This window comes from Canis lupus, chromosome 30 (genome assembly GCF_011100685.1).
Source record: "Canis lupus familiaris isolate Mischka breed German Shepherd chromosome 30, alternate assembly UU_Cfam_GSD_1.0, whole genome shotgun sequence".
Classification (NCBI taxonomy): Eukaryota; Metazoa; Chordata; class Mammalia; order Carnivora; family Canidae; genus Canis; species Canis lupus.
Window position 1 is genome coordinate 37,184,528 of NC_049251.1, and position 265,571 is coordinate 37,450,098.

The window sequence follows — 265,571 nt, forward strand, 5'->3', positions numbered from 1 at the left end:
GACCCAATCCTGGGTCTCCGGGGTCACGCCCTGGGTCAAGGGCAGGCGCTCAACCGCTGAGCCACCCAGGGATCCCTGCTTTGCTTCTTTAATTCACAAGGTTGTCAGGAGGACAAATGGAAGAACAGATGTACAAGCGCTCGTCGACCATCAATCACCCAGACCTGTCACTTGGTTGCACCTGCTGTTTGACTGACACACACCTTTTTTGGTGGGCAGCATCCCGCCCCAGTGCTCCTCTCTTCTGGCAAGAACTTGACAGTCTGGAGCATGTCCAGGGGGCCACAGAACGAGGAGCAAACCGTCTTACTTCCCGAATGGCGAGCGGAGCTGATGCTGCGTCGTGATGGGTTTGGGGTGGGCAGGGATGTTGTCCTCCCTGTTGGGAAGGGAGACCCAGCGGTCCACGCAGCCTCAGAGAGCCGGCCTAGTCCCGGCGCTGGGAAGTTCCAGGCAGCCAAGTTTTCCGAAACATTTCCGGTTCGAGCGGCTGGACGGTGGCTCAGGCCCAAACGCCGCAGGTGCGACGCCAGCCACCATCCACCATCCACCATCCACAGGTCATGGGCCCACTTCCGGGAGCAGCTGCTACTTCCGCTCTGGCCTCCAGCAGCCGGACGTGCACGTGGCCCAGAGCGACGCCCACAATCCCAAGAGCCCCTGCAGGAGCCCTCGGGTCCGCCCATTGGCTGCCACGTACAGCGAAGGTGGGCCTTGGAACTAGCTCGCTCCCTGATTGGTCGGCTGTGCAGATTGGCGGGCACATCCGGAGGCCAGACATGGCGGAGGCGGGAAAAGAGCCGGCAGGCCTGGCGCTCCCCGGGGGAGGCGCCGCTCAGTGGCCGCTGCAGCGGTATGGCCGTTTCATGCCCTTGGGCACCGGAGAGCCGGCCGCGACTGGTCAGGACGCTGGGACAGCCTCTGCCCCCGCATGGAAGGTGAGGCCTGAGGGCGGGAAAGGCTGCGAGGCGCTTACCCCACCCCCACCCCGCGAGGCAGGGAGGGAGGACCGCATCCCCGAACGCCACCCTGCGGAAGGAGCGGACACCGCGGGCCGGCGGGCCCGGCCAGCCCACGGCTAACGGGAAGTACACGTAGAATCTCCTAACACGGCCCACTTCCTCCTCCCGTTACACGAGGCCGTCGTCAGTCGGGTGTGAGGCTCTTCGCAGGGTGAGCAAGGGGGGTAGGGGCCCTGCCCTCGTTGAAGTTCCCAGTCCAGTGGAGGACGTGGTATTTATCCAAATAATTTTAACCTTTTTTAAAAATTTTATTTATTTTTTCATGAGAGACACAGAGAGGCAGAGACACAGGCAGAGGGAGAAGCGGGCTCCATGTAGGGAGCCCGACGGGGGACTCGATCCCGGGGTCACGCCCTGGGTCAAAGGCAGGCGCTCGACCGCTGAGCCACCCGGGCGCATAAAGCGTCCCAACTTTGTGATTATTTAAACCAGTTCCACATCCCTTATGTGGAGAGAGGATTGAATGGTCCATGAGCAAGTGGTCATGCCACCAGCCGTCTAGCACTCACACAGAAGGTGTGAGTTATATATATATAACTTAAAACTGTCCTGGTAAAATTATTATTATAATTTATGTAATAGAATTCTTTATAGAATTGTGAGAATGAATAAGTAAATATATATATGTATATATATGTGTTACATATATATGTATATATAAATGTTACATATATATGTAACTTAAAACAGTCCTGGAAAAATTATTATTATGATTTATATAACTTAGGGGATCCCTGGGTGGTGCAGCGGTTTAGCGCCTGCCTTTGGCCCAGGGCGCGATCCTGGAGACCCGGGATGGAATCCCACATCGGGCTCCCAGTGCATGGAGCCTGCTTCTCCCTCTGCCTGTGTCTCTGCCTCTCTCTCTCTTTCTGTATGACTATCATAAATTAAAAGAAAAAAAAAGAATTGTGAGCAATGAATAGGTAAATATATATATTATTATATATATTATATATTATTTAAGTTATATATAACTTAAAACAGTCCTGGTAAAATTATAATTTATATAATAGAATTCTATATAGAATTGTTGTGAGCAGTGACTAAGTAAATATATATATATATATAACTTAAAACAGTCCTGGTAAAATTATTATTATAATTTATATAATAGAATTCTTTATAGAATTGTGAGCAATGAATAAGTAAATATACATATTATATTATATTATTACATATTATATATTATATATTATATATTATGTATTATTTAAGTTATATATAACTTAAAACAGTCCTGGTAAAATTATTTTTTTATTTTTATTTTATTTTATTTTAATTTTTTTTTATTGGAATTCAATTTGCCAACATATAGTATAACACCCAGTGCTCATCCCACCAAGTGCCCCCCTCAAGGTCCATCACCCAGTCACCCCAAACCCCTGCCCACCTCCCTTCCCACTACTCCTTGTTCCTTTCCCAGAATTAGGAGTCTCTCATGTTTTGTCACCCTCACTGATATTTTCACTCATTTTCTCTCCTTTCCCTTTATTCCCTTTCACTAATTTTTATATTCCCCAAATGAATGAGACCATATAATGCTTTTCCGATTGACTTATTTCAGTCCTGGTAAAATTATGTAAGTGTTTGCTGTTATTTGTTGTGGTGGTATATATACATATATATTTTTTAAAAGATTTTATTTATTTATTCATGAGAGACACAGAGAGAGAGAGAGGCAGAGACACAGGCAGAGGGAGAAGCAGGCTCCATGCATGGAGCCCGACATGGGACTCAATACCGGGATTTCAGGATCACGCCCTGGACCGAAGGCGGTGCTAAACCACTGAGCCAGGCTGCCTGTGGTGGTATATTTCAATGCTAAGAATTGCGAGTCATTCAGTTCCTTTTGGTCTGGTTTGACTATGTGATGTGGGCCCTGAGTTTTACATTATGCCTGTGCATGTGTATGTTAGTACAGTTTAGGCAACAGTGTGTAGAAGAGTAAAAGAACAAATATTTCAGGTAGAGTTTGCAGCATGTGCAAAGGCCCTACACCTGGAAAACCTCAGCACGGATGATGTACACAGAAAAAGAATAAGGCTGGTACTTTAGAAAACAAAGGGGGAGTGATAGCACAAGATAGGATTACCTAGAGAGGTAGACAGGTGCCTGGTGAACATTGGCCTAAAACCACTTGGAAGCTACTAAAGGGTTTTTTAAGCAGGACAATTTTCATATTTGAAAAATCACTCTAGCTGAAGTCTGAAGAAGTTGAAAGGGAATATGAGTAGATTAAGGAAGACCACTTGGAATGCTGTTGTAGCAGGCAAACGATGATAATGACTTAGACTGGGATGAGGTGGTTGGGGAGGACGGCAGTAGGGATAGGGAAGTTGGACATATTAAAACTGTATTTTGGAGGCCAAAATGGTAGGACTTGGAGGTTGATTGGATATGGATGGTGACAGTAAAAGTCTTCTGGGTTTCTTGCTGGAGCAACTGGTAGATGGTTGGGGAATGGAAAACATTGGAGGAGGAACAGTGAGAGAAAGATTCAAGGCTTCAGTTTTGGATATATTGAGTTTAAATGTGTTTGTGAAGCATTCAAGTGGAAATGTTGAATAGGTAAGTTGGGTATACTGGTATAGAAGAAAGATGTAGGCTGGAGATGAATATGTTAACAGCATGAAGGTGATATTTGTAGTTATGAGATTACATGAGGTTCCAGGACCAAATCCCAAGATGGCCCAAAATTTGTAGGTTAGATAGAGGGGACAGAGTCCCTGAAGAAGATTGGCAGGGGACAGGAAGTTGGGAGGCACCCAGGAGAATCAAAGCTACAGAATATTAAGAGGGAGAGAACTGTAAACTTTGTTGAATGATGCTGCAAAGTGGAGAAAAATGATGAGTAAGGGATGGCCATTGGATTTAGCAACGTAAAGGTCCTTATGGTCTTTACCAAGAGAAGTTTCCGTGGAGTGAAGGGTGGAAGCCAGACGAGGTGAGCTGAAGGGTGAGGGAGTGGAGCCTTACCGAGAGGCTTGGCTGTGGATGAGAGTAGAGATGGGGCACAAGGAATTGTTCACCAAATTCTCAAATATTAGAGCCAGGGGACTACTTAAAGCTTGAAATCAATATATCTAGAACCATAAAAAAGGCATTCAATGCCTAGTTGTACTTTTGCAGAATGGTATATCCTGAGAAATTATATAGGCTGCAAATGCAAAATAGGATGAATAAAGTTAAATTGAAAGATGACTGATCTATAATTGTGTTATAAAAAACTAGGGATATTTAAGGAATATTCAGTTTCTGAGACTGTCCAACAGGTTCCTTCATATTCTCTTAACGCCCCTGCAAACCCCATCTCCTAAGGCATCTGCCTCGGGTGCATTGGCTCAGATGCATATGGGTAACTCTCAGATTCTTATCATGCAACCCAGAGGCCATGGACATTTGGCTATTGTAAGGAGTTCATTGTTATTACAGTTATTTTCCTCCTCCTTTTTGCAAAGCTCTTCATAATTGCTTATGAGGAATGGCACTTTTCAACAGTTTTCAAATGTTTGGCATAAAGCCACAGCTATAGTGACAAGAGATGAAGTTGGTTTTTGCAGTGCTTTTGAAAACTGAACATTTGTACCTTCCTTTGAATCTGTGCTGAAGCATCCTACCTGCTGTGATCAGTTTCAGCCTAGGTCTCTCATTTTTCTTTTTGGAAAAACGAAAGAGAAAACAAGATTTGTTCTATTTTATGTGCACTGTGACTATTGTGCAATAGTAATAATAAAAGATGAGCCATCTAAAGAACTGTACTAAGTCCCATGTGAATTTCTTATTTTAAAAATGTGTGGTACCTGCAGTAAAAAAAATGTGTGTTAGGTAAAGCATAAAAATATATTATTGTGGAGGATAGAGTCATTCTGGTCGTTTTTTCCCTAGGGAACTTTCAGGCTGAACCTTGGTTGAAACTACTTTGAGCTTTTTCACTTCTTTCTGAAATTATAGGAAGAACTGATCTGGTATTGTTCTATATAGTTACTTAATTACAGGGATTTCATCTCAATGGCCACATGCTAGTGACCACAAAAATGTTGACTCGAGAAAATATGGATACTTCTAAGACTTGAAATCCTGGTTGAGAGGGGGGGTCAAGTTTGAGACATAAATATTATGTATAGAACATCTAATATGTGTGTATCGATTTGATTTATTTGTTTGAATTGAATTATTTTTCTGAAAAGCAACTCTCTGGAGATAAGCAACAATTTGGAAGCAAATAAACTTTTTGTAATACTGTAAAAAAAAAAAGTGAAAAAAAAATCAGTGGTTTAGAACCCTGCTACTCAGACTTCTTGTGCATAGAAATCACACGGAGATTCTTTTTTAATGCAAATTACGATTCAGTAGATCTGGTATGCGGAATAAAATTCCGTAGTTCTAGCAAGTTTCCAGATGATGCTGATGGTTCTAGGACTACACTTGGAGAGACAAGGGTTTAGAAGACCTTGCATGAAAGGGGAGCCATACAGTAAAATTAATAAAATGAATCTATGGAGTTATGAAGTAAGTCAATCAGATTCATAATGAATATGCAAATATTTTGCTAATAGGGTTAATATTTAAGCCATCTGTCATTTAAGCGGAATGAACAAATGAAATACAAACTTGAACTTGGTTTTAATTCCTTACATCTGTTAGCCCAAGCCTTTCTGAAAAGATTATCATAATAACAGATTGGTCCATTTTGTGTATTTTATATCTGAATATAACTTAGCCTACTAATTTGAGAATAATTTTGAAAGGTGATGTTAATTGTAGGTTGCTTTTAAAGTTTTACCATGTTTTTCAGATTCCAGAATTTCTTAGACATGCCCTAATTGGTGGAACCCGACAATTTCTTATTTTTTCCATTCAAAGGGAAAAAAAAAACCTTTAATTTTTATAAGAGGAACTTAAAATAATTGCCCTACTTAGAAATTAAGAAATAGAATATGAAGTTTGTACTTGAGATGAACTTCTAAATGCAGATTCAACATACTGGATATACGTCCGGTCCTCTCAACAGTGTCCTTTTTTCAGTGTATCCCTAGTGCAGGTATGTTAACTAGCACATGATTGCTAGGTACTCAGTGAATGTTTGAATGTGTACTAAGTTTTCTAAACTTTCCTTATGATAATGTGATAATTATAGCACAATAGCTACTATTTATTAGGTGTTTATTCTGGTATATCTCTTACAGAAGTCCTCTGTAACAAATGTTATCATACCGTTTTATAGATAGGTAAACTAAAACTCAGAGAGGTTCAGTGGCTTGCCCCAGAATGCGGGGATAAGTTAAGAATAAAGAATTTATTCAGAGCCTGGTTTTCCTGCCTCTAAAGGTTGTGCTTCCTGCCACTGTGCTGTTTGTCTTCAAAGTGTTGATGTTTCATATAGGGAATAGCAGTTCAATGATGTAGATGAGGGATTTTGAGATTAACATACAGAGTGAAAAATGATAAAAATGACAGTAGTTTTTTTTTTTAAGATTTTTAATTTATTTATTCATGAGAGACACACAGATAGAGAGGCAGAGACACAGGCAGAGGGAGAAGCAGACTCCCCACAAGGAGCCTGATGTGGGACTTGACCCCGGACCCCTGGATCATGCCCTGAGCCGAAGACAGAAGCTCAACTGCTGAGCCACCCAGGCGTCCCGACAGTAGGTTTTTTTTTTTTTTTTAAGGAAAATTTAAGATTCAGTAAAACTTCAAGAAAATGAATTTTTAAATAGTAAAATAGTAGTTCTTCTTTACATGTCTGGTAATTTTTGATTGGATGCCTGATGTTGTGAATTTTGCTCTGTTGGATACAGGATATTTTTGTATTCCTATAAATATTCTTGAGTTTTCTGGGCTAAGTTATCTGGAAACAGTTTGATCCTTTCAAGTTTTTGGTTTTGTGTATGTGGGTTTTTTTTTTTTAGATTTTATTTATTTGAGAGAGAGCATGCATAAGTAGGGGTGGGGAGTAGAGGGAGAAGCAGACTCCCCACTGAGCAGAGAGCCTGCTGTGGGCTCTATCCCAGGACTTTGGGATCAACTCCAGCTGAAGGCAGATGCTTAACTGACTGAGCCACCAGGTGCCCCTGATCCTTTCAAGTCTTGCTTTTAAGCTTTGTCAAGTGGGACCAGAGCAACATTTGACGTGGGGCTAATTTTTTTCTCACTCCTGAGGCAAAACTCTTTAGGGTATTCTTATCCAAAGCCCTGTAAACTATGAGGGTTTTTACCTGCTGAGAACAGGCTCTATTCCCTGCTCTGTGTGAGGTCTCGGGATTGTCCCCTTAAATCTTTTCAAGTGCTTCTTTGCCCAGTCTCACACACGTATATGCCATATGCCGAAGAGTTAAGGAGTCTCTGCAGGTATCGGGAGTTCTTTATCTGGTACTCTGTCCTGTGAACTGTCGCCACACTGTCCTCCCAGGACTCTCAGCTTGTCCCCTCAACTCAGGGCACCTCACCCTTTTCTACCTTGGCTTCTCCAAGTTCTTCTATGTACTTTGACCTAGAAACTTTCTCCAACAAGTAATCTAGGGCATTCGTAAGGCTTACCTCCTTTGTTTTCCATTATTTCTCAGGAATCATGTTTTTTATTACCTGATACCCAGTGTCTTGAAAACTGTTGTTTCCTCTCATTTGTCCTTTTTTTTTTTTTAAAGATTTTATTTATTCATTCATAGAGACACAGAGAGAGAGGCAGAGACACAGAGAGAGGCAGAGACACAGGCAGAGAGAGAAGCAGGCTCCACCCAGGGAGCCTGACGTGGGACTTGATCCCGGGTCTCCAGGATCACACCCCGGGCTGCAGGCGGCACTAAACTGCTGCGCCACTGGGGCTGCCTTCATTTGTCCTTTTTTTTAGTTGTTTTAGGCAGAAGAGTAAATTTGGTCCCTGATACTTTGTTGGTCAGAAATGGAAGTCCATAGAGGGTCATTTGATTCAGTTCCACATTGTCATTTTCCACTTCAGTTCATCATGCGTTCAACAAAATACTATTAAATTATCTACTTAGCATTTAGTTAGGCACTGGAGAGGCTTTGGAACTGTCTTTGTGTTTCATCATGATCTTAAAATATCGGAGCAGTCAGGCACAGGATTACAAGCACAGGCAGGGCCTGATGATATAGCAGTGTTTCTCAAGGTGTCATGGGCTGACTGCTTCAAAGTCTCTTGTGGTGCGTATTGAAAATGCTGTTTCATGGTTCCTGTGCTAGACCTAATGAATCAGCATCTCTGGCGCTCTAGGTTATGTTTATGTACTGTAGTCCATCCTCATACTTAAATTCTGAGGGAAAGGTGAGGAAGAAAGAATAACTGACAAAGTAATACTGATAGTAGATAGCTCTTTACAATTTGTAAAGTATTTTTGTCAACTTTTTCTAATTCTCATAAGTCTTTAGATCTATCTTACTACCATTTTATAGAAGAAGCCGAGGCCTGCCTAGGTTCAGTGGCTTGTCAAAGGTTTACATGGGAAGTAGAACTAATTCTTAAAGTCAGGTCTTCCTCAAGCCAGTCCTCATTGTGCTGTAAACTATCACTTCCTATAATGGTATTTTCTCTTATGTAGATGTAGGATTCTCTTTGAGAGTTATTATTCTTTCAGATAGCTTGCTTTTTTGGAAGAGTTAACAGGTTATATTTTATATTAATTAGGATTGATATTGACTCTGAGTAACAGAAAATATAACAGTGGATTAAACAAGGTGAAAGTTTATTTTTCTCCACATAAAACTGCAGGGCTGGTATAATATTCCACAGTGTCAGGAACTGAGCAGCCTTCTGTTTTGTTCCTCTGCCACCTTAGGCCATAGTCTAACAGTACAAGATAGAATTGATAACTAGGCAGCTTGGTCAAGAAAGGGATCAAGAAGTAAAAAAAAAAAAAAAAAAAGATATATACCTGCTGTCTCTTAAGGAAGATTTCCCATAAGCTATCACCTAATGCTACCTGCTACAGCACAGTGGCCAGAACTTAGAGGTGTGGCCATTCTAACTGCACGGACAGCTGGCATATGTAGTCTGTATTCCACAAGATCATGTGTCCAGCTAAAACCCAGCAGTTCTGTCACCATATGGAAAGGAAAATGGATATTAGAGAATTGTTAAAAGTTGCCACACACTTTTCTGAATCTGGTGACGGCTAAAAAATGAAGGCTTATTCCTGGGATCTCTGGTTGGAACTCAAAGGCATTTTCTAATAATAACAATAATCGGGGATCCCTGGGTGGCGCAGCGGTTTGGCGCCTGCCTTTGGCCCAGGGCGCGATCCTGGACACCCGGGATCGAATCCCACGTCGGGCTCCCGGTGCATGGAGCCTGCTTCTCCCTCTGCCTGTGTCTCTGCCTCTCTCTCTTTCTCTTTCTGTGACTATCATAAATAAATAAAAATTTAAAAAAAAAATTAGAAAAAAAAAAAATAACAATAATCAAAATACCCTGTTATTTAGTGCATAATTACAATATGGCCATAGGTATGTATCACTACTTGTGGGTTTTTGTGTGTGTGTGTGTGTGTGTGTGTGTGTGTGTGTTTTGTCTGGGTATTATGTTCTTGTAATTATGTTTATTATTGTTACTGTTAACACTTAGCAAAATACTGAATTTTTGTAGTTTGGTAATGGGTATGTAGCAGAATCACTTTCATTAGCATATATGCTCTACTAGTTTGTTGAAATAATTTATAAGTCACTTTAGTTACCAAGAGGGAAGCAGCTCATGGCCTACTTAACAATCTTGCATGTTTTTCATATTTTGTAATGCATAAATACCTTAAGGCCAATATATAGAGTGGTGACACTTTCTGAGGGGTCTAAAAAAGCAGGAAAAAAACCCTCCTTAATTGAGTACATAATTTGTCACATCTGAAGAGTAACACTGTTTTAACCTTAAGAAATAAATGCATTTGAAATACTTCTCGGTATTTTCATATATTTCTTTTAACTTTATTGTTTAACTTTATTTTTTGTTTTATTTTTTTAGACAGGGAGAGGGGAAGGTAGGGCAGAGAAGAGAGAGAGAGAGAGAGAATCTTAAGCAAGCTCCAGTCCAGTGCAGAACCCAATATGGGACTCTATCCAACAACCCATGAGATCATGACCTGAGCTGAAATCAGAGTTTGTTGATTAATCAACTGAGCTATACGGGTGCCCCCTTTTCTTTTTTTTTTTTTAAATGTTAGATTAGTGTTATAGTACAGTCTTACCAAAATACATGCATATAAAATATTAGAAGACTCTCTGATTTAACCAATGTATAAGCTGTTCCTGAAAAGCCAAATTGTAATAGGCAAATTCTATATGTCCATGTGTCCTACCATATTGATGTTGAAATACCACAATAGAGGTCAGGTTGATAATCTTTTTCACAATATTTTATTGAGATGTAATTGACATAACATGTCAATGTTTAGACATGTATAAGTTTTAGATGTATAGCATAATGGTTTCAAATATGTGTATATTATGAAGTGATTACCACAATATTTAGTTAATATCCATAAACTTACATAGTTATAAAGTTTTTTCCATGTGATGAGAGCTTTTTATTTTTTATTTTATTTTATTATTATTTTTAAAGATTTTATTCATGAGAGAGAGAGAGAGAGAGGAGCACAGGCACAGGCAGAGGGAGAAGCAGGCTCCATGCAGGGAGCCTGACGTGAGACTCGATCCCGGGTCTCCAGGATCACACCCTGGGTTGAAGGTGGCACTAAACTGCTCAGCCACCCGGGCTGCCCTTCTCCTCCTCCTCCTCTTCCTCCTCCTCCTCCTTCTCTTCTTTTCTCCTTCCTCCCTCCTTCCTCCCTCCTTCCTCCCTCCTTCTTCTTCTTCTTCTTTTTTTTTTTTAAAGATTTTGTTTCTTTATCCATGAGAGACAGAGAGAGAGAGAGAAAGAGGCAGAGACATAGGCAGAAGCAGGCTTCCGGCAAGGAGCTGAATGTGGGACTTAATCTCGGATCCCCGTGATCGGGCCCTGAGCCAAAGGCAGATGCTCAACCACTGAGCCACCCAGACGTCCCAAGAACTGTCCCGAGAACTTTTTTTAAAAAAAGATATTGTGTATTTATTTGAGAGAGAGAGCATGAGCATGGGGAGGGGGAGAGGGAGAGGTACAAGCAGACTTTCCTCTGAAAGTGGAGTTTTTCACAGGGCTTGATAGGGGGTGAGTGCGGGGGGTTGGAGGGGTTGGGAAAGGGTTTGGATCCCAGGACCCTGAGATCATGACCTGAGCTGACTGAACCACCCAGGTGCCCTAGTGATGAGAACTTTTAAGATCTTGCCCCAGAAATTTTCAAATATACAATATAGTAGTGTTAGCTATACTCCTCATATTGTGTATTAACATCCCCAGAACTTATAAGTGAAAGCTTGTACCTTTTGACCACATTCATGTATTTTTCCTACCCCTGATCTCTATTCTTCACCAATCTGTTCTCTGTTTCTATGAATTTAGCCTTTTTTTTTTTTTTTTTTTTTTTTGGTTTCACATGTAGGTAAGATCTTCCAGTATTTGTCTTTCTGTGTCTGGCTTATTTCACTTAGTGTAATGCCCTTAAGATGCATCCATATTGTTGCAAGTGGCTGGATTTACTTTTTTTTGTGGCTGAATAATACTCTATTGTGTGTATATATGTCTCAAATTATCTTTATTCTTCCATCTGTTGACACTTAGATTGTTTCCATGTCTTGGCTATTATAAACAAAGTTGCAATGAACAAGGAGTGCAGCTATATCTTTAAGATAGTAATTTCATTTCCCTCAGATATATACCTAGAAGTAGATTTGCTGGATCATGTGGTATTTCTTTGATTTTTTTTAAAGGATTTTATTTATTTATTCATGAGAGACACAGAAGGAGAGAGAGGCAGAGACACAGACAGAGGGAGAAACAGGCTCCATGCAGGGAGCCTGACGGACTCCACCCTGGGTCTCCAGGATCACGCCCTGGGCTGAAGGCAGCGCTAAACCGCTGAGCCACCCAGGTATCCCCATTTCTTTGATTTAAAAAAAAATATTTTATTTGAGAGAGAGCGAGCGAGCAAGAGAGAGAGCATGAGCAGGGAGGGAGAAGGAGAGGGAGGAGAAGCAGAAGCAGATACAGACTCCTCGCTGCAATGCTGGGCTCCATCCCAGGGCTCTGGACTCACGACCTGAGCTGAAGGCAGATGCCCAACCGACTGAGCCATCCAGGCACCCTTAATTTTTTTTTTTTTTTTTTTTTTTTTTGAGGAACCTCTATACTGTTTTTCTTTGTGGCTGTACCAATTTATATTCCCACCAATAGCATACAAGTGTTCCCTTTTCTCCATATCCTTGCCAGGATGTGTTATTGCTTATCTTTTTGATAATAGCCATTCTAACACATGTGAGGTGATAACTCATGATTTTTGGTTTATATTTCCCTGATGATTAGTGATATTGAGCACCATAATATATACCTTTTGAACATCTTTTGAGAAAATGTCTTTTTAGGTCCTTTTCCCATTTAAAAACTGGATTATTTGCTTTCTTTGCTATTGAGTCATATAACTTGTTTATGTATTTTGGATGTTAGCCCCTTGTTAGATATGTGGTTTACAAATATTTTCTCCCATTCCATGGTTATCTTTTCATTTTGTTAATCATTTCTTATGCTGTGCAGAAACTTTTTAGTTTGATATAGTCCAGTTGCTTATTTTTGCTTTTGTTGCTTGTGCTTTAGGTGTCATATCCAAGAAATCATTACCTAGAACAATGTCAAAGAGCTTTTTCTCTGTGTTTTCTTCTAGGAGTTTTATGGTTTCAGGTCCTGCAATTTAGTCTTCAATCCCCCAACCCCTTTATTTTTTTAGATGTTGATGGGTTCCCCCCCTTTTTTTTTAACATTTTATTTATTTATTCATGAGACACACACACACAGAGAGAGAGAGAGAGGGGGGGGGGGGGCAGAGACACAGGCAGAGGGAGAAACAGGCTTCATGCAGGGAGCCCGATGTGGGACTCGATCCTGGGTCTCCAGGATCATACCCTGGGCTGAAGGCAGTGCTAAACTGCTGAACCACCCAGGCTGCCCTCTTCAATCCCCTTTGAGTTAATTTTTGTGAGTGATGTAAAATGGGGGACTAGTTTCATAGTTTCATGTGTGAATATCCAGTTTTCCCAGCACTGTGTATTGAAGAGACTATCTTTTTTTCCATTGAGTCTTCTTGGCTCCCTTGTCAAGTATTAGTTGACTGTATATGAATGGGTTTATTTCTGTGTTCTCGATTCTGTTCCATTGGTCCGTGTGTTTGTTTTTATGACAATACCATACATACTTTTTTTATTACCTGAATCTTAAGCCACAGTTAGATTAGGAACCAGAAAGAAGATATAAATATGATAAATGTTTCCTCTGACACCTTTAAATTAATATTTTTCTGTGATGACTTGGTCATTAGAAATAACATTTTTCTTTGAGCTTTCCATATTGTGCTAATGTGAACATTCTAATAAAATGATAAATCATCACTCATTAGAAGTATTTCCCAAGAACCTGAAATAAGTAATTTTTTCCCTCAAACACCTGGATTATATTAGGCATTATGGTATTTGGAATTTGTTAAGACAGTGCATGTAGAATCTTTGTCCTTCTCAGTATGCTGAATACCTTTATTTAACCATACTTTTACCTAATCAACAAAGAAAATGGAAGCCTCTTGTAAAACTTTTTGTTATAAAGAAATTAAAACATAATCAAAGATAGTGTAGTAGTCCAACATGTATGTATTACCAGCTTCAACAGTCATCAGCTCATGACTAGCCTGGTTTCATCTATATCCTATCCTCGTCCATTTTGTTATTTTGAAGCAAATCTAAGACATCATACCATTTCATCAATTATTTCAGTTATTTCTAGAAGGTAAAGACTTACTCATAATACCATTTTTGCCCTAAAAAGTTCCTTAATATTATCAAATATGCTGTGTTCAGATTTTGAATAGTCTTTTAATTGTCATAATTCTCTTTCAACAGAACCATCCATTGTGATTGGTATATCTTTTAATTTTTAAGTTTTCTTTGATATGTTTCCCTGACCCATCTTTCTCCCTTCCTTGCAATTTGTTGGGAGAAAAAAAAAAAAAAAAAAACAAAACAGCTTCTATAGAGTTTCTGATGGTGTGGATTTTGCTGACTGCATCTCTGTGGTGCAGTTAAGGTGATTCTTTGGCCTTTGTATTTCTTGTGAATTGATAATTGAAGCTAGGTATTTGATCAAGTTCAGCTTGGGTTTTTTGTTTTTGTTTTTTTGGCAACCGTACTTAAAGGGGGTTTGGTTTTCTTCCTATTGGAAATATGTAGTACCTGTTTATTTCTCTTTGTGTTGTTATAGCTAGAACCTATAACCTGGAACTCTAGAGCCGTTGATTAGGAATGCAGAAGGTGATATCCTAATTTTATCTTTTTTTCTTAATTTATTATTTGGAATATAAAAATATTTCATATTCTTTACAGAAGTAAAGAAAAAGTTCTTCATATCTGCTACTTTAGCTGATGATTGGTTTGTATAGGAGAGTTAGGATAAATACTTAATTCTTTGCCTTCATTTACTGCTTAAAATTTTTTTTTAGAATCCTCTAGTGCTGGACAGTGACTTTTTCTTTTTTAAGATTTTATTTATTTATTCATGAGAGACAGAGAGAGAGAGAGAGAGAGACAGAGACATAGGCAGAAAGAGAAGCAGGCTTTCCAAGGAGGGGGCCTGATGCAGGACTTGATCCTGGGACCCTGGGATCACATCCTGGGCTGAAGGCAGACGCTCAGCCACTGAGCCACCCAAGTGTCCCTAGACAGTGAGTTTTTTATTTTTAAGACTGGAAGCTTTTAAGATCTTCCTCTATCCATTCAATTCAGGATTTTTATCAGGATGTGTTTAGTGTTTTGATTGCCCCACCCTCACCATCAATGCCTGGGATTTAAACCCCTTGTATCTGTCTCAGGCCTTTCTGCAGTCATGGGATAGTTCTTGCTTATTGAATCATTGCCTTTCCTCAGTCTCTTTCTCCCCTTCCACTTATCTGTTATCCTTAACATTTGTTCTGGATCTGAATTGTTGCTCCACACTGTCTTATCTGGTACACATGAATTCTTCCTCTTTGTAGTTCTGCTCTGTGTTTCTAAATATTTCTCCTACTTGTTTTTTCAGACCATTAATTTGGTTTCAACAATGTCCATCCAGTTCTTCAATTAAACTATTGAGTTTTTTCCTTAGTTTTTATATTTATAAGGCATATATTTAGCTCCAAGACTCTGCTTAAGTGTTAATTATTTATATATATATATATATATATATATATATAAAATCTCCTTTGGCAGTTTTGTTCCACTAGGAGCCACCTATTCTGGGTTTTCTGTTTGTTCTTCATTACTTTAGCCTACTGAGTATATTGTTATTTTCCTTTTTCTAACTTAATGCTTTTTTTACCCTTGTGGCTCAAGCCCAACAGTGAATACATATCATAAGCGGTAAGTGTTGGGAGGTACATGAGTGTCAGCCTTCTGGGCCTTCTGTAAAGGAGTAGGAAGGACTCAGCTAGGTAAGTTGTCCAGCTTCATGGTGACATCTTAGAGGCTGGGTGGCCAGTAGGAATTTTAGAGTAAAAAGGCTAGTATCCTTCTTTTTGAGGGTCTACCAGTTTCTAGGAGTTAGGTTCTTTCCCAAGAACTGGGACATTCCTATCTTTGTCCTTGGGTTCTTTGCTCAAATGAGGGTTTCCTTTCTCTTGAGGGTAGAGAAAATATGCCATCTCTTTTTTAATCTGGATCCTAAGATCTCAACCCATCCTTCTGGCTCATTTGGATGCTGAATCTTAGTAACTGCTCAAAGAGAGGTTATTGGTTTTTGGTTTGGATGTGAGAAGGGAACACTGCAAGGATGCAAGCTACCATTTTTCCTAACCTCCTTGGAAGTCTCTAATTAGATATATTTTTTTAAAAGATTTTATTTACTCATGAGAGACACAGAAAGAGAGAGAGGCAGAGACACAGGCAGAGGGAGAAGCAGGCTCCATGCAGGGAGCCTGATATGGGACTCAATCCCAGGAATCCAGGATCATGCCCTGAGCCAAAGGCAGACACTCAACCGCTGAGCCACCCAGGTGTCCCTCTAATTAGATATTTTCAAAGTGTAAGAACATACTATAAAGATCTTTTAGATGAAGGATTGCAACAAATATCTGAAAAATAGTAAGTATTGAATTCCCAGATATCTGGTTAACCCTCTCATGCCTTCAAATTTTTGTTCAAGCCTCATCTTCTCTCTGATGCCTACCCTGACTAGCCTATGTATATTATAGCTTTCATACCCTGTTTTACACTCCTGATCCCTTTCCCTGCTTTATTGTTTTCCTACCAGCCGTACTTTCCAATATATACTAAGTGATTTACTTATTATGTTAAGTGATGTGTGTAGAGCATCTGACACCCAGAATGGATAATTTTTTTTTTAATATTCCACTCCCCTAGAATGGGAGAAGATATTTGCAAATGACATATCAGGTAAAGGGCTAGCATCCAAGATATATAAAGAACTTCTCAAACTCAACACCCTACAAACAAAGAATCCAGTCAAGAAATGGGAGGAAGCTATGAATAGGTATTTCTCCAAAGAAGACCTACACATGGCCAACAAGAACATGAAAAAATGTTCCACATCACTGGTCATCAGGGAAATACAAATCAAAACCACAATGAGATACTGCTTTACACCAATGAGAATGGCTAAAATTAATGAGACAGGAAACAATAAATGTTGGAGAGGATGTAGAGAAGGGGGAACCCTCTTGCACTGTTGGTGGGAATGCAAACTGGTGCAGCCACTCTGGAAAACAGTGGTTCCTCAGGAAGTTAAAAATAGAGCTACTCTATGACCCACCAATTGCATTACTGGGTATTTACCCCAAAGAAACAGATGTAGTGAAATAACAGGACGCCCCAATGTTTGTAGTGGCAATGTCCACTAGCCAAACTGTGGAGGAATTGAGATGTCCTTTGACAGATGAATGGATAAAGAATATGTGGTCTATATACACAATGTAATGTTACTCAGCCATCAGAAAGGATGAACATCTACTATTTACATTGATGTGGATGGAACTGGGAGGTATTTGCTGAGTGAAATAAATCAATTAGAGAAAGACAATTATATAGTTTCACTAATATGTGAAATATAAGAAATAGTGAAAGAAACCATCAGGGAAGGAGGGGAAACTGAATGGAGAAAATATTAGGAAGACAAACCACGAGAGACTCTTGACTCTGGAAAATAAACAGAGGGTTGCTGACAGGGAGGTGGATGGGATAATAGGGTGATGGGCACTAAGGAAGGCACGTGATGTGATGAGCATTGGGTGTTATATGTTGGCAAATTGAATTTAAGTGAAAAAAAATGAAAACAAAAAATTCCACTCCCCTAAATGATGACATTATTTTTATAAAATTTCCACAAGTGAAATTATTCATTTATTATGTAGATAGGGAACTTTTTTTTTAAAGATTTGATTTATTTTTTTAAGAGAGAGAGAGAGAGAGACAGAGATAACAGAGATAGAGAGTGGGAGGAGAGGAGAAGCAGCTTCCTGCTGAGCAGAGAGAATAGGAAACACTTTTATTGAATTTCATTGTAATCATGGCAGTAAAATAAATAAGAAAGGGGAAATACACATTATAGTATAAGGCAGGAAAAAAGCGTAACTCTTTAGCCAATTGTTTTTACGTCAAGTTAACTTCTGAACTTTGATTCTTTCCTTAGAGGCTGATATTTTATATAATTAATTACCCACAAACTAAGCGGTTAAAAAATCTGAATCTCCATTGGTACAATTTCGGCAACTAATGATAAAATTACTGCTTTATTCTCTTTTTTGTTCTTTAGTTTGAAAACATTTAATAATTTAAAAATAATGTTAAGGGTACTATTCAAGTTTAGTAAATATTTTGAATGTAAACTAAAATTTGCACTTTAACAAAAATGTTCCATCTTGTTGCTTGCACTCTTGTTTCATTCAAAATTTTTTTTTCATTTAAAATTTTGAACACAAATGTGAATACCAAGAGGTCCGATAAAATGACAGCATTGGAGTAACTCAGATCTGTTTGTCTTTACAATCCCTGTGCTATCATTGTTTATTTTGAATCTAGTTTAAATGCAGAAGAATGTTGTACCACAGGATTGACTCGAACTGTGTACTAAGAAAGGGTTGTAGACAGGAAACTGCTTAATGCTTTGCATTAAGCAGACTTGAAGTCTATTAGATCTTTGTGAGCTATTCTTGAACTACATATGGTTAAGTCTGCATATATGTGGGCCAATGTTTTAACTGGGAGTTTCCCAGATGAATGTGTAAAAAACAAGTGCTTGATAAATAGTGTCTTTAATCTCTACAGAATAATTTAGAATTTTGATTATTGCTGCTGTAACAATTTTCCACAAACTTAGTGGTTTAAGACAACTCAAACTTATCGGTTTATAATTCTGACACTTAGTAATCAGAACTTGGTCCTAATAGGGCTAAAATTAAGGTATCAGCAGGGCTGCATTCTTTCCAGAGGCTCTAGGGGAGAATATTTCTTGCCTGTTCTAGCCTCTAGAGGCTGCCTGAATTCCTTACCTTGTACTACTGCCTTCTGTCTTCAAAGCAGTCACATTTCCTTCTCTGACTCTTCTGCTTCCCTCTTTCCCTTACAAGAACCCTTGTGATTTTATTGGGCTCGCCTGGATAATCCTGGCTACTTTCCCATCTCAAGATCCTTAACCTGAATTACCTCTGCAAAGTCACCTTTGCCACATAAGATATATTCACAGGTTCCAGGGATTAGGACATGGAAATCTTTGAGGAACCATTATTCTGCCCACCTCAGCATTCTTACTGAATGTTCCTATTCATGAACAAAATATCCCTCTCCATATATTTATGTGTTCTTAAATTTGTCAGTTTTCAGTGTTCAGATCTTTCACTTTTTTGTTATATTTATCCCTAAGTATTTAATATTTTTGATGCTGTCATTAATTTAGATATTTTAAAAATTCAAATTCTAGTTATTCTTTACTAATTCGTGTAAATTTATTTATTGGTCTTCATTTATTGGTTTTCATTTATTGGTCTTATATCTTGCAGCCTTTCTAAAATTCATTTATTTGAGGAAAATCTATTGGATTGTCTACATAAATGATAATGTTGTTTGAATTAAGACAGTTTTACTTCTTTCTTCCCAGTCCAATGTTTTATTTCTTTTTCTTGCCTGATTACAATGGTTAGAACCTCCAGAATAATGTTGAATAGGAGTGGTGAGAGCTAATATTGTTGTCTTGTTCTTTTTTTCTAATATATATATATATATATATATTATTGAGGTTTGATTTGCCAACATATAGTATAACACCCAGTGCTCATCCCATCAAGTGCCCTCCTCAGTGCCCATCACCCAGTCACCCCATCCCCCCGGCCGCCTCCCCTTCCACTACCCCTTGTTCATTTCCCAGAGTGAGGAGTCTCTCATCTTCTGTCTCCCTCTCTGATATTTCCCACTCATTTTCTCTTCTTTCCCCTATAATCCCTTTCACTATTTGTTATATTCCCCTTATGAATGAAACCATATAATGTTTTCTAATTTAGTTAGAAATTTAGTTTTCTAATTTAGTTTTCTAAGAGAATATACCTAAACATTTACCAAGACTGATTTTTATGGTCCAGAACTTTGTCTATCTTGGGAAATGATCTTTCTTTATATACTTGAGAAGAACGTGTATTTTGCTGGTATTGGGTGAAATGTTCTATGTCAATGAGGTTATGTTGGTTGATAATGTTGTTCAAGTCTACTATATATTTACTGATTTTCTATGTACTTGTTCCATCAGTTATTGAGAGAGGGATATTGACATCTCAGACTATAATTGTGGATTTATCTATTTTCCCATACAGTTCTATCAACTATTGCTTCATGTATGTTTAAGCTCTGTTATTGGGGACATAAATGTTTAGGATAATTGTGTCTCTTAATTAACTTCACCCTTTATCACTATGAAATGACTTTCTTCATACCTTTTGGTACTCTTGCACAATGTTAATATAGATACTCCAGCATTCTTTTGGCTGGTATTTGCCACAAGGTGGTATATGTTTTTCTCACTCTTTTGTTTTTAACCTGTTCTTACTTATTTATTTATTTATTTATTTATTTATTTATTTATTTATTTATTTATTTAATGATAGTCACAGAGAAAGAGGCAGAGACATAGGCAGAGGGAGAAATAGGCTCCATGCACTGGGAGCCCGACGTGGGACTCTATCCCGGGTCTCCAGGATCGCACCCTGGGCCAAAGGCAGGCGCTAAACCGCTGCACCACCCAGGGATCCCCTATTTTTATATTTAAAATGCATTTCTTATGAGCTGTGTACAGTCACATCTTGTCCTGTCATCAGATTGCCTTTTATTGGGGGTATTTAAGTCATTTACACTTAATGCAATCATTGATAGGGTTGGCCTAAGTCTATAATCTTACTATTTTTTTAAAAGATTTATTTATTTATTTATGATAGACATAGAGAGAGAGACAGAGAGAGAGAGGCAGAGACACAGGAGGAGGGAGAAGCAGGCTCCATGCAGGGAGCCCAACGTGGGACTCGATCCCGGGACTCCAGGATCGCGCCCTTTGCCAAAGGCAGGCGCTAAACCGCTGAGCCACCCAGGGATCCCCTATTTGTTTTGTATTTGTCCCATCTATTCTTTGTTTCCTATTTATTCTTATTCTGCCTTTCAGTTTAAGTGAATATTGTTTATAATCCCATTTATCAATTACCTCTTTAAAAAGATAGGTAAATAGATAACAGGTAAATATAAAGTAACAAAAGTGGAAAGAACTATGGAGGAAAACAAAGCTAGAAAAAGGAATAGGAAAAAAAAAAGGGAATAGGAGTGATCTGTTTTGGGTAATGTAAGGAATTGGTGGCAGTTTTCAGTAGGATGGTCAGGAAAGGTGTTACCTGAAAAGACATATTTAAGCAAAGACAAGGAGAAAATCAAGGAGTGAGTCATGTGAATTTAAGAGAAGAGAATTTCATATAAAATGGGATTGTAAAATCCCTGAGGTTTATAATCATGAATTTGCCTAGTGAGTTCAAGGAGCAGCGAGGAGGCCATGTGGAGGGAGCAGAATACACAAGGGGATGATGAGAGGAGAGGGGCAATGGAGGCTGGTTTGTGGAGTAGTTTGCATCAGTTTCTCAATGAGATGCAGGGCTTTGAACTGCAGAGCTTTGAGTTGGAAATGACATGATCTCACTTCAGGTTTAAAAGGATCACTCTAGCTTACTATATTGAGAATAAACTGTGTGGGAGGGGGAGCAAGAACACAAAGGAAAAGCCAGTGAGGAGGTTATCATGATAATCCAACGAGAGAGATGATAACTTAGCCCATACTTAGACCTGTGAGAAATGGTTAGATTCTGAGTATTTTGAAGATAGACATGAAGGATGTACTGATGGATTGGCTGGCTATGGGTATGAGGAAAAGAGAGGATTCAAGAATGATTCTACAGCTGGCCTAAGGAAATAAAAGGATAAAGGTACATTCTCTGATGTGGAAACTGTGGGAGTCAAATGTCTACAACAACTTGGTACATGGTAGGTGCTTTGTATTGGGAAAGGCAGGCTTGTATGTGCAGTCTTTCAGCCCCTCTTGGCCACGACCATAAGAATGGCCCTGAAGCCCAGAGCACTTGCTTTACCAAGAGACAGAGTCCTCACAGCCTATGTGCCTTTGTTCTGCTTGAGTATCATATGGCACCAGGCTATCCCCACCACTATATCTGTCCTGTTGGGGAGGGAATGGGTTCCTTCTGTGCAGCACAGGAGAGGGGAACACAGGCCTGTTGTGCTCTCTGTAGTTGCCAAGAGGGACCTGCTCTCTCCTGTGCAGAGGCAACTGACCCCCACTACTGATGCTGACTGATCTTGCTCTGTTTCTTCCCTAAGTGAGCAAAGTGCTGTTCCACCCAGTGTTTGACTGTGTTGTATTTACCACAGTGGCTCCAGTACCAAGATACAATGGGCAGAAATATTTGGATTTCTACTCCTAGTGATAGGCAACAGATGTCACTTGCTTGACACTTTGGAAATATTGAATGAATAAATGAATGAATAGGAAGGCTGTTAATTTTGAGATGACTGTTGGGCCTATAAGTGGAGATCATGAGTGGGCAATTAGATGTAGCAGTTTGAAGAGCAGGGAAGAAGTCTACTGGGATTCTCGTAGAAGTCATTAGTCACCATTTGAAAAAATGGTAAAATAATTTGAAAAGACTTGGTGTCCATAATGAGTGTTTCTGGCCAACAAAAACATACATAAAAATGTTTATAACAGCATTATTTATGGTTGACCTGAACTGGAAAACAGTATTCGTCAACAAAAGAATGGAAAAGAAAATTGTGATGTCATCGTTGAATGGTATTCTATAATATTGAAAATTAATGAACTTAGGTACGTGCAACAATATTGAGGAAGCCAGGCAGAAAATAATTCTTTCTGTATGATTTCTTCATGCAAATAAAGCTAAACTATGGTGTTTAGAAGTCAGGCTATCTTAAGGGAAGGAGGGAGCTGGTAATGATTGGGAGACCGGACTAAGGTACCTTCTGGAAGGTTGGCAGTGTTTTCTGTTTCTTCACCTGGGTGATGATTATTATGTATTTGCTTTATCATCGTTCACTGAGTTGTACATTTAAGTATGAGACACTTTTTGGGATATTTTTGGAATATATATTACATTTTAAAAATTTATTTATGATAGTCACACAGAGAGAGAGAGAGAGGCAGAGACATAGGCAGAGGGAGAAGCAGGCTCCATGCACCGGGAGCCCGACGTGGGATTCGATCCCGGGTCTCCAGGATCGCGCCCTGAGCCAAAGGCAGGCGCCAAACCGCTGCGCCACCCAGGGATCCCTGTATTACATTTCTAAAAAAATAAACTGTCATGCTAACATACTGCTTCCCAAAGAATTTGTTGACCAGGCTCTAGTTTTAAAAGCTGTGCTTGACTCCTAGCTATCCTTGTGATTTTAAGTGGTCATGAAGCATACAAGATAGTCCATTTAAACTGTGGCAGGAAGAATATCATACAAATAACTGAGTTCCTAATACTGGAAAAGATGCAGAGCAACCACCATTGAAGTGCAGAGTTTAGCATACTTTCCCTGACATCTAAAACAGCATTTTTTTAAGGTTGGAATTTAAAGTAAATTAGGGAAAACTCAGTAGGAAATCTTAAGTTTAAACAGAGCATTAAAGCTAGGTGGGAAAGATCAGAGAGGGTGACAAAACCTGAGAGACTCTTAACTCTGGGAAACGAACAAGAGGTAGTGGAAGGGACAGTGGGTGGGGGGGATGGGGTGACTGGGTGATGGGCACTGAGGTGGGCACTTGACGGGGTGAGCACTGGGTGTTATGTTATATGTTGGCAAATCAAACTCCAATAAAAGAAGATACAAAAAAAATAAAGCTGTAAACCTCACATATGAAACTATGAAAATATTATTTCTCAAAAGAATGTAGTAACCTTATAAAGATATACTTGAGTAGGTATGTGTTCATTGTTTTGAACTTTGAGCATTGAGGTGAATCCAGAATTTCATCTTATTTATGCAAGGATGTTTGAGTATATTAAAGCCACCTATACAGGGTAGTCACTTGAGACCCAAATCATCCTCTTCTGTATCTGATATTTTGATATTATTGATTGATAATATTGATATTTTGATTTTATTGCCTCAATTCCCTACTAAAACTATAGACCAAATCTAACAAGATAAAATATAATGAGTATAAATGCAAGATCTTACATTTGGGTTCAGGTAAAGAATGTGAAAGTATGATTTACCAACTAAGTGATGAAATTTCAGGAGGTTTTATCAATATCAGATCACTCTTCAAATGGGATGATCCCCTCAAAAGGTTAATGTGATTATGCTGTGTTACTGCAAGTAATGGGAGATAGTTAGACCACACCAAGCACATTATGGTCAGTTTGGGCACCATATTTTAAGAGTGGCATTAATGAATTAAATAAAGCTCATCTAAAGGAAAGCACCAGGTTTTGAGGGTTGTAAAAATGGATTATATGACTGAAGAAACAAGGACTGCAAAGTCTGACAGCAATGTAAAGCATTATCCCCATTTTACAGAAAGAAAATTGAGGCTCAAAGATAATTAATGACTTATTAAAATGTTACTGAAAAGTGGTTGGCTCAGGACCCACATCCTTTTATTTTTAAACTAGTATATTTTTCATTTCAAAACATTTGTTTTAGTTATATTTTTAAAAAGTTGACTGTTAGCCCCTATAGAGGAGAAACTTGAAGATATAAGTAAATGATTACAGATTAAATGGAATTAAAGGGAACATTCTGAGTAGGAAGATCAGCGTGAGAAGATATACATTTACTAGTATTACAGAAGTGTATTGTCTTATCCACATTTCTCTCACTTTTTCTTTTTCAAGGTTTTTGACTCCAATGAAGAATCTGGGTATCTTGTTCTCACCATCGTTATATCAGGTCATTTCTTCATTTCCCAAGGACAGACACTGCTGGTAGGTTTTATGCATGTAGTGTAATATGAAAATATATTTCTTTATCTTTGTAGTTTTACATTAGTTTTGTACCCTCAAGTGTCCTCAGGGTCGCAGAAATTCATCAGGTTTAGCAAATTAAGCATGTATCAAATATTCTGTAGCAGTGGGAAATACAAAAATATACTGAATGTTGCCTGACCAAAAGTGGTTTAGGGTTCTGTTTTGAGAGTCAAAGTGGATCAAAGGATTGAGATTAACCAGTATTATAAAGGATTCCTAACTGGGGAAATTGGGTTGAGACAGGCTGAATTTATAGAGAAATGTATGGAGGGTTTTTCAGAGAGGGTAAAGAACATAAGCAGAAGGATAGATTTGAGGAAGTAGAGGAAAATTTGAAGCATGCTATTATTAACTTACATAGCCCTTTATAAAACTAATTTTATAGAGGTATGTTTTTTCTTTATTCGAATATACACACATTGTAGGAAATTTTTGTAAGAAATACATAATGTAGGAAAATTTTGAAATAAAGAAAAAAGGGAGAAAATAACAGTCATTTTGCTTGAAAGTTGATGTTTGAATTGGTATTAGAAACAAAATGAAAATGGCGCCTGGGTGGCTCAGTTGGCTAAGCATCTGCCTTCTGTTCAGTCATGATCCCAGGGCCCTGGAATTGAGCCCCACATCGGGCTCCCTGCTGAGAGGAGGGCTCAGCAGAGGGCTCCCTCTGCTGCTCCCCCTGCTTGTGCTCACTCTCTCTGTCAAATAAATAAATAAAATCTTTAAAAATTAAAAAAAAAATGAAAATACAAGACAACTTCCAGTCAAAGAACTTTAAAAGAAAAGACATGGAAGAGAAGATTATTATATTATTTACTTGTGAACAATATCTATACAGCCATAATAAATTCATACAGGTATTTACTGATTATCAACGTAGGCATAATTTATTCACTGAACATATTTATTGAGCAATTATTATGTGCTAGGCATTATTCTAGATGTTAGAAATCTAGAAGTAAACGGCAAAAACAAAAATCCCTATCACTGTGGAATATCATCATTCTGGTGGGGAGAAGCAGCATGAATCAATAGGTCTATACATATAAAAGATAGGAATTTTTTGTGAATCCCTTATACATTCTGTTAAGGTGGTAGCATCCCACAGATGTACATTGCAATGACCCATGTCTCTGCTTAGGTGGAGTATAGCCTTATCCTTGAATGTGAAGTGACTTGTTAGGGACCTCTTTGTGTTCTTTGTGATTTTTAAAACTGCAGCAATTGTTGTATCATTTTTGCTTTATTTACCGCTGTGAGGGCTTGTATTAGTTGTAGAAGATAAGATGTCTTCTTCAGCTTCAAATGAAGAATATTCCAGATGGTTGACTGGGGGATGCCTAGCCCACAGCTAGTTCTCCTCTGTTGGTATTATGAGTCTTTGCTGAATGATGACATTAAGGAAATTTGGCTTCCTTAGACATAGGCGGTCACTCTGTGCTTTGTCTACTCCATATGTTTGTACCAGTGGTAAATGTTGTTACAAACTGATAGAGGTTTCTTTGTATCATACATGAAATTATTTTTTAAAAAGATTTTATTTACTTATTCATGAGAGACACAGAGAAAGAAGAGAGGCAGAGACACAGGCAGAGAGAAAAACAGGCTCTGTGCAGGGAGCCGGATGTGGGACTCGATCCTAGGACTTCAGGACATGCCCTGGGCTAAAGGCAAGTGCTGAACCACTGAGCCACTCAGGGATCCCTCATGAAATGATTTTTACAATGCAGTTACAAAACTAAGTTTATAAAATTCCAAAGACCCACTACTGAGAAATATGATGGTAACTCTGCAGTTTGTTGCATGTTGCATATATGTATATACCTTATATGTATGGATGATACATTTTAAAAAAATTCTAAGTAGGGTCCACATCCATTATGGGACTTGAACTCATGACTCTGAGATCAAGAGTCCCACACTATACTGACTGAACCAGTAAGGTGCCCCTATTGGATAATACTTTTTAAAAATTTTTATTAAATACTTTTTAAAACTCATTTTTATTGAGGTATAACTTGCATGAAATTACTTATCTTCAGTGTTCAATTTGATGTGTTTTTGTTTTTGAGAGAGAGCGAGCATACACATGTGTGCAAGCAGGGATGGGGAGGGACAGAGGGAGAGAGAGAATCTTAAGCAGGGTCCATGTCCAGCTCGGAGTCTGATGCAGGGCTCGATCTCACAATCCTGAGATCATGACCTGAGCCAAAATCAAGAGTTGGATGCTTAACCAACTGAGCCACCCGGAAGCCCCTGATATGTTTTGATAAATGAATATAGTCATGTAACCACTACTACAATTGTGATATAGAACATTACAATTAACCCCCAAAGTTTACTTGTACCCTTTTTAATCAGTCCCCTCTGCCTAACAACAGATCTGCTTTCTGTTGGCATTGTTTTCCTTCTCTAAAATTTCCTGTAAATGAAATCCTATAATATGTAGTCTTTTGTGTCTACTTTTCCACTTAGCATAATGGAATTCATCCATATTGTTTCTGCCTTTTCACTACCGAATAGTATTCACTGGTCTCTATAAACCTCATTTGCTTAACTGTTCACCTTTTGATAGACATTTGGGTTGTTTCCATTTTTGTGGTTAATATAAATGATGCTGGTATAACCATTTGTATACAAGTCATTGTATGAACATATGTTTTCATTTTTCTCTGATAAACTCCCAAGAGTGGAACTGTCACTGGGTCATATGGTACATCTGTGTTTATTAGAAATGGCACAGCTGGTTTTTCAAAGCGGCATTCCCACAATGTATGAAGGTTCCAGTTGTTCCATATCCTCACTGAGATTTGGTATTGTCACCTTCTTAACTGTTCTAATGGGTATGACATGGCATCTCATGGTACATGTTTTAATTTGCATTCCCATAGTGAGTAGTGACATTGAACAACTTTTTGTGTGTTGACAGGTGTACCTTGGAGATATCGCAGGTTAAGTACTAAATTACCACAATAAAATGAGTATAACAATGAAGTGAAACAAATGCATTTTTTGGTTTCCCAGTGTATGTATAAGTTAGGTTTACACTACACTGTAGTCTGTCAGGTCTATAGGTGCCATAACATTACATATATTTTTTCATAACATTATGTTTAAAAAAACAGTGTACATAATTAAGAAATACTCTGTGGCTAAAAAATGCTAACCACCATCTGAGTTTTCAGAGTCATAATCTTTTTGCTGGTGGGGGTCTTGCCTAAATGCTGCTGGATGCTGACAGATCTGGGTGGTAATTGCTGAAGGTAGAGGTGGCTGTGGCAATTTCTTAAAATAAGACCACCGTAAACTTCGCTGCATTGATGAACTCTTCCTTTCACCAACAACTTCTCTGCAGCGTGCGATGCCATTTGATAGCATTTTCCCCACAGTAGAACTCCTTTCAGAATTGGAGCCAATCTTCTCAAACCCTGCTGTTGCTCTGTCAACTAAGCTTATGTTATATTCTGAATCCTTTTTGTCATTTCAACAGTCTGCACCGCATCTTCAGCAGAAGCAGTTTCCATCTGAAGAAACTACTTTTTTTTGCTCATGCATAAGAAGCAACTCCCCATCTGCTAAAGTTCTATCATGAGATTGCTGCAAGTCAGTCCCATCTATGCACTCCTCTTCTGATTCCACTTCTCATCTTCACAACATTTCAGTTATTGCCTTCATTCAAGTCTTGAACCCCTCAAAATCCTCTCTGTAGACTAGAATCCCCTTCTTCACATCTCCATAATAGCTCTTGGGTGGCCTGGTGCATTGTCAATGAGCAGTAATATATTGAAAGGAATCTCTTTGAGCAGTAGGTCTCAACAGTGGGCTTAAAATATTCAGTAAACCATGTTGTAAAAAGATGTATCATCCAGGCTTTGTTATTCCATTTATGGGACACAGGTAAAGTAGCTTGACCATAATTCTGAAGGGCCCTAGGATTTCTGGATGATAAATGAACATTGACTTCAACTTCGAGTCACTAGCTGCATTAGCCCCTCGTCACAGAGCCAGCCTGTCCTTTGAAGCTTTGGGGCCAGGCAAATGCTTCTCCTCTCAAGCTATGAAAGTCTGACATGGCATCTTCTTCCAATATAAGCCCATCTCATCTACACTGAAAATCTGTAGTTTAGTGTAGCCCACCTTCATTATCTGAGAGAGATCTTCTGCATAGCTTGCTGCTTCACCTTGCACTTTTATATTCTGGAGACACTGTCTTCCCTTATACCTTCTGAACCACCTATACTGGCCTCAGGCTTTACTTCTGCAGCTTCCTTACCTTTCTCAGCCTTCACAGAATTGAAGAGAGTTAGGGCCTTGCTCTGGAATAGGCTTTGGCTTAAGGGAATGTCGTGGCTGGTTTGATCTATCTAGATTGCTATAACTTTCTATCAGCAATAAGACTATTTTGCTTTTGAATCATTCATGTGCTCACTCAAGTAGTAGTGTTCTTTCAAGAACTTTTCCTTTGCATTCACAACTTGGCTAACTTGTTTGGCACCACTTGTTTGCACCACAGGTTTGGTGCAAGTGGCCTCTCCCAGCTTTAAACATGCCTTCCTCACTAATCATTTCTAGTTTTTGAAGTGAGAGACCTGTGACTCTTTTTTACTTGAACACTTAGAGGCCATTTCATTGTGGGTTATTAGTTGGCCTAATTTCAATATTGTTGTGTCTCAGGGAATAGGGAAGCCTGAGGAGAGGGAGAGAGATGGGAATGGCTGGTCAGCAGAGCAGCTAGACCACACACATTTATTAAGTTTGCTGTCTTACTTTAATGCTTGTGGCTCATGACGCCCCAAAACAATTACAGTAGTAATATAAAAAATCACTGATCACAGGTCATCCTAACAGTTATGGTAATAATGAAATAATTTGAAATATTGTGAGAATTACCAAAATGTGACACAAAGACATGAGGTGAGCAAATGCTGTTGGAACAGTCGCACCAATAGATTTTCTTTGCACAGGCTTGCCATAAACCTTCCATTTGTAAAAATAGTATATGAGAAGCACAAAAGCTAAGTATTGCATAAAAACAAAGTGGAGGGGATCCCTGGGTGGCTCAGCGGTTTAGCGCCTGCCTTTGGCCCAGAGCATGATCCTGGAGTCCCGGGATCGAGTCCCACATCGGGCTCCCTGCATGGAACCTGCTTTTCCCTCTGCCTGTGTCTGCCTCTCTCTGTGTGTGTCTTTCATGAATAAATAAATAAAATCTTAAAAAAAAACAAAACAAAGTGCAATAAAATGACATATTCCCATATTCCTGTATTTTCCTGTATTTGCTGTTTGTGTGTCTTATTAGTGTAGTGCCTGTTTAAATCTTTTAATCTTTTTGAGTTGTCTTTTTTTTAAAAAAAAGATTTTATTTATTTATTTGACAGAGAGAGAGAGAGAAAGAGAGAGAGAGAGCCCGAGCCCGAGCCAGAGAGCACAAAGGGAGGGGCAGATGGGGAACAGCAAAGGGAGCAGGAGAAGCAGGCTCCCCACTGAGCAGAGAGCCCAGGTGGATGGTGCTCTAGGAACCTGGGATCATGACCTGAGCCAAAGGCTGACACTTAACCAGCTGAGCCAGCCAGTTGCCCCTTGAGTTGTCTTTTATATTTGAATTGTAAGAGTTCTTTTTTATTACAACTCTTTTATCAGAAATATGTTCTGCAAATATATCTCAGTCTGTGGCTTACCTTTTTGTTTAAATCTTTGGAAGAGCAGAAGCCTAAAATTTTGAAGTCTTTTTTTTTTTCTTTATGGTTCATGCTTTTTTATGCTGTTTTAGAAATTTTTTTCAACTCCAAGATTGCAATAATATTTTTTCTGTTTTCTTCTGGAAATTTTGAAGTTTTAGCTCTTACATTTAGGCCTATGATCCATTATAAATTTTTAGCATTATTTAATAACACTAATATTTATTATTTTGTATAGAGCCCTTTCTTCCCCTCAATTAAGACAATGTGGTATTGAGAAAACTTACTATATTATGGAATATGATCATGGATCTTCGAGAGTCTGCTTCTGGCACCATGAATTTTTAATGTGTGGTGAGAGTTAAGGGTCTGGATTAACTTTTTTGCAGGTATACTGTTCCAGCACTATTTGTTGAAAAAACTAGCCTTTTCTCATTGAATTACCTTGGTACTTTTGTGAAAATCAATTTTGCTATGTATATGTGGGTATATTTCTGGACTCTGTTCTGTTGACCTATATGTCAGTACTTATTCTAGGAAGAGACTGTCTTGATTACTTCAGCTTTGTCGTAATTTTTGAAGCAGGTAGTATAATTTTTCCAAATTTGTTTTTCTTCAAAGTTGTTCTGGCTATTTTAGGTCATTTGCATTTCCCTATAAATTTTAGAATCAGCTTTCCTATTAAAAAAAAAACAACTCCACTTGAGTTTTGACTGTGATTGCTTTGAATCTGTAAATCATTTGGGGTAGAATTGACATCTTAATGTTGAGTCTTCTGACCTGTGTACATGTTATAATTATTTATATCCATCATTCCATTTGCTTATATGCTTTTCCTCAGCTGTGTTTTGAAGTTTTGAATAGATCTTATACATATTTAATTAAATGTATCCACAAATACTTCATAGTTTTTATGTTATTGTAAATAGAATTTTATAAATCTCAATGTCTAGTAGTTTATTGCTAGTATGTAGAAACAGAAACACGACTGACTTTTTTTCACATTGATCTTTTATCTTATGATGTTGCTACACTCATTAGTTCTATAGCTTTTTGTGTAGATGTTTTGTAGAATTTTCCATATCGATGATCTGTGGTCTATGAATACAGTTTTACATTCTTTTTAATCTGTCTACTGTCCCCTTGCCTCCCTTCCTTTTTTTCCCCTACATGACACTGGCAAGGACATCCTTTACAATGTTGAGTAGAAATGGTGAAAGTTGATATCCTTCCTGATCCTGATCTTAGGGGAAAGCAGTTAGTCTATTCACCAATAAGTGTAATGTTAGTGTTGAGGGTTTTATAGATACCCTTTACAAGATTGAGGAAGTTCCCTTCTATTCTAGTTTGTTGAGAGTTTTAATCATGAGTAGGAGTTGAATTTCGTTGAATGTTTTTTCTGCATCCATTGAGATGAATCAATCTATCTTTCTTTCTTTTTCTTTCTTTCTTTCTTTCTTTCTTTCTTTCTTTCTTTCTTTCTTTCTTTCTTTCTTTCTTTCCTTTTTAGTTCTGTTGATGCAATACACTTTTTAAGATACTCATATTGAATCTACTTTTATTGCAGGAGTATTTGATTTTTAAAATAATGTACATGTGATTAAAAGTGATTAAAAATAAGAATGCATATTAAAACATGACCCCATAAATTAAAGAAGAATTTTTATCAGTTCATACAATTTATTCATAGTATTTTCTGGGTTCCACAGGAACCAACAGAAGAGCAAACACTTTTGGAATAATGACACATTTTAATTGCAATTTTATGTTGGTATTACATTTATATACCCTCCTCCTTCATGCTAATCTGGGGTGTGATATATTTTTAGAATTTTTCCCATGAAAGATAGGGACATAACAGCTATGGAAAGTTTTAGCCACTTCCGTTTTAGTAAGAACCCATTTGTTGGCATGGATTAAAATGTGCTATATTTATACTATCAAATCTTTGTGGAAGCTGCACAAACCCCTGAAAAAGTCATTTATTTCAGAGAAACTGATGGCTATGGCCCAGTAAAAGCTCCCTCTGTGATACATTTTTGTAGAAATCCAAATAGGCCAACAAGGCTTTGGGTTTTTTGCTTGGACCTGGCAGCTATTTAAACATAATTTCCCTTAAACTTCATAGTTTTCTCATTGTCATCTCCTGTTGAGGTCCATAGGATCTTAATGTTTTAGATTAAATTTAGCTTGGTGTACAGTAATACCATGGGTTTCCATTTTGCTTGTTCAGTTGGCACCTGCACTTATGTGATGATGTCACTGTCAGAGGGCTCCATGCATACTCACCACTGGGCCATTCTCTTATTATTTCTCGTGGAGGGTTAGTATGGCAACAAGGCAGGGAGACCTTTGCCCCATCCTCAATCTACTTTGGACTTGAGCTCAAATGGTTTCCTCTTTCTGGTCTTGGCATTTTGAACAGATTCTCCCTTGCCTATTTTGGGCTTTTAAAATTTGTTTTTAATTATGGTAAAATACACATAACAAAACTTTTTATAGTTTAATAGTAACCATTTTAACTCTTTTTAAGTGTATAGTCCACCGGTATTAAGTACATTCACAGTATTGTATAGCCAACACTACTGTCCATCTCCAGAAGTCTTTTAATCTTGCAAAACTGAAACTCTACGCATTAAATAGTAGCTCCCTACTTCCAGCCCATCACCTGCCAACAACCATTCTACTTTCTATCTCCATGAATGTAACTACTCTAGGCACCTCATACAAGTGGAATCATGTAGTTTTTGTCTTTTCGTGATGACTTATTTCACTTAGTGTAATTTTCTCAAGGTTTATCCAGTTGAAACAAGTATCAGAATTTCCTTCCTTTTGAAAGCTGAATAATATTCCATTGTATGTATATACCACATTTTATTTATCCATTTATCTGTCAGTAGACAGTTTGTTTCCACTTTTTGCCCTTTGTGACTAATAGTGCTATGAACATGGGTATATAGATATCTCCATGAGACCCTGCTTTCAGTTTTTTGGAGTATATATCTAGAAGTGGGATATTGGATCCTATAATAATTCTATCTTAATTTTTTGAGGAACTGCCATACTTTTTTCCACAGTGGATACACTATTTTATACCCCAGCTAAGCTTGCACAAGGGTTCCAATTTCTACTCTAATGCTTGTTATTTTGTTGTTGTCTCTTTCGTTAAGGTGTCACTGACATAACGTTATATTAGTTTAAGGTTAACATAATTATTTGATATTTGTATACACTGCTAAATGATCACTACAACTATCTACTTAATATGTCATCTTATATAGCTGCAAAAAATATTTTTCTTGTGATGAGAACTTACAAGATTTATTCTCTTAGCAACTATCAAATATGCAATACAGTATTATTAACTGTAGTCACCATGATGTATATTACATCTCCATGACTTATTTATTTTACAACTAGAAGTTTGTACCTTTTGACTCCCTTTGCTTATTCCCTGCCCCCACCCTGTCACCCCCAACAGTATCCACTTTTGGCAACCACTGGTCTGTTCCCTGTATCAGTGAGCTTGTTTTTTTTTTTGTTGTTGTTGGTTTGTTTTTGCTTTAGATTCCACATATAAGTGAGGTCATATGGTATTTGTCTTTCTCTGTCAGACTTATTTCACTTAGTGTAATTCCTTTTAGGTATATCCATGTTATTGCAAATGACAGGATTCTTTTTTATGGCTGATTAATAGCCCATTGTGTGTATGTGTGACATTTTCTTCATCCATTCATCCACTGAATGGACACTTAAGGGTGATTCCATATGTTGGCTATTAATGATGCAATGATTATGGGGTACATATATATTTTCATTTTCTTTAGATAGAATATCCAGAAGTAGAATTGCTGGATCATATGGTAGGTCTAATTTTAATTTATTGAGGAAGCTCCACAGTGTTTTTCATAGAGACTATGTCGACTTACATTTCTACCGACAGTACACAAAGGTTCCCTTTTCTTCGTATTGTCGCCAACGCTTGTAATTTCTTGTCTTTTTGATAATAGCCATTTTAATAGATATAAGGTGATATTTCACTGTGATTTTCATTTGTATGGTATATGATCCTTTTCATGTGTTGCTGAATTTGGTTTGTTAATATTTTGTTGAGGATTTTTGTGTATATTTTTATCATAGATATGTTACTGGCCCATAATTTTCTTTTCTTATGGCATCCTTGTCTGAATTTGGTATCAGGGTAATACTGGCCTATAATATGAATATAGAAGCATTCCCTCTTCTGTTTTTTGTGGAGGAGTTTGAGAAGGATTGGTAGTAATTCTTCTTTGAATGTTTGGTAGAATTCACCAGTGAAACTGTCTGGTCCTGGACTTTCCTCTTTGGGGAAGTTTTGAGTATTGATTAAGTTTCTTTACTAGTAGTTGATCTGTTCACATTTTCTCTTTCTTTATGATTCAGTTTTGGTAGGTTGTAGGTTTCTAAGAATTTATCCATTTCTTCTAGGTTGTCAAATTTGGTTCATAGTAGGCTCATAATTCTTTGTATTTCTGTGGTATCAGTCATATAGTTTCCTCTTTTATTTCTAATTTTATTTATTTGAGTCTTTTTTCTTGGTGAGTCTAGCTAAATGTTTGTTAATATTGTATATATTTTCAAAGAACCAGCTCCTAGTTTCATATATCTTTTCTGTTATTTTACTCTTTCTTTCTTTCTTTCTTTCTTTCTTTCTTTCTTTCTTTCTTTCTTTCTTTCTTTCTTTCTTTCTTTCTTTCTTTCTTTCTTTCTTTCTTTTGGATAGTAGCCATCATAATTGTTGTGAGGTCATAGCTCAGTGTGGTTTGATTTGCATTCACTACTTGTTAGTGATGTTGAACATCTTCATGGGCTTTTGGGCAGGAGAAATAACTATTCAAGTCTTTGCATATTTTCTGATTGGGTTTTCTTGTTGTTGAGTTGTAGAATTGAGAGTTTGTTGTTGTTACTGATGTATAATATCTCTCCAAACATTTAATACACACCCAGCAGCTGATGAATGCAGCTTCTTTTTTACTAGGTTTCATGTGCTTTCCTTTTTTCCCCTGTTTCTTCTTTCAGCTTGGGTAAGTATGGGCTGATGTAGGCTGAGCACTGTGAGCCTTTTTTGGAGTGGGGACAAAGAATAGCTTTTGTGGGGCACAGTGTTCTGCACCTTGCTGTACCCTCATCCAGTCACCATTCAGTGCAAGATTACTCCTCCCTTTGCTCGGTCCTAGTTGACTCCTTACCTCCTGGTGTTGGAGCTCCCGATCAGAGTGCAGTGTCATCTGTTTTCTGTTTCCCAAACCCTTTTTTTAAAGTGTAGAATTCATAACTCCTTTTGAGATATATCTAAAGTTAAAAACATATTCTATGTATAATTGTAAATGTATAAAAGTCCACTTTTTATCAGCATCTCCCTTCCAACCTAGAAGCTAAGGAAGCTAATGTTCTAAAGATATCCAAATGGGGGAAATTAGAAATAATTTCCTGAGACTTTAGCCTCTATTTCCAGCCACTCCTTTTTATTTCACTGGTTTTTAACCAACACAAGTGTCTTCACCTAAATAAAACTATGTCTGAAACACATAAACCATAAACTGGTATTGAGACCATTTTAATTCTGTCTCCTTGGGAAACATGGGTCATCCTGGAAATGATGGAGTTCATTTGGTTCTGTTTGCCTTTTAACTTTTCATGCCCAGTCCAAGTATTCTTCAAAAAGAAATTGTCTTACTGTTTACCAGTGGAAATGTTATATTCCTATTTAAGTGAACTCTGAAAACTTTAAACACTAACCCGTTAGTTTAAAAAATACTTGTTCAAATCACAGTCTCAGCTTAAGAATCATCTGAGAGACTTAGCACAGATTTTTAAAATCTGTAAGTTATTTAAATTTAAATTATTTAAAACAGTTAAATTCTTCGAATTAGAACTAGTCTTTTCTTTGGCCACTTTTTCAAGAAGGGTCAAGGAAGATGGAGCTCTTCATAACTTTATCATCACCCTCTTCCCACATTTAAACCATTGGCATCAATTATATCACTGTTTTTGGTCTTTTCTCTCCCCTCCAGAGAGAATTGGGTTAGTAAGAGTTAAAGCATTTCTCTGCTCTATTTTTATACTTTCCCACATCTAAATAAACTTCAGCGCCTATGCAGTACTGGCCTGAAAAGTTGCTGACTACCCGTTTAAGAGGCATGTGAAGGGCGTCCTCCACCATACCTCCCCTATCTCCCTTTGCTGCCTTTGGGAACCTGTGACTTCATTAATGAGACATCCGAGACTTACATATTGGACTCTCTTGCCTTTCCTCCCTTAAATTACCGATTGGGCTCAACTTGTCATTAAGTAAGAGAACAGTCTGTGAACTCCACTCTTATGACTACTCCAGAAAAAACAACTCACACAGCTGCTGCAATTTCTCTCATCTCCTCCCAGGCTTCCTCAGGCAGCAGTTCCCTCGCTTGCCTTCCCGACACTCCTTCCAGTTCCAAACTTGTTTAACAAGGGTGGTGGTGTATCTGTGCCAATTTCACTTCTGATGGCAATGGATGCATTTCAGGTGGGTGGAAGGAGAAAGCATACTCCTATGCACTGGAGTTACAGTTACTTGCTTAATTGGCAGTGGGAATAGAATCTTATTAGAAGTGAGGTGACCATACATGACTGCAGTAGATACAGTGAATCTCAGCAGAGTCTCCTCTCTCTCATCTGATGACATTGGTTTTTGCCAGGTTCTAGCAAAACTCACTTTTTGCTAAGCCATAGCCTTTTATATGTGAGCCTTACTTTATCATTCTGGAAAAAATATATCAGTTATCTTGTGATTAAGGAAATGTTGAAAAGCATTGGATTCACATATACATCCTTTCTAAGATTGAAAGCTGTCAGTGCTTGGGTGTTTCTACAAGCTTTTCAGCATTCTGGAAATCCACAATGTCTTTCACATTTTCTGTTGGGACACTGGGGTTTTGTTATTGGTATTATTGGCATTATCTTTCTAGAGTAAGAATATTAAATCTTTGAATGCTTATTGAAATCTTTTTTTCTTGAATTGTCATTGGCTTTTTGGAAAATAATTTTAGTTACAGTAAAATATACTCATTGAGCTCATGGAGTTTTGAAGGTTTTGTGTGTTTTTTTTTTTAATATTTTATTTATTTATTCATCAGAGAGAGAGGCAGAGACACAGGCAGAGGGAGAAGCAGGCTCCATGTGGGAGCCCGACATAGAACTTGATCCCAGGTCTCCAGGATCAGGCCCTGGGCTGAAGGCGGCGCTAAACAGCTGAGCCACCCAGACTGCCCAGTTCACAGAGTTTTGATAGATGTATACAAGTGTATAAGGCACCTATTATGAGCATGGAACTTATCTCTCACCCTCCAAAATTCTCTCATGCCCACCCATTCCCAGGCAACCACTTTCTTTCTGCTCTACTTTCTGTCACTGCAGATTAGTTTTGCTTTTGCTAACAATTGATACACATGGAATTATATAGTAGGTACTCTTTCTCGTCTGGTTTCCTTTATTCAGCATAATGTTTATTGCTGGTTAGAATTTCATTTTATAGGGCAGCCCGGGTGGCTCAGTGGTTTGGCACCGCCTTCAGCCCAAGGAGTAATCCCAGAGACCCGGCATTGAGTTCCATGTCGAGCTCCATGCATGGGGCCTGCTTCTCCCTCTGCCTGTGTCTCTGCCTCTCTTTCTCTCTCTCTCTCTCTCAAGAATAACTAAATAAAATCTTTAGAATTTCATTTTATAAATGTAGCACAATTTGTTTATCCATTCATCTATTGATGAATATTTGGGTTATTTCCAATTTGGGTTAATTATGACTAAAGCTGCTATGAACATTTGTATACAAGTGTTTATGTGAACAGATGTTTTAATTTCTCTTAGGTAAAACCTAGGAGTTGAATTGCTGGGTTGCATGGTAAATGAGTATTTAACTTCCTAAGAATCTGTTGTACTGTTTTTCACAGTAGTCATATGATTTTGCTTTTCCATCAACTCTGTTTGATAGTCATGTTGCTCTACATTTTTGCTAACATTGGTATTGTCATACCTTTTTTATAGTTTTAGGGACTCTAGTGTCTGTGTAATGGTATGTCATTGTAGTTCAGTTCTCATTCCGGAATAACTAATGAAGCACATATATTTATTGTCCAGGTTAAGAAATAGAACATTTTGGGGCACCTGGCTGGCTCACTCAGAAGAGCACATGACTCTTGGGGTTGTGAGCTTGAGTGTCATGTTGGGTGTAGAGATTACTTAAATCCCTCAATCAATTAATCTTTAAAAAAAAGAAACATGTTTTGAAGTGTCATTGACAGACAATACTATATTAGTTTCATGTATACAACAAAATGATTCAATATTTGTATATATTATAATCCCCAAATAAATCTAGTTAACCTCCATCAGCATGCATAGTTACAAAGATTCTTTTCTTGTGATGAGAAATTTTAAGATCTACTCTCTTAGCAACTTTCAAATATGCAATACAGTATTATTAGCTATAGTCTCCATGCTATGTTACATCCCCATGACTTATTTTAAAACTGAAAATTTGGGGGAATCCCTGGTGGCTCAGCAGTTTAGCGCCACCTTCGGCTCAGGACATGATCCTGGAGTCCCACGATCGAGTCCCAGGATGGAGTCCCACATTGGGCTCTCTGCATGGAGTCTGCTTCTCCCTCTGCCTGTGTCTCTGCCTCTCTCTGTCTCATGAATAAATAAAATCTTTTTTAAAAAAACCCTGAAAATTTGTGTCTAAGAAATAGAACAGGGATCCCTGGGTGGCGCAGCGGTTTGGCGCCTGCCTTTGGCCCAGGGCCCGATCCTGGAGACCCGGGATCGAATCCCACGTCGGGCTTCTGGTGCATGGAGCCTGCTTCTCCCTCTGCCTGTGTCTCTGCCTCTCTCTCTCACTGTGTGCCTATCATAAATAAATAAAAATAAAAAAAAAAGAAATAGAACATTTTGATGTTCTATTCTACCCCCAGAAACCTCTCCTGTTCCCCTCCAGTCACTATAGTATGTCACCACCCTCCCAAAAGCTAACCACGATTCTGACTTCTAACACTATAGATTAGTTTTGCCTTTTTTACACTTTATATAAAATGAATAAATACAAGTCTCTTCTATGCCTGGCTTCTTTCACTCATTATTATATTTATGAGATTCATTCATATTGTGTGCAATTATAGATGATCCATTCTTGTTTTGTGAATATATCACAATTTACTTATCCATTGTATTGGATGGGTATTTGAGTAATTTTTAATTTTTAGCTAATTCTAATAGTGCTTCTGTGAACATTCTAGTACATATCTTTTGGTAAACACTTGTGTGCATTTTTGTGGGGCATATAGTTAGGAATGGGATAGATGGAGTTATAGGACAGCACTTCTCAAACTTTAATGTGCTTATGGTAATAACCTTGACTCTTAGTAAATTGTTAATTGTGAATCAGCAGGTTTTGGATGTGGTCTGAGATTTTATGTTTCTAACAAACTCTTAGGTTTGCTGTTGCAACTAATGATGCTGTTGCTAATTCCTGGACATACTCTGAAGTATATGCCTATGTTCAGCTTTGGTAGATACTGCCAAAGAGTTTTTCAGAGTGATTATGCCCAATTATACTCATTTATAATGTATGAGAATGCTCCACATTCTTGACAACACTTGGTAATTTCTCTTTATTTTGGCAGTTTTGGTAGATGCATAGCGATGGCTCATTGTGGTTTTAATTTCTCTTTTTCTTACTTACTAATGAAATTGTGTACTTTTCCTTATGTTTATTGGCGATCTGGATATCCTCTTTTGTGAATTTTATGTTGAAATTTTCTGTTCATTTTTCTACTGGTTTATCATTGATGTTGGTTTTCCTTATGCTATTAATAGTTCTTATTCTATTACATCTCTTACTTTTTTCTTAATTTTTCTTTCTTTTTTCTTTGAGCTCTCTACTTATTTCTGCCTTACTCTTAACCAAACTTTAGTCTGTTAAAAAAAATCTGATCTGTCATCTCTGGTTTCAAAGAACCTGTTTTTTAAAATTTTATTAAATTTCACACAAAGCAATTTTATTTAATATTTACTTCTGTTTCTAGGGTTTTTTCAAAACTGTATGCCCTTTTCTGTATCTTGTGTGTTATATTTTCCTTTTTCATTTTTATTGCATGATGGTTTCGTAAGCCCCATATGTGTTTTTTTCTCCTCCTCCTGTTCCCCCTTCCCATCCTTTCTCCTCTTCTTCCTCTTCCTCCTTCTCTTCCTCTTTCTCCTTTTTTTTTTTCTATTCTATTTATCCTTATGCTTGGAGAAGTCTCATCTAGGGCCTGTGGGGGGGTTCATCTGCAATAACCCCCTGATCTTGGATACTAATAGATTTTCCTTTCAAATATTACATAAGTGACCTGGTTGATAGAAATTTACATCTCTGTTCCTCTACCCAGAAACCTGACAGGAGTGGGAGCCTGTCCTAGCAGGGAGTGATGTCTCTAATTTCTTCTGTGAGGAATGAGACTCATTCAGAAGCTGTGAGGCTAGCTTTGCTAGCCAAAAGGCCAGTTGTATATACTATACTTATTCATCTACCTTCCTAGGTTATCCACTCAAGGTTTCTGGGAGAAATTGCTAAATTTCCTAGGCCATTATTTGGTATACTGTTGTGCATATCCTGTTTCTAGTGCTTTTGATCGGTGATGGTAAAACAGATTTCACAAGAAAGGTTTCTTCTACTTTCCTAAGGCGAACCCTTTCCTAGCTCTTGCCCTTCTTATTAATTCTATTTTTGCCAGTATCTCCACTGCTTTCTCTCCAACTCACAGCACTCCTTTCTCAGGAAAATAAGTTACTAGTTGGCTCTTGACATCTTTCTTCTATCCCAGATTTATCTCTCCATGTCTTTCAGAAATTCTTCATTAGTTTTATCATAGTAATGGCATCCATTCAGAGTTTCTAACATTGATGTAGTTGTCTCTTATTTTAGGTTTATTTTGGCATTTTAATTGTGATGGGATGAAGGTGTTGAGTTTAATACCTCTATTCAAGATGTTATTGTACCTAGAAGTCTAAAAACCTTTTAGATAACTTCTGATTTTTTTTCTCACTGAAATACTTTATTCCACCAAAATGTATGTTTTCTCACTATAGTGAGAAACCAAACTTAATTTGGTTATTCATGGTATCTCAGATAAGGTTGTGTTAGCAATTGGGTGATGTCTGTCAGTGGACTGGAATATCCAAATATAAATCAAGAACATTTCTGTACCCGAAAGTACTTCACTGACATGGTGGATCAGATAAATAAGGCACTCTAAATGGGTGATCTTTGACCTAAGCCTGAGCTGCTTTGTTATACTAAGTGTTTTGTGATGAGTGAGTGTATATTTATCTAGCTTCACTGATAAGGTAATAGCTCTGATAGGGAATTTAAGGGCTTATCTAGCCTGCTTTGCTTTTAAAACTATAATTGTACTTTTTCTGTTGGACTTCATTGGGGCTTTTCTATGTATTTCTTATCCTTTCTTTAGGGACTAATTCTGGAAAATAATTTGTAAAAAAATGTGTCTATTTTGTATTTAGTATGAAAAACCTTAAGCATGTGAAGCCAGTAATACTGATCATTTCATTTCTTATCTTTTTTCTCTAAAGTGAGTCATAACTTTGGAATGATGCTTTTGAAAAGATAGCCTACTCACAAAGAGTAATTTTGACACCAGAAACCCCAGTGTCCCCCTTTCATTTCCAAATATCTTGCAGTCACATATATTTGCCAGATTTTGTAGATTGTGTCTTTTATTTTTAAAGCTCCCATTTAGTTTACCAGACTTGTAGTTTGGAAGAAAAAGTGCCTCTTTGGGGCTGAATTCTGGTTGGTTCTTATTTCATATGTTGAAAGTTTTCATCAATTTGTAGCTCACCAGTTATCTATGACGTGTTTTATAATCAATGTCATGACTAAAAAAAAACACATTGTGAATACCATAGTCATAATTTTTTACAGTGCAAATATTTTAAAAAGTCTTCATTTCTTACTGTTTTTGACTGTAACAAATTAATTCTTGGTTTAATTTACATTCCTCTTTACTGTCTTATCAAATGACATGGCATGAATTCAGTCACATGGTACTCAGCCAGGCTTCTAGATTCCTTCTCTGGTTAAGGAGTTCTAGAATTTAGTCTTTCTGAAAACACATCGTTGGTATAAGATTCTTTTCCCTGCAGTATTCAAGCCGACATGAATTTTGATTGGATCAGTTTTACTTGGGTTGTTTTATTTATTTATTTAGTTTTTTAAAGATTTTATTTATTTATTCATGAGAGAGAGAGAGAGAGAGAAAGAGAGTCAGAGACACGGGCAGAGGGAGAAGCAGGCTTCACAGGGAGCCCAATGTGGGACTCCATCCTGGGTCTCCAGAATCAGGCCCTGGGCTGAAGGCAGGCGCCAAACCACTGCGCCACCCAGGCTGCCCACTTGGGTTGTTTTAAAATAGTAAATCTTATGTTAGTAAATTGAACACCAATTAAAAAAAAAATTAAAAATTAAAAAAAAAAAAATAAAATAAAATAAAATAGTAAATCTTTTACTATTATTAGAGAAAAGTCTTTTTTTTTTTTTTTTTGGTATCACTAATCATTAACGAAGAGGAAACAAGCAGATTTTACTTTGACTGTTACTACTTAAACTCTTCTTTTTAAACCTTTAAAGTAATTTAATACTTATGAATGTTTAGTTCTTCAGTGGAGCTTACTGAGGAGACAAAATTTATACACTGAAAACAAAGAAGGTACAATTCTAAGTGATGTGGTTTAGATTATAAGCACCAGCACCATGGTGGAAGTAATTGGAAATAATTTCAGACTAACCAAAGGGGTTGCAAAAATAATACAAGGTACCTTTCACTCAGCTTCTCCAAATGTTAACATTTAGCATAAAATAATGAATAAAACCAGGAAGTTCACATTGACACAATACCATTGACTTATATACAGACTTTATTCTTATTTTACCTATTATTCCTCTGTCCTTCTGCTGGTCTAGGATCTAACCTAGGATCCCACCTTGCGTTTAGTTGTCATGTCTCTCAGCTTTGTGCAGTGGCGGTATCTTAGCCGATGAGGTTTATCTGCAGCGCGATTATCGTTAATAGTTGTCATATCTCCTTGAGCTGTTTTGTCCAGGATACTACCTCAGTCTTTGTTTTTCATGAGTGTCTTTGATGTGTTATGAGTATTGGCCAGTTATTTTGTAGAATGTCCTAAAAGATGAAGATGATTAGCCTTTCTCCTTTCATCATCTCAGGAGGTACACAGACTTGATAGGTCTCATTACTGGTGTGGATTACTTGGTCACTTGCTTAAGGTGGTATCTGCCAGCTTTCTCCATTGTAAAGTTACTGTTTTTCCTCTTTAAGATATATTTTTAGAGAGATACTCTGAGGTATACAAGTTTCTGTTTCTCATTAAACTCTTGTGCACTAATTTTAGCATCCATTGATGACTCTTGCCAGCAACAATTATTGCTCTAGTGTTTGCCAAATGGTGATTTTCTATTTCTATGATTCTTTTGCACATTTATTAATTGGAAGGGTTGTCTCTTTCCCCTTGTTTATTTATTTATTCATTTATTTGGTTATGTCAGTATAGACTCATAGATATTTACTTTATTATGTAGGTCATTATCCACAACTATTATTATTTATTTTGCCACTAGCACCAATTTTTTGTTAGAATATCAGGGTTCTTTTTTTTTTTTTTAATTTATTTTTTATTGGTGTTCAATTTACTAACATACAGAATAACCCCCAGTGCCCGTCACCCATTCACTCCCACCCCCCGCCCTCCTCCCCTATCAGGGTTCTTAAACATTCCTGTGTACCATGAAATTTGATATTAGGCAAAATATTCAGGTATTTTCACCTTCAGGGTGCTCAGTGTAAAGTAGAAATAGTATCTGTTCTGCTATATATAAAATAGATTTGCAGATTCTAAAATGTCATACAAATGGTAACATTGTCATTATTCTGTTGTTAAATGCCTATGGCTCTTCAGAGAACAAAGGCTATTTTCAGGGGCAGACTTGAGAGTTAATTCTTTTAGACTGCTCACTTATTTCAGTAGGGAGGACCAAGAATGGAGGTAGAGAGAGATAGCTGTATGAGATTAGAGGCAGAAAAAAGATGAAAGTAAATACTAGAAATACAGAGCAGTACACAGTCTCACATTCTGCTGTGTACGATACTTTCTGAATTCCCTAGAATATTATGCAGTAGTAAATGTATTTGACTATTAGTTTTGAAAACTCCCTGTTTCATGTAGCAAAATAGGTTTCCAAATTAAATGTGGCTTATAAAAACAACAGTAATTTAATTTTTTCTTGTACCTTAAACTGTTATTTGGTTTGGAAACATAATCTCAGGTGTACTTTATTAAAAATGTGTGAAACACACAAAACCATAAGGTGTTGTGGATGTTATTGCTCTTAGCTTTTTTCCCAGTTTGCTTTGAGAGTCTTTTTTGGTACCTATGACAATACTATGTGCAGAAGTCCTTAACTCCTTCCTCTTATTAAGTTTCTGAATCAATACATATATATCCTGCTGAGGATTTGTTCCTCCATCCTATTTGCTCTGGAAATTTGGAAGATATGTTGAATGTTAAATTTGTGACTTAAGATTTCTTTCTTTTTTCTTTTTTTTTTTTTTTTTTTGGTCTTTGGGGATGAAGGTTTTATTTCTTCATGTTACCACAATCAGGCAAAAAATAGTAGACTAAGCTGCTAAGTAGGTCGACCTGCCTGAGCACCATGAGGTGGCGAATTCTAATGAGATTTCCTGACTTCAGCAGTTAGTAGTGATGGGAACAGGGAGTGGAAATAGCAGTACTTGAACTGCAAATAGTCAAAGGAGAATAAATGAGTTTCCACTTTGTTCAACATATGTAACTGAGGAAACAGAAGACTTCACACCACAGTATGTTTTTTTAATTTCATGTTAAAGATATGGCCAAATAAAGACACGACATCAGCATGAAATAAAGAACAGATCACAGTAAATGATTATATTAATGGATGTGGGCTATTTCAGTTGGCATCTTCTGTGTTTTCTTATACAGTAAAAGATTAGTGATAGACTTGCCTCCTTGTTGTATGTTTATAAAAGCTAAAATAAGGTATTGAAGCTCTCAGAGGTTGATATTTTGCACCAGTTATTTCAGAGGGGGATGTTTTATTAAAAACCCAGAGATTGGGACGCCTGGGTGGCTCAGTGGTTGAGCGTCTGCCTTTGACGCATGGCGTGGTCCTGGAGACCCGGGATCAAGTCCCACATCGGGCTCCCTGCATGGGGCCTGTTTCTCCCTCTGCCTATGTCTCTGCCTCTCTCTGTGTGTCTTTCATGAATAAATAAATAAAATCTTAAAAAACAAACAAAACAAAACCCCAGAGACCTCAAAATCAACAATAAATGCAGTGAACCTCAAACTTTTGATTTAGCTTAGCTTTTGATTTTAGCTTGAAATTTCATCCTTTTTTGTTGGTTTTTGGTGATTGACTTGTTTGCACAATAGCACTCAGCTGAACTATCCCTATCCCCCTTGTCACTGCTGCTCTGGCTTAGTCTACCAAGTAGCTAAAATATTCCAGCTGACAGGACATTGGGTACTCTCAAGGAACACCTGCCAAGGTGTTAGTTACTTCTAAGTCAATTAGTTTGATTCCTTTTATTTAGTTGAACTTAAACTCATTATGAAGGGGGAAAGTATTATGGAATAATGTTTAATTGCCATACGGCTGTGTGAAGAATTTTTAAATAGAAAAATTAAATATTTACCAGAATTCGCTTTGGCCATTTGCTATCTAATGCAGCCTTTTATGTTTAAATCTTTCAGATTGGCATACAAAGAACAAAAGGTTAATGAAAAAAATGTTAATTGAAGTATAGTTAATATACAATGTTATATTAGTTACAGGTCTATGACTGATTCTACAATTCTTTAAAAAAATATTTATTTAAGTATTCTACACCCAGTGTGGGGCCCAAACCCACAACCCCAAGATCAAGAGTCACACACTCCTCCAAATGAGCCAGTCAGACATCCCTGTCACCATCTGTCATCATACAATGTTATTACAATACCACTGACTGTTCTCTATGCTGTACTTTTCATCTTTGTGACTTATTTTATAACTGGAAGTTTATGCCTCTTAATCCCCTTTCTCTATTTCACTCATCTTCCCCTCCACTGACATATTTCGGTTAGCATAATAGCCTCTAGGTCCAACCATATTGTCACAAATGGCAAGATCTTATTCTTTTTTATTGCTGAGTAATATTCCATTGTATATACGTACTACGTCTTTCTCCATTCATCTATCAATGGCCTAACATGTGATCTCTCCTGGAGAACCTTCCATGTGTACTTGTAAAGAATGTGTATTCTGCTGTTTTTGGATGAACTATTCTGTATATATCTCTTAGGTACATCTGGTCTAACATGTTCAAAGACACTGTTTGCTTATTGATTTTCTATCTGAATGACCTATCCATTGATATAAGTGAGGTGTTAAAGTCCCCTACTATTATTGTATTACTATAAACTTCTCTATTAACATTTGCTTTAGATATTTAGGTGCTTTTGGGTCGGATGCATAGATATTTACAATTGTCACGTCCTCTTATTGGATTGATCCCTTTATCATTATGTAGTGCTCTTCTTTGTCTCTTGCTACAGTCTTTGTGTCAAAGTCTACTTTGTCTAATATAAGCATTGCTACCCTGGCTTTTTTTCCCCCTTTCATTTGCATGGTATGTTTTTCCATCCCTTTTCTTTCAGTCTGTATACATCTTTAGGTCTGAAGTGAGCCTCTTGTAGTCAGCATATAGATGAGTCCTGGTTCTTTATTCATTCAGTCACTCTGTGTCTTTTGATTGGAGCATTTAGGCCATTTATATTTAAAGTAATTGTTGATATGTACGTACTTGTTGCCATTTTGTTAATTGTTTTCTGGGTTTTTTTTTTTTTTTTTTAGTTTTTCTTTGTTCTTTTATTTTTCTCTTGCTCTCTTCCCTTCTGGTCTGGTGGCTTTCTTTAGTGTTATGCTTGGATTGCTTTCTTTTTATTTTTTGTACATCTATTATGGGTTTTTGATTTGTGATTACCATTGGGTTTATATATAACATCTTACATGCATAGCAGTCTATATTCAGTTGATGGTTGCTTAAGTTCAAACACATTCTAAAAGCACTAAATTTTTACTCCCCCCTCCCTGTTTTATGTATATGTTGTCATATTTTGTGTCGACTAATTTTTGTAGATCTAATTGATTTTACTACTTCTGTGTTTAACCACGATACTACTGGCTTTGTAAGTGATTAATCTACTTCCTTTACTGTTTGCTTTTATCTGTGAAATTCTCTCTTTTTATAATTTTCTTCTAATGATGGCCTTTTCTTACCCAGTTAAAGAAATCTCTTTAACATTTCATATACGGCATTAGTTTAATGGTGATGAATTCCTTTAACTTTTGTTTGGGAAACTCTATCCCTCATTCAATTCTGAATGATTGCTAGCTAGAGAATTCTTGGTTAGAGGTGTTTTTCCTTTAGAATTTTGAATATATCATGTCACTGTCTTAAAGTTTGCAGTTTCTGCTGAAAAATCAGCTGATAGCCTTATGGGGTTTCCCTTGTGTCCTTGTATGTAACTGTTTTCTTTTGCTGCTTTTAAAATTCTATATCACTACTTTTTGTCATTTTAATTATGTGTCTTAGTGTTGACCTCCTTGGTTAATTTTGCTGGGGGCTCTCTGTGCTTCCTGGACCTTGATATCTGTTTCCTTCTCCGGGTTAAAGAAGTTTCAGCAATTCTTCAGGTAAAATTTCAGCCCCCTCCTCTCTCTTCCCCTTCTGGGATTCCTATAATGTGAATGTTATTATACTTAATAATGTTGCTGAGTTCCGTTAATCTAGTCTTATTTTTTATTTTTTGCTACAGCATACTAATTTTTAATTAATCATATTAAAAACAAAATATCCTTAACAGTCACGTTCCTTTATCTTTATCACCATTACCTCAATTTAGGCCCTCATTTTGCTCTTCTTTAAAAAAAAAAAAAAGATTTTATTTGAGAGAGAGAAAGAGAGGAAGAGAGAGAGAGGAAGAGGGTGAGAGAATGAGTGGTAGGGGAGAGGCAGAGGGAGAAGCAGATTTCTAGCTAATCAGGGAGCCTGATGTGGAGCTCTATACCAGGACCCTAAGATCATGACCTGAGCTGAAGGCAGCCACTTAACTGACTGAGCCACGCAGGTGCACTTGTTCTTCTTTCTTTTCTCTAATTAAAATTTTATTTTGAAATAATTGTAGATTTTAGGTCCTTATCTCCTGTCAGGGTTACTTCAGTAACCTCCTACTGGTTACCTTTCTTTTGTCTCATTTAATGTCTGTACTGATACCTGAATGATCATTTTAAAATACAGGTCTGATTAGATCACTCTTTTGCTTATGATTGCTTCAGTGGCTCCCATTTGCCTTAGGATAAGCATGAGGTGCAAAGACCTTAACGATGTGGCTCCTGTCTGGCTCTACTGTCTTAACCCATACGTCCCCAAATGACTTGTGGTTCTCTGGAAACTAGTTTTCCGTATCTTTGTTTTTGTTTTGTTTTGTTTTTTAAAGTAGGCTCCACACTGGATGTATGCAGGGCTTAAATTCATGACCCTGAGATGCAGACCTGAGCTGAGATCAATAGTCAGATGCTCAACTGGCTGAGCCACCCAGGCACCCCTCTACTTTTGCTTTTAATATTTCTCTAGTTAGCATGCTCTTGTCTCATCTTACTAATTAGCTCCTATTCATGGTTTAGGACAATTTAAACTTTTTATTATAGATATTGTCAAACATACACTAGAGAAAATAATGTAACGAACCCCTATGCATCTATCATCCAAGCGCAGATTACCAACAGTGAATCTTTCAACTTATTTTTCTTCCAACTCAGTCTTTATTGGAATCTTCCATGACCTCTTTAGCAAAGTGAGCCATTTCTTCCCTCTGTTCTCCTTAGCACCATGGTCATTCTTCTCTTAGAATGCTTCTAAGTTGATGTAATTACTCATTTACCTGTCTCTTCCTCTAGATTGGCCTTTAATAGTAGGTACCGACTTCTTTACCTGGTGTTTTCTGTGCCTAATGTAGAGATTGACACATAATAGGTATTTAATAAATATGAAAAGTAATAAACCAACCTTATATCTTCCCTTCCACTTGGCAATTACCCCTTTTCCCCCTGCTTCCCAGAAATACATATATTTAAAAAAATTTCTCCCAAAGAAGCCAGATACAAATAATATGTATATTAAATGAAAGGCAAAACTAGGCTATGGTGATAGGCCAGAATAGTGTGGGGGTGGGGACATTGCTAACGAGGAAAGATCATGTATGAGAGAGGCTTCTAGATCCTGGATATGTTCCACCCTGATATGGATGATAGTTAGATATACATGTGTATAAAATTTATCAAGCTGTAAACTTACTTGTGTGCTTGCTGAATGTAAATCCTACCTCAATTTAAAAAAGAAAAGAGAAACTTGCTCTCTTCCATTATTTTTTTCTTTCTGGTACCACCATTTTCTTAATTACTCCACTTGGAAAACTAGGAGTTGCTCTAGACTTTCTCCTTCCTCTTCTGAATAATACTGACTCCTTCCCTCTTGTTCGTCCTTAGCACCTCTGTTCCTAGAATGCAGAACAGCTTATAGATGGGCCCACTCTGTGTCAGATTCCCCTTCCTGGCCTTTTGGGTTGAGGGAGGGAGTCATTGGACTTACTACCCATTTAACAAGAGTTGGAGTTAGAGGATGCAATGATTCACTCACTAACAAAGATTACATGAGAATTTAAGGCATGTTCATGAAGCCATTTTCAGTACCTAGGTAAGAGTGTCCATGTAAATGGGGTATGATATTTGGAGTAAAAAAAGGCCCAAAACACTACTTTTACTGAGAATATTTCTTTTCTTTTCTTTTTTTTTTTAAGATTTTGTTTACTTATTCACAAAGACGCAGAGAGAGAGAGAGGCAGAGACACAGGCAGAGGGAGAAGCAGGCTCCCTACAGGAAGCCCGACGTGGGACTCGATCCCGGGTCTCCAGGATCACACCCCAGGCTGCAGGTGGCACCAAACCGCTGTGCCACCGGGGCTGCCCCACTAAGAATATTTCTTATTGCACATCCATGAAAGTGTAACATTCAGTCTAGTTGAATAAATGTTAAAGTTTAAAAGAAACAACTTTTTATCACAAGTGTAATAAAAAATAAGTAGTAGATTTTAAGGCAAGATGCACTTTACACAAGTATTGCTTATCATTTTTCTTTCTTAAAGGGAGGGTAGTAAGAGTGAAAATCTATAAGGGGGCCCAGAATAGATGGCGAAAGTTTATCCTGTCAGTTTTTTTTTGCCAGTTTTATTCTTGAAGAAGGACAGAATTGATTTACTTTTAAGCAAGTTGATTTTATGTTTTATTTGTCAGAATAAATGTTTTATCAGATAATCAGAGAGCAGGCACAAAAGATACAGTGCAATGATCTTTGCAGTACATACTTAAATATATACAGTTCAGGAATAGAAGCCATTTTCTTGTGAAATGAATTTTATTAAGATCATATTCTTTATGCTCAGGATTTAAGAGAGTTCTGTTGTGAAAAGTACAATTCCAAGAATGATCATAGTAAGGATAGAAAGTAATTTTGGTTTCTATAGAAGTGACACTTGTATACTTTGTGTTCTTCATGTTTATTAAATAACAAATCTTAAGAAAAAATAATGAAAATAAAATATCAAACTGAAGACTAAATTTTCATCTGTCACACTAAGAAAGATTAGATTACATTTAAGGAAGTTTTGATACTAAGAATTTGTCAGGGTATAAAAGATTAAATTTTGTATTGATTTTTAAAATGAAATTCTAGCCCAGTCTTTAGATTGCTGCCCCCAAAAAACTACTTGTAAGCTATTATTTGCAAAAATGATGATCTCTTCAAGGTATATGTTGATACTGAAGTTAAATAGTTTTGTTTTGGCTTTATAAGAAATCATAAAGGAAGATGTGGGGGATATTTGAAGATACTTTCTTATGAAAATATTTCAAACAGAAAACCCACATAATGGGCATCCCCGGTGGCTCAGCGGTTTAGTGCCGCCTGCAGCCCAGGGCGTGATCCTGGAGACCCAGGATCAAGTCCCAAGTCAGGCTCCCTGCATGGAGCCTGCTTCTCCCTCTGCCTGTGTCTCTGCCTCTCTCTCTGTGTCTCTCGTGAATAAATAAAAATCTTAAAAAAAAATAAAAATCTTAAAAAAAAAAAAAGAAAACCCACATAAGGTTAATTAATTAATTAAGCCTTAACCAGTCTTCAATATTTTTATTTGCATCAATTCTTACTGAATTGATTGCATTGATTAAAGAAATGCAAATTAAAACCCCAAGGTTTTATTTGTTAGAGTGGCTAAGACTAAACAATAAGAATTACAATACTCTTTACAAGGATGCAGAGTAAACGGCACAGCACACTTTGCAGTTGGTAACACAAAGTGATACAATCATGTAGGCAAAGAGTTTGGTGATTTCTTGTACAGTTAAATACATGCCTATCATATGACCCAGCAATAAAAGCCCTTAGATATTTACTAAAGTGAAATGAAAACCTATTTTTACAATAAAATTGGTTCATAAATGCTTACAGCAGCTTTATTCATTATCATCTCAAATTGGAAACAACCCAAAGTCTTCTAGTTGGTAAAGGAGTAAACAGAACAGTGGTATATCCATGTAACACTCCTCAGCAATACAAATACATACAGCAACGTGGATGAATCTTAAATGCATTTTGCAAGTGAAAGAAGTTGACTCAAAAGAGCATATGCCTTATCATTCCATTTACCTGACATTCTGGAAAAGGGGAAACTATAGAGGCAAAAAAAAAATCAGTGATTGCCAGGGGCTGGGTGTAGGAGCTAGGGCTGACTGCAGACAGGAGACAATTTTGGGGAATGATGAAAATATTATTTACCTGGATCATGATAGGTACACACTGTGGTTATTAAACCCATAGAACTGTTTACTAAAAAGGGTGGGTTTTACTGTATGCAAATTATATATCAATAAATCTGGGTAAAAATTTTCCCCATTTTTTAAGTATATGACTAAAATATTTACAGAAAAAAAATGCTATAATTCCTGGGATTTACTTCAAAATTATCTGGCAGCTGAGGCACAGATGAAATAAGATTGACTGTGAATGAATGGTTGTTGGATTGGGGGGTAGCTACATGGATGTCATTTTACTGTTCTCTATTTTCATATATGCTTGACATGCGCTGTTATAATAAAAAGTTCTAATGTTGCTAATCTGATGGATGTAAAATAGGATTCCATGTTTTTAAATTTTATTTTTCCTGATTTTAATGAGCTTTAGCATTATTTCATATTGGTAACTCAGATTTCCTTATGTACAAATTGGTTTATCCCCCCCCCCCATGCCTGTTTTCCTATTAGTTTGTCTTCTACTTACCAACTTTAGATCTTTATATATATATATTTTCTGGATACTAGTCCTTTGCCGTGGACTAGTATGTAAGTTGCAAATATCTTTTCCTAGTCTGTCACTGTCACTGGCTTTTTCTAATTAGTTTGTGGTGACTTTTGCAATATATAAGTTTCTAATTTTTATGCAGATGTGATTATCAACCTATTTCTTTGTATTCTGTGCTTTTTAGATCTTGTTTAAGAAATTCTTCCATAGAGGGGTGCTTGGGTGGCTCAGTTGGTTGAATGTTAGACTCTTGATTTCAGCTCAGGTCATGACCTCAGGATCATGAGATCGAGCCCTTGTATTGGGCTCTGTGCTCGGTGCAAAACTTGCTTGGGATTCTCTCTCCTGTTCTCTGTCCCTCCCCCCACTTATGCACACCCTCCTCTCTCTCTCTCTCTCTCTTAAAGAAATCTTAAAAAAAAAATTCTTCTGTAGAAATATTTTAATATTTCTTTGTTTTTTTGCATATATGTCTCTAATCCTGGAATTTGTCTTTGTGTTTAGTGGGATAAAGGAACCCAGTATTATTTTTTTTCCACGTGGATAACCAATTGCTCTAACACTGTCCTTTTCCTACAGATTTGGAATGCAACCTGCAGTTTGTTGGGCTACCTGCTGACTTTGGTTCTGTTCCTCACCCCCCCCCCCCCCGCAAACACCCCCCCCCCACCCGGTCCTGTTGGGCAAAAAAGAAAAGAAAAAAGAATCCTAGCTAGCCCTTCCTTCCTGTCCACAGATAGCAGCTATTTCCCCTCCTCTTGGGTTTCCTCAGATACTCAAGATTCATACTCTTGGGCTTCGCCTCCTCTGCAGGTTTGGATATGGATCATTTTTAATTCTTCTTTAGGAGTATACTTGGGGGGAGAACAGGGAGGGACCATGAACTGATTTTACAAGTTGGGCTGAGCTGTTTAATTTTTTTGTTATTTATTAAAGCATTGATTACATACATATTATATGCTGCATGGGAACTCTTTAGTTTTGATTTAATGGATTAGAGAATATAGACATGTTATGAGATTTTATTTTAATTTGGATTATAAAACCCTGGACCTTGGGTTGACTAAATTTCTGCAACAATAAAATTGCATCCTATTCTCTAATCAAACTAAATCACATGGTGTTCCTTGCTCATATCATATTCCTCTATTCCTCTGTCCATTTGTTTTTGTTTTTGTTTTTGTTTTTTCCTCTGTCCGTTTGTATCTGCTGGCCTTACTTCCTGGAATGACTTTTTTTTTTTTCTTTCTCTGCCTGGAACACTTCTACATGTTTATCTTCCTCACTAACCTCTGAGCTCTCACTATGTTTTATTTATCTTTTAATCCCCTTTACCTTGCATAGCCCCTGCAGTGTAATAGAAGCCCTATAAATGTTCATGAATGATCTTACAGTCACCATGCTTGTGGTATTCTTCGTGTGTTAAAGTTTATAAACTTCTCTATGGTTTGGTGGACATTTGGTTAATGTAGTTGTAAGTTTATCAATTAAATGTTGTTATTGGTCATATACTCAACCTGTATATGTCTTGTCTCAAATTGTCTCAAATTTGCCAAATCCACAAAGATTCTAATGAAAATAGTTTTTTGTTCCATTGTGGTGTAAATTTTCTTTGGTGCAGGATAATTGGGAGCCTTTTGTTAGTAGTTTTTTGTTTTTTGTTTTTTTTTTTTTAAACCAACATCTTTTGCACTAAGTAGGGCCCTGGTCTTACCCAAAATTCAGCTCCAGTCTTCTTAAGCTGGTTATAGTTCATAGAAAATTCCCTGCATATTGTTACACTATAACATTGTACTTCTTGTTTGTTTCAAGTCTTCTTTTTTTTTTTTTTAGATTTTATTTATTTATTCATGAGAGACAGAGAGAGAGAGAGAGAGGCAGAGAACAGACAGAAGGAGAAGCAAGCTCCACGCAGGGAGCCCAACGTGGGACTCTATCCCAGGTCCCCAGGATCAGGCCCTGGGCTGAAGGCGGTGCTAAACCGCTGAACCACCTGGGCTGCCCTGTTTCAAGTCTTTATTTAAATTCTAGTTAGTTAACATATAGGATAATATTGACTTCAGGTGTAGAATTTGATGATTCATCGCTTACATATAACACCCAGTGCTCATCAGAAGTGAGCACTTAATACCCATCACCCATTTTAATTTGAAAAAGTTTCCTTTTTCTTTGTATTCCTATGAATGGAACATTTGAGAAGAGCATGGCTGAGAAATGTGATTTGGAGCACATCCTTTCTGAACTGAGAGAATTAACATTCCACTGCTTTTTAAAATCTAATTTTGTAAACACATGTTTTCATATTGATTTGGTTATTTTGTGCAGAAAACTTACAGTAGGCTTCATAAATTAAAGGTAAGGAAAGCTTTGGTATTTCTTAGAAGCTAAAAGCTTTGCTTTTTGCATTTGGTTTTTTTGTCACACATATTTTCTAATAATGGAAAGATAGTGGGAACTGAGAAATAGGACTCTGAATTGTGACCCTTCTCTTTTTAAAAAAGCTTTGCCAAGTTGTCTTGATTGTACTTTTAGTGTTACTTAGTATTGTTTGAGTTATACCGAAATAGCAAAAGGTGGCATTATACCTAGGCTCAGCTGGTTCACTGCACTGTTATAATTACTACTACTTGTGAAATCTAAAAATTAAAAGTAAAAAGATGCTGGTGGTGCTGATACAACGCAAGTGAAGTGCCACTAGAAATGAATGTAAGCAGAAGTGCTCTATTTAATAATTCAGGAATTAGATCAGAAATTGATGCTGTGAACAATGTACATATGCTTGGTTTGGTAAAGATTATAGTTTGATTCAGCTATACATATTTCTTTATCAAAACTAAATTCAATCAATGTAGGATCATTGTTACAATTATAATTTTTTAGGGGGAGGAGTGTGAATGAATGAATGAGTTTTATAAATCCTGTCTTACATGCCTGAGAAGCCAATGACCATATCAAACTTAGAGGCCCCTTGGAAAATCAAAAGAAATAGAGGTCTGAAAGAAGGTACTTACATAGATTTGTCTACTAATTCCATAACTCTCTGACCTTAGAAAGGATTTCTAAATCACCAAGGAAAAGATCAAAAGATGCCGACAACGTAAAAGTGGAAAACTTTAATATGCCCAATAAAATTCATAATCAAACTAGAAACATTTTAAAGTGGAGTGAGGAAGGCCTTTCCATTTAAGATGTAAGAACCCAGAATCTATAAAAGAAAAGTTGATAAGGTTTGCTAATAAAAAAAAATCAGTACTTCTGCATGGAGAAAATGCCATAAACAAAGTTGAAAAAGAGATGATCAAATTTCAATTCAAGGCAAAGTGTTCATTTCTTGGATATATGAAAAGTATCTACAATTTAATTAATAAAGCTGTAACTCAATTAAAAATAGGCAAAGGCTATAAGGATAAGTAACCACAGAGTATCTATATCTGCAGAAATGGAAACTATGTATGTATATAACTGATAAAAATATATCATGTAGGGATCCCTGGGTGGCGCAGCGGTTTGGCGCCTGCCTTTGGCCCGGGGCGCGATCCTGGAGACCCGGGATCAAATCCCATGTCGGGCTCCCGGTGCATGGGGCCTGCTTCTCCCTCTGCCTGTGTCTCTGCCTCTCTCTCTCTCTGTGTGACTATCATAAAAAAAAATAAAAATAAAAAAAATAAAAATATATATATATCATGTATATGTATCTGCATGTATATGAGAGAGTATATATCTAGAGGCTTTATAAGAACTTGGTTTCAGTTTTTACCCTAAGGAGGGAAACTGGATGGCTGAAGGACAGAGATGGGAAGAGGAATTACTCCTTATATCTTTTGATATTTTTCTATTACATATTAAATAGATACTATATATATAGATATATACACATGTTTTTATGTTAAAAGCCTAAAAACAATATTTAGAGCACAAAATGACAATATTTTTGTTATAACACTCACACAAAGTTAATAAAAACAAGACTGTTATAATAAGTAAGCCAACATACATGAGCAGATAGTTAACAAAAAAGGAAAACAGAATTAATAAATACGCAGAAACATGTTCAATATCTGTAGTAATCAGAATGGGACTTAGTTATAACCTCTCAGAAAGTCATTCCGAAGCACCTAACATCAAGGTAAGCATCATTTCTGTGTGTTTCTGGTACTTGGCCTTGTGGTTCTTATCTCTACTGTAATTACTAGGTTATGTGTTGATGATGTTTTCTGTCTCTACTTCTTTTTTTTTTTTAAGATTTTATTTATTTATTCATGAGAGACCCAGAGAGAGGCAGAGACACAGGCAGAGGGAGAAGCAGGCTGGCTCCCTGTGGAGAGCCCAATGCAGGACTCGATCCCAGGACCTTGGGATCACAATGAACCAAAGGCAGATGCTCAACCACTGAGCCACCCAGGTGCCCCTCTGTCTGTACTTCTGCAAGCTCTTTGAAGTTAGAAATTGTGTCTTCTATCATTTTCCCTTGAGTATGCCACAGTATCTAGCACATAGAGGACTGTTTGTTGAATGAATAAATGATCAGAGTAAAAAGCTAGTAATCAAAGATAAAGACATTGCAACAAGATGTTTGGGTTTCTTTAATAAGGGGAAATTAAGTTTTAATCTACAGTGTGTTTATAAGAATATGATGAAACTATTCTCATATTCCTGGTGACATAGCACATTATTTTTCTTAAATATTTTCATCATTTACCAATATTATCAAAACAACCCCCCCCACACACACACATACACATACCCTTTGTAGGGCACAACTGTTAACCTTAAATCCAGTTCTACTTCTCAGAATCTTTACTAGGCTAATAATCTAAAGTATTTTTAAAATATGCATCCAAAGATGTTCATCACAGTGTTATTCATAATAGGGATACAGTGGAAGTATCCATAATAACCAACACTGAATAGTGATTTTAAAAATTGTTCAGTCTATATGGTAGGCAGTAAAAATTATCCTTACAAAAATGTAACAGCATGAAGAATGCTTGTGATATAATAATGTTAAGTGAAGAAGGCAGAATTCAGAATAAGTATACCTTCATAACTCAAAATATGAAGACTAGAAGGAAGTATAAGAAAATGTTTGTTATAATTAGAATAATTTTAAGTACAGTGGCTAAAACTCCCTTTCTCCTAGAAAGTGTTGGATGAATACTACAAATATTTGTCTCTGACACTGTGACAGATTTTCCTTTAGATATATTAATATATTCAAACAACTTATTGTATTATCTTTTATTATTTTTGGTATAATAAGTCTGGAAGTCTGTGAGATTTAGTACAATAAGTCGGCAAATCTGGGAGACTTCTTTTTTAAAAATTTTTTTTTTTTTTTTTATTTATGATAGTCACAGAGAGAGAGAGAGAGAGAGAGAGGCAGAGACATAACATAGGCAGAGGGAGAAGCAGGCTCCATGCACTGGGAGCCCGACGTGGGATTCGATACCGGGTCTCCAGGATCACGCCCCAGGCCAAAGGCAGGCGCCAAACCGCTGCGCCACCCAGGGATCCCCTCTGGGAGACTTTTGCAACAAGTCTATAGTATGATTATATGATCTTTAAATTTCAAAATGTTTATTTATCTTAGCAAATATAAGATCTGTATTCTTTTTAAAAAAGGATTTTATTTATTTTAGAGAGAGAGTGCACATGGTTGGGGGGAAGGGCAGAGGGAGAAGGAGACAGAGAATCTCAAGCAGATCTTGTGCTGAGTGTTGAGCCTGACACAGGGGTCCATCCCAGGACCCTGAGATCATGACCTGAGCTGAAACCAAGAGTTGGACGCCTAACCAACTAAGCCACCCAGGTACCCCTAAGACCTGTATTCTTACCGAGTTGCTGTAGTTATTAATATTGTCTTAGTGATGTTGTTTACAAATTCTGAAGGTATTTTGGCATGACCCTTATGGGCTGTTACTGACTCAATTCTGTCCCTTCTAAAATTTTTTTTTAAGATTTTATTTATTCATGAGAGACACAGAGAGTGAGTCAGAGACATAGGTAGAGGGAGATTCAGGCTCCCTGCAAGAAGCCTGATGTGGGATTTGATCCTGGAACTCCAGGGTCACTCCCCGAGCTGAAGGCAGACGCTCAACCGCTAAGCCACCTAGGTGTCCCTGTCCTTTCTAAGTTCATGTGTTTGAATTCCTAGTCCTCAGTGTGATGGTATTTGGAGCTGGGCCCCTCATGATGGATTAATACTCTTATAAGAAAAAGAGAGAGCGTGTATACTCTTCTTTCCCCATGAGAAAAGGCCATGAGAGCACACAGCAAGAAGGTGGCTATCTATAATCCAGGAAGCAGTTTCTCACCAGACACTGAACCTGCCACTGTCTTGATCTCAGACTTTCTAGCCTCCGGAGCTATGAAAAATAAATGTCTGTTTAAGCCACTCAGTCTGTGGTATTTTGTTATAGCAACCTGAGCTAAGACATGAGCTAACCCTTTGTGAATATAGTATGCTGTTGAAGGCAGATAATAGCTACCTTTTAATTTTGCTCACTATTTATTCAAAGGAACTGAATGTAATAACCAGTTTCTATAGTGTTTAAACTACCAGTAAAATTAAAGTTCTGGTTATTAATGTTCTAAGTATGCAGGGGCTTAAGAAGAGGCACTCACCAACCTTGAAATGAGAAATGGAACTCGAGTTAAACTGTAACATCAAAGCATGGATATGGAAACATTTTCCCAGTGAGAGAAGGTTCCTCCCAGGCTGATTCCTGAGGAGAAGTGAATTAAGACAGACTAGCAAAGCTTCAGAGAGTATATTGATGAAGTGCCCTATGCCATGAAAGTGAGAAAGCATTCTGGGCTTATTCAAAGAGAGTTGTTGTATAAGACGTTTATAGGCTCCAAAATTGTGATCTTTTTCTAAGACCACACCTATTGATTCCTTTGCTCCCGACATCCATATTAGGGAAGGCCAGAAGGGGGTTGAAGAGATTTTTACCAGATCAGAGAGTCTTCTTCTGTGCCCTTAAACCTTCATCTTGAAATGTTTCAGGTCCTAAATGGTTCTTATGATTTCTTGGCAGTCTATAATCTTCAAAAGTCTTCTATTTACAAAGTAGATATGCAGATGTTTATATATGACACCCTTCCCATTTATTCCTTTGCAGACCATATAAAAGATTTGGTTTTTTTATCCTTAGAGAAATAGGATGTCATTGAAGGATTCTAAACAAGGGAGTGACAGAGCCAGTTATGTTTTTACATAAAAATGGCATCTCTCACAGTGGTGTAGAGAAAGGGATGGGCAAGAGATTACAGGAAGCCTACTATAGGAGGCTATTTCAGTATATCAAGAAAGAAGAAGATGAGATGGTAGCTTATACTAGGAGAGAAAGAAATGGATTGATTGAAGAGATATTTAAAAGCTAAAAAAGTCAATGACTAGTAGTGGTTTGGAAATAGCAGTAGGGGAGAGAGGCATGTGAAAGAAAACCCAGGTTTTTAGCTTATACAGCTCAACTGAAGGTAGCCTCACTCATTGTGGTTAGGGAACTCTAGAGAAGAGCAAGGCCTGGCAGAGAGGTGTGTGTGTGTGTGTGTGTGTGTGTGTGTGTGTGTGTGTGTGTGTGTGTGATGGCTACGGCCCCAGTTTCGGATAGTTTGAATTTGAGGTGTCTCTGAGATACTCCAGCAGAGATGGCAGTTCTACATGTCGTAGTTTACTGTTTAACAATTAACCTTCCTGTTTGAAGGTTGGAGAGAGGTCTGCACTAGAGATATGATTCAGGAGTCAAAGGTATTTAAACAGTAATTGAGACTGGAGTTGTGGTGAAGATTGCCTGGGGAGAGGGTAGCAAAATGAATAAGGGAAGAGGAAGTCCAGGAGGCTAAACTAGCAAAGAAGGCAGAGAAGGAGCTGTCAGAGGTAGGAAGAAAACTGCAAGGGTGTGGGGTCATAGCAGGCAGGGCAGACATGTTTCATTAAGGAAAAAGTGGTTGGCTGTGGTGATACTGATAAGACACGGAGCAAGATAAAATTAATGTGTTAATTACTATATTGTTAAATGAGAAGATGTGGGGTTTTGAAAATGGTATGGCAACTGGACAGGGAAATTTAGATATATAATTGAACTATTAAAAAGTGAATTATGTTTACTTTGAGCCATATGTTAATTAAATTCTTTGGGTTGCAAATAACAGCAACCCAACTCAATTTCCTTTAAACAAAATAAATAACTTACTGCCTCAGGGAATTAAAATGTCCAGATAGGAGTGGCCTCTGGCACAACTGAATACAGGGGCTTGAACAATATCATTACCTATGTCTTTTCTCATCTTTCTCAGCTCTGCTTTCCTCTAAGGATCTCTCCTGGTGGTCCCTGTAACTTCAGGCTTTTCCTATTCTTGCAATCCTAATGGAAAGAGTGCTCCTCCCTCCCAGTTTTAGCAAGAATCTCAAGACTTACTTGGGTTTTACCAATTTGTATCACATGCTTATTTATCAATGAAGCACTTTGGTCAGAAGCAATTAGATACGCTGCCAGGTCAGGCCTGAGTCACCTGCTCAGCCTTGGAGCTGGGCCAGGTAAGGAAGTAGTCTAATCTGAATCACATGGGCTGTGAATAAGGGAGGAGTTCCCAGAATAAGGAAAAATGTGTGCAAGGCAGGCAAAACAGCAGACGTCTATGTCAACTATAAAAGAATCCTTTGGCCCGATATATGTGAACACCTGCTTCTGTCATATACTTTGTAGGTAACCTTTTAGCTTAAAGAATGATTAAGTCTGTGTGTTATTGTAACATCTAGAAAGAGCCCCTGGATCTGATTCTTATGGTTAGAGAAAGGTTGGAATTATTCTTGCTGCATATACTGCTACTGGCTTGTGGAGCTAAATAATAGCTAATCTTAAAGACCAACAAACACAAAAGGATGCTCAACATCACTAATTACTACAGAAGTGCAGATCAAAACCACAGTGAGCTACCATCTCGCATCAGGATAGCTGCTATAAAACACCAGCACCATCACAAACAGAAAATAACAGGTGTTAATGAGAATGTGGAGAAACTAGAACCCATGTGTACTGTTAGTGTACTGATTTGTAAAATGGTATTAACTACTATGGAAAACAATATGATTTCTCATAAAATAAAAAATAGAGCTACCATGTGATCCAGCAATCCCACTTCTGGGTATAAATCCAAAAGAATTGAAAACAGGGTCTCAAAGAGATATTTGTGCACCATGTTCGTAGCACCATTATTCATAGTCGGCAAGAGGTGGAAGCAACCCAAGTGTCACTGACAGATGGATAAACAAAATGTGGCGTATACATACAATGGGATATTACCCATCCCTAAAAAGGAAGACATTCTGATATAAACAACAACATGGATGAACCTTATGCTAAGCAAAATAAGCCAGTCAGAAAGATACATACTGCATGATTCCGGTTATGAGATACCTAGAATAGTCCAATTGGTAGAGACATAAAGTAGAATGGTGGTTGCCAGGGCCTGAGGTGGGGGAGAATGAGGAATTGTTGTTTAATGTGTGTAGAGTTTCAGTTTTGCAAGATGTAGAAGTTCTGAGAGATCTGTTGCACAACAGTGTGAATGTATTTAATAGCACTAAACTGTACACTTAAAAATGGTTAAGATGGTAAATTTTATGTATTTTTATCATAACTTCAAAATTTTTAAAAGACACATTGACTAATCAACAAGTTATAGATATTCCTTAAGGACTAATTTATTACATTGTGTAATAAGGACCGATGCACCTAGCCAAAGGCAAGGGGATTTCAGGGGTTGAATTTATCATAAGCCGTCCCTAGCACTACCATCACCACCACTTTTGCTTCATTTTGTCTGGATATGCCTCTAAAATCTGTGCTCCTGGCAGTGACACTAATAGATTCATATGATCCATTAATGTTCTTTACCCCAGTCTTCTTTCAAATACTGTACCTGTGTTATGTGTTATCAGTAACTACCTTTTAAAAGAGTACTTTTAATCTAGTTTCTAGGAATTTGTAATTCATTATTATATTTGTTTATGAGAAGTAAACCCACACTTTTTTTATGCCAGTGGACATTTTTTCATTCATTCACAAACATGTATAAGTGCTACATTGAATATCATTTTTTAAAATTGAAGTAGAGTTGACATACAATATTATGTTAATATCAGATGTACAACAATGATTCAACAGTCATGTACATTAAAAATGCTCACCCAGTAGATATAGTTACCATCTCACCATACAAACTTATTACAATATTATTAACCCTATTTCCTATGCTGTACTTTTCATCCCTGTGACTTATTTATTTTATAACTGGAAGTTTGTACCTCTTAATCCTCTTCATCTATTTTGTTTATACCCCAAAAACTCCTCCCCTATGGCAACCACCAATTTATTTTCTGTACCTATAGAGCTATTTCTGTGTTGGTTTAGATTCCACATATAAGTGAAATCATATGGTATGCGTCTTTCTGTATCTAATTTCACTTAGCACAATAACCTCTAGGTCCATCCATGTTATCACAAATGGCAGGATCTCATTCTTTTTAAAGACTGAGTAATAGTTCATCATGTTTATATACCACACTTTCTGCATTTGTCTATTGATTGATACTTAGGTTGCTTTCACATCTTGGCTATTGTAAATAATACTGCACTAAACGTAGAGGTGAATATATCTTTTTGAATTAGTGAGTAAATAAGCAGTAGTAAAATTACCGATCTTCGAGTAAATAAGCAGTAGTAAAATTACTGGATCATATGGTAGATCTATGCTTAATTTTTTGAGAAACCTCCATACTATTTTCCACAGTTGCTACATCAATTTACAATCCCACCAACCATGCACAAGAGTTCCTTTTTCTCTACATTCTTGCCAACACTTGTTATTTCTTGTATTTTTTTGTTCTAGCCATTCTAACAGATGTGAGGTGATATCTCCTGTGGTTTTAATTTGCATTTCCCAATGGTGAGTGATGTTGAACATCTTTTCATGTGTCCATTGGCCATCTTCTATAGAAAAAAATGTCTATTCAGATCCCTGTCCATTTTTAAATTGGATTATTTATTTTTTTGGTGTTAGGTAAGTTCTTTATATATATTGGACATTAACCTCTTATTGAATATATCATTTACAAATATTTTCTTTCATTCAGTAGGTTGGCTTTTCATTTTCTTGCTGGCAAAAGCCTTTTAATTTGATGTAGTCCCAATTATTTATTTTTGCTTGTGATTTTGGGGAGACAGGTTCAGAAAAATATTTCTAAGGCTGATGTTTAGGAGATTACCACCTATGTTTTCTTTTAGGAGTTTTGTGGTTTCTGGTCTCACATTTAGGTCTTTAATCCATTTGACTTTATTTTTGTATATGGCATAAAAAAGTAGTCCAGCTTCATTCTTGTTCATGTTACTATCCAGTTTTTCCAGCACCATTTATTGAAGAGACTGTCCTTTCCCACTGTACATTCTTGCCTCCTTTGATCATAGATTAATTAACTAAAAAAAATGGGTTTATTTTGGGGCTCTTTATTCTGTTCCATTGATCTGTGTATATATTTTCATGCCTGGGCCATATACTATTTTGATTACTGCAGCTTTGTAGTATGTTTTGAAATCTGGGAAAAAAAATAAATAAATAAATTTTAAAAATAAATAAATAAATAAATGAAAGAAAGAAAGAAATCTGGGATTGTGATACCTCCGCCTTTTGTTCTTTCTGAAGACTGCTTTGTCTATTTGAGATATTTTGTCATTACATACAAATTTTAGGATTATTTGTTCTAGTTCTGTGAAAAATGCTGTTTTGATAGGGATTGCATTGAATCAATAGTTTGCTTTGGGTAATATGGAAATTTTAACAGTATTAATTCTTCCAATCCATGAACATAGGATATCATTCCATTTGCCTGCGTAATCTCTAATTTTTATCAGTGATTTATAATTTGCAGAGTACAGGTCTTTCATCTCCTTGGTTAAATTTATTCTTAGGTATTTTATTGTTTTTGGTACAATTGTAAATGGGATTGTTTTCTTAATTTCTCTTTTTGCTACTTCATTATTAGTGTATAGAATGCAACTGATGTCTATGTATTAATTTTGTATCCTGCAATTTTAGTGAATTCATTTATTACTTCCAGTAGTTTTTGGTGAGTCTTTAAGGTTTTCTGTGTATAGCATTATATCATCTATAAATAGTGACAGTTTACTTCTTTCTTACCAATTTGGGTGCCTTTTATTCTTTTTTCTGGTCTGCTTGCTGTGGTTAGGACTTCCAGTACAATATTGAATAAAAGTGGCAAGAGCGGGCTTCCTTGTCTTATTCCTGATCTTAGGGGAAAAGCTTTCAGCGTTTCACCATTGAATGTGATGTTAGCTATGGGTTTGTCATATATAATCATTGTCATGTTGAGGAGTGTTCCTTCCCTTTAAACCACTTTATTGAGAGGTGAGTTTTTTTTTTTTTATCATGAATGGATATTGAATTTTGCGAAATGCTTTTTCTCTGTTGAGATAATTTTTTATTTTGTTAATGTGGCATATCTTGTTAATTGATTTACGAATGTTCAGCCATCCTTGCATTCTCAGAGTAATTCCCAGTTGATTGTGGTGAATGATCCTTTTAATGTAATTAGCTAATATTTTTTGAGGATTTTTGCATCTGTGTTCATTAGGGATGTTGGCCAGTAGTGTTTCTGGTTTTTGTTTGTTTGTTGAGGGGGGGGGTGCTTCTATTATTTTCACGGTGTATCCTTTTTCCAGATAGAGTATTCTTGTTCATAGGTTTTTTCCTTTTAGCTCTTTAAATATATCATGCCAGCTACCTCCTAGCCTATAGTGTTTCTGCTGAAAAATCAACTGATAACCTTATGGTGTTTCTCTTCTACTTAATTTTTTGGTTCATGCTTAAAATTTTCTCTCTTTAGCCTTTGACACTTTCATTTTTATGTGTCATGGTGGGGAACACCTTGGGTTCATCTTATTTGGAACTCTCTGGCTTCCTAAACCTGGATGTCTGCTTTCTTCCCTTGGTTAGGGAATTTTTCAGCTCTCATTTCTTCAAGTAAGTTTTTGCCCCCCCCCCTTATCCTTCTGGGATCCCTATAATGCAAATATTTATTCACTTGATGTTATATAAGAGATCCCTTAGCCTGTCCTCATTTTTAAAAATTATCTTCTTTTTCTTTTGCTGTTTAGCCTAGATTCTTTCCATTGCCCTTTCTTCCAGATTGCTGATCCATTCTTCTGTATCCATTAATCTGTTGATTCCCCCTAGCATATTTTTCATTTCAGTTATTGTGTTCTTCAACTGATTGGGTCTTTTTAATATTTTCTATCTCTTTGTTGAACTTCTCACCAAGTTCTACTCTTTTTTCCAGTGTTATGAGCATCTTTATGACCATTAAACTCTTTATCAGGCATATTATCTCTGTTTCATTTAGTTCTTTTCTGCTGTTTTGTCTTGTTCTTTAACACGGGGCATATTCTTCTGTCTTCCCATTTTGTTTAACTTTCTGTGTTTGTTTCTATGAATTAGGCAAAACAGCTACTTCTCATAAACCTGAGGAATGGTCTTCTGTATGGTCAACCCCCATGTAGATTGTGTGTGCCTGGTAACTTTGGCTGGTTGTCTGAAGTTGTGTCTGGTATGGACTGGGGGTTCTCAGGCACTCTATGCTGGGCGACCCTGGTGAGATGGCCAGAACTGAAGTGGGTGTGGGCTGGGTGGTCCTGGGGTTCTTTGAGCACAAGTCACCCTGGCAGCATAGCTAAAACTGAAGTAGGTAAGCTAGAGTGACCTGGGATTCTCCACATAAGAGGGTACCCTGAAAGGATAGCTAGAGCCAAGGCAAGATGGCTTCAGGGAGTACCCTCACAGGACAGCTGGAGCTGAAGTAGGTGGCCCAGTGTGGTCCTGGGCTCTCCCCACAAAGGGCACCCTGGGAGGACAGCTGAAGTGAGTACAAGTTAAGGTGTCCTGGGGTTCTCAGTGCAGGGGGTGCCCTGGTGGGTTGTTTAAAGTTGAGGCTTGCATAGATTGGGGTGTCCTGGGGTGCTCTGTGTACCAGGTATCCTAGTAGGGAAGCTGGTCAGGGACTCCAAAGCCCTCCACACAGGGGCTACCCTGGCAGAGTAGCTGAAACCAAAGCAGGCACAGGCTGAGGGCTCTCAGAGCACCCTGGCAGGGTGAATGGAGCTAAATAGGTACGAGCCAGGAGGCCCCAGAGCGCTCTGCTCCAGAGATGCCTGAGCAAGCTGTCTGGAGCTAGTTTGGTTGATTTATGGTTTGATTTAGTATAGCTTTGTAGTATATCTTGAAATCTGAGACTGTGATACCTCCAGCTTTGTTCTTCATTCCAAGATTTCCTTGGCTATTCAGAGTCTTTTGTGGTTTCATACAAATTTAAGTATTATTTTTTGTAGGTTTGTGAAAAATGCTATTAGTATTTTGATAGGGATTTCATTGAATGTATAGATTGCTTTGGATAGTATGGACATTTTAACATTATTCTTCCAATCCATGAGCATGGGTGTCATGGATTTGTCATTTGTCATTTGTCATTTGTCATCTTTTATTTCTCATAAAAAAGGATGAGATGCTGCCATTTGTGACACAGTATGGACCTAGAGGGTATTATGTTGAGTGAAGTAAGTCAGAAAGAGAAAGACAAATACCATATGATTTCACTTATATGTGGAATCTGAAAACATAGAACAAATGAATAAACAAAAAGCAGGAGCAGACCTATAAATACAGAGCACAAACTGATGGTTGCCAGAGGGGAGGTGGTGGGGGATGGGCAAAATGGGTGAAGGGGTATGGGAGATACAGGCTACTAGTTATGGACTAAATAAGTCACAGGAATAAAAGGTATGGCATAGGGAATATAGTGAATGGTATTGTAATAGTGTTGTATAGTGACAGATAGTAGCTACACTTGCAGTGAGGAAAACATAACATAGAGATGTTGAATCACTATGTTGAACACCTGAAATTAATGTAACAGTTTGTGTCAACTATTGTAAAACTTGAAAAAATAGAAAAAATATAATATTAGTGAAAAGGGATATATCACTGCAGAGCCTACAGACATTAAGGAGATAAAAGAGGATATTTTTTAATATCCTTATTTCATGCCATTTGATTATTTGGATAAAATGCGCAAATTCCTTGAAAAAAAATAAAACTTACCAAAGCTAAATAACAGAAAAAGGAATAGAAAATCTACATAATACATTGGCTATTAAGGAAATGGATTCCATTATTTAAAACCTCCCCACTGGGCAGCCCAGGTGGCTCAGCGGTTTCGCTGCCGTCAGCCCAGGGCGTGATCCTGGAGACCCAGGATTGAGTCCCACGTCGGGCTCCCTGCATGGAGCCTGCTTCTCCCTCTGCCTGTGTTTCTGCCTCTCTCTGTGTGTCTCTCATTAGTAAATAAAATCTTTAAAAACAAAACAAAACAAAACAAAACAACAAACCTTCCCACAAAGAAAACCAAGAAGATGTATAACTTATCTGGTGAATTCTTTCAAATATTTAAGGAAGAAACAACATCAATCTTGAACTAACTCTTCCAGACAACAGAGAAAGAGAATTATAGTCCCTACCTTTTCTTATAAGAAAGAAGTTATAAAATTTGCAAGAAAGGAAAATTGCAGATCAATCTCTCTTAGTGGTCTTATTTATGGATGTGAAAGTCTTTAACACAATATTAGCAAATTGTATACATAAAAAAGATAGTATGTTACAACAAAGTAGGTTTACTTTAAGTATGCAAAGGTAGTTTAATATTTAAAAATCAATGTATTTAATAAAATTGACAGAAAATAGAAAAATTATATGATTGTTTTAATAGATACAAACATTTTAGCTTAGCAGAAAAAGCCCTTTTCAAAGAATCTCTCTCTGTCTCTCTCTAGCCTCCTCTCCTTGCACCACAATATATATTTGTACATATATGCACAAATTTCTTTCACCATGTACGGAACAGTTTACACTTCCTGGCTCATGTCCTGTTATTTCTTGCTTCTCTGCCTTCACTTGTGTTGTACCACCTGCTTCTTTACCCAATAACTTAGACTTGTTCTTCAAAAGTCAGTCTAGGATTCTGGGAACATTTTGGCAGCAGTCTCCCCCCCCCCCCCCCCCATATACAATAAAAGGCATTTGGGTAACTTCTACCACCACAGTCAATATGTAGAATATTTTTATTACCTTCAAAAGGATGCCCCTTCCCTGTAAATGTCCCCCCACATCTAACCCTTGACAGCTCCTGCTCTGCTTTCTGTTAGTGTAGATTAAATTTGTATTTCTCAGATTTCCATATAATCAGAATCTTACATGTTTAGTTTTTTCACTCAGTATGCTTTTGAGATTCACCCATGTTATTGCTCGCACCTGTAGCTCATTCTCTCTTGTTTCTGAGTTGTATTCCAGTGCATGAATACTCCACAAATTGTTCATCCAATTACATGTTCATGGATGTTTGTTTCTAATTTGAGGCTATTATGATTAAAGCTGTTACGAACATTAGTGTACAGGCTTTTATAGAGACACTTAGTTTCATTTCTCTTGGGTAAGTTCCTAAGAGTGAAATTGCTAGGGAGTATGGTAAGTCATATAAGAAAACTTTATAAGAAACTGCCAAACTGTTTGGTAAAGTAGTTTTACTATTATACCTTGACCAGCAATGCATGAGTATTCCATTTACCACATATACTGGCAACACTTGGTATTTGCCAGTCTTTTTAATTTTAGCCAGTCAAATGGGTATGTACTGGTGCCTTGTAATTTTAATTTACGTTTCTCTGATAGTGATATTGAGTATCTTTTAATGTGTTTATTGGCCATTATTATGTCTTCCTTTGCAAAGTGTTCAAATCTTTTGCCTATTGAGTTTTTGTAAGAGGCTGAAATATATATATTATATATATGGAATATTCTAAAATATATGTAAATAATAAAATACATATTATGGATACATATTATATATAATATATTCTGGAGAATAGATATATTGTAGGGTATATAATATATAGTTGTATATAATATATATTCTGGAGAATATGCTATATATTATATAGATATATAGATATATAACATATGTAAATTATATATATACACACATGTGTGTGTGTATGTGTGTGTGTGTGTGTGTGTGTGTATTCTGGATTTAAATCCTTTGTCAGATGTGTGGATTGTGAATATTTTCTCCCAGTATCGGTCTTACTTTTTCATCTTCTTAAATAACATTGTCTTTCAAAGAGCTAAAGATTTAAAATTTTCAGAAGTCTAATTTATGAACTGTTGTTTCTTTTGTGGTTTATACTTTTTGCATCCTATGCAAGAAATCTTTGCCTACCCCAAGCTTGCAAAGATTCTCTATGTTTATTTAGAAGTTTTATAATTTTAAAATTTTATAATTTTAGCTAGTATGTTTAGGCTTCTGATTTATTTTCAGTTAATTGTAGTGTATAGAATGAGGGTAAGAGTCAAGGTTTATTTTTTTCCCAAATGGGTAATTTTGTTGTCCCAGTATGTTCTTCATTGAGTTACTGTGGCACTTTTATTGAGATCATTTGCCCATGTGTGTGAGGAACTGTTTCTGCATTCTGTTCTGTGACATGTATCTCTGTATGCTTACTCCTATGCCAAAACCCTGCTGCCTTGATCACTTTAATTTTATAATACTCTTGAAACTGGTGATAGAAGTCTTTCTAAGTTTGTCTATTTTCAAATTTATTTTAGTTAGGCTAGGTCCTTTGCATTTCTATATGAAATGTAGAATCAGCTTGCTAACTTCTAAAAATTTCTGCAGTATTTTAATTGGGATTTCACTATACCTATCAATCAATTTGAAGGTAATTGAATCTTAACAATATTATAATCCAATCTGTGAACATGTATCTCTCTCCATTTGTTTAGGGCTCCGTTCATTTGTTACCTTGTTATCAGATATCACAGTACTTGCACTACCTGCTTCCCATTGTCTAAAAATAGCTATTGCTAATAGTTTGTTCAGTTTTCTGGTTGTTTATGACAGGAATATAATTTTTTACCCTCTTACACCTTCATAGCCAGAAATGGCATCCTAGCTTTTGAATCTCCTTAAATCACCCCATAAAAATAGATCAAATAGGACTACAAAGCCAAAGACCTCTGGATAACAGCTACAACAAAACTAGGTGACTAGGCGTTTCCGTGACCCTCCAAATATCAGTGAGAGAGGCTAAATCACTGACAGTTGAAGATCTGTGTGGTAGTACCATCTGTGCAGGAGAAAACAGGGAGGCAGCCTAGCTTATGATACCTTGAGAACAAAGGATATGTCAGAACTCAGGAGTCCTTGAAAAGGTCCTCACAGGATGCCTGGGTGGCTTGGGATGCCTGGGTGGGTGGCTCAGAGGTTGAGCCTCTGCCTTTTTTGGCCCAGGGTGTGATCCTAGAGTCCAGAGATTGAGTCCCACGTCAGGCTCCCTGCATGGAGCCTGCTTCTCCCTCTGCCTGTGTCTATGCCTCTCTCTCTCTGTGTCTCTCTTGAATAAATAATAAATAAAATCTTAAAAAAAAAAAAAAGAAAGAAAAGGTCCTCACTAGCTAAAGAGAGACAGTTTGAGAATCAAGAACTGCATGAATTTCAAAAGCAAATAGATTCAAATGATACTTAAAAAAACGACAAAAAAATCCCCTCATTGTTGTTATTGGAGGGAACCACCTCATTATTTTGAAAGCTGGCAAATAAAGGAAGCAAACATTTATCCTGCCTTTTCTATTTTTTATCTATAGTAACAAAGTAGCTGATAAGAGAAAGTTTCTCTTTATTGATGTGTTCTAGTTTGTAAGGGAAGGAAGAATGATTGAAAAACTAACACATCTCGTTGAGACTACTGATGAAATTAATGGGTCTGTGCAGTGGCTGCTAACGTTACCTTGGATGGAAAGACATTCCTGCAGAATCATATACTGCCATCTAGGAAGTAGTTTCACAATATCTGAAGAAAAAAAGTCCAGTGTGAATCTGATCAAGCTTGTTGATCTACCAGTCTACCAATCACAAGAGTACAGAATAAAAGACACCATGGGAATACAATAACAAAATTTAGTGAGGATAATTCTGAATAGGAATTGGCAAACTATGGCCCATGGGACAGATCTGGCTCATTGCCTGTTTTCTATGGCTTATGAGCTAGGAACAAGTTTTTCATTTTAAATGGTTGGAAAAAAAATCATGAAATGTGAAAATTATCTAAAATTCAAATTTCAGTATCCACAAATAAAGTTTTGTTGGAACACAGCCATGTTCATTTGTTTATGTGTTGTCTGTGACCACTTTCATGCTAGAGTGGCAGAGTTGAGTAGTTGTAATAGAGACTGTAAAATCTGCAAAGTCTAAAATACTTACTAATTGGCCTGTCACAGAAAAAAATTTGCTGATCCCTGATCTAGAGGACTAAAGACCCAGTTTCTTCAACCAAAAACTGTAAGGGAAAAAAAGAGATGAAAGGAAGAACCAGTAGTTTGAAAGAGACTTAAATGTACCAATTGTCACAATATATGAATCTTACTTGGATCCCTCTTAAAAAAAAAAAAAAAAGATTACTTGGCTGGCTCAGTTGGCAGAGCATACAACTCTTGATCTTGGAATTGTGAGTTTTAGCCCCACATTGGGTGTAGAGATGACTTAAAATCTTTTTTTTTTAATGAAACAATATAAGAAATAGAAAAATGCGAACATTGACAAAGGTATTTGCTATTAAAGAATTGTTCATTTTTAAAGGCATGATAACAGTTTTGTGGTTATGTTTTAAGAAGAGTCCTTAGCTTTTAGAGATACATCCTAAAATATTTAGGGATGTCTAGAGTTGCTTCAGAATAATCTGAGGAGTGAGGATTATTGGGTGTGGGTATAAATGAGATAAGATTATCCATGTTATGAAAAATTGTAACTGGAAGATGAGTGCATATGGTTCATCATATTATTTTACTGTTTTCTCTACTTTTCTTAATGTCTGAAAATCTACAGTAAAGACAAAAAAATAAATTATTTCAAAATAAAAGTTTTAAAAAAATCAATTCAAAGGCCATGTCCTCTGGGCCTTGTAATCTAATGCCTCTTTTCTGTGCATATGCAGAAACATGGGATTTACTGCATTGATTGTTACTCTTAAATAATTGTTTGATTTCCCCTCAACTGTGAGTCCCTGAGGGCTGGGGCCATGTGTTACTTGATTTTGATCCCCAGTACTAATCATAGGACCTGGCACATAACCTGGCTATTTCATAAATGTGTTTGAAACAAGTTATGTCTCTTCATAGCATATCTGACTTCTAGACATTAAAGATTTCAAACCATAGTAATCCCTTTTTTGTTGATATTATTAATTTTTATTTACCATATGTCTTCCAAATATATGCTTGTGTTTCAGCATGAAAGCAAACTGTTTACAGCTCTTATAAATCAGGAAAGATATAACTCTAAAGTAAGTTACATAATGAGCATGTTCACTTGAGCTGTCTCTGAGACAGGATGTAGTTTATCTTCATGCGAAATGTGGAGTAGTTCCTTCCAAATAAGACAGTTATTTCATCTGTAGGTACAATATTGTATATTTCTGAATATAGGGGAAATAGCCACATTTAAATCTAGGATAAAAATCTTAATTATCAAGGAATACAGATTGGTGCAGTCACTATGGAAAACAATATGGAGGGCAGCTGGGGTGGCTCAACAGTTTAGCACTGCCTTCAGCCCAGGGCCTGATCCTGGAGACTTGGGATCGAGTCCCATGCAGGGCTCCCTGCATGGAGCCTGCTTCTCCCTCTGCCTCTCTCTCTCTCTCTCTCTCTGTATCATGAATAAATGAATAAAATCTTAAAAAAAAAAAAAAACAGTATGGAGGTTCCTCAAACAATAGAAAATGGAGGGACTCCCAGGAGTAGGATGTGTGAGGCAGAGTAGGAGGTCCTAGGCTTACCTCATCCCATGGATATATCTAGATAACACCCACATGATGTAAATAACCCAGAAAATGACCCAAAGGCTGGCAGAACAGACTCTTCACAGCTCAACGTAGAGAAGAGGCCACACTGAAAAGGGTAGGAAGGGTGGAGACACAGTTGGGAATAAAGCTGACCTGTGAGACTTTCTTCAGGAGGGAGGGATGTCTTCAGCACAGAGAGGAGAGAGGAGCAGACCCCACACGAGGCACCCCAGGCACCAGAACCTGACCTGGGAAGATGAATTCCCATAACATTGGGCTTTGAAATCCGGAGGGGCTTAACTTTGTGAGTTCTATCTATATGGGCTAACATATGGAACTTTAAAAATCAGTGCGATTGGCTCTGGGAGAGCCAGAGGGCAATAAGAAACTGAATGCCCACCTTTAAAGAGAGAGTGCAACAAACAGCTCTGCTGAGATACAACATAGAAACAGTTTGAGAAACATCTGAGGTATATGGGAGAGAGATTTATTCACTAATCTCAGAACTTGTGCTGGAGGGACAAGGATCTTTAGGAGACTTCTCTAAGAACAAAGGAGCTGGTGGTGCCATTTCTGTCCTGTGCCCCCCAGTCTAGATGCATGGATATATGTGGGAACCAGTGCAGCATGAAGACTCTCCAAGTAGTTTTCTAATAATATCCCCTGCCCCCTTATTCTTCCACGGGCCTGCCCTCTCCAGCTGTCCTCAGCAGTTCTCCAAAGCAGCTATAGATCCTCTCCCACAATGCAAATCTTGCTTACACTGTGCACCCCATCCCCAGGTTCTGCAGGCCGGCCCCCTCCAACCCACTCTTGGCAGAAGTCCATCCAAAGTGGTGCCACAAGCAGGGCAGTGTGCAAGCAGCCCTGACTGGGGCCAACACCACTCCAAAGTGACTCCTGCCCTGGGGAGAGATGAAGATAGCCACACACACCAGTTTGACTATGGCCTCAGCAATGTGCTGGCAGCAGATGTCTGGTCTGACTACAGGCCCTGTTCACCAATGAAAGCTTTTCAGGGGACAACACAGGGTGAGAGCCCTGCAATCTGGAGTGACCGCAGCTCTGAAAGATACTTAGTCTCACCCAACTCGAGCTCAGGGCAGCCCCAGTCTAGCCCACTGACAACACAGGAACCAAATCCTGCCCACACAGGCAAAGAGAGCCATTACAGATGACTGGACTGAAGGCAAAGCAGTGGCTCAGTCATAACAGTAGGGCACATGCAACACACATAGGAGATACCCCTGAAGTACCAGGTTCTGGTGAACAGGGGACATTGCATTGAAGGGCCCCATAGGCCCTCTTCTTCATAAGGTCACTACTTTATTTCTTCCTTTAAAAAAAAAGATTTTATTTTTAAGTAATATCCACATCCAACATGGGGCACAAACTCACAACCCTGAGATTAAGAGATGCACACTTCACTGAGTGAAGTGACAGCCAGGCTCCCAAGGCCATTACTTTGAAGAGCAGAAAATGTAGCTGACTTTCCCAACACATAGAAACAGACCCAGAGGGCAGCCCAGGTGGCTCAGTGGTTTAGCGCCACCTTCAGCCCAGGGCGTGATCCTGGAGACCTGGGATTGAGTCCCACATCGGGCTCCCTGCATGGAGCCTCCTTCTCCCTCTGCCTGTGTCTCTGCCTCTGTCTCTCTCTCTCAATTAAATAAATAAAGCCTTTAAAAAAATAAAAAATAAAAAGAAACAGACCCAGAGGGATAGGCAAAATGAGGAGACTGAGGAATATGTCCCAAATGAAACAATAAACACACAACAAAAGAGGTAAACAAAATGGAGATAAATAATATACCTGACAGAGAATTTAATGGTCATAAAGACACTCACTGGACTTGAGAAGAGTGGAGGACCTCAGTGAGATCCACAACAAAGAGATAGAAAACATAAAGAAGAGCCAATCAGAGATGAAGAACTCAATAACTGAAATTAGAATACACTAGAGGGCATAAATAGTTGACTAGAGAAAGAATGGGTCACCAATCTGGAGGATAGAGTAATGGGAAGCAGACTTATTTCAGACCTAATGACAACTACAGATTGAAAGTGAAAGGGTGAAAAACATTTGTGATACAAATGGAAATTAAAAGAAAGCCAGGGTAGCAGTACTTATATTGAACAAAATAGACTTTAAAATAAAGATTGTAATAAGAGATAAAAAAGGACACTACATAATCATAAAGGGAATAATTCAACAAGAAGATGTAATAATTGCAAATAATTATGGAAGCACCCAAATACATAAAGCAGCCAATAGCAAACATAAAGGAAGTAATCAGTAGTAATGCAATAATAGTAATGGATGTTAACACTTCAGTTATATCAATGGGTATATCATTTAAACAGAAAATCAATAAGGAAATGGTAGTTTTGAATGACACTTTGGACCAGATGGTTCTAACACACTATCCTAAGAATACACATTCTTTTTTGTATCCTAGAATACACATTCTTTTCAAGTGCATATGAAACCTTATCCAGAATAGATCACATGTTAGGACACAAAACAAGCCTCAACAAATTCAAAAAGACTGAAGTTGGGATGCTTGGGTGGCTCAGTGGTTGAGCATCTGCCTTTGGCTCAGGGCATTATCCTGGGGTCTGGGGATCAAGTCCTGCATTGGGCTCCCCAGAGGGAGCCTGCTTATGCCTATGTCTCTGCCTCTCTCTCTCTCTCTCTGCCTCTCATGAATCAATAAATAAAATCTTTTAAAAAAAGAAAAAGACTGAAGTCATACACAAAAAAATCTGGAAAGAACACAAATACATAGAGGTTAAATAACATACTATTAACCAATAAATGAGGGACGCCTGGGTGGCTCAGCTCTTAGGTGTTTGCTTTTGGCTCAGGGCGATCCTGGAGTCCCAGGATTGAGGCCTGCATCAGGCTCCCTGAATGGAGCCTACTTCTCCCTCTGCCTGTGTCTCTGCCTCACTCTCTGTTTGTATCTCTCATGAATAAATAAGTGAAATCTTTAAATAAATAAAGTTTTAAAAATTTTAAAAATAAAAATAAACAATAAATGAGTCAACCAAGAAATCAAAGAGGAAATAAAAAAATACATGGAGAAATGAAAATACAATGGTCCAAAATCTTTGGGATGCAGTAAAAGCAGTTCTAAGTGGGAAATTTATAGCAATACAGGCCTACCTCAAGAAACAAGAAAAATCTCAAACAACCTAACCTTAACCCAAAGGAGCAAAAAGAACAAACAAAACCCTAAACCAATAGAAGGAAGGAAATAAAAAGAATAGATTAAAAATAAATGGAATTGGGATCCCTGGGTGGTACAGCGGTTTGGCGCCTGCCTTTGGCCCAGGGCGCGATCCTGGAGACCTGGGATCGAATCCCACGTCGGGCTCCCGGTGCATGGAGCCTGCTTCTCCCTCTGCCTATGTCTCTGCCTCTCTCTCTCTCTCTGTGTGACTATCATAAAAAAAAAGAATAAATAAATGCAATAGAAACTTACAAAACCAACAGAACAGATCAATGACCAAGAACTGATTATTTGAAAAGAGCAACAAAATTGATAAACCCTTAGCCACACCAAGTAAAAAAGAAAGAGGATTCAAATAAACAATATCAGAAATTAAAGGGGAGATATAACAGCCAATACCACAGAAATACAAAGAATTAGGAGAAAATATTATGGGGGCACCTGGGTGGTTCAGTGGTTGAGCATCTTCCTTTGGCTCAGGTGATCACAGGGTCCTGGGATTGAGTCCCACATCAGTCTCTCTGTGGGGAGCCTGTTTCTCCCTCTGCCTATGTCTCTGCCTGTCACTCTGTGTCTCTCATGAATAAATAACTAAATCTTTTTTAAAAAGAAAATATTATGAAAAATTATATGCCAGCAAATTGGACAGCCTAGAAGAATTGGATAAATACCTTGAAGCATATAACCTCCCAAAATTGAATCAGGGAGAAATAGAAAATTTGAACAGACCAATTGCTAGCAATGAAATTAAATCAGTAACCAAAAAGTCCCAACAAGCAAAAGTCCAAGACTAGGTTGCTTCACAGGTGAATTCTAACAACATATAAAGAAGAGATAATACCTATTCTTCTCAAACTATTCCCAGAAAAGAGCATGGAAAACCTTCAAATTTATTCTATGAGGCCAGAATTACTCTCATACTAAAGCCACATAAGGATGCTGGGGAAAAAAAAAGAGGGGGGGGGTGGCTTAGTGGTTTAGCGCTGCCTTCAGCCCAGAGTGTGATCCTGGAGACCCGGGATCGAGTCCCATGTCAGGCTCCCTGCATGGAGCCTGCTTCTCCCTCTGCCTGTGTCTCTGCCTCTCTCTCTTTCTCTGTGTGTGTCTCTCATGAATAAATAAATAAAATCTTTAAAAAAGAAAAGAAAAACTACAGGCCAGTATCTCTAATGAACATAGATGTGAAAATCCTCAGCAATATTAGGAAGCCAAGTCCAGCAATATATTTAAAAAAAAAAAATCACAATCAAATAGGATTTGTTCCTAGAATGCAAGGGTGGTTCAGAATTTGCAAAATAATCAATACTATATATCATATCAATAAGAGAATAAAAACCCTATGATTATTTCAAAAGATGTAGAAAAAGCATTTGACAAAGTACAACATCTATTGATGATAAAAACTCTCAACAAAGTAGGTTTAGTGGGAACATACCTCAAGATAGGAAAGGTCATCTATGAAAAACCCACAGCTAATGTTAAACTCATTGGTGAAAAACTGAGCACTTTCCCCCTAAGGTCAGGAACAACGCAAGAATGTCCACTCTCGCCATTTTTATTCAACCTAGTACTGGAAGTCCTAGCCCACAACAGCCAGACAAGGAAAAGGAGTAAGAGGCATCCACATTTGTAAGGATGAAGTAAAACTATCACTATTCTCAGATGACATGATGCTATCTGTAGATAATCCTAAAGACTCCATCAAAAAACTACTAGAACTGATAAGTGAATTCAGTAAAGTTGCAGGATACAAAATAAATATACAGAAATCCACTGCATTTCTATACACTAATAATGAAGCAGCAGAAAGAGAAACCAAGGGAACAATTCCATTTACAATTGCACCAAAAATAATAAACTCCCTAAGAATAAAATTAAGCAATGAGCTGAAAGACCTCTGAAAACTTTATTATAAAACATTGATGAAAAGTATTGAAGATGACACAGGCAAATGGAAAAATATTCCACGCTTGTGGATTAGGGGAAAAAATATTGTTAAAATGTCTGTATTACCCAAAGCAATGTATACATTTAATGCAATCCCTATCAAAATACCAACAGCATTTTTCACAGAACTAGAACAAATAATCCTAATTTGTATGGAACCACAAAAGGCCCCAGATAACCAAAGCAATCTTGAAAAAGAACAAAGCTGGAGGGAACACAATCCCAGATTTCAAGATATACTACAAAGCTATAGTAATCAAAACAGTGTGATACTGGCACAAAACAGATACATAGATCAATGGAACAGAATAGAGATCCCAGAAATAAACCTATACTTTTATGGTCAGTTAATCTAGGACAAACGAGGCAAGAATATGCATTGGGAAAAAGACCATCTGTTTAACAATGGTGTTGGGAAAATTAGACAGCTACATGCAAAAGAATGAAACTGGACTACTCTCTTTTACCATACACAGTAATAAACTCATAATGGATTAAATACCTGAATATGAGACCTGAAATCATAAAAATCCTAGAAGACAGCAAAGACAGTAATTTCTCTGACATTGGCCATAACAATGTTTTTTTGGGGTTTTGTTTTGTTTTGTTTTGTTTGCATACTGTGTCTCCTTTGGCCATAGAAACAAAAGCAAAATTAAACTATTGGGACTACATCAAAATAAAAAGCTTCTGCACAGTGAAGGAAACAACAAAACTAAAAGGCAACCCTTTTGCAAATGATAATCTAATAAGGGGTTAGTATGCAAGATATATAAGGAATTTACACAACTCAACATCAAAAAAACCCCAAATAATCCAATTGAAAATGGGTAGAAGACATGAACAGACATTTCTCCAAAGACATACACATGGCCAAAAGACATGGAAAGATGCTCAACATCACTCATTATGAGGGAAATGTAAATCAAAACCACAATGAGATATTACCTCACATCTATCAGAATGGCTAAAACAAGAAACAACAAGTATTGACAAGGATGTGCAGAAAGAGGAACCTGCACGCACTGTTGGTGGGAATGCAAACTAGTGCAGCCACTATGGAAGACAGTGTGGAAATTTCTCAAAAAATTAGTTAATATAAGACCCACTAATTGCTCTATTGGGTTTTTACCCCAAGAATATGAAAACACTAATTTGAAAAGATAAATGCATGTTGTTATGTTTATTGCAGCATTTACAATAACCCAAATGATGGAGGCAGCCCAAGTGTCCATTGACTGATGAGTGGATAAAGAAGATGGGGTGTGTATATACAGTGGAGTATTACTCAGCCATAAAAAAGAATGAAATTTTGCCATTTGCAACCTGGATGGACCTAGGCAATGTAATGCTAAGTGAAATAAGTCAGAGAAAGACAAATACCCTATGCTTTCATTCATATGTGGAATTTAAGAAACAAATAAAAGACAAAAACACAGACTCTTTAACTATGGAGCAGAAACTGATGGTCACCAAAGGAGATGTGGGTTAGGGGAAGGGTGAAACAGGTGAAGGAGATTAAGAGTACACTTATCTTGGGATCCCTGGGTGGCGCAGCGGTTTGGCGCCTGCCTTTGGCCCAGGGCGCGATCCTGGAGACCCGGGATCGAATCCCACGTCGGGCTCCCAGTGCATGGAGCCTGCTTCTCCCTCTGCCTGTGTCTCTGCCTCTCTCTCTCTCTCTGTGACTATCATAAATAAATAAAAAAATTAAAAAAAAGAGTACACTTATCTTGATGAACCCTGAGTAATGTCTAAAATTGTTGGATCATATTGCATACCTGAAACTAATATAACATGGTATGTTTATTTAAATTAAATAATATTAAATGTAATCCTCAAACCAGCTGTTTCTTTTATAAAGATGGTTATTTATTTATATGAGAGAGAGAGCGAGAGAGAGCAAGAGCTCAAGCAGGGGAAAGGACAGAGGGAGAGGGAGAAGGAGACTCCCCACTGACCTCAGAGCCCAGTTCAGGGGGGTCGATCCCAGGACCCTGAGATCACGGCCTGAGCTAAAGTCACACACTTAACCGAGTAAGCCACTTAGGCACCCCACACAAGTTATATTTTTTATCTATCTTTGAGCTCACTTTTATTTGCTTAATAAATAACAATTGGTTATGATTATTGAAATTTTTATTTATTTATTTTTTGAAATTTTAATTTTTAAAATCCCAATTCTTTTGCTTCCTGTCTTCTCTGTGCACATGGTCATCTTCATATTCTGTAGTCGCTTTTTTTTATCATGGATTTTTTTTCTTGTTTTCAGTGTAATTTGAACCCTGACCTCCAGGGAAAGTGAATCAGAAACACAACCCTGAAACTTAAGATAGGATCTAGTTTTTCAGTAAATCACCCAGCACCTGAACACTTCACATTCATCAAGAAGCCCTTTGGATGTTCTGGGCTTAGGGACTAGGTAGGTTGTCTATTGGTTAGTCACCGAGTTATTTTTGTAACCGTATTCTCCTCTGCTGTTTTCCTCTGAATCAGGGTATTTGTAGCAGGTGTGAGCATTTTTTAATTGTTATTTCCATAAAACCAAAATGCTGTGTTTTCTTCACAGCATTTTATGATCCTATCTGGCATGGTTTGAAAACGAATTTGCCTAGCTAAATGCTGATGACCCCTGTGATGCCCTCCTGGCTTGCCTGCTCACACCTGAGAGGTGTCTGAAGAACTAAAGAAACTACTAGTTCAGTGATTGAATCAACAGCAAGGAGAACAGCTTGGTTAGGGTGAAAGCATAGGCATTCCCCCCCCCACCACCACCATTCTTGGATATCAAGTTGTCTACTTCTAATCTCTGCATCCATTTATTTAGGTTCTTTTTTCCCTTCTTTAGATGGCTTTCTTTCTGATAACTGTTGATTATTTATAATAATAGAGACCAAGGAGAACGTGGATAGCTAAAATCTAGAAATAACTTTGTAATTTATAATACTTGAAAACCAGAACTTGCAGGACTGTTTATACATATATATGAGTGTGGTGTGGGGCCTCTTAGAATCATGTGGCATTTGTGCCAGTGTACCTCAGGGAGACTGTGCTGGAGCTGGACAGCAGGAGGGGACGGTCCACAGCATGATCAGAGGACGTGGCCCAGAGGATATGGAGGAGTGGGGGCAGGGATCAGAGATCTGCATTCCTTTTTAATTCAACAGATATGCAAGATACAAAGATGGATGCAACACAGTTCTTGCTCATGGAGTTTGCAATAAAGTGGGATCCAGGGGATCCCTGGGTGGCTCAGCGGTTTAGCGCCTGCCTTCAGCCCAGGGCGTGATCCTGGAGACCTGGGATCGAGTCCCACATTGGGCTCCCTGCATGGAGCCTGCTTCTCCCTCTGCCTGTGTCTCTGCCTTTCTTTCTCTCTGTGTCTCTTATGAATAAATAAGTAAAATCTTTTAAAAATAAATAAAAATAAAGTGGGATCCAGGAGGAGATTGAGGTAGAATGACAGATGTGAACACAGACATGATAGCACCTCCCACCTGCTGAATTCTGTGCACTTCATAAGTCTTACTGTCACTCCATCCCTGTACATCACCTGAGACCCTCAACTATTTACATGACAGTCTTGCTCCCCGTAACTTTCACATACCTCTTTCTGAGACATGGCTTCTTGGCTCTTATTCTTTAGTCTGATGGTAAATTTGGCATTTTCCAGAATATTCCTCTCTCTTTCCCTTCCTACCCTGTACTGTTAATTCCTAACCATTTTCCAGCCCAGCACTGTGAAGGCATATCTCATACTCTCATCAGTGATTTTTGGCTGGGTGAGAAAAACAGTATCCTGAGCACGAGGGGGGCGAACTCCCAGGGGATTCGGATGTCTTCTCCCCTACCCTTGGGCAGCTTTTGCGACTTTTTTTAACCTGTAGCAGTGCTCAGCCATAGTAGGAGCTCAGGGATGGTAAGTGAATTTTTAGTAGTGACTGGTATGAAGTCAGGAGACTCTGCATAGAGGAGCAATTGAGCTAAACAGAATTCACCAGATGCATAGGCTTTAAAGGAGATTCAAAGAGGTAGATTTTCAGAGACAGATGAATTATTAAAAATCTAGGAATATATTAATGGCAAGTGGTTAGGTACACTTCTTTACTAAATCCCGAAACATTAGGATGATAAAGCTTTCTGAATCTTCAACAAGATTGGTATAAGTCAAAAGTAAGATGTTCTGCATCATTGGCCAGGTAATAAATGTATGAGCCTCACTGTTCCCAAGAAGTACTGCCATGAAATGTTAATTTTAGTAAAGAACTTCATTCTTTCATTTATTGAAAACTTACTGAAGCATCTTCTAGTGTCAAACACTATAATAGGTGATATATATATACACACATACATACATACACACACACACACACACACACACACACACACACACACATAGCCCCTGCCTGCATGCGGCTTGTCATCGAGGGGAAAGCCAGATGTAAAGCACATAAGCCCTGCAGACACACCAACTGTGATAGATGCTTTGAGCACTGTGGGGAAGTCTAATAGGTAACCCAAGTGAGATTAGGGATAAAATGAATAATGATTAGAAGTTAATTAGGCAAAACGTCCAGGAAAGAGGCAGAGAAGAGATATACAAGGTTCTAAGGCAAATGGTTTAGACAAATTGATGAATAGAAGCCTTAACATGGCTCAAATAAGAGATGCTGCCAGGGGGCATATGGGTGGCTCTGTCGGTGAAGGTGAAGCAGTGAAGCATCTGACTGGCTCAGGTCATGATCCCAGGGTCCTGAGATAGAGCCCTACATGGGGCTCCCTGCTCAGAGGGGAGTCTTCTTCTCCCTCTCCCTCTGCCTCGGCTAGTCCTGCTGCTTGTGCTTGCTTGTTCTCTCTGTCAAATTAAAAAAGAGAGAGTGAGAGATGCCCTCAGGGAGGAGACCACACCTTTCCCCACGTGGCCACTGCACAGAGTCCTAAATGGAGCGGCTGCTGGGGCGGATCCATTAGCAATTGCTAAACATTGTGCTAGTTGCTGGGGTTTCAAGGAGTAGTAAGACACATTCTAGAACCTGTTTGCCTGCCCAGGGATTTGTCTTCACTCTATGAAATGTTGCCAGTTATGAGATAAGTAAAAGATCCTGTGAGAGCACAGAATTCCAAGAGGTCAGCCAACTTTGTCTTGTAGTGAATGGTTGAAATAAAGCTGGGTTTTCAAAAGTCAGTGAAAAAGGAAGCCATTTCAGGAATGAGCTGTACGACAAAATCCAGGTGTGAGGAGCTTGGCACATTTGCAGAACTGCAGGGAGTTTTATATGCCTCTAATACAGCATTTATATGGGAGTCGAAGGAAATAATCATGCATGAAAGGCAGAGAAGCCAAGTGTTAGAAATTTATATGCATCAAGGAATCTGAACTCTATCCCGCAGGTGTTTCTTGTGGGGGGGTGAGGGAGAGGATGATGAGATGGTGGCATCAAAAGGGAGTGACTTCATCTGATTTTTGTTTTACAAAGACTGCTCGGGTGGTAGCTCAGATAGATGGAGAAATTGGGCCTGGGGGAAGGGGAATCAGTTCCAAGGATAGTGCGGGAATTCTGGGGACAGCCAGCGGGGGCCTGATGCAGCAGTGGCAGTGTACATGGGGAGAATGGTTAGGTGGAGAAGCCGTTTGGGGGTGGGATCTCCAAGGCTGAAGATTTCTTAGTGTTGAAGGAGTGAGGAAAGGAGTCGAGCATGATGGCCCGTGATCTCTTGGGTGTCGGGCAGGTGTATGTGACGCCATTCACCGAGGCGGCACCATGTGGGAGCAGCAGTGTTTGTGGAGGACAACAAAAAATCTTACTCCATCTCCTACCCCCATCTGCACTGTTCACTCCCACTCCCTACAGATAGCTATTTTTATTAGTCTCATGTGTACTAATCCTTCTAGTTTCTTTTTAATGTAAATATAAACAAATAATAAGAATATACATTGCATGTGTCCTCCCTTATGCAGAAAGTAGTATATTACGGACATTGTTCTGTAGCTTGCTTTTTGCTGAACAATACACCATAGAGATCAATTCGTACAGAACCACACTGAGAAGATAGCAACGGGCTGGCTGCTGAACACTCGAAATGTGGCTGGCAGACTAAAACCAAGAACTTTAATTTAAATGTAGATTTTAAAACGGTAGCAGTGTAAAATGCTAGCAGTAACGTTCCCATTAGACGTTATTGTTTTGGTATTTGTTTTAGTTATTGTTATTGTTTTGGTTATTCACTTTAACCATCAAAAAATACAGTGTCCAAATTGAGATGTGGTATAAGTGTAAAACACATTGGGGTTCAGAGACTTAGTTTGCATTCTCTTTTTTTACACTACCTTAATGTTTTACGGTGTTTACATGTTGAAATAATAATGCCTTTTTACATAGAAGTTAAATAAAATACTAAAATTTTACCAACTTCTTTTTGTTTTTAAAATGTGGCTATTAGAAAATTAAAAATTATATATGTGGCTCAAATTATATTTCTACTGAACAGCATTTACTATTTTTTACAGTTGTACACTGTTGTAAAGAGTACCATATTTTATTTCACTAGTCCACTGTTGATGTGTGCTTGAATTGTTTCCAGTCTTTTACTGTTAAGAATGCAGAAATGCTTAACCTTGTCTATGCATCACTTCACATGTGTGCAGGCTGATCTGTGAAATGAATTCCCAGGATGGAGTTGCCTGATTAAAAAGTATTACATTTGTAATTCTGATACTGCCAAATTACCCTCCGTAGGAGTTGTAGCAGTTTGGGGGCACCTGGGTGGTTCAGTCAGTTAAGTGTCCCATTCTTGATCTCTGCTCAGGTCTTGATGTCAGTGTTGTGAGTTCAAGCCCCGCATTGGGTTCAAGCCCCATATTGGGCTCCACACTGAGCATAGAGCCTACTAAAAAAGAAAAGAAAAGAAAAAACAGTTGTACCAGTTTGTACTTGGTATGAGTTTCAGGGTCCTCGCATACTGCCATTTCATACTACAGTGTCTGCATGTTTGGGATCTAATAGTAAACACATTTCTTTTTTGCTAATTCAGAGAGTTTTAAGAAGAAATCACAGATGGTTTGCCTAACTTGTTTTTTCATTAAAAATAAAAGAAATCCTACCACTACTGATGAAACTCTTAGAATCCACATTTTAGAAGTGACTTTCTTTTTTCTTTTTTAAATGAAAACGCTAAGGAATTAACATCCAGTTTTTCCAGGCTCTAAATTTGTCTGGAAGTTGTGGTTTCTCTATGTATAGATTTGGGAAGAGACACGCCGTGAGGGTTCACACTTGTAAGCGACGACCTTTTCTTCTGTTTTCCCAGAGTTGGAGTTTTCTCTGATATCTCCTCGGATCCCTTGGGCAGCCTTCCCTCGCTGTGGTACATGAACAGTACAAGGCAGGCAGGCGGTGTGCAGGCAGGATTTGTACACCACCATTCTTTCAGTTCCCAGGATCAGCTTTACTGAATGCCAAGAACGGTCTCACTACTGGGCTTCTTAACTGGGGAAATCCACTGACAACATAATTGGAGCTGAGGAGCGAACGCAATGCCTAAACAGTCAATTCTATTTACTGTATTATTAATAAGCTGCAGAAAAAGTTCATCTTTCTGCCATTAGGATCTAGCTGCTCTCTCTTTTGAGACTAGTGTGCCCTCTACTGCCCTCTTTGCCTATTTTGTTTATCAGATTGAAATGAAGAACTAGACATTCAGTATCCAAAAACAAGTTGCTTCAATTTTTCCATTCATCAAATCTAAAAATAAGTTTCTCATGAAGAGAACTCTTGCTTTGTAGATAGATGTGTCAGATAATTTAATAAATTAGTGTATTGGAAACCCTTAGCTTTCAGGAATATAGGCTCATATTTTGGCAAATTCTAGAAATTCATTTTTAAATTTTTTTTGAGATCTTATTCATTTGAGAGAGAAAGAAAGTGAGAGAGAGAGAGCACAAGCTCACGGGGTGAAGGACAGAGGGAGAAGCAGACTCCCCACTGAGCAGGGAGCTCAATGTGGGGCTCGATCCCAGGACCCTGGGATCATGACCTGAGCTGAAGGCAGACGCTTAACCAACTGAGCCACTCAGACACCCCTCTAAAATGTACTTTATAGCAAATATGACTGTGGACATTTACTATCTTTAATATTTTATTTTCAAGATGAAAATATCAAGCAATAAAAGCTGAGGCTCTTACTGTGGATCAGGCAGGAAGAGCCCTGGGACACGGGGACTTACTGGAAGGGTCATCGTTGGTAGTGGGTGAGGTTGAATCATTTCTACTGTGCTTAATTTCAGAATACATGCACAACTTTCTAATAGGAGGCAGCTGCACCAGAGCTATTCTTCATGTCCCTTTTTGCTTCTATAGCTAATTGTGTTTAATTGTGTTGTTTCAGGAAGGCTTTTCACTCATTGGTAGCAAGAACTGGTTGAAGATTGTGAGACGCATGGATTGTCTATTGTTTGGAACAACGATAAAGGCAAGAGGCCAACTGTTTTAAGCAAATGCTCATACCCTTCTCATCTTCTAAGTGTGCACAGTGGCGGGGGCAGTGCAGACTGGGAGGGGGAGAGGGAGGTATGGGAGCTTCTCTTTGCAGGTGAAATGGAACCTGGAAGATTAGTTATGTTTAAGAAAGGTTTGCACTATGGGCAGAACATGGAAGGAGGACTGTAGAGAGGCAGAAGCCTCATGGGTAAGGAGCCAGAGCTTTGATAGATCTGTCAGTGCCCCTCTGACAGGGTGGCTCAACCATTCTCCATCCCCAGGCACACGCTGGGAGCAGGGCGGGGGGTGGGTCAGTGTTTGTCTTACTATTTCCGAATGCTTTACTGAATATATCTTTTCATTTTCCCTCTTTAATATTAAAAAATGTCCCTTTTATTTGCTTTCTAGCTGCATTAAACATAGAGAATGATCCTCATCAAAGAAACATACAGACTAATCACCTGGATTATTTTCTTTCAGAAATAACTGTAAAAAACTAACCTATTAACATTTACTGAGTAAATAACATTGAAATTTAGGTGAAAGATGCCAAATTTTTGTGGGTTCATAGACTGTAAAAAACTAACCTATTAACATTTACTGAGTAAATAACATTGAAATTTAGGTGAAAGATGCCAAATTTTTGTGGGTTCATAGACTGAGATCCTCTTCCAAGAGTTCATAGACCTCTTGGAAGAGGATCTAATAGAGAGCATCTAATAGAGCGGTCTTAGCCTGGGGTCCACAGACCCTCCAAAGAGTCCTTAAAGGATTCAGGGGACAATGAACTGCATGGCTTTTCACTGACTTCTAATTGAAATTTATCATTTCCTTCAATTATGAACCTAGGCCTTAGACACAGTCATATTAGACCTTTGCACCAATAGAAATCAGCTACTTTCATACCACATCACAGTTTCAGATAGCTTCAATGTCAGCCATGCTGACAGTGTCACTGCCAGATTAGACCTGCTGCTAGATCTCTTTATTGCATATGTTAATAAAGCATATATGTTGTTAGTTCACAAATTAGTGTTGTAATATTGTGGTAGACTGTTTCAAGATAATTGGTTTCCTTCCTTTACAATCTAATGTGTTTTATGTGATTAAAAAGGTTGTTTTGAGAAGTGATCTGCTGGTTTTGCCAGACTGCCAAAGGGATCTAGAGCACATACTCAAAAACCCCGTTGCACATTTTCAGGAGTTTCTGTTTTCGTTTTATGCATTAGGGAATGAACTGTGACTTCCACCACTAGTCCAGGGTATAACTAGCTGTCAGAGAACTGGGCCACCCACTGGTCTTCTGACTTGAGCCCTGGACTGTATCATGCCAGAACAATAGCAGTTTGAACTTGTAAGTCTGCTTATACACAGATTTTTTTTAGATACTGTACAGTACTGTACATGTATTTGCTCTTCCTTATGATTTTCTTAACATTCTCTGTAGCTTACTTCATTGTAGGAATACATACAACATACATATACATATAACACAGGTAACATACAAAGCGTGTTGATTGACTGTGTTACTGGTAAAGCTTCCTGTCAGTAATAGATTACTAGTAGCTAAGTTTTGTGGGGAGTCACAAGTCATACTTGGACTTTCAACTGTACAGAGGTCAGCACCCCTTACCTCTTACTCACTATATATGTCTTTTAAAGGTTATACCATGCCATATGTCTAATAGTTGAGTTTTAATTTTTCCTGATATATATTACTATTAAAATTTTTAACTGTAAAGAGCAAAATAAAAACCAAGCATAATTTGGCCACTCAAAAATTAAGCATTATAACATTTTAAAGTTGTTACTTGGCATAAATACTCTAGCAGTTAGGATAGCATTCAAATGCATGGGACAGAAAGTCCAGGCATAATGGCCCCCAAAATTAGGGGTTTATTTTTTTTCACCAGAAACAGGCAGTTGCTAGTATTGGCTCAGCAATTTCATACTGCCAAGGTCAACATCTTTGCAATTCCCCCAGCCTCTCCCTTCACATTTACAGAATGGCTGCTGTTGCTCTGTTGAATTTCTGTTCAAGGAAAACCAGCTTCATCTGTCCCTTTCGTAAGGAAAGCATAAACTTTTCTATAAGGCTTTCTTCCACCTTCTACAACCCCTAGAATATGTCTTCTTATGTCTCATGGAGCAGAACAGTGTAATGTGGCCAATCCCAATCTGCTAACATTAGCAAAATGAGCGTTTGGCTTTTCCAGCCTCTTGTGTGTATCAGCTCAAGGCAATGAACAGTGTCTACCATAAAGATAATTTATACACTTGGGATGTCGTATAAAGAGTGCTTTGTATCCTCCTACTCTCCTGTCACGTAACATTACATCAGGAACATATCCCGAGTCATTTCTTAGTCTTTGAAAATGTGATTCTTCGTGGCTACATAGCATTTTATTTTGGATGTACCATGATTCAGCTAACTAATTCCCAAGTTTTCACTATTAAAAAAATGTTTTGATTTTTGTAAAGGTTTTTTTACAGGGTTCTTGAGAGTCCTGGAAGTATGTGTATTTATTTTGTATATCTGTCCTCTCTATAGGTTGCCTATTTCTTCAACACTAGTGATGTGTAAGAATGCTCATTTACCCAAATTCTTCCCAATAGGGGGATATAATTTAAATTTAAAAGGTAGCTTCCAATCTTATTGGCAGAAATGAGCATCTTCCTTTAATTTGCATTTCTTTGGTAACTAATGAAAATGAGCTTGTTTTGTGGGTTAGTTAGCCATCTGTATTTCTTTGAATCACCTACGTACTGATTTTGCCTTATTTTCCTCTTCAAAGTATTTAGACAGAAAAAAAAAGTATTTAGACAGAATATGTATAGAGATTACATGTTATATACATGTACAGGTTACATGCTATGTAGAAATACATATTTATGTAACTTTGTAGTTTATATATAGTTATATATGCATAAAATATATATATATTTATATATAAATATTTATAAATATTACAGGTTAGGAACCTTTTTCTCAGTGTTACTGTGAATGATATTCTTTAGCCCAAAGATATTTTTAGCTGCTTATTAGAATTTTTCTGAATTAATTAAAACTTGGCTTCCTTACTGAACTTTCATTAACTCTTGATTTGTTAATTTTTTACTTTCTAGGAAAGTGATTTTATAATGTACAGTGACAATTTTATTTATTTCCAGTAGTTTCGACTTATTACTTTTCTCACCCTACTGAATTACCTAGACCTTTTCAGAACACTAATTTTATGGTTACAGCGTCATCCTTGACCTCTTGCTGACTTGAATGCAAAGTAGTATTTAGATATTAAAACATTTCTAGCTGTTGATTGGATATTCTTTACCATGTAAGGGAGATATTCTTTCAGTTAAAGTTTATTTATTAATATTTTATCAGGATTACATATCAAATTGATTTATCAAAAGCTTTTTGACCTCTTATCAAGATCATTTTTTTTTTCCTTTTTGTGATCTATTGACTTAACATATTAATGTTGAACCAACAGATACTTTGGTATCTTTGGTGTTTCTTGCCTTGGGTAGCTTTTAGTTAACCAAGTATTATGTAACAAACGCCATTGTTAAGTTGACAAATGGAAGAAGTATTTTGAAATAAGGTTTTTACTGTTAACAGCAATTTATTTATTTATTTATTTATTTATTTATTTATTTATTTATTTAAAAAGGTTTTATTTATTTACTCCTGAAAGACCCAGAGAGAGCAGAGGCAGAGGGAGAAACAGGTTCCATGCAGGGAGCCGGACATGGGGCTCGATATGGGGTCTCCAGGATCACGCCCTGGGCCGAAGGCGACGCTAAACTGCTGAGCCACCAGGGCTGCCCGACAGCAATTTAATATAGTTAAAATCTGTGGGTAACTAAAAGATTATATTTATTTTCTCTCTGGATGAAATAGATTGTTTAAGTCGTGCCTATTTGCAGATTGGGCTTCCTTTTTTTCAATAATTCTGATCAAAATGTCCAGGCTGATCAGCTAACAGTCCACATTTACTTACCTATCTGAAGGGACTTTGGTTTAAAGGAGTGAACAAAAACAACATCCTCTTTACCCCCAATAACTCACTCAAATCTGTTTTCATGATTTTGTCTGGTCTAGGCTTGGAGTCTGTCCTCTTAGTTTCAAAGTAAAGAATCGAAGAAAGTGTTGAAGCCCCTTCTCTCATTAAGTCCTTTTTCTGTACTCCCCTCCCCTTCCTATTCTTTACCTGTTGTGGGGGAAACTACTTCAGTTGGGGTCCCAGTGGTGATGGGAAACTTCATACGGGTCTGGGCAATGAATCTAAACTGAGCAGGAAACCCCAGCAGGTTGGTGAGGCCTTGTATCTCCATGGCTCTCCTCCCACGTGGTGCTAACCAGGCCCACGTCTTGCACGTGTGCTGAGACTGTCAAACATAGAGCCTGCAGCTCAAGAATCTCCAAAGGGAGATGCTGTTCATAGCTGTGAGTCAGAATTTACTGGGCATGAAGGTTTCCAGAAGGCAGAGCCTGACTTTCTTGTGAGTACATGAAGATAAGTGTCAAGAGGCAAGCCCTCAGCCTTAATTTTTATTTCCTCAAGGCATCCATGTGAAGGGGGTTTTCTGCTTGTGTAATAACTTGAAATTAAGTGTTCTGGAATAAGGGAGAACAATCTAGTATATAAACCATCACTTAAAATACAGTAATTCTGAGCTAATCTCCTTAGATAATAGACTGTATATTTAGGTCAGTTCATGGCTGTTGGTATATACTTGAAAACTTCTCATTTCACCACAAGGAGCCCTTTCTCACTTTTATATAAGGCATAAGCATAAATCTTATCAAGATTTTCAACCTAGGAGTCCTTCTTGTGAACCCAGTGGCAGCTTTTCCATTGTGGTGCCCTATGGCATTGAGGATGTGGGATGGCGATGTAGCTCATTGTCACATTTTTTTTCCTGATGTACCTCAGTTTTATCTTGGGTCCACATGCACTGAGGTGATATTTCTGGCTTCAGATAATAAGTTCAAATTCAATTTTACAGAAACAAACACGCAGCAAGGCTTCAGTTAGGCTATCACGCACGCATACAGCATACCCTGTCATTCTTGGAACTACATTCTAAAGAAACCCTAACTGTCCAGACTCCTTCTTATGCATACTCACATATAGATACCTCTAGACTTACACGAGTGGCCCGAGATCTTTGCCATTGATACTCTTAATTGTCTGTTTCTAATGTACAGCTTTCCATCCAGCTCCAAGGTACAATTTTTAATGTGACTGCATATCAGAGGTTGGATAATAACAGAGTCAGCATGGGAATAGCTAACAGAGATGTCTCCATATAGAGTTTCAACTAGGGTAAGCTTGAAACAGCTAATTAATTGTAAACAGGAAAACAGCTCAACTGATCACACACAAAAAAGAGATACATAGAATTACCAGAAATGGAATGTATAGGTCTCTTATCAGTTCTTTTCTCTTCCTTGAGGAAAATCAGCTTTCAATTACTCTTGACAATTTGGGGATTATTCCTCCAAGAGAAAAATGGCTAAGGAAGTGAATAGGTGATACAGGAAAGAAAAAATATAAGATGCCCAATAAGTGGAAGAAAAACATTTGACCTTATTGGTAATCAAAGAAATGAATTCCTACAATAAAAAATCTATGTTCACCTGGTAGAGTAAAAAAGGTTTAAAAGAAGGCAGCCCGGTGCCTCAGCGGTTTAGCGCCGCCTTCAGCCCAGGGTGTGATCCTGGGGACGCGGGATCCAGTCCCACGTTGGGCTCCCTGCATGGGGCCTGCTTCTCCCTCTGCCTGTGTCTCTGCTTCTCTTGTTTCTGTGTCTCTCATGAATAAATAAATGAAATCTTAAAAAAAGTTTAAAAGAATAAGAATCTCCAGTGTTGGAGGGTACAGACAGATAAACTGTCAATGCAAGTAACTGATACTGTCTGGCCCAGAGCAGTTTGGCATTAGGTACCCAAATACACAAGATCTTTGGACCAGCCAGATTTATGTACAAAGATATATAGTGTGAGAACGCCTGCCAAAGCTTTGTGGTTTATAATAGGGAAAAAGACTGTAAATAACTTAAAATATTTGTCAGCAGGGGGCCAGGTTAATAAAGGAATCCTCTTCAGCCATGAAGAGCAATGAACTATATTTTTATTTTTATTCTTGATAGGTTACCAAACAGTAGTATAGTCTAGCATATCCAGTAATATATAACCCACAATGGATGTGTGTGTGTGTATATGTCCTAAGATAGGTACATACTAGAATATTCCCTTTTCATATTTTTCATTGTTGTAGGGGTGGTGATAATGGGTTATTTTACACTTAGGATAAAGAGTAAATTAATTACAAAATGAAGAGAACCCAACAGTGGCAGCAAAGAGGGAGCAGTGTCTATTCTTCTAAACATGATACCTGCTCATCACTTGGACATGCCCAGAGTTTACTGAAACCTAAATATGTGGCTTTGCCTAATGGCTTTATCTAAAAACTTAAATAGCATAAATTGGGAACAGGCAAACCAGGGGACGTTGGCCTGAGGGAGCTTACAGGATTTTGTTAGCCGTGGCTGGAAACATTTTCCCGTTAGCAGAGTGATTTATGTATTTAGTAAGTGGAAAGTCACTGTGTTAAGTTAGCATCCAGATTTTTCTTTTTAAGATTTTATTTATTCATTAGAGACACAGAGAGAGAGGCAGAGACACAGGCAGAGATACAGGCAGAGGGAGAAGCAGGCTCCATGCAGGGAGCCCGACGCGGGACTTGATCCCGGGACTCCAGGGTCACTTCCTGAGCTGAAGGCAGATGCTTAACTGCTGAGCCCCCCAGGTGTCCCAGTGTCCTGATTTCTTTAAAGAAGAAAGTGGACAAAGGCACACCATACAACCGGGTGTCTGATAATGTGCCGACCCGGTTAGAATACCAGACTAGCAAAACAGGAAGCTACTTCTACTAAAATAATGGGTTTATTTTTGTTGTTACTGGTACAGCGTAGTTCTGTTTTTAAACTTACAATCAAATAAGTTTGATGTAGTTGCCAAACTTTAACAATGTTAACTGCATCTCTCCCACATTTGCTGATTTGCCAAGAGATGGAGCTCATACAGCAAATTAGAGGCAACGTGTGATTTGTGTGGTAGTCTGGCTTCTTCCCAGATACAGAGCACTACCAATTACTAGTATGAGATTCCCCAGCTCAGCATCTGCCTGCTGCCTGTTCTCCTGTCTTGTCTGTCAACTTCACTGGTCTGTTGCATGTGCCATCTCCCCAGTTTGCTCTTTTATATACTTGGCTTTAGAGAAATTCTGTTGAGCCAGCCCTGATTTTCCACCTAAGGAATTAGAAGCTATGAAATCTTTATTCCGAAGTAAGACAAAACATTGATCTTTTACTGCAGTCACTGGTGACTTTCCTGGTCTTTTTGGAACGGGCTTTTCCGTTTTTGTTGCTGTCAATTCCCTAAAGGAGATGAATATAGTAGGAGTAGCTCCCCCAAAGGGGAAGAAAAGAAAGACTGGCTTTTCTCTGCCCACATGAACAATCCAGAGTAACTGCTCCTTTATCCATGCCTCTTCTTCCCCTGCGAGCAAAGGGAAGCACTCCCTAGAAGACTGCACGGTAACTGAAAGCACATGACGAAGGTTACCGAGGAGAACTTTGGATTTGTCCAATAGAACAAGAGTCGCATGTTCCGGGTGCAGTTCAGTGGAGTGTCCAGGGAGCAGGCGCTGGAACGCTGCTGCAGCTGTGTGCAGAAGCTGGCCCAGTACGTGACCGTCCAGGTGCCCGACGGGGCCTGCGAGGAGCTCAGGCCGGGTCCCAGCCCGCTCACGGCAGGCAAAAGCCAAGGGCAGGACTGTGCACAGCGCGGCCCACCGCAGCCCGGGGTAAGTGGGCGAGTGTGTTGGCTTCAGGGGGCTGAAGTCACAGTGGAATTTGTTGAATCTGTCTGGTTTGTGGGTTAAAAGGGACCGTATGTTGAGGGACTTACTTAAATTGAAGGTTGATCCTCATTGAGCTACCTGTCGGCCTAGAAATTAGATGAGCCAGAAGCCATGGTGTCACTCTAGGCCATGGTCCTCAACATGTGGTCCATGGACTTCTCCCTGATAGCCCTTCCAGGGGTCCATAAAGCCACCCTTATTCTTAGAAGAATATTTAGACGTTATTTGCCCCTTTCACTGTGTCAGTATTTGCATTAATCTGACAAATGAATTGTGAGCAAAGCTGCTGTCACCTCAGCACAGATGAAGGCAGTGACAGCAGACCATGTAGGTAGTCAGCAGTCCTCCCCCTCGCTTGCCCTGAGAACGCACGTGCCCGCTCTGCGTTCAGGAGCTCGGCGGCCGCCTTCGGGGAGGCGCCTGCATGGCTGTGCTGGCCACGGAGCCGGCCCTTCCTCGCCGGCTGCCCTTAGTACTCGAGAGAGCAGCGTCTGCTTACCCGTTACTGGGTACTCAGTGGACATTTTCTCAAATGAAGTGAGCCTGTCATTTTCAGAAAACAACTAATAGTATTTATGGACAGTGATGAAATAGGCTTTTCAAGTGAACCTTGGAATCTTGGAAACCTTGTATCTGCCCCTGGACCGTGACAGCTTCCCAACAGGAAGACTTTTCCGATAGTGCTATTAATGAACATAGATGTTTTTCTTTTTGAGACAATTATGACAAAAAGTTTCAACATTTTGGAAGATCTGTATAGTCCAGTGAACCAGTATTTTCCAGATGACCAATCCGTGATACTACAAAATCACACATAAAGATCCATTCAAAGTACAAAATAGGGGATCCCTGGGTGGCGCAGCGGTTTGGCGCCTGCCTTTGGCCCAGGGCGTGATCCTGGAGACCCGGGATCGAATCCCACATCGGGCTCCCGGTGCATGGAGCCTGCTTCTCCCTCTGCCTGTGTCTCTGCGCCTCTCTCTCTCTCTGTGACTATCATAAATAAATAAATAAATAAATAAATAAAAACAAAGTACAAAATAGTCCAGTGGTTTTAATATAACAGTGTAACAAGTTCATTAGGATTTTAGATTCTGTGTTACAATTAAATTTTAAGAACCTATCTCTTGTTGAGTTTTGGTGTCCTGTCAAAGAATATCCACAATTACCTGAAAATGCTATTTTAAGATACTTCTGCCTTTTCCATATACGTATCTGTGTGAAACCAAGATTTTCTTCACGTAGTTCATCCAAAGCAACAGATGGAATGCAGAAGTAGATGGGAGAGTCCAGCTGTCTTCCATTAAGCTAGACATTCCAGAGATTTTTGTTTTAGGAAATAGGCTTATTTTTCACAAAAATATTTTTAATGATATATAATGGGTTAATTTTAAAATGAATCAGTTTTTAAATTGTTTTCATTTTTAAAAAATTTTTATTTTTTAATGAGACACACAGAGAGAGAGAAAGAGAGAGAGAGAGGCAGAGAGACACAGGCAGAGGGAGAAGCAGGCTCAATGCAGGGAGCCCGACGTGGGACTTGATCCTGGGTCTCCAGGATCAGGCCCTGGGCCAAAGGCGGCGCTAGACCGCTGGTCCACCCAGGCTGCCTTGTAAGGGGTCTTGTGATCATAAGCTAGAAAATCACTGTTACGGAATTTCTCCTGGAAGAGTACATAGTCTAGCATTTCTTTGGCCTAATCCCAAATGCTGTTAGCATAAGCATCCACCTCTGTTCTGGAGATGAAATTCTAGTTTCAAACTGGGTTTTTTATTTTCTACTTTGAGAAATGATTTTCCAGACCTGGCTTTCTGTCCCTTCATCCTGTAAGGGCCCTTAAACTCCCTGGATCAGGACGGCTCATCGTTGCCGTTTTGTCACCAAGTTTCTGGTTCATAATTTATCGAGGGCAAACATAAATTTACATTATTTATCATAAGGTCTTTTTCTCTGAACAAGTGAGGATTCCCTCTTGGATGTGTTTAGTTTGCCAAATAAGATTTTGTTTTAGAATTCTTTCCCTTCCTTTGTTTCTCTCTGATCTTTGTAAAGATGTCTTTCATACTTAAACTGCATCTCTTACAAACCCTGGATCTAGTTTCAAACATTTCGCTGCATCACCACCTGCTATATTAAGAATCCTTTCCCTCCAAATGGGATGGAGTGGCTTGTTATGAGGTAGGTACTTTATTGCTTATGATCCTTTGCCCCCTAAATAGATTATCTTCTTTTGTAGGTTTTTTTTGATTCATTATTAGATTCAGATTCTGGTACCCAGTGTATGAGGTGGGCCTGGAACCAAATAGGGTCCTAGAATTTGGGAAGTTGGTCTGGAATGCCTTATAAAGGCAACAAAGATGCATCAGGCTAGAACCTAACCAGGCTACCCAATTATCTAAATGTAAGAAGACAAACTGAGGCTACACCATGGAGTAGCAAACGCAGGTGGAGGGTTGTGAGCTACAGCAGTGGATGGAGGCTCTAGCTCTCTAATTTTGAAGCCTGGTCCCAAATATCTAGATAGAAGTATCCCCAAAGTGGCTAGAAATTTTTCATGTCTTTTCTCGATTCTGTATTCAGGGACTTTTCCAATCATAATTTGGAGTTATAGGCATGGTTGTGCAAAGACCACAGGCTGTAGAGTCCAAACAGATCTGGATTTGATCCTGACCCTATTAGTGGCTGTGTGATCTCGTGCAAGTCCCTGTACCTCATCTGTAACATGGCGTGATGGAAATGCTATATATACAGATGTGGTACAGCACCCGGCCAACATCTAAATAACATTATCTATTTTTTTAAATATTTTATTTATTCACGAGAGACTGAGAGAGGGAGGCAGAGGGAGAAGCAGACTCCATGCAGGGAGCCCGATGTGGGACTCGATCCTGAGTCCCCAGAATCACACCCTGGACTGAAGGTGGCACTAAACCGCTGAGCCACCCGGGCTGCCCAACATTATCTATTATTACAATTCTTGCCAGTACTGTTACCCCCCAGATCTGTGTTCCCTTACTAATGAACAAGTCAGTGTGCTGGTTAGTTAGCAAGGGTCAGAACTCCCAGAGTCAGTGGGGCCATGAAATGAGATGTTTGAAGCTGCAGAGCAGAAGACAAAACCACTGGGTTCACTTGCCAGAGTGCAGACACTGTGAAGCACTGCCTAGAACATTCTAGTCTTCCTAATGATAAAAACATCCCCAGGTTTGCCCGGAGCTGCTGCTGTGCAAATTTGGCATCATGCTCCCTTTTCTCAGAATCCATCTTAAAGAGTTGCAAGCTGTGGCCAAGTTCTAGTCATCTTGCTGCCCCCCTGTATTCAGGAGTGTCATCTCCCTAATACCTATATATTTTGTCTGAAATAGTTATCTTTTTTGCAGGTAGAGATAATTCCATGTCTTTCTATTTCAAGTTCTTGAGTCCTTTCCCAGAGCATTTTGTTTTTACTTTTCCTCAGCCGTGTAATTTTGCTAATTGTAGCTTAATCAAGTGTTTCTCAGCCTGAGGCCTTCTAAGGCAACGCAGTCTACCCCGAGAGAGGGGCGCAGGAAAGAGAATGCAGTTCTGAGGTGAACTCTCTTTTGTTAACACAAGAAGTCCAGGAGAAGAAAGAGCCAGTTACTGTGTGCACAGAACCTTCCACATCTGCACACTTGAGTGAGGACAGTCTAACCCCCAAGCTACCCTACTAGCCTCAGGTGCTTCCATCACACTTTTGTTCAGTGTTTATGCGACACATTTGGTTGATGTCTGTCCCAGCCGTCCGAGGAACATGGTGGGAGCTGACCTGGTACGTACGCTAGGAGGGCATCACATATCAGAACCAAGAGATATGCCAGGCATGGGAGTCTAACTTTTATTTTCACAGATGAGGAGACTGAACAGAGAAAGGGGGCTCACCTAGGGACTTCTGATTTGAGTCCCCTTTTTGCTCATTTTTAGTATTCTTGACTAGCCCGCCTTTCCTTCCCTTTCCCTTTCCCTTCCTCCCTCCCTCCCTCCCGTTTTTTATGCTTCCAGGTATACATTTCTCTAAATACCTACTGACTAGTGACAGCTTCCACACAGGATGCAACAAAATTTGGCCCCCTCTGACTTCTGGCAGCTAGAACACGCTGCTGATGGGGGGACCTTCCAGGGAGGGCCTTGGTCTCTCCCCAACATGATCCCAGCAGGTCACACCTGGGGTGGGCACACCTGTGTGTGGCAGCCACAGGTGTCTGAGACCTGGGCGGACCGGCAGACGTGGCTAGGAAGGGGTGGGGCTCTGGAGATCATGCTGTTACGTGGAAGCAACCTTCTGGGCCTTTCAGGCCTCCAGACCTCCTCCTACACCGGGAGGATTTTATTTGCCTAGAAAATATCCCATGTCCTACCCAAGAAAACTGCCTCATCACATTGTAGATTCTTTTGAAGTGGCACAGATTCTGGAACATCCCTGCACTTCCTACCTAGCATAGGGCCCCCCTGGGTTCAGCCCCTGCACGGTGAGCCTGAAGTCTTGTACCAGCCTCCATTCCAGCACCCCTGAGGTTCCGTTATAATCACTGTTTAATAGTTTGGTTCTCCGTGGCCCCTTGGCTTGCTCACCCGTGTCCAGTGTGCGTATACAGTAGGCACAAACGTTATTGAACGAAGAGATCTTGGTATTAACAGAACTCATTCCCTCAAAATGTCTAAAATGAGACTTAAGTTTTATTAAAAGCATATGGTTGTCTTGAAATGATAGCCACCCCCCCGCCCCACCGTCGCTTTGTTTTCCTGCAGTGACATGTCCGGGAGTCAGAACTCTCAGGAAGGGACAGATCACAAGCAGACACGGGCGGCGGCCGGTGGGCGAGGAGAGCGGGTGGGCACGGAGGAGCCCGGCGACCCAGCCTCCACCCTCTGCCCCCGCCCCGCTGGACCCAGGACGCGCTCTGAGCCTTCGTGCCCGTTGCTAACACTCTCTTTTTTCACACGAGCACACGTGCTGCCACTGCAACAGGATGGCCGGTGGTGGTTGATCCATTCGACTCGTCCCTAACTGCAGCTACCACAGAATCCGGAGAAGCCGGGGCCACGTGGACCAGTCAGCAGGAGCGCTTCAGGAGGAAGGGCCCCCGTGAGTTGGTTAGCTCAGGTAATGCCTCTTTCCGTTTTCTTCTTTGGTCATAAGCACCGTGATCTTGAGGAGTCTGCCTCCGTGTTCACCTCCCTGCGGAGCAGTAGCGTGAAGTGCCGGTGCCCGAGGTGCCCAGTGAGGGGCTGCCTCTGGAGGACGGGGGCGGTGTCAGGTTGGGATCAATGACCACTTTCCCAGAAAGAGGAATAGAGGGAAGAACTTCCACTTAACTTTGGACAGGAAGTTTGAGAACTAGTCTCAGACAGGAGTTTGGAATCGGGTCAACGATGGTTTCTGTAGGGACAAGCTTCCAGTGCTAACAAGGTCTCCGCCAAGGGTGTGTGGAAACCCAGGACTCAGCCTTGGCAGCACAGGCTTGCGTTCAGACCTTGCCCTCACCTTGCAGTCTGCTGTTACCAAGGAATCCCACAGAACCTATTCATTCCGATTCGGGGTTACCTGATGCTGCGCTGCTGGGGGCCACTTGAGGCCACTTGAGGCCTGTCTCCTCACTGTGCTCCCTGCCGCCTCGGCAGCACTCTCAGGCCAACAGCGTACGCTTTGCAGACAGTTGTGCCTGGAAATCATCAATATTCAAGAATGAATTTTATTGGAGGGAGAGCACGTGCGCGAGCAGGGGGAGGGGCGGGAGGATCTCAAGCAGACCTGATGCTGGATGCAGGAGCCTGACATTGGGCTTGACCTCATGACCTGAGCTGAAACCCCGAGTCACATGCTTAACTCACTGAGCTACCCGACACCTCTGAATTTTTGTTTTAATGTATTCACTAAGCGGTGCTAACAGTGGTGTAAGATGGAAAACACGGGTGTTTTCTCCATCTGGCTTCCCACTAACTCAAAGTAAACAGTCCCAGAGGTAAAAACTTAACGAGGTAAGAAGACTACGAATTCACATCTGTTTCCTTTACTAATTCCGCTGCCACCACAAACACCACCACCTCAAGGGCTCTGTCCAGCAGCAGGACAAACTCCACAGTGCCCCTCCGTGTAGCCTCAGGTTCGCATTGTGGTTAGAGGGTGCGCGAATGAGTGGCTGAGGAGGTGAGAGCCACGAAGGACATGGAAACAAGGCAGGGTGCGATGTCCTTATTCAGGAAATGTCAGTTGCTATAAAAGGTGTATCTTAGCCTAGTTTATTTACATAGTATGGAACCACGTACAAACAAGAAAAAGCACCAAGCTGGCAGCTCAGAGATGCTACTTGTTGCCTAAACTTCTGGAAAAATCATTCCAGAAATGTCAGAAGGTAAAACTTTTTGGAAACCAATTTAGCAATATGGATAAAATTTAATGTTATGTCTTATTATCTATAATTCCATCTCAGCTACACAAACATGCACATAAGGATGTTCTTCACAGTGTTGATTGTAGGAACAAGATTGGAAACACCATAAATGTTCACTAATAGGATACTAAGTGGTTTTAAGTGCGTGGTATACCCGCACTTATGTGAGATAAAAATGCAGTCCATAAAGTGATATCCCCAATCCCCATCTATTAACATGGAAAAATATTCACAACACATTAAGTTTTTAAAAAGGCTTATTACAAAGCAGCATGGATGATTTTTGTCATAAATACAAACACACAGAATAAGTTGGAAGGAGATACACTGACCTATTAACAGTGGCCCCCGATGGAGACTTACACGGGGCCCCATGTTACTTTCATGCTCTTCTATCTTAAGTCAGAGAAGCCGGTTTGAATTTAGAGGAGGAAATGTCTGTCGCGGATAGCTCTTAGAGAGATCTCCACCGTGTGCCCACACACCAAACCACGCCATCCACAGGCCCCCTGCCTAGGAGAACAAGTGTGAGGAGTCCGGGCAGCAGAGGGGACACAGCAGAGCTGGAGCCCCCTGTATCACACGAGACGTGGATCCAGTGTCGCCACATCTTCCAGATTGCCAAGCACACAGACTTTGATTTGAACTCTAATATCTAAATATTGGCAACTTATTCAAGTGGTTTTAAAACACTGGAAGTTACCAGTGTTCCGACATACGCACAGCAATTAAGCAAGTGAAACACTGCTCAATGTTAAATGACCTCATTTATGACGTTCTGGAAGAGACAAAGCTATGAGGTATGGAGAACAGATGAGTGGTTACAAAAGGTTACGTGTTCGACACCAGGAGTGGAGGTGGTAGCATGAAGAAATAGTCCGGGGTTGGGGGCGGGGGGAGTAAGTGTGGAGCCGTGTCTTGATTGTGACCGTAACATGCCTCTCCCTGTCAGACTTCAGGAACTAGACTAGAAAGACACACGAGTGAGCTAATTCTGTCCTTCGGATGCTCAGTTTGTGACCCCTATTTACATTCAGAACGCACTCTCCACGTGGTGAACTGCTCACATCCACGCATCTGTGAGGTGGGAAGGATGAACGAAGCTAGTGCGTTCACTGACTTTATCCAGCCACAAAATGTTAGCACAGTACTCTTCGTTACAGCGGGATCTTCACTTTGTACATCATTTCATTAATGCATTTGAAATACTTATGGACGCAAACTGATCTCTTGCTGGGTATAGTTAGAAACATTATATAAAGGAACCCTATAAAACACTAATTTTTGGTATATGTTCCTCTAATATTTCCATAAAGCAGAGTTTTCCTGTGTTCTATTCAGGCTGTTGCTTTTGGCCATAATTTCTAATAAAACTACTCTTATGAAATCCCCATAGTCTCTCCTGGTGTCCGAGGAGCTGCCCCCGGTCTATGAACAATCTACGTGGGACGCGGAAGAGTTAGGCCCCTTTCTACGCTTGTGCCTCATGGATCAGAATTTCCCCGCATTTGTGGAAGAGGTGGAAAAGGAACTCAGAAAGCTGACAGGGTTGAGAAATTAACACTCCATGTACATACAGAACTAAGGAATTTGAAAGCACTGAAAAAGTGCTTCCTCCTAAGATATGAGAATAAAGAGTGTTATTCCAAACACCTTTTATCAATGTTTTATTTTTAAAAACAGGTGAGTCCACTTTTTTATACATCATTGCACTTCAACACTTACACAAAACACAAGTACATGCATCTATGGTTACACACCGTATGAGAACCCTGCCGGGCAAGAAAACCTACACTCAACCATTAAATCAATGTGAAAAATACAGTGTCAACCCCGGAGGAGAACTAGTTGCATAGAATACCATGCTGTAACATTTCAAGGTCATTGAAAACAAAAGGAAAATTATAAAAGTTTGCCTTAATTGAATGTACAATAAGGTTCAACACATCAGTGCAAAAGGATTTAAGAATTTACATGATTTAACAAAAGAAAAGAATCACTTAAAAAGCAATCATACATGTATACTGCAATTCAATATATCCATTCAGTGGAGTGTTCCGGCTTCTTCCAAAGTCGTAGGTTAAGCCCTTAAAACTATAGATTTCAGTTTATATTACTCATCTTTATGTACCAGAACTGCACAATTTTCCTCATCTGACAACATACAATAAGGAATGAATATCAGCAGCTAAAAAAATGAAACAAGCATTTATTTTATTTTGGATTTCTCCCACCCCCAAAAATATAAATATATATATATATATTTATATACTGTATATATCTGTAGGTTTTGCTGTACTTTACAAAAATGTTATCACTAGATGGCAGCAGTGCAATTTAGAGCTTTGCCAATTTAACAGCTGCATTAAGTAAAAAATGGCGCATGCACAATCCGATCCTCAGAGGACCTTTTCACTTCTACTTAAATATTTTAACAAAGGGGGGAAAATAGCAACATTCACAGCACATCAAGCCCAAAATAGTTTACACCTTCTACACTGAAGCATTGTTTAAAATGTACCTGGCTAGGTCACCCTTACAGGAAAGGCTAAATAAGGCATGCTTTAGACAGTCATTGTGGTGTTGCTCACTTGAAAGGGGAGAGAACCAAAGAGGTCCAAGCAGAAAATTTAGCAGGTCATGTTGCCACCAGTTTCAGGAACCTAATGATCTGTAAAGAAAGAGTACTTGGAAATTAAAAGGGAATCTGTACGTCACTTAAGACCACACCAGGTGCCACCCACATAAAACAAGGCTTCGGTTCAAACAGCATGCTCAGGGATGCGGTGTGAAACTGCCATCTCCATGTGCCAACGTGGACAGTAGTCCGGCCCGGCTGTGCGTGGCCACCTCTCTTGCCTTGCCCTCACAAGCCGTGTGGGACCCGCTGGCCTCTGGGAACAACCCACCTAAGTTGACATTCTTCACCTCTTTTTAAAGATACAGTTAAAGGGTGCAAAGTCTTTCTTTTCAAAGCACCATACATATTCTGAAATGGCATTTACAGAAATGTGTGGAACAACACAGCTGAAACGTTCCTTTCCAGCTGCTGTACTGGATGGAGGGCAGAGAGAGAACCTGCTCCATCAGTATCGGCTGCTCTGAAATGAGCTACAAATCCCACGACATGACGCCAACTACTGAAGAATCTAACAAGGTCAACGGAGGCACATTCATTTGAATGTAATTTTTAAAAATTTTAAAGAAGGAGGCCATACTTACATTATAAGCAGTATTTAATTTGTGTTTCTCTGGCGCAAGTTTTTATCTTTGTGATTGTTGGTAGAGTTGGTTTTCCTTTGGAGGAAAAATTGCATTATACAAGTTAAAGTCAGTAGCAACTCTTGAAATTACAACACATGGAAATACAGGGATCCTTTCACTTACTACCATCCCTGGTGTAGTAAGAACTTTTACTGCACGTATCACTGCAGAAACATACTCTCTATAAAGTGCTTCTACAGGTTCAGTTAATCCTTTTGACTCCCAAGGCAGACGGGATCTGGGTGCCTTTCCCTTTCATTCAGACTGTAATTACTAGAAAGGTAACAACAGTAGATTCTTCTCTACTGAACACCACAGTCTCTCCTCAAATGATAAAAGATGATCCCGTACGGACAGGGCTGTGCCCTCTGGCACTCAGCCAATCTGGGCACCACGTGCCTGCCTCTCTCTCCTTAGGTCCCACCTCTGGGAGATTCTGCTTATCTTGGACGGATTCAAAATTTTCCGTACCGTCTCCCTTGGATGCCACTGTCAGTGGAGCCTGGTGGCCTATTCGTGCTATCGTCCAGCTTGAAATTAACTTTAATAAAACTGGACGTCTCTGATATACCAGTTATTTTCCCCACATTATCAACTTAAGCATACAGGATGTGCAAATTTTTCAACAATTTCTGGCGTGGCATTCCACTTCATGTTGTTAGAAAAACAAAACTGCACCGTCTGTCCTGGGAATCAAATGGCTGTCCATCAGCTCCCCAGCAGTGTGGCTAGGGAGGTCTACACTATGACACTCATTTCCACTCACGGGCTCCCCATAAAACCTTTGCTACACATTCAATTTAACTGCAAATACAAAACTACTGAATCAATGTCCAATAAAGTACTTACATTGGCCCAGCTGGTTCATCGTCTACAAGGTGTTCAGTTTTTTAATAATCCATTGAGAGACAGGAGAAGAAAGGAGAAAATTGTGAGACTCTACATAAGAACTACTAGAACAGCAAATGGCAAGTGGCAAACATAGCTATTCATAGCATTTATTCAAGGCCATTCCATCTGGAGGTGCAAAACACTCATGGAGTTATTACTTCTAGATTCAAGTTTTTAATGGCAGGTATGTTGTTTCAATGGTTTTAGTTAACACTTTGAATGCTTGTCATGAAAAACTGCAACTGTAGCGGACAGATAGGCTGCAATATCAGTATATTCATCTTGTCCCCAAGTTCCAGTGGTTCACTCTTAAATAGATGAGAAGACAAACCAACATTTCAGTTGTAAAATCCTGCTGTTTGTTTTCTTGTGGTGAATGCATGCACAGTTTTGGCTCAGTCCTGCAATGTAGATGGATGTGTATGTTCTATACATTTAGCCACACATCCTTACTTCCCCAAAGGACACTGTCCTTGCTGTTTTGTAATCTTTAGGAGACTTCTTTGGTCTGGAGAAGGAGATTGAGGAGAAAGCCGTAATAGTCAACCTAATACTGGGTCAGCCCGGCTGGGCCATGCCAGCAGCAAGTGTATGCATACCAGAAAATGTTCTGTGACACACCAGGGAGAGCTGGATAGTGGGGACATCCCTCTAGAAAAGACTTCAGACAGAAAGACGGGCTCAACTCTTGAGCCCTGGCCAAAACCAGAACCCCAATCCAGATGAGCCATGAGATTTTTTTTTTTTAAACCAAAAAGCTGACATTATCTGAGCTTAGAAGCCTTCTTAAATTGGTATTTCACGATTCTGATTTGTAGGTTTTTCTTTCCTGTTTTGACTAAGGGCAACTTGGTTCCCTTTGGGCAGGTCTATACGTACATGGAATGTTTTTTTAAAGAGGCCCACAAAGGGGAGGGAACAAGTAAGTGCTCTTAGTTTCTATTTTACGAAAGTCAGGTAGACTAAATGATTCAGAACAGTTTGGTTTCACTGAAGGCTTCTAGAAAACCTCTCAGCAGGATTCCACAAGGGGGCTTGGTGCACATGAAGCAGTTATGGAGGTCACAGTCTCAGTGTAGGCATCTGCAGGAGCACACGTCAGGAGTAATGTCTGTCACAGGGAGACATTGCTCCACCTGTTCCTTCGAGGCAACGGAGAGGCAAAGCCACCGCCAGCACACACAGTGACTGGAGCAAAAAAAGATTCAAAAAAAAAAAACAAAAACAAAAACAAAAAAAAAAACTAACCACAAACCAATGACTTATCAGCCAAAACAATAGGCTAGCGACACACCAGTGTCCACAGGATTCTGCTACTAACAACAGTACACTATCAAACAGGTACAGAGAACAAACCAAGACTCAAGGACACCCGAGACATCTGTGTGCTGTGAATGCAGTGGGGATCGTACAGACACACCAAGACCGAGACACACAAGCCCTGCTTCACTCTGTCCTCACCACATCGCCCGAGGCCCTCAGCATCCAGGCCAAGCCAGCTCAGCTACATGCTAGGAACTAAGCACTTCGGGGACTTAAAGACCCAGGAGCAGACTCCGCAGAGTTTCAGTGCTCTGGCTGTGCACCGGGAAACAAAATTCTAAAGCAAGATCACCAACCTACTCCCAACAGGAAAGGAAAAAGCAGGAGGGGGGAGTCGCGAGAGCCAAGCTAATCTTCTCAAAGCATCACGCGGTCCCAACCGACCCAAGCACTTTACACGCAAGCTTTTCTTCCTTTTGGTGGTGGGGGGGACAGGCCCTGCTGTCTGCCCAGTGACGTCACTTTCCAGCCCAACAAGCCGGTAACGTGCAAAGGGCTGCATGTAGGGGTTTTAGCAACAGTGGCTCTGGTGCAGCTGCCATGCCTGCAAGTGGGAGCAGGTGCTGGTCACACTAGTGTCTAAAGTCACTTCAGCTCTCTCCCCAAATCCAAGGAACCAAGAGAAGAGCCTCGTGTCTCCTACTGTCCTGGACTGAGTCACTATCTGCGGCACCACTCTCCCTTTACAGGTCAGACAAAAAAATACAACCTGACCCTAACAAGGAAATCAGGAGAGAGGGAAAGAACAGAACTACAGAAAAAAAGGTACGAAAATTAAAAAGTAAATGAGGATTAAACAGCAAACTGAAATCCAAATTAGTCGTGAAAGTGAATGAAGTAAACTTGAAGAAAAGTGTTAACATATGAACTGTGCATCGTATAGACTGAAGCGGAGATTAAACAAACTCCAAAAGCATGCATATCGCTCACTTACCACCATGTTTTAAGGGTTTGATGCAATTGAGGGGGGAAAAAAAAGAAGTCATAGTAACCGACAAATATCAACATACCCCCAAACCCTCAGGACAAAAGATAGCGGCTTAAACAGTGGCTCTCCTCTTCGCCTGGGGGTTACTCCCAGCCACTGGCTAGACGAGAGAAGAGGACTGGGGAGAAGGGAAACAAGATGCTTCTGGAATCCATCTTAGGAGAGTGAGGTTCCTGGTGGAACTGACCTCTTCCCAACCAGATGCGCTACGGCCTTCGCTCCCCTACATCCCACTGCCTCCTCACCCGGAAGGGCGCCCTGCGAAGCCCAGGAAACCACGCGGTCCCCGTGCGGGAGCACCTCCAAAAAGATGGCTTTCTAGTCAGAGTGACCAAGGGTTGACTGTGTGGTCAGAGCTCCTTTTTCACTGCCTCCATCTCACCGAGGACTATGTTTTCTAGTTTCTAAACCTGCTTCAATTTTGCCTGATCTCAGCAGAGTCGCATTAAACCAGAGAGAGATTAATGGTTACATCCAGTTGCCTTTCATTTTTGGTCCCACTGTATTTTCTCCGTAAGGTAAGTTGTCACTGACTCAGATGACCCCTAGGTTAGGAGACAATGACAGGCATGTTTTGCATGTTAATTTTAAAAGTCACATTTCTTGGGACACCTGGGTGGCTCAGTAGTTGAGTGTTTGCCTTCGGCCCAGGGCATGATCCTGGAGCCCCAGGATTGAGTCCCGCATCGGGCTCCCCATGTGGAGCCCGCTTCTCCCTCTGCCTGTGTCTCTGCCTCTCTCTTTCATGAATAAATAAATAAATAATCTTAAAAAAAAAAAAAAAAAAGTCACATTTCTTTTCCAGCACTCCTAGCCGGCTGATAAGCTTCATATGCTCCCAACTAATACACTTTGTGAACATTAGAGTAACTCTTATTTGTAGAGTGTCTAAAAGAGTTTGAATGTATCAGAGACACTAAAAATGGTCCCCCTAAAACCTCAGCTATCTTCTCCACCAGTAACTTGAGAAGTCCCTTTGAATTGCATATAAAAATTACCCCCCTAATGTGAAAACAGAAACTCTTTTTGATGCCACCACTTTTCTTAAATCAGGTCCTGTTGTTTTCATCTGAGGTCACTAAAATGTCCAGTAGAATCGAAGGCCCCAACAATGAGGCCAGTAGGGAAGGCCCCATCTCCCAGATGACTGGGGAGGACAGACCCGAAGCACACATGAATCCCTCTCTGGGTTCAGTCAGCAGAGAACCAACAAAGGAGGAAGGTGTGCTCCAATCATGTAAAGCCGTAAGATGGATGGAAGGCTAGGGGGATGCTGACTGGACCTAGTCTTTTTAGAAAAGAATTATCATTTAACATTTTCAGAGAATGTAGTCAAGAGCGAAGGTGAAAAAAAGTCTTTGATTTGACTCTGACTCATCTGTTACTGAAAACACTGAAGGTAAAAGGTGACATGCAGATAATCTACCTATAAGACAACCCATTGGGCACTGATCCTCAGTGAGACCACAGTAGTGCCTTAATGGGACTTAGTGTGAGTTTTGCTTATAAAATGTCCTGAGTAGACTCTAGTAAACTAAGAGAAAGAACTCTTTTGTTTTTTCTCCTGGAAGCCACTAAACCTTAACCCTAAGCATTTTCTATGTGAGAAATTTAAAGCAATATTTGCTTTTCTGGTGAAGCATACTCAGACTAAACTCACTAAGTTCAAATTTGTGCATGTGTATAGTTTTAAATTGTTTAAATTGTTCACTTAGTAACAATTTAAAGAGGTGAGGGGCTGAGTCACCAAGAGCTCACAGACTGCCCAAATAGGAATACTATGAGTTTTACATGAAACAGTTTCATATAAGAAAAAATTCAGTGAGTCAGAAATAAATCATAAGTCTATCCTGATAATAAAGTACCTATTTTGGCAGAGAAAACATGTCAGGCACATTAAAAAAAAAAAAAAAAAAAAAAAACACCATTTTCACAATGGCATAAATAAGTCAACAGTACCACAGATGGTTATCTGATAAAAATCCATCACCTCTAAAACTCCAATTTGTATCAGATCTAAGGTACCTCTTCATTCATCCCACAAAGGAGTGCATACCTCTATCTACATGTAGCCTCGGGGAGGGGTATGAGGGCAGAAAGCATGAGGGGGCTGGTCTTACATGGACTGTAGAGCGGTTGAGGGGAAACTGGCTGGGAAAAAAAGCCACGGCATAAGGAAAACTCACTGAGGAACAATCAGCTTTTTTTTTTCTTTAATGATTAAATCCAAGGGGACAATAAATAAAGGGGGCACAGGAGTAGGAAGCGGTGAGAGGAGGAGGGAGACAAAAAAGAAAACGGGGGCAGAAATGCTGGAGCAAGGCAGGGGTGTGGAGATGGAGAATGGAGCCTGGAGCACGCTGGCTGTCGGGAAGGGAGCGGAGAGGAGGCGAACACTGCGATAATCCCAGCGTCCCAGGTCTGTCGCCCCAATTCAACAACAGAAAAGTAAATGCTGCTTACATTCCAGTTCTTCCAAGAGACCAGAGCAAGGAGATTTTACTTTGCACTTACCCACATCTTTTATGTAGGATTCATCCGCTTCTATAAAAATTTCACTTAAAAGAGGTACCTTCCCTTCGGGAAGCCATTCAGAAGACTTGCTGACCACACAGGTCTCTACTACCTAACTGGCGGCCCCTGGAGTTCGAGAGCCATGGAGTTCTCGCTCTCTCTTAAAAAACAAGAGCTGCTTCCTCGGGCAGGTGTCTGCACTTGTCAGATCCAATACCAACCACCTCTGAAACCTAACCCGAATGTCTCCACACGTAAGAGAACAAAGCAGCTGCCTACGAGGAAGACTGGAACCTCTGAGGGGAACATGCTAAGCCAAAGGGTCACTCTGCCAAGGGAGTGGCAGCAGCCTCATCTTATGATAAAAAATCAGGTTCAAAAGCCCGTCTTTGCCTTTTCTTCCCTTTTTGCTTCTCTACCTTTCCAAAGGGAAGGCTGAGCAAGGTGTTCAGCAAAACCAACGCATTCTGAAGGGATGACAAGTCCCTGCAGAACGGGACAGCCGCTCCTGGAGAGCCAGAGGGAAATGCACACCACCTCCCTTTACTCGCAGGCCGACAGCTAAGAATTCTGCCTTGGGATCCTAATTTGTAGCAGGAAAGAGAAAAACTAGAGGGAAAAGCATTCTGCATGTGAGGATCCGAGAACGCCCTTCACCTCACAGAACAGCAGTCCTGGGGCCCCACGAGGAGGCACGTAAGGTCCCGGAGGCACACCAGCTCGTGCAGGGAGCAGGCCCGCTGGCTTCCAGCGGACGTCCCCTCGCCCGTCCCCTCGCCCCTCCGCTGGAGCACTGCGGATGACGTGCGGATGACGTGCGCGGGCAGGGGCGACCCGGGCTTCCCAGGCGCCTTGCTAGTTTCAACAGACGTCACCGCCGGCCTCACTGTAATGCTCTCTTCCACCTCAGGCAGGCAGAGAGATTCTGGAGGCGCTGAGAAGAGAGGACGTAACGGGAAGAGGCATTGCCCTCAAACACGGCCTTCCAGAGAGGCTGAAGCCACCAGCAAGGCTGCACGCCCTCCGAGGGAGCACCGGACCTCCCTCAGGAATGCTCCACGGACACACCTGATGGGGGCTGCAGTCCTGCTGGTCAGCTACTCTGCGGGCAGGGCACAGAACCCACAGCGCACAAGCGTAGGCCCAGGGCGGTCGCGCCACAGTTGGCATCCTCACCGTCACCTGAGGCCAGCCTCCACTGGACTTAGGCGCACAGAGCGACAAGCAAGTGGTGGTAATCGCAGGCTGGCTATTAACTTGATGGCAATGTCACCGGGTGGAAGGGGCGGAGCTAGTCAGGAAGCTCAAAGTACTACTGACACGAGTCTCCAGCAGCAGCTGCCCCCGACTGTAATCCTGGGGTTAGAAATGGTGTATGACCCAAAACCCCCCCAAAGCAAAACACCCGCCACAAAGATTTCCTAGGGCTTTCCTGACTGAAACATGTCCAAAAATCTAAGATTCTTGTTCTTTCCCACACTTGTTTTCACTGTAGTCCTGGTGTCCCTATCCAGTTCCACCTCTGGCCCTAAGTCAGCCTGAGGGTGCCACTCGGGCCACAGGCTCCAGGTGTTACTGCTGAGCTGTCTTGGTCTTCAAACTAGAGGTGATGGATGCATCAGACTCCACCATTCTTGTGGGACAGAAAAGCCAAATGCTTGGTGCCTGTTTCACCCAGAACCTTGAAAACCCATCACAGGGACCAACCAAGGGAACCAAAGGCTGGCTTGCTCCAATGGCTCTTCTCGAGAATGGTCTGAAGGGGTTGGGGCAGTAACCTACAAGGGCTCTACCCGGCAACCATGTGACAACCAATTAGATACCTTAAATCTGCCTGCAAGGCCAGGTGGCCTGCGATCTTGGGGTGGCTTCTAGGCTTGACCTGGATTCTCCTCAAGCTCAATCTGCCTGATGATCTGTATCGAAGGAGGACAGAGCTGAACCAAGAGACTGGTGGCTGCCTATTCCCCATGTGGGGGCTGAAGGGCAGAAGGGACCGGGGCTTGGAAAACACCCAAATGGAGGGACCGAGCTGAGGATAGCTCTAGATGGCTGATCTTAGCAGTAGGAAACGAGAAACCAGTATGAGAATTCTCTTCTCCTTTTGGGATCAAACCCCAACACTCTCAGAGTCCTTTTTGGGCACTTGGAGACCATCCCTAGGAACCAACCCCCACATTACAGCTATTTTGTAGGGATGCTCTTACCGTCAGGAACTTCATCCGGCCTCTTCCTCTTCTCATACACAACAATGATCACCACAAGGATAATGATTTCAGCCAGAATTCCCAAAAAAGGCCAGAGTGGGGCCAGGTGGCTCCGTACCCTGAGGATGGTGACAACGGAGGCAGAGCCAATAGAGTTGGTAGCATTACATTCATACTCGCCAGGGTCTTCTGTGATCTGGAGATTCACGATGCTCAGCTCAGTATAATTTTCCTTGTTGATGATGAAGAAACGGCCGGAGGTATTGACAATGTCCTGCTCGGGGGCAGAAAAAGTAAGAACACACAAAGGTCAGAGTAGGTGAATCCGTGTGCAAGACAAGGTAAGGTCCTAGCAGGACCACTGGCTGGGATGAGGGAGCAGTGTCTAGGACCATCTTTGTCCAGGGAACTTGTGAGCACTTCATTACCGGCTTCCTTTCAATAACAACAACAACACATCAGCAAGCTTCTGGCAGAGCCAGGTTAAAGCCTCCCCTGCCGTGTCCTCTAGACTTCTCCAACTTCTATGAAGTGAATGGAAGTCCTACCCTGTAGCCTCAGAAAAGACCAACTCAATCTAGAAAATGCTACTTCAAATACAAGGGAAGAAACCATCACAGGAAGAAGATGGAGAAGGAGGGGTGTGACCTCCGCAGTCAGACATATATGCTAATCTCAGGCCTATCTGAGGACTTCAGAATTAGCACATCTATTTCACACTTGGTGAGTCCTGACAAGTCGTCTTAAACCTCCTCCAGAAAGAATGCTAAGAACTTGCTCCTAGTCAGAGTAGACAAATTCCTAACTTCTCTTTCTTAAGAATCAGAAGGATTAAAAAAAAAAAAAAAAAGAATCAGAAGGATAAAGTAAAGTTTATTCAGTCAATCAATAGCTATTTACTAACGTATGCTACGTGTCTCACATCCCACTAAGGGGAAGGGGAGACAGAAAGGGAAAAGTATGACACAAAAGTGAACAAGGAGGTTGGCCTTAAGAGGGAACCAGACCTCCAAAGGGATGGTTACAGGAACACGGCAAGAAGCCCCAAGAGACGGCACGTACTGAGTACTGTGCGGCACAGAGGGAGTGGCCAGTGCCAGAAAGACTCAGGGAAAGCTTCACAGAAAAGCCAGCTTTTGCCCTGGGTGGTGGGGAAGAGAGGTGATCAAGCAGGACAGGAGTGCTCCAGGCTCTTGTGGGAAGACAGAGGGGAGAGTACACAAGCAGGGGTTGAGGTGGAGCTGGGACAAGCGTACAGCACTGGGGTAGTGGCAGGCAAAAATGGAATCATGTGTCAGTTGTTAGGCAACAGCTAAAGCATAATCAGAAATAGGGAAGAAAGGGGAAGATAATGACGTTTAACTATAGCAAACAGTGGTGCCTGCAACTGAGTGTGGGTATGGCTGAAATGGCAAATCAAGCCTTCAAAATAAATTATTCCCTGAAGCTTCAACTCGAGGACTTAGAAAGCTGCCAGCTTCTCTAACCCCTGCTCTACTGGTTCACTAAGCCCATGTTTTTCACTTATGATCAGAAGGGATTAGTTTTTTTTGTTCCACAAGCCTTTAACCTGTAGTTTTTGAACACCATCATATGCAAGAAACCTTAACCTTTTTAATCAATGCATAATAAGATAGTGAGTGGGACCTGTCCTATTGCTACAGAATTGATGACTAAGGAGAAGCATCAAAAGTACCCCATAGTCTTGGATGAAAGTACAGCACAGGGAAGAGAGTCCGTAATACTGTAATAACAATGTATGGTAACAGACGGTGACTGCGCTTAATGGTGGTGGCTACTGCATTATGTGCAGAATCGTCCATCGCTACGTTATACACCTGAAACTCCTGTAACATCATATGTCAGCTATACAGTAGTAAAAACTTTTAAATATATATAAATATTTTTAAAGGGTATCTTTTCAAATACCATTAAATTAATTTGTACTTAGGACGTTTTCACATATATTTATAACTAACAGTGACTGATATTTAGGTTTCAGTATGAAAGACTGTGTTATCTTATTCATTACATGATCAAGTCTTCCACAGTGCTGTTCATTTTCCCTCCATCTCATCTGTCAGTCTGCCACCATTTAACTGCTTTTTTGCTATATTTCCGTATTTTTCCAGTTTTTGTTTCATTCATTTTGAAACTGTATTATGTAGCATAAAAAGATCATGACAGCTTTGTCTTTATTGTGGATTACACCTGTTTTTTTTTTTTTTTAAGATTTTATTTATTTATTCATGAGAGACACAGAGAGAAAGGCACAGACACAGGCAGAGGCAGAGGGAGAAGCAGGCTCCATGCAGGGAGCCCGATGTGGGGCTCGATCCCCAGTCTCCCAGATCACGTCCTGGGCCAGTGGGGCTGCCCCTGGATTACACCTCCTGTGATAAAAAGGAACTCTTCTGGTTTCATGTTTATTTGAATTTCACTTTCTGTAATGTTAATATTTCATTTGTTCTATGTTATATACTTTCACCATATACATCTTTGTCCATCATGTTTTAATATTTCTGTACTATTGTTATATGCAGATTATCTTTAAGCAACATTTTGTTATTTTATTTCTCTGCTTTTTAATGAGGATGCTGAAAACTTTGTATTTAGTACCACTGTAATTTTTACATTTATTGTCATAAATTATGTACCCCATTATTCTTTTTAAAAAGTTCAAATAGGCTAGCCTCGGTGGCTCAGCCGTTTAGCGCCGCCTTTGGCCAAGGGCGTGATCCTGGAGACCCGGGATCAAGTCCCACATTGGGCTCCCTGCATGGAGTCTGCTTCTCCCTCTGCCTGTGTCTCTGTGCCTCTCATGAATAAATAAATAAAATCTTTAAAAAATAAAAAAATAAAAAGTTCAAACAAAACTGGGAGTAGATAGCCCTTCCAGGGCTTATTAAAAGGGAGCGCCATCAAGCTATCTTATCCCCAAGTCATCACATTACCCCTTGCCCGTCTATAAAAGAGAAGACAGGCTGATAGGTGATTGGAAAAGAGTTATTTTTATTAAAGGCTCAACTGCCCTAAATTAAAACATTCTTAAAAAAAAAAAAAAAAGCACTTGGCATTGCATGCAGCCTTTCACCCTGCAGCCAAGTGAAACAGGCACCAAAAGAGAATCACTCAAAGACTGGGGGTGCCAAGAACAAACCATCTTTTTCCAGTGGATAGGCAGGAAACCAAATGATGTGCCATATGCCTCTCAATCTTGGAAAAGGGCTGTTTGGAGGTGAGAACGCAGAGACTATATTCCCACTATTTGAAGAGCCATAATGTTCAAGTTTGGTTTCCTCTACCTAACAGGGCTGCCTTCTGAGTGAGCAGACCCCAGCAGTGAAAATAATCTGTGGCTGGAGCTAAGCGGGAAAACAGAGAGGTTCAGTAAAAGTAGATCCCTTGGGGCACCTGGGTGGCTCAGTCCATTAAGTGTCTACACTTGGCTCAGGTCATGATCCTGGTCCTGGGATCGAGCTCTGAGTGGGGCTCCCTGCTCAGCAGGGAGTCTGCTTCTCCCTCTGCCCCTCACCTACTTGTACACTCTCTCTCTTTGGCTTTCTCTTTTGAATAAATAAAATCTTAAAAAAAAAAAAAAATCACCCGGCCAATTAGAAAAGTTTTTTTTTTTTTTTTTTTTTTTAAACATCTTTGGGAGCAGATACTATCGGATTTCCAATGTTCAAGACTGCCCTTGCGCTTTACCATGTTGCCTCAATTCCCAATCAGTACTCCCTGTGTTCCAGGGATGTACTAAATTGTTCTCATTGCCTTGTCTTTCTCCAAAACAAGAAAGGTGTATTAAAACTACTTCAAGGGATCCCTGGGTGGCGCAGCGGTTTGGCGCCTGCCTTTGGCCCAGGGCGCGATCCTGGAGACCCGGGATCGAATCCCACATCGGGCTCCCGGTGCATGGAGCCTGCTTCTCCCTCTGCCTGTGTCTCTGCCTCTCTCTCTCTCTGTGACTATCATAAATAGATTAAAAAAAAAAAACAAAAAAAAAAACAAAAAAAAAAAAACAAAAACAAAACTAAAAAAAAAAAAAAACTACTTCAAGAAAATATTTTCTTTAGGACAAATGGACTAAAATAAAAAAAAAATGTTTAAGATTGGGGTTAAACTCCTTCAGTCTCCTTGAAGGCAAATCAGTCTAATCCCTTAGCAAACAGCCAGCTTTTAACAAATCATGTAGGGATTCCATGCTGGACGGAGACTGTCAGTGACTTCCAGATTTATCATGTAACCATTTATGACTAGAACGGGTGACCCTAAGCCATGCCAGTATGGCAGGATGCAGCAACTGGCAGGTCCAGATGTCTGGACCTCCCAGGAGAAACTCCAGCAACCAGAGACCCAGGGAGAGAATCAGGGCTGCCTCCTACTCACCACGGGCATACCATTCTCCTTCTTGCGCCATATCCACTCTGGGTGTGGGTAGCCAACTGACTTGCAATACATCATGGCATCTTGCCCTTCATTTTTGTTCTCGCTCCGTTTGTGGCCAGTAATGTCAGGAGCAGCTGTAAGAAAGAGTGTTGAACAGTTACCACAAGAGCGGACTCTGAATAGGATTACAAAGGTCCCACCTACTGACTCAGAGCTCTGCTTCTAATACAGCCAGTCTCTAGGCCTATCCTCAAAAAATCTTTGACAACATGCACTTCAGGTCAGAACTGAGCAATGGAACCAATCTATTCTCTACCTCCCACCCAACAAAGCAGCCCAAGCAGATACCAGGATTACCATTATGTGAAATTGTACTAACAATGTAGGTGGGTTCTCTAACCTCTTGGAAGAGGGGACACAGGCTCAACTGCCCTAAATTAAAACATTCTTAAAAAAAAAAAAATGCACACAGAAGCTATTATCATCTCCTTTTCCAGTCATAGGTTTTTGGTTTTTTTTCAAACTGCAGTAATAGCAATTATGGATTCTATCAAATGTCCTATATTCCTTTAAGGAAATGGGAGAGCCCTGAAATCAAACACCTAGAATCAAGTCCCATTGCAAGGTATGTAAAAACAATCAATGCATGGAGAAGCTATCTGATGCGCATCAATGAGCAAGGTTCTTCTGGGAAAGAGGTAATCCAGCAAACTGGCCTTCAGAAGGGGTAAGAAAGGAATAAATAGGAAATTCAACCAGTGTCCTAAGAGATTTAACAGTTTAAGAATCTGACCTGTACACCTGATTTGCAGTAATCTCAATAAACCCAATCTTGGGGGAATTTCTAGATATGCTAGACGTTGCTGGTCTTCTCTGCGTTACAGGATCACTTACAAAGAAATAGCACCTGTGGTGTAAAAATCAGGTAAGTTTCAAGGATCTAAGAAATCAGAGATGGAGATAATGCTTTGAATTTAGTCTCCTTTGATCCTAACGATACTTTCCACCATACTCCTCACTGGTTATAGTAATGTGAAAGCTACAACGCAGAGTAGGCCAGATGTCACTTTCTTGGCCAAGACAGGAAAGAGAATCAAGAAGCCTGGTCCAGATTCTAGTTTTGCTTGTTCTTTAATCGTTCCATGCTTCGGTTCTACAGCCATTACCAAATGAAGGTAATTCTGGCCCCTGTCTACATCCAGTGCCCTTGGATAGGGAAGTTTTAAAACATTTCATCTTGAGATCACAGAAGCCTGTACAATAGAGTATTGTATCATGGGCTTACCCCATGTTCCCCCTCTAAAAGCCTGGTTTTTCTTGGCTTAAAAAATGATCCAAAGTTCTGCCGCTTTCAGACTGTGCCTCCCTGCCCACCTCCAGAGGCACCCGGACAGAAATGGAGGTCCCGAGCTGTCTTTATAACCACTGCCTACCCAACTGACGCCTGCTCAGTACTACTCAGTGTGAGGGGTTTTCAAAAGAGGATGTTATACAGGAAATGTCTTTTTTTTTTTTTTTTTTCCAGGCAAACTTCCTCACTGCAGAAGGGAGTAGGCCAGCTGGCTCAATATTATTCCTACCACACCCGATTTCTCCCAAAGCCACTTGGTCACTGCTCAGACCTACTGTTCCACCACCTGCTCCCCCCTCCTCAGAGCTTTCTTCATGCAATAAATAGTAAAGACCATCTTAAGTATTCCAAGGAGCAAGCTCCATGGCAGTACACTAACTAAAACACCATCACGGGAAGACATAACAAGCAGAGGAGTTACCACATTTTGCTTCAAGTTGTGTTTCATGCATCTGACAAACATTTGTTGAGCACCTACCACATGCCAGATACATCATAGAGTGGTGGGGGGAAGGTCTTTCTGTTGAGGTGGATTTTAGCACAGTCATGAAGAAAATAAGGGAGTAGCACACTCCTATATCTGTGGGAAGAATACTCCAAATAAAAGACAAAAAAGCCGTGAGGCAGAGCTGTGCTTATTATGGACAAGGAACAGCATGGAGGAGTTTGGCTGAAACTCAGTAAGCAAGGCAAAGATGGTAGGAGAGGAGATTAGAGTGAACGGAGGAGCCCAGATTGAAGAGGACTCTGTAGGCCACTGCAGTGACTTTGCCATTTACTCTTGAGTCAGCTAGGAAGCCACTGATAAGTGCCAAGAAAAGGTATGAAATGATCTACTTGTTTAACAGCCTCCCTCTGGCTACTATGTAGACAGTTGTGTAGAGAGACAACAGTGGAAGAAAGACCATTTAGGAAGCTGTTCATATAGGCAAGGGAGAAGGTGGTTTGGATGAGGGCAGCGGCAGTAAAGTGAGGAGATTCTGATATATTTTATAGGCTGAGTTAATGTATCTGTTAATGGACTGGATGTGGGATGCAAGAGAAAAAGAGTCAGGGATGACTCCAAGGTTTCTGGCTTGAATAATTCTAAGAATGGAGTTGCCAGTTACTAAGATAAGAATTACAGGAGAGGGATCCCTGGGTGGCGCAGCGGTTTAGCGCCTGCCTTTGGCCCAGGGCGCGATCCTGGAGACCCGGGATCGAATCCCACGTCGGGCTCCCGGTGCATGGAGCCTGCTTCTCCCTCTGCCTATGTCTCTGCTTCTCTCTCTCTCTCACTGTGTGCCTATCATAAATAAATTAAATTAAAAAAAAAAAAAAAGAATTACAGGAGAATCAGGGTGGGTTTTTTTTGTTGCCCTGTTTTTATTTTGTTTTGTTTAGGGATGGAACAATGGTGGTAGTAAAAACCAGGAGTTCAAAGTTTAGGACATGTTAAGCTTAAGATACTTAACATTCAAGTAGACAGCTGAATATCCAGACTGGAGCTGAGGGGAGTCGTCTAAGGTAGAGACATAAATTTTAGGAATCAGCGTATGTGTGACATATTTTTCCATTTTCATTCTACTTTGCCCCATAGAGAATACCCACTCTGGCCCAGTTACCTAACTAATTCCAATAATACTGTGAATTTAGTATCATCAGCTTTTACCTTGGGGACTCATCCCAAGATTGCACGTTAGAATGACCTAGAAGGCTAAAAGTTGGGTTGGCTTGGCTTATGGTGCCACGGCCTCTAAGAAGTCGCTATTCTGAAAGGATGCAGACGAGAAGGCCAAGACTGAGGAGAGGGATGGGAATGGTTTCACTCCTACCCTGGTGTTTAGGAGTGAAGACTTTTTCATTCACCTACTTTGGTGTTCTCCAGAGGCTTCTATTTTCAGATGTGAACATGGCCTTATAGGCTACTACACACAGAGACAAGGAACTTAGCTACCCTCGTCACACTTTGTCGGCCATATTTACAGTGTAACCTATGGGAAAGGGTCTTCAATGGTTAGATCTATTGCTGCTTTCTTCTTACTTAGTGAAGAATACTGAGTGAAGTCCTGATTATTCACCCTTGGGATGGTAGAAGCATCACCAGCTTTGTGGGCAGAGAGAAAATTCACCCCCAGTCACATCACTCTATCCCTAGAGAGAGATTATTACAACTATTACTTTAGCCTCTGAGTCAATGAAAATATTTTCCACTTCTATCATTGATGGTAGCTGCTCAATCAGAAAGACTGTTCCTCGGATGGTAGCCACACTTGTGGTAAACATCACATGATACATAAACTTGTCAAATGACAAAACTGTATACCTGAAACTAATGTAATACTGTGTGTCAACTATGCTCAAATAGTGAAGGATAAAAAAAAAAAAAAAAAAAAAGCAAGCCTGTTCCTGTTCCACCAGCTGGGTAGGACAGTGAACCCACAGCAAGAAAGGTCACCAGGCTCTCAGAGCACATGTTAGTACTGGTAGGGAAGCAAGTGGGGACCCTTAGGGCTCAGAGTCCACTCGTGGTGGTTTTTAAACAGTCTCCAAATCCGGTGATACTCTTCCCTTCATGAAGTGAAACATAATTGTTCCTTCCCCTTGAGTGTGGCCTAGTGATGGGATTCTAATAAATGAAATAAAGCAGAAGTAGGTATGTGGCTTTGGATTGTTGACAAAAGATGGTGTGGCTTTTTCCTTGCTCTCTCTCTGATCACACGTTCTGGAGAAGGTTAGTTATCATACTAGGAGCACATTCCAACAGCCTATGGAAAAGGCCCACGCAGTAAGGAAGTGAGGCCTTCCGCCCACAGCAGTCATGTGAGGCAGCCATCGAGGAAACAGATCCTCCAGATCCCATCGAGCTTTCAGAAGATCCTGAGCCACCCCACAAATTGGCTCCCTATTCCTGACCCACAGAACCAACGAGGTAGTGTTTCTTGTTTTAAACCACTAAGTCTGGGAGTAATTTAACCACCCAATGAGGAAGATATAACTCTATTTGCATAGAATTAAAAACTCAAGTTCTGTACCAGTCTTGCACATAACTGGAACTCAAGGTTAAAAACAAATATTTAAATTGAGCTATTAGTCTCAAGGAAAGGCAAGGCAAGGCTTAGACTCTGGCATTATGAGTTCTCAGAAATCAAAGAGATACTGATTAACGTGTTCTATGTTTGCTGATATAAACAGGACTTCTGTAACTCTGATTAAACGTTTAATCAGGTCAGATACTGACAAATTTTGATTAATGGCCTATTTATGTTGATTAAATGCCTCACCTTCTATGGGTTTGCCATTTAACAAGAAACTGCTTGACCAGGGTCAGCTGGTCTGAAGATAGGTCTGAGGCATCTGACAAATACTCCTCACTTCCCCTTACCCATTCAGGGAGGCAAAGAGGATAACAGAGACCTTTAAAAGAGATCACAGATCCACTTGGGAAATTAACTTGCTCTCTGGCCTTGTTAGCCACATGCTCTAATATTAGACATAAGCTAATGGATAGCCTTCCAATATCCCGATGAATGGCAGCACAGGGGTTCCCAGAGAGTCTTAGTTATCACCCAACAACATCTGACCCAATTTCATTCTCTGGGCCCATGGCTGAGGACTAACACGTGTTCCTCAGTACCGTCTGTTGCCTGCCAAGCCTACACTTAGAGCAAAGCACCCAGCTTCTCTGTCACACTGGTGGCTGTAGAAAGTGTCCATTACTCCATTAGGCAATGGAGACATGTTCAGCTGAAGCTGACATTAAACAAAGTTAAACACAACAGAGCTAAGAATGGGGTCATGGTATGGGGTTTCTTACTTGGACAGCTTATTTGGAGCTCACTTGTCAAAGCACATTCATAACCGCAAAACTCATTTTCCAAAGAAACTCCATCCTTAAAGATGGCAACGAGCAGGCTCTTTCTAAGTAAGCATACTGATTCCATATCATGGTCTCATTGCTTCTTTTATGCAACCTATCAAATCCCAGAGACACATCATCTTTGCTGTAGGCAAACTTAGAGGCTTGGCTGAAGGCAGAGAGTGTTAAGATTTACTATTAAGCCAAGGGCTAAGCCCAAGAAGCAATATGAGACTGGTCAAAATGGAAGCAAGAAGGATGCTGACTTGTGACTCAATAAGCCTTCTCCACAAAGAGAAGTTTCATCATCGGTTGTGAAGACTAGAGCAGTCTGGGACTTGTGCTGCCTTCTGTAACTGAGGCTCTTCCCTTTCCAGCAGGTGAGAGCATTGAGTGGATGGCAAGTAAAGTCTCCTCTAAGACAGTGATTCTAACCTTGGCTGTACACTATAATCCCCCCGGGTGCTCTTCATAAGCCTGAAGTCCAGGCCACATTGCCTACACATTAAATCCAGTTTGAGAACCACTGCTCTCATACCTTTCCTGGCATGAGATTTGAGATTAGGGGAGCAATAAGGAGGAACTATCCTTTAAGATAGGGAGAGGAGTGAGTGGAGGTATTAGGGAACTGATGTGACATTCCCAAAGTTGAGAAGTTGACAGAGCCACTACCACAAGGAAAAGAAGCTTAGAGATCATTTCCTTCAATAACCCAACCTCTCCTTTGTTTCCATATAAGGGAACCACAGACTACTGGAGCCTTACAGAAACTCTAAGGCCATCTATCTTTTTTTTTTTTTTTTTTTTTAAGGCCATCTATCTTATATTGCTTCATCACACTTGTGGAAGCTGAGGCCTGAGGAAAGACAGAGAATAGCTAGAGCCATAGTAAATTTCATGGCAGGGCAGGATTAGAACCCATTTCTTCTCTCAGTCCAAGGCCTTCCTGCTGTTATATGCTGAACACAGCAACATGGCTTAATGCTTAGCAGCACAGGCTCTGGCACGAGAGTGCCTGGGTGAGAACCCCTGTTCTACTGGTTATCTGTCACACTGGGCCACTCATCTTATTCCCTTGAGCCTCCATGTTCTCCCCCGGAAAGTGGAAATAATAATGGTATCTTCATCCAAGTTGTGAAGACTATAGGGGAGGACAAGAATAGTAATGCATCTAGCACAGTGCCTGGCATACAGTTAATATTCAATGTTAGTCATTCTTCTCAACAAAGGTCAGGGTGGCACTCTGAAGAGAGGAAAAGAAAGAATACGTATGGTTATTTGGGCTGAGGTTGATGCTCAAAATGTTCTAGCAGCTTCAAAGTATTATTATTTTGATTTCAAAGACTTCTCAAGTACAGGCAATTCTGAGTCAGAACCAGCTTGACATAAGCTCTGACCTCAAGGCTGTCAGTACCTCTAAGCATCCTTGCCTATCAAACTAGCTACCTATCAAATAAATAACCATGAAAATGCTCTGCTGAAAATGCTGTACAAATGAGAGATGTGTATTATTACCCTTCATGATATTGTCATCACCATACAGTCCATGTCAGCTAGTTTGAACTTTAATATATCACTTGTAAGGCCATACAAGAAAGTAGTAAACAGGGATGCAGAACAAGGTGACTTACAGAAATCCTAACATTTAGTCATAACGTTAAAATACAAAGAAAGCTGAGAGTATGGAGGGAAAAACATAGATAGATAGATAGATAGATAGATAGATGATAAAACCATGATAAGCCTTAGCTCTTACCAGAGTCCCCCAAAGACTGAAACTCACTTGAAATGAATAGTGAGCAGGGAGACATAATGTTGAGCCTAATAAAACAAGTAAGGCTCTCAACCCAGACCTTCCTAGGGCAGGGATGTACCTTTAACAAGAGGCAGTGGCGTATCTGTTGCAAAGGATTTTGTGGCCACCAAAATCCTTTTCTAAAAACAAAATAAAATTCAAATTCTTGTTTCTTGGATTAATCAAAATAATTGAGTGATGAGGACAGGGTGAGAGTCATGAAGGGGATTTTCTCCTTTTTTTGTAAATTACATGGACATTTTTAATGTGCTTTGTTACAAGCACATTTTTCTTTTTAAAATTTTAGAAAAAGAAAGGGGAAGAGAGAGGGAGTAAGAGTTAGAAAGGTTAAATAATCATAGGAATAGAAAATTCAACACTTATTCATTCACGAATACTCTATAACAAGCTGTGCAGTCTCTAGAAGACACAACTCCTGAAGAGTCAAAAAGCTGAGGAAACGATGACTCCCCCAAGTTATCTAAGAGGATCCCCAGACAGGCTGGGCTACGGGGCAGAGGTCCCACTAAGGTCTAGTCATTGCGGTTTCCTCTCCCCTGGCCAGCCCTGCTCTTTCATCCCCAGCATCTGCTCAGGTCACCTGCCAGATACCTAAGAAATGTAATCCTAAACAGTAATAGTATCTTCCTGTTTACACTGTGCCGCATTCTTGGCCTTTAAAAAAAAGTAAAAGAAAAAAAAACAAACCCTACTTCATATGCAAGGCCGTCCCTACTACCTGCAGACATTACCATTTTCAAAACCCCTTTCTTGACAGGGATCTACAGGCTAGGATAGAAAAACACTGCCACTTCAGGTCTGTTCCTGAACAGGTGCCCTCCCTATCACTCCTTCAGCCTTCTTTTCTCTTCACCATAAGTAACTCAGGGCGTGGTGATCTGCTGCTATACAGTGCCCAGTTCTGGTCTCGTCTAAGCCCTTCACTCCTCACAGTGCTAAGTTCAAACAACACCCCAGGACGAGGTGCTGAACTGCAATAAAAGCCGAACAGGGGCGGGGGGTGGGGGAAGAACTGAGGACTGCAGAACAGGTGCTAAAGAAATCTATCTGTATGGTGTAAATTATACTGCCCTGAAATGCCAATTTAGTTAAGCCACAAAGGAAGAATCTGAGAGACTCCTTTTAGCAGAGGTCACTTAAGTTTCTTGAATCTCTCTCAAGTACAACGATCTCTTTACCTGTATTAATCAGCAGATTTTTAAAATCATTATAGCTATAAAAAGATAACTATCTTTTACCCCACCATAGGGGCAACTGAAGAAATAAAACCAGAGTTTATATGAAAATGCTTTGGGAAGCAATGCCTCCCCTACGCCTCTTATCCCCTTCTCTCTCAATGCAGGGCAGTTTGCAACCCCAACCACCTAGCTTAGAATATGATCCTGGGACTATGGCAAATCTTTTTAAAGTTAAACAGAAAAAGTCAAATGTTCAGTCTTTACAGCCTAAACTAATAATCACCTAAAAGATATTAAAAGTTCAGCTGTTATTCCTTGTGAATTTTGAGAGACTAATGTATCTGTCCAAGCTAATCACAGAATACGCTTTAGGAATTCTACAAAAGAGAATTCTCTTAGGGTCTACTCCTTTAAAATCAGGATATCACCTCCCACCCCAATCTTCCTCACAGAGCTGCTGGGCAGTAAAATCCAATAGCGCAGCACACAGTCATGCCGATAAATCAGAAGCATGGAAGTTTTAACTTCCTTTGAAAACTCTGCCTGCAGCTTCCTATTCTCTCCTGCTCCAGACTACGACCTTCTATCTGCTGAAGGGAAAGTGAGGAAAGATGCCTTGGAGGCCACTTTAGTAGCCAACCCGATGAGAAACCACTTCTGTCTCCGCTCCTGAAAGTGCTGCTAGAAATTATTAGAGCCAAATCAGCATGATCACAGTGAAGCCAGGACTTGCAACTGCATGTAAACACCCTTAGGCTTGGGGAGGACAGTTAACTACACACACCTTTTCCCCTCCCTCACCCATCCTGTTACCTCCACGCTTGGGACTTTGTGCCAAAGGCTCAGCCTGGAATGCTGCACAGCCACCAGTACCTCATGGAGGAGGGAAACAACTCCCCACATAGCCCGGCTCACCCAGGCAAGAACAGGCACTTGACTGGCTTAGAGAAAAGGCCTTCTCATACCTCCATCATCGTGTTGAACAAATCTGTCATCCGTCAAAAACAGAGATAAACTCAGACCTCTCCAAGAAAAGCCCTGAATTAATCAAATCCCAGGTTGTCTGGCCTACGTGGACTGTAACCATACCAGTGTGACTCAACCCCTTCAGGCATTCAGAATTCAGTCTGGCAGCTAGAGGAGAGATACTGGTTGTCCTTACATTGACTTACAAGTCAGGGCTGTGTCAGCAAGACACTACTTTCATTTAATAACAACATATAATTGAAACTTAGAATCTAAGCCTTTCTTTAAACTTCTAGTCTTCTAATTACTATTATTATTTTTTAAGATTTTATTTTATTTATCCATGAGAGACACACAGAGAGAGCAGGGCAGAGACACAGGCAGAGGGAGAAGCAGGCTCCATGCAGGGAGCCCGACGTGGGACACGATCCTGGGTCTCCAGGACTAGGCCCTAGGCTGAAGGCGGCGCCAAACCGCTAAGCCACCTGGGCTGCCCAAGTCTTCTAATTCAAACAGATCTGAATACCTATTATAGGACCTTCCCATTTCCTAAATTTATCCTTCCAGCTGCTAAGGATCACCTGTAGATTTAAAGAAGAAGTCTGTATCCTTCCTAAGCAAAATTCAGACTAAAAAAAAAAAAAAAAAATCCCCAAACCCCTCATCTCTTCAGTCTGTCCTCAAACAAGTGCCCTGCCTGCCTCTGGACATTTTATAAAATGGAAAAACATGGGCCTGAGAGTCAAGACATGAGTTCTAACGCTAGTTCTGTCTCAAACCACTCTGTGACCTAGAGTTCATGGCTGCACTTTTCTGGGTCTCAGCTGCTTCTCTGAAGTAACACAGGAAAGCTGGATTCACGATGTTAGGTAGCTCCAACTCTACCAAGTCCACTTGTCCCTTCTCTTACAGTTCTCCTAGAGTTCCCTTCCTTTCTGGGAACTTTCAGCTACATGTTTAAGATGCAGCTGCATCTTTAAGATGCCATGCACCCAGTTTCTATTAAAATTCCAATGAATCATCCACAGATAGTTTATGTTCATCCTACACATTGTATTTTTCCAGATTCTGCTGGCCCATTGGAGAGATCTATGTATAATATTTGTAAGGCACTATTTGTTCTAAGAGATTTACATAGGTTGAATGATATGAAGCTGCCAACATTCAAACATTTTTACCATACAGAAACAGCAATTTCATATGATTCAAATTACCACATTAACTTACTTATTCCTCCTTACAATCCCCATGAGGTAGGTTTTACAAATGAGGAAATGGGAGCACAAAGAAGTTAAGAACTTGCCACAGTCACAGAGCTAAGAGATGACAGGGTTTGGATTTAAACCTGGGCAGCTAAGCTCCTGAGCCTGTGGTCCTACCATAATGTTTTATTGCCTCCCGTACTGGGAACAAGAACAGCTTGAAGAATGTGAGTCCAGACCAAAGTAGTGTCTCAGAAGGAGAGTGAGAGGCTCACACTGCAGCCTCTGTTGGGTTGTACCTTTCACTTCAATGGTGGCATTTGCTTTAGGAGCACTGACAAAGTGATATACACAGTGGTATTCGCCTGAATCCTCAGCTCTCGGCTTATTGATCCTGCAGAGATGAGAAAAAAAATGAAGTGAGGAAGCTGGGAACAAATACACAACAAAATATACAACAAAATAAGAATCAAAAGGGCAACCAGGGACCTTGCTCTCCAAACCGTGTCCCTGAATGCAACTCACCTCCTCCTAACTGAAAGCAAAAACCTCCCTCCACGTATTACAAAACATTAGAGCTTCACTCCTTACTGGGTGCCTGGAATACAAAGATGGAATGATACATGGTCTCTAACCTTAAACAAGTAATCAAAATAGAGGGCTGTACAAAATACTCTAGATTATATTTAGATATAGAGGATGGAGCCATCACTAAAAAAACCTTCTTGCTTACCTCATGTTTCTAGTCAAATAAGTAAGAGCAGGAAAAAAGGCAAACCACAAACCTTCTTCTGTGCTCCCCTTTTAAAGACCCTGTTTTGGTAGTTTTGTTCTTCCCACACAGTATTTCGGTACCATGCCTTTTAATCTCACTCACAGGATCCAAGGGATAGTGGGCGGAACAAATCTCTGTAATCAGAGCACCAGCCACAGAGATGCAGCTAAACTTTTAAGATACTTAGGTACAGCTAGAACCCTAAGGTCCTGCATGATCTCCTTCCTATGCTCATCTCAGCCACTTCCTAATCCTGCTGGGCTCTTTTCACTTTTTCAATGTGCCCTGCTTGTTCCTTCCTCAAAACCTAGACACAAGATGTTTCTTTACAGAGAATGCTCTTCCCATCACTCTTAGCCTAATCTAACTCCTTCCGCATCGGTCTTGGCTCACATCATTTCTTCCTACCCTCAAAGTGACATCCCTCTACCTGACATTCTTGCTCATACTACAGTGTAATTCTTCACACACATGCATCAAAACATATAATTATATATTTATATATTTATGTGATTGGTTGATGAATGTCCAGTTTCCCAAAAGACCAAGTTCTATGTGGACAGGCACTGGGTATAGAATTGCTGCATAATTCTATACCCAGTGCACATGGCCTGGCCTGAAATATAGCAGGGTGAATGAATAAATAAATGAGCAATTGACTGAATGAATGTAAACTCAGAGTGAACAGCTGTGCAGAGATCCTGATCAAGTTAAGCAGAGTGACAAGAAGGACTGTAGGACATGTGCACGGCTAGAACAGCACTTCCTCTGAATTCCACAGGGTGATCCTAAACAAGCTTTCTTGCCCCTGACAATGAGCTTCACACCAGCTCAGTACACTAGGGCTTTATACACATACCCCAAAACTTACATAGAAAGGCTGGTGTCTAATTACTGAAGAGAAATCTACATCAGAAGATGATCATCATACAGCTCCTGCTCTTTTGGCTCAGTGGTAAAATGTGGTACTTGTGATGGTCAAATCTACATTGTACTAATGTCTGAGAAAAACCCCTAGCCTTAACCACTGACTGGCTCAATATATTTATCCATCTTACTGTTCATCCCAAAAGATCATGGATGAGGAGAGACAATATATCCCTAGGACTACCTCAGCATACCCGCGGCAGCATAACATTCTTAGAGGAACAGCCAAGAGTCTTCTAAATGTGATACAAGGGGCTCTTCTTAAATCAATATGCTCCCAATAGAGAAAACAGACACAAGTCAGCTGCTCTTAGCAAATGTTCCAGAGTTTGGAGGAAGAGCAGCAGCTGTATCTTCAGAGCTCAGACTAACTTAACTCTAAGATCCTTGAAAAGACTTGGAAAGATGACTCCCAAGCTTGAGCCCATGCCTGTGGGTTCAAAATCTCCCCTACATCATTCCCTTCAACTAGCTACTGGGAAACAACTGAAGCAAATGGAAAACAAGCCCAATAGCCAAGCAGGTGCAGGGTCTCTCAGACTGGTCCATAGATCACTTAATAGGTGGCCCAAGGGACTCATCAGCCATTACTTCACAAAATGTGGGAGAACACAGATTCCCTGAAAAACTCTGACAATGCAGAACACCCCTGGAGAGCTGCAAATAAGCTGACCAAACAAAGAAAGAAGAAAGAAGGAAGAAGAAGAAGAGGAGGAGGAGGAGGAGGAGGAAGCATTTTATAAAGTCAAACTCGAATTTATAAAGCTACAGTTCAAAGCCATGTGGGTGACACAGTACAAGACCTCGGTGAAACAAAATTGGATGTCTGGTACCTTGAAAGAGTTATTATAAAAATACAAACTTGTAAAACTAACAAATAGACCAAGAACATATGCCTTTCGGGGATCCCTGGGTGGCGCAGCGGTTTGGCACCTGCCTTTGGCCCAGGGCGCGATCCTGGAGACCCGGGATCGAATCCCACGTCGGGCTCCCGGTGCATGGAGCCTGCTTCTTCCTCTGCCTATGTCTCTGCCTCTCTCTCTCTCTCTGTATGACTATCATAAATAAATAAAAATTAAAAAAAAAAAGAACATATGCCTTTCATCCTACCCAACAGTTCTATGTGATTAAGCTTTTCCAAACTATGAGAATATGTCTGAGGCTATATTTCCAATTTAATATCAAAAGAAACTACAGTGGAGATAGATTAAACTTGCCACTAAAATGGTATGTTAAAGCAGGAAGAAAAAGAAAAAAAAAAAAAAAAAACCCAAAAACCTAGATTCTAAAAAGTCAGGAGACAGAGAACCTAGCCTTGCTTCTGAAATTTACTAGATAGACTATTTGGCCTTGAAAATAGTTAAGAGTTATTACTCTTTGAGTTTTAGTTTCCTTACTTGAAAAAAAGAGGATCCTGATTGTGGGTCAATTAAATAAGGGATATGAAAAGATCTCAATTTTGCAAAATACTGCAGAAGGTCCTTGCTACTACCAGGCATGCAGATTTTCCTGGTCTTACTCCAGTGCACTCTTTCTTTGTACAGACTCAACCTGACAAACAGAATCAGCCAATCCTTTTCCAGATTAGTTTTCAATCACAAACTATTCTGAAAGGTGAGGTGCCATGTGTTCTAGGTATTCCAAAAAAGCACCAAATCTTTGGGGGCCAGGTTAACTTCAGCCGGCAAATATTCCCCTTTCATCAAATGATGTTTCCAGGTTACCATCCTTAATCCAGACCACTAAAAGGCCCTGTATCCACTGGTCTTGATCAGGTTATGGTCCTATTAATTACTCTCAAGAGGTAACTCAGACATCTATCCAGGAGAAAGATCACTTAGGGTGCTCTTGCTCTAAGAGTCCTAAGGCAGATTTCATTCTGATTCCTTAAACCCCTGGATTAAGTCAAAAGACCTGCATTCTAATTGTGACTTTCCTACTGACTAGCATGGTTTGGTTACCCTAAGCAAATCACTCTCAATGCCTTCTGTTTCTCTATTATCATAGTGAGGGGAACATTTATGACTCTCAAATCTGGCTATTCATTAGAATGCTTTGGAAATCTTTCAAAGATTCCTGGGCCTCACCCCAGATATACTGGATTAGACTCTCTGGAGAAAGACCATATATATCTTCTGTGTCTCCTTCATAACATAGCTGTGGATTATGAATGTCCACAGTAAGCTCAGCAATGCTCCCTTCCACCTTCCCAGGAACTGCTAGCCCCTCTCACCTGTATTCCATGTTGCTGGCATTCTTGCGAGTGGCGGTCAGTTCTACCCCATTCTTTGTCCAGTAGCTGTATGTAAGGGTATGAGAACTGGAGGTGAGGTTACACTGCAGGGTGACGGGGAGAACAGGGCTGTCTCGAAGAATGATCTCTTCACTGGTGACAATCCTTGGCTCTGTAATAAGAGTGCACAGTGATAGGGAGCCATAGCCTTCCATTCTTTGTAGCCCTGGCCTGAGAATCAGATGGGGTAGGATGGGGAGACTAGAAAAGAGGGAGGGCAGACAGGACCACCACATGAGGAATTTCACTTTACCACTTTAGAGGAAGTCAAGAAAGGAAAAAACAATGATTATAAGCAAATGACCACTAGCGCAGACAACAGCCTGAAGACCAGTTGGCCTAGACGTGAAAAGAATGGGAGTATTACGGGTACTTGTACTGGCAACAATCCACTTATACTTTTGAACACCACCGTTTCATGATTTAAGAATGACCAACCAATTCAGCTTCAATTAGTAAACCAGGCTCCACCTTGTAGTTCTGAAGACAAAAGCAGTATCATTTGTATATAACTAATAAACTCCCTGTGGAGTCACTAGGCCCTGGAACAGTAATAGCTATAATTAGATAATACATGTATGGCTTTTCCCACATTTAATTCTGATAAACCTATGGCAAACCAGCCATGGCCATTAATTATGTAGAAAGAAACAGTGTAGATCCTAAAAGCAAATTTCCTGCCAGAAGTCTATTGCATTTTCCAAATTTTGCCAAGGGAAAATTCTTAAGGAACCATCAACAGTTCTTCTCTCCAGCCCGTATTTATTCCCAAAGCTTTTTCAGAATTGTTATTTAAAACACATTCCATTGTGCAGATAACATAGAGTGTGATATTGCTGGTATCATGGGCTCCTAGCATTTTTAGAGCTAAAAGGCCCTTAGAGTTCACTGAATCCCACTCTTTAAGAGCTAGAAACAGAAAATGACTTGTGCAAGGCCATAGTTATTGTTAGTGTCAACACTGGGCCTAGAACACACATCTGACTAAATTCTCTATCTCTGCCTCCCTCCCCCAGCTCCATACCCCCAACACACACACTTTCCACCCTATAGCAATTTATATACTTCATCTTCTGATTCTCTCCTGGGCTTAGATAACCTGGGGTCATTAGTTTAAAATCTATAAAAATAACCTCAAATATTAGAACACACTGAGCAGAAATGTTTTAAGGCACACTCTATCATTCCTAGAAGGTTCATACTTTAAAGCCTTTTGAATTCCATCACTATATTAAAGTCAAGATGTCTGTTTGTTGTCTTGTTGTTCCTCTCTCTAATCTTCTCCTAAGCTTAGCTGCTATTCTACTTTTGGTCAGACATTTTCAGGTGAATTCTAAACTTTTCCCATCCACATTAGAGGTATTTCCTCTTTTGTTCTTTTTCCAATTGTTTCTCAGAAATTCTTGATTAACTTCTCATTTCCCTGCACCTGACAACTCGGTAGCAGCAACCTGACACCATTTTATGCAGTACAGTGCTGACTCTTAACTCTTGAGGATAGAACTCACTCCCTGCACTGGAACTAATAAGCTTTGTTCCCTGTGCAGGGAGGGGGATGGAATGGAAAAGTCATGGGACACTTGAAAAATATAATGCCCAAGGACCTCTTAATCAATGCAACATTTCTGACTATGGAGCTCATATCAAAGAAAACTGTGACAAATAAAGCAAATCCTTAAGTCTGTTCAATTAAATGGGTTCTCACTATTTTCCAACTCTGGCAAAGGGATAGTGGTTATCTTCCATTCAGCACTGGTCCTTACTGGTAACATCAAACAGGGTCTCTATGTACAGATAATGGAGGCATAGCAGCCACTAAGACAGAAGCAGATGCATGTAAACACGTTAGCGCAGTGGTGTCCCATGGTTTCCAAAACACACTGGACAGAAGCCAAGTCCCTGGGCCTTAAGTCGAGCAGAACGGCTGCAAACCCTGCAATGGAAGGCGCACATACACCATCAGCAGAAAGCACCACAATTCCAAGAAAAATCAAAACCAAGCAAAAACAAAAGAGAGAACCAGTACTCCACAGAAATTAAAAATATAAAGGCAACATTAAAACCCAAACACACTTTTAGGTTTTTACTAAATTTTTATTATCCAATTTTATTTTCTGTCCCATTTGGGACTCTCCTTCTGGCTCTTCTTCTCAGACTGCACTGAGAAAGGGTAAACTCTGAGGATGAGGCCAAGAGCTTCCAGATGTTTCAACACAAGGAGGCCAAAGTAAATGCTACTCTTACCTGTGACGATGCAAATGCCCACTGCAGCTCAAGGAGATTAAGAAGGTGATGAGAGCAACCTGGAGACTTTCTGCCAAGAATTCTTGGAAGGCAAAGGAAAGCTCTTTTCCCCTTACGTGTTAAAGATCCAGGAGAGAGTCAGCTGGGAGCAAGTGGATAATTTAAATAGGTTTAAATATGATTCTGCAACATAGGAGGGCTGTGGGGTAGGGTAACCTCCCTCTGATGATTGCTGTATATGGAAACCAGTGCTAAACCAAAGCTCCTTGGCCAGGGTGCCACACCTGCATTTTGCACCAGGATGAAGGTGGAGCTTTTATTTCTGTGGTTTAATATTGCGCATGAAAGTCCACGAGAGATGAACAAAAATGTTTACTTGCCACTGACTCCCTATTTAGAAGTAGTGGATGGGAGATCCTTAGCCTCACCACCACTCTTGTGTAGAAGAACATGCTATGGCCAGAGAGATACCTAAAAACTGGGCATATTTCTCTTCCTGCCTTACCTTACTCAAGGAGCTTTGGGGAAAAGTACTATCAAGAAGTCATCCTTAAAAGACTTCAACCACCTCCTGGAGGCAAATGTCCTTGGGATGCTAAGACCACAAAACAATCCAATTAGAGTGAATTCAGGATGTTTTTAAAAAGTAACAGCAGCAGCTTGGCTCTCTAAAACAGTTAACTAGGGCTGACTGATGGGGAAGTCTGGGATAAGACTTAAACTGGCAAGGATTTGGTTTAACCACATGCAGACACTTCTAAAGTAGGAAGTTTATTTCCAAGTAAACTGGGGGAATGTTACGTATTTTCAAAACTGAATTGGTAGGTAAGTGCCCCCCAAAGACTCATCATCTTCTAGCCCCAAGGCATGACCTTTTAACTAGGAGTCTACTTGAGTCAAGCTCCTGGACGTACAAGTACCAAATGCCCAGCCCAGTCCATGCCTACAAACTTCTGCAGATCTTTGTGGCCATTTGGGTAATTCTGGTTTTATAAGGAAAGGAGCAGGGGGGGCAGGAGAAGGAAGCGTGCAAGGGAAAAACTGTTAAATAAAAGAAAATTGCTGGGTTAATATTCCCCATTTTCACATAGACAAGGTTTTCTTTTCCCCTTTCCAGAAGCAGGTTCTCTGATTGAACAGTGCCAGCTGCAGCAGCCTCTCCTCTCTCTCCCCTAAGACCTATCCTCTTCATAAGCATCTTCTAAGGTACTATAAAGAATAGACAACTAATCTGCTATATTCCAAATAAGTATACAGATTCAGGGCCCATGTCCTATTATTTCCTGCATTATTATCAAACTCCTCATAAATGTGTTTTTACTATTTTTACTTATTCTTTCTAAATCAATCAGTTCCTTAAGCCAGAACTGGCTATAAGTCTGAGTTCTTGAAGAGAAGGCAAAAACCCAAAGGATCTTTCCATTAAGTAGAGTATGCTCCCTCAATTAAAATCAAGTCAGATGTGGGGCTAGAACTAACTCTTCCTGGCCAGGAGCACTAGCTCTGTGGTGGCTTCTTCCTCCCTCTCCTTCCCACTACACGAGTAGCAAGACACTTTTCAGAAAAAGAGGTGGCCACAAAAGCTCCCGGGTCTAATGTCTTACTTGTACCCGCTACAACAGATGAAGAGAAGAATTCTGAGCCAGCCGCTTAGGCTCTCCCTCATCACTTAGTTGGAATTTAGTTTCTTCTTTTTTCAAAATACAAGAAAAGGCCAGTATGAATGGCTTCCAAACTATTTCTGGGGTTGCCAGTCTCTGGGATAAGGAGGACTGTGCCAACAGTCAGTCATCAGAGTCAATCTGTGAACAGGAAGCAGATGCAACTCTGACTTTGAAACAGCATGATGGGGTTTAAAAAAAAAAAAATTTGCAGTTTAGTGTCACCTGGTGCCTAACAGCAAGACATACAAAGGAAATCTCGGGCTGTTGCTTTTAAGAGAACAGGAGACTGGATGGGCAGGACCAGTAAGGAGTGTACTGCTGTAGTGGAGGGCTGTTATCAGAGAAGCACATGCCACTGTTTTAGAAAAGAAAAAGAGCTGGAACTATGGAGATATCCAAGCTTACATGCCACCCAACAACCAAAACACACCACCACACTGCACCTATGGCAACATTCCCATCACAGAACAGGATGACACCAAGTCACAGTGAGGGAAGAGGCTGGGTAGACACAAACTTAAAACCATAGAGGTGAAGGCAGCTACTCAGAGAGCTTCAAACAGATCAACAGAAGAAATAAAAGTAGTTAGACTGGGGAGAGAAACAAAAATAAAAAGGCACCAGAGAATAAATCAGCAAAAGGATAGCAGGAAACCTACTACAAAATTAAAAGGGGAGGGAAAGAAACAATTCAACACTACCCTGGTATAAATGCCTGGTTTTAGGAGTGTTAAGTGTTTTTTTTGAGCCCCCCCTCCCCCAGTTCTCCCTCCCCACCTCTTCCCATTGCAGATGATTTTGGACAGGCACGGATTTCCCCAAGTTCTTTGTTCCTGAGGAGAAAGACACAGAAAACGGTCAGGGAATGAGGGAGGTAGAGAGGACGTCAAAGAAAAAAAAAAGTTGCCACAGATGTTTTCATACACTACAACCAGAAGGGTCGTGGGTTTGAAAAAACGAAGACAAGGGGTGGGGTGAGCGATCATACTGGGGGAAAAGGAAAAGGAAGCAGAAGGGAAGGGTCATCGGGCCACCTCTAATGACTACAGTACTACTACTGTAGGGTGCTGGACTCACTCTGAAGGACGCTTATGGTGGCCTGGGCTCGAATCCATGTTATGGAGGGGTTTTGCCTCAAGTCATTCCTCTTGGGGTCGTTGCTGGCCCTGCACTCGTAAGTCCCAGAGTCCTCCAAGGTGAGCCGGGTTATTCTCAGCACACTCACGCCGTTTGACCCGTAGGCGGTGTTTACGGTGACACGGCGCTTCCGAGCACCGTCCCACAGCTGTCTGAAAGACTCTGCCCGGTTGACTTCTGCGTACCACCACTGGATCTCTGGCGTGGGGCTCCCGACCACGTCACAGTACAGCTCAAAGGCGTCCCCAGTGAGCTTAGTTTCTGACATGGGCGACTTGACAAACCCAGCTAGAGGGAGGGGGAGCAGGAATGCAGTGACAGGCCAATCAGAAAAAAAAAGAATCAACAGGTGTTAATAGTAATTTAAAGAAAAGAAAAGAAAAAAGCAAATGAGTTGCAAAGAACAAAAAGGATTCATTTTTAAACTATAAAGAGACAGTAAATAGCATTTCATACAAGCTTTTAGAAGAAGAACCACCCTGGGAAGCTTATGAAGCAAAGGCAGGCTAATTTCAAGCTGGGGCAGCCCAGGTGCTAGCCAGGCAGAAGCAAGCCCACTGGAAAGCGTTTTAGCAATGGGCCCAGTTGGTAGGAATGAGAAAGCTTCGGGTCTCGGGGGAAGAGTCTCTTTCCTTAGAGCACAAACCATTACCTTTTCAAATTCAGGCAAGTGATGAAAGATAACCGCAAGTGGCAGGAGGTCTATATGCCAAGTCAGGATCTCTCTTTTGGATGGGTGAACACTTTGTTAGAGATGCCATGTCTTTTGTGGGCCTCAAGAAATATTAACTGACCTAATGACGCCTTCTTTTGGGAATCAAAGTCCAAACTTCAACTGAAAAGGTAGCATAATTCTTTCTTGTGCAGGATTCCATCCTGAGTTCAGGAGATTTCCTCCACATCCTGTTCTTCCCTGGGTCTATGGCAAACAAACGGCCCAGTGATCTGTGACTAGGTTAGCCTCCACTTGAATGCAGACCTTCACTCAGGCACAGGGAAACAAGACAGTCTGTACTTGAGAGTGAGAATTCCTATGGGGGTCCGCTCAGCAGTGAAACCAGCGTTAACAGCAATCCAACTCAATACCAATAGAGGGACTATGCCTTCCACAATTCCATAAGTTCATACAGCTAGAGAACTCTGCTGAAAAGTCAGTCTTAAAAATAACCATGGTACTTGACAGGCTCTGTCTACACAGTTTAGTTGCCTAGCTCCCAGAGGCCAGCTCAGAAAGAATAAGAAATGTACAATGATGAAATAAATTCTATGGTGAAGGTTAGGCCTCAACAACATTGCCAGGCATTGCCAGGAATTAAAGTTGATGCCTACCTCCACTCGTCCATAATTTGCTTTAGGTTACACTCCCATAAGACATGGTGGCAATGGCAGAAAGAGAGTAGAAAATCCAGACTTACTTGAAGAACTTTGGAGGAGGGTCCATAATAAGCTAAATCACAGTGCAAGCATACTCTCTCTCACCCATTTACTTCACCTAGGGTTCATCGGCATTTCTACCAATTCAAGCAGTGTCCCAAGGTACAGGGCAAGAAGCTAAAAGAGGTACTGAGTGGCTGGTCAATTTCCCTGGGGATCAAGCTGACCCCTCTGTGTTGGGCAGAGTGGGGCCAGGATCTAGCAACATCAGATTAAAAACATTCCAAAGGAAAGGTATAAATTATATGGAACCGTTTTCCTACAGTCCGGAAACCAAGGACATGAAGAACTGACTAAAAATGGAGGTTACCAAGTGGAAAACATTCCATTTATATCCCTAAAAGTACTTGCTTTTGGAGATAAACTTCACCCTACGGACCTCAGAACCCTAAACCTGCATGATCTCTGCAACAATGTGCTATACTTACTTAACTGGAGGTCAAGACCTCCAAAATCATACTAATCTTTCAATTCATAAAACATTCAGGATCTAGGGAGGACACGAATCCAGTAATTAATAGCCTTCAACTAAATCTTCTGTCTTGAAATGCTATTCTGAACTACCTCTTCAGATAGTATCAGTTCTTTGTAAGAAACCATCTACCAGAGGCTCCAAGAAGTAAAAAAAAAAATAAAAAAAAAAAAGTCATTCTCAGATTTAGGGCAAGTTTCAGAATTTCAGAAAAAAAAAAAAAACACCAATCCCCAACAATGAAAAGCTGAGCTCACGTCCAGGTAAAGTGGTAATCAAGGAGCCATGTCTTCATCTCGCAAACTAACCACCTGCCCACCCATCAAAGTCAATGCCAACTAGGACAGTAAAGGAAGCTGATTCTGTCCATTTTACTACTGGTTTAATCACCATGGAAAATTGGTTATTGGTAAATCCCTAGGGAGCAGTAAAGAGGAGTACTGTTTTAATCATACTCCATCATTAAATGGAAATTACAAGCTCTTATTCTCACATTCTCTGTGAACTGGGGGAGTTTATGTCCTCTCAAATGTGACCACGCACAGAGTATCGTCAACTTATGATGGGGTTACATCCTGATAAAGCCATTGTAAGTTGACATTTTCTGAAGTCAAAAATCCCTTTAATACACCTAACCTACAGAATATCACTAACAAGTCTACTGTGCTCAGAGCACTTACGTAGGCCTACAGTTGGACAAATTATGTAACAAAAAGCCTATTTCTTAAGTGTTGACTATCTCATGCAATTTACTGAATGTTGTACTGAAAATAAACAGAATGGCTGTATGAATCCAGAATGATTGTTAAGTGTACCAGTTGTTTACTCTCATGATATCATGGCTTACTGGGAGCTGAAGCTTGCTGCTGCTGCTGCCCAGCACCATGAGGGAGGAACGGACTGCAGACTGCTAGCGTGGGAAAAGAACAAAATTCAAAATTCAAAATATGGTGTCTCTATTAAATATGTATCACTTTTGCACCATCATAAAGTTGAAAAGTTTTAAGCTGAACCACAGTAAATCAGGGCCCATCTACTTGATCATGCTCTAGAAATGTGTTAGTGGGTTTGTTTTGTATTTTTTCCCCTTCTGAAATACAGGCTGACATTTAAGCCTCTTTATCAATCTGCTGACTATGCTAATGTAAAAGGAATGCCTGCAAGTATGTCCAGAACCCCAAGAACCCACCCAATTCCAATGGAATCTCAAATCCCAATAGTATACAATTCAAAGATAGCTGAGAAACAGCCTGAACACAATTCCCACCGCACAGAACCAATCAAGTCACTCAACCTGGCACTGCCAACCGTAGGCAAGACTCACTTCTAAGGAGGAAGGAATGCTGATCTGATTTAGTTTAATTTTCTATCTGCATACAGGAAAATGGGACTGAGTCAAAAATAAGTGTTCTTTGAATTAGTAAATTATATGATGTGTATTTAAGCAAACTTATCTAAAAGCAAGATTTAATATCCTTTAAAACACTAATAAACGTGTTCTTTGGAAGCTGTTATTATTAGCCATGTGCATCAACAGGTTAACATTTTCTAAGTACGTGTCATATGTTAACCAATGTGCTAAGCACTTCATATTATCTCATTTAATCCTCACAATAGTCCTATATGATACTAAGGTCCAAAAAAGTTAAGTACTTTGCCCACAGTCACAAGCTAATAGAGACTGGCCTGGAATCCAGGTGTACCCAAAACCAAAGCATGGTCTTGTAATACTTTCCATGACTGTGGTCAATATCCCTTACTAGGTTAGAAAAAGGTTTTTGTAGTTATTTAAAAGTTAAAGATACTTTTTGCGACTACTTAAATGTAATAAATTAACAATTTCTGACTACAAAAAGGACCTGTCCATTGGAATGTGCAGCACACAGTGATTACTAACTCCTTAAAATTATAATCCTAGTAAAGAATAAAGATAAAGAAGCACAGGATCAAAGAGTTCCCTAAGCAATGGTGTATGTGTGTGTTGGACAGCAGAGGGAAAAAGTGAGGAAACAGAAGAATGGATGGCACAGAAGCAAGACTGCCCCCTAGTTCTGATTATTTCATCCCCCTACTCTTGAGAAGACTGGCTTCACAGGAAGGAAGAGTTTAAGAACATTAGATGCATTTCTCTGGTATTGTGATCAGTGAGGCAATTAACAAAGGGCAGTACCTAAATTTTTATAAAACTGAACAGTTTACAAAGTGCTTTCACATGCATCACATCATATTTCATTCACATAGTTTCACAAGGTTCATAGGGCAGACTCAGAGAAAGGTTCAGGACTTGCCCAAGATTGCTTAGGTAGCTAATCCTGAGCCAAAATGGGATCAGAATGCAGATCTTCAGCTTAGTCTATGGTTTTCATTAAACTGTACTGCCTCTTAAAAAAACAAGCAAAGGATTCCTTGATAGCTGAATATGCATCAAAAATCCATTTCTCCTCCTAGCAGCAGGGAAAAGAGAAAAACAAAAAACATCTCTACAAAGTATTGTGAAATCACAATTAGCAAAGGAAAGTTATTAGCAACCATCTACCTCATTATCCATCCAAAATTAGCTCCAATTCAGGAGAAGAGAAGAGCCAGCCTGCAGCAAGAGGGGGCAGACAGCTCAGAGCCTGACTCACTGCCCTGCCTTTCATCACCAAGTGCTTTCAATCAAGTATGTGCCCTCAACATGAGAGCACAGGACTGCCTAAAGTTGGGAGGCCACGAGGAGCATCTGTTTGATCTCCAGGTTAAAGCCCATCCAATATTTTGGGAAAAGCCTGAATTTCAGAAAAAATACCTCCTATCCCTTCTTCCCCATCATCATCTCTACCCACTATAACATGTAACTGAGCTCAGATCTCAAATACATTTGAGAAAGAACTAATAAAGAGCATTCAGTTCAACAATGATAAAGGAAGCTGAAAGGTGGTCACAGGTTTGGGGGAAAGAAAAGACTAGAAGCTGGGGTTGGAGGAGGACAGCAAGCACAGTATAAAAAACGAATACAGTAAAACCGGGAAAACAGTAATGTAAAATTGCATAACTGGGGATGGGGGATGGGAGATGGGAAGCGAAGATGACAGCTGGGGCTAGCAGCCGGAGAAAAGGAGGAGCTCTCTGGCAGGAAAAACTGGATGTGTAGATATGTAGCAGCGGGTGAGAAGAAAAAGGGAACACAGAAGAGCAAGTTGAGCCCAATCCCAAGAAAACTGCTTTTACATATGCCCTAAGGAAGCAAAAAAGCTAACCTAATTCCACACAGGACCTGAGACCATTACTGATTTTTACAGTTGAAATTCTCACTTACCTCTAGGGTAATAATCACTGAACAGGTAATGAGAGTAACTTCTCTCCCTCTCTCTCTCAGCTGACTACTGCCAGGGCCAGGCTTTTAAATCTAGCCTGCTTTTGTCACTTTTTATTTATTTATTTTTTTAAACAGCTGTTCGCTTCAAGCCCCTGTTTACTACTAATTCCCTGTGGGTGGCTCATGCTGTTGTCTCCTTCATGCCTAATAAAGAGAAAATGACAGCCAAGAACAAGAAAACATTTCTCTCCCCTCCACCTCACCCCAAACACTCTCCTATCATATTACCCGAAAAAAGATTGAGCAAAACAAGCTGATCTCTAACGTGGTTATAGGCACCATATTTCAAATCTGTTTAAATAACTGTGAACTGCTACAAGGCTGTGTATACCTTGTAGTATATTGCCTATCCTTACTGTTAATTCAAGAATTATTATCACTATTTCATAACAAAAAGACAAGTCATAAATCCATATGCAATCATTCTGTGTGTAACCATCAAGGGTAAGGCAGGCCTGAGGCCCTGGGAGTGGATGAAAATGGGATAACCTCATTTTCTGCAGCAGGAAGGAAGTATCTGGGTCTGATCTCATGGATTAGTCTGACCTGTAGGTAGAAATGGCAGCAATTACAAAGCATTTCCCAAAATCAAACCTATTCTTTTCATAGCTACCTCTATCAGGCATACATGACAAGGTTTAGGACTGTCCTCATCACTAGTTTCTATGCCAAGGCCCACCCTTTATTTAGAAAGTATACCACCAAAGTGGCTAAAGAAATCTGCTCAGCATTTTTTTTTAAGATTTTATTTATTACTCAGTATTTTAGCTAGCCTTCTGCTTTGAAGAAGTAAGGAAATCCAGTTTGCAAACTCTAAAATCAGATTGTCTGGAGGTCAATCACTAACTATGACCTCAGGCAAGTGACCTAACCTCTGTGAGCTTCTCCTAATCTGTAAAAAGAGGCTAAGAATAGTAGCAACCACCTAGTGTTATTGTGAGGATTAAATGAAATAACACAGCTTAAAACAGTGCCTGGTACATAGTAAGCAATCAATAACGTTAATTATCATGTCTCCACAGAAATAATGCTGAACAAGCCACATGCAGTAGCCTTCAGCACTGCTCCACAACAGGGCTGGGAAGCAGAAATGTTACATCCAAAATGAGTTCTAAATTAGAATCCAACTTCAAGAAACAATAAAAAATTAACCTTTAAAATAAAATTAGAACCAGAATGGAAAGAGATTGCAGAAAGCAATGAAAAAGAAAGGAATTCTTCATTTTTTCCTATCTTTAAAGCAAACTAGAATGTGGAGAAATGATAGTAGCAGCATGGACTCAAGGACTTTGCAAATGTTACTAGAGTTATAAACCATTAAATCTGAGATATGAAAATGTGGAAAGCCCAAGAGTAATGAGAATAGAAAGAGGCAGTATAAGATTCTCCTTAAAAAAAAAAAAAAAAAAAAAAAAAAAAAAGTATAGACCTACTGATTACAAATCAAGCTGTTTAGCAATAATGATATATAGGAAGATACTGAACACTGGGCAAGTCAAACTGTGAATTCACAAAATGTAAGATAAAATGGTAGTTCTGGGATTTTGGACCAGGTCAGATTAAGTTTAATTTCATTCTAACAGTGTCAGCTTTTGAGTCAGTATCTCCACACCTTAAATTCTCTTAACGCTAAACGATTTCTTCAAACGGGAATGACACCATCTTCTTTATGGGGTAGTTGTGAAAGTCATGGAGTTTATATGGAAGAGTTCTGCAAACTGTAAAGCTCTATGCAAATGTTATTTTAGGACAGAGAAGAGATACGCATCTGATATGACTGACCTTCAACAAGGATTTTCAAAACAACAACAAGGATTTTCATTCAGTCCTGTTGTCAATTCCCACTGATAGACTAAACAAGCATGATTTACCTAGATCCATGGGTCTAAAAGTCAGTGACTTAAAAAAAAAAAAAAAAAGGTTAGAAGTATGATAAAAAGAAGCTATGGGCCATCTCAGAAAATATAAACAAAATTTTGCCTGTAATACAGGGGTGTCCCAGACCCCAGATCAGACATCTGTGTCTCAACTGTACCGCTACTGAATGAGTGAACAGATAAGGGTCTATATCTAGTAAGCTGAGAGCTGCCTTACAGGGAAATGAGGCATGGTTTACATCTAGACTGGATTCTTCAACTTCTTCAACCTCAATCTCCTCATCTGAAAACTGAGGATAATAACCCCTACCTTCTTCATAAGGTCATGGTGAAGTTCACATGAACAATGGTATGTAAAATTACTTTGGAACCTATATGGCTGTAAATGTAATAATATAGATGGCCACTTTATGCAAGCATTCCAGTCTGTAACAAAGGATGACTTTAAATCTGTCCTGGGTGTTCTAAAACTCGCCCATGGGTAAGACAGGTTGTCTACTGTACTTTTTCTTAATTTTTCAACTTTCCAAAAGAATAAAAGTCATTGAAAACCACTGACCCAAAGAATTTAAAGATGTTTTAAAAGGAAATGACATTAAACAGAGTTGCCAGCAATTAATACTAAAATTTAGAATTTTGGTCCCATCTTGCATTTCTTCATGTATATATAATATGCTCCAGGGGCTCAGTAATACCAGTCTATGACCCTGAATGTCCTTGAAAGGGTTCTAACAGATTGAAACCTTTGCTTATATGATATTTATCAGAAAATCTTGGCTACTTAAGTCTTTTACAGGTATGAAATAAAGAGCTTCATTATTAAAGACACTCCTTGGGACTAACATTTCCTCCACACTCCAAGAAGGAAAGAGGCATTTTAATTTAATCTTGAATAAAGAAAATGAGGCTAAATATAATTGATCAGGTCTCATTTTGACTGTGATATCAAAATGACTATAACCTTAGTTTTTAAAAACTAAGGAAGGGTTCAAGGGGAAAAATACAATAGCCACAAACTGCTATCAAGTTAGTCTTCTTAAAAAACTTTAGGAAATCTACTTAACTCCACAAATAGTACTCAAGCTGCTAGTATACAAAGGAAAAATGCTTGATTTTTAATGGCTAGCAAAACAAATAGACAAATGAATATAAATCAGCTGTATCGCAAAGGTGTTCTTAATGAAAGGTCTGGCTTCAAACAGTGAAGCCCTCATATATTTCAGCAAATGCTCATAAAAATTCTCTTATTCCAACAGACTGGCAAAAATAGCTATGAGCCAATCTAGAACTACACCAAAATGGAACTTTGAGGCCAAAAACAATATTTTTGAGTGGTGGTGGTGGGGAACAGTACAGAGCATGCCTCAGTTGACCCTCCAGTTAGGATTTATTTATTTATTTTTCCCAGTTAGGATTTATTAAAGGCAAAATGAAAACAATCTTTTCTGTGAAATTCACTTGCCTATAGATTCAATATAACTTTTGTTTTAACTCTTTAAAAGATATTTATTTTCAATATAACTTTTTTTAAAAAAAGATTTATTTATTTTAGAGAGAGCATGAGCACACAAGTGGGAGGAGGGGCAGAGGGAGAAAGTGAGAATCTCAAGTGGACTTCCCATGGAGTGTGGAGCCCAACACCAACCGGGCTGGATCTCACAACTGAGATCATGACCTGAGCTGAAACCAAGAGTCAGATGCTCAACTGACTGAGCCACCTGGGTACCTGTAGATTCATTATAACTTTTGGTAACAAATTCACTTTCTGTCCCTGACAATATCCAATCAGGATTTAAATGTTAAATATAACACAATTCAGCTCATTCCTCTGAGGGTAATACAATTCATCTCATTCTTTCATCATCATATATCCCCTGTGAGAATGACAATGAACACAAGCAGTGCAAGCTGATAGTCTGGATATAATCTAGAAGAGAGCTTAACTGAAAGAGGTAGGAAACCTGCCTTCTTTTATTTTTTTTTTAATTTTTAAAAAGATTATTTATTCATGAGACAGAGACAGAGAGAAAGAGAGAGGCAGAGACACAGGCAGAGGAGAAGCAGGCTCCATGCAGGGGGCCTGATGCGGGACTCGATCCTGGGACTCCGGGGTCATGCCCTGAGCCGAAGGCAGACGCTCAACTGCTGAGCCACCCAGGCATCCTGAAACCCGCCTTCTTTTAAACAGCCATTCCCAGAAACCAGAGTCAAATAGTTTGCACATAGGGATATTCTATCTTTGAATCACATCCCAGAATGTTAGGTAATATAGTCCTAGTCTTCTCTTCTGATGAATTATTTCCAAAGCATAAATAGCTTATATTAGAAACCACACTGGAAACTTTATGTCAAAAGCAAAACTTTTCTTAGATGGCAGTATCCTAGAGCAGCTATTCTTAAACTTTATTATGCATCACAATCATCTGTTAGAACACAGATGCTAGGCCCCATCCCAAGATTTTGATTCAATAGGTCTGAAGTAGGGCCTGGGAATGTGCATTTCAAACAAGTTCTCAGGTGATACTGGTGTTGTTGGTCCACAGACCACATTTTGACAACTAATGTCTTAATGTGAAACTGTTGAATTTTTCAGCTTTTTCAAATGGAAGAGAAATATGAGCATAGGAGCCACACAGATGTTTCTGAAGCCATATAATTACTCTCCTAGAAGCGGAGTCTGATTCATAACCAAAAGAGCGAATATGGCAAAAAATGGTTGCTAAAAAACTGTATCACTCACTATGACTTATGCTCACTTTAGCAGCACATAATACTAGGACTTCATTAATAACGGCTTTTATCTTGTCTTTGTTCCAGTTCTCAATCTATAAATTGTAAGCATGCTTTTAATTCAATTTACCTTTTTTGAGTGCTTATTTACTAAAGACTACACAGGGATAAATTTTTTAAAAAAGATTTTATTTATTCATGAAAGACTGAGAGAGAGAGAGAGAGAGACATAGGCAGAGGGAGAAGTAGGTTCCATGCAGGAAGCTCCCATTTGTGGGACTCGATCTCAGGACTCTGGGATCATGCCCTGAGCCAAAGGCAGATGCTCAACCGCTGAGCCACCCAGGAGTCCCCACAGGGATAATTAAAATAAACTTTGTTCCTAAATAAAGAGAGCTAAATCTTTAAGACATGACACAGAAAAATAACCAAAATACAATACAAATGATAATAGCTACTTCTACAACAGATTACAAAAGACCACGGGAACATAGAAGAAATAGCTAATTTTGCTGCGGGACAGGGCACAGAAAACTTATGCATGAAATCTGTCTAGCCTTGTCAGTTGCGGGGAGAGGGGAGATGGTCTTGCTGTAAGCAAGAGGAAACAGTTATAAGCACTGCATTGAACAGTGGCGTAACGATTCTAGATACAGCTGGGGGAAAAAAAAAATCAACATTTTCTGAGTGCTTTTATATCCAAGCACCTGTTAAGTACTCATGCTACTCAGGAAAATGAGACAGTTTATAACCTCAAAACCTCACAGTTTAGGGAGAATGACAAGCCTCCTGCAGGCTAAGAAGCCTGGGCTTTTTACTATAGAACAAGCAGTGTGACTGGCCTGACTGGTGGCAGTATAATGGATAGATTAGAAGAAAGGAGTTAGAAAACTCCTTTGATAGTCCAAACAAAAAACATGAGTCTGAACTAAGTAAGGGTAGCTGTAGAAATGGTGAGAAAGTGATGGATGCGAGAAATGTTTAAGGGAATGAATCAACAAAAATTGTTGACCACAGGGTGAAGAGTGATACTGTAAATGGAAAAGGAAGACGAACTGAGAGTTGGCTTTGGAGATATATACAGGATAAGCTATGCTGGTGAGATGTTCAGATGTAGTTAAAAATATGGATCTGTTATTCAGAAGAGAGGTGGAGGCTGGAAATACGCACTTGGGAATTATCAGCTTAGATGGAAGTTGAAGCCAAGGGAGGAGATGAGCTCACTCAGGGAGGATGAAAAAGGAACTGAGAATGGAACTTTCTACATAATTACACTTCTTTCCAAATGATTCACCACTGAATGCAATACACTTTTGCTAGGATAAAATACACCAAAATAGGAATTAATTCCCTTCCGCTATCTGGACAACTTCTAATAAGGCCAGGTAAATAATTTATTATTTTGGTTTGGAAGATATAAAAGAAGGGTCTTCTCATGTTCTTCCTGCTAATGACTCAGATACAAGGCACAGGATCCATGCCAGAAGCCCCCAAAGTAATAGCAACTTTCCTTGAGGACAATGCCTAATGCCATTCATGTTTACAAAAAAATCCTTAACCTTTGATAAAAACAGCACCTATTTGGTTCCAAAGATTTTTTTTTTTTTAAGATTTATTTATTCATGAGAGAGACACACAGAGAGAGGCAGAGACATAGGCAGAGGGAGAAGCAGGCTCCCTGTAGGGAGCCTGCTGCAGGACTCAATCCCAGCACCCCGGATCATGTCCTGAACCAAAACCAGATACTCAATGGCAAAGCCACCCAGGAATCCCAGTTCCAAAGATTATCTTGGGAAACATTTTTTCTTGGGCAGAAGCTAATACTTAATCTCAACCAAATTTTCTCAACTTTTGACAAGGAAAATGTATGGAATCTCAGCCCAAAGCCCAACACTAAACCAACTATGACCCTACACTCTGCAGTAAAGTACTGGAAACAAAACCAATATGCCACAGAACAAGTGAATGGGGGGGGGGGGGGGGGGGGGGGGGCGGAATCACCAGGAATGTAGCTCCTATTTTCCATGACATACTGCAATGCTTATGTTCTTTTCCTCGCCTTCTGGTCCTCTTCAATATTTCTTTCTTTTAATTTATTCATGAGAGAGGGATCCCTGGGTGGCGCAGCGGTTTGGCGCCTGCCTTTGGCCCAGGGCGCAATCCTGGAGACCCGGGATCGAGTCCCACGTCGGGCTCCCGGTGCATGGAGCCTGCTTCTCCCTCTGCCTATGTCTCTGCCTCTCTCTCTCTCTCTCTCTCTCTGTGACTATCATAAATAAATTTTAAAAAAAATTTTAAAAAATTTATTCATGAGAGAGACAGAGAGAGAGAGGCAGAAACACAGGCAGAGGGAGAAGCAGGCTCCCAGTGGGGAGCCTGATGTGGGACTTGATCCCAGGACTCCAGAATCACCTCCTGAGCCAAAGGCAGACGCTCAACCACTGAGCCACCAAGGCATCCCCTCTTCAATATTTCTATAAAGATTAACCAGACATGAATTTGGAAAATAAAGACAATAACACACAGGCAAATGACCAAGAGTCTCCGCTTTGACAATAGCCTAGAATAGGGAATTCCCCTACTCCATCTAGACTCTGATGGTCTCGCAATTTAAAAAACTAAAGATATTCATTAAAACAGTCTTATTCTGAATTTTTAAAAATGAGTTATGAAATGAGACAAATTTTATTCCTTCACCTATTAATCATATTGACACTGTACTGAAATTGCAAGCTTTCCCACTACTTTGTCATGACAATGGCAAAATTATTTCTATGGTAAGATTAAGCAATAGGGTCTAAGGAATATTTGGTATTACATACTTCGTGAAGATCTATATTTCTCTCAATTTCTCAACAATTTACATAGCTATAGTTCATTCCTGGAATTTCAGCTGCATCTCCAAAAGGGGCAATACAATATGAAGAAAAGTTTTATGTTTAAACAGAGAAGAGGGGAGCCACAGTACAAATTCTTAAAGCAACAAGCAATTTTAACCCCGTTAATGGGAATTTAACATACATTCAATCTGCTGTCAAAAGAATTAAAGATCTGGGACACCTGGGTGGCTCAGCAGTTGGGCGCCTGCCTTTGTTTGGCTCAGGTCGTGATCCCAAGATCCAGGATCAAATCCCACATCAGGCTCCCTGCGAGGAGCCTGCTTCTCCCTCTGCCTGTGTCTCTCTGCCTTTCTCTCTGTGTCTGTCATGAATAAATAAATAAATCTTTAAAAAAGAATTAAAATCCTACTTGTGGAATTTACTAAGACTGTTCAGAAAGAGTATCATGAACACTTTATTAAAATTAAATATATATTCCTGTGTTAAAAAGAAATGAGCTGGGATCCCTGGGTGGCGCAGCGGTTTGGCGCCTGTCTTTGGCCCAGGGCACGATCCTGGAGACCCGGGATCGAATCCCACATCGGGCTCCCGGTGCATGGAGCCTGCTTCTCCCTCTGCCTGTGTGTGTCTCTGCCTCTCTCTCTCTCACTGTGTGCCTATCATAAATAAATTAAAAAAAATTATTTAAAAAAAAAAAAAAAAGAAATGAGCTATCAAACTATGAAAAGACACAGAGGAACCTTAAATGCATTATTAAGTAAAGAAGCCAATCTGAAAAGGTTACATACTTTATGACTCCAACTATATGACATGGTAGGAAAGGCTAAACTGTGGAGACAATAAAAAGATCAAACTGCCAGGGGCTAAGGCGGAGGGAAAGAAAGGATGAACAAATGGAACACTGAATTTTTAGGGCTGCAAAACTATTCTATATACTACAAAGATGGATGGATATAGGTCATTTCATGTGCCCAAACCCCTAGAATGTACAACACTTAGAATCAACTCTAATTAAACTATGGACTTTGGGTGATAATGTGGTATCAATGTGGGTTCACGGATTGTAAGCAATATACCACTCTGATGGAATGGTGTTAGTGGAAAAGGCTCTATGTGTGGGCGGGGGCAGAGGATATACAGTTACTTCTCTGTACTTTTTAATTTTGCTATGAACCTAAACCGCTTTAAAAAATAAAGCCCATTAAAAATAATTAAATATACTAACTGAAAAATACTTATAATCATGTACTAAGATGTGTTTGCCCTTGCCATTTAGTACCTGATTGCAGATAAATTTTTTTATAAAGATTTGAGAGAGAGAACGCATGCATGTGAACACACACATGTGAACATGTGAGTAGGGGGAGGGGCAGAGGGAAAGAATCCTCAACCAGACTCCTCGCTGAGCACAGAGCCTGACTCGGGGCTCAACTCCACAACCCATGAGATCATGACCTGAGTTGAAACCAAGAGTCCGACACTCAACCAACTGAGCCACCCACATGCCTGATTGCTGATAAATTTTTTTTAATGACACATAAATGCAAAACTACCTCTGAACAATGAGAATTTAGTTTAGCCCAGAGAAGCTAAGTGATATGCACTCATCTTGTGTTTCTGATGCAAGCACAGAAAACACAGGGCTCTTTTCTAGCCTATAAATCATCTAAAACCTTGAGATCACCCAGACTTCCCATGAGACTATCTTTACCAATGCCCTCCTAACTCCACTAAACAGAAATCTCTTAGCTTAGGGAAAAACATATTACCTGACACAGGAAGACATTTCATATACCTTCATCATATTAAGTACCCAAGGGCAGATATTACACTTATGGATAAGGCAACCACAAAATTTATTATCTAAACCAGAACACTTTTGGGGCACTGGGTAGTCAGTCAGTAGAGTGTCTGACTTTTTTTTTTTTTTTTTTTTTTTGGAGTGTCTGACTCTTGATCTTAGCTCAGGTCTTGATCTCAGGGTCGTGAGTTCAAGTCCTGTATTGGGCTCCATGCTGGGAATGGAGCCTACTTACAAAAAAGAAAAAAAAAATCACCAAGTAAACCAGGACACTTTTAAGAGTGAAAAGGGATGCTATGAATAATTGTGACGGGGCAACAGGCACCAATTGAGAATTATGATTATCTACTAATGAGAAACCTGGAGGTTGTGCAGTGTAAAATCAAGCAATTAGAATGGAGCTATTTCAGAATAAAACTCCAGGTCAATTAAACTTCAACTCTAAATACAGTATTATTTGTGATTTAAAAACTTTTCCCAAGAACTCTGAGCAATAATTTTCCAAGAACCCCTCTATTAAAACACCTATACCTCAGATTTAAATATATCTAGTCCTACAAAGCACCTCCAAATTTCTAGGGTCTCCCCCCATCACAACTGGTAAGTCCTTTTAACCCTATTCTCCTACATTCAATATTATTTAGTCTCTATATCATCCTTAGCTAAGACAATTCCCCCATTAACAAGAATCTCTTGCCTTACTATAAAGTATGCACAGATATTCAAGCTCTACGGCCTTGGTTTTAAATGAGAGTATACAAAGATCACTGAAACCCAATATTGCAAAGGTAGTTCCCTATTTAGTAGTCCAAGAGTATTATCATATCTAGTAAAATTACAAACCCTGGTACAAAATAGGCCAAGATTAGGCTAGTATTAACTCTCTAAAATGTATTTCTGATAGTGTTTCAGAAATGAATGCCAAACTTAATGGTAATAAAATGCTAGACATACCAATTTAAATTGTAACTTTAAGGAAAGTATAAATAATGTACAGAAATTGTTCCATTTAATAATATATATGTTTAATCTGAAACCTCAGTTGTATAATCATAAGATTGGAATAGATGATTTCTAATGTCTTTTCTAATATAATAGCTACTATTCTATAAATTTAAGTGGTCAATAAACTGAAATGCATGCAGTTCTATGAATCCATGAAGATGCATAAGGCAGTACTGTGCTTGTGTGAGAGTATATTTTAATAATTGTGAATTATTTGGAAACAAGAATAGGTCTCTAATTTTGTATCCCCACAATGCCTTGTTGTATATATAATAAGTCAATAATATTTGTTAAAAGAATGTTGTGAAACACAATTCTCATTAACTGAGGATTAAAGATAAAACCCTTTCATTAAATTTCAACCAATTAACAATTTAAAATGTACTAGCAATTAGCATGTTAATGAGCAGTATAATGAATGAAACTATCTCTTAGATTAGTGGAATTTTTCACAATATCAGTCATCTTTCTGAGTATCAACAGAATCCTAAATTGTAGAAAACTAGACTATGGTATATTTGAATTTACCAAAGATGCCCTAAAAGTTACTTTTTTTTTTTTTAAAGATTTTATTTATTTATTCATGATAGACATAGAGAGAGAGGCAGAGACACAGGCAGAGGGAGAAGCAGGCTCCATGCAGGGAACCCGACGTGGGACTCGACCCCGGGGTCTCCAGGATCACACCCCTGGCCAAAGGCAGGCACTAAACCGCTGAGCCACCCAGGGATCCCTCTAAAAGTTACTTTTACTTAAAAAAATCAAATCCCTAATGCCAGTTTGTTTTCTTGCCATGCATCCATTAATACTAACAAGCAAGGGAATAAAAATTGAATTTAAATAGATTTTTGGTTTTAAAAAATAAAAACAGATTTTGATTTGAGATTTTACTTTACAGTTGGAATGCAACTTTCCCATTCTTTTCCAAATTAGGTAATGATGCCACCCATCATCTATCCCAAAAGAGAAGGAAATTCAGATTTCCCTGTAAACTTCCCAGAATCAAAAACAAACAGCCTAGAAATTTCTTCTTTGAAAAGATAACCTTTAAGAAAATCCTTTATGAGGGAAAGAACATTAACATTTAACTGCATTTCTCTGAAAACAAATTCATTATAATAGCACCTAATCTGGGGGATCCCTGGGGCTCAGCGATTTAGTGTTTGCCTTCGGCCCAGCCCGTGATCTTGGAGTCCCGGGATCAAGTCCCACGTCGGGCTCCCTGCATGGAGTCTGCTTCTCCCTCTGCCTGTGTCTCTGCCTCTCTCTCTCTCTCTCTCTCTGTGTGTGTGTGTGTCTCTCATGAATAAATAAATAAAATCTTTAAAAATAATAATAGTAATAGCACCTAATCTGGGTAGCCCGGGTGGCTCAGCGGTTTAGCGCCACCTTCCGCCCAGGGCGTGATCCTGGAGTCCTAGGATCGAGTCCTGCATCGGGCTCCCTGCATGGAGCTTGCTTCTCCCTCTGCCTGTGTCTCTGCCTCTCTCTCTCTCTCTCTCTCATAAATGAATAAAATCTTAAAAAAAAAAAAAAAACAGCACCTAATCCTTACTGATCATTTATATATGTCAAGCAGAGTGCAAAATACATAGTCTAACTCACTTCATTAAAATACAGTCTACTGCTTACAGTTGTTGTTGCCATTCTACAGATACACAGAAGTAAGATGCACAACCTGGCAATTATTATTCCAGAGTTCAAAACACTACGCTATTTTGCCTGACAGCAATATTTTGTTTACTATGGACAAGAACTAAATATCATCCTATATACAGTATGCAACCCAGAAGTATTTTATCGTAAAATGACTATCACACAGTGGGTTCTACTTCTTCCTCATCAATGCTCCCAGGTCAGGCCTTTATGAATTTACATCCATCCCCAATCATCTAAACTACCTATATGGAAATTCAAAAGTACTTAGCATTACTGTGTGACCTATTGTTTTAAGTGTTCCTAACTAGTAAACTGAAACTTAGTAGTAGATTTCTACTTACTGGCAGATCTCCAAAGTGGTTGCTAACACCAAACACTGAATATTTCCCCCCACTTAAGGACGAAAACTAACAGCACTTCAATCCTTTTCCAGGCAGGGACCTAACAGCATACCTCTGTATGCCTATCTTGTGCATATTCTTGGATTTCGAAACTTGAGGCAAATGACAAGCACGTCTTTCTCTTAAAGAGTCTAACAAATCTTGCAACAAAAAATATTTTACCAAGTCGTAAAATGATTATCTTTGTGCTATTTTGTAGATTCTGCTTACAGGGATCACCTCTTATTCTTACGTCAACTATGGACAAATTCATTAGTATAAATATTTCAATCACTGACTTTGCAAAGTATCCACAGGACCTCTCCCAGGCAGATATCAAGACTGAGCAAGTAGATCGTGAACCAAAGGTAAGATATCTTGTGCAAAAAAAAAAAAAAAATATTTTTGCTTCATTAGTAGGCCTACAAAGAAGTCACCCATTTCATCAATTTTAAAATTCCGCTCCTCCAATCCTAAGGAGTTTTTAGAACAATTAGGAATGTCCCTTTTCTCTAAACAGCTCTCTACTTTTATCTAATTAAGAAACTAAGATTCTACTTAATTTTTGAATAAAAAGAAAAAAGAAAAAAAAAGAACTTTAGCTGCTAAAAGTTGAAAACTTAAATCTAATTCTTGCCCCAGTCTGACACTTAACATATACCATGGTCCTAAGAAGCTCTAATTCAGTTGCAGCACCCTTCCTAGAATCCAAGTATTCCAAATCCTGTTCACTAATGTTCTATCCACTAAAACCTGTTCCCCTGTGATTCCTCAAGAAATCCCAAAATTCAGTCAACAATCCAAAACCGTTCTTTTCTCCTTTCATAATTACTTATTTGTACTCTGATCATCTTTGTTTCAGAACTTCATTACCTTCTAACTCCATGATTATGTAGTACCTCCAACTCCACAATGAGGTGGACAATCAGGTTATTTACTTACCTAGTCTCCCAAATACCAACAAAATACTGCTGCTTCTCTTGAAAAGAGACAGCAAAATTGAATCCAAAATGCTTTCACTAAAAATTAGAGTTGTCTCAGGATATTAAATGTGTGAACATTCAAGATTTCTGCCAAAAAAAATTGTCTCAGGGTGAAAATACAGTAATATATTGTTTTTACATTTAATAGAGCTTTTTCCCTGTTCAGATGAAAAAGGCCCTCTCAGTGGACCAATTTCAATATAAAGAATTCAGTCATCATCAACGTAACTCCTTTCAGTAACAATGAGTAACAATAGATGTATTCTAGAGGCTCCGTACACCTACATAAGTGAAAATACCTGTCACTTCAATTACCATATTCAAAAAAGGCTATAAATACCAAGATAAATTATATCATAATTAATACTACTAGAGCTTTACACAGTCTATAAATTATAAGTATACATAAAACAAGTTTTGAAAAGATACACAATAGACTACTAATAGTGCTTGTTCCTGGGGAGTGGGAATCAAGGCATAAAAGGAGGAACTTTAATATTTTACCTTATACACCTGGGTATTATTTGAAATTACCATGTAAGCAAGTCCTTTCATAATTTTTTTAATCCAGTAACTCTCTCCTTTTTTCAAAAACTTAAATAATTGCATTTCAAAATGGTTAGCCACCACCCCAGGAAGAAGGTTTATCCTCTATCTGGTAATATTCCCTCCTATAGTTGTATCTATCCTTTGAAAATTCAACCTGATGAAAAATTCATTTTATTTTAGGTAGATATGGCTAACAAGCTTATGTATCCGGTTACCTTAAGCTCCCCTGGTACTACTGGGCCCATCAGTTTTTCTAATGGTGTGTTTTGAGAATTTAAGACCTGGTACAATTCTTGAGCTGTTAAGGTGACAAAGGACAGTGTTGCAGAATGGTAAGGTGACACTCTAAGGCACTACTAAGAACACATTCCACTCAAATTTTTCCCATTCTGACTTTAAAGCTGCTAAAATATACATACCTGTTACTGAAATACAAGTTCCAGCCATCTCATACTTCAAATGGTAATTTCTCAGCAATTTTTAATTTCTCAGCAATTTTCAGTATAGTTTAATGTTGTTCCTAAAGTAAGAACTATTACTCTGTATACTCTGGTGGGTTTTTTTAATGTACATCAAAATGTGCCCTTTCATCCAACAGCTGTAAAGTCCGATTACCCCTAGCACCACCCTCACCCCATAATTGAATTTTAATGTCTACCTGCCACTGGGTAGCAAATTATATGCTCCATAGGCAGACAGTTCAGAATGTTTCATGTGCACTCCACAGTAAGTGGTAGCTTTGCAGGGAAGCACTAAAATTTACCAGCCCACAGCAAGTACCTTATAGTTTATAATCAATATTCATTACTAGCCACCTGCCTGGAATGCTTTCTGCCTTGATGTCCTCAGTTCTACAAGAAATTAATTTCCTTTGTAACTAGGTCTCGAAGACTAGCTGAGCTGTTTCTAAAAAATATGGACATTATGACCTTGTGGGGATTAAAAGATTTTAAGAGCACGTTAGAAAAATCCCCATCATACAATGAAAATCATTAAACAGCTATTAGGAAAAGCAAAAATACCCAGAAGTCACAATATGCTAACACTCCAGCACAAAAACATGAGTCAACTAAACTTCACATATGACAAGTAGAATAAATTTGCCACCCCTCTGCCTCAAAAGATTAAAAAAAAAAAAAAAAAAAAACAGGACAAAGAATTATGGGACACCTGGGTGGTTCAGCGCCTGCCTTTGGCCCAGGGCGTTGGGGTCAAGTCCCATATCAGGCTCCCTGCATGGGCCCCACTTCTCCCTCTGCCTGTGTCTCTGCACCTCTCTCTCTGTCTCTCATGAATAAATAAAATATTTTTTTAAATGAATTTATTAGTACCATATGTTTATCTAGAAACAATGGAAGATACCAGAAGGGTTAAGACCAAGTAGGTATGGGTAAGAACTAAAATCAAGATAGAAAAAATAGGTCATTTCCGGGCGGCATGGGATGGAGTGGCCAACGGCCTGCTGAGCAACATACCTATACCTTAAAGCTATAAGTAACATACCTTAAAACATAAGTTTTATTGTGACTACTACGACACATACCTCACCCATGACTCTCCATCTGTGAGAAAGACACACTGCAGTGGTAGGAAACACAAAGAGAATGTGAAAGACTACTAGAAATGGATGGAAGAGCAGGCTCAGAGCCTGATCGACAAAACAACTGCTGCACTTCAACAAGGAAAGATACCTCCTACTCCATTCTCTGTTCCTCCTCCTCCAGGGGCAATGATCCCACTTCCGCCCAGTCTCCTGGGTCTTCCTCGCCCTGGTATGATGCCAGCCCCCCATATGAAGGGCCCTCCCATGATGCCAATGATGGGCCCTCCTCTTCCTTGGATGATGCCAGTGGGACCTGCTCCTGGAATGAGGCCACCTATAGGAGGGCACATGTCAATGATGCCTGGGCCCCCAATGATGAGACCTCCTGCCCGTGCCATGATGATGCCCACTAGGCCAGGAATGACTCAACCAGGCAGATAAGGAGACAGGAACCTCTTTATATTCATTTTATATTACTTGTTCTACTTCACCAGGAGATCATGTGCTGTGACTCTGGGTGTTCTAACAGCATGACAAGGAAGACTTGCTTCCACTTCCTATCAAAGAGAGAATAGTTTTTGCAGGGGAGTAGTGGGACAAAAAAAAAAAGGGCAATTTTCATTTGTATTGTGAAATGTGAAAATAAAATCGTCAACTGTTTTAGTTTAAAAAAAAGAAAAAATAGAAAAAAGGACTTAAAAATATACAACTTACATGTTACACACACACAACACTAAAGTACAAAGCTCTTAAAAAAGGACTCAAAATCATATTGTGGAAGAAAACAAAGACGAACAACAGAATTCTGAGAGTGGGAATAAAGGAATAAAAGCACATGTTTCTTACATTGCCTTAATTATTTAGGTCCCCGTCTTACTGCCTAAAGAAGAAAAAAATGCTGCTAAAGTATGAAAACAAGATGTACAGCAAGACATACGTTCCTTCAAAGCATTTTACAAGAACCAAGAAAAGGTGGAACTTTTAAAACATTCGCTGAACAATTGGAAGAAAATCATATAGCTAAGTTTCCTGGTGAAAATCATGTTGCTCAATTTCTAATTCAGGCAACAACTATGAAAATGTCACTACTATGGCATAATCTAATTTTGAAGGTGCAATAAAGTACTGTAGTACTAGTGATATTATCTGCTCCACCATTCGTTCAAAAATAAATATCACTGCAGGGGACCTAGGTGGCAGGCACTGTCAGTTAAGCACCTGACTCTTGGTTTCCACACAACTCATGATCTTAGGGTTGTGGAATCAGGACCCATGTCAGGGTCTTCTCTTAGTGAGGTTTCTCTCTTCCTCTCCCTCTGCTTCTCCTTGCCTCATGCTCTCTCAAATAAATAAACCTTTAGAAATAAATAGATAGGTAATATAGCATTGCTAGAAACATCACTGCTATGCTAAAGTTGAAAGCCAACCTGAAAGACTAAGAAGGTTGATCTACTGAAATAGTTTGGAATTAGCATGTTTCGTGTTACCAGCACCAGGCTCCAAAGACCTTAGATGTTTGATGGTTTGCGTGTTAACCAAAAAATTTCATTTTAATTACTTCCTTGTTTCTATTAAAAAGGGGCGAATATCTCCCATATTAGAGATTTCAAATTTCATAATCACTGTAAAACACACAGCTAGCTTTCAGATTAAAAAATAAACCAAGAGAACTGAAAGGATATTAGTGACAAAAAATGTTATCAAACCCATATCATGTTAGGTATCATGCTAGGTAATTGAGGTATGCACTCTCATTCTAACACGACTCTGCAAGGTGTGTATTCACCTAATTCACAGGTAAGGAAAAAGGGATTAAAAGAATTGCCAAAAATCAGGACTCTAATCCAACATCTCATGTTTCAAAATTCATAATATAATCCTTTGGTAAAGAGCATGCAAATAAGGCCCACTGACAGTTTGATTTGAGCAGTACAGTAATTTTAGAAGTCCAACTTGCAGTGTTTTCAGCCAAAGCATGTATTGTATTTTCTAGTTTAGCAAACCGTACTTGCCTAGCTCCTGTGATAAATGAGTTTGCAGCCTCTGCTTTAAAACATGTTAACAAAAAGAATAAAAACAAGTGAACAGCTGCTCTGCTTGCCTTTCCATTCCTAGAAGAGGTGTGGCTTTGACCAATGGTTGTCCTGGGGACTAGGTTCTATAATCCCATATCTGAGAATATCTATAAGTAGAGAGAATCGTGGAAATATTTTCAGTGGAGACTGCTCTGCCTTCTATGGAGCAGTCTAGAAATTTGTGGGTGTATCTTTGGTTGACACATGATTGAGACAGCACTACTAGCCTCTAGTGAGCCAAGACCAGAGATCCTCAACATCCCACAAAGTAGGAAATGTCTTACATGTCCCTCTTCCTACACAACTTTCAAATGGCATTCAAGATCAAAAAGTTGTTCTGAGCCTAGAACCTGTTTTATTTTTTTTTCCTGTTTTAAATATAACACACATAGCATTCTTAAATGGTTTTAATCATCACTCAATTTTCCAGGAATGCAATTACCATGTAAAGTAAGAATAGACTGGACTTTGTTTCATTTGGCACTTCACCAAAAGTTGTTCACCTTCTCAGAAAATGATATTATCAGTAGCCGTGCCACTGTGGTATTTGAGTCACCTTTACAGCAGGACGTCAGTCTGCATTTGTAGCTGTCACATTCTTGGTTCTTGTACATATGAATATAAATGGTAGGCTACCTCATTGCCTTCCTGTGCGGCCATGCCTGAACATTTGGACTGAACCAAGTATTTTATTATTATTTTCCCCTTTATATTACATTTATGTCACTGCATTTTTCTTTTAAATTGTAGGTAGGGTAAAACATCTATGAATTTCATTCAGGGTTTTAAAGGAGAGTCACAAAAATGTATTAAGAAACATGACATAATGGGATCCCTGGGTGGCTCAGTGGTTTGGCGCCTGCCTTTGGCCCAGGGTGTGATCCTGGAGTCTGGGAATCGAGGCCCACGTCGGGCTCCCTGCATGGAGCCTGCTTCTCTCTCTGCCTGTGTCTCTGCTTCTCTCTCTCTCTGCCTTTCTCTCTCTCTCTCTGTCTCTCATGAATAAATAAAATCTTAAAAAAAAAAAAAAGATAAGAAACAGGACACAAAATATGCTTGACTTTACCTTCTGTCATCTATCTAGAGCAAGAAGGGGATGGGGACAAGGGATAATAGGATGTTCCTATACCCAGATTTAACTGGAGATGACAGCAGTACTGGGAAGCACACTTCAAAGATTACAGAAATTCAGTATCAGCCTTCCCAGGAAAAGGGGGATGATTCAGTGAAACAGTCTTAAAAAAATTAATAGGGGCACCTGGATGGCTCAGTCAATTAAGCATCCAACTCTTGATTGTGATTCAGGTCATGATCTCAGGCTTGTGAGATCAAGCCCACAGTTGGGCTCCATGCTGGGTGTGGAGACTGCTTAAGATTCTCTCTCACCCTCTGCCCCTCCCCCACCTCTAAAAATAGTAACAAAATAAAATGCACATTCTAAGATATAATCATTTGTCAGAAAAACCAACCTTGAAATAATCTTGCCCTTCTCATTAGCACTTTATTTTCCTCTTCAATTTCCTATGAACCACCAGAGTTGCAGTTAACCTATAAGGGTAAATACTTTTATAAAGTACAGGGCCCTGTAACTCAAAGCTATACGTACACGCCACTTTACAAAATAGCAGGTTATAAAGCACTTTCCCACAAATTATCATCTAATTTAATGAAAACCCTATGGATTATTATACTAATTTTAAAAATGGAAACCACAGCAACTAAAATGGAAATAGGAATTCAAGGCTACTGCCAAATCCAGGGCTTTTTCTACTCAACTACACTGTCCTACAAAATAACATTTTTAACCCAGTTTTTATTTACATTTTATATTTATAGTGGGGACAGAGTCTATTAGTTTATTTATCCTGTAATATGGTCTCCAACTGAGTGTTAGACATCAAATTTAAACTATACTAATTTTCTAGTTTCATAAAAACCATGATTTTGAACACTTCTTAAAACTGCCTTAAATATACTTCAAATAAATATGTGTAAGTATAGGTATGATTATGAATAGAATCTCAAGCAGACTCCATGCCAAGAGCAGAGTCAGATGGGGCTCAATCTCAGGACCCCAAGATCATAACCTGAGCCAAAAACTCAAGAGTCAGGGACACCTGGGTGGCTCAGCGGCATGATCCTGGTCCTGGGATCAAGTCCCACATCGGGCTCTCTGGGAGGAGCCTGCTTCTCCCTCTGCCTGTGTCTCTACCTCTCTGTGTCTCTCATGAATAAATAAATTGAAAATCTTTAAAAATAAAGAAAACAAAACCAAGAGTCAGATGCTTAACTATGTCACTCAGGTGTCCCCACCCTGGAACCTAGTAATTCTTATTATTTTTCTAGCTGCCTCACCCTGGCTCAAACCAAAAGGACATAAGGTAAAATCTCTTATACTGAATTACTAATATATAGCAACACACCTCTGGTCAAAGGCCTTGTAACTAAAGCTCATGAAACCATGATTTTTTTTTTTAGTATTAAAACTGTAAAAAAAAAAAACAACTGTAAAAAAATCACATCCCTCAACTGCAGAGCTAACATCTGCTTTTTCACTCTCTAAATCAGGTGGTTATAATTCAGGAGGTGAAAATTAGAACAGAGCCCACTAGGAAAATGGTGTGTGGTCAGTCACATCTTCATTCATATACTTCTCTTTTTCCAAGCCAAGAATGCAAATATATTGCAAGCCCCAGGGTAAAAATCTGAAAAAGGACAATCCTTGAACAGCCCCAGTATCATCTTTATCATATGCCCTCAGGCAACAGTGCCTTAAATTTTAAAAGATTTTAGGTAAAGGGAGAAGAGGGTGGGGAACTGCTAAAAACAAAAAACAAAAACAACAAAACAATCTGGAAGCTTGTGCTCACATCCTTCCTGAAAATAGCTTCAATTTTTAAAGAATAAATAAAAAACCCTACTCTGTCGTATAAAACAGAACTGAAAAAAACATATCTAGAAATGTGATGTAACCAAAACAAAACACTACCCTAAAATATATTTTCTCATACAAAATTTGCAATATGGCAATATTCACATTTTAATGACAATTTTGGTCATATTAAATCTACTTTAAAAAGATTTCTTTTAATACACAAAACTCATCAAATTACAAGAAGTTTTGTCACTTAAATTCTAAAACAGAGAACCAAAATAGAAAAAAAAAATGACATTCTTCTAATGTTGCAAATTTAGCAAATAAAAATTCTTCGCTATCTGAAATTCAAATGCAACTGGGCATCCTACATCATATCTGGCAACCTTATACTCTGAACTAATTAAAGTGAGCTTTCACCTCTACCAAAGTATTACAGCACTCAAAGAACAGGCTAGGGCTTTGGTCACAGCAGAATTTTGACCAATGAAGTCTTAAAGAGTTAGTCTGGACGTGCTCTATTCCTGTTGATAAGACTTTAAGAGCTGACATTTACCATATAAAAGACAAAGCCTATTTTCTAAGAGCCAGTTGTTAAACTTTTACTAGGTACATGCAGTATAAACTCTTATGAAGTTTATGCTTCTGTGTAAAATACAAATTGGAAAAGTTTCATAGCATAGGTTTTTGATAACTAAACAAAAAAAGTTGTCTGTGAAGGTTATAATAAACAGAATTCTATTCTTAGTGTTACAGGTGGATCCTAAAAGCTACTTTAATGGATTCCAAAGTTAATCTGCCATTTTTCTTGAATTCATCATCATAGAATTTTACTGTTAAAAACAAATTTCTGACCTTTAGAAACTTCTGGAAATTCATTTCACTTCCTCTTCATTTCCATAAAGGTTTTTCCTATTATGGAGCTGTTAAGCCAAGTACATCTAAGTACTAGATGTAAAAGAAAGTCCTCCCTTTTGTTTTATGAGGTCCCTCTCCTCCCAACCAGCTCTTTGCCCTACTTATAAATGGCTCTGACAATGAGTGAGTGCAAACAACTATTCTTCTGCTAGTTTCATTAAAATCATCTTAATACTCAACCTACCCTTTTCTTCCTCATGCTCTAGGCTACTGCTCTTCAATACAGCCCATTCATCTTTGGAGACTGCCTAATTCCCTTACTTCATTTACACTGCTACCTTGAAGGTATTAATAGATAATCCCATCCCCCTAGTGCTCCCTTTTCCTAAATTTAGCTCCTTCAGGCTTTTCTTCTAATTCTTATGGAACCATCAATGTAGAATTATCTGCATTTTATCTCAAATGTGGTTGGAATGTGTTCATAATTATTTGGAGTTCTATCCTAGTATAAAAAAACAATAAGGGATCCCTGGGTGGCGCAGCAGTTTGGCGCCTGCCTTTGGCCCAGGGCACGGTCCTGGAGACCCGGGATCGAATCCCACGTCGGGCTCCCAGTGCATGGAGCCTGCTTCTCCCTCTGCCTGTGTCTCTGCCTCTCTCTCTCTCTCTCTCTGTGACTATCATAAATAAATAAAAACTTTAAAAAAAAATAAAAAATAAAAAATAAAAAATAAAAAAACAATAAACTGTCAGTAGTACCATAATTTTGATATACGATCACTAGGTTATTTGTCTAAAGGTAATTCAATGACAGTTCCCTGCAAGTTATTTGAAACCTCCGTATAGTTGCTCTTTTCTAAGTAGCAGTTTCCTGGTTTGCATTAAAGCCACTTATTTCATCTTCCTTGGTGAATGATTTGATATTCATCATTAACAAATATAATTTCAATGCTGGAGCTGCTATGCTATTTTTCCAGTTGTTCCACGATGGTTTCTAAGGTCCTAAACTTGTATAATCAAAAAATCCTGAGTTAAATTTAACCTATTCCTTCAATCTATGGACTGAAAAGTATTTCAAGGGTGCCTCACTGGCTCAATCAGTAGAGCATGTGACTCCAGATCTCAGAGTATTGAGTTCGAGCCTCACCTTGAGTGTTGAGATTACTTTAAAAGTATTTAAAAGAAAGAGAGAGGAGACAGGAAGAGAAAGAAAAGTATTCAGATAGTTGCCAACACAGAACAAGGACATATTGTTGCCCTTTTTTCTCCAAGCAGTGTCTAAAAATGAGTAAACTTGCTACTCCAGGATCTGCTTCTGCTTTCCTTTTCCCTTTTCCTGTGGCCAGTGCTCAAGTCATTCTATTGTCACCAGCAAAGTGCCTCAAACAAGGGTATCAGAGTAAGCATTCAGCTCTGAAATAACAGGTAGTACTCCCAGCCCTGTACTCAACCAATAACTCAAAGGCAGGGACTAGGGAATAAGGAACCTAAGTTCTAATTTAAAAGGACTATAGGGGTCCCTAGGTGACTCAGGTCAAGTCGGTTAAGCATCCGACTTCTAATTCTGGCTCAGGTCATGGTTTCAGAGCCCTGAGATCAAGCCCTGCGATCAAGCTCTGCATTGGGTGCTGTGCTCAGTGGGAAGTCGGCTTGAGATTCTGTTCTCTCTCTCCCTCTGCCCCTCCACACTCCCCCCTCCCATGCTCTCTCTCTCAAATAAATCTTAAAAAAAGAAAAGGACAACTGAACATACTAGAAAACTTATGCTTTGATTATGATACTCAAATTACTATAGCTTCCCCCAAGTCCCAAGTTCAGATAGGGAAAAAAAAATCAATATTCTATAACTAATGGCTAATGTATTAATTCAACAATACTATATTTTCCTTATTAACAGTACATGTTGATATTACTGACAAATGCCTCACGAAAATCCTTATTGTGTTTACAATAACATCATCATATTGTTCCAGACTAACATGGCATATAAAAAATAAAACAAAAAAACCTAAAACCACTCCATAGTAGAAAATGCTGTTGTGTTTCATCACCCATTAATGAATTATGAAATTGAGATACAAGGTCACAATACCTTTCTTTATATACATTACAGAGTGCAGATATTGTACAAAATGCTATAGACTTATGCATATACTCAGTCACAAAATCTGTATTTCTGGATCACAAACAAAAGTGTGAAAGTCTTTTTCTAAAGAGCTTTTATATTTTTAGAATCATTTCAACATAATTGTGAACCAAATTTTTTCTATTTTACTAATATAAGCTAATCCCTCCTAACTGCATTTCAACATGTAGAAAATTTTAGTTTGTAATGTTAATTTTTCAGGTTATGTTTAAATTAATAAGCAGCAAGGATGTAGTTATAACTCTTGAAACTAGATGATGAGTATGAGTTTATTACTATTTTTTATATGTTTGAAATTCTAACAAAAATATAAAAAAAAGAAACAAGGAAATGGGTTTATTTAAATACAAAGAAATAGGGATCCCTGGGTGGCGCAGCGGTTTGGCGCCTGCCTTTGGCCCAGGGCGTGATCCTGGAGACCCAGGATCGAATCCCACATCGGGCTCCCGGTGCATGGAGCCTGCTTCTCCCTCTGCTTCTCTCTCTCTCTGTGTGACTATCATAAATAAATAAATTAAAAAAAAAATACAAAGAAATATAATGAATAAATTTATAAATTGAGACTTGAACATATTGTTTCTAAGGACTATAAATCTAGGAACTTTCTTAGATTTAATTCAGGTAATACTTGGATTGCCTTGTTCAAATATAATGGAAAGATTTAGAGAGGTCTAAAAAAAATACATAAGAGACAGGAGAAAGTCATAAATACAATTATTCATGTGTGCCTCACTGTCTCTTCATTGCCTCTACAATAGTCAACTACTTTTCAACCAATAGAAAGAACACAAAATATCTACCTACCTGGCAGTGATTTTATTTCTTAAAATGTTTAATTCAGACTGGCAATTTTCCCAGTGAGTTTAATATAAGAGCTCTATAACACACCATTCTGCCTTCCTTGAAACAAAAACTACAAATGTCTGAAGTAGGTTTACAAGGCAGTAAACAGTACCTGCCTCAAAATCAGTTTTTCTTATTTCCAAAAAGTTAGGTTTCTAAACACTTATTAAAACATAAAGCATTCTCTCTCTAGGCCCTTTACTCATTAGAGGTACCTAAGCTGTAAGGTCAATAGAATTGTGTAATTTTAGAACTGGAAGGGAGTTTAGACATTATCTAGTCAAAGTGGTTTTCAAATACTATATCAGGAAGAAAAGAGAATCAATGGCATAACAATTTATATACACAAGTACACTCATGTTTCTTACTACAGCATCATACATATGGAACATTTTCCTTTATTAGTATTCTATCAGAAAAGGACTTGATGTTTTGTTTTGTACAGTACTTTTATACTCAATCACTTTTAAAATGTGAGTATAGGGCAGCCCTGGTGGCGCAGCAGTTTAGCGCCGCCTGCAGCCCGGGGTGCAATCCTGGAGACCCAGGATGGAGTCCCATGTCCTGCTTCCAGCATGGGGCCTGCTTCTCCCTCTGCCTGTGTCTCTGCCTCTCTCTCTGTATCTTTCATGAATAAATAAATAAATAAATAAAATCTTTCAAAAATAAAAAAATAAAATGTGAGTATACATTTGGATAGGATTAAAACTATTGGTACTATCTGTAACTTCATGTTTTCTGATAATAGAAACTGACATAATATACAGAACCTTAACACTTTCAGAGTGATTTCAACATCATCTCATTTATATGTCATTGTCCAGTCAATTTGAAGCAATTCCTGGATTTAACAATGATATAAACTAAGATAAAACAAAGGGAAACAAACCATATCTAAACTGATATATTTCTGGAAAATACCATAAAATATACCATAAGCTTCTGGTAATTAGGATTATTTGGAAAGAAAGCCAGTCTTAAAACATTCCATAATTGTTTTCAGAAATGCAAAAGAATACCATTCACTACTTTTTAGTACAAGGAACTTAACAGAAGAGAATTCCATCAAAGCTAACCACAATCTGTTTTAATGAAAAGACAGGACTGGGTTTTTAAGCTTGAAATATAACAAAAACAAGAAACAAAACAAAACAACCAGCAGGTGGGTGAGGAACATTTAACATGTCTCCCGCTAATTTACTGTATGCAAATAAAAGTAGATACTTACGAAATTCTTTAAACCTCATTTCTAAACAGACCAATTAATAGTTCTGAGCATTCAGGTCAAAATAACCTCAATTAGGTTCATAAAAACAAACAAAAAGTTAGGCCTACTCTCCGTTTTGGATAACATAGCAAACTGGAATTAGGTACAAATCTTGACTCCCTCTCCTAAATTGAATAAATTCTTGAAAAACAGATAATGGTGTACACAGAAATGTTTTTACATAAAATTACTGCAATATTTCACTTTAAACTTAGATTACATACATATATATATATGCCTATAAAACTAACAATTTATAAATCAACTTATTTTACTGGAGAGGTTTCCTTCCTTACCAACTAAAATTAGGAGTTCTGAAAAAAAAAATCCACAAAAACCTCACAAACAAGTTTAAAAAGGCATTTATCTAAGTGCTTAAAATTAAACTCCATGTTATCAATGGTATTTTTAAAAATTCACATGAGGGATCCCTGGGTGGCGCAGCGGTTTGGCGCCTGCCTTTGGCCCAGGGCGCGATCCTGGAGACCCGGGATCGAGTCCCACGTCGGGCTCCCGGTGCATGGAGCCTGCTTCTCCCTCTGCCTGTGTCTCTGCCCCTCTCTCTCTCTCTCTCTCTCTCTCGACTATCATAAATAAATAAAAATAAAAAAAAAATAAAATAAAAAAAATAAATAAAAATTCACATGATAATGTTTTGTTTAGAAAGACACACTGAAAGTCAAGCCAATTGTTCACAGGAGGTGATTTTGTACCATTTTTTTAAACGCTGATGTGTGAATTTACTTTAAAAGTCTTTGCTCTATTTACTTTCTGACAGATTCTATTTTTCCAGATGCTCAAGTGAAGATCTATTCCTCAGTTTTACATCCTACTTTTCTCCTTGTAGTACTGAAAGCTTTCTTCTCTTTCCATTTCTCTTAGAACTTCAGTCTCTACTTCTGATGCTGTCTAGATTGTTACAAAAGCAGATAAATTTTCATAGAATTCACCTCTTCCAAAATTTATTTGCATAATTTTACCCAAACTTTTATTGAACATCTCCTGCACAATATCCAATACAGTCATTATTTTTCTACATACTTCATTTGTGTAGATGTTAGCTAGTTACTTTCCCAGTCTTACAAAAACTTTTACATAGATCCAGCCAAGTATCAGATTTTACATACATCTTACTTTGAAAAAGTACCTCAAACTAAGTAAATAGTTTACTTTTTTTGGAAAAAATGTCCATTTTGTGAGAGCACTTATCTGATCATATCTGTTCATCTTTGCAGCCCTAAACAATTACTTTTATTTAAAATAATAATAATAAAGACAATACAGCAACATTTTGCCTTTTACTAATGTCTAAAGATATGTTCCACTAGAGAAAATATTTCATGTCAAAATTGTATTGAGGTAGAAGAAGGGGATTCCTTCAAAACAAAATAGTCCAATTTCTTATGAGGATTTGTAGAACTCAAAAGTCAGACCTGCAATGATCTTCACTCTTAATTTACGGCAAATGTTTGGACTGTGGAGCACATTTATGTTTAAGGGCTTTTATTTCCTCGTTGTTGTTTTAAACCTTGGTGTATTAACAAGTCAGCTCTAGTAAGTCTGACAACACAAAAACCCAATCTGCATCTCTTTCTGATTTGAATCCAGTAACCCTGAAAAACAAAGACTAAGAGCCCAGGAGCAATCCTGACTCAGTAACATGGCCTTTCAACCCTAGACCCAAGACCCAATTTCTCATGCTAGGTGCTCCATTTTATCAGTAGTGACATTTGTCAGTTGCCTAAGAGACTGGAGGCTTATAATCTCCTTAGGAAATGCTTTATTCCAAGGCAAACTATTTCTTCTGGTCATTTAAAATCTTATTTGGATTAATTATGTTAAGATCTCTTTGCTAGACATCTGGCATGTCATTTGCGCCACAGATGCTGTAGGTAACATCTGTCTTCTGCCACTCATTTCAGTTCACCCAAAGAAGATGCACAATGAATAGCAAATACATGTCTAAAAACATACTCAGAGAGAGAAAACTGCCAAACCACTGAAGCAAACAGCACTTGACAGAAAAGAAAAAAGATTTGTGAATCGTCTATTGCTAATACTGGCACTGTTACAAATGACAATATTCACAACTATCTAGTATCACCCAAGCAAAATGGTTTCTTAAAATTTAGCTCATTAATAATAAAATTCATTAGACTCCTGATTTTCTCCCACTAAGCAGTGTTAATTATCCAATTTTATATTTTCAGTATGAACATATTACATTTTTACACTCCACTCCACATTTGTTCATCAGTTAACATCTCCAACACTCCCACTGTGTGCCAGGCACTACACTCCACTTCTCTTTTTCACAACAGTGGGATTCCATGAAAACACAATACCTAACCCATATGAAAGATATTTAGTTCAAAAGGAAGCCATGAAATCTCCCCAACAATAAAATGGAAATATAAACTTTCTCACTAGAATGTGCAATTGCAGAGGCAGCGCAGCTGGTCACTTAAAGTTACATAAGCAAAAGCACAAATCTCTCTGTTCAGGGCCTTCAAAATGGCCTACTTAATTTTATTGAAGATAGTGAGCAACATTAACAATTAGGTGTTCAACATATACATGATGAAAAACAATTAATAATGCTACTTTTTAATAGATAATAACAGTAACCGCCAAGGCTATATAAGGAGCAAATATTTAGTACATACAGTTACTGTTAAGCTACATAATGCAGCATATGGCACATACAATAACATATAGTAACATACGTTACATACAGTAAAACAAGTGTTACATATAGTAAAAACTCACTCCCTACTGAAGCCCACTATACCCAGGCAGAAATCTAAGCTTTCTAGCCATTTTCTCACAATCTTTGCATCATCCCTAGGAGACTGGCATTATTATAAACTTCCTTTTACAGATGATAAAGCTGAGGTTTGGAAGTATTAAGCACTTTATACAAGATCACTTAACTAGAAGAGCTGGGACTCAAACCCAGGTCTATCACGATCCAAAGTCTGTGGTCTTGATCTCTATATAATACCGTTTGGTTTATCCTCATTCAATTTTAATTTTAAAGTCTAAAGTTTTTTAATACCTTATCAGAAAGGTTTACTTTTTAAAACAAATTTCTTCCTTTAAAACGAATTACATTTTTCTTGATAAATACAAAAACCAGTATCTTAGCTAAAGATTTTACTTGAAACTGTGGCCCTACAAGTCTAAATATTTGGATGAGAAAGTCTTAAGTCTCTAGGGTTATGAGTCACAGCCTGAGAAGCAAGATGCCTTGAGGGTCCTCGATCCAAATTCTTCATTTTAGGAATAATGAAAGAGACCTTTTGAAAAACATTTATAATCAGTCTAAACTACTACATACCTAATCCAGAAACACTTAGGTTTGGTGGTGGTGGTGTTTTGTCTTGTTTTTTCTAAACCATCATTTTAAATAAATAATCTAACATTTTGACATCATACCAAGCATGGTATGCACTGTTGATGCACTGTAAGAAAATACAAACTTCATGGCAAGATATCAGTCTCTTATACTGCTATTACCAGTTGAAAGCATGAATCTTTATTATAAAGCATGTTACAGAAAGCCGTAAAATGGCATCCTTACCTATATGGACTCACACACACACAGAAAAACAGTCATTTCTTCCTTAAATTAAATTTATATACATTTGGGTCAACTACAAGCTCAGCTTCACTTCACCAGTCAGGTCATATGACTGAATTCAAGCTCATTTCAAGGAAAAGCTGCACTATGCTGTATTTAGAACACATCTCACTGAGAATAGCCAGTCAAATCTTTGGTAAGCCTATCCAGAAACATTGCTTTAGTTGCTAAGAAACTACAATTTTGCCGTATTATAAATCACTGAAAGAAGCTAAACCACAGCACAGAGATTAAACAGGTTAAGATCAAGAATCTCTCACCTACCCGGCCAGATGAAAACGTGCTATTCCCACAAATCAAATAGCTGAAATCAGTATCAGGCTCCTTTTAAGTCATATTCTTAACACAGGCTAAAAACTAATGAAACGAAAATCAGACTAACTCCACTCCGCGTTCCACCGTGGCCGCATGCTTTGGGGGAAACTGACAAAATATCCAGACTTCACAAATTCCATGCTAGACGTGGAAAAAAATATTTCCTTCCTGACCCCTGCAGTGATCATTTAAGACCATGCAGCATACCTAAGACTTGATCAGTGCAATCTGGTACAACGCACACTTTTAACTGATGGTGCTCTTTCAATACTTTATGGATGTATTTGCATCGCGATCTTCAGCACTTTAAGCTCACACTCTCCATGGACAGCTCAACTCCACTGGCTCAATGACTGATTTTTTTTTTTTTTTTAACGAACGCCCATTAAATTTCAACTATCCTAACGAAAGTAATCCTAAACTGTTCTAGTATAACGAGACACTGGAGAATTAGCAAAAGTAATTTCTAGTTCACTCCAGTAGGGACTTCTCATAAATTCTTCCCTATATATAAAAATTTTTTAATTTAAATTTTTTTTTTAATCTCTTAAAGGCCGCTTCCACACCACAAAAGCAGAAACTAGTTCCTAGTACTTTTCGCCTCCGAAAGACCAAGTCAGCAGCTGAACTGCATGCAACACAGCTTCGCCAATATGCAGAATATTTTCTGCCTGGATTCCCCCCCCCCGCTCCCCCCCCCCCCCCTTGCAGCATCACCGTTTCCCCCATCTTCTCTACAGAGCTCCCAAACTGCATCAACCTGATGGTCTCCCCACTATGCCCTGCACGCACGCAGCTCGGGAGCTGCTTCTGTGGTCCTCAGAGAAAAAAATAACGCCTGTTCTGCTTTGCAACTTTTAAGGTCCTCTCCAAACGCGCGGCGTCCAGATCCCGCCCGCCGTCTGCAGACACGGAGTCCGCCCCGCCGACCAGGGCAGGTGCAGGTCGGCCGCCGGGCCTTCCGGGGCGCGGAGGGGCGGGGGGGGGCGGTGCTGACCCACGGAGCCCCCGACACATCCCCCGCACCGCGACCCCGCATCGCAGCCCCGGCTTCCCGCCGTCTACTCCCTCCCCTGATGCCGTCTCGGCCCCATCCCCACCTCTGCACCGGGGGCACCTGGCTGCTCTAATAAATGCTCCCCCCCCCCACCTTTCTCCCCCATCCTCTGCTCATTTTTCCTCTCCTTATTTAGAAACTCCGTTCCGCTCTCCCCACCGCTACCCCAGAATGCCCAACACTCCACCCTCCTTAGCAAACCCAGCCCTCTTCCCCCACCTCGTAGCAGCCACAGCTGCTCCTCTCTGCGCACCCCTCCCCGCAGCCAGCCCACCACCTTAGCTCCCCACCTACCTCCCCTCCCCTCCCCTCCCCCTCCCCGGGGCTCCCGTACTCGGCTCAGGATGCTTCAGGACTCCCCTCCCCTCCCCCACCGCGGAGTCTCCCTTATTTTTCAGGCTGTCACCGGCCTCGCGGGCCACCCCCCCCCCGCCCTGCAGAATCCTGCGTGACCCCGGTGCCCGGGACCCCCCCCCCCCCGCCGCGTCCTCCCGGGGAGCCCGGCGGAGACACCGCTGCCGCCGCCCGGAACACCGATACCGTCTTGAGCAGCGGCGCCCCCTCGCCATCCGCCCCCGCTACTCCAGCTCCCCGCGCCGGCTCCCCGGCGTCCCCGCCCCGGCCCGGAGCGCCGAGCCCCGCGCCGAGCCCCACGCCGAGCGGCCGGCTCCCCGGACTCCCGGGGTGTCCCCCGCGGGCGCGCAGCCCCGCCGGCCCCCGCCGCCCCCGGCCCCCGCCCGGCCCGCCCCCGGCCCCGCGCTCACCGTTCTGAGCGGCGCCCGGCCCCGGGAGGAGGGAGCCAGAGACCAGCAGCAGCGAGAGGGCCAGCGCGCTGGGGAGCGACGAGCCCGACATCCTCCCTGCGGAAGACCGAACAGCGAATGGGCCGGGGCCGGAGCCGGGGCCGGGGAAGGGAGGGGAGGGAGGGAGGGGGCGGGCGAGAGCGCGAGGGAGTGAGCGAGGGAGGCAGCAACAGCCCGGCTCCGTCCTTCTCCGTCCTCCTCCTACCGCCGCAGCGCCCAAGCCTCGCGAGATCTCCGCTCCGGGCCCGTGGGCGGCTAAGGAGCGACGGCGGCAAGGCTCGCGAGAAGAGGCCCCCTCCCCACCATCCCCCGCGCGCGCCCGCCCCTCGGCCTCGGCGTCCCGCCCCTGCGCGGGCTGATTGGCGGGGAGCGAGGTGGGTCACGTGCCGAGGGCGACTCAGGCCACGTGACGGGGGAGGCGGGGCTTCCCGGGGGCGGGGCGGGCCCGCACCGGGGAGGAAGCTCCGGGGAGGCCGTGCGCTTCCTCCTCTGCCCCGGCCTCGCCTTTGCTGGAGCTGGTGGCCGCAGGATCTGCTGCACCGCCGTGGTTTTACGCCTTCCCCTCATTGTCTGCAATCAAAGCCCTGCGATTTCCTCCTTCTGCACCGTGACCTCAGACGCCCCCGGGGCACCTGGTTGCAGCCTTCCTGCCGACCCCTCGGTCTCAGCGTGGTCCTCGCCGAGCCCCGTGTCACCTTGTGCTTCCTGCGTCCACATCTGCTCCCGCCGCCTGAGATGGCCTCTTTATTTATTTATTTATTTTTGTTTTCCGCGCGCTTCTCTTCCTCCTCCCCGGTTTTGACCTTATTTTTTAGTTCCATAGGCTCTCAGGGCCTGAAGTTCAGGTGGCCTAATTGCGCATCCGTTAGACACTTAAGGTCTCCGAGCAAGTCAGCAGGTGTTAACCTACGCGAAGGATCTGCAGGAGCATCTTTTTTATCGAGTACCCGCTTAGTACCAAGTTCTCACATCCGCTGTGAAACCCAGATGGGAAGACAGTCCCCCCCATTTCCACGAGGTTCGCTGCCCGGCCTATCAGAGGAGCAGGAAGGAGGACGAATGATTGCACAGCTAGACGAGCCCTGGGAAAGGAGCCGGCCGAGTGCTCTGCTCTGGCAGTGTGGTCACTAGTGTTTGCATGGAATTGACAAATGCACTTTTTTTTTTTAAAGAGATTTTATTTATTTATTCATGAGAAACACACAGAGAGAGGCAGAGACACAGGCAGAGGGAGAAGCAGGCTCCATGCAGGGAGCCCAACGCGGGACTCTATCCCAGGACCCCAGGGTCACGCCCTGGGCCAAAGGCGGTGCTAAACTGCTGAGCAACCCGGGGCTGCCCGACAAATGCACTTTTTAAGAGTGCATTTTTTTTCTTTTTTTTTTTTAATTTATTTTTTATTGGTGTTCAATTTACTAACATACAGAATAACCCCCTTAAGAGTATTTTCTGTGTGTGTGTACTGCTATCAGCGTCTTGAGCCCTTGGCCAACAAAGGAGTTTCTGTAGCTTAGCTCATCTCTGACTCAGAGCAGACATCCTGGGGAGTTGTCAGCGGAGTGAAATTGTGAGCAGGCAAGTCAACAGTCCTGGGGATCTGACTCAATGCGAAGATAGAGCTCAGGGAGCCAGGGTGAAGGAACACTTACCAAGACCCGCACACTCCTAAGCCAAAGCAGTCTCAAGCTTTCAACTTGAATTGGACAGCTGGTGGTTCCAGACTGAGCTTTCGAGCAAACACTAGGAGTACAACTGCGGCTGGTTGTTGATGGAAATGAAAGCAATATCCTCCAGAACCCTAGGTGTGTGCAGGAACCAAAGGTTGGCCGGTGTCCTTGGATAAAGGCCATTCTGCAGACAGCTGTGTATGTCACATCACCGGGGCCGCCTGTGGTGAGAGAGATTTTCAGCTGGTGGAAGTTTGGTGGGATGCAACCGGTCGGCTCCATCATAACCGTAATCACCATTCCCGTTTAATGAGGGAGCCTCATGACAAGGGACCCTTGTAAAATGACTGTGCTCATTTTGTAAGTAGAGAAACTGAGGCCAAGGAAGGCGTGACCCACCCAAGGCCTGAGTGTTAGCGGTAATCATTAATACCAAACAGTCTGGTTTGACTCCTTCCGGGCTCATGGCAGGAGTGCATTTCCTTGTACCTTCAAATTTGGGAGTGGCATATGAACTGCTTTGGCTGGTGAAATATGAGAAATGACACACATCATTTTCAAGCAGCGGCACTGCGATTCCATTGCAGACACTGTAGCGTACTCTTTTCCTTGTACGGAGATCAGTGATGGTGAAAGCGTGTGTCAAAATGAAACTTATGTCAGCCTGGGTCCCTAAGTTAGCACGATAAGCCCAAGCCTCCTGCCAACCTACATAAAGCAGGTAATGTCTGTTGAGTTAAGCTACTGAGATTCAGAGGGTTTTTTTCTAGCAACTAGAGTAGAAAAGTGAAATTCCCGTCCATCACACAACTCCCATTAGCTGTGTGACTTTGGGCAAGTAACCTAATCTCTCCCTATTCATCTGTCAAATGGGGCTAATGATAGTACCTGTACCTACCTTATAAGATCATAGGAGGAACAAATGATCAATTTATATACAATGTTTATATTAGTTTCCGGTGCATATAAACACTCAAATGTTGATTATAATGATAATAAATAATTGCTGCTGCAATTCTCATTCCAGCCCTATGCTCTTCCCACTACCTCATGCTACATACCAAAAAAAAAAAAAAAAATCATTTGGGAAAAAAATTTTAAGTACAATATTACCATCAACTCTCAAAACCTGCGATTATGAGGACTCCTTTTACCCAGGAGAAAATAGCATAAAACTCTACGTGATAGCAGTGGTACTTTTAGACATCTTTTGTTGGAAAAATACATGATAACTAAAACCTTCCAATAGCTCAGTAGCCTCTTTAAAGGAATTTAGGAATTTGTATTTTTTTTCTTTTCTTTCTTTTCTTTTCTCTTTTCTCTTTTCTCTTTTCTTTTTTCTTTTCTCTTTTTTTCTTTTCTTTTTCTTTTTCTTTTCCTTTTCCTTTTTCCTTTCTTTTTCTTTTCTTAAGATTTCCAGACGCTTAGAATCTCCCTACAGGTAAGAGCAGCTGTGAGGAAGGATGGCTGAGCTCCTTGCAATATCTGACAAGAGCCGTAGGGGTCCTCAGTGCTCAGGCTGAGACTCACCGTCCGGGCCTCCAGGGACGGCTTGGAGGTCCGCGTTCCAGGATTGACAACGCCTCCTGGTGGCAAGACCTACAATAAATCATTCCCAGTTGAAAGGTGGTTTTGTTTCATGTGGTTTATTTGCCCTAGGAAGGATGTCAGTGAAATACGGTGATACTAGAGTTGACTCTGAGTTTCCTAATGGTCCCCCCACCCACCCACACCTCCTGCAAAGATCTCTGTTCATTCGAAGTTCTTTCCATTCAGATATACCACCCTGACCATCTTGATTGCTGTCATCTACTGACCTCCCACATGATCTTCCCCTGCCCCTTCCAACTTCTCCCACCATGCTTGAACACCATAGTGGAGTTTAACATCCATGTCGATAATCTGTTCAACACCCTGGTCTCTCAGTCCTTTCATCTTCTTACCTCTAACAACCCTCTTCGCTAAGCTACCCTTCCAAATTCACACTCTTGACACTTTAATCACCCCCAAAAGGGCCCATCTTTGAAATATGAAAATATAATACCTTACTCTCCATTTACCACCTCCCGTCCTTTCAATTCTGTGTGCTAGGACCCCATTTGCTATAATTCTTCAACCTCATTGAGACCTCTAATCCATTAATCCCACCAATTCTTTGTCCATTCTTCATTTCCTCCTGGTCCAGCTTGGAGTCCATGATTCATCACTGTAATCATTTCCTTACCCACCTCAACCTCCAATATACTTTCCTGGAAAAAACGCAATCTGGCTACACACTACAGTCTAAGATGAGCTTTCATTCCTGCACCTAAACAGCTGAATGTTGTCAGAGAAAAATCATACAAGCAGGCTGAATGACTTCATTTTAAATTCCTGGTCTCAGGGATCCCTGGGTGGCTCAGCAGTTTAGTGCCTGCCTTTGGCCCAGGGTGCGATCCTGGAGTCCTGGGATCGAGTCCCATGTCGGGCTCCCTGTATGGAGCCTGCTTCTCCCTCTGCCTGTGTCTGTTCCCCCCTCTCTCTATGTCTATCATAAATAAATCTTTTAAAAAAATAATAATAAAAAATAAATTTCTGGTCTCAAACCTCAAACGGGTACTTGCCACCACCCAGCAGTCCTACTCTTCTTTATGTGGTACACAGGAATTTGCAATCAAGTGGTCACATGCAGGAAATGTGCATTTCTTTCATTTTCTGTAAATCAGATATAATTCATTTGAGCACCTTTCTGATGAGATGACAAGAAATTCCATTTTGCTCATTTTGAGCTTCCCTCCCTGCTTCCCAGGGTAATATGAAATTCCTGGGGTTTTATGCAGCCCAGGCCATTACTGGGTTTTATTTGTTCATTTGTTTAGTTCACTTCTTTGGTCACTGCTGGTATGTGCATTGCCCAGACCCACATGGTCCCTTGAAGATGAAGGGTTCGGTGCTTCTTACCACTTACCTCACTAGCTTCACCCCACACCACACTCCCTTTCAGTTTGTTATGACTATTCTGCTCCTACCCACCTTGGGGCCATTGCACATTCTATGACCTTTGCCCAGAACGCTTATTATCCACCCCCTTTACCTCATCTGCTTCTCATCCTTCAGATTTCTGCTTCATATCATCCCTCTTTAATATGAAAATTAAAACTACATGAGATACCACTTTACACTTTACACACACACATTTAATCACTTAAAAAAACTGACAATAGGGGTGCCTGAGTGGCTCAGTTGGTTGAGCGTCTGACTCTTAGTTTTGGCTCAGGTTGTGATCTCAGAGTCTTGGGATGGATCCCCGCATCAGGCTCTGCACTCAGTACAGAGGCTGCTTGAGGTTCTCTCTCTCTCTCTGCCCCTCCCCCACCCCACAAGCTCTTGCTCTCACAAATAAATAAATAAAAATCTTAGAACACACAATAGGAAACAACCCAAATATTCATCAACATGTGAATGGATAGGTAAGATATAGCCATACAGTAGAATTCAATTCAACAATAAAAAAATGAATGAGGGCAGCCCCAGTGGCTCAGCGGTTTTAGCGCCACCTTTAGCCCAGGGTGAGATCCTGGAGACCCGGGACTGAGTCCCACATCTGGCTCCCTGCAAGGAACCTGCTTCTCCCTCTACCTGTGTCTCTGCCTCTCTTTCTCTCTGTGTCTATCATGAATAAATAAATAAAATCTTTTTTAAAAATAAAATAAAAAATAAAAAATGAATGAACTACTGATACATGCAATAACATGAATAAATCTCAGAACCATCATACTGAGCAAAAGATGTATGATTCTGTTTATACAAAATTCTAGCCAAAACTGATATATAGTTATAGAAAGCAGATCAATTTCAATGGTTTCCTGGGAGATTGATTTGAAAGAGACACATGGGAACTTTCTAAGGTAATGAAAATTTTCTCTAAATTGATCTGAGTGATGATTACACTGGTGCATATATTTGTCAAAATTAATCAAAACTATACCTCAATAGAAAAAAATGCAAAACAAAACTATACTGTTGTCAGAAAAGACTTCTCTGGGCTCCATAACTCAATTAACCCTCACTAGTACATACACTCATTGCTTTACGTACCTCTTCTTCATCTCATTTATCAGAGTTGGGATCTTACATTTATTTGTGTATTTAATCACATCTGGCTCCTTCTCTGGACCTCCAGGAGAAGGAAACTACAACCAATTTGTTGACCACTGTCTCTCCAGGGCCTAACACAGTGCCTGGCCTACAGTGGGTATTTCATGAATATCTCTTAAGTGAATAGATGAGTCATAGGGCTGGACCCAGAATCTGGGATTCCTGACTCTCAGTCCAGTGTTCCTTACATTCTACTGCTCTGACAAAGGAGTCCAGGCCTACCTCAGGTCCCAACTCTAATCCTGCTTGTTCTGAGAAGCCATCTCTATTCACCATTCATTAATCCCACAAATCTGAGCGCCTCCTGTGTGCAAGGATATGGATGTACAATGGTGAACAGCTTATGTCAGAGTGGAAAACAGACACTGAACAATAATGATGCAATTCCTTAATTATAATTTTGATCTGTGCTAAAAGTAGATATATCATGATATATCTTATGATAAGAGAGTCTTTTATAGGGAAACCTAACTAAATATGGAATAGGAAGAACAGTCCAGAAAAGCTCTTGGAGGAAGGGAGCTTCGAAGGAGGCTTAGAAGTTAACCAGGCAAAGATGGGGCAGGCAAGGGCTGAAGAGGTCTGTTCCAAGGGGGTGGAGCTTCCCAGGGTGAAGCATCTGAAGTGGAGGAAGTTTGTCAAGGACAACAGAGAAGCCAGTACACCTGGAACTCAGAGAGCAAGGTGTAGGGAGGGTGTGTAAAAGGAGGTTGAAGTCAAAAGAGGGCCACAGGGGTGAGATCAGCAATGCCGTAAGGACCATGTGAAGGATTTGAGATTTTGCTTACCTATCGACAAAGCTGTAGGTTGGTTCCTACATAAATTTAGTCCACAACTTCCCTGGTTAGAAGTATAGGAAATCTCTCCATAGAGACCGTATACTGAAGCAGAGTGAATAGTGAAGCTGTGCTCTCCATATGCCTCATCATGTGCTATTCTCTATCACAATTTCCTTCTATTAATAACATCTTGTTTTACCTGTCCCCTCCAGGCTCAACTGTGCTGCAGGGAATTAAGGGAAGGGCCATTTGTTCCTTGGGTTAGAACATAAACGGTGGGAGCCCTCCCCTAAGGCCCTTGTATGCTGTCCCTATGGGATAAGTGAATGAAGCATAGAGGACAGAGATCAGTGTGGTGGGTCCAATCCTCCCTTGGCACAAGGAGACTCTAGTGATTCCTGAAGCTGGATGACCAGTCCTCAATTTTTCCTCTTCCAGACGCCAATAATGTATCTGTACCATTGAAAACTGTATCAAGTCTTGTACGAGAACGATGCGTTGCTATATCTCCACATCCAATCTCTCCATCTAGAATATGAGCTCATTATAACTGCCTCTATCTAGTATTTCACAGATTTTCACAGATTATAAAACATTTTCATATTCATTTTCCCATTAGTTCACTTGGTTATCAAAATCCTATTTCACAAACAAGATAACTGAGGTTCAAAAAGGAGAACAACTTGCTCAAGGCCCCCGACTGGTGAGTAATAAAGCCAAATAGGATTTGAACCCAAGTCCTTTGGGCTCCAAAGGGAATGTACTAAGGATGGCTGAGTCACTAGCTTGAAGAAGACAATTGCAATCTCCTAATATGACCCTCTTCAGACAGCATAAGTCTTTTCTGACAATGAAGCAAGGTCTTTGGGAAAGATCTGCTGAGGTCAGTAAAAGCTGGCCAGGAGTTTGGGGTAGAAAAACATTTCTTCAGGAAGTACTTTGGGTAGCATCTCTACCCTGATGACCAACATAGAGATGGGGCAGGGCAACTCAACAGCTAAATTAGGTTCTCTTGGTGTTAGAGATGGGGTTTTAGGGACTAATACATAACCTTCCCTTAATCCCTGCTCAAATTTGGAAACAACTGAAAGACAGACATAGGAATCGAGTATCTGACTGGATAAGTCTGCCAAATTCAGGGGCCAAATGTTAGCAACCCTATTTGGCTAGCAGACTAATCCATGTTCTCCAGCATCACCTTTACAAGGGAGGATATTTTGATCTCCAAAGTGATGTTGGATAACATGGATTAGTCTGCTAGCCAAATGCACCTGCTAACACTTGGCCCCTGAATTTGGCAGACTATCCAGCCAGAGACACCGGCAGAGCGAGAAAATCATAATTCTCCTGCTGCCACTGGAAAACTTAGGGCACCATGGAGATACAGACAAACCTGCTGGTCCAGACAAAGTGGCAGTTCCTATGCTTGCTGAAATCCTCCTATGCTTGCTCACCAGAAAAAAAAAAAAAAAAAAAAAAAAAACCCTCACTCCTGAGCTCAGGGGAAAAGCAAGTAACAGGAGGTAAGGAGTGTTAAAATAATGAAGTAGTTCTCCACCCTGACCACATATTAGAATCATCTGGGGAGCTTGAAGAAACACCAATGCCAATATATACGTGCTAATATCCAGGTCCCAGCCCCAGAGATTCAGGCTTGGTTGGCCTGGGGTGGGGCTCAGCATATGTGGCCAAGTAATGCACTCTAATGTGCTGTAATGAGCTGCTTCTCAAACCTAGATGAACATCAGGTCACTTGGGAACTCTTTAAAATCCCAGTCCCTAGGCCACAACAATTAAACCAGACTCTGGAGCAGAGACCCAAGCATCAGTATATTTTTAAGACTCCAAGGTGATTCCAGTATGCAGCTAAAATTGAGAACAGGTGCTCAAATGCAATCTTTAAAAAAAACCCTAGGTATGTAGCAGAATGACAAAGAAAACTGTTAAAAACCAGACTTCTGGTTCCCACTGTATTCCTGTGGACCTGTCACTGGTGTATTAAATTAAGAATCTGCAGATTATGACCTGCTGAATGAGGGGACCCAGGCTCCCCACATGGAGCCAACAAGTAGTTGCCTGAGTGTCCCCACTTTGGGGAACTGAAAACTCCAGGGGCCATTTTGATCAAAGGCACCATTTCAATATATGCACACAAAGAAAATAAAGTTACAAGATTTATTACTTACAGATCCCATAAATAGGAGTGAGAGGGTGTGCAATGAGCCTGGGCAAAGGCAGACCTCTGTCCCAAGTCAGGAGCATGAAGGACATAAGAGAGCAGGGTAGCAAACACCTTTATTTATAAGGTGGTTGGGGTGGAGGTCACTAACTTTTTGCAGCCTCTATCCTGAGTGGTGTTTATTAAAAGGTACCCCTGGAAGACCAAAGCAGGAACTTGTGGGGAAATCCTAACCTTGGTTCCTTATCTAAATGTCGAGACTCAGTGTGAGCAGGGTTGTCATACTGTAAAATGAAACTCAAAATAGCTGTTTCTTCATGACATTCTGATTCAGTAGGTCTGGGGTGGACCTGAGACTTTGCTTCTAACGAGCTCCCAGGTAATGCTGATGCTCTTGGTTTGCAAACCACACTTTGAGACCTGCACAGGGCATAGCAGAGAAGTATTTCTTCCATCAGTTGACAGAGCCAGAGGGAAGCCAATGTGATAACGTTCATCCCCGGAAGTCCATGGAAAAATCGTTATCAGTCCAAAAAAAGAAAAAAAAAAAAAGAAAGAAAGAAAGAAAGAAATCCATCCAGTTGACCCATATGGTGTTTTAAAGAGGGTTAATAAGCTCCTGTTTTAAAAGGAATAGACTGTGCCGCCCTGTGGCTAGTGCCAGAATGCTCAAGATGCTCTCCAGGTCACTCATCTTCCCACAGCTGGGAAACTCATTTCTGTTGTTTCCATGTTAATGAATGATTATAGCTGTAAGAGCAGTATCTCTTTGATATTGTCTCTTTCTCCTGAGAAATGCTCTGATCCATGTGAGTCTAATGAGACCATTCCATTCTTACAAGACCCTTTACCCCGGTTTGATTCAAGGGAGGCGGCAAGTCTCCAGCCAGGCTATTCAGAAGCCCTAGGAAATGTTTGGATTAAAATCTAGGAGAGCCAATCTCTCTTTGCTTAGTAATATAAGCTATGAGATGTGAGAACTGAGGCGTCAGTGGCAGGAGTCCTGCCACTTGCAAGAAGCCGGTCTTCAGGGAGAGGATGAAGCTGATCAAAAGAAAGCAGCAATGTTCCCTCTCCACTGTGAGCTTCTCAAGGAGAGGCATTATGTAGTGTTCTATTTCCCAGTGTCTGGCATAGTTAATAGCACAAAGGAAGAGGGGCAGTAAGTTCATAAAGTTTTATTGAGGTATAAGTAATAGACAATGAACTGTACCTATCTAAAGGGTACGGTTTGATAGTTTTGGCATATTTATACACCTGTAAAATTATCATCGTTCATCACCCCAGAAGTTTCTATATGCTCCTTTATAATCACTCCTCCCACCTCTCCCCACATTCCCCTCTAGCAACCACTGATGTGCTGCTCTCTGCCACTATAAGTTTGCTTCTTCTAAAGTTTTACATAAATTGAATCATATAATATGTATTACTTTTGACAGCTTATTTTAGCTTCATTCATGCTGTGTGTGTCAATAGTTCATTCTGTTCTATTGTGAGTAGTATATCATTGCATGGATATAGCCACAATTGTTTATCCATTCACCTGTTGATGGATTTTTGGGTTGTTCCCAGGTAATGCCTGTCACAGACAAAGCGGCATGAACATTCTTGTACAAGATTTTGTACGGACATATGCTTTCATTTCTCTTGGGTAAATACCTAGGTGTGGAATGACTGGATCATATAATAGGTGTATGATAACTTTAAAGAAGCTGAGGGGGGCACTTGATAGGATGAGCACTGGGTGCTATGTTGGCAATGTTGGCAAATTGAACTCCAATAAAAGGAAATTAAAAAAAAAAAAAGAAGCTGCCAAACTGTTTCCCAAAGTTGGTTATGCCATTACATTCCTGACAGTGTTCGAGACCTGTAGTTCTTCCAAGACCTGACCTGTAGTTCTTCCACACTAAGGTCAGTTTTCAAAATTTTAGTCATTTTAAGAGGTATGTGGCACACCATTGTGATTTTAATTTGCATTTCCCTAATGATTATTGATATTGTACATCTTTTAATGAACTTATTGGCAATCCATACATCTTCCTCAGTGAAATGTTTGTTAACATCTTTTGCCTATTTTTAATTGGGTTGTTTGTCTTACTATTGAGTTTTAAGAGTTTTTCCTATATTCTAAGTATAAATATCAGATATGTTTTGCGAATATTTTCTTCCATTCGGTGCCCTGCTTTTTCATTTTCATAGTATCTTTTAAAGATCAAAAATTTTGATTGTGGGATCCCTGGGTGGCGCAGCGGTTTGGCGCCTGCCTTTGGCCCAGGGCGCGATTCTGGAGACCCAGGATCGAATCCCACGTATGGCTCCCGGTGCATGGGGCCTGCTTCTCCCTCTGCCTGTGTCTCTGCGCCTCTCTCTCTGTGACTATCATAAATAAATAAAAATTTTAAAAAAATTAAAAAAAAAATTTTGATTGTGATCAAATCCATCTATCAACTTTTTCTTATATTTTTTAAACTTTTTCTTTTATTATTTATAATTGCATGCCCTAAGAAATCTTTGCCTAACTGCAAAGATTTTTTCCCATATTTTATTCTGGAAGCCTTGATTTTTAGCTCTCACATTTATGTCTATGATCCATTCAGAATTCATTTTTACACAAAGAATGAGGTAAAGAAAAAAAAACTGGGATCCCTGGGTGGCACAGCGGTTTGGCGCCTGCCTTTGGCCCAGGGCGCAATCCTGGAGATCCGGGATCGAATCCCACATCAGGCTCCCGGTGCATGGAGCCTGCTTCTCCCTCTGCCTGTGTCTCTGCCTCTCTCTCTCACCGTGTGCCTATCATGAATAAATAAAAATTTAAAAAAAAAGGAAAAAAAACTTTTAGTGCCATTTGTTGAAAATATTATCCCCTCTCCATTGAATTACCTTAGCACCTTTGTTTCAAATCCATTGTCCATACATGTGTGGACTATCTCTGGACTTTATTCTGTTCCATTGATCTGTATGACAAGCCTTCCCCTAAACCACAATGCCTCAACTACTTTAAATTTATTCTAAGTCTTAAGATACAAAGGAAAAACAAGATAAAGTCCTTTGGAAATAATAAATATGTAGGTAAATATAAAAACACTTTTCTTCCTTTTTTGAGATTTTAAAGATTTTATGTATTTACTTATTTGAGACAGAAAGAGTGTGTGCACACATAAGTGGGAGGAGGGGTATAGAACACTATACCTGGTAATAGCAATATACTTCTTAGGGCACATGGAACATTCCCTAAGATAGCCTATGTTTTGGGGTATAAAAAAGTGTCAACAAACACAGAAGTATTGAAATCATACAAAGTATATTCTCTGACCACCCAGAAATATACTAGAAATCAGTGAGAGAAAGGTATCTGGGGACTCCTGGGTGGCTCAGCAGTTGAGTTCTGCCTTCACCTTGGGGGGTGATCCTGGGGTCCTGGGATCCAGTCCTCCATCAGGCTCCCTGCGGGGAGCCTGCTTCTCCCTCTGCCTGTGTCTCTGCATCTCTCTCTCTTAAAAAATCTTAAAAAAAAAAAAGTATCTGGAAAATCCTCCAAATAATTGTAAGTTGACTCCTAACTAACACAAAAAGAAATCATAATAGAAATTTTAAAATATTTTTGAGTAGTCTATAACAACTTTAAGAAATTTAAAAATTAAAAAGTATTTATTACATTTCTACTTGCATATTTACCATTTCTAGAACTTTATTTTTGTGTATAGATCCAAATTTCTATCTGGTTTCATTTCCTTTCTGCTTGATAAGCTTCTTTAACATAGGTTATAGAGCTGGTTTGCTCGTGATGAATTTTCTAAGCTTTTGTTTGTCTGACAAAGTTTTTATTTCACTTTCTCTTTTGAAGGTATTTTTGTCAAATATAGGATTCCAAGTTGACAGATTTTTTTTTTTCCCCACAATTCTTCAAAGATGCCTTTGCATATGTTCTGGTTTGCATACCATCTGACAAGAGGTCTACTGTAGTTCTTGCCTTTGTTCCTTTGAATACATGTCTTTTTTTTCATGCATCTATTTAATTTTTATTTTTATCATTGGGCTTCCAGCAATTTGATTTTTATATGTCTTAATGTTTGTGGCTTTCTGTTTCATTTACTTGGAGGTCATTGAACTTCTTGAATCTGTAGATTTACAGCTTTTATTAAATTTGGAAAACTTTTAGCCATTATTTCTTCTAATATGTTCCTGTCCTCCTCCTCTCTGCAATTCAAATTACACTTATTTGTTTTTCAAATTACACCTAGGTTAGATCACTTAAGAGAATTTCATAGGATCACTAGGCTCTGTTAATTCTTTATAGTCTTTTTATCCTCCTTCTGTGTGCTTCATTTTGGTTAGCTTTTGTTTGGTATATCTTTGCTATTTACTGGTCTCTTTTTTACTGCAGGGTTTAATCTGCTCTTAATCCAATCCTGTACAAATTTCATATCAGATCATGGTATTTTTTAATCTCTAAAAGTTCCATTTGGGCCTTTTATATCTTTAATCTGTCTCATTATTTTTATATTTTCCTTTCCATTTAAAATGTATTTATAAGATTTAAAAGAGCTACTTTAAGGTCCTTGTTTGCTAATTCCTTCATCTCTGTCATTTCTGGGTTTGTTTTTAATGATCAATTTTTCTCTTAGTTATGTGTCATAGTTCCCTGGTTTATTTGCATGCCTGGTCATTTTTTTTTTTTTTTATCCATGCTCTATATAGTAAGATTTGCTTTGTTTTATGTTGCAGCTTGTATTTATTTGAAGAGTGTTGGGCTTTGTTTTGGCATCCAGTTAAGTTATTGTGGATCAGTTTGATCATTTTGAGGCTTGCTCTTTCATGTTGTTAGGGCATCAGAGCAGCCATTTCTCTGGGTTTAATTAGGCCCTGTGTTGAGGGGCTCCCCTCCTGAGGATGATCCATATATTACAAAGTCTCTTCACCCTGGGTTTTGTGGGGGAAAAAAGCCTGTCTTGGCTGTGTGTGAGCTCCAAGGAATTGTTTGGCTTACTGCCTTCCAGTGGTTCTTTCCCCAGCGTCCTGGAGTTTTACCCCAAGCATGTGCAGATCGGCATTCAGCCAAAGATTAGTTTCAAAGATCCTTCTGCAGATCTCCAGAGCTTTCTGTGTGTGCAGCTGCCCCCCTTCCAGGATGGTACCACACAAATTCTAGCCACCTCTGTCTCTCCAAAATCCAGTCCTATACAGATTTTTTTTTATTTTTATTTATTTATGATAGGCACACAGTGAGAGAGAGAGAGGCAGAGACACAGGCAGAGGGAGAAGCAGGCTCCATGCACCGGGAGCCTGACGTGGGATTTGATCCTGGGTCTCCAGGATTGCGCCCTGGGCCAAAGGCAGGCGCTAAACCGCTGCGCCACCCAGGGATCCCCCTATACAGATTTCATATCAGATCTGTCTCCTCAGCTTAGCTGGACTGATTCTGTTTGAAATCCCTGCACAAGAGCCAGAGAAATGCCTCAAGGCAGCAAGTTGGGGCAATTTTAGGACTCACATGTTTATTTCCCTTCTTTCAGTCATTGCAGTTCTGTGCTGTGTGATCAACTCACGTTTCATTCTTTACAAGATCACTGATATGAACCTGTGATACTTGAAGGAGACCAGGTCAAATGGATTATCTTTTGCTTCCTATTTGGGCCATGACTTTCTTGTACACATTCTCCCCTAGAATTTCTAATTACCTTCCTCTCATTGAGAAAAACTAATATGATCATACCACTAAGCCCTTCCAGCTTCTTTCCTACCATTTTTGCCTGGAATCTATTCTAATCTTCACAAGACATTCTTGTTGGATCCTTCTGGCATCTTATTCTAACATGAGATGATTGGCTTCTAGATCTGTCCTAGTGAGACTTCTTTCCTCTGATCAGAAAGTACTGTAGTGGATACTGGTTGATTCCTCAATTCACATTCCACTCAGATGTTTAATCTGGGACAGTAATGATGACCCTGTGCACTTTGCCAGTGACTGGCTCAGAAATGTGACTCAATCTGAGTAAGGGGCCGGGAAAGATTTTCTTGTTCCTTTAAAGAGAAAAAAAAAGTACAGAAAACACAGTCCTTTTTCTTCCTCTGGACATGTCATAAGTAGATTTTACATCTTAAATTGTGGCAGCCATCTTGCTATCAGCTTGAGGCTGAAGCCAACACTAAGAAATGGCAGAGCAAACATATGAAAAGAATCTAGCCTCCAGTTGATATCATAGAGTTCATGAACCAACTATTTTCTGGAATCACTACACCGGGACTTTCTGTTTCCTTATAGCTTAAGCCACTTTTTGTTTTGTAGAGCCAAAATGGTGTTTGATGTGGTAAACACTGTTGGCTGCCTGCCCAATATTTTCTCTCTCTTTTTTTTTATTACTATGAGAACCTTACTTTTTTTTTTTTTTTTTTTTCAGGAGAGAAGGGCAATATGCCCCAAAAATGCTTTTCTAAACTAGCCTTAAAAAATGCTTTTGTTTTCAGGTTCTTTTTCAGCTTGGTGTGGCTGGCCATATGAGCCATTTAACAGTAGCTAATGAGATGTAGATGAAAATTTCTGAGTGAGTCCTCAGGAAAATCTTTTTAACAGGAATAGATTTGGTTTTTTTTACACTTGTTCCTTCTTCGGAGATGGAATGTTTGGAGTTACTGCAGCCATCTTGTGACAGGGAGGATGAAGATCAAATGCAAGAGTAGAACTGGAAAAAGAAGGTGCCTGGAACCTTCCTGACACCCCTGAGCTGCTGAGCCAGCCATTAAATGCCTCCACCAAACTTTTTGTTATGTGAAAAAAAAAAACTATTTAAGCTGCCATTAATTGTATTTTAGCGAATACATAAAGAATCCAACATCTTCCTCTTCCATGGTTTTCACCTGTATTTTGCTTCATTGTATCCTTAAGATCCTACCTTCCAAAAGGTATATAAGAGGTTAATGTTCTTAGTCTTTGCATCTCTTTTTTTTAAAAAAAAAAAAAGATTTTATTTATTTATTCGTGAGAGACACACAGAGAGAGAGAGAGAGGCAGAGACACAGGCAGAGGGAGAAGCAGGCCCCATGTAGGAAGCCTGATGTGGGACTTGATCCCAGGACCCCAGAATCACACCCTGGGCTGTAGACAGAAGCCAAACCGCTGAGCCACCCAGGGATTCCCAGTAGGGAACTTTAACACCCAATTTACAATGGATAGATCATCCAAAGGAAACAGTGCCTTTGAATAATACATTAGGCAAAATGGACTTAACGTATATACAGAATACTCCTTCCAAAACCAGAGGAGTACACATTCTTTTCAAGTGCACTGGAACATTCTACAGAGTAGATCACATGTTAAGCCACAAAAACAAAACAAAAAACGAACCACCTCAATAAATTCAAAAAGATTGAAATCATATCGTGCATCTTTTCTGACCACAATGGTATGCAACTAGAAGTCAGTCACAAAATAAATAAATAAATAAATAAAGAGAACAGATATACTTTGAGGCTACATAATATGTTAGTAAACAATGAATGGGTCGTGACTCAGGTCATGATCTTGAGATCCTAGGATTAAGCCCTGCATCAGGCTCTGCTCAGCTGGGAGTTTGCTTCTCCCTCTCTCTCTGCCCCTCCCTCCCACTTGTGCTCGAGTGCGTGCTCTCTCTCTCTCTCTCTCAAAGAAATAAATAAAATCTTAGCGTACACACACACACACACACACACACACACACACACAATGGTCCAAAATCTTTGGGATGCACTAAAAGCAGCTATAAGAGGGAAGCAACATAAACCTACCTCAAGAAATAAGAAAAATCTCAAATAAAAAACCTAACCTTTCACCTAAAGGAGCTAGAAAACAAAGAAGAAATAAAGCCCAAAGCCAGTTGAAGGAAGGAAATAATAAATATTAGAGAAAAATAAATGCAATAGAAAGAAAGAAAGAGATTAATAAAACCAGGATGGGCACTGTGGGGAGGGGGGGCACTTGATGGGATAAGCACTGGGTGTTATACTATATGTTGGCAAATCGAACCCCAATAATATATATATATATATATATATATATATATATATATATATATAAAATAACAAAGAAACCCAGAAGCTAGTTCCTTGAAAAGATCGACAAAATGGATAAATCTTTTAGCCAGACTCATCAAGGGAAAAAAAAAGTGGACTCAAATAAATAAAATCAGAAATGAAGGAGGAGAAATAACAATTGATATCACAAAAATATAAAAGATTTAAAGAGAAGGGTGCCTGGGTGGCTCTATTGGTTCAGCAACCAACTCTTGGTTTCAGCTCAGGTCATGATCTCATGGCTGTGGGATCCATGCTCAGAGTGGAGCCTGCTTCACATTCTTTCTCCCAACCTTTCTCTCTCTCCCCATTCACATGCTCTCTCTCAAATAAATAAATACAATATATTTTTAAAAGATTTTATTTATTTATTCATAGAGATGCAGAGAGAGAGAGGCAGAGACACAGGCAGAGGGAAAAGCAGGCACCATGCAGAGAACCTGACATGGGACTCGATCCAGGGTCTCCAGGATCACACCCTGGGCTGCAGGTGGCACTAAACCGCTGTGCCACCCGGGGCTGCCCTAAATACAATATTCTTATTTTTAGGATTGTATTTACTTATTTGAGAGACAGAGCAAGAGCACAAGTTGGAAGAGAGGCAAAAGGAGAGGGAGAAGGAGAAGCAGACTCTTCTCTCTGCTAAGCAGAGAGCCCAACATAGAGTTCCATCCCAGGATCCTGGGATCATGACCTGAGTCAAAAGCAGGCATTTAACTGACTGAGCCATCCAGGCACCCCAATAAATACAATCTTTTAAAAAAGAAAGGATTATAAAAAATATTATAAAAAATTATATGCAAACAAACTGGACAACTTAGAAGACATAGATAAATACCTAGAAATGTATAAACTGCCAAAATGGGATTAGAAAGAAATAGAGACAATTTTTTTAAGAAATTGAAAATTTGAGATTAATTACTAGCAATGAAATTGAACCAGAATTTTTAAAAATTCCCAAAACAGTAGGTTTTGAGGGAACATACTACAGTCTAATAAAGGCCACCTATGAAAAACCCACAGCTAACATCATAACCAATGATGAAAAACTGAGAGCTTTTTCTCTAAGGTCAGGAAAAAAACAAGGATGTTCACTCTCATCACTTTTATTGAACATAGTACTGGAAGTCCTAGCCACAGTAATCAGATAAGAAAAGGAAATGAAAGGCATTCAAATTGGTAAGGAAGAGGTACAACAGTCACTATTTGTAGATGACATGATACTATGTATAGAAAACCCTAAGGACTCCATCAAAAAACTACTAGAACTGATAAATGAATTCAGTAAAGTCACAGGATAAAAAATGAATACACAGAAATCTGTTGCATTTCCATACACTAATAATGAGGTAGCAGAAAGAGAATTTAAGAAAAAAATCCCATTTGTAACTACACCAAGGAGAATAAAATACCTAGGAATAAATTTAACCAAGGAAGTGAAAGATCTGTACTCTAAAAACTGTAAAACACTGATGAAAGAAATTGAAGATGACACAAATGGAAAGACATTCCATGCTCATGGATTGGAAAAATTAATACTGCCAAAAATGTCTATATTACACAAAGCAAACTACAGATTTAATGTGATCACTATTAAAACACCAACACACTTATCACAGAAATAAAACAAATAATACCAATATTTGTATGGAACCACAAAGACCCTGAATAGCAAAAGCAATCTTGAGAATTAAGAACAAAACTGGAGGTATCATAACCCCTGATTTCAAAATCTACTACAAAGCCATGGTAATCAAAATGGTTTGGTCCTGGCACAAAAATAAAAACATGAAAAAAAAAATAAAAACATGCATATCAATGGAACAGAATAGAGAATCCAGAAATAAACCCATTCTATTATGGTCAATTCATCTATGACAGAGGAGGCAAGAATATGCATGGGGAAAAGGCAATCTCTTCAATAAGTGGTGTTGGGAAAACTGGACAGCTACATGCAAAAGAATGAAACAGGACCACACCATACACAAAAATAAACTAAAAATGGATTGAGGACCTAAATGTGAGACCTGAAATCATAAGACTCCTAGAAGAAAATATAGGCAGTAATTTCTTTGACATCAGCCATAGAAACATTTTGCAAGATATGTCTCCTCCAGCAAGGGAAACAAGCAAAATCAAACTATTGGGACTGTATCAAAATAAAAAGCTTTTGCACAGCAAGGGAAACTATCAACAAAATAAAAAGGCAACCTACTGAATGGGAGAAGATATTTGCCAATGATATCTGATAAGAGATTAGAATCCAAATATATAAAGAACTTACACAACTTAACATCAAAACCCCAAATAAACTGATTTTAAAATGGGCAGAGGACCTAAATAGACATTTTTTCAAAGAAAACATACAGATGACCAAAAGACAAACGAAAAGATTCTCAACATCACTCATCATTATGGAAATGCAAGTCAAAACCACAATGAGATATCACCTCACAGCTGTTAAAATGGCTAGAATAAAAGAAAAAGAAAAAGAAAAAGAAAAAGAAAGAAAGAGAGAGAGAGAGAGAGAGAGAGAGAGAGAGAGAGAGAGAAAGAAAGAAAGAAAGAAAGAAAGAAAGAAAGAAAGAAAGAAAGAAAGAAAGAAAGTGTTGGTGAGGATGTGGAGAAAAAGGAACACTTGTGCACTCTTGGTGGCAATGGAGATTGTGTAGCCACTGTGGAAAACAGTATGGAGTTTCTTCAAATGAAAACTAGAAATATCATATGATTCAGTAATTCCACTATTGAGTATTTACCCCAAAAAGCTAAAATAGTAATTTGAAAAGATATACAAAAAATAAAAAATAAAAAATAAATTTAAAAAAAGAAAAGATATACGCACACCTATGCTCATTGAAGCATTATTTACAATAGCCAAAATAAGAAAGCAACCCAAGGGTTTATCAATAGATGAATGGATAAATCAGATGTGGTACTATGTACAATGGAATATTACTCAGCTATAGAAAAGAATGAAACCTTGCCATTTGCAACATGGATGGACGTAGAGGGTATAATGCTAAGTGAAATAAGTCAGACGGGGTGGCCTGGCTGGCTCAGTATGTGGAGGAATGTGCAACTCTTGATCTCGGAATTATGAGTTCGAGCCCCATGTGGGCACAGAGATTACGTATAAATAAAATCTTTTTAAAAAGAGAGAGAGAGAGAGACAAGGTGAGTTAAGACGGAGGAGGAGTAGGGGACCCTAAGTCCATTGGAATTCAGCTAGAGAGTTATCAAATATTCTGAACACCTGTGAAATCAATCAGGGATCTGAGAAAAGAAATGTTCAATTCTATAAATGAAAAACAACCACTTTTTGGAAGGTAGGAGATGCAGAGATGTGAATCAGGGGTGATATATCAGAGGATACAGTAGAGGGGAGGGAGCCTATTTAAAGAGGCTACCAAAAAGTATTATAAGCAGCGGGGTACAAAATTCTAGTGGAGAACACAGACAGCACCTCTTTGACCTCAGCTACAGCAACTTCTTGCTGGATGCATCTTCAAAGGCAAGAGAAACAAAAGCAAAAATGAACTACTGGAACTTCGTCAAGATAAAAAGCTTTTGCACAGCAAAGGAAACAGTCGACAAAGCTGAAAGGCAACCTACGGAATAGGAGAAGATATTTGCAAATGTCTTATCAGATAAAAGGCTGGTATCCAAAATCTATAAAGAACTTATCAAACTCAACCCCCCCTCAAATAAAAAAATCCAATCAGAAAATGAGCAGAAGACATGAACAGACATTTCTCCAAAGGAAACATACAAATGGCCAACAGACCATGAAAGAATGCTCAACGTCTTTCGGCATCAGGGAAATACAAATCAAAACCACAATGAGATACGGCCTCACATGGGTCAGAATGGCTAAAACTAACAAGCTAGGAAACAACAGATATTGGTGAGGATGTGAAGAAAATGAAGAACGTGGAACCATTTTACACCGTTGATGGGAATGCAAACTGGTGCAGCCACTCTGGAAAACAGTATAGAGATTTCTCAAAAGTTAAAAATAGAGCTACCCTACAACCCAGCAATTATACTACTAGGTATTTGCCCAAAGGATACAAACATAGTAATTTGAAGGGACACATGTACCCCAATGTTTATAGCAACAATGTCCACAATAGCCAAACCATGGAAAGAGCCCGGATGTTCATCAATAGATGAATAGATAAAGAAGATGTGAGATAGAGAGATAGAGAGATAGAGAGATAATCTTGGAGTAGTATTATCTGTCTATATCTCTATCTATCTATCTATCTATCTATCTATCTATCTATCTATCTATTTTGGAGTAGTACTCAGCCATCAAAAAGGATGAAATCTTGCCATTTGCAATGATGTGGATGGAACTAGAGGGTGTTATGCTAGGCGAAAAAAGTCAGTCAAAGACAAATACCTTATGATTTCACTCATGTGGAATTTAAGAAACAAAACAGATGAACATAGGGGAAGGGAAGGAAAAATAAAATAAGTTGAAAACGGAGTAGGAGACGAACTATAACAGACTCTTAACTCTAGGAAACAAACTGAAGGTTGTTGGGAGGGGAGGTTAGTATGGGGAGGGGGTAACTGGGTGATGGGCATTAAGGAGGGCACGTGATATAATGAGCACTGAGTGTTATGTGCAACTGGCGAATCACTGAATTCTAGCTCTGAAACTAACAATACACTATATGTTCATTGAATTTAAATTAAAAAAAAACATCTAAAAAGAAAGAAATCAGACAGAGAAAGACAAATGCCATATGGTGTCATTCACATGTGGAATTAAGAAACAGAACAAAAAAAAAAAAAAAGAAAGAAACAGAACAAACGAACAAAGAAGAGACAAACAAGAAAACAGACTCCTAAATTCAAAGAACAAATTTTTGGTCGCCAGAGAAGAGGTGAGCTAAGGGGATGGGTACGGCAGAATAGGGGGCTTAAGAGGTATAAACTTCCAGTTACAAAATAAATAAGTCACAGAGCTGAAAAGCACAGCATAGGGAATATAGTCAATAAGATGGTAATAACATTGTTTGGTGACAGATGGTGACTACGCTTATCATGGTGAGCACTGAGCAATGTGCAGAATTATTGAATCATATTGTGCGCTTGAAACATATATAGCATATATGCTAATTATACTTCCATAACAGTTATTTTTTGAAAGTTTTAGAAACTGCACTTAATTTTGGTGTTCTAAAATTTATAAAGGTATGTTGAGGTGTGGATCTATTCCATTTATTATGTTTAATATTTGCTAGGATCTCTTCATTAGAAAACTACTATCTTTTCATTACTTGGGATAAATTCTGACCCTTCATGATTTTTTTCCTTCCTTTCTGAAAGTCTGACTTTCTGGATTGATTCTCTCTTTCTTGCCTTTTCCTCTCCTATTTCCCATGCCTCTGGCTTTTTTGCTCTGTGTTCTAAGATATTTTTCTTACCTACCAATTCTTCTATTACATTTTTGCCTTCAGCAACTATATTTAAAATTCTAAGAGCAATTTCTTATTCTGTGATTGTTCCTTTATAATAGCAATCTGTAATTCTTTTATGGATCTATTACCTTTTAAAAATCTCTCTGAATAGATAGGGTTTAAAGATTTTCTGTTCCCTGAATTCCTTATTCCTCTTAGGACAGATTTTTTTTTTTAATCCTGATCTTTTTCTTCTATTTGTATGTGTGATGATCTATATTTGCTTTTCTATATTTAAGAGAGAAAAACCGTGTTGGTATTTCTGTTTAGCTGGTATGAGTTTCCTGTGTGCTATATGAGTCTAGATCTGTTTTCCCATTCAGTATTTTACTAAAGGGAACGGCTGATCAGAGGTTCCAAGATAGGGCTTGGAGCTGACTTTTAGAATTGGAGGGAGGGAACAGAAGAGATACCTCAAAAGGAGAAGATCTTATTCTGAGATTGTTACCCACCTAGAAACTTTTCTTCTCCATGGCTGACCCTATCTGGTAAGTTCCACCTGAACACCGATAGCAGAGGGTGTGGGCCTAGGATGGCCTCTTGGGAAGCTGTTTATAGAAAGATTTCCACTTAACTTCCTTTTAGCTCTCCTTGTATCTCTTCTCTCCTCCCCTGACAACTCGTGGGCTCTGCTGGGCACACCAGCTCTCTCCTCAGCTACAGGCCTTTCTTACTTACTCTGGACAGTGGACTCACTCTCTGTCTCATCTATCAATAGCTTCTCTCTACTTAACTCTTTTCCAGAAATCTTAGAAAGGCCCTTACTTGGTGATGGTCCACTCTCATTCTCTTTGCTGCATTAGGTTATTTTACTTTTATTATAGTTTTAATGGAGTTTTAGGAGGGAGAGAAGACAAATATGTGTGTTTAATCTACCATCTTTGCTAGCATTTTATTTTCAATTTTCCATCTGTCTTCATAAATGAGACTGTTCTAATCATTCTTCTTTTCTCTGTGTGACCTTTCTTTGGTTTGGGGTTCAGGCTTGCAGTACATTTAAAAAATGATTGGCTCACATTCCAGGTGTTTCCACATTTGGGGATAGTTTAAATTCATCCAAACATTGGTCCAAGGGCTGTTGCATCACTGTGACCTGGGACTGTTTTTTTAAGAATAGATCTACTAAAAAAAAAAAAAAAAAAAAAAAAAAAAAAAAAAAAAGAATAGATCTACTTATCTTTGTACCAATACAAGAGAAATATGAAATAATATACATAAATTGTTAACATAGGTTAACTCCAGAAGCAGTGGGAGAGAAATGGGGAGACTTAATTTTTATTTTATACATGTCTTTATTGTTGGATTTTTTTTTTTTTTTTTACAACCACTATACATGACTTTTGAAAAAAATCTTAATGGAAAAAAGATTCCCAGAGCAAACTTTGGAGACTAGTTCATGGAGTCTGGAAAGCCAGGAAATCTATATATGTATTTTAAAATGTACTCAGGTAATTCTAATATACCTTCATATAAAAACCTATGGGCCTGGGCAGCCTGGGTGGCTCAGCGGTTTAGTGCCTGCCTTTGGCCCAGGGCGTGGTCCTGGAGACCTGGGATCGCGCGCCATGTCGGGCTCCCTGCATGGAGCCTGCTTCCCCCTCTGCCTGTGTCTTTGCCTCTCTCTCTCTCTCTCTGTGTGTGTGTGTGTCTCATGAATAAATAAATTCAAAAAACAAAAGCAAAAAGCAAAAACAAAAAAAAAAACAAAAAAACCTATGAGCCTGAGATTTAGAGGAAGAAGGCAAGTAAAGGAAAGGTAGCTCTTTGACTTCTTCTTTTTCAGTATTATCTATTTGTCTAGTTTCTCTGCCTCTTCTTGGGCCTTTTGGTACCATATGTATATCCTTGGATCACCTATTGTTTTAAATTTATTCATGAAAAATTATATCTACTAATTTCTTACTACTCTCACAATCACTTTTTTTTTTAAGAGAGAGAGAGAGAGAGAGGGAGGGAGGGAGGGAGGGAGGGAGAGAGATAGGGAGCTAGAGCCAATGGGGGACAGAGGGAGAGGGAGAGAGAGAATCCTAAGCAGGCTCCATGCTCAGTGTGGAGCCTGGCTCAGGTCTTGGTCTCACGACCCAAGATCATGACCTGAGATGAAACCAAGAGTCCTATGCTTAACGGACTGAGCCAGCTGGGCACCTTTATAGGCTTTCTTTACAAACATCCAGAACATAGTTTTCTCATCCATCTTTTCAAGATGTCCCATGGGGGATTGGGCATGGAGCTGCGTGGAGCAGAGTTAGGACCAGGGCTGCACCTGGTAGAGAGACTCTGGGGCTTAGTCAGGCCAGGCCAATCCAATGGTTTCAGAGGCTCCATAGAGTACAGCAGGAGGGGGCCTTGGCATCCCCAGTATGAACCCTTATCTTTATTGTGACTGACCCAAAAGCTGACCAGATGGGGGTCAGGTGGGGAAGAAGGGCTCAGCCCCACCAGATGATGCTGGGCTGAAGGGGCCAGCCCCTGTGAGGGGGTACCTTCAGGAATTGAGGCAACCTTTGCCCCGGTGGTCAGTCTATGGGATACTGGAAGATAGTGGTTCTCATGGATTCAGCCCTGCAGCTTGGCGCCTTGGCTCTCTTTTCCAACCAGTCTTCCAGATGGCCCTTAGGGAGCTCTGTGACATCTAGTGGCCACTCCCTGGCCCGCCTCTCCTCCTCCACCTGGATACTCAGCTCCTGCAGGTCTGTCGCTGACATGTGGGAAAGTTTGCAGTTGGAGGCAGAGTCACACTGGCCTGTCAGTAGAAATTACCTGTAGGGCCACTCATTCTGTTCATTAGCAAGATGGCAGCTGCATCTTGGAACATGTCATACCAGACCTTCCTGGCCTTCAGGTGCTGCAGGAGCTTCCTGTGGTTGGGGAGGTTGTCCTGGAAAGAGCTGTTGCAGTAGTCAAAGAACTAATGCTACCCGGGGGCCACCTAGCTCTGCAGGGCACAAGAGCTCTGAGCTCCTCCTCCTTCTGTGCCCTCCAACCTTCTTTATCTTTCATTTTAACCCTTTTTCTTATTCTTCTTTGTGGCTTTTCTATTAAAACATTTTTATTGTAAAATATACATAATGTAAAAATTGCCATTTTAACCATTTTTAAGTTTGCAATGCAGTGGCATTTAGGAACATTCACAATGTTGTGCAACCATCACCACCATCTATTTCTGGAATTTTTCATCATCCTGAACATAAACTGTGTACTGTTAACCTTAAAAATAAAACTGCCAGCCCGTTTTACCAGCAAAAAATGTTTTTTTTTTTTTCTTTTTTTTTCAGGAATAGCAGAGAATTGCAATCTGGAACAAGAAAGCTACAGCAAAAATCATAGGCAAGCCCAGAGAACAGAGGAGAAGAACACTCCTTTATAGAGGAAAGCAGAAAGTTGGGAAAGGTGTCATAAACAAAGAGTCCACTGAAGTAAACAAGGATTTGGAACCATAGTGGCTTCTCATTGGCTGGGCTGTTGCTGAGGGGAAGACCCTTTTCTCCTCCTGCCAGGATAGTAAAGTAGTGTGGAGACGCAAGGTGCATCTCTTCCTCTTAGATTTACAATGGATGATGAATGCTAGAGTGTGAGAGCTCCCCCTGCCAGCCTCCCAATTCCCTTTTAGTGAAGTTTCCTGTCATTAATTTTCACAGTGCCCATTAAACAATATCTTTTCATTCTTTCCCCCAAGCCCCCCATAACCTCTAAACTACTTCCTGCCTCTATGAATTTGCCTATTCTGGGTACCACATATGAATGGAGCATACAATATTTGTCCTTGTCTGGCTTATTTCTTTGAGCATAATGTTTTCAAGGGTCATACATGTTGTATCAGAATTTCATTCTTTTTAAAGGCTGAATAATACTCCATTGTATGTATACACCACATTTTGTTTATCCGTTCCTCTGTTGATGGGCATTTGGGTTATTTCTATCTTTTGGCTTTTGTCAATAATGCTACATGAAGATTAGTTAGTGTACAAGTATCTATGTCAGTCCTTGCTTTCAATTCTTTTGGGTGTGTACCTAGAAGTAGTATTCCTGAACCTCATGGTATCTTATGTTCAACTTTTTTTGGGCCATTTTCTACAGCAGATGTACCATTTTGCATTCCTATCAGCAATGTACAACGTTTCCGATTTCTCCACACCCTCACCAACACTAGTTATTTTCTGGTTTCTTTGTTTTTAATTGTAGTCATCCTAATGGGTGTGAAGTAGTCTCATTGTATTTTGATTTGCATTTTTCTAATAGGTAGTGATTTTGAACATCTTTTCCTGTGCTTCAGTTTGGCCATTTGTTTATCTTCTTTGCAGAAAGTTCTATTCAAGTCTTTTGCCCAATTTTAAAGTGGGATTTTGGTTTTTTGTTCAGTTGTAAGAGTTTTTCTATTTTTTACTGGTCTAACTTATTATTCTGTCTCTCCTGAATTCCTAAGAGGCATACAGGGGATCTTCTCTATTTGTGCTATCCCATATGGTAGCTACTAGCCACATGTGACTACTGAAATTTAAACTTTAGCTGCTTAAAATTAAATAAAATAAAAAATGTGATTCTTCGGGGCATCTCAGCTTGTCAATAGTCACATGTGGCTAGTGGCTACTGTATGGTACAGCACAGAATGGACATTTTTGTCATCACAAAAAGTTTTATGAGGCAACATTGTTCTAGACCTACCTTCCACATCTCTTATATTTTTCTCTAATATTTTGCATCTCCATTTTTTCTGTCTTATATCTGGTCTTCTTCCTGAGAGATGCCCTTGACTTTATCATTCACACCTTGAATTGGTCTTCAGTTGTGCCCAATTACATTATTGACCTCCAATATTTAATTTTAAATCTTATTTGGCAATTATAGTTTTACTAATGTCAATAGTTTCTTTTGTTTTCTGATGCTCCTTTTCATAGGAGCATATTCTTATAGATGCCGTTTGCTTTTGATTAACTACTAGGACACTAATTCACTTAAATATTTTTTTTTTTTTTTTTAATGTTCTCTGTCTCCTGAATTAGCTTTGTTTCCTCCAGGGTCGAATGTCCTAATTATTCATCTTTGTTCCTCTCTTCCATGCCATTGGTTTTCCTAATGTCTAGTGATTCTTAATTGTACATTTATAGTTTCTGACTAGAAGACTAGGTTGATATATAGTTCATATTTGTTATCTTAACAACTGAAGCTCAATTTCCACAACTGGGATCACTCCTTGATTGCAGCATTGATGGAAGGCTCTAGGTTGGGAACAGTCAGATAAGCTACCACGGTTAAAACAAAGGGAAGGCTTTATTCTGGAGGTAAGTATGTCATTTCAATCATGGGTGAGCTACATTCTCTTATTCTCTTTTTCTTTTCCTCCATTTATATTGTGAATATACAGAATTATCTTGGGCTTAATTTGATTCTCTGGTCTTAAGAACTGACTAGGAGTTCCCTTCAGGCAGGTTCCTCAATTTGATTAGAAAGTGGTAATCATGGCTCTATCCTGGGGCAAAACACTGCAACCAGCTGCTCTATATATAGAGAGGGGCTCAATTCCAGGGCAGACCTTTAATTAGCTACTCCACGGTTCACTTGTGCTCCTTGCCCTTGCTGACTCCTTGAAGCTCTTTAAGAAAATTCATCTCTAGGTTATGTTTCAGATTTCTGCTACTTTTGTTTGTTTAGAATATGAGTTTCTCTGCTGTGCTTTCTCTGTCAATTGAATGCCATCAGCCATCTTCATTAATTGACCTTTGTTTTTGTGGACCTCTGGTGTGTTAGACTGAATTAATCCTCAGTTTATAGTAATCAATTAACATTCTTCCATCGTCATCATCATCATTATTACCATTATTATTACTTATTTGGTCATCATGCACCATTCTCAACTTCTTTACAGGGCAAATGTATTTTTGCATCATGTATGTTTGCGTTTTTAACTGATATAAATAGTACTAAAAGATTTATTTTCTTTTTTCAGTCATTGTTATTTTAAATATATATCTATGACATTCTATAAATATCCAACTAATGCTTTAGGATGCAGCTGATATTCCTTTATAATCCTCCACTACATTTTAAATTTATTCTCTGGTGTTGGATACCTCAGTTACCTCAAACTCTCCACTCTCACAAACACTTGGGAGGGATTTCTATTTGCCCATGTGTTTCAACACTTGCTGTTTCACTACTTTCTCATTTTTGCCCATCTGGTGGACATAAAGTAGTATTTCATTGCTGCTTTAATGTGTTTTCTTGAGCATTACTTCCTATTTACGTATAACACTTTGGGTTTCTCCTTCTGCAGAGGGCCTATTATATTAGCCAGGATATACTAGATTATGCTGCTCTAACAAACAACCAAAAACTCTTATTGGCTTAAAAGAAGAAATGTTTATTTCTTGTTCTTGCTGGTTGTCAGAGAGGTTCTAGGCCTCAGCCACTCAGGGACTCAGGACAATGGAGCAGCCATAAGCTTAGATATTGCCAGTTGTTATCCCAGAGGAAAAGAATGCATGGTGAATCGTGTATTGGCTCCGAGCTTCCCTCCAGAAATGCCACACATTATATCCACGCACATTTCATTGCCATAGCTGGTTACATGGCCACAGTTAACTTTAAGGATATGGTAAAGTACAATCCTACTATGTGCCCAGAAGGAAGAGAATGGAAACTATTCAGTGAACATCACTAATGACAACCATTGTCTGTCCTTCTGTTCAAAAACTATTCTATTTGGGTTTTTTCCACTTATAAAAACTACTCTCTCTCCCTACGTAAGATAATTGTCTAAGCATTTGGAGGGAAGGAAATTTTTTTTCTTTCTACCCTTTGAGGGGCCCCTGTAACAAAAGACTGATTAATAAGAGAAAAATAAACAAAAGGCTATTAACATGTATATTTCATATATACACCAGAGAAACTCAGGAAAGAGGAATGTAAAGAGATGGCTTGAATGCAGGTTTATACAGCATCTTCAACAAAGAACAATATATTTGTAGAGAAATGGCAGGGCAAACAAAAACAAAAACAAAACACCCCACTCTCATTTTTAGCCTTCCAAGGTGGCGAATATGGGAAACTAATGGTAGAGAGAGGCTAGTTAGTAAAGTTTGCATGTAGATTCCTCTGGTAACTCCAGGATGGGAGGGTCTAAAGTTATCTCTAGTGATTAGCTTTCATTTTCCCTGGTAGAGAGGGAAGTAGGGATACCTTTGAGAATTTATGTTACGCTTTTAGGCAAATGGGAGAAGGACAGGGAGATTTTCTTGTATTTGCTTTTTCTCAATTGCCCTTAGCTCGAAATAATCCTTATACCAAAGTGGCATATTTTAGGATGGCATATTCTGGTTTCCTTTTACATTCCACCCTGTCATCTACACTCTCCATCCCAGGAATGTATATGGTTCCTTGCTTTGGTCCTGATTTCCTCTTCTAGGAGTAGCTACCTTGCCCTTTGCTCTCCATAACCCTTGGCTGTACCTTCTGGAAGATTCATTCCTTTCCATCATCCTCACTGGCCTTATCTAACACAGACATCAGCACATTTCCTGCCCATTGATGGTTGGGGACCCTAGAGTCATTTTAAGGTTCACAGGGTCATAAAGTTTATGCTCATAATTTCTTTGGTCATGCAATACTTTCTAAAACCTTGGGAGCCTCCCTATTTGTTTCATTCTAATCAGTTCCCTGTGACAGGGCTCATCCACAGCCATTTTCCAGATGTATTTCTTGGATTTGTTAGATTTCTTGCTCACCCTAATCCCCAACCTTTCTTTTTTACATAATTGCAGGTAAGGTATTAAGTTTATCAGGCTGTTGTAGGAGAACTGCACATTTAGTATCTTAATGCCATTTTGTCAGATTAAAAGAAGCTGCTGATGCCTCACCTTTAGTCGAACCTTCATTTTGAGACACCTTTATCCATTCAACGGTTTTGATCAATGGATGAAATAATCAACAACTTGACATGATCCTTGTCAAAAGGCTGAGATTTTAATCAATGTTGTCCTTCCAAGCTCTCCTCATTTTTCCTTTTACTTGTGAGGGTTGAGAAGCAGTTATCACTTCCAACTGTGCAAGACCCCATTTTCCGGTCCCTCTCAATCTCTTCCCATTCCTGCTTGGAAATGTGCCAACTGCTTTCTGCTTATTTCAAATGCGGTCAACAGAAACTAATGCTCACTATCATCTTCCTTTCCCCCAGGTTTAAGACCTACCTTGCAAGTTATTGCAGATGACAGTTTTATCCAATATTTTGCACTACATGACATAAAATGCTATCCCTCCAACACCTGCTTACAGTTTCCTTGCTGCCTGGTGATCAGCTCCTAAGCCATTGCCACATATTCCAGATTATATTGTTATGTTGGGATCCCCTTCCTATATCATTAGGATAGATTAAATTAGGCTAGGTGACAGACAACCATAAAATCTTAAGGGCTTGAAACCACAAATGATTATTTCTAGGTCACTGCAAGTCAGCAGGGTCTCCACTTATCACAGCCGCTCAGAGACCCAGGCTAATGGAGTGGCTACATCTCTAACATTGCTTGTCACCATGCCAAGGGGAAAGAAAATATGCTAACCAGCACAATGATTCTTAAGCTTCTGCTTAGAAGTGCCACTTGTCATTTTTACTGAAATTTCATTGATTGATCAAGCTGTACAGCCACCCCTAACTCCAATGAGGCAGGAAAGTGTAATCCCATCATGTGTCCAGGAGGAAACCAGAAATATTTATGAAACCTATGACTATCTCACATAGTTTGTCCATTTTCATTGTAGTCCCTGTCATTTTCTTATTGATTGTTAGAGCACTGGTAGGGTCTAGACGATAGTGCTGCCTCATCAATTTTAAACACCAAAAAGATCTTCTCCCTACCATTTGTCTGTTAACTGTGGTCTCCTTCACCAAGTAGACATACTTTATGTTGATGTAGATCAATTCATTGATTTTTCCAGATTGAACTTTGTGCATTGGGGATCTTGCTCAAGAAATCCTTCCCTGGGGCGCGTGGATGGCTTAGTTAAGTGTCTAACTCTCGATTTTGGCTCAGGTCATGACCTCAGAGTTGTGAGATGGAGCCCTATCTTGTGCTGTGTGCTGGGCATAGATCCTGCTTAAGATCCTTTCTCTCTTTCTTCCTCTGCCTCTCCCTCTACCTGCTTGCATTCATGCTCTCTTTCTCTAAATAAAAAAATTTTTAAAAGAATTTTTAAAAAGTTAAGTCTTTTCCTATCCCAAGGTCACAAGATGTAATCATATACTTTCTTCTATCACCTTCATCTTATATTTTCCTCATTTAGATTTTTAATGCATCTAGAATTCATTTTTAAGGGGTTATGCAGAAATATTTTATTTTAATCCTTAAAATAAGCCAGTATTTTCAATATCAACTATGAAGTTCACTATTTCTCTGCTGACTTGTGATTCCATCTTGATCATATTTCAAATTCATTACATCTACTTTTGCTCCATGAATCTGTTTGTCTCTCTCTTTTATAAGATTTTATTTTTAGAATTTTATTTTTACACCTAACGTGGGGCTTGAACTCACAACCCCGATATCAAGAGTTGCATCTTTACCTACTGAGCCGGCCAAATGCCCCCTGTTTCTTTTTTCTTTTTTTTTTTTTTTTAAGATTTTATTTATTTACTCATGAGAGACACAGAGAGAGAGAGAGGCAGAGACACAGGCAGAGGGAGAAGCAGGCTCCATGCAGGGAGCCCGATGCGGGACTCAATCCTGGGTCTCCAGAATCATGCCCTGGGCTGAAGGCAGCACTAAAATGCTGAGCCATCCAGGCTGCCCCAAATGCCCCTGTTTCAATTCTAGTTCTACATTATTTTTAGCACTATGGCTTTGTGAAGTGTGTTAATATGTATTAGAAAAATTATTTGCTCTTCTTCAAAGTTGTCTTAATTATCTGTGAATTTCTGGTCTTCCCTACAAATTTCAGAATCAATTTGTTATGTTTCTAATTTGTTCTTGATAGAAATTCTACCAAATGTATTAATTAATTAGAAGGAAATTTTACCTCTTTGTGATGTTAAAATTTTTCATTCTTTACCATACTATATCTCTCCACATATTCTTGTCTTCATTTATGTCTTACTAGAGTTTTAACGCTTTTTTTGTGCATTCTTTGATAAGTTCATTTCTATATATTACATAGTTTTTTTATTTCTATTGTGAATGGCATCTGTGTTTATTATAATTTCTGATTAGTAATAGCTGATATAGAAGAATGCTACTGATTTAAATATTTTTGTTAATATTGTTTGTTAATCTAAAATTTTGTGTGGTAATTTGTTGCATTTTCTATGCAGAAGATCATATCTATCATTTGGAAATAATTACATCTTGGTCTCTTCTTCTCCAAACCTTAAATCCTCTTTACTTTTTCATCTGCATTATTATAATGACAAGGTTGAATAGTGGTGGAGATACCATTTATCTTTGGCTTGTTTATAATTTTTAATGGCGTGTGCCTTCAGGCATGATGTTTTTTGAGGTAGTCAGTGAAAGCCATAGATCTTCAATGAACTATTTAGCTAGTTTTGGTGGACACAGAACATTTCCTTTACCGTAGAAAGTTCCTTTGTGCTCCTGTACAATCTCTTCTCATTCCAGAAGCAACCACTATTCTTATTTTTTAAAAGATTTATTTATTTATTTGAGAGAGAGAAGGAGAGAGAGAACACGCGTGTGAACTCGTGTGAGTGGGGGGGGCAGAGAGAGAGAGAGAGAGAGAGAGAAGCAGACTGACATGGGGCTCAATCCCACAAAGCTGAATTCATGACCTGAGCTGAAATCAGGAGTCGGTCACTCAACTCACTGAGCCACCCAGGAGCCCCCACTATTCTTATTTTTATCATTATATATTAATTTTGCCTATTCTTGAATTTCATGTAAATGAAATTATGACAGAATGAATATTCATGTGTCTAGTTTCTTCGAACTGATATAATGTTTTTGAGATTCACCTCATTGTCACTTGTATCAGTAGTTTCTTCCTGTTTACTCCTTGGTAGGCTTTCATTGCTTTACTATACCACAGTTTATTTGTTCTCCTTCTAAATTTTTATTTATTTATGATAGTCACACAGAGAGAGAGAGAGGCAGAGACATAGGCAGAGGGAGAAGCAGGGCTCCATGCACCGGGAGCCCAATGTGGGACTGGATCCCGGGTCTCCAGGATCGCACCCTGGGCCAAAGGCAGGTGCTAAACCGCTGTGCCACCCAGGGATCCCTGTTCTCCTTCTAATGGGCATCTGAGTTGTTTCCAGCTTGGTACTATTATGAGTAAAACTGCTATGAACATTCTTATACAACGCTTTTTGTTTGTTTGATTTATTTATTTTTGAGAGAGAGCGAGAGAGAGAACACATGTTGAGTTGGGAGAGGGGTGGAGGGAGAGAGAATCCTCAAGCAGGCTTCCTGCTGAACCCAGAGCCCGAGGTAGGGCTTGATCCCAGGACCAGGAGATCATGACCTGAACCAAAATCAAGAGTTGGCTGCTCAACCACCTGAGCCAGCCAAGTGTCCCTATATAAGGCGTTTGTGGACGTATGTTTTTATTTATCTAGGAGTGGAATTGTTTGGTCATAGAGTATATGTATGTTTAACTTTTTAAGAAACCACCAGTTTCCTGCAGTGGTAGTTTAATTGTATACTCCTACCTGCAATATATGAGAGTTCTAGTTGCTCTACATCCTCTATAACACTTAGTATTGTTGTCAATATTTTTCACTTTAGCCATTATATCAGAGATGTATTGTTCTACTTATCCTCGTATCAGACTGGTGCCTAGTTGTTGTTTTAATTAGCATTTTTCTAATGACTAATGCTTCTGAGTACTTTCATCATTCACTTACTAATCATTGGTATACTTTCCTTTGTAAAATGTGTTTTTGCCCATTGAAAAAAACTGTTGTTTGTATTTTTTTTAAGATTTTACTTATGTATTTATTTGAAAGAAAGAGAGAGAGGGAGAGAGAGAGAGAGAGAGAACACAAGCAGGGGGGAGAGGCAGAGGCAGAGGGAGAAGCCAAGCAGAGAGCCCACCATGGGGCTTGATCCCAGGCCACTGAGGTCATGACCTAAGCTGAAGGCAGACATTTAACCAACTAAGCCACCCAGGCACCACTGTGTTGTTTGTATTTTTATCATAGAGTTGCAAGAGTTCTTTATATGTTGTGGATACAAGCCTTTCATCAGATATACGTGTGGTGAATATTTACTCTCACTCCATAGCTTGCCTATTTATTTTCTTGATGGTGCTTTCCAATGAATAGAAGTTTTAAATCTTGCTGAGGTCCCATTTATCAATCTTGTCTTCTATGGTTTATATTTTCTGAAGCCTCTCTAAGAAATCCTTGCTTTCTCAGGGGTCACAATGATATTTCCCTAGTGCTTCTGGTAGTTTTATTATTTTAGCCCTTATGTTTCAATTTATGATCCGTATCAAATTGGTTTTTGCATTCAGAATAATGTAGGGGTTGAAGTCTTTTTTTCCCATGGATATTCAGTTGTTGCAGTACCATTTTTTTTAGGACATTTTTCTTTCCCCACTGAATTGCTTTGACATTTTTGTCAAAAATCATTTGACTGTATATCTGTAGGTCTATTTCTGGATGCTGTTTGATTCCATTGATTTGACTATCTTTCTACCAACAGCAAATCATGTTGGCTACATTTTGGGTTTTTTTTTCTTTTGGTCTGCAAATGTCATTATTGTGTTTTCATATTTTGAAGAATACTTTTGTTGGAGATAGAATGTATGTTTGCAGACTTTTTCTTTTAGCACGTCAAAATTGTCATTCCATTTTCCTTTTGGTTCTATAGTTTGGGTGCAAAATCTTCAAATTTTACTATTGCTCCTTTGAAAGTAATGGGTCTTCATTCTCTGGATGCTTTTAAAATTTGCTATTTAGCTTTGGTTTTTAGCTATTTGACTTTTAAGTGCTTAGATGTGCCTTCCTTTGTATTTACTCTGCTTGGGTTTCAAATGAGCATCTTGAATCTGTACATTGATATCTCTGATCAGTTTTGGAAAGTTTTTGGTCTTTCTCTTCCAATTTTACTTCTATTTCATTCTCTCTCTCCTCTCCTCTGAGACTCCAGTTGCACATATGTTTAAGCTTTTGATTGTGTCCCACATGTCTCTTGTGCTCTGTCCTTTCCATTCTTTTTTCTCTGTGGGCTTCAGTTTGGATAATTTATATTGATATTTGAGTTCACCAACCCTGTCTGTTCCCCTTAAATCCATCCAGTGAATTTGTAATTACAGATATTATATTTTGCAGTTCCAGAAAATCTGTTTGATATTTTTATAGCTTAAAATTCTCTGGTCAAGTTTTCTTTTTAACGATTTGGTCATACTTTGCATTTTTCTCTTTGACATATTTGCAATAGTTATTTAAAATGTCTTGTCTACAAAATAAAATGTCTTGTCTGCTAACCACAAAATCTGGGGTATCTGTGGGTCTTCTTCTATTATTGTTTTTTCTCCTGAAAATATGTGATCACATTTTCTTGCCTTTTCATATGCCTTAGAATTCTTTATTGTACACCAGATATTGTATGTACATGAGCTTAGACTGAAGATGATGACATTTTCCCCAGATAGGTTTTACCCTTTCTTTATCAGACAGATAAGGAGCCTATCACAACAGTATGATTAGAAAATGAACCAGATTGGGGTGGGGTTGTAGTTTTGTTAGTCCCTACCTCCTTGGCCATAAGATATCATGGGATATTCATTTATGCCTTTCAGAGGTTTAAACTTAGCTCTTTAGCCTCGCAATCAACATGGCAACAAAATTTGGTAAATATCATAAGAGAGAGCTATTTATTTGACAAAACCGCTCCTTCTCTAGCAGGATTTTGTCTCCTAAGCATTGTGAGTCTGTGGGAAATTTCACTTTGTTATTCCACACCCTCCACACCCACCCTCAGCTTCCTGTGTCGCTCAAGCACTCAGCAAATGTTCTGTGGGAGAAGACTGAGAGCCACCATCAATTTCCCATCTCTCATCCTTATTATTCCATTATCCTTCCCTCCAGCCCAAGGAGGAAGTGGCTCCCACCAGGCTCTGAATCCCAACCCTTTCTGCCTTCTTAGAGATCTTTATGTACCACATATCATACCCCTTCTCCCCCATGCAACTTGTCTTCATCTTCCTCTCTTGGTATTTTCCCATAACACATAAATTCAGGTCTCTTTATATCTTAAAAAACAAAAAACACTGAAACCTTTTTTTCATGTGTGTGCTCTTCAACTACTTGTCCTTCCATTCACCCATCCACTTGTTCATAAAGCTGCAGTTGAACACCTACAATGTGCCAGGCAATATTCTAGGTGGAATACTGCATGAACAAGAGAAAGTCCTGACTCATGGAAATTATATTCTATGGAGGGATACAAAAAATAAACACATAAGCAAGTAATATAGTCAGAAGGTTAGTAAATTCTAAGGGGGGAAAATCAAGCAGATGAAAGGAGTTGAAGATGACTGGGGATGGGGACTAGGCGAGTATCACTTCATAAAGAGTGGTCAAGGAAGCCTTCCATGGTAAGGTAACATCTGAACAGAGACCTGGAAAAAGTAAGGGAATGAGCTATATGGACACCTGCAAGAAGACTGTCCTAGTCAGGGGGAATAGCACCTGCAGAGGTCTTGAGGCAAATATGCCTAGTGTATTCAAAGAACCACAAGGAAGGGAGCAAGAAGAGGAAGCAAGGAGGAGAGTGGCAGATGAGATCATAGGAATAGCAGGGGGCCAGGTCATGCAGGGCTTTTTAAGCCAATTTAAGGATTCAGTTTTTACCTTGGAGAAATCTGGAGGAATGAAAATTTGCCTATGTTTAAAAGGATCACCCTAGGTGTTGTGTAGATAGTAAATTTGAAAAGGAAGCAAAGAGACAGACTAGGATGCTATTGCAACGCAGATATGTGACGAAGATGGCTTGGACCAGGGTGGTAGCCGTGGAGGTGGAATGAGGTCATCTGGTTATGAATATATTTTTAAAGTTGATTTAGTAGGATTGCCAATGTGGAGTTTGCAAGAAAGAGGAAAATCAAGGATGACTGCAAGGCTTTTGGCTCTCTTGGAAGAATGGAATGAAGTCATCATTACCTGAGATGGGGAAGACTGTAGGAGAAAAGGTTTTTTTCGGTTTTATTTTATTTCCAAATGAGGAAGAGGTGGAAATTATACTTTTGGTGGGAGACAAGTGGAGATGCTGAATAGGTAGTCAGATATACAGAATTCAAGGACACATTCCAAACTGGAGATTTAAATTTGAGAGTTGTCAGAACATAGATAATATAGAAAGCCATTGGAGGATGAGATGACCAAGGGAATGGGCACAGAGCCAGAAGAAAAAAGTGCTGAGTACTAAGACCTGGTGTTCTCTAACACGAAGAAGTTGGCGGGAAAAGAAAGACCAGCCCAGGAGATTAGAAGGAGCAACCAATGAAGGGAGGAGAAAAGCAAGAGCTGGGAATGTTCTAGAAGTAGAAAATATTTCAAGAAAGGGAGTGAATGAATCAAGGGAGAGAGTGAAAAGACTGATGATGCAAGAGAGAGAGAGAGTGGCTGGAGTGATGTCCTCAAGGAGATGAGAGAATGCAAGAAGGGACCAGCCTCAGTAGGAGCACCCCGTCTCACCCATAGCACCAGGGGCAGGCAGAGCAAGTAGGCCCAGTTGCTCTTTCTCCTCTTCTGTCTCTGCTCTTCTCAAGAGTGGTTTTCCCCTTCTGCCTCCCCCCACCCCACCACTTTCCTGGTCTCAGACCCATGAAGCACACCACCAGGGTAATCAGATCAGGGTCTTCCCATGTGCAACGTCTTAGACAAGTGCTAGACCTGGGCAGGACTCTGATGCTATTCACTTACCAAATTCTTTCCATTCCTCAGGGTCATCTAGCAGCCCATCTCCTCTGGGCACCCTTCCCTGACCTCCACAGCCCCAGCCCACACTGCTCCGAATCCCCTCCCCGCCACTTCCTCCTCCAACCCCAAGACTGGCATTGAGGAGCATCATCCTTAGAGACCAAGGTTGGAGTGAGGATGAAGGCCCTAATTTTTAGTTGCATTTTGACACATCACCAGGAGGGGGCTCAGGATAGCAAGTGCGGCTGTCAACCAGAGTAGGGACAACTTGTAAAAGGTTCAGGAAGTTGGAGACAATCTGTCCCTTCTGGAATTTGCAGACCGCTTGCGCATGTGCTAGCCTGCTTTATTAGTCCTGCGTGCTTCAGAGCCCAGGGGGAAAATACCTTCAGGTGCTCTCAGTGAGAAACAGTTGGTGACTCAGCAGGCCCTGGAGGAGACTGGGCAGGACTCTTTCAGAGGAAAAGGAGGCAAAGACCCAGAACAGCTGCTGACCCATTAGCCTGGTCACATGTAGCGTCCTTGGCAGGGCTGGGAGGAGAGCCCTGATGTCCTGGTTTCCAGCCTACTATCCCATCTGCACCCCACCCCTCCCAGCCTGGGTTGAGGCATTCATGCCAGAGTTCAAACTTTCTTCCAGCTATAACAATAGGAGGGATGGGGTGGGGGAGGGGGCCTGGCTAAGGAGCCTGGAGGAGAATAAGCTGGGGTCCTGCCCTGAGGAATTCTGGAAATTACATGGGACAAGCAAAGAACACTGGGCAGCACATGTGAAAACCAACCAGAGCTGAAGGTGACATGTGTTTCTTGAAGATGGCAGGGAAATAAGTGGATTTGTCCAGTTTGAGAGGCCTACCTCTGATAGACTGCCCGTCCTTGAGGTGATAGGGAACTGAGTGGTGTGAATATTCACAGAAGTGTGGAGGGTGTGAAGGATGATTCAGGGTGACCACATTTTGATATAATGCTGACCCTCACAGAGCAGAACGGGGAATTTCTAGGGTGAGTAGAGACACCCCAGAGGTGGCTGGGACATTCCTCAGAGGTGGCCACGCACCTCTCCGAGTGGATAAAGTCATTGCAGCTGCTCAAGGCCCTGTTTGGAAACCCAAGGCCCATCACGGGGTTTGGCTGTGGAGGTGTCGGGTTTCCTCAGAAAGTCTGGTTGTAGAGATTTCTTTAGAAGTTATATTTGTGATGATCTCATCATCATGGGAAACGAGGAAAGAAGAAGAGATGCCAAATATGTTATTGTGCTGAAAATCCTGTTTTAAGAAAACAATCGCAAAATTGTAATTCATTAGCAACTGCTTGACACAAAAATAGAAAAAGTAGCTAAGCCAATAAGAACTAATCCCCCCCTCTGAGACAGGGAGTGTCTTTGGGGATTGGGCCCTGGGGAGAGAGCCCACTTCTGGTGGCAGAAGCAGGGTGGGACGGAGGGCTGACTGGGGACCCTGCAGCTCGCAGAGCCTGCGTACCGCGGCCTGGGCGGCTCCCCAAGATCAGCCACCTGAGGGGCCACTTCCAGCACACACCGGATGTCCCCAGACCAGAGGGACACCGGGCGGAGGGAAGCCGGCAAGAGCAAGGGCTGGGATCGGTGGTCTCCCTCGTGGCTGGGTGCCTGGGTGCTCGGTGGCTTAAGCGGCTGCCTCGGCTCAGGTCATGATCTCCAGGTTCTGGGGTTGAGCTCACTTGGGGCTCCCTGCTCCGCAGGGAGTCTGCGTCTCCCTCTGCCCTTACCCCCTATTCCCTCTCTCTCTCTTTCTCAAATAAATAAATAAAATCTTAAAAACAAAAAAGACTCTCTCCATTTCCCTTTGCTCCTGTTCCCTCTGCCCTGCCCCACCCCTGCCACCTGCTTGCATACTTTCTCTCTCTGTCAAAAAAAAGAACTGGCTGGTGAATAATGCCCCACTCAACTCAGGAGGATGGAATAAACTGTTCTCACTATTGGGGCAGTGAAGCTTTCCCTTGTGTCCTTGACCAGGGCTGGGACCATGGTCAGATGTGTCCTGAAGACTCCCAGGCACAGCATCTCAAGTCCAGCTAAAATCAAGTGGCCATAAGGAGTCCCCGTAAATGAAAAGAGCAATACAAGCATTTACGATTTAGCACCTGGATTTCTGGATTTCAAGCGGCTTATCCACGGTCTTCCTCAGAAGGTCTCCACTGCTGGCTTCTCGTGTGGGGCCCCTTGATCTCCAAGCCCGGGGCTCTTGGTCTTATTCTTCTAGCTGGAACTCCTGTTCTGTTCTGTGCTCTCTTCTCTGACCCTGTCATAGGCCAACAGGACCAGGGCCAGGGGCACACAAATGAGGCCCCTGTGACGCAACACTGAAGGAGGTGCTCACTCTCAGGGTTGTGCAAGTGCTGATCACTGAGTTATTTGCACGTGACTAGAAGTCAGAAAAAAAAAAACCCAAAAACAACAAAAACAACTCCCAATATGAGGGAAAAACGTCTCCTGGAACCACAGTGCTCTTTGACTTCTGTTGTATTGTTTCTTAACTCCATCCCAGCCCTCCTGTTTGGAAAACCACCCTGCCCCTCCAGCAGCAGGACAGACTCCAAGACAGATTCCTGGTATCAGGAGCTCTGGAAGCCTGGGATGGAAGAGGAAGAGGAAAGCAGGAGGAGGGCTGACAGCTTCCACCAGGGATAGGGGAGAAGGCCAGACCCTGGAGAGGCTGGGGGGGTGGGGGGAAGAAGAGGGGACAGTGGGTCAGATAAGGGCAGCTAGTTATACAAGCCTGTTAGGAGACGTTTTGGGATTTTTGCAGTGTATATGTCGCATGGAGAGGGGTAAGGCATTCTTGAAGGATCCCGTGTGGCCATGGGATTGTGGCCAGTTCCACGCTTTTTCAGGCTGCTCCTGTTATGTTGCCAGCCAGCTGCTTCCAGCTGGAAGTTTGGATCTAGACACCTGAAGTCTACTCCAACACTAGAGTGCCAGGAATAAAAAGCAGAAAGCGTGAACGTGCAGTGGTCGCTATGCTCTATATTCAAACCTACACTGGATCCGGTCATTTAGGGGAAACTTGGTGGCCTTAGACAGTCTGGGTGGGCGGGCGAGCTGGCTCCAGATGGCAGCCCTGTGTGCCCTTAAATGAATGGGTGGGCCTGGGTGGGGTTGTAGCCTTTGCCAAAACATCAGGGACTTGAGACCCAAAAATGCAAACAAGTCGGCAGGTAATGTGCAGCCTGAATAGGGGAAGGTCAAGGCCACGATATTGGGAAGTGTCCTGGGGAACTTGGAAAAAATGCCCAAAAGGGCCCCAGCGTGCGTGGCCAGGACTTATGTCTCTTACGGAAACGTAGAGTTCTGCGTATTGTTCCTCGGTGAGGAATGCGGGTGTCTCAGAGCTGCTTTCTGAAAGATGGGCCGCTTAGCTGCTCTAAGGAGCCAACCCCCCCTACACATCTTAAGGCTGGGTTAGGGAATCCAGCCTGCTTGACTTCAGGGTATTCCGATAGAGGAGGAAAATGCTTGTCCTTCTGTATGTTAAAGGAAGCACAAGGAAGCTGTCTCTGAATTTTATCAGCAGCTCAGAACTTCTGTTCTGGGGAAAGGAATAAGAGGGTCAGACCCCCCCGCCCTTGCCAGAATGATGCTCTGAAGTTCCTTCCAGAGGCCCCGGGGAGGAAGAGGGTCACTATTCATCCCTCATCAGTCCTGAATGAGCAACGGCAGCTCTGGGGCCTGGCCAAGGGCTGGCGGCAATCCAGGGTATAGGTGGCAGCTCCCCAATGCCTTCGGGAGCCAGACACTTCTGACTTTCTCCTCGGCCACCCTAGGCTTTTGTCCCCATGGTTGCGGGATGGTTGCTTTACAACCGGTTGTGTCTGCACTTTGGGCACAGAGAAAAGGAAGAGCAAAGGCAAAGGGCAAAGGCACATGCCAGCTACGCAACACTGAAGGAGGTGCTCACTCTCAGGGTTGTGCAAGTGCTGATCACTGAGTTAAGTTATTTTTTTTTAATATTTTATTTATTTATTCATGATAGACATGGGGGTGGGGGCAGAGACACAGGCAGAGGGAGAAGCAGGCTCCATGCCGGGAGCCCGTCGCAGGACTCGATCCCGAGACTCCAGGATCACGCCCTGGACCAAAGACAGGCGCTAAACTGCTGAGCCATCCAGGGATCCCCTCCTTATTATTACTTTCAAAAAAGTTTCATTGTAGTAAAATATACACAGGATAACACGTACCCATCTCTACCATGCCTGAGTGCACGGTTCCGTAGCATCACGTACATTCACTGTTGTGATGCAACCCATCCAGAACCCTTCCCATCTCGCAAAACAAACCCTATACCCACTCGGCAGCAACCCCCCATCCCCTCCTCCTCCAGGCCCTGGCAACCACGCCTCTCCTCTTCGTCTCTAGGAATTTGACTACTTCAGGGACCTTATGTAAGTGGAATCATACACTCCTTGTCTTTTTGTGACTGACTTAGTACACTTAGCACAGTGCCCTCAGGGTTCATCCACGTAGTAGCATGTGTCAGAATTTCCTTTCTTTTTTTTTCTTAGAATTTCCTTCCTTTTTAAGGCTGAATAAGGTCCCATTGTATGTATCACCACATTTTGTTTAGTCATTCATCTATCAATGGCCAACTGGGTTGTTTCTACTTTTTGGTTATTGTGAATTATGCTGCTATGGGCATGGGTGTACAAATATCTGAGACCTTGCTTTCAATCTTTCCGGTTTGTACTCAGAAGTGGGACTGTTGGATCCCACTGTGATTCTATTTTTACCTTTTTGATGAACCACCATGCTGTCTTCCCTAGTATAAGCCTATTCCTTGAACAACTTTTTCCCAAAGCCCCACCCAATGAGTTTCACTTCCATCTCATTGGCCACAATGGGTCATGTGGCCACTTCTAGCTGCAAGGAAGCCTGGGAAATGATGTATTTTTGACCAGGCATAGAAAAACACTCTGCACCCTGGAGATTCCTGAATACTGGGATGGTCAGTCTAGCTGTTTGTGTCAAGGCCAGGTGTCTGAGTCTCAGCTGAGCCTGTCCTGCAGGCACTCTGTCTATTCCCTGCATTGGCTGCTAACCTTTTGGGGATATCAGCACCCTCCCAAGCTGCTGCTTCCAGTAAGGAGAGGCAATACTCACTTCCTTCCCTCCTAACCTGTTCTCTTGAGCAATTACAATAAAGTCTCCTTGCTGCTCCACACCAATACAAGCTGCCCTGTGCTATTCCTTCACTGTCCATCATGGCGGAGTCATACTTCTGCTGCCAGACATAAGTCCTCTGGGACAGGACCTGTGTCACCATTGCAGGGCACAAGGCAGAGGATTGACTCTTGGTGGAGGTAAGGAGAATGCATTCTTCTAGATTAGCTATATGCCACCTCCAGGTGCTGCAGGGCTGCAGGGCTCCTGGCTCTCTCAGCCTAGGGACGCCTCTTCCTTGGATGTTTCTCCTCAGGTTGTGGGGTCTAGTGGGGGCTACTCATCCTGAGACCTATGAGGTCAGGCCCAGGCTGGACAGGCCCTGATAGGGCAGGGGGAGCAATATGGCTTGGTGGGGAGGGTCATGACCTCAATGGGGAGGCTTATGAACTTGGAGGACTCTGGACTAGGTAGCCAAGCCTTGAACCCCTCTCTCTGCCCCCATCCCTAGAAGCAGTTACATAGACATAGCCAGTATCAAACTTATATTCAGAAACACATGTGCCCTTAGATTCAAATACAGAACTGTTTACAAACACACATACCCGTGTACCACTGCCACAGAATTAATTTTTTTTAAATTTTTATTTATTTATGATAGTCACACAGAGAGAGAGAGAGAGGCAGAGACATAGGCAGAGGGAGAAGCAGGCTCCATGCACCAGGAGCCTGACGTGGGATTCGATCCTGGGTCTCCAGGACCGTGCCCTGGGCCAAAGGTAGGCGCCAAACCGCTGCGCCACCCAGGGATCCCCAGAATTAAATTTAAATTAGAATTAAATTTGCATTCAGCACTTAAATTCAAGGGGGCAAATCCTGTTCCCCTACTTAATAGTTTGATCCTTTAGGACATTATTAAACTGTGTCTCAATTTTTTTACTTGTAAAAGTGAGGATAATAAGAGCATTCCCCTCGCTGATTTGTGATTATAAATGAGATAAAATAGTAAAGAGCTTACAACAGTGGTAACAACAGCTTACAGAGGTGACCGGCATCCATTTCTATTTCCGGAGCCCCCTCCCCTTTCTCTGCTGCCACTTGGTGGTGGGCCTGGCAGAAGCACCAGCTCGGAGTCCTTTTCGTTCTGCCTCAGGTTTCTCATGTGTAAAACGGGGATATTGTCTACGCGGCGGAGCTGTTGTAAGGATCTAAAGAGGCCCAGCGGGGAGAGCTCCGAGTCTAGACCCCGGCCCACAGAAGCCTTGCTGCACTTCAGCTGCTCCTGCCTGTAAGTGACGAGGAACAGGTCAGAGAGCAGGTGCAGGCGTGGGATGACCCAAGGCCCGGGCCCGACCCCCATCTCCTCCCAGGCTGGAGCTGGGGCCTCTAACGACAGAGCCGGGGAGGGGAATCAGAGCTGCTCCCCGCTTGGAGCCCGGCCTGGGGCTGGGGGCAGGGCTGGCCCGAGGGTAGGAGGAAAAGAGGAAAACCAGCTCAGTGGAAATTACCCTGCGGTTGGCTCAGGCGCCCACGACACTGTATTTATAGAGAGCTCCTGCAGCTCTTAATTCCTCGCAGCCGGGTTAACCCTTTCCAGGCCGCGGGCCCAGCCCGGGGGCGGAGGGAGAACCCAGAACCCGGGTGGTCGGCGGGCAGTCACCTGTCCCTGTCCCCTCGCGCAGAAAATACACCCCGGACCCTAGGAGTGTGGGAACGGGGCGGGGGATGCACCCGAGCAGAGCGCCCCCCACCTAACCCCGGGGGCAGGGGCGGGGTCAGGGGCGGGGGATGGGCCGGAGCAGAGCGCCCCCCCCACCCCCGCCGGAGTCCGGGGTCTGCTCCGGGGTCTCCGGGGTCAGGGGTGGGGATGGGCCCGAGCAGAGCGGGGGTGGCCCCCCAACCCCGGGATCTGCTCCGGGGTCAGGGGTGGGGGATGGGCCCGAGCCGAGCGGGGAGGGGGACAACGGGGGGATCCCAACCCTGGGGTCTGCTCCGGGGTCAGGGCGGGGATGGGCCCTTGCCGAGCGCCCCCTCCGCCCACCCCGGGGTCTGCTCCGGGGTCTGCTCCGGGGTCGGGGGCGGGATGGGCCCGAGCAGAGCGCCCCCCACCCCGGGGTCAGCTCCGGGGTCTGCTCCGGGGTCAGGGGCGAGATGGGCTCGAGCAGAGCGGGGGGGGGGGTGGGGGGGCACAACCCTGGGATCTGCTCCGGGGTCAGGGGCGGGGGATGGGCCCGAGCAGAGCGCCCCCCTCCCCCCACCCCGGGGTCTGCTCCGGGGTCAGTGGGGGATGGGCCCAAGCAGAACGCCCCCCTCCCCCCCGCCGGAGTCCGGGGTCTACTCCGGGGTCAGGGGTGGGGGATGGGCCCGAGCAGAGCGGGGCGGGCCCCCCACCCGGGATCTGCTCCGGGGGCTGGGCGGGGAGGGGCCCGAGCCGAGCGCCCCCTCCCCCCCACCCCCGCCGGAGTCCGGGGCTGCTCGGGGGAGCTCCGGGGCTGGGGCGGGGTCCGGGCGGGCTCAGGCCTCCGCCGGGGGCCGCGCCGCGGGGCCGATCCCGCCTCTGGGGCGCAGCCCGGCGGCCTTTCCGGGCCCGCGGCTTCCTCGGCCCGCCCCGCCCCTCGGCCTGGCGGGGCCGCCCCCGACCCCCACTCGGGCCCGGCCTGGCGGCGGCGGCCAGTCGCAGCGCCGCGTCCGGGTGTCCCGCGCCCCGGTGCCCCCGGTGCCCCCGGTGCCCCCGCCCCCGCGTGCCGAGAGCCGGGCGGTGAGTGCTTGCGTGGCGCGGGGCGGGCGCGGGGCGCGGGGCGCGGGCGCGGGCGGCCTTTGTCTGCGGCGAGCGGTGCGGGCCGGGGAGGCCGGGGAGGCGGGGGAGGCCGGGGAGGCCGGGACACCGGGACACCCTGGGACCTGCCCCCGCCCCCGGGAGGCCCTGGCGGAGGCTGGGGGTGCTCGTGGACCCCCGGGCCTCGGGCGTGCAAGGGCCCGGGGGCGCTGTGTCCCTGGTTGGGGCCGCAGAGCTCCCCGGGGCAGCGGGCTGGCGGGGAAGCGCGGTCCCCAGCTTGGGAAGCACCCTGAGCCCCACCCCGAGGAGGGGGAGCTGCCGGGAGGGGTCAGGAGCCCCCCCCCGCCCCGCTCGGCCCCGAGGACGGAGTAGAGGACTTCCGCGGGCAGCAGTGGGCGCGGGGGCGGGGGGGATGGGGGGTCCGGGGGTGAATAGGTGTTGGGGTGGGCGGGGGCGATTGGGCTCGGGAAGTCTCCGGGAGACGGTGGGGGAGGTGGGACGCTTTTATGGAGAGGATTTGGGGACTCGGTGGGGACCCCCTAGAGGGGAGGGAGTTGAATCTGTATCCAAGGCCTTCAGATGCTGTTGGGGGGGGGGATGGGGCATGGGGGAGTTGGCAGGTCTGGTGGCTGAAGGCAGCGAACTGCCAGAAAAGGGGCTTTATTTCTAAGCCAGACCTGCCCTAATGAGAAATGGGTGACAGATGACTCAGAGGCTGATGGATCTATCACCGAGGGGAAACCTTAGGCAAATAGTAAAGCAGGAAAGGACCGGGGGCAGGGGGGAAGAGTCTGTTTGACTTAATTGAGAAAAACAATTTACCTTCAAATTGGATGTGGATAATTATAAATGAGTCAATTTCATCATTAAATTAAGGCCCCAGGTCCTTTTCTTACACGCCTGTCTTTGGCAGTTAGCTTCTGTATTAGAAAGTAATGAAGCCCTCCTGTCTTTAAGAGAGTTCTTAAAAAAAAAAAAAAAAAAAAAATTCTTCATTTAGTCCAGGCTCCTCTCACTCTCTCTGGCCTCCCAGAAGTCCCTAGGAAATCTGATGCTGAGTGCAGCCTTCCTCCTAGTCTGGGGGCCTGCACGTGGGTGGGACACTCCGCAGGCCCAGGGAAATTGAGGCCTAAACTTGAAAGGGAAGCTGAAACTTGTCTGATGGGTGGGGCTGATCTGAGAGGTGGGAGGGGTGCAGGGCTCTGGGGCTGTAGGGTGTGAGTGATGGCTCATATTTCCAGCTCATTTCGGAATGGGGATATTTTGGGTGAGTACCGTCCCCTATATCTAGAATCCCTGAGCTTCAGCACTAACACTTAGGCTTAACTATGGAGAGAGGAAACCTTCCTCTCCCATATTAGTACGTGCATCAGAGTCTGACATCAGGACGCTCCTGGAGCCAGAGAAATTTTTCTGCACGACTTCAGGTCAGTGTCGTGAATGTCAGATTTTGCACTAAGGGACTTTTGAGGGAGTGAGCTTGGCACTCAGTGGCTTCGGCCATGCTTTTATCGATCCCATGACTGCTGTTTGGAGCTCTTCCCTTTCTTCAATGACATCACTGGTGGTTCCTCCCAATTGCCTTCAGTGAGCTTTCCAATTTACTCCAGACTTCTGTGCTGCAAGAAACCGGACCATTCAGTTGGGCCGAGGTGAGAAGAAGCCCGTGTCAATGCAAGCCCGAGGGTGGGAAGGGCTGCTGGGATTGGTGGACCTGTTTTTCCTTCATGTCCCTGGTCCTCTGCTGCTCTGACCTGGCACCCAATGGAAGTAGATGGGCTGAATGTCCGAGATGCTCAGATGCCTGACAGCTGGGTTGGGTGCTTGAACATTTGTGGAAAGGACATTTGTAGGAGCGTTGTCCCCTTCTGAAGAGGCTGTGTCCCTCCTCTGGTGAGGTTGACTTCAGAGTCTTCCTAGGGGAATTCCTTCATCCTTGAACCTGTGGTCCTCTCTGGAGCCATAGATGAATCTTCATTCTTTGGAGCGGGACTTAGCCTTGACCGTGAGCTGAGCAATACTGCTTGGGGTTAGATTGGCAGGATGATCGCGGGGGTTTTAGGTGGGATTCCACAGCACCCAAGGACTCTCGTAGAAAGTGTTGTAGAGCAAGTCCCTGGCCTGCTGCTGGCTGGTTCATGGTTGGACATGTGAGGTTTGAGTGTGAAGAAAAATGATCCAAATCTAAACAGCCTCCAAAATGATGACCACATGGGGCCTGAGGCTGTGGACTTGATTCATAGGGTCAGGGGAGGAGGAAGAAGGGCAGGCAGGATGATGTCACTGCCCATGAGCTTATTCTCTGAGTGGGTGGCCACTTCTCACTGCGGTCCTCTTTCCACACCCCAGGGCGGGAGTGCCAGGGAGGTCCACCAGCAGGAGGGGGAGGCATGGCCTGGGCCCGGGGGGGAGTAAGAGGGTGGGAACTGATTGATGTGATCCATGAGAAATTTCCTGTGGTCTCACATGCATCAAACATCTGGGACAGGGCCCCATGTCCTTTTATGCACCCTTTGGCTGCAGTTTTGCCACCCTTGCAGTATGAGGTTCCAGCTAGGAACGTTGAGTTTCCAGGTTTAGGGGTGGGGTTGTGTCAGATGCTTCATAGACATCATCTCATTTAATCATGTCAGTCCTCTGAAGCAGGGAGTGTCATTGGCTCCATAGTATCATTGGGGAAGCCAGAGCCCAGAAAGGGGAAGTCACCTGCCCAGAGACACACAGCTGGCAAATGCTGGTGCTGGAAAATTGTCTGTCTCCAGGACAGGCTCTTTCTGCCCCTCGCAGAGGCAGGTATGGGCTTCCCCTTGTTCTGGAGTCTGGCAAGATGGGCTAACTGTCCCCACGGCGAGGCAGAGAGGACTCACCTGGAGAGCTGGAGGCAAGCCTGATGAAGGCCTCCCAGTCCAAGCCATCGCTGAAAGTACCTGCTTTTCCAGAGGCCTGGTCTTCAGCACATGTATGTCCTCGGAGTCCCCCCCTGCCCTCCAGTTCTGACCGGTGCTCCCACTCTGCCTCTCATTCTCTCTCTCCTTTTTTTTTTTTTAAATTCATTTATCCATTCATGGGAGACACAGAGACATAGGCAGAGGGAGAAGCAGGCTCCCCGAGGGGATGCGGGACCCAGTCCCAGGATCCCAGGATCACGACCTGAACCAAAGGCAGATGCTCAACCACTGAGACACCCAGGTGCCCCTCTCTCTCATTCTCTTTGTGGTTCAGGGAATGGATGCCTCCTCCACACCTGGAATTTCTTTGGGCATTTGAATATGTCAGAGGGAAACCCGCTAGGAGTGGGAAATGAGAAGCATTTTTTTTTTTCTTTTATTGGGAGCCCTGGAGTAGGAAAAAATAGTGCCTCTGAGAAGCAGGGCTCCCAGGCCCCGGGGCTTCCCTGGGAGATACTGGAATGTGTGCTGGGGGTTGGGGCCAGCCCTTTACTGGGGGATGTGGGAGCAGCAGGGCCAGGAGGGGCTGGAGCCCACAACGCTTGGCACTGTGGTCTCGCTTGGCACTGTGGTCTCGCATCTAAAGGAGCAAGGGGGAGGTGACCACTAGGGATGGATGAGCCAGACGTAGAGATGGAACCCAATTGTTTGAGTCTGCTGCTTTGGAGCTGGGGTGCAGGTGGGATTCTCGGTGGAAATGGGGTCACAGAAGGAGTAATGGTCTCAGGGACCTGGATGCATAGCCCGACAGAGGAGCTCTTGGCTGGGGAGGGCGGGGACACTCAGTGCAGGGGGCCCAGGAGGCCTTGTCCCCATGACTACGGCAATAATAATGGCAGGACTAATTGTTACCACTGTTTGTGGGTGCTAGGTGCTTTCCCAAGTCCCTTCTGTACATGTTCTTATTTTGTTTTTGTTTATTTATTTATTTTATTTATTTATTTTTTATTTTTTATTTTTTACATGTTCTTATTTTGTTCTCCCAGTAGCCCATGTGGGGTAGGGGTTGTTACTCCTGTTTTAGTGATGGAGGATCAAGTCTCAAAGGGGTCAAGCCGTTTATACTTGGTCCTGTGTCTAGCAAAACTTTTGAATCAGAATTTGAACACAGGGCAGCCTGCTCTCGAGCCCTGGCTGCACCCTGTGGCCCGCAAGGCAGCCTGACATTCTACTTAACAACACAAAAGGCCCAAATGACCCAGATTTTTGGAAAAGGGAAGGTCAGTGGGAGAGTAGTTTAGGTCCCTGTTTTATCAATGACCAAACTGAGGGTCAGAGGATGTTTTCCCAAAGTCATGACGAGGAAATGGCAAAGTCTGGACTTGAAACTGTATCTCCTACACCAGAGTCATCCCCTAAAACACCACGGCTCACTTTTCCCAGGAAGCCTGTTGTGAGGACACCAGCCTAGCAGGGGATCACGGTTACAGCGCGGGATGGTGGTGGGAACTTTGAGGGTTGAGGCGACCAAGATCCAGAGATCAAGATCCAGAGCGCCAGTGGGTTTGCCCTAGGGAGCTTAGCAAGTGAGGGATGGAGCCTGGTCTAAAATCCAGAAAAATCTTCAAAGTTGCTGTTTTCCTCTTTGTTAATTGCAAAGGAATGACCTGCTCACAGTCAGAGTCACAGAAGTGTATCAACTACGAAGGAAGAATAGATGCTTGCCCTCCCTCCCCTGCCCTGGGGTTGGGTTCACTGTCAGCCTTTCCCATATACAAACATCCACCTGTCTCTCTTTCTAAGCACACAGACCCCCTCATTCATTCGACAGCGACAGCGCATCAAGCACTCGTCAGGTGCCGGGCCTTTGCTGGAATTAGGATGCAATCGTGCATAGAACAGATGCTGTTCCTTCTCAGGGAGGTTCCCATATGATGTGAGGAAAAGAAAACCGTAATGAGAAGGGAGCCTGGGTGGCTCTGTGGGTTGGCGTCTGCCTTCAGCTCACGGTCCTGGGGTCCAGCCCCACATCAGGCTCCCTCTCCCTCTGCTGCTCACCTGCTTGTGTGCTCTCTCTCTCTCTCTCTCTGTCAAATGGATAAAGTCTTTAAAAAAAAAAAAAGAAAAAGAAAACTGCAGTAACAGGGACTTCCCTGGAGTGGCAGATCCGTGCCTGGCTCTCCTGCCAAGGTGACTCTCAGGGTAAAGAGGTGTTACCCATCTCATCCAGGAGGAAGGAACTGTGTTTGCAAAAATGCATGGATCCCCCATCATAGCTCCTAGAAGAGGCCACTATGGGGAAGGAAATAGGAGGACGGGAGGCTGGGGAGGGCTTCAGGGCCAGACCAGGCAGGGCTCTGTGGGCCACCATCAAATACTGGCAGTGACGGCCTGATGCAGCTTATGTTTTTAGAGCAGTTGGCCCGGTTGTGATGTAGAGTCAGGAGCCGGAGTCTAGAAGCGAGTGGGGAGATGAGAGGGAGGGTAGAGAGAGCTCTTGTGGCCATGCAGACGGGGACGGGGATGGGGACCGGGACGGGGACTGGGATGGGACAGGACGAGGACGACTCAGCAGAACGGAGCAGCAGCCCAGGTGGGAGGAAACACTGGGTGGAACCGGATCGGGCGGCAGCACACTTTTTCTGCAAAGGGCCGGAAGGTAAATATTTTAGGCTTTGCGATGATCGCAAGTGCTTTTCTGCAAGTGCTTTTCTGCCGTTGTCTGCCAAGGCAGCCGCAGACAATACATAAATGAAAGGTGGCTGCGTTCCAAGGAAACTTTATTTACAGACACTGAGATTTGAATTTCATGTAATTCCCGTGTCTCATGAAATAGTCTTTTGATCTTCAAGCATTTAAAAAAGCAAACCGTTTCCTTTTTTTTTTTTTAAGATTTTATTTATTCATGAGAGACACAGAGGGAGAGAGGCAGAGACCCAGGCAGAGGGAGAAGTAGGGTCCCCGCGGGGAGCCCGACGCGGGACTCGATCCCAGGACCCCGGGATCACGACCTGAGCCGAAGGCAGACGCTCAACCACTGAGACACCCCAGCGCCCCAGCAAACCCTTTCTTGACTGGCGAGCTGAACAAATGCAGGCAATGGGCTGGATGTGGGGCTTGGGCTATAGTTTGCCAACCCTGAAGATATATTTTGGGGTCAGGAATGGTCGTTCTTGGTGATGGATTGTAGAGGTGAGAGAAACCCCGGTTTCTGGCTTGAGCAGAGGGTGGAGGGTGGTGCCTTTTCTGAGTGGGAAGAGCTGGGGAGAAATAGGTTCGAGGGGAGATCAAGAGTTTGAAGAGGGACATGCTAAGAGGGAGAGGCCTGGGAGTCACTGGCTAAGAGATGTCTAGGGGATGGTTGGAGCTCAGATGAGAGGTGTGGGCTTGGAGAAAAAAACTCTGGGAGTTGCTGGCGTATAAAGCCAGTACTTACAGCCACGGGAGTGGATGAAATCATCTAGGAAAAAATAGTAGGGAGCCTTGAGGAGAAGGCCTGGGAGCCAACTCCAGGAGGTCCCGTGCTGGAGGAAGAAGGGTCTGTGCTGGAATACAGTTGACGCTGAGATGGAGAGAGAGGTAGGGGACCTGACCTGGGTCCATGGGGCCATCTGTTAATACAGGAATGAGGTCATACAGTTGACAGTAAACTTTATTGATGGTGACATAGGTCATGGACTTACTTTCACATTAGTACACATTCTTTTAAAAAGCTCTACGCTCTTCCATTCCCCAGATGTGCCGTAATTAATGTACCAGTCCCCTCCTGGTTCCCATTTCTGCTGCTCGCTTGGGTGTCTTTGAGACTCCAGCCAGTGTTTCCGTAAACCAGTTCCTACAAACTACAGCCCATGGGCCAAATCTTTAGCCGCTTGTTTCTGTATAGCCCACAGCTAAGAATGGTTTTTACATTTGTCATGGTTGGAAAAAAATCATGTGATTCATAAAAATTTACATGCAATTCAAATCTGAGCGCCCATAAATAAAGTTCTTTTGGAACACGGCTCTGCTCATTCATTTATACGTTGTCTCTGACTGCTTCCCCGCTACAATGGCAGCGTTGAGTAGTCGTGACAGATGATCAGATGGCCTGCAAAGTCTGAAATATTTACTACCCAGACCTTTACAAAAGAGTCTTTCCTGCTCGCTCCAACAGAACAGCCCTGGGAAGTCCGATTGGGTGTGGTTTGGCTCATGGGCCCATTCCGGAGCCAATCACTGAGTGTTCCCCGATGTCACGTCTGGTCACCCAGTGAGGCCCGAGGCTGGGGGTCAGCCCCACCAGCACCACATGGACTGGGTTCCCTGCAGGGAAGGAGCCAGTGTAGAACAAGAGAGAGGCTCTCTAGAATAAAGGGCTTGGAGGAAAGTTATTAAGAGTATCAAGACTGACTACTGGGGCAGAGAAGGTCTGCTCAGCCTCTGTTTTGATTCTTTGTCAAAGAAAGAAGTTGCAGAAGCTGTTAAGAAGGAGCTGACGTTCAGGCCAGGTAGGGAGGTGATAATCTGCTTTCAGTGGCTTTGTCTTCTGGCCCCTGTGATCGTCCTGGTGCTGAGTGAACTTGGGGATACCTGAGAAGTTGTCGTGGATATTTCAGGACAACTGGGGTAGGTGGGGAGGGTGGGGGTCGGGGTCGTAGCCCTCCACGGTTTCCCACTGTGTACAGAATCAATCCCTAACCAACCCCTGACCAACTCCCGTGGCCCATCTCCTGACAGTCACTCCCCAGAGTCCGTCTCTTCTCAGAGTATGCTGTGGGGGCCAACTCCCTGATGACTTCCCTCAAGCTGCCAGACCGTTGACATGACTTCTCCTCAGAGCCTCCCCACTCCCCCAGGCAACTGCTTGACCCTCCATGCCCATAGTACTTCATCATGTTTGTTGCATTAGTGGATAGTTGAGTGCTGGAAGATTTGAGATGAGCAAATAACCAGTTTTAGGGGGTAGAAGGCAGATTTTGGGAACAAGAGATTGGTGATCATGTCCTTAACCCCTAACAAAATTCTGGACCCGTTATTAATTGAGCACTTGAAGAAGAGTCCATTTTTCTTCAGATGAGCCTTTTTTTTTCCCCTGGTTCTTCCCCATTTGACTGGTCCTCGGCCAGAAGGGGGATAAGAAGTGGCAGCCTGAGTAGGGATATTGCTAATCCCAAAGCCCTGATGGGTGTTGATCCAGAGGCAGAAACCTAAGCTGTGGGATCTTCCTCTTCCTGAGGACCTTGATGACAGAAGAAACAAAGCAGGGAGAAGAGGGCAACCTTTTTGGGTGACATTCATTTTTCTGTTTTTTTTTTTTTTTTCATCCACCACAAAATTATTGAGCACCTTCTGTGTACCAGGAACTGTCACAACAGTACTTCAAACAACGATGGCGTGGTTGCACAACACCGTGACTGTACTTCACACCACTCAACTGTACATTTAAAATGTTTAAAAGGGTAAACCTCACACTCCATGTATTTTGCCGCGATTTCGAAGAAAAGGTTGTGGCAGTTGGAGTGATAGAGCCGACTTAACCGGATGAAATGTAATAATAGCACAAATGAAATATCCCATAAAGTTCCACCCTTTCTCCAAGTCAATCAGAAGAGGATGGCAGAGATGAGGACCTGCTGCAATGCAAATAACTGGCTTCTAGTCATTGGCCACAAATTTGGTAGTCTATTATTTGGGGTTAGCTTGGTGAACAGTATGGCATGGCTGTCCAGGGTGACCTCATCAAGGGAGAAGATCTAAAACTTGCAGAGAGGAGGCAGACATGGATAAGGTTAAAGGAGGATGGACAGGGGCTATATGGGAGGCAGATTTTGGCTCGAGATAAGGCCGTCTCTCCCCAGTGACAGCTGCCCAAAAGCCAGTGGAGTTCCTTGGGAGGTTGTGGGTGCCCATCACTGGAGGGGGCAAACGGGTTATGAGAGTGGCCCGAGAGAGTTTCCCTGTTCTGATAATCTGACCATTAACTCCTGCGGTTTCTCCCGAATTTGTTGGGGGACCTCTCCTCATCCATGATCTCCCTCAATGATCCCAACTTTGGCTCCCATCACTCCCAGTGCTTGGATAACTCCCCGTCCTGTTCTCAGCTCCAGCTCTGTGTGTCCAGGAATCTGTGTGACATTTGGCCTGGATGCTTTGTAGCTCGAGCCCAGCAGAAATTGTTCTTCCTCCTAAATATGCTTCATCTCCAGGTCTCCCCACCTTATGCTGTGTGCCCACGTGTGCCCGTTTGTTCAAGCCTCTGGGACATCCTTGACTCTCTCCGCCCCTCCCCCCCATACAAACAAAACAATCCCCAAGCCAGGTCATGTCTACCCTTGGAATACCTCCTGAGCTGGGCCCAGGCATCACTAAGTGACTCAGATGAGATAGTGTCCAGTTGGTATTTTGAAACACCTATTTTAGATGTGGTTTCCTTTTGCTGCTCTGAACAGTGGCAATTTTCATGGGGTGGGAAGAGCGGGGAGAGAACGAGGGAAAGGAGGGGAGGGATGGCTCCCTAAATTAGTCACTTCAGATGCTGTAAGAAAGACCCAAAATAACAGTGACACTTAAGTAGATGCTTGCTCTCACCCATGTGACAGTCCGGGTACGTCCAGGGCTAATACCGCAGCCCCGGGGGGGGGGGGGGGGTTGTGTCTTGCTGTTCTGAGGTCCCCAGAGGATTGCCTTTGGCAGCATGGTCTGAGATGGTCACCACAGCTGTGTTCCAGCTAGTGGGAAAGAGGAGGAGAAGAGGGAGGGCATGCTCCCTCTCCGTAAGGGTATGACCCAGACACACACATCAGTTCCTCTCCCATCCTGTTAGCCAGAAGATGGTCACACGGACACACCTCTCGTCCACAAGGCAGGCCGGGATCTGCCTTTAGCTGAGGGACCATGTGCCTACACTAAAAATTCTACAGAAGATGAGAATAATATATATGAGGGGGAGACTAGTGGTTCCTGCCACAGTCATCCTGTGTATTCAGTGTGACCTGCGTGATGCTTAGTTGGCTCAACCACAAGGATGTGGTACGTGAAGATTTAACACACTAGTGAAGTTCCACTAGGATCCAGCAAGGCATTTCTTTTTTTTTTTTAAGATTTTATTTTATTTTATTTATGACAGACAGAGAGAGAGAGAGAGAGAGAGAGAGAATCAGAGACACAGGCAGAGGGAGAAGCAGGCTCCATGCAGGGAGCCCGACACGGGACTCAATCCCGGGTCTCCAGGATCACACCCTGGGCTGAAGTCGGTGCTAAACCGCTGGGCCACCGGGGCTGCCCAAGGCATTTCTTTTATACATGGGAACACTGAGTTTAGAGAATAACTGTTAAAAAAAAAATGCCTAGCAGTGTCAGAGTTGGGACCAGAACCCTAAACTTTGGGCTCATTTTCTGCTATTTCAAAGGGATCCAGTTGAGAGGCCCCGAGGCAGTGCCAGGAGGACAGGTCTCTCGGAACTGGGGAAAAGCCACCCTTCCCAGCCTGTCTACCTGAGGAGCTGCTCATCATTTTTCCGGACCCACCTTTAGGGTAGTTCTGTCTCTGAGGTACCTCCAAGTAGCCCTCCGCGTATCTGAGTAATATACCGTATGGAAGTGCAGGAATTCCCCGGCACTGAGAAGTGCAGGCTGCATGGAGTGCAGGCTCCGTGAGGACAGACACAGCTTAGTCATCTCTCTGTCCCCAATGCCAGTACTCCGTGAATCGCTAAATGCGCTACCAAATACACAAATACACGAATGCATGTATATTCAAGGAGTCTTTGAGTTGCAGTCTTTGAGAAGCTTAGCTCAAACTAGCTTGAGAGAAAAAAATCCAAGATTGGTTCAAGTATCTGGGCAGTCTAGATGTGCACTGCTTCAGGCATCACTTGCTCCAGGTGCTTTAACTGCGGTTTTCAGAAGCTCTGCCTCTATGCTATACTGGTGAGCACAGATTGACGCTAGTTAAGTGGTTTGACTCTTCTTGCCCTCCTGGTAGGAAGCCTTGTCCAAGCAGACCCCGCAGGGATTGGGAGGAGGCAGGGGGTTAAGAGATACGGGGTTGGTTACGTTGGTTACCGTGTGGACAGTGAATTCCTCTTGAGTTTCCCTAGGTTGGGGATGTCTGGGTATAGAGTCTCGGCCTTTGTTTCTTGATTTTGGCTTAATGGGGCACATCTTGGGTCATCTCTTGGGAGCTTCCCTGTGGCCACACCCCTGTTGGGATTGAATGAACTTGCTGTACCTTCAGGTCAAGGGTGGCCTGGGCGCCTCAGTCCTGCTTCTCGGGGAAAGCCAAGGCACTGTGTGTTGTTTCCTGGCAGGGCTCCTTGGAGTTCCCACATTTGGCTGAAACTGGGATGAAGGAAGAGGAGGAGGGAGGGCTGGCTGGTGACTCACTGGGAGGGGTGGCACATGCTGACTCCAGGGCAGGTCCCTCCAGGGAATGAGAATTCCCCTTTGTAGAGAAGGTGGGGAGGATGGTACAAATGCAGCATGAGATCTGCGTGTCTCCATGAGGCTCTGAGGCAGGGCACCCCATCTCTCCCAGGGAGCGGTCATTGGCTCTCTGTTCCCAGACCATGTTGCCATTCCCTGAGCAGAACCGGGTCTCTGAGATGTGTTTCTCCATCCCCGTCTCAGCCCCCGGGGCCCGCCTGTTGGGGTAGGAATCTCTGGGTGCTGTGGAGTTCTCAGGTCTTCTCGGTTCTAGGCTGTCGGGCTTTTCCCTAGGGTAAGCCGTGACAGTGGGAACTTTGCCGGGCTCAGAGTCTAGGAAGGACTGGCTCCTTGGGTCCGGGCGGGAGTGGCAGGCGTAAGCAGCAACGGGAGGGGTGAGGGAGGTGGCCTGGGAAGAACAGATAGGCCTTGGTTTTCTCCTGGGGGTGAAAGGGAGGAAGGGACTCGTAGGATCTGGAAGCTTCTTAATCTTTAGTCCCTGGTGCTTCTTTGGAGGGGGGGCCGGGGCAGCGTGGAGGCCGCGGCCTGCTAGCTTTTCCTGTGGCCAGCGGTCGCCCTTGTAGGCAGGATGTGGCGCCCGCCAAGGGGCCTTTGTGAATGGAGCGGAGGCTGGAGGCTGCTGACTCCGCGGGCCGAGGCCGAGGCCGTGCGGCTGCCAGGCTGGGACTGGGAGCGTCTGGGAAGGAAGTGGCCGTCCGGGGCCTCCCCGCGGTGGGGCGGGCGGGCGGGCACCGAACCCTCGGAGCTTGCTGACGGCAGGTCGGCAGGTCGCATCGCGTTAACACAGGCACCTCGCTCGCCCGGGCCTTTGTTTTGCCCCTTGTAAAATGGGACCAAGCGGCCCGGCTGTGTCCCCGTGCGGCTGGGAGAAGGGGACGTCTTTGCATTCTTGATGAATGGGGGGGCCGGAGCCTAAATCCACATGGGTCCCCTCGGCTCCCCTTGGCTCCATGGGGGTGTGGGGTGAAAAGTCAGGCAGTGGGACCTGGTAAAGGTGGATGTAGCCGGCCCATGTCAGGTGCCGCGGGGTGCAGCCAGGGGCGGGAGAGGGCCTCCCTGGCTCAGGTCTCGCCTGTGGCCCCAGACACACCCCTTAGCCCTGACTCTGGCCTCTGAGGTCCACCCCAGACCAGGCCTCTTTCATTTTTTTTAAAGATTATTTATTTATTTACGAGAGACACAGAGAGAGAGGGGCAGAGACACAGGCAGAGGGAGAAGCAGGCTCCATGCAGGGAGCCCGATGTGGGACTCGATCCCAGGACCCCAGGATCTCACCGCGGGCCGAAGGCAGACGGTCAACTGCTGAGCCCCCCCAGGCGTCCCTCACCCAGATCTCCTTTATCTCATTTCTCCTGCAGATGCTGTCAGTTGTCTTTATGGAGCACAGCTCTGATCCTATCCTTTCCCCTGTTCTAGAACCTTCAGCAGCTCCCAGTTGCCTTCAAGATAAACTTCAGACCTTTCAGCCTATTTCTACATCTGACTCCATCCTCAGCCCGCGTTCTCCCCACCAGCTATTATCTGGAGCCGAACTGATCCAAGCTGATCTGTGCACATTCTTGCCCTGAGCCGGCCAGCCTTGCCTCTACTTGCCACCTTGCCTCATCTTCCTTATAGTTCGTACCGGCATCCCAGCTGCCCCTGCTCCGGGCGCCCTGGTCCTGCCTCCCTAGTGACTCAGTTCCCTTCTGCCAGCATGTCTCCAAAAAGCCCTCCGTGGAGAGCCTTGTAGGGAGTGGGAGGGAGGACCTGCCAGTGGGCAGTCGCAGCCTTCCGTCCTGGAGCTGGTCCAGCGGGGAGGAGGTGAGGGCGGGCCTGGGGAAGACCCTTTGAGACCAAGGCCTCACTTCCTCTTCCTCGCAGGCAGGGGCAGCCTTCCACCACGGAGAGCCCAGCTGTCAGCTGCCGCTCCGGAAGATGCTGCGTCGGGCCAGCGCGGATGTGGGTGTGCGTTTGGCCGCGGCCCTGGCAGCGCTGTGGTTCTGCATCACAGGTGAGGGGAGCAGAGTGGAGGCTGGGGGGGGGGGGACCCATTCCCACCAGGGCTTCGGCTAAGCCCGTCTGCCTAGCCGGGACGAGGTGGGGGGAGTTTTGGCCAACTGCCTCCCACTGTCCCCTGTCCACTCATTTGCACTGGGATTCGACAGGCAACTTATTTTGCATTTCTTCGCCTCTGTCCCCTCTTCTGTAAACTGGTAATGTGAGCACTTGCTGTGATAATGCTGTTTCTTGAACACACAGTGTGTGTTCTCCATCCCGAGGGCCTTTGCACGTCCTGTCTCCTCTGCCTGGAACATTTGTCTCTGGACATTGGCATACCTTGATCCTTTCTTTCTTTCTTTTAGGTCTTGGCTCCTATGTCACCTTCTTAGCAAAGTTTCTTGGCTACCCTGTAAAAAATAGCACACCGTCTCTCCCCACCCTTGACTTTACTTCTTCATGCTTCTTCCCAGCCTTCATCTCCGCCTGACACGTTGTGTTTTTACCTGCTTATTGGCCACTCTGTTCAAAGAGTAGGGTCTACCCCCGGTGCCAAGACTGGTGCCAGCCACATAGTAGCTGCTCAGCAACCATGTTGGATAAATGATGTAAATCTTCCCACGCAGCTCTTGGCACACAGTCAGCATTGAATAAGGGCATTATTTTGAATAACAACATCCTTACCATATTTTAAATCCTAACCAGCCTCTGGCGGAGGGAAACTGCCTTCTTCTGCCATGGGGAACGCAAAGCTGAGTGTCTGGTGCCCCCTCTTGATCACAAAGAGGAAGCAACTCTAGCCGCTGCTGCTCTTGATTTTTCTATGGAAAGCGCTTCCGTCTGGATTATTCCTCCCACAAGTTTCATCCCTAAGTGCCCCCGCCCCCCATAAGGGGCACCAGTTGGAGAGCTGGCTTGGGGCATGTGGTATTGCATGGAGAGATCCAGGGCCAGCATAAGACCTTTAGAGACCTCTACACGCTGCAAAGATCATGATACCCTCTCCCTGTGTGTCATTCACAGTAAAAATACTGTGGGCACCTGGGTGGCTCAGTCCATCAAGCTTCTGCCTTTGGCTCAGGTCATGATTCCTGGGTCCTGGGATGCAGCCCCACATCGGGCTCTCTGCTCGGAGTCTGCTTCTCCCTCTGCCCCCCCCCCCCCCCCCACCGCTTGTGCTCTCTCTCAAATAAATAAGTAAAATCTTAAAAAAACAAACAAACAAACAATAAAAACACTAACCATAAGGTGTTTTTTTTCTAAATGCAAGAAACTTTTAAGGGGTGCTCTATCCAGTCAGCTTTGTGTCAAGACTGTTTGATCTTTACACTTTTTTGAGTGTGCTTGCAGTGCTGGTGGCCAAAGCACACACTTCCCCAAGAATGGCAGTGCCAGAGTAGGGAGCATGCCTCCCCCAAAGAAAGGCTCGGGGATCCCCGTCTAACCTTTCGGGGCTCTAAAAGAAGGAGGTGACGGAGGTATGGAGGTAGAGGTGACTGGGTGAGGAGGCTTGCCAGTTCACAGGTTAAAGGGCAGGGGAGGAACAGGGGAATCTGCCCCAGGGGGCTTTTCACTGGCCATGCCCCTGGCCCTGGTTCTGGGGATGAGTTGACACTAGGCTTCTGGGATTCCTGCTCCTGTGTTCCCCTCACCTCCAATTCATCAGCAGGTCCTCATCAATAAACCTTGAATCTGTCCCATGCTCTCCAGCACCACTGCTACCCTCTGGAGCTAAGCCAACATCACTTCTTACAAAGACCCCTGAATCCATTCTCCACAGAGGAGCCGAAGTGAGTTTTAAGCCTTGTTGGCCAGATTATGCCTGGTTCCTGCCCCTCCCCCCCGCCCCTCCTACAACCATCACCACCTGCAGTGACTTCCGTTGCATATGGCAAACCTAAGTTCTTTACTGTTTTTTTTTTTTTTTAAGATTTTATTTATTTATTCATGAGAGACACACAGAGAGAGGCAGAGACACAGGCAGAGGGAGAAGCAGGCTCCATTGGAGCAGGGAGCCCGATGTGTGGGACTCAGTCTGGGGCCCGGGGATCACACCCTGAGCCAAAGGCAGCCGCTCAACCGCCGAGCCCCCCAGGCGTCCCTCTTCCCTGGTTTTACAAAGCCCTCACATCCAGACTCTTGGCCACATTGGACAGCTACCTGATATTTTCATTTAGGGAGCCGAACCTTGCCTCAGGGCCTTCCCATCTGCTGTTTCCTCTGCCTGGAACACTCTTAGCCTGGCTTTTTTTGTATGTCAGACTCTTCTTCATTCCCTTTAAACCTCAACTTGGCTGAGACTTAAATTTAGTGAGAACGGGCCTCACTGCATTGAAAGGTGTGGACATTCTTTCGTTCAGGTATAAAAACAAATCATGTTTATTTAGGGAAAGAAAATAGAAAAAAACATTTCATGGTCCTTTCTCATTCGGAGAAAACCACTATTAACATTTGGTCTGTAATTGTTTAGACTCCTCTTTGTAATTAATAAAGATGACATATACTTAGGTGAAAGTGCAGCTAGCGCAGACAGGTGTTAAATACCTGTCTAATTTTCTAAAAACTACCACGTCTCATCCTTTGGCTTACGTGTGTCCTTCATACCCCTGATCCCGTGCTCATGAGAATCTGTGTCTTAGTCTGTCTCACTCTCCCATTAAAAGGTGTGACCCTGCTCTTGTTCTCTGTTGCATTCCTAACTCTTGCGCTCGACAAACAGTAGGTGCCTACTGTAGTCTTGTTGACTGAATGAGGACCACTTTGGGTCTCAGGTCTAAAGGAGGGGTGGAAGAGCCGGGAAGGGGAGGAGGACTAGGGAGGCTTCAGGGGCCCTGCCCCCTCACCGGCCCACCCTGTGTCCCCCAGGCGCCGTGGAGGTCCAGGTGCCCGAGGACCCCGTGGTGGCCCTGGTGGGCACCGATGCCACCCTGCGCTGCTCCTTCTCGCCCGAACCCGGCTTCAGCCTGGCGCAGCTCAACCTCATCTGGCAGCTGACGGACACCAAGCAGCTGGTGCACAGCTTCGCCGAGGGCCGGGACCAGGGCAGCGCGTACGCCAACCGCACGGCCCTCTTCCCCGACCTGCTGGCCCAGGGCAATGCGTCCCTGCGGCTGCAGCGCGTGCGCGTGGCCGATGAGGGCAGCTTCACCTGCTTCGTGAGCATCCGGGACTTCGGCAGCGCCGCGGTCAGCCTGCAGGTGGCAGGTGAGCACCCTCCCCGGCTGCACCCTCCAGCTGCCCTGGGCCCCTTCCCCGCTGTGCCGCCCCCGACCCCAGGACCCAGGTGCCCTTTCCCCCATGTGACACCCCGCCCCGTCCAATCCTTGCAGCTCCTCCACCTCTGCCCTCTGCCCCACTCCAGCTCCCTACTCGAAGCCCAGCATGACCCTGGAGCCCAGCAAGGACCTGCGGCCCGGGGACACGGTGACCATCACGTGCTCCAGCTACCGGGGCTATCCGGAGGCCGAGGTGCTCTGGCAGGATGGGCAGGGCGCACCCCTGACCGGCAACGTGACCACATCGCAGATGGCCAACGAGCAGAGCCTGTTCGACGTGCGCAGTGTCCTGCGGGTGGTGCTGGGCGCTAACGGCACCTACAGCTGCCTGGTGCGCAACCCGGTGCTGCAGCAGGACGCCCGTGGCTCTGTCACCATCACGCCCCACAGAAGTCCCACAGGTTCTTTATTTTTGTTTCGCTTATGTCCTGTGAGAGAGGGAGGCTTTGTCCCATCAGAGGGGCTGCGGGATTGGAACCTCGCTCCCTACCTTCAGTCTCCCACAGTGGTGAAGTTCCTAGTAGTGATGACAGGAAAGGTGAACGGGGTGAGGAGGCGGGGCCTTACCTTGCTGGGCAGGGAGGACAGCCGTCACGGGCCTTCTCCACCTCTGGGACTCCTGACTCCAGGGCTCCGGACGCCTCTGGAAAGGATGGAGGAGCATTCGGATCTCCCCAGAGACAGTAAGGATAGGCGAGGGAACGGATCCATCAGCAGGTGGGGGTTTGCTAGGGCTGGATACTGTCCCAGGCCTGCCCCCCCCTCCGCCCCCCACCCAGGCATTGTCAGCCCGAGGTCAACCCCCTGTAATCCTTGTAAGATGGGGGTGACTCCACATCTGGAGATCGGAGACTCAGTCTGCTCTTGGGTCTGGAGAGAAAGTGGGAAGATGGACAAGGACCTGGGGGTTAACAGAGGAGGAAGTCTGGGAAGCTGGGGGCGGATAGGCTGGCATGGCCCTGCCCCCCGTCACCGGCCCACCCCGTGTCCCCCAGGCGCCGTGGAGGTCCAGGTGCCCGAGGACCCCGTGGTGGCCCTGGTGGGCACCGATGCCACCCTGTGCTGCTCCTTCTCGCCTGAACCCGGCTTCAGCCTGGCACAGCTCAACCTCATCTGGCAGCTGACGGACACCAAGCAGCTGGTGCACAGCTTCGCCGAGGGCCGGGACCAGGGCAGCGCGTACGCCAACCGCACGGCCCTCTTCCCCGACCTGCTGGCCCAGGGCAATGCGTCCCTGCGGCTGCAGCGCGTGCGCGTGGCCGATGAGGGCAGCTTCACCTGCTTCGTGAGCATCCGGGACTTCGGCAGCGCCGCGGTCAGCCTGCAGGTGGCAGGTGAGCACCCTCCCCGGCTTCACCCTCCAGCTGCCCTGGGCCCCTTCCCCGCTGTGCCGCCCCCGACCCCAGGACCCAGGTGCCCTTTCCCCCATGTGACACCCCGCCCCGTCCAATCCTTACAGCTCCTCCACCTCTGCCCTCTGCCCCACTCCAGCTCCCTACTCGAAGCCCAGCATGACCCTGGAGCCCAGCAAGGACCTGCGGCCCGGGGACACGGTGACCATCACGTGCTCCAGCTACCGGGGCTATCCGGAGGCCGAGGTGCTCTGGCAGGATGGGCAGGGCGCACCCCTGACTGGCAACGTGACCACATCGCAGATGGCCAACGAGCAGGGCCTGTTCGACGTGCGCAGTGTCCTGCGGGTGGTGCTGGGCGCTAACGGCACCTACAGCTGCCTGGTGCGCAACCCGGTGCTGCAGCAGGACGCTCATGGCTCCGTCACCATCACAGGTAGGTGGCGGGGGTGGGGTGGGGTGGGGGTGCGGATGAACAGCTGGGGAGATGCAGGGAGCTGCTGCCTGGTTTCTAAAATATGAGTTGGAATTTAGGCAGGTTTTGGTGATCAGAAGCCTTTTTATTTATTTATTTTATTGATTCATTTTAAATATTTTATTTAAATTCAATTTGCCAACCTATAGTATAACACCCAGTGTTCATCCCATTAGGTGCCCTCCTTAGTGCCGGTCACCCAGTCACCCCCCACCCCCGGGTCAGAAGCCTTTTTGAAAAACATATTCATACATTTCAGGTGTCTCAAACCCTCCACCAAGAAGTCCTTAAGGGATTTGCCTGAAGGAGCTGATAAGGGTCGTTTGTAATAGTCGCCCTCTTCCGAGTGCCTTAGCTGGTGCTTGTGCTTCTTATACAGGGATGGGGGTAGCTCCCTGGACTCTGGGGGTGCGGTGGGAGTTCCAGGGCAGACTCCACATGGTGAGGGGGGGCTTTCCTCCCGGTGATGGGAAGGTTTTGCTGCGTGCATGGGCACCATGGGCACCACCGAGGCCCTGGGAGTCGGCTGTCCGCTGCAGGTGGGGGGAATCGCTGCTGCCCCCATGTGGTCAAACACCAGATCGATGTTGCTCATTTGGCAGTTCCCTGGATAGTGGGGTCTGGTTTGGGGTCCCAGCCCAAACACCCTCCCTTCCTGTAGTGCCCACCTCAGTGGGTGCTGCTTGTGCCTGGGGCGGGGGTGGGGGTGAAGAGGGCTCAGGCCCACCCTCAGGCCATGGGAGGACATCTCCATCTGTGTCGGGACATCAGGTTGGCTCCAGGGGCCTCCTCACATTTGCTGGTGTCAGGACAGCCGGTTCTGTCTGCCTGGTTGGCCTCTTTCCCCTTCCCATGACTTCCACATGCCTGGTGTGTTTCCAGAGAGAATAAGAAATACCAGGTAGAGTGAGATTGGCAGAAAAAGTGAAGCTTTCTAAGAAGGGAGGCAGGGGCCAAAGTGGGCTAGGGTGGCTGGGAGAAATCCCCAGGGACAGGTGGGAGTTGAGAAAGCCTTGAAAGATCGGTGGACTTTGTGATAATTTGCACACTGGGCTGAGATGGATATTTGCCATGCCGCGCAGAAAAGGTTTATGGGTGTAAAAGGAGTTGTAGGGAGACCGCTTACCCCATCTAAAGGGGGAAAAGAACCCTTTTATTTTAAACTTCAGTAGCTCACATATAAAGCACTTTTGTTTCAGAGATGAAACCAAAGCCCAGAGAGAAGAGAGAACTTTCCCCAAGTTTGCAGACATGCACAGTGGCTTTATTTTTTTTTTTGGGTGGGGGGGGACAGGCACCTATTTGAAAATTAGGTAAATGATAAATGCAATAGTTGGCACTTAATGTTTAGAAGGTGCATGAGCCCCCCCTCATCTGTGGGGTGTGTGGCCCTCGGCTCTGGGACCCGGCCGTGAGCACATGAGCCAGGACCAGAATCCAACCTTGAGCCTCTCAGCCTCATTTTCTCTCCTCCCCACCACCCAGCCTCCTGTTTTTGGAAGAGCAGGTCTGGCCTACTTTGGAGCCCTTGGCCTGTATTCCGCTTCAGGCAGCTTTGTGCCTGGTAAAACATTCTGGGATTCAGAATGTCAGTCCTGCAGCCTGGTGCCTCCCACACCCGCCGGAGGTTCGTGAAGTTACGTGTGCTGTGCTCTACGAAGCAGGCACCGGATGTGGAGCCGCAAGACCCAGGTCTGAGCCCCGCTCTTCACTCCAGGGCAGGTCTGGCCTGTGGCAGGCACTGTCAGCAGCCAGGGGGTGAACGCAGAAAGAGATCTTCCCTACTCCGGCCTATATTTCTGGGGCTCTGCTCCCTCCTTGGCTGCAGGAGCCCCAGCCAGGATCCCAGGGGTTTCTTCCGTGGGCCTCCCGGGCCAGCCTTCCTGGGCCCTCCTGTCAGCCGCCGTCCTCTCCTGCTCCCCTGGGTGACGGGCCCCTTTGGTTGCAGGGCCCTGAGCGGCAGCTCTGAAGGAAACATCTGCCGCGAGTGTCTGCGCCCCTGCCCGGGCCTCTGCTGCCGACGGCTGTCCTGGCGCTGCTGTCTGCGCTGCAGGTGCCTTCTGCAGAACCCGGGGGCCCGGCCGCGGCTGCTCTCTCCAGAGAGCAGAGCCAAGCAGTCCTGTCTTTGGCCAGCTCTGACGTCCCCGGGGCTTCTGCCCGGGACCCAGCATGGGCTCAGGGCCTGGGCTCCTGGCCGGCGTGCTCACAACAGCCGCTGGCCCTGCCCCAGGTGTGGGTGCCTGCAGCCTTCCCTGCGGGGTGAGGTGGCGAGCAGAAGGGCCCTCGCCGTCTCACAGCAGCATTCCCCTGGCAAGGCTCCTCCTCCGGGGTAAACCCAGGACCTCACCACGGCACCCTCGGTTCCCACCCCCACTGCATGTGGGGCTCCCCAAACATTTTCTGTTCAGGGATGGGTAGTAAATATTTCAGGCTCTGTGGGCCACAGACGATCTCTGTTGCTGCTGCTGATTTTCCTTCCCCTTCTGCTCTTCCTGTTCCTTTTTTGGTAACCCTTCACAAATATAAAAACTATTATTAGCCTACAGGCTGTACAAAAACAGACCACAGGCCAGATCTGGCTCGGAGACCAGCCGGCTCCCTGATCTATCGGATGGGGGATATCTCCAGGCAGGGCTGGAATAGTCAGAGAGGGCCTCCGGAGGAGGTGAATCTTAAACTGGGAGAGCGTTTGGGAGCATTTCTTTTTTTTTTTTTTTTTTTTTTTTTTGCATTTCTTTTTTTTTAAATTTTTTTAGTAGGGGAACCAGTCAGCAATGGCGTGGGGGCTGGAGGGAGCCAGTTGTCTCTGCCGAGAGGTTAGTTCACCAGCTTGGGTGGAGCAGAGGTTCCTATAGTAGAAATGGAAAGAAAGGTTGGGGGGAGGGTGAGCAGCAGCCACGTAATAGAGGTCTTTGAGAGGATTGAAGCGTTATTCAAGTCGGTGCGGAGCCATAGAAGGTTCTAGAGCATCATGGATGGCAGGCTCTTCAGCCTGCCAGGTTGAAGCATGTCTGCAGCAGCCATGGCTGGCAGGGTCTGGATGTGTCTTGGTGTGTGGGGAGGGGGCCTGGGAACTTCAGTGAGCTCCCTTCATAGTGTTTGGAGCTCCCCGTTCACACCTTGTGACCCCGGGTGTGCTGTCCTCAGGGACCAGGGGGCCAGGCGTGACCGTCTCTTCCCACTCTCCCCACTTCCCCTCCCAGGGCAGCCCATGACATTCCCCCCTGAGGCCCTGTGGGTGACCGTGGGGCTCTCTGTATGTCTTGTCGCACTGCTGGTGGCCCTGGCTTTCGTGTGCTGGAGGAAGATCAAGCAGAGCTGTGAGGAGGAGAATGCAGGTGAGTGAGGGTGTGTGCGTACATGCACGCGCACACGTGTCTTTGGGTACGTTGGTGTGTCTGTGACATCAACATGCAGGTCGCTTTCTGGTGACAGAATGAGCATGAGTGTGCACTTGGGCCCTGACTGTGTGTGTGGCCTGAGGCTGAACATGTCTGCTACGTGTAGACAGGAGTGAGCCGAGCCGGCCGGGGTGTGGCTTTGGGCGTCACTGTGTGAGGGTGTGTCTGCCTCCCCGTGGGCAGAGTCTGAAGCAGCTGCCCTTAGCTGGGCTGCGGTCAGTATGAGTTGACTTTGGCAGGTGGTGGGTGGACGTTGGTCAATAGGTGCTTTGAGCTTGACAGCTAAGTGTGTCAACTCTGGTGAGTGCGGGGTGAGCACGCATCGGGGAGTGGGGGGTTGATACTGGTGGGTGGTGGGGGGACACGCAGAGGCTTCCCCGGGTGAACATGAAAGTGGATGGTCAGAGGTGGGAGCTGGCTGGGCGTGGAGAGGGAGGGTGCATATGTGGAGAAGGGACAGACGGGTGGGGGCAGCGGTGGCGGGGGAAGCTGTAGAAGGACAAGTGCACAGGGAGGCGGGCAGGGCTGGGTGGATGGGTGAGCCGTGGGGTCGGTGGGTGGCCAGGAGGAGGGGTGAGGAGGCGGGGCTTGGCTGGGTGAGGGGTGGGCTCTGCTCTGTGCTGGTCTCAGACTCCCACCCTGTGCCCGACACCTGGACCGCAGGTCAGGCCTACGCAGCCCGCTCGCCTACGTCCCGCACTCCGGGTGGAGAACTGCAGTAACGGCAGTGGGCTGAGAGTCTTTTCTTTACCGAGTTCTTTTCTTCCAGGTGCTGAGGACCAGGATGGGGATGGAGAGGGATCCAAGACCGGTGAGTCTGAGCTTAGAGCTGGTCTTGTCGGCTGCGGGAAGGACACAGGGGCGGGGACAGGACTCTAGGGTCTGGAGCCACACTGGCTTGAGGTTTGAATGAAGTGTGTTCTGTGGACGGTGGTCCTCTACGCAGGTGAGTCTGGTCTTTGCTCAGTGTTAGGCCTGGATGTGAATCTCCCAGGTGCTGCTTCGTCTTTCCCGCCTCCCTGACCTTTCTACCAGGGCCAGTTTCACTCTGAGTGACCCTGCACTGTGGGGTCTGGTGGCTTCCTAGGGGAAGAGTGAGGGAGCAGGAGATGGGGCGACCTGGGCTTCAGCTCCAGCTGCCACGTGTGGGCTCCGTGGCCTTGAGCAAGTCACTTTGCTTTCTGGGCCTCAGTTTCTTCATCTTTGGGCCTTGGTTTCCCCCTGATGACTGCCTCCCTTCATAGGTTGTATGGGTTTAATTAGATGAGATAACGTGTATAGAGGGCGCGCTACCATCCCCGTGCCTGGTCAGTGCTCGATATCTCGGAGTCTTGTTAGTAGGCAGACAGTCCCGTTCTGGTTAGAGGCTGTGTGACTTTGGTCAAAGTGCTTTGCAGCTCTGGGGTCCAGAGTCCCTCTGTAAATGTTATCCTGACGCTGCCTCGATGGCACCGGAGGGCTGTGCTGCAGCTCTTTTGAGTGACTGGATACACGGGTGGTTTGCGAAGGGCGTGGTGCTTCAGAGACACAAACCCGGAGCCCAGCTTGGGGCGGGTGCCGAGCCACTGGTGTTTTGTCACCACTGGAGGCCTCCCTGCCCTCCCTTCTGGGGCTCCTGGGCTGGGAGAGGCAGGTTCCCGCTGAGTCATTTGGGATAGTGCCAGGTGACACCAGTCCCCTCCCCGCCCCCATGAAGGCAGCAGGAGACTGACACCTGGGGATGCTGAAAATTCTGCCAATTAACTCCCTGCCTTTGGTGTGGAGGCAGCCCTGGGATCAGGCCTCATTTTTCTTGCTCAGAGGCAGATGTAGTTGCCAGGGGGAGGAGGTGGGGCGAAGAGGACGGCCTAGAGATTTATTCAGTCTCGGTTCCGCATGACCCCAGGCCCACCCGGGGATGGCTGCAGCCTCCTGTAGCTTCTTACTGTGCCCCCTTTTTTTTTTTTTTTAAGTAGACTCAGCGTGCTTCCAATTCCCTAGCTCCCTGGAGGGCAGGGTAGCCGTTCCCATTGTATAGATGTGGGCAACTGAGGCCCAAAGAATGGGGAGTGACGGGCTGCAGAGCGGAGCTAGGCCTTGGGACGGCTGCCCAGGGCCCCTTCCCTGGGGCTGGGAGGTTCCCCTCATCCTCCCAGCCTCTCGCATCCCTGCAGAGCTCACCTCTTCCTCGGCTCCCGTCCCTCGTCCCTCTGCCCGACTGCTGACCCCATCACTTTCCGAGGTTCCCCCTCACTGTGTGCTCCTTCCTTTTTTGCAGCCCTGCGGCCTCTGAAACACTCTGAAAGCAAAGAAGGTAAAGACACGGGGTGCTGGAGGTTGTGTGTCTGTGTGTTTGTGCACCTGAGTGCGGGGCGCTGGGGAGGGTCGGCGGCGGTGGGTGGTGATTATCACCTGGTGCCCGGTGACCTGAAACTCTGTCCCCGGGAGAGCAGCCTTGACTGTACCCCGGTGAAATGGCCCAGGGCAGAGTAACCAAGGCCCCGGATGTGACGGGGGCATCACAGAGACAGGCATGTACTCCCGTCTCCTGTAACGGTCTAGGCCCGGGTGGTCTTCGGGCCACTGGTGTCCTCGACCTGGGCTCCATTTATTGGTTTCTGGCCTCTTCCACTCAGAACTTCCATCCCTCGGCCCAAGGGGGCTGCTCCAGCTCCCACGCCCTCTCCAGATGCAATGGGAGGGGGGGCGGGGAGAGGAAAGAGAGGAACGTTTTTTCTAGGGCTTGTCTAGAAATAGCTCCTGTTACTCCAGTTTCTGTGCTGGGGCAGGACCTCGTCACATGACGCCTCACTCGAGCCAGGCTAGGGAATGTGGCTTCGGGCGGGGCAGCCGAATTCCTGGTCCACGGTGGGTGGTTAGCAGGTGGGTGGTTAGCAGGTGGGTGGTTAGCAGGTGGGTGGTTAGCAGCCCGTAACAATCGTTAATACTCATCTTCTGTAACATCAGCAGGTACATTAGGGGGTGGTTGGTTGGGGGTGAGTTTGAGATTCTTTCTTACTGAAACCAACCAACAGCGACATCTCTGTATGTGTGTTTGGGTGGAAATATATGTGATCCTGTGTGTGTGTGTGTGTGTGTGTGTATTTTGAACGAGACATTCCTGGATGCAGACTTGCCACTCGATGTGAATGGCTCTTCCACCTAGAACATCAAAGTTGGTTGCTACAGGTCATGGAAACTTTCTCAGGTTGCCTGGGCATCCCTGTCAGGATATAGACTTTCACTGACTTCCTGGATGCTCATACCCGCACCTAGGGGAGGAGGGAAGGACGTAGGCCCTGTCTTCAGGAGACTTCCAGAAGGGTGGGGGTGGGGAGCAACGAGGCTCTCAGCGACCTCTACAAAATACGTGATTCAAGAGGGTCAGAGACTCAGACTTTGACAGAAGGCAGTCAGAGGACTTCAGGAAGGCAGCACTGTGCGGAAGAAAGAGGCCCCAGGGTTTGGAGGGGGGACCTTGGGGCTAGTCTCTGCCTCCGGCCTTCCAGGAAGTTCCCTCATCTGTGGAATGCACACCTCCCTTGCAAGGTGGTTGTGAGGATTAGACAGGGTGACAAATGCAGAAGCAAGAAGTCCTTTTGAATGCTGTAGAATGTTCCCTGGCAGTCAGGGACCTATGTTGGGGTAGGGAGGGATGGAGATAAGTTATCTGCCTCCTTGTTCTGAACCAAATGAGGCATAGAAGCATCGAGCAGATGGAGATGGAAATGTCAGCTTGGTACCAGAAGAGAGCTGCAGCTGAATGGCCTGGGTGCGGGGTGCAGTGGGCTCCCCGTTCCTGCTCCCACCAGGCAGCCTGGCCACCCAGTCTCTGGTCACGCTGGGTGCGCACACAGGCGATGCCCAGGAGGGAGGACTGCTTCCCCCGGGACAGACAGAGCCCAAAGAATGGGAGAGGGAGCGGTGGGGTCACACAGGCCCTGGTCCTTCTGAACTCTCCCCAAGCCAGGGGGTCTGAGTCCACTGGGTGCCCCCCCATGTGGAGACAAGGGTCAGAGGGACTCAGCATGGGAAGGGGAGCTGGAAGGGATTTCTTGCTAGTGGAGGGGAGGGAGCCAGTCCAGGGAAGACGGAAGGGAATAGCAAGGAGGGGGGCATGGAGGGGACAAGTGTGCCAGGGAGAGGAGGGCAGGTGATTGGGCAGCGTGCGGGGCAGATGGAGCTATGGGGCTGAGAGAGGGCTGGCGGGAGTTAGGCAGCCCCCCTGGGGCGCCTCTTGGTCTGTCTGATGGCCAGCCCTGGGCCTGCGCGGGCCTCCAGGGCGGTGCTCCGCAGAGGGGCTGCTGGTCAGACGGCAGTGGCCGCTCCCACAACACTCCCCACCCAGCAGTGCCTGGCCCTGGGCCTGGGCTCTGGCGCATGCCCAAGAGCAGGACTCCTGCATTTAGTGCCTTTCCCCCCATTTTTTTTCCATCTCAACATGCAGATGATGGACAAGAAATAGCCTGACCATGAGGACCAGGGAGCTGCTGCCCCTGCCTGGGGGCTCCCTCCCCTGGCTGCACTGGGGCCTCAGTGTGAGCCCTGCCCCCGACAGATGGCTCCCACCTCGGCGGGTCCACTCATTCTCCAAAGGACAGAGAGACCACCCGCAGCCTTATTTCTCCAATGGACGTGATTCCCAAGTCAGCCTGCTGCCTTATTTCTCCAGTGACACGATACGTAAACCATCCTGCTGTCTTCTTTCTTATGGACGTGATACAGACACCACCCCGCCGCCTTATTTCTCCAGGGGATATGCTGTGTGGACCGTCTGGCTGCGGCAACATTCAGAATGATCCTCTGCCTTATTTCTCCAAAGACAGGAGACACAGTCGCCCTGGCCTTCTTTCTCCAGTGGTCCTGATACACTAGTCATCATTTCTCAGCTTTTCCTCCTCACCGCTCCCCCCCACCCCGAAGCCCATCTCCTTAGAAAGGGCCACAGCAGCTTCAGCATCTCCTTGAGTCCACGGGCATCTCCCTCCTGCCTCCTCCTCCTCCTCTGGCCCCCACGTTGGCCTCCTCCCTCCCTCACTAAGTGAAGACAGGGCCCTTCCCCCCAGGCCCGCGGGGGCACACAGGTGCATGTTCTGGAACATGTGCGGGGACACGTCCTGACCTCCCTTCGCCCAGTCTCTCCCGTGGTGCCCTGGGCTGTGCCCTGTGAGCTCCCTCCCCGTGGGAAGCATGTGCTGGTCACACTGGGTCCCCGGGTATCTGCGTGGGCCCCCTGGGGGGTCCCTTCTATCCCTCTGCTTTTCCCTCCTTTCCTTTTGTTCATCCAGTCTAGTAATGTTCATTGAGCATCCATGGGGTGTCAGCACTGTGTTAGGTACCGGGGACCCAGGTGAGAAGACAAGCCATCCTTGAAGGAGCTCATCCTTCAACTGGCTTCTGTGAGGAGATAGACAACTGCGGCTCATGAGGGCCTCCTGCCCTGCCCCTCCTGTACCCCTCTTCTGTGCTCACAGCTTCCTGGATACCTCACTCCCACCCCATCCCTAACCCCTACCAGGGCAGGGGGTGGGGGCAGAAACCTGGAGAGACAGGCGGTTTCCAAAGTCTTTCCAGGTGTGAGCAGGTGGGCAGGCGGCCAAGGCACCTGGGCCCCGGGAGCAGAGGCACAGGTGAAGCCTGGGGACGGGGCAGGGCCAGGAGGGCGCAGGGACACAGCCTCTCGCCCCTCCCATGGTGCTATTCTGGGGCTGGGAGGACACCTCCTGGCTTGTCTCTCGCCGGCCCCCAGCCCCCGGAAAACTTCTGAAGTCCTCCCGCTGACATTTCTTCCCCGGGAATGGAAGAGGTGGCATGTCTAATTTAAATGTGGGACTCTGAGGAATTTTGTTAACTGGGGGTGTAATTTGGGAAAAATAAACGGCTTTGTAGAAAGGTTTTTCTCCGAGAAGTGTATGGAAGTGGGTTGGGCAGCAGGACTCGGCAGGAGGGATCCCCTCCTGGACAGTTGAGGCCAGAGGGGGCTGCCTGCATCTCCACCCTCTCACCATCCTTCAGTCGCTGGGTCTTTGTGGCCATGCAGCCCCTCCCCGGCCTCAGTTTCCCTCTTGGTAAAGTGAAGTTGGCTGTCTAGAAAGCCAAGCCTCTGGTCAGCATATGGGACTCCTCCCATACCTGGAAATGCCCCCTAAATTCTTTATCCAGGTAGACTCAGATCCTCAGGGCCACCTCTAGTGCCCCCATTTCACAGATGGGGAAGCCGAGCCCCGGTAGGAAGCTGAGGCCAGGGAGGGAGCTCTGCATGCTGCTGTTGGCTGCCCCCTGGGATCAGATCCAGGTCCAGGACCACACTCTGCCCTGTGACCCTGAGGGCACCCAGCTTCTCTGGACCTTACTTTTCTTTTATGAGAAATAGGCCTGAGGTTTTCACCATCCTTGCACCTCCAAGGGCTGAGAAGAAGGGGGTGAATGTGGCAGATGGACCGGGTTCCGGAGGACTGGGTTCAGGGATGCAGGAGTCTGCAGGGATACTGTGCCCACCTGGCACTGGGTGACAGTCTCGCACCTGGCCGGCCAGTCGCTCCCAGAGCTCCGTCGGCCGTGCCTTAGGCAACTTTGTAGATGGAGCGCAGTGACCTCAGTTTGCCCACCTGTAAAAGAGGCTTGATAACCAGGGCTTTTCCCTTCTGCCAGGACCAGGATAAGCCTCAGACACTGGATCAGTTGCTTGCAGGAGGGACCCAGCAGGTGTGGGACTTTCCTGGAGGTGGAGGGGTGAGAAAAGTGGCCACTAAGTCCCCTGTGATAAGTGCCCCCCAGAGCAGTATTTTTAGCCGCCTTTTCCTGGGCAAAGCTCCAACTTCTGCATTTTAATGGAGAAATAATTCTCACAGTGCGACAAGCTGTAGCCTGCAGGTGTCACATCCATATTAAAGAGGGGACGGAGCAAGGGTTCATTTGCCTGGCTCGAGGTGTGACCGGAATGCACCTCCAGGAGCGCTTGTGACCAGGGCTGTGAAGACCAATTAGTAGATCTGATCACTCAGAGGAAGGAGCCTGGGTAGGGGGTGAAAACAGCATGGCTGGGGGGCCCTGAGCCATCCTGATTGTCCTCTTTCGGAGCTCTGTGCCTCTGCTCACGGACAGAAACTGTGCCTTCCCCTCCCCAAGTCCCTTCCTGGGGAGGCACCTGACCTTGCTGAGCTTGTGAGCCAATGAGCAGAGACCCTGGTAGCTTCTGAGCCGGGCAGCGTCCAAAGGTCCTTCTGCAAAGCCCGAGTCTTAAACTGAAACGAGGAGCCAAGATTTGCCCCAAGTAGCAAAATCCCAGGCCTCCCGGAGAAGCAGGAGCTGAGGACGGCGTGAAGTGATGCGTGGGAACACTGCAAATGCAAACGGTGTCGTGTTAAACCAACAAGCAAACACAAACAGAACACCACAGGCCCAAAATGGCATCGCTTAGGCCAAGCCCCTTCACTGGGGCTTAATACACAATGGAATTGCACTTTGGACCTACCCCTCCGCCCCCCCCCGAAATACAGTCTACTTAGTAGGGATTTTCTTAGTTAGTAGGGTCACCAGTGAGGCTGCCACGTAGGCCCTCTCCTTCCCCCCAAGGGAGGATCTGCACACCAAGGGGAGTTGCTTTTCCCTGCCCAGGGAGAGCGGCCTTGCCTGGAACAATCCTTTTGCTCACAAATTTTCTTGCCCCACCCTCCTAGAAGAACCTTCCATTTTGTACAACTCCTGGGAGGTTCCCTCTACTGGCCAGATGGCCCGAATCATTTAACAAAGCCAGTGAGATCTTCAGGTTCACTCGGCTGAATTCCGTTACTTAACAACAGAAATGTACAGAGGGATTGTCGTCACCGCCAGCCCCCTCCACTCGGAGGGCCGCACCATTAGGGGTTGCTATCCTTCTAGACTTTTCTCTGGGCTAACATTTCTATAAAACGGACACCTTATGTATTGTTCTGCAGCTTTTTTTCTTTTTTTCAGTTTCTATTACCGTGTTCCCCACTCAGTTCTTTTTCTTTGCTTTTTATACTGAGGTGTAACATACATCTAGTGTTTAAAAGACGCTGGTCCTTAGTACAGGGCTGCGTGACTGTGTACACACTTCCCCAGGTGAGATACCCAGCTCTAGATATAAAACACTCCCAGAATCCAGAAGGCTCCCTTGTGCCCCTTCCATCCAATGGCCTCACCCAGGGATACTGTTCTGGCTGCTTTCTCCGTCGATTGGTTTTGATTTTTCCTGAATTTCGATTAAAAAAAATTTTTTTTTATTTATTCATGAGAGACACAGAGAGGGAGAGAGGCAGAGACACAGGCAGAGGGAGAAGCAGGCTCCATGCAGGGAGCCCCACGTGGGACTCGATCCCGGGACCCCAGGATCAGGCCCTGGGCTGCAGGCGGCACTAAACCGCGGGCTGCCCGAATTTCGATTGGTTTTGATTGTTCTTGAATTTCATATAAATCGAACCCCGAGTCCATACTATTGTGTGCCTCGCTTCTTTCAAGGACACCCCTCCTTCTTTTTGAATGGCTATGGAGTATCTCACGGTACTGCTTTCTAGAATATGTTTTCCAGTTCCTATCGTTTGGATACAAATAATGCAGGTGTGTGCTTGCGTTTTGACAGGAGGGAGCCCCAGAAGCGGGATCTCGGGGTCACAGGCCTGTTACTTTCAATGTTGGTAGAGTTGCCAGTCGTTTGGACAGCCTGCTTAGCCAGTGTCCGTGGCAGCAAGAACGAGCAAGCAAAGGACACTTAGGGCCACTCGCAGGATGGCTTCTGGACAGGGCAGGAAGGGTGCTGGGAATTCCCATACCCAGCTGGGCTTCAAGGGCCCTGAGGGGTGCACCCCACTCAGGAGTGGGTGGGGCCTGTGGTCAGCTCCTCCTCCCCTCCCTGCTCTGGGCCGCCTTCTCTTCAGTCCCTGCCCCTGTTCGCAGTGGTGACTATTTCACCACCACCGGGTGGTGCTTGTTAGGACACAGGACACCAGGGGCTCCTGGGGCAGATACATCCCAGCCCTCAGAGATAGAGCGTCTCTGACCTTTGTTCCTGGCCTTTCCCTGGTGTCTGAGCAGCAGAGCCTCCTCTCCTCAACCTCCCTCAGTGGATATTATTTCTCCACCCCCATCACCCTCCTCTGGACATGTTTCGTCACTGTCTTTCAGATGGAGGCTCTGGCCTCAAAAATATCTCATCTCATAATCGATTATTCTCTTACCTCCTTGATCCTGAGCGCTATACTTCTCGTGATACAACTCCGGATTCCATTAGTCCAATAGTTCTTAACCCTGCCTGCGCATTAGAATCACTCGGGAGATTTTTAATGATACTTGTGCTTGGGCTCCATCCCTAGAAGTTCTGATGCAATTGGTTGAGATCATGGCTAAATATTTGATGTGTGTGACCCAGAGGCCCTAGCATGGCTTACAAGTTAATGCAAAATCGTGAAAATCGTGAGCAGAGACCTTTGAGACCAGGCACATGAGACAAGCCAGCTGTTCTCTGCAGTCACTGAATCAGACCGAGGGGTGTTTGTTTTCTCACTAAAAGAAGCACAGAAAAAACAGGTACAAAGAAGGTTGAGGGAATCTGTGATCCTATGTGGATGAAGAAGGGGGATTCTGTGTTGTGGGGCCCAGGGGTGAGCAGGAACCCTGGGTTCTTGCCCTCAGTCAGACCAGGCACCCAGGCTCTGGGGGAGTGAGGAAGGACGGGATGCCATGCGTGAAGGCTCAGACCCTTCAGCTCAGGGTAAGAAATGGGGCCCCTCCCCCTCCCACTGCCTCCCTTCCCCCCCCCCCCCCCCCCCCCCCCCCCCCCCCCCCCCCCCCCCCCCCGTCTCTCTCCATCGCCCCCAGGCCTCCAGATGTGTACAGCTGGGTGGCTGGTTCCGGCTCCCTCCCTCTCTCCCTCCAGCACCGCATTCTCCAGGAGGGAAAGACCATCTGTCCTGCTCCCTGCAGCCCTCAGGGTGTGCCAGGCTCAAAGAGGCAGCCCTGCACTCCTCCTGCGTCTTTTTCCCATCTTTCCCTTCGTGTCTCAGACTCTCTTCCTCCCCAGGGGGTCCCGAGCCTCTACTGAACTGCAGACCAGCCAGTGCCTGGAGCCATGTCGCATCCTTCCTCTACCACTGCCCCCCACCAACTTCTTGTGGGGTCTCTGGCTTCTAGTCCTTCCTAAGTTGGCCTACCTGGTCCCACAATTCTCTGGGCCATGAGGCTCTTGGCGGGGGGTGCCTGGTCTGCACCTTATTCTGCTCCCTTCCTGCTCTCATGTTTCAATAACCTCTCCAAAGTATTTCCTGCACAATGCGACCACCACTCTTTTTTTTTTCTTTTTTAATTTTTTTTTATTGGAGTTCAATTTGCCAACATATAGCTTAACACCCAGTGCTCATCCAGCCAAGTGTCCCCCTCAGTGCCCGTCACCCAGTCACCCCAACCGCCCCTCCCACCTCCCCTTCCACTACCCCTTGTTCATTTCCCAGAGTTGGGAGCCTCTCATGTTGTGCGACCACCACTCTTGGGGGGTTGGAGGAAGGGCCAACGTGCATCTCTGCCAGCCGCTGACCTGACACTGCCTTATTTGCTAAGATAATTTAGTGCAATTTCCTGCTAATGAATGAAAGCACTATTTTTCTCTTCCTTTAGCTTTCATAATGGCTTTGAAGTCCATGTGCTCGCTGATTGCGCCTTCAGAGAACCTTCCGGGAACCCGGAGGGGGCCAGGCTGCAGATGGAGCTCGGCCTCCTTGGGGGACCATGCTAAGGGCCTGGGTGACACGGCTGGGGCGCTGATTTCCTTGGTGGCTCTGTCTCCGCCGCCCTTCCGGGTGTCCGCCTGCCGCTGCGGCTGGGAGGATCTGGCTCAGCGCAACAAGAGAACGCTGGCAGCCAGGGACCCCAGACCTAGGGCGTGTGTAGAAGGGGCTCTGCTGAGAGAGGGGTGCATTCGGCTGTGTCTGGAGGGCGGGCGACGAGGGAGAAGGGGACAGAGATGATGGGCAGAGTGGCCGAAGTGGCGCGCACCACATTCAACCCTATTTACCAGCCTTTGCTGCGGCTCCCCGACTCCCACCGGGTCCGCCCTCTGTCCCCTCCACCTGCGCAGATCCTACACACTCCTCCGGCATCCCCCCTCACCTCGGGCTGCCCTGGGGGTTCACTGCTAGGGAAGGCACCGGCTCCTTCACCCTTCCCCGGGAGTCCATCCCCTTCTCCGCAGAGCAGGCCTGTGGCCCCCCACTCAGCCCTGGGCACGGAGCAGACCCTGGGGGTTGCAGGCCGGCCAGCACCCAGACCACATCAATCTGAAGGGAAGGGAGGAGCCTGGAGTTTGCTTCTGCATCATCCCTGAAAAAAGAATTTCCCGGGGAATGAGTAATATAAGTGAGGCTGCCAAGGGGTGATTAACCTATTTAAAGGAATAATCTATTTTAAAAATCTCTTAGAAGTACCTATTTACCCAGAAACAATTGATATGGTAATTGCAAGTCATTCTCTCTCTCTCTCTCTCTCTCTCTCTGTCTGTCTGTCTCTCTCTCTTTGTTATTTACCAGAGAAGGTTCCCTAAACTCCCTTTGCCCACTCCCAGGTTCGGTGTAGAAAATACTATCTGCTAGCTCTTGGGGAGCTGGGTACAAAGTGCTCTGCGTCCTTGCAGTGGTGTCTGTAAAATAGGGCCAAGAGTAAGTAGCACCCTCCTTCCCTGGGTGACTGAGATGGAGACAGATCACCCGCAGGACAGAGGCTTCGCGGGGCCGCCTCACCTGCACTTAGTGTGAAAGGAAGACTCTGAGCAGATGGCACTGGGCTCAGTGCAGACAAAGGAGAGGGGACAGACAGTCAGACAGGGTGGAGGAGGGTGGAGATGGGGGTGGGGAGGATTGCTCATTGCTCAGCCGAAGATGGCAGTTGAAGGAGCCCCAGGTGCCACGGCCCCCCTGGATACCAGCATTGCAGATCAATGTAATCCCTTGGCCTGCAGATCGATCCTGCTTTCTCAGGGTTTAATTGGTTTGTTGGCTTTGGCTTGGGGGAGAAAAGAAGCTCTTTCCCAAGGAGAGGAGCTGCATCAGAGGCATCCATGGCGCCTCCATTCCTGCTCACCCCCACCAGAGGGATGATGGGGCAACAGGCAGATACCATTCCTACCCCCTCCCCAGACCCTGGCCAGTGCTCTCTCAGCCTGCTGGAGTGGGGTGAGCCATGCCAAGATGCTCCTGGGGGTGGTAGTCCAACCCTGTGCACCTGCTCTGGCTCTGCTGCACCTGCTCTGACTTGGCCCTGGCTGGTGGGAGTGCGTGGGTGAGGTGGGGGGAGGAGGAGGTGAGGGAGGATGGGGAGGAGGGCAAAGGACAGCATCCACAATCTGGTACATCAGCCTGCCCAAGAAGGGACCCTCAGCCTCCTCTCCACTGTCCTGTTGAGCTCAGAAGCGGGGAGCTATTGACCAGAAACTGGAAGCAAAGCTCAGAGGAGAATCCGGGAGGCCTTTGTCCCCAGCTCAGCACTGTGTCCATAGGGATTCTGCTATATAGCCCTATGGGGTTCAATCTGAGGATAAGAACATGGTATCCCTTGCAGGGGGTAGAGCTGCCCAACAGAGTGGAATTCTCTTTGCAGCCCCCACAGGCAAGCCCCTCTGGGAGGAGTACATGTTTCATTGGTGGTGGCAGCAGCAGCAGCCGAGACCTTTTGGGGCATCTCTCCTCCTGGCCTCAGCAGCCTCCTTTCCTCAATCCTGTATTTTTCCTAATAAACGCCTTTAAAATATTTATGAAGGCAACTTCAATGAAGTAACACAACATTGCTTTAAAATTATTTTCTTCTTCTAATAGGTAGCTTTGGCATGAGCTCCGAGTCCCAAGCTTCTGAGGACAGGCCCACCAGGGTAAAGGGCTGTCTTTTAATGAGCTAAGCAGTGGGGATCCTTCCCTCTCTTGGGGGGCCTGACCTGGTGGCAGGTGTGGAGCTGAGACAGTTTGATAGGGCTCGGGGACCAGAATCTGGAATGTGGAGAAATGGGTCAAGGGAAGAAGGAGACTGGAGGAGGCTCTTGGAAGAACTGACAAGGGAGGAGCTTGAAACCATGGTTTCTCTGGAGCCATGACAGCACCCCTGGGCTCCGCTCCTAGGGGTCTGAGAAGCCCAGAAGGTGGCACTCCTGGATCTGTGCCCCATTTTGTTGATAGGAGTGGGGAAGGGCTGTGCTCTAGAAGGGAGTGATGGATGCCATGGGTTGGTGGGGTGCGGCCAGGGGCACCTTGCCTCTGAATAGCTGGTGGCTGAGCTCAGCGACTCCCCAGCAGCCCCAGAGGGGGAAAGATTGGATAGCAGCACCTTGTGTGCATATGTTGGGAATGGGATTCAGCAGCTGGCCTCCAGGTTTGTCTGTCTGGCCTTTGAAACTCTAAGGAGCCCTCGCCTGCCCTCTTTCTTGCACAAATGCCTGTGTTGCTCTCCCACGTCAGCCTGATGTACCTTGTCCCCCGTACAGATGGGGACATGGACACCCGTCCCTACGCCCCTGCCCTTCCCTCTATCCTTATCTATCTGGAATGGAGGGGAGGTCCTGATGGAGACATTTGGAGAGAAGGGTTCTATCCTCACCCTGTTCACGCCCCGAAAAGTCTCTTTCAAACAAGAACTGTTTTCATCACCATCGCCTAAAGCCTGGAGCTGCTCTAATTATGTGTCAGGATGGAATCTGACAGGAAGCATTTTAATTATTAATTTGAAGTGTGCTGAGTGTCGGGATGGAGGAGGGCCGGTTCCTTCAGCTCACTCACGTCTGTTGGGAGCTCATTAGTGACACCTCAGGCCTTCCAGGACTCTCTGTCCGGCCGGAGCATCTTTCCTGCCATGGCCCAGGGCCCGCATCTCCCACTCCTCTGCCCTCTGACCCCTTGCTTGGCACAGCTCGGTATGGTTTTCCTTGCTCACAGAGTCCTTCAGCAAGGAGCCTACAGATCCCATTCTATAGATGGAGGGGACTGGGAGGAGGGGGGAGAGCGGTGAGAGGCGCTGCCCGCAGTCATGGCACACAACAGCCAGAGGCAGAGCAGAAATTTTGGGTTTTCCAACTTGAGCTCTTTGGTTCTTGGCCACCCGTGGATGTGGCCTTCTGCTAGGCTGTTCTTCCTCTGGTGTCTTATCTTCATACTTAACCTTATCTGTAGTGGCACACAGACTTTTCTCCAATTTGCTGCATGCGTCTGACACTTTCAAGGATGTACACTCCTTTACACTCAGGCATGGGCATAACCTTCTGGGGTCTGGGGCTGGCCTGCTTGTACTGCTCCAGGGAAGGGAGAGTCAGGGCCTGCCACGGACTGGGGACGTCATCTGGCCTGTTGCCTCTTCTGCCCCCGGTGAAGGGAGACTGGTCCTCTGCTCACTGGTTATGTTCTAGATATGACCCTCCACACTCTCCTGTGTATCAAGACCTGATCTTCCTATCACACATCATCATTTCTGCATTTCTGGATTCAGAGCCACCAAGTCCCAGCTCTGGAGCTGACAAATGTACTGCTTCATATGTGTGCCTGCTGACTTGCTTCTGTATCTGAAAGGACCGTTTGTTGCCCCTTGGAGCCCCAGGGTTTTTGAGGTTGAGATTGTGTTCCCATCCCTGGCTTTCCTCCCTGTGTTGCTGGCTGCCCCGGGGAAGCCCGGCCCTCTCTGGCTGATCCCCATCCTCCCCAGGGCATGCCCGCCCCTGCCCACCTCTGGAGGGCCGACACGCAGGAAGTTGCTCTCAGCCAATGGCCTCTGGTTCGTTTCCTTATGCGGCCTTCCTTTACGGTAGATCCCAAGCCACGGTTGGTTCGATGGAGAAGTCATGGTCCACGAGGGGAGATAACATTTATACAAAGTTGAAGTAGGAGGAGCTGTGGGGTCCACAGGAAGGAGGAAGAAGCCCTGGAGGAATTGGAGGCGGCTTCCCAAAGATGGTGCTCTATGAACTGAGTCTTGGAAGATACTGGTTTGTAGTCATGGTTGGGTGCAGGAAACAGAAGCTACGGCATTTTAAGCAGAAAGAGGTTGAATACAGGGTATTGGGTGTTTACAAAATCACTGGAGGGGCTGAAGGAGCAGGCTTGAGGCTGGGTTTCCAGGAATGGCTCCAAGAGCAGCACAGACCTGACCGGCCAGCACGCTGCCATCCTGGCCGCAATCAGAAAGGCACTGTGGTGGGCTGGATCTCGTGCCGGATTCCCTGAACCCGTGAGTGTTATTTTATATGGCAAGGGAGACTTTGTGGTTGTTATTAAGTGAAGAACCTTGAGATGGAAAGATTATGCTGGATTATCCAGATGGACCCAATATAATCACAAGAGTCCTCATAGAAGAAGGAGGCAGGAAGCAGAGTCAGAGGAGGAAAAAGGGAGATGGGATGACAGAAGCTGGCTTGAAGGTGGAGGAAGGGGCCATCAGCCAAGGAATGCGAACAGCCTAGAAATCGATTCTCCTCTACGGCTCCTGAAGGAACGCGGGCCCGATGACCTTGATTTTAACCCAGCGAGACTGACTTTGGACTTCCGACCTCCAAAGCTATAAGAGAGAATTAATTTGTGTTATTTCAAGCCTCTAAACTGTGGTCATCAGTTTTAGTAACAAAAGGATGTGGGGGGCGGGGAGGAATCACTGGAACCAGTGGGTCTGGGGACCAGGATCGTGCCCCCGCCTCTCTGCACCCTTGACTCTGAAGACTTCATGCTGAAATGCTGCTGCATTTGCGCAACTGGGCTGCAGGCCGAAAGCAGCCCAGAGCAGCCATACAGCCTCCAAATCTGCCTTCCGAGTCTTGCCAAAGTGCCTCTAATTGCTGGAACGTAGCTCAGACACGGAGCCTCAGCTGCAAGGGGGCCCAGAAAGTGTCATTTTTAGCTTTCCAGCCACAGACGTCCAGCAAGGCCACGAGGAGGGGGTAGGAAAGGGATGCCGAGTGTTGATCAAACATGCCAGCCAGTGGGGAATAATGGATGATGACGATGAGTAATATGCCTCAAAACCTGTCTGTGGGCGCGCTCTGAAAGCGTCACCTTGGCCCATGCACGGGGGTTGTTGAACTGTCCCCTGTAATCCCATGAAGCTAAGCTATTTGCCCAAAGTCCCACAGCAAGCAAGTGCTAAAGGCAGGCTCTGAACCCAGCTGTGCTGGACTTTAAAGCCCGAGTTCTAACCAGTACGCAAGACAGAGGAGAAGCAGGGGTCAGTCCACGAAGGGAAGCGGCCCCAGAGAACACAGAGGCATGAGGGAGTCGAGCACTGGAGGGACTGAAAGCTGCTCATCTGCCCTCACTGGAGGCTGAGTGGATGGGAGAGGCAAGGAGAGCTGAAGCCTGCGGGGACCAGGCTGTGGGGGGACTCGGGGTCCTGCTGTGTAATCCTAAGGGCCACTAGGAGCCACTGACATTTCCTCCTCTTTTCCTTCTTTTCTTAAGAGCTTTTAAGGCAGGAGAGGGAGAAGTCGTTTTGCATTCTGTAGGTAAGGAATGGCTTACACTAGAGATTGGGGAGCTGAGTCAGACAGAATATACCGAGTCCTGACCCTGGCCATACCCTGAGCCCCGACCCTGGTTACACACTGAGCCCTGACCCTGGTCACACACTGAGTTCCGACCCTGGTCACACACTGAGCCCCGACCCTGGTCACACACTGAGCCCCAACCCTGTCACACTGAGCCCCGACCCTAGTCACACACTGAGCCCTGACCCTGGTCACACACTGAGCCCCAATCTTGATCACACACTGAGCCCTGACCTAGGTCACACACTGAGCCCTGACCCTGGGCACACACTGAGCCCTGACCCAGGTCACACACTGAGCCCTGATCCTGGTCACACTGAGACCTCACCCTGGTCACACACTGAGCCTTGACCCAGGTCACACACTGAGCCCCAACCCTAGTCACACACTGAGCCCCAATCTTGATCACACACTGAGCCCCGACCCTGGTCCCACACTGAGCCCCAACCCTGGACACACACTGAGCCCCGACCCTGTCACACTGAGCCCCAACCCTAGTCACACACTGAGCCCTGACCCTGGTCATACACTGTGCCCTGAGCCTGGTCCTGTACTCAGCCCTGACCCTGGTCACACACTGAGCCCCAATCTTTTTTTTTTTTTTTTTTTGAGCCCCAATCTTGATCACACACTGAGCCCTGACCCTGGGCACACACTGAGCCCTGACCCAGGTCATACACTGAGCCCTGATCCTGGTCACACTGAGACCTCACCCTGGTCACACACTGAGCCTTGACCCAGGTCACACACTGAGCCCCAACCCTGGTCACACACTGAGCCCCAACCCTGGTCACACACTGAGCCCTGACCCTGGTCACACACTGTGCCCTGAGCCTGGTCCTGTACTCAGCCCTGACCCTGGTCACACACTGAGCCTCAATCTTGATCACACACTGAGCCCTGACCCTGGTCACACATTGAGCCCCGACCTGGTCACTCACTGAGCCTTATGTTTAGACTAGGCTGAGTGAGTCCTATCCCTGGCCTTTTCCTGAGCCCTAACTCTGAATGTAGACCGAACCTGTCCAGCAGCTGAGTCCTTATCTCATTCAATTATCCCAGGAATGCCACCGATCACTGGGGCACTCCGATGAAAAACCGGTTCACTCAATATAGCTGTTCTCTACTGCTGTGTCCATGGCCCGGAGCTCACATCTTTAAAAAGCAGAGAAGTGTCATCTTCCTTGTGAAGGATGACTGGACAATGCTTGCTTTGCACCTGATGAATTGAGGAGAAATAAGGGCAGGGAGAGGAGGGGGAAGAGAGGAAAGTGAGTTTCTAGAACATTAAGCTGCTTTTTCCATAATGAAGGGAGCTCTCACTACCAACCTGGAGCTCCCTGATAACCAGATGGGAGTGCGGGAGCACCGAGGGACAACCAGAGCTAGGTGTGCTCTGCTGCCTCCAGGAGAAAGCTCAGCCCCTGGGCCTTCCCACAGCCGCATCCAGGTGGGGTCCTACCCAGTGTGAAGAGGTCTGAGGAGACCAGGGAAGCAGGACCAACCCAGCTCAGACCTTACTGGTGCCTACTGGCTGGAGGTGGCTGGATGCTGCAAGTCAGAGGAGGAGGCTTCTGTAACTGGTGCTCTGGGGGATTGGTGAAATAGCTACAAATCCTATCTGATTTGAGGATTCCTTATTAAGAAGTACAAAAATCATCCTCCGGCCCTATAAAGATGCTCTAGACTAAAAAACAAATCGGGGCACCGGGGTGGCTCAGTCGGTTAAGCATCTGCCCTTGGCTCGGGTCATGATCTTGGGGTCCTGGGATCGAGCCCCACATCAGGCTCCCCGATCAGTGGGGAGTCTGCTTCTTCCTCTCCCTCTGCTACGTCTCCTGCTTGTGCGCACTCTCTGTTAAGTAAATAAATAAGATCTTAAAAAAGAAAAAAGCTGGGTGAGCGCCTTGGCACTTCCAGCGAGGTCGGCCACCTCAAAGAGCAGGAGGGTCAGGCAAAGTGCCCTCCTCAACCCTTTGCTCCCCACCAAGACCTGGAAGGACACCCCGTCCCCTTGGAGAGATTGTAGGTGTCATGACCCCCACTCTGGATCTGGGAAGAGGTTGGAACCACGTGGGCAACGGAAGGCGGTTGGGGGCCTGAGAATCAGTGAGAGACGTAGCCACTCAATGCACATCCACCAAGTACTTGTGGCAACTCCCGGGAGCGCGTGGATTATTCCTGCCCTCCAGGGGCTTGCAATCCGCTGGAGCAGACAGCTGTGTGCGGGACATAAACCCCAGTGCAGTGATGAGGGTGGATCTAGGGCATGTTCTGGGACGGCAGGAGAAGAGAGGGCATGGTAAGAGATGCACTGAGGGCAGCTGGGAGCAGCAGAGGAATCAGACTTGCACACCTGAAGGAGTCCCTGCAAATGACTGAGCGCCACCCGGCCAGGTAGTGGGGACGTGGGGAGTGTGGGGAGCCATGAGAGCCCCCCGCCCGACCTGGACCTGGAGGGGGCTGGTTGCTCTGCTTCTGCTGTTTCCATGTGGGAGACCAGCCCACTATTGTCAGATCGTTTGTTTTTTTTTTTTTTTTTTTTTTGTTTTTTTTAAAGATTTATTTATTTATGATAGACATAGAGAGAGAGAGAGGCAGAGGGAGGGAGAAGCAGGCTCCATGCCAGGAGCCCAACGCGGGACCCGATCCCCAGGCTCCAGGATCGCACCCTGGGCCAAAGGCAGGCGCCAAACCGCTGAGCCACCCAGGGATCCCCCATTTGTTTTTTTTTAAGACAATTTTCTTTAGAGCAAAATTGACGGGACTTCCCCCCACCCCGAAGAAACCTGGGAATCTGTATTTTTATGTAAAATCCTCTTCAGAACCAAACCAAACTATGTGTGGGGAGCCAAACAGGTGTTCAGGCCACCAATTTGCAAGTGCTGCATGAGAGGAAGAGAAATGCCCAGGGAAACTGGAGAGTGAGTGGGGGTCAGCTCGGCCCGAGCAGGGGTCCGGGGGCTAGAGAGGTTCTCAGAGCGTCCCCCGCTTCTGCAGCTTCCAGCCTGCGCCCAAGGAGCCCCTCTCTGAGGAAGGCTGAGGGAAGGCCTGGATGGGGCTCTCCGCTGAGGAAGGCAGGAACCGGGGACACCAGCTGGGGAGTGGGCCAGACTGTATTCCATGTCTGGGGCCCCCCCGCAAGATCCCTCCCCTTGGCCACACCAGATCTGGGGCGAAGCCGATCCTGAGAGGTGTTGGCATCTCGTCCAGGGACGCTGCGGTGTGCCACCCATTAAAGGAGTGTTAGGCTGAGCACCCCTGGACCTTGTCCTAAAGCCACCTCTTCACCGGGTGAGCTCTTGCTTCATGCTCCTGGCTCCTCTCACAGAGATCTCCTCTGCGCCCCCCCCCGCCCCATCCCTTGGGATCACAGGGGTGCATCCGCTCATCTCCACCCCACACGGGCCCAACACTGGGCTCATCACTCCTGGGACTCATCCTTTCTTGTTTGCTAGTTTTATGGATTGAAATCTCCACGCTCACCTTGGGTCTCTGGGACAGATCGTACCTCCCGACAACGTCCCTGGAGGGAGCGGTCAGTCGTGGGGGCAAAGAGAGATGGTAGCAAGACTGCAGGCTGTGGGCAGGGGCCAGAGTTCTGTCTTGGCCCCCGTACTCCTGAGTCACCAGCGAACTTCCCTTCCCCACCTCTCCAAAGTGTGTGAAACGTCACAGCCTCCTCTGGGGCCCTTCCCATAATCAGTGGGCTTGGTTCTGTCCCTACAAAGCTCTCCTAGGAGGGCCCTACCACTGGCCCCAGAGAATCCTCGTAGAAGTTGGGATCCCCCGGCTTTTATCCACTGTTCCTCTATAGGCTGTGGCCTGTAGTGACCTCAGCCCTGTGTTGCCCTCTTGAGGGTGGAAGGTGGGTGGGGCACAGCAAATGGCAGGTGAGCTGGTGCCTGGAGACGGGCTCTGTGACACTTGTAAGATGGCAGGCGGCGGGGGGGGACGTCCTGCTGGGTTTGCACCACCGTGTGCTTGCCCGCAGCGGGAAGCTCCTGCCGTCCGTGTGATCCGGCGGGGATGGGAGGGACAGCAGCCTGAGCAGGGACCTGAGAGCCTCAGGCAGGTGTGTGAGCTTGAGTGTTCCTGGCAGGGAGTCAGATCTGATCAGGCTTGGTGCCTGGGCATGGACAGCACGGGCCTGAGGTCACCCACCTGGGTCTCCTTGGCTGCCACGGCCCGGGACAGGTGAAGTGGGACACGTGGGCGTCGACAGTGGCCGTGCTCCTCTGTGTAGCCGGCCTCCGGGGCAGGCAGGCGGGCAGAGTCAGGTCTCTTCAGGGTCTCGGCTAGTTGGCCCGGAAGCGGCCAAGGGGGCCCTCGCGTCCCAACCCCTGCCCTGGCGGGAAAGGAAGGTTGGGTGAGAGAGCTTTGCAGGAGGGATGCTTAACCTGTTGGATATGATGACTTTCGGGGGCTTCAGCGTGTTACCTACCGACGTGCTCATCACGTGCTGCTCTTGTCCATTCATTCACGCCGGCCCCTGCCGTGGGCGCCTCTCCTGCTAATGCTTCCCTGAGCCCTCCTAAATCTATTCTCCAGGTGCCCGACCAGACGGGAAAGCTGGGGTCCTTCTCCGCAGGCAGGAGGATGCCCTGGCTCTGAGGAGGGTGAGGGGACCCTTAGTCCCTTGCTGCTGCCGGTCGCATCTTTCCCAGATGGCGCCGACACACGGCCTCTGCTAGAGCGAGGTCTCTCTCTGCTGCCCACTGAACGGCCGCCCCAGACATCTTTGTAACCCCCCCCCCCCTTTTCCAGCTGCCTGAGTTCTACTCCATTGCAAATGCATTCCATCTCCAGCCCTCCTCCTCCCAGAAGCCTTTTCTACACCCTATAGTCCCTAACAAACGCCAGTTCAGCCCAGACCAGAAAGGGGTGGCCATGTATTGGGCTGAAGGCCTCATCTTCCAGGCTCTGCTGGAGATACGAGAAGGGGAAAGGTTCCCTTGGACCTGGAGCTATATTCTGCTGGTCATCTCATCCTTGGCCCAGAGCCACAGGGAACAGGGTTGGTTGGGGGGTTGCTTCTAGGAGTCCTGCCTACCGCTCCGGAGGCCTGAGGGGCTGAGCTGGGGGAGGCAGGGCCTGAGCCCTGGTGAGCCCTGGTGAGCCCTGGTGAGCCCTGATCTGTTGTACCAAGGGAAATCTGCACTCTGGCAACGTCTCTGCTCGCAGGGGTCCTGCCTTGGTCCCCTTGAAGCATGTGGGAAGCATGAAGTGTCCATTCAGATCCCCTTTCTGTCCTTAGGAGCTGGTCATTTGGAACAGGATACTCTACGTCTCTGGGCCTCAGCTTTCTCCTCTGTAAGCTGGTAACAGTCTGAGTTACTTGGAGGGGTGTTGTAGAGCAGGGGAGGCCATTTACACACGGTGTCTAACACACCAAAGAGTAGGTATTCCATAAACAGTTGCTCTTAGGTAGTGTAAAAAAACACTAGCAATGTCAAGTCCCCAATTTCTGACTGTGCAACTTTGAACAAATTCCTCGTGTGTCCGTTAGCATCCTCGCCTGTAAGGTGAAGATTGTGCTTCATCCATGTATTCAGTAAATAATTACTGAGCGACTTGTGACATGCTGGGCATTACTAAACCTGGCATTTACTGTTAGTTAAAAGATGTGGCCCAGTGCCTGGCATATATGAGGTCGTCAATAACTCAGTTTTCTTACACAAGTCACAGCTGGACGGTGGCAGGTAGAGGGGGTGGCACGGAGGAAGGGGACTCAGGGGTGAGGGTGGAAGGCTGGGCCTGCCTCAGATTCCCAGCCTCCTTCCCACACTTACACTTTCCCCCTTCAGCCAACACGGCCTCACTTTGCCTCTAAGCGAGGTGTTGGGGAGGGTGCTGGGGCCTCTGAAGAGTTTGCCGTCCTTTCTGCCCCTTGGTCCCGTCAGACCACTTGCATAGCCTGGATTGTCCGTTGCCTGTAAAATGGAGACCGTGGTGTCTCTTTGTTCTCAGACACTGGGGACACGGCCATGTGCCCACCTCAGTAAGAGTGGTCTCTTCACCAAGCTGTTCCGCCGCCTCATGCTCCTGGCTCCTCTCCTGGGCCCACACAGTCTGGACCCAGTGTCACCTCTGGCTTCTCAGCACTGGAGCCCCCCACCCTTCCCTGCTGGCTTTGTCCGGCCCCCAGCCACACCGGACCAGGTCCTCTCAGGGGAACCGTGGGTATGTGTGTGCATAAGACCTGACACACGAGGTCTACGATCAAAGTTGATCGAACGAATCCACAGTGGATGCTCCTCTGCAAATGGGGCTTGTTCCTTCAACCCTCCACCGTTTATCCAACTCATAATCCATTTGGTGCCAAACCCCGTGTCAAGGGCTGTGGCATTTACGTCACCAATAGCCAAGCTCGCCAAAGACTGAAATGTCATTCACAGGTTTTCTGCTCTCAACACCTCCCCATCCCCCCCAGGCCACCTGACTCCCAGCCCCCCAGCCCCCTCCTTTACTCCCAGAGACTAGAGCCCTGGCTCCACCAGATTTTGGCTGCAGCAGAGGTCAGAGTGCTGCGCCACTGAGTTTGGGGTCAAATCCTGGTGCGTAACCCACCCGGTGCCCTTAGACAAGTTACTTAACTTCTCAGAGCTTCATTGCTCTCATCTGGAAAATAGGCGTGAATAAAACTGCTTATCTCGTCTTTGCTGCACGGAGTAACTGAGATAAGGCACACGCTTAGAACACTGGCCGCACGCGGTACAGGCTCCGTGAACGCGAGCTGTTTAGGATGGTTGTGACTCCTCTCTGTCACGAGCGCCCACCTCCCTCCCCCTCTGCACTGTTTGGCACAAGCCTGAGCTCCTAGCAGGTGGTCAGTGAAATAAGACTTCCCAGAAACGGGGACACCTATGGACCTGCTGGGTGAGGAGACCCAGAAACTGGTAGAGGTTCTAAGGAGGCGGGGGAGCAGCGAGGGGCTGTCCCTGGAGGAGCAGACAGGGTCTCAGGGCTGGCTGTGTCTGTCTCAAGGACCGGGAGCTCGTGACATGTGGGAGCCGGGCATCCCACAGTTCAACAGCTCTGACGGCCACGTGCTGTGTTTGAAGTCCTAATAAGCAAGCCACGGGGATCCCACCCAGTGTCGGGGAGGCCCACCCTGGCTGTGGCATAGTTACAAGAGGAGTCCGTTACTCCTTTGTTTTCCAGAACCTATACCCCCTTTTCCTCTTCCAGGAACCCCTTGCGCCTTTGGTCCACATGAGGCAAATCGCCAGGTGGTGAGGCAGGGGAGGGCTGACCGAGGTCAACCGTGGCCAGGGGTAATCACAGAGCCGGAGTGGCTGGGTGGCTGCGGGGGAGGCTTCTGGGAGACGGTAGGGCCTTGCCTGGGGATCTCTCGGAGACCTCTGGCTCTGGGCCTCAGTTTCTTCCTCGGTGAAATGGGGACCTTCTGTAGGTTGCTTTTCCCTGCCCGTTGTAAAGACCGGAGACTGTAAGTCTAGGAACAATCTTGCCATCGGGGAGGAGAAACAGGTCTGGGAAGTGGATGTCTTCCCTCAGGGCGAGGTGTGCTCAGACCTGGGCGGGGACCACCTGGACTGCAGGACCCAGCTGCTCCTTCCTCAGGGGCGCCCCTGGGGTTCATAAGCCACGTCTTGTCGGTGAACTGCCTGAGTGGCCTGGGGCTGCCAAAGGGGCTCAGACCCCTGGCTCCCAGGCCAGGCCCGGGCAGGGGGCAGGGTTAGCGCGGCCCACCCACCTCTGGATTTACCCCGAGGCTGCGCCGTGGCTAGAGCTAGACTTCTGACCTCAGCCCAGGCCTGAGGGGAGATCCCCACACTGCAGTCGCCCACCCTAGGCCCGGCCCACATCGCGGGGAGCATCCCTGGCCGCTGCTCCAGA

The 265,571-nt window shown here is 42.9% G+C and overlaps 3 protein-coding genes, 1 long non-coding RNA gene and 2 pseudogenes across 11 annotated transcripts; 4 read left to right on the forward strand and 2 right to left on the reverse strand.

Annotated features, from left to right (window-relative positions):
* Positions 1-744: 744 nt before the first annotated feature.
* REC114 (REC114 meiotic recombination protein) lies at positions 745-103,543 on the forward strand. Of its 2 annotated transcripts, XM_038580925.1 has the most exons (7): positions 745-938; positions 24,530-24,619; positions 87,448-87,531; positions 95,204-95,416; positions 97,573-97,652; positions 100,439-100,596; positions 103,281-103,465. In XM_038580925.1, the coding sequence occupies exons 1-7, from the start codon at positions 780-782 to the stop codon at positions 103,316-103,318; spliced, it is 822 nt and encodes a 273-aa protein (XP_038436853.1). In that variant the 5' UTR covers positions 745-779; the 3' UTR covers positions 103,319-103,465. The 2 variants fall into 2 exon arrangements, with proteins under 2 accessions (XP_038436853.1, XP_038436854.1); XM_038580926.1 differs by lacking the exon at positions 97,573-97,652 and having other exon boundaries at positions 750-938; positions 100,507-100,596; positions 103,281-103,543.
* NPTN (neuroplastin) lies at positions 103,535-173,555 on the reverse strand. 6 transcript variants are annotated; one of them, XM_038580923.1, is made up of 9 exons: positions 173,326-173,555; positions 136,792-137,139; positions 131,747-131,918; positions 128,111-128,205; positions 117,461-117,594; positions 113,072-113,345; positions 105,998-106,007; positions 105,107-105,181; positions 103,535-104,555 (listed from the first exon to the last, which is right to left on the reverse strand). In XM_038580923.1, exons 1-8 carry the CDS (start codon positions 173,414-173,416, stop codon positions 105,121-105,123), a joined length of 1,185 nt encoding a protein of 394 aa, XP_038436851.1. In that variant the 5' UTR covers positions 173,417-173,555; the 3' UTR covers positions 103,535-104,555; positions 105,107-105,120. The 6 variants fall into 6 exon arrangements, 3 of the variants coding, with proteins under 3 accessions (XP_038436851.1, XP_038436850.1, XP_038436852.1); XM_038580922.1 differs by having other exon boundaries at positions 105,998-106,019; XR_005381860.1 differs by lacking the exons at positions 103,535-104,555; positions 105,107-105,181; positions 105,998-106,007 and adding exons at positions 110,547-110,771; positions 112,688-112,780.
* Positions 154,668-157,923, forward strand: LOC100686074 (annotated as a pseudogene).
* A 251-nt stretch (positions 173,556-173,806) lies between the features above and the next one.
* On the forward strand, positions 173,807-176,660 carry LOC106558034. The gene is made up of 2 exons (XR_005381388.1): positions 173,807-175,752; positions 176,444-176,660. It is a non-coding gene; the product is annotated as an uncharacterized LOC106558034 (long non-coding RNA).
* A 21,412-nt stretch (positions 176,661-198,072) lies between these two features.
* Positions 198,073-200,314, reverse strand: LOC102154827 (annotated as a pseudogene).
* A 19,035-nt stretch (positions 200,315-219,349) lies between these two features.
* CD276 (CD276 molecule) lies at positions 219,350-247,093 on the forward strand. 2 transcript variants are annotated; one of them, XM_038580927.1, is made up of 11 exons: positions 219,350-219,403; positions 232,153-232,352; positions 232,600-232,729; positions 235,582-235,920; positions 236,078-236,392; positions 236,987-237,325; positions 237,483-237,779; positions 241,022-241,156; positions 241,989-242,030; positions 243,477-243,512; positions 245,646-247,093. In XM_038580927.1, the coding sequence occupies exons 3-11, from the start codon at positions 232,654-232,656 to the stop codon at positions 245,666-245,668; spliced, it is 1,602 nt and encodes a 533-aa protein (XP_038436855.1). In that variant the 5' UTR covers positions 219,350-219,403; positions 232,153-232,352; positions 232,600-232,653; the 3' UTR covers positions 245,669-247,093. The 2 variants fall into 2 exon arrangements, with proteins under 2 accessions (XP_038436855.1, XP_038436856.1); XM_038580928.1 differs by lacking the exon at positions 232,153-232,352 and having other exon boundaries at positions 219,363-219,403.
* The last annotated feature ends 18,478 nt before the right edge of the window (positions 247,094-265,571 follow it).

Coding starts and splice junctions, on each gene's coding strand:
- REC114 (XM_038580925.1), top strand. CDS start 780: ATGGCGGAGGCGGGAAAAGAGCCGGCAGGCCTGGCGCTCCCCGGGGGA. Junction 939..24,529: donor CCTCTGCCCCCGCATGGAAG/GTGAGGCCTGAG, acceptor TTCTTTTTCAAG/GTTTTTGACTCCAATGAAGA. Junction 97,653..100,438: donor ATGGAGTGGCTTGTTATGAG/GTAGGTACTTTA, acceptor TTTTCACACGAG/CACACGTGCTGCCACTGCAA.
- NPTN (XM_038580922.1), bottom strand. CDS start 173,416: ATGTCGGGCTCGTCGCTCCCCAGCGCGCTGGCCCTCTCGCTGCTGCTG. Junction 137,140..173,325: donor GCCGGGCGCCGCTCAGAACG/GTGAGCGCGGGG, acceptor CCCTCCCTCTAG/CTGGGTTTGTCAAGTCGCCC. Junction 113,346..117,460: donor AGGAGAATGGTATGCCCGTG/GTGAGTAGGAGG, acceptor GCCCCCGAGCAG/GACATTGTCAATACCTCCGG.
- CD276 (XM_038580927.1), top strand. CDS start 232,654: ATGCTGCGTCGGGCCAGCGCGGATGTGGGTGTGCGTTTGGCCGCGGCC. Junction 236,393..236,986: donor GCCCCACAGAAGTCCCACAG/GTTCTTTATTTT, acceptor CGTGTCCCCCAG/GCGCCGTGGAGGTCCAGGTG. Junction 237,780..241,021: donor TGGCTCCGTCACCATCACAG/GTAGGTGGCGGG, acceptor TTCCCCTCCCAG/GGCAGCCCATGACATTCCCC.